We start from the raw sequence: 276124 nt of genomic DNA on the forward strand, positions 1-276124 counted from the left end.
GGGACACGCGGGGCCGAGGCCTGAAGTGGCCAAGTCCCCAGGGTGCTCACAACCAGAGGCAGCGGGAGAGGCCGGAGTGGGTGGCCAGAGGAGGAGGAAGAGGAAAGATCGGTGGGTCTGACACGCTGGGGCAGGGCTGTGGCAGGAGGGGGCTGGGCAGAGAGGCCCGGCAGCTAGACGGAGGGGAAGCCAGGCCAGCACCACATGTTAGTTTCGGAAGAAGGGGGCCAATCTTCAGCTTCTCACTGTGACCCTGGACTTGGGCCCCAGGGGTGATCAGATGTTTCTCCCCTGAGCTAAACTCTGGGCTTCGTCCCAGGGGACTCCGTGAGCCTTCCCAGAAGACACGCCCCCTCCTTGAGAACCCCCCAGAGAGCGAGGGGAGAGACGTTTTCCAGTCCAGGAACCCCGCCCCCCCAAGCCCCCATCAGCCAGCCCGGGCTGACCCCCATCCAGCCTCATCCTGAGCTCCTAATTTGGCTGCCCAGAGTTTGCTACCCCACTGGGCCACCCCAGAGAGAGCCATGGTCCTGGGAAGAGGAGGAGGAGGAAACCTTTGAGGCTTGGCCAGGAGCCTCGGCCTGGAATTGCACCATTCGAGTTTCCCCTTAGGGTTAAGGCAGCGTTTCCTTTATCTGTTCCAGGAACCCCTAGCACCCCAAAAAGTGCTCCAGAGGGCAAGAAACGTCAAGGGGGCAGATGCATTCCAGAAAGCTGTGCAAAACACATGAGCAAATGAAAACCTCTGGGAAGGCCTGCAAGGAACAACCCCATTTAGCTTTGCTTAATCCCTGGTTTGGCCGGGGTTCCACAGAGCATGCCCTGAACATCCAAGGCCCCAATTAAATGCCCACTGTGAGAGCCCAGAGGGGCCAGGGGGCAGTCAGGCTGCAGAGGGAGTGAGTCAGTTTGACTGGAGGGAGGGAGGGGACAAGGGGGACACAAGCCAGGCCTGAGGACCTTGCATGCCACCCTCAGAGACCAGAAATGTCCCCGAGGGCCTGGAAGGGGAACTCAGCCCTCACTGCCACCACCCTGCTCCTTGCTCTCTGACCAAAGCCCCGGTCCTCCACCGAAGACCTCAAACACCCCCCCCAGAGTCATGTCTCCTGCTCCTTCCCCCTGGCCACGACGGGAGCCACTGTGCCCATCAACAGAGCCACAGTGGAGACGTCACGGGCATTGTCGGCCCACAGTGTGGTTACACTATAAAGACCAATGACGGGAGTTAGCCTTTAGTGGACACGACGCTCTGTGGACGGTGATGGACACGCCCATGCATCATTCCTGACACCAGGAGGGCAGACGGGTGGGGACTGGAATCACGGGTCACCACTTAGCAGTTGTGCAGTCCTGGGACAGGGAGTTAAATTCTGCTGTCTTAGAGAGAGACGGTCTCTGCAAAAATTAAAATTAAAATTAAAAAAAGGCGGGGGGGGAATAAAAGGCTTTTGCGAGTCAGGTAACAGTGGTGGGCTAGGAAGGACCAGGCTCATCCCAGCAGATGCCAGCAGGGACAGAAGACAACCCAGGATCAGGCCAGCCGCTGTCACCCAATCAATTCTGCCCCCCACCCCAGGGGACATTGGGCAATGTCTGGAGACGGTTTTGATTGGCAGGATTGGGGGTGCTGCTGGCATCTGGTGGGTAGAGGCCAGAGACACTGCTAAGCATCCTATAATGCACAGGACAGCCCCCTAGTCATCCCCCAAGCTGGAGTCGTCAGCCTCCTCCTCCTCCTCATCACATTCACTCGCTTTCGAGTGCGCTCACAGGGTTTCAAGCCCTGTTCTAAGCGCTTTATACACATTGACCATTTCATTCTCATAACAACCCCTTTATAAGGTGAGCACTATTACTGTCCCTGTGTTCAGAGAGGTTAAGTAATTGTCCTAAGGTCACACAGCTTGTAAATGGCAAAGCCAGGTTCTTTTTTTTTTTTTTTTTTTTAATGTTTATTTATTTCTGAGACAGAGAGAGAGAGAGAGAGACAGAGCATGAGTGGGGGAAGGGGCAGAGAGAGAGGGAGACACAGAATCCGAAGCAGGCTCCGGGCTCCGAGCTGTCAGCACAGAGCCCGATGCGGGGCTCAAACTCACAAACAGTGAGGTCATGACCTGAGCCGAAGTCGGCCGCTCAACCGACTGAGCCACCCAGGCGCCCCGGTAAAGCCAGGTTCTAACGCAGACTGCCTGCGTCCTGACCCTTCTCTCAGCTCACCTCCTGGGTGGGAATGGGGGACCCTGAATCCACTGCGATTATGGTTTCTCTCCCGCCCTCCCCCACCCATAGCTGAATGAGGGCTCGGAGCAAAGGTTAAGATGAGTTATTTATATCAAATTCTGTTTCTCCAATGCCTGAGCGTGGGCGACTCAGCTCCACGCACCTCCCTGAGCGGACGGGCTTGGGGGACGTTTTCTCCAGCCGTGGTGAGCTGAACACTGTCTGTTCTGGCTTCAGAGGTGAACCTGCTTGGCTACGGGGCCACTGGGGTCCGGGCAAACAAGAGCTGGCTGTTCCAGGAGCCAGTTCAGAAATCAGAGGGCAGAGGGGCAGAAGACACATGCGACCCCCGCCGTCATCGTCCTCCTGTCGCTAATAGTAACTCGTCCACACTGACAGCACTTCCTGTGAGCCAGGTCATGTCCTAAACCCTTTACATCCTTAACGCACTTAATCGTCCCAAGAGTCCTGTGCAACTGATACATTCTCCCCCATTTTGCAGACAGGGACACACGTTCGGAGGGAAAGGCCACCCGCCCTGGGCCAGGCAGTAGGGGGCGTAATTCTGAGCACCTGCTCCTTAACCCAGAGAGTCTCCACCTCCAAACTGTTTGCATTTGGGGCCAGATCATGTCTGTGATGGACAAGGTCCCGGGCACTGTAGGGCGCTTAGCACCCCCTTAGCCTCTACCCGCCAGATGCCTGTATCACCTCCCCCAGGCATGACAACCAAAAATGTCTCCAGACATTGCCAGATGTCCCCTGGGGGGGTTTGGGGGGGGCGGGGGGGACAAAGTGCCCCGGGCTGAAACCTCTGCCTTGACCCCACACTTTGGGATGGGGCAGGGGCTGATCGGCATGGAGAGGTCTGCTTGCTGCGGCCCCCAGAAGAATCTGGAGCCTGAAACCCACGCTAACAGTACGAATCAGTGTTATGGCAATGTGGTTCTGTGGCACCTACTGTGTGCCAAGTCAGGACTTGAACCCAGGCTTCAGAATCTACACTTCAGCACTGAGTGTGCCTGCCTGCCCGGTGGCCCCACCAGGGAGGCACAGGTGAGGCTGGAAGACAAGTGAAAAGGGAAAAGGAGGGGCGCCTGGGTGGCTCAGTCGGCTGAGCCTCCAACGTCGGCTCAGGTCATGATCTCGCGGTCCGTGGGTTCAAGCCCCGCATCGGGCTCTGTGCTGACAGCTCGGAGCCTGGAACCTGCTTCAGATTCTGCGTCTCCCCCTCTCTGACCCTCCCCCGTTCATGCTCTGTCTCTCTCTGTCTCAAAAATAAACATTTAGAAAAAAAATTTTTTTTAAAGGAAAGGGAAAAGGAAGCCTTAGATTGAGGAGTCTTGCACCCGAACAGGTCGGCAAGGTTTTATGAGGCACCTACTGTGTGCTACATGTCCTGGCCAAGAAGAGAGCAACAGAATTGGTCTTGAGCGGTTCCCCTGCCCGCCGAGACTCCACCTGCAACACCTCTCCCAGCCTCTCGTCCAACAGCCGGGAGCTAAGCACCTATTGAGGGCCAGTATTTGCATTCACACTCAACAGATGCACGAAACGAGGCTCAGAGAGGCCAAGCAACTTGCCAGGGACACACAGCAGGAGGCGGGAGGCTCCCGGCTTCATCTCTCCAGTCCCCCGTTAACCTGTTAACCTTCAGACCCTCCTGGGGATCATCGGCATTCTGTTCTTCAGATCCACAGTCCCGTTGACGCATCCCAGTAGTCGCAGGGTCTAAGGGCCAGAGAACACGTTTGCTTTCTAGAAGACGTCTCTCTGCTCCCTAGGGCTCAGGATGCAACCCTGGTGGGGCCCAGCAGAAGCCCAGGGACCAGGCGTCCCTTGGGGTCTTGGTGTCCCCTGGATGCCACCCCTTGGCCCATCCTCTGGAGCAGAAGCCTCACCCCCTGGGACTTCCCCCACATCTGCTTCTCTCTCCAGCTGGACCCCACCCATCCTAGGTGCCCCCGTCCCACCTGGCTCTCCCCAGCGGCTTCCTGACTCCCAGTTGACACTCGGGCCCCCTCTGCCAGACCTGGGCCGCCCTGGAGAAGGCGGGGTGCCATTCCATCTGGGCATGACTTCCCCTGGGGAATGGGAGATGATCCCCAATGCTAAGAGACAGCTTGTTCTAGAAGAAGAACCCATGAAGCCAACTTGGGCTTTGCCGAAGCCACATCCCCAGCCTGAGAGCCCCCTGCTCACTCACCACCCCCGTCACATATACACGGACAAAATGTTAGGAGGTCACAACCCACTGGGGTTTCTCACATGAGGGTGAGGGGGGATTTTATTGATCCTCTGCCAGGCACCCCCGAGACCTCTGAGGTGGCCATGGCACCTGAAAGAGCAAAAGGCTGGAGGCCAGCCACTCACCTGGACGCGTCGGGGTGGGGCAGGACAAGAAAGGCGCCACATTTGAAGTCTATGTCACAAAGTGCCGGGCTGGAGGAAAAGTCACTGGCCGTGTGCTCTGGGAGGGGCACAGGGGGACGGCTGAGGCTCGTCTGGCCCAGCAGCAAAAGGGAAACTGAGGCCAGCCCTCAGACCATCCCTCTGAGATCAAGAGTGATGTTCCCAACAGCAGGCCCCAAAGCTGGGGGGCGGGGGAGGGGGGGAATCGGAGACCCTTCTGTGCCCTGTGCTAGAATGGGGGCCAAGGGGTGGGGGCGGGAGGGAGGAATCCTCAGGGCCCTGGAGAGGGAGGGTGGGAGGCCCGCGTTGCATTTGCTGGGCGGGAATTGGGTTTTTGTTTTACCTTTTCTCCCCAGTTTTATTGAAATATAATTGATGTACAACACCGTGTAAATTTAAGGCATACGATGTACGGATCCGGTGCACTAATACGCGACAGTCCCGTTAGCACCCGCGGGCAGTTAGCATTTCTTTGAAGAATATAATACTGCGTTGTTAACTATAGTCACCACGCCGAACGTTAGATCCAAAGAACTGACTCTCTAACTGGATTTGGTGTCCTTTGACCAACATCTCCCCGTCGCCCCCACCCCACAACCCCTGGTAATCACTATTCTTTTTTTTTTTTTAAGTTCATTTATTTTGAGAGAGAGAGAGAGAGAGAGAGAGAGCGCGCACAGAGCCTGATGCGGGGCTCGAACCCCAGAATCAGGAGATCATGACCTGAGCCGAAATCAAGAGTCAGACGCTCGACCGACTAAGCCACCCAGGTGCCCCTGGTAACCACCATTCTTGTGTCTGCTTCTACGAGTTTGGTTTTTTTAGATTCCACACATAAGGGACCAGACACAGTGTCTTTCCCCCCTCTGCCCTGCCTCGCAGAGTTTGAGCAAATATTCACTCCAGACATGGGAGGAATCCCAGGGAAATACGGCATGGCCCTGAAACTCTCTTCCTCACCTCTCCCACTGCCTGACTCCTACTCATCCCTCCCATCTGCCATTAAACGTGGCTTCCCCCACCGCAGGGCGTCCTCCCTGACCCCCTAAGTGGGAGAGATGGGGGGGATGTCAATTTCACCTGACCTGGGGGAAGCGAGATTCATCTCAATATTTAAGGGGACACCAACTCCACAACTGGGAAAACGTCTAGCGGAGGGGCTAGAGATGGGGGCTCCAGCCCCTGGGAAAGGGGTCCCTCCACCCTCAGCGCAACGATCCCAGGGCCACCCTGCCTTCCCTCTGAATGGCTTATCTTGGTTGTTCTTTTCCGGTTCTACCACCGGGAGCTGAGCAACCCTTGAGCAAGTTACTCAGCCTTTCTGTGCCTCAGTTTTCAAATTTGGGACATGGGGATGATGACAGTGCCTACCTCACTGGGCTGATGTGAACTTAAAACAGGCCTCAAAGCAAGCGCTCCAGCATCGTGTCACAGCCTCATTTCCGATGTCCCCAGTCCCCCCGCACAGCGTCCCGATTCCGGCAGGCCCTCCTGTGGCAGTGCTGAGTACTGCACCCTTCCCGGCGCACTACAGCGCTCTGTATTCTAAAGGTTCTAAGTCAGGAAAAAAAAAAATTGTTTTTTGAGTCAGTCCAAGCTGGTTTAAGTCAAAAGAGAATGTGCTTGGCCCTAGCAGCCTTTGCACTTGCTGTGTTTCCCTCCTAGGACGCCTTCAACCCCCTGAGCCTCCTTCTTAACATTCAAACCGCAAACGTCCATGCCACCTGCACCGGGAGCCTTTGGCTGGCTCCCTGCTTATTCTGATCCTGAGCAGTGCCTGAGTGCCAGACCCTGTTCTAGGCACTGGGGACACTGCTGTGGGCCACACAGACGAAATGCTCTTCCCTCAGAGCTGACATTCTGGTCAAGGAGAGAGAACCAATGACAATGTGTATCCACAATGTCAGGCAGTGACTCTGGAGTAAACTAAACCAGGGAAGGGAAGAGAAGGTGTGGATGTAATCTTGAAGTGGGGGGGTGGGGTGGGGGAGGAGCTGGCCTCACTAGCAGTGGGGGGGGGGGGGTGACATTTGAGCCGAAACTTCAAGAACAAGGTGGAGTGGCCACGGCACTATCAGGCAGAAGAGGCAGAATGGTGACCTCAGTGAGGGTGCCATGTTGTTGTTCCTGACCGTGTGTCCCCGGTACCTGGACCACCACCTGGCACAACATGGTGCTCAATGAGTGCTCAAAAGTCTGTTTCCCAGGATTCCCTGCAAAAGCCTGGGCAAGCCCATCCCCCAATCAATCCTTGAGACCAGGACATTGGGGGATGTGGGAGCGGCTTAGGGCCCAGTCACATGCCCTATCCAGACCCCACCCAGAGGGGAGAGGGAGAGACCCCAAGGGACATCTGGGGCTGCAGCTTGGTAGGGAGGAGGAACTGAGGCAAAAGAACCAGTTTCACCGAATCATTAGAAGAGGTTTATAGCTAGTAAGTGGCAGAGCCTGGGAGCTCCTGACTCAAAGCAGCCCTGAAATTCCCAGTGCTGTCTGGTGGCCACCCAGTCCAGACTGGGGACTGTGGCTCGGTGGCTGCAGCAGCCCGTGGGGCTGAAGGTGAGAGCTTTGCAGCATCAGAGCAAAGTGAGGAGGGCCAGGCGGCCACGTCTCTGATGGACAAAGGGGGAAATGGAAGGCAGCTCAGGGTGGGCTCCAGGGGGGTCCTCCGGTAGCGCAGGGGACTGAAGACCGAGACCCAAGCTGGCTTACTGGGACTGGTTCCTCGGCTGGGGGAGTGGGTAGCCAACCCAAGGGTGGCCTGTCCCTCTGGTCTGGCCAGGGGTGAGAATGGGGCAGAGGTGGAGCCAGCGGAGATCTCCAATCTCATAGGAGCTCCAGGAAGAGTCTGGTATTTATGGAGTACCTGCTGTATGCACGAGCCCTGACCTCACATCTCAAATTCAGGACAAAAGAAACAAATGTTGGCTGTTGAATGAATCCCTCTCCCAGCTGCCTGTAAGGTTGCCATTAGCCACCCGGTAGGGATCAGGAAACCAAGACTCAGAGAGGGCCAAGGGCAAGACCAGGCCAGGCCAGGCCAGGGTCTGCCTAGTTCCCTGGGGTCAGGCCTGGAAAATGCCTTGGAACTGAGAGGTTGGGGGTCACTGCCCTGCCGCGCGCCCCCCCCTCCCCCGCCCCACCGGCAGCACTAACCCCTGGCCAGGCACCCAAAGGCCTCTGGGGCAACCGGCCACGCCTTGCTGTGCATTTTCACTCCCGCCCTGACTGTGCAGGTCAGCCCCATTCATGTGCTGGTTCCACATTGATGGAGAACTCACCCAGGGGTGAAAGCAACTCACTGGGGCCCTGCTCCCATCAAACTTTCACCCTCCCCGTCTCTGACCTCAGTTTTTTCTTCTGTGAAATGGAACCAGCCAGGCCCAGGGCAGGTCAAGCCCCTAGAGGGGAGCTCCGGGAGGGCAGGGGCGGGCTGACATTTATCCAGCCGCCCCGGGCACCGTGCCTGGCACACGGGTGGTGCCCAATAAATGCTTGTTTGAGCAGGACTAGCCCTCAATAAATAACAGCTGTTGTCGATGCTGGCGGTGCCGGCGACGGAGTGGGCTCTCCCCTCCCCCACCCCTCCACCCGGCTCCCCCCTCCCCTCGGCTCCCCATGCCTTCTCCGTACCCCCCACGCGACGGTGCCTCCTCCTCCATCCCCCACCTCCTCCCGCCTCTTTCCATTCAATCTCCCCTCCCCCCACCCCTTCTCCTCTCTCTCCTTTTCCCCTTACCCCTACCCAATTCTTCCTCCCTCCCCTCCCCCACCCCGCCTCTCTCCCCTCCCCCACCTGCCACCTTACTCTCCCCGCCCCCACCGCAGCCCCTCTCCCCGCCCGCCGTTTCCCACCCCGGCCCCCCCCCCAGCCCCCGAGGCGGGGCCGGTCCGGGCGGGGCCGCCCGAGCTCCCGGGTCCCTGGCTCGGGTCCAGCCCGCGGCCCAGGCCGGGCGGCGGCGGCGGCGGGCGGGGTTCTGGCCTCGCGCGGTTTGGGGGTTTTTTATAACCCTGGCAGGCGGCTCAGGAAGTGCCTTCCCCGCGCCCCCTCCCCCGGCCACGCCGCCGCGCTCGCTCCCTCCCTTCCTGCGCAGGGCGGCGAGACGGCGGCGGAGACGGCGGACGGAGGCCCGGGCGGGCGGGCGGCCGCAGGTAAAGGCGCGGGCGGCGCGGCGGGGAGCGGGCTCCGCGGGCCCCGGCGGGCGCCCGGGGGGAGGGGGCCGGGGCGCGGCGGCGGGGGGGTGGGGGGGTGACCTTGCGCGTCCGCGTCGGGCGGGGACGGCTGCGGGCCCGGGCCGGTTGGACCGTCCAGCCTCGGGGCTTGTGTCGGCGTGCGGCGTCCCAAAGTGTGTGTGACCCCGAGGTCGTGCGGGCGCCTGTCTGGGTTTGTTTGCTGGGTGTGTGTGTGTGTGTGTGTGTGTGGGCATCCACGTATGTGTGAATGCGGTGAGTGTGCATGCGCGTGTCTGCATGAAAATGCCTCGGAGTGTCTGGGTGTGTTTGAGTCTGCGTGTGACCCATCGTAAGGGGTGTTGTGCGTGTGCATAGGTGCGTGTGTAAGCCGTTGTGTGCACGTAGTTTCGTGTCTGCTGTGGATGTAAACGTCCAGTGAGTGTGCGCGTGTCTCCGTGCCGTCTCCGGGTGTGTCTGAGTGTAACAAGTGTGTAAGTGCCCGGATGGGAGTGCACTTGGGGTGAATGTCGTTCTGTGGGACTCTGTGAGTTTGTCCCTTGTCTGGCGTGAGTGCGTGAACGAGTGTGTACGTGTAGGTGTGCGTAGGCCCGAGTGTGCGTTCGTCTCCGGGCTGTCTTGCGTGTGTGAATGAGCGTGTGCGTGAGTGTGCCCATGGGTCCGGGGAGCGTGTGGCTGCGTGTCTTGTGTGTTCGCCTCCGGATGCGGGTTCTGAGGGCGCCGCTGTGTGTGGGGACGGGAGTCCTTTGTGGGTCCGCGTGTCCGGTTGCTGGTCCCCGGCTGCGCAGGTGTGGCCACCCTCGAGTGTGCGCGTCGCTCGCCAGTGTGTGTGTTTGTGTCTGGGTGTGGGAGCGGCACCTCCCACTTCCCTTGCGTCGGTCACCGAGGCCACAGCCGTCTGTCTCCGAGCGCCTCCAGCCCCTCGGGCTCAGGGCCTTTAATTAGTGGCTGGGTGAGGGGCACCCGCCGGGGCGCCGGCCCCCTCCTCCCGCAGGCCGCGGGCGGGCCTTTGTCTGCTCTCCCGGCAGGGTCTGCCTCCCGCCCAGCCAGATGTGCAGCGCCCGGAGGAGGCCTCTGCCCGGGCGGCCTCGGCCTTGGCCCCCACGGAGTGGCCGGGTCTGCCCGGCGCGGCCCCCGGAGCTCTGGGTGCGGAGCGGCGGGTCCATCCCGCATCGCTGGGATGGGATGGGATGGAGCCTCCGCTGTCTCCCGGCCGCTTCCGCGCGGCCTTTCCTCCTCCGGCGCTGGCACCGGCCCGCGCTGGCCGCCTCCCTCCTGCCTTCTGGAAGGAGGGGCTGGGAGGAATGGCCAGGCCTGGGCACGCGCCCGTGTGCGTGCGCGCGCACACGGGTACACACACGGCCACACACGGGGTCACATGGGCACACACACCACCGCACACCAAGCCACATACGTACGTACAGTCCACTTACACGGTTACACACACACACACGCACACACACACACAGTCATGCACACATCACAGTGTAGATCCCCCGCTGCTGCCCCCAGCCAGGCACAGGCCCTGGAACGCCCTAACCTCTCCGGCACCGGCGTCATTCTCTCCCCCAGACCCACTGACCTGTTCCTGACACCCCCAGTGCCCCCGGGCAGGTCACACCTCCCTACACCACCCTGCGGGCTGGGCCACTGGCCCGGATGCTCTGCCCTGCCCTGCCCTGGCAGACGCCTGTGAGCCCTCCCCGTCAGACCCCGCCCCTCCACACCCCCCATCCTCACCCATGGGTCCTTCCACACCGTCCCCCATGCCCCAGCAGAGCCAGAAGCTGAGGGAGGCTGTGAGGTCTTTGGGAGGAGGGGCCCAGCCCCAGAGGACAGCTGTGAGGACTTCAGGGATGGGCAGCAGGAGAGACTCAAAGGCACTGCAGCCAAGACCAGAGCCACAGAGCCGCTGCGGGAGAAGATTCCACAGCAGGCGTGGTGGTGCAGGAAAGGAGACGGACAGGATTGGGGGAGGGGGCTTCCAGCCTCACTTGCAATCAAAACGCTGCCACCTTGGCATGATGGGGGCAGGGGGGTGTGGGGGGGTTAAGACAGGAGGAGGTCAGGGCAACTCGACCCAGGAAGGGATTTAATCAGAGCTGGTTAGGGTCTCCAGGATGGACTAGGGGACAGAAAGCAAGAGGAGGTAGGGACAGGGGGGAGGAGGGAGCTTTGGTGGGGGACCAGGACCTGAAGGATGATCACATCCTCCCAGGGGAGGTTCACCAGGGTCAGGGAGAAGGGCAGAGTGTTGTCGGCCCCCCCTGAACTTCCCACCCAGCCCAGCGCCCCCCCCCCTCACTGCCCCCTCCCTGTCCAGGCACCGAAGAAGAGGCACTGAGGCCCAGAGAGGCTCACGCACAGGTGTCTGATACCACGCCATCAACCGAAGCCCCCAAAAGGTAAAAACAAACAAACGAACGAGGGGTAATCACCTGCCCAGCCGAAGGGAGCAGGAGGGTCCCAGAGTATCTTGGCGTGAACTCCCCATTGCTGGAGGGGTACAAGCAAAAGCGGGTAATGTCACCTTCTAAGTCTGCATCTTGTTGATAAACCTGGCTCCCTCCCTCGCGTGCTGAACTGCCCTGTTTGGGGACCGACTCTCAGACTTGGCCAGGCTGCAAAGAAAACAAGACAGTGTGTGATTAAGGGGGAAACTGCAGAGAGGAGGAGGAGGAGGAGGGTGGAGGCGGGAGTGGGGAGGAGGGTTTGGCACAGGGTAGTGGCCCCTGGTGGTGTCTGTGTGCAGCAAGCTGGCCCGGGGCCGATGCCAGAGAAACTGAGACCTGCCGGGCAGGCCTAGAGCTTCCAGAAAGAAGAATCTGAAAGGCGAAGGAGCAGAACCAGGGGCCAGGCTGGAAATACAGGGTTAGAAGAGAGGTCACAGGAACAGAGGCCACCTGTAGCAGTACCCAGCCCTGCTGGTGGGATGGAAAGTGCTACCCATGGCAGGGGATCTAATGGTAGGGCTGAGGTCGGACAGGATTAGTAGGGGGAGCCAAGCACGGGCCTCCGTTTTAATCTGGGCTGAAAATGCCCACTGACCTACACAGCCTTCAAGCGAGTCCCATGCCAGCCTCTCCTCACTGCCCTCCTGCACCCTCCCCTTCGGGCACTCTGCCTAGACACCCCAGCCGGGCTAGCCGTTGTGGTCCTGGGTCCACACCCAGCTCCTCCCTGCCTCAGGGCCTTTGCCCCTGCTGTTCCTCCGTCTGGGGCGCCTTCTCCTGTCCCTTCACCGGATGAGTTTCTGCTCATCCTCCACACCCCTGCTTCTGAGCCTCCTCGTTCTTTCTCCTAGAGAACTTGTCACAATCTGAACTCTCCCCATTCGGTCACTCCCAGGAGACCGAGCCCCACGGTGGGCAAGGACAGCCTCCATATCATACGCAGTCCTTACCCAGGGAAGGAATCCTCAGGATTATTGTGGAAATGAAGTGAAATGGTGCAAAAACGTTCAGGCCAATAGCTGGCACCTCATAGATGCTCACAAAGTCGAAATCCCTGTGAATCCTAATAGTACAGGGAGGAAGAGGAGGGTGGGGACAGGGGGACTTCTGAATGAGAAGATGCCTTGGGCATCCTTGGGGCTGGGAGTGAGGGGCCCTGGCACTGGCTACACTGGGCAGTGGGACCAGGCACCCGCCCCCCCGACCCAACTCCTCCCTCCCAGGAGCCCAGTGATGCTGCCCAGGCTGTGAACAGGGGAGGCGGTGCTGTGGGGGCTGCCGGCAGCCGGGGCTGGAGAGAGACATGTGGACACGTGGCCTCTATGGCTCCCGCCTGCCATATCCTCCGCTGGGTCCTCACCCTGGGGCTGGGCCTCACATTCGAAGTCCTACATGCCTTCCGGTCTCAAGGTAGGGGTGGTCCAGGGGCGACAGTGGGGAGGGAAAAAGGAGCTGAGGAAGGGTCAGTGGGGCTGGGATGGCAGTCAATGCGGGGAAGGCCCTGTAGCCAAGCAGCCAAGACACGGGTCATTCCCAAGGCTCACCCCAAGCCTCTGACCCTCGCCCACAGATGAGTTCCTGTCCAGTCTGGAGAGCTATGAGATCGCATTCCCCACTCGAGTGGACCATAATGGGGCACTGCTGGCCTTCTCGCCCCCGCCCCCCCGGAGGCAGCGTCGGGGTACAGGGCCAGCCACAGAGTCCCGCCTCTTCTACAAGGTGGCTGCACCCAGCACCCACTTCCTGCTGAACCTGACCCGCAGCCCCCGCCTTCTAGCAGGGCACGTCTCCGTGGAGTACTGGACACGGGAGGGCCTGGCCTGGCAGAGGGCTGCCCGGCCCCACTGCCTCTACGCCGGCCACTTGCAGGGCCAGGCCGGCAGCTCCCGTGTGGCCATCAGCACCTGTGGGGGCCTGGTGAGCGGAGGGTTCTGGGAAGCAGGGAGAAATGCCCACAAGTTTGGGAGTTCAGAAAAACATTCCTACGTAGAGGTCAGAGAAGGAATCACGGTGGATAGTTTGAAAGCATTTTGAGCTCATCAAAAGGATTAGTTATTTTTTTAGGACGCAGCCAAAGCCGAACTTAGAGGAGAATGTATAGCCTTAGGGGTCAAGCTGAAAATTAATAAACTGAACATCCACCTCAGGAAGCTGAAAAACGAGAAGCAACAGAACCCCAGTAAGATAGAAGGAATGAAATCATAAAGACAGAGATAGGGCCCCATGGGGCCTGGGAGCAAAATCTGATCCAAGCCCTCTGCCCACTCCCCAACCCCTAGCATGGCCTCATTGTGGCAGATGAAGAAGAATACTTGATCGAGCCCCTGCAAGTTGGGCCCAAAGGAACCCAGGGCCCAGAGGAGAGTGGCCCCCATGTAGTATACAAGCGCTCCTCTCTGCGTCACCCCCACCTGGACACAGCCTGTGGAGTGAGAGGTACACCTGTCTTTCTGGGGATGGGCAGAGGGGCTGCACATCTTTGCCTTAAGGCAGAGGTAGGCAGGAGTGTCTCTCCCTGCAGAAGGTCAGCAGGTAGCTACATGCGGGGAGAAATGGCAGACAGCCAGACCGGAGGACAGTAGGGCGGTGAAACAGCCCATCTATCACTGCCATAGTCTGATGGTCCAGCAGTGAGTGACACAGGCAGCTGGACAGCCAGACAGGTGCTCAGGTATAAAACCCTCCACCTCCAGGATTCCTGTGCAATCAGATAGTTTAGCGGCCGGGTAGTTGCAGATACCTGAGCCATTGCACAGCAAAAACACCGTTCAGAAGGTCCGATGTACAGCCAGACTTTCAGGAGGGCAGTTCTAGATCAGAGGGTCAGGGAATGGGAAGGTAAGAAAGCTGGATGAGACAGATATCAACCAGGGCAATTGTACAGCTAGAAAAACAGGTTGCCGTGGGGACAAAGGCAGAGCCCGGGGACATTAAATGAGGTATACCACCTGACAGTCTGGGAGTAGGACGCTGTGGCAGACGTACAACCGCCGTCAGTTGTACAAACAGAAAAGCGGGTGGTTTCACAGCCGGGCGGCCCGTGAGACAGTGGCACTGGATCCGGTTGGGTAGTAAGACCATGGGGCAGTTGGGCTGTGCGATGATGAGAACGTGGCACGGTTGGAAGGTCACAAAGTCCTGCAAGCACACACACACACACACACACACACACACACACACACGTTTGGGCAACAGAATTGTCAGGAAGTCATACGGTCGTGCTGGCTGTTATGGGACAGCTGTTCGACCAGCCAGTTGGGCAGTGGGGCAGCCCCTTCCTTGTAGAACCAGACGTCTGCGCAACGGACGCACTGTAGAGCCAGACCTTGTGCAACCAGAACACCCAGTAGCCGAAGAATGAGGGGTCTGGCGGCCAGTTGGGCAGATGAGCCATCAGACAGGTGGCTGGACAGTAAGGGCAGGCAGCGGATTGACCAGAAGTTGTCCATCCAGACGAGAAACCGTGGAAGGGGCGGCCATGGTGGCTGCGCACCCTGAAGCCGCCACCCGCCAGGCCCCTGGGGAATGAAACAGAGCGTGGCCAGCCAGGCCTGAAGCGCTCGGTCAGCCGAGAGCGCTACGTGGAGACCCTGGTGGTGGCCGACAAGATGATGGTGGCCTACCACGGGCGCCGAGACGTGGAACAGTACGTGCTGGCCATCATGAACATTGTAAGTGCCTCCCCCTCCCTGGGCGTGGGGCCCTGAGACCTGGAGCCAGCCCCCGGGGGGGGGCAGGAAAAGGGGTCTCACCATTCCACCCACTAGCCCCGACCTGAGGCCAGGGAACCGGAATGGAGGGGGGCGGAGTGGGAAAGGAGGCCCACGCACGTGTGGTGAGGAATGGGGGGAAACAGCCGAGCTCTGCGGCCGGGAGCGTGGACTCGATAGCCTGCAGGCCGGGGCCGAAATCTCAACTCCGCTCCTTTTTAGCTTGGACAAGTTACTTCACTTCTGTGCCTTGGTTTACCCATCTGTAAAATGGGGCTGGTAATAGTACCTACTTCACGAGGCTAAGGTGCTCGCAGTGAATCGATAAACGTATTTAGAACAGCGCTTGGCACGCGGTAGGTGCTGTATAAGCGTCTCCTATACAAAATAAGGACACAGGGCGCCTGGGTGGCTCAGTCGGTTAAGCATCTGACCGGCTCAGGTCACGATCTCACAGTTGGTGAGTCTCAGCCCCACATAGGGTGAGCTCAAGCCGCGCTTTGGGTAAAACACGAGCCCCGCTTCTCTCTCTCCCCCTCTTCTGTCTCTCTCTTTCTCTCTCTCTCTCTCTGCCCCTCACCCACTTGCACCCTCTCTCTCAAAAGTAAAATAAAATAAGGACACGGCTTGCCCATACCTGTCGGGGTTAGCAGCACACACACACGGGCCCGCACCTGTACGCGTGCGGAACTCTCCTACAAGCACCTGCCTGTAACTCCGTACAGGTGACCTCACTGACCCACACTCAGATATACCCGCTGCCCATACCAGATCTCGGTCGGGCCCCTGGATCTCCCTGAGCCTCCGTTTCCGCCCTTGTAAAATACTGTTATAATGGCATCTACCACAGAGGGTGAGAGGCGGGGGTGGGGGGTGGGGGTGGGGAGAGAAGCCAGACGGAGCATTTGGCACGCGGTAAGAGCCTGACACGTGGCACTGTTGTTTCCCTGAAGCAAAAAGGGAGGAGAGAAGGTTCAGCAGACAGAGGGCCCAGCGTGTTGACGCGATACCGTGTGTGATGCTGCCACGTTTTGCCCTCGCCCTGCTGCCCCCCCTTGGGCTGTCAAAGTTACCTAAAACCTGCCAGGGTTTCTGGAGGTTTCCACGTGGGACAGGCATGCCCCAGGCTCCAAGATCACTGCGCCGTGTGGCCCACTCACCCCTGGGCACTCCCTCCCCCTCCCTGGCCACTGTCTCCAACGCTTCCTGCCCCCTGCTTGTGGTGATGCTCAGATTGGTACCTTTAGACGGCGGTGGAATGAGGCCAGATGTGCAGGGCTGCTGCGGGGTGGGCAGGGATGAGCTGAATGGGGGTGGGTCAGGAAGAAATGTACTGATGAGCAACCGTGCTGTGTAGGCGGGCTTACCCAGACCCGAATCCCACCTGGGGCACCTGCCAGCTCTCTGCGTGTCAGTCTGCCCCTCTGTAAAACGGGAAGGAGCGCAGTACCTACCCGTGCGAAGACGTACCCGGGAGGCTTAGCCTGACGCCCGGCACACAGTGACAAAAGACAGCTACCGTCACTGTCTTGCCTTTTGTCTTCTGCTCTGAGCCCCTCTTAAGACTCGGTCTCTCTTGTTTCTTGGAGGTCAGGTTGCCAAACTTTTCCAGGACTCGAGTCTGGGAAACATCGTTAATATCCTGGTGACACGCCTCATCCTGCTCACGGAGGACCAGGTGCGCGGGCCCCGCACCCCCCCCACCCCTGCACACCAGCGCTGCCTGCCCTCCCAGGGCGGCTGGCGCCCATGCACCTCACTCTGTCTGCCCGCAGCCCACCCTGGAGATCACCCACCACGCCGGGAAGTCCCTGGACAGCTTCTGTAAGTGGCAGAAATCCATCGTGAACCGCAGCGGCCATGGCAACGCCATTCCGGAGAACGGTGTGGCCAACCATGACACAGCGGTGCTCATCACGCGGTGAGGGGGGCGGGGAGGGCTCCAGGACGTGGGCCGGGGGAGCAAGCGGTCCCGGGGACCGTCCAGGTCCAAGCAGGGGGCACGCCTGCCGGGAGATGGGAGAGGCTGGGAAGCTTCGGCCACTCCAGTGGGGCGCCAGGGGCGGGGAGGGGCTGCTGGGAGCCTGAGAGCAGGTGGGGGGAGGCGCAGGGCCAGTGGGCCAGGTGGGCACAGGTGCACCCATTCACTCGCCGTCTCATTCCTGCGGTCAGCCAGTCGCTCGCGCACCCCCGGCATCCCCAAGGTCGGCTGGGGGCAGAGCACAAGGCTCGGGGCGAGAGGCAGGCAGAAGTGAGCCGCCCCAGATGGTCATGGCGGCACCAGCAGGGCTCAGGGAGGCAGCCCAGCCCCTCACCGCCCCGCTCTCCCTCCACAGCCACGACATCTGCATCTACAAGAACAAACCGTGTGGCACGCTAGGTACTTATGCCCCCTGGGCTTGCAGGCGCCCGTGAAGGCAGGGGACCGGCTGACCCCGGCCCCGGTGGGGGGAGGGGGGAGAGGGTAGCCGGCAGGGTGGCCGGGCCTGTCACCGCAGCCTGAGCCCAGCCCCGCCCCGCGTGCCCGTTGCGCAGGCCTGGCACCCGTGGGCGGGATGTGCGAGCGGGAGAGGAGCTGCAGTATCAACGAGGACATTGGCCTGGCCACGGCCTTCACCATCGCCCACGAGATCGGACACACGTGAGGCCGGGGGACGCGGCAGGGGGAGCACGGGGACTGCGGGGCGGGCTCCCGGGGCGCCCGCAGAGCCGACCCTGCTCTCCCCAGGTTTGGCATGAACCACGATGGCGTGGGGAACAGCTGCGGGGCCCGTGGCCAGGACCCAGCAAAGCTCATGGCCGCCCACATCACCATGAAGACCAACCCTTTCGTGTGGTCGTCCTGCAGCCGCGACTACATCACCAGCTTTCTGGAGTGAGGACGTGCCCGCCCGCCTGTCCATACTCAGGCTCGCGGGGGCGGGGGAAGGGTCTGGAAACCAGAGTGCCTCCGAGGGGGAGGGGGGGGCCGTTCCCTGCAGGGCTGCTCCCTGGGACCCGTGCCCCCAGCTGGGTGGGTTCCCTGAGCTCTTCGGCTGCAGCCCCCTAACGTGACAGCTGCTTTCTTCTCACCACAGCTCAGGCCTGGGGCTGTGCCTGAACAACCGGCCCCCCAGACAGGACTTCGTGTACCCGACCGTAGCACCCGGCCAGGCCTACGATGCGGATGAACAGTGCCGCTTCCAACATGGAGTCAAATCGCGTCAGTGTAAATACGGGGTAGAGAGAGCCTTCCTGCTTTCCTTCCTGGGAGGGGAGGGGCCGCAGGGGGTGGGAGAGCCGGGAAGGGGGTGAGCCCCCTTGGGGGCTGGGGGAGAAGAGGTGCACGGGTGTGCGAAGGTCACATGCTCTCCAGCAATGACTGGGGTGGAGAATGGGATCTCCTGGTCCTCCAGACCCCCTGATTTTGGGGGGGCGGGGCCAGGGAGAGCCTGGGCATTACCTTCTGTCCAGCATATCAGGCCACCTGTGGCTTTAGCAGAACTAACGTCCCAAGCCCCCTCACTGGGCCATTTTTAACCAGACTTCCAAACTGGGTGGAAATAGTTCCCTGGGGATGGACCATCTTCCCCACTTGGCAAAGAACCAGACAGAGCCTTCCAAGGACACCACCCTGTCTGCACTCCCCACATCCCCCCGCAGCAACTGGTTCACACGATCACCTGGCCCTGACCCTTGGCTGGACGAGCCTGAGCCTCCTGACCAACCCCCTCACTCTTTGTGAGGTTTAGATCGACTTCCAGAGCCCCGTCCTGTCATGGGCGAGCCAGCTGGGGGTCCCGCTCCCAGCTGCCCCCAAGAAACTGGAGGCCTGCTGGCTTCCTCAAGACTCCAGAGGTGAGAGTTGACATGGCCAAGCTAAGGCCATGTTCACTCAACACAAGAACAGGCAGCTGGTAAAGCGACTCTTGCCCACCCCCACCCCCACCCCCAACTTGGCTGTTAAGGACAGCAACCTTAATGAATTTCTAAAAAAATCTGGAAGCTACCCTAGGGCATCTGCCTACCCCAGGTGTCGTAACAATGATGACAATGCCTGCCGCTTACTGAGCACTCGCTATGTGCTAAGCGTGTGATACGTATCATCTCATCGAAACTCTTGACGATCCCACGTGACAGATGAAGGGACTGAGGAGTAGGGAGGGTGCCTTGCCCAAAGTCACAGTTCGAGAACACGTCTTAGCCAGGATTCGAATCCAGGTCTCTCTGTGACTCCAAATGTCACAAGGAGGTAGGGGAGGGGAGGAGGTGCCAGAATATGGAGTGTGGATGGGTGCTGGCTGTATGTTGAATTGATTCTTCCTTTTATTTTTCCAAGGATCATCTTCCCGGCGCCCCTGGCAAAGGGGGAAAGTATTGACTACATGTAACTTGGCTAACGTGTAAAGGGCTGGGCCTCGAGCCTAGTCTAGAGATAGCTGTGGTCCTTGTTACACAACATCAGGGAATTTATGCAATCCCTTTCATATCTACCCTGCCACATGCCTCTCCCTTTTAGGTAGGCAAGGCCTCTGTTGTAGATGAGGAAACTGAGGCCCAAAGAGGGGCATGTGCTGCAAGTCGGGGCGATCGGCTGTCTCCCAGAGTGCCCTCCCACCCCTACCCCTGCTCATGCATGTGCACCACAGCGCCTCCTTGTGGACAGGAGGAAAAGCAGGACTGGAACAGCCAGCTCTCTTTAAGAGGTGTCCCGAGGGGCCCTGGGGCATGTGATCTTTTTTTACAAATGGCCAGGAGGACGCAAGCCAAGTGAAGCCAGAAATCCAGGATGAGTTTTTAGCTGAGATGTGTGCCCTGAAGGGGCAGAAGGCAGGGACTCTGGAGGACGTTTGAGGGAGCAGATTTGAGAAAAACCTTCTGAACTTCTCATGTGTGCAGGTGTCTCTCAGAGGCTGACCCAGACAAGGGACCCTGCTGTAGCCATTGATTGGTCCAATCCCAAACCTTCAAAACTTGAAAGCATTCGGTTCAGAGAGGAAATGACACATAATTAGTAAAAAGGAGACCAAAGGATCTCCACTTCTTGGGTGTTGGGAGGGAAGACCCTGGGAGGTGGGGCAGGACATAGGCTAGAGGGTCAGAGATTTGGCCACACTTGAACCCGTTGGGGTTTGTCCCAGGATATTAACCTAAAGTGTCAGAGTGACTTCCTGGGACTGGCCCAGCCCCAGCAGGACTCAGACAAGAAGGTGGGCAGATTTTTCAGTGAGGGAGGTACAGGAATATCCCACCCAGATCCAGCCTGGCCTTTCCCCCTGCCCGCTCTCCACCCCACCCCCCCCCCCGGCCTCCCACAGATTAAAAGCTTTGGGAGCTTCCCCAGGGTGGGTGGGGGCAACGAGGAGGACCACCAGCTGGAAAAACTCAGAAACGAGGCCTTTGACCTGAGCCGTCTCCCAGGCCTGAGTTTTCAGAATTGCTGTTTTCCCAGGGGCTGCTTCATCAACAGGTCCCAAGTTTCCTTCTGGAAACTCGGGAGGCACCAGGGTGAATGGATCACAGACCGGTCCATCAAAGGTCTGGGTTAGAACCCAGGCTGCCCCTCAGGGGCTGTGTGATCCCTAGCAAGTGACTTTACCTGTCTGAGCCTTGGTTTTCTCAGTGAAACAGGGGTAATAATGCATAAGGGAGTTGATGGCACACACGGACGTTGGATAAGTGCGGCTCACGAGGCAGAGAGGAGGTCTCAGGCCATGCCCCACAGGAGGATTCAAGAAGGCTCCTTGAGACCCAGCAAAGGAGCGCCGGGGCCCCACTGCTAGGCGGCAGAGAGCGGGTCGCCGCCTGGCGGGCGGGCTGCCAGAGGGAGGAGGGCGGGGGGCGAGCCTGAGCGGGCGCCTTGGCCCGCAGGAGGTCTGCAGCGAGCTGTGGTGTCTGAGCAAGAGCAACCGGTGCATCACCAACAGCATTCCAGCCGCCGAGGGCACGCTGTGCCAGACGCACACCATCGACAAGGGGGTGAGCGCGGCCGAGGCCGCCCGCCGGCCCCGCCCCCTGCCCCGAGCCACGCCCGCCGCGCCGCAGTTCCAGTTTCCCTTCGCTCTGGCCCCGCCCCCTCCCCGCAGGCCCCGCCCCGTCTCCCGCCGCTTGGGTCCCAAGCTAGTTTCACCTCCTGATGGTGGCCGTCTGCGTAGGCGACGCCCCTGCGCTGCCTGCGTCGGGGTCCTCAGACTTCCACCCTCCCCCTTCCGTCCCCTCCCAGGGGTGCTGAGACCCCCGGCTGGGGGGAGGGGTGGGGCAGGAAGGAGCGCCGGGATCCCGGGAGCCGGACTCACCCCCTCCGCCTCCCCCTCCTCTCCTCAGTGGTGCTACAAGAGAGTGTGCGTCCCCTTCGGGTCGCGGCCGGAGGGCGTGGACGGGGCTTGGGGCCCGTGGACCCCGTGGGGCGACTGCAGCCGGACGTGCGGCGGCGGCGTGTCCTCCTCCAGCCGTCACTGCGACAGCCCCAGGTCAGACCTTAGGACCTTTCGGAAAGGGAGATTGGGGCGGGCCCCGCCGTCTGTCTCCCCCCGCCCGGTATCTCCCCTGTGCCCCTCCCCCTTCCAGGCCAACGATCGGGGGCAAGTACTGCCTGGGTGAGAGACGGCGGCACCGCTCCTGCAACACCGACGTGAGTTTCCCCAGGACCCCAGGCCGGGTATCCGCGGCCCTTCTTATGTTTGGAAAAGGGGCACGAATCAGCTTCGGACGAGCCTCAGCCGGGCACCTGCCGTCTCTTCGGGACCCTGCGGCGGCTAGCCGCGCCCTGTCCTGCCCTCCCTACACCTGCCCCTGGGCCCCGGCGCCCACCCGGCCCAGCACGCCCTGCAAGCGTCTAGCTCCTTCCATTTCTCAGCAGATGAGTCTCCCACCTTGAAGTTGCTTGACCCCCACAACCTCCACCAGCTATGGCGAGCCTCACCCCCTCCCTTCAAAGCCCAAATTCCCCAAGCCAACCCACCCCTGTCACCAAACCCAGTGGCCACGCTGGGGTCCTCTGCTTGCACACCCTTCCAACCAGGTACCTCGGCCCGGTCCAAACTCCTGCCTTGCCCGCACCACCCGTGCCCTGTACCCCCAGCCTCTCGGGCTACACCTTCTGTCTCCTTTTCTCCACTGCTGCCCCTTTATTAAACGCTGGGGGGTCCCCATGGCTGGTTGGGGCTCCTGGCTGTAAATGAGCCTTATATGTACACACCCAGTAAGCACAGGACTCACTGCAGGGGCGGTGGGGGGAGAGGAGGGCTCAGAGGCCAGGGAAAGCTTTGCAGTGAGGGGTGGGTGGCCTTCCCAGCTCCACCTGGAGGGGCTCATGTCTCCAGGGAGTCCACATGCGCGCGCGCACACACACACACACACACACACACACACACACACACACCTCATAAAGAGTGCCCCTTGCTCCTTTCTAGGCCTGCTCTCTCAAGAAAGGCCTCATGGTCTGAAACCAGAAACCCAGCCATCATCCCCAGCTGGCCCCACGCTCTAATGAGTCACCTGCTCCATCTCAGACGTCCCCATCCCTCCGGCTCCAGGCCTAGCCCAGGCCACTGACCAGTCTCACCTGGCCCTCCACAGCCTCCTCCCTGGCCTCTCTGCCTTCAGCCTCACCCCTCCAACCCATCCCTGCTCTGAGCATCAGGCCTCTGGCCTTGAGCCTGTGCCCTACCTGCATCCCCCCTACAGCTGGCCTCCCTCCCTCTCTCCTCTCTCGCCCCCAGGACTGTCCCCCAGGCTCTCAGGACTTCAGGGAAATGCAGTGCTCTGAATTTGACAGTGTCCCCTTCCGTGGAAAATTCTACACATGGAAGACATACCGAGGAGGTGAGTGAGGACCTCAGGAGGCCGTGGGGAAGTGGAGGACAGCAGCAGGTGGATACAACATTGGGGCGGGGGGGGGGCTGCCCAGAGCACCCCCTTCACCCAAGGGGCCCCAGAGCCCAGGATGTGGCTCAGCAGTTCCTCAGCTGGACGCAGGGAACCCCGACTGTCTGCCCAACCTGCCCGTCCTTGTCGGGTCTGGGGTCTGCCCTATGCCTCGCCGCCCCCAGGGAGCAAGCGGGGTGTCCCCCGTGGAGCTCCCCCAGGGAGCAAGCGGGGTGTCCCCCGTGGAGATCCCCCAGGGAGCAAGCGGGATGTCCCCCGTGGAGCTCCCCCAGGGAGCAAGCAGGTCAGGCCCTCGGGGTCTGACGGGGCTGTGCCCCCCCAGGGGGCGTGAAGGCCTGCTCACTCACGTGCCTGGCTGAAGGCTTCAACTTCTACACCGAGAGGGCGGCAGCCGTGGTGGACGGGACGCCCTGCCGCCCAGACACGGTGGACATTTGCGTCAGCGGCGAGTGCAAGGTGGAGGGGACTCCCAGAGGTGGAGAGAGGGCAAGGGAACGGAGGGGTGGAGGCAGGGAGGCAGGGCTCGCTGACACTCCCACCCCCCGCCCCACCCCCCTCCCCAGCACGTGGGCTGTGACCGGGTCCTGGGCTCTGACCTGAGGGAGGACAAGTGCAGGGTGTGTGGTGGTGACGGCAGTGCCTGTGAAACCATTGAGGGGGTCTTCAGCCCAGCTTCGCCTGCAGCCGGTGAGAGATCTCCGTTTCCTCTCCTTCTCCCCACTTGGCGACGGAGGGGGGCCAGGGGGGCAGCACAGGCCCGTCACAGCAGCCAGGGGCCCCGTGGGGACCCCAAAAAGTCCCGGGGGCAGAGCAATGCCTCAGATCAGGGTCGGGGACCAGCTTGGGCTCTGGTGCCTAAGCCTTGGCAGTTAACGTGAGGAGAAGGTCAGCGACCTAAACCTTTCCCCTCCCCCCACCCTGGGGGCCTGGCACCGGGTCTGGGGCAGCGGGGGGGTTGACCCCTCTCCATGGTCTGAGCCAGGGGGCTGAGGGACACCATGCTAGGGGGAAAGGCTAACTAGGGGAGGGACATCTGCAGGCTGTGGTGAACTTGACTATGCTTCCCCACGTTGGGCAGAAGAGAGACCCCAGGGAGGAGGTGGGGGGATGGGAGCAGGGACTTCTGGAAGCAAACACACAGTGAGGCCCAAGTGTAGGGTCCAGGGGACAGGGAGGGGCCCGGGATGTAGGTGGTGGCGCCCACTGCGAACCTAACTCCAGCTTTTAAAATCGCTGCGTCGCCATGTGGGTCGGGGCCTCCAAGGTGCCCCCTTCCCTGTGCCCACAGCCAGCCCTGCTGCATGCTTGAGGGGGAGGGGGTGGACCAGGCCACTGTGGTGGTCAGAGAGGCAGGAAAGTCTGGGTTCAAACCCCAGCCCAGCCAGTTCCTAGCGGTCAAACCTGGGTGCGTTGCCTAGCTTCTCCGAGCCTCTCAGTCTCGTCATCTGTAAAATGGGTGTGACAACACATCCGATTCACAGGCCCGGAGCCAGGGATGCTGTGGAAGGTCCCTGTGAGCACTTAGCGCAGTAGTGGTTAGCTGTTGTCATCAGGGGCCAGGAACGGGGGAGGTAGGCAGGTGTGGGGGAAGGGCCAAGTGGGCGACCTCTCAGCTCCACCCTGCAGGGTATGAGGAAGTCGTCTGGATCCCCAAAGGCTCCGTCCACATCTTCATCCAGGACCTGAACCTTTCCCTCAGTCACCTGGGTGAGCCGGAGGTGGAGGGACGTGGACTGGGGGGTCAGGAGGGGGTCAGCGTGGCTGGGGGTCTGACCCCTGTGCTGTCCCCCTAGCCCTGAAGGGAGACCAGGAGTCCCTGCTGCTGGAGGGGCTGCCCGGGACCCCCCAGCCGCACCGCCTGCCCCTGGCTGGGACCACCTTTCAGCTGCGACAGGGGCCAGATCAGACACAGAGCCTGGAAGCCCTGGGACCTATAAATGCGTCTCTCATCGTCATGGTAACGACAGTGGGAGCGAGGTGCAGGAAGACCTTGGCCTCCCTGTGGGGACTAGAGCTTGGCTTCCACGTGATGGCCCCCTCCCCCGCCTCAGGTGCTGGCCCGGACAGAGCTGGCTGCCCTCCGCTACCGTTTCAACGCGCCCATCGCCCGAGATGCACTGCCCCCCTACTCCTGGCACTATGCACCCTGGACCAAGTGCTCCGCCCAGTGTGCCGGCGGTGAGGTCGGGGTGGGCTCAGGGGCGGGCCCGGGTCACCTGGGCTGACCTTCTGGTCGTGGCAGGGCTGAGCGGGTCTCTCGCCCACCCCCAGGCAGCCAGGTGCAGGCCGTGGAGTGCCGCAATCAGCTGGACAGCTCGGCCGTGGCCCCCCACCACTGCAGCGCCCACAGCAAACTGCCCAAGAGGCAGCGCGCCTGCAACACAGAGCCCTGCCCACCCGAGTGAGTGCCTGCCAGGGCGCAGGGCGACAAGAGCGGGGCGGGCTGTGCTCCTCAGAGCAGAGGAGCGTGTGCTCCCAAGACTGGAGGGGGGTGGGGGTGGGGTCGGACCCCTGATGCCCCTTAGCCGGGTCCAGGTGATCACGTCCGCCGGGGTGCTGCACGTCCCCAGGCGCAGCGCGGGTACAGGGCGACGATCCCCCCAGCGCGGGATAATGTTGCAAGCAGCAGGCACCCCCCCCCCCACCGCCCCACCGCGGGCCAGTTTCCACAAAGATGCCGGTTATGGGGGAGGAGGGGGATAGGCCGGCACCCCGCCCTCGGGGAGCCCCGCCCCGCACACTCTCTCAGACCCGCCCCTCCCCACAGCTGGGTGGTGGGGAACTGGTCGCGCTGCAGCCGCAGCTGTGATGCGGGCGTGCGCAGCCGCTCCGTCGTGTGCCAGCGCCGCGTGTCGGCCGCCGAGGAGAAGGCGCTGGACGACAGCGCGTGCCCGCAGCCGCGCCCGCCAGTGCTGGAGGCCTGCCAGGGCCCCGCTTGCCCGCCGGAGTGGGCGGCCCTGGACTGGTCAGAGGTCAGCCGCCCCTTCCCGCTAGCTGCGCAGCGGGGGGTAGGGACCGGGGGGCCCACATCGGGGTGCCCACCGAGGCACCGCTGCGCGGTCACGAGCCCCTCCTGCTGGGCCCAGAGCGCCCCCTCCAGACCGGCCCGAGGTTAGCCGGACCCCTCCTCGCCTCCCTCCGCACGACCATCCTCCCCACCCCGGTGCGTGCGGGGACTGGAGCGCCCGTGAGCACGAAACCCCCTCTCCAACTGCAGTGCACCCCCAGCTGCGGGCCAGGCCTCCGCCACCGCGTCGTCCTTTGCAAGAGCTCGGACCACCGCGCCACGCTGCCCCCCGGGCACTGCCCGCCCGCGGCCAAGCCGCCGGCCACCATGCGCTGCAACTTGCGCCGCTGCCCCCCAGCTCGCTGGGTGGCGGGCGAGTGGGGCGAGGTAGGTCGGCGCCCTGGGGGGCGGGGGCGGGGGCCGCCCGGGGGCCCGGCCTGCCCAGGCTCAGCGGCGACTCCCCGCAGTGCTCCGCACAGTGCGGCCTCGGGCAGCAACAGAGGGCGGTGCGCTGCTCCAGCCACACGGGGCAGCCGTCACGCGAGTGCGCCGAGGCCCTGCGGCCCCCCGCCACGCAGCAGTGCGAAGCCAAGTGCGACAGCGCGCCCCCCGGGGACGGCCCCGAAGGTATGTGGGGCGGGAGGCCGAGGGGCGGCGGGAGGGCCCGGTGCGGAGGAAGCCACAGGAGAGCGTAGGGGTCCTGACCTTTGGCCCGGAGCTTCTGCAGCCACCGAAGTGCCTTTCTCTGTCCCCTCCAGGCCGTCCTGCACCACCCCTCCCTGCAAACATGTACGAACTGCCACTGCGTGCCTAGCTTTTTAGGCACCTGATCCTTCTGGGCCCCCAGACTCGGGCCATTCCCCCCAGCCCACCTGCATGGCCTTCACCCTGTTCATCTCCACTTGTCCCATTAGCTGCTTGATTTTTTTTTAAGTCAGAATTTCTCAACCTCGGGCACGATTGATGTTTGGGGCCAGATAATTCGAGGGGGCGCCCTATGCATTGTAGGATATTCAGCAACGTTCCTGACTTGTATCTGCGGGATGCCAAGAGCGCTCCCGCACCCGCCGCCGCCGTCCCCCCTTCCCCACTCCCTGTAGTGACAACCAGAAATGTTTCCAGATTCGGCCAAATGTCCTCTGGGGGGCAAACTAGCATTCCCTTGAGAACCACTGCTTTAAATACGTCCGTTTGTTTTTTTGTTTTTTTGTTTTTTTGTTTTTTTCTACCTAAGTATTTTCCATACAGAGCAATAGATCACTTCCTCTGGGCACTAGAACCAAACTGGATTGAGCTTCCTTCTCTGTGCCTTGGTTTTCTAATCTGTCAAGGGGGTCAATACTAGATTCACTTGGGGGGGGGGGCTGCGTGAGGGAGATGGAATAAAACAAGCCACGCGAAGCCCTTTGTTAAGCACCAGGCCCTACCATACATCACTGCCCAAGTGGGAGCCCGCATCATTGTCCCGATCAGACAGCGGATTGCCGTGAACACAAAATACACAAATAACCAGAAAGGAAGTGACTCCTCTGGAGTTCAAAATCCTCAGTCTGTCACAAAGGAAAACGTGGAAGGATGGCAGCCCCGGTTGGACCAAAAGGATAACTGAAAGGGAATACTCCCAGACCCGGCGCACTCTCTCAAAATCCTCCAAAAGCCTGATCGCATATTTAGAAGCCCCGCCTTGAGTTTCATAGTTATAAGCTCCCTCCGAGAGGGGTCGAAACTGAGGCACCGGGAAGCCAGGAAGCCCTGTGCGGGCTGCGGACGCGCCCCTCAGGGAAGGGGCGCTGAGATCTGATCCCTCCCTTCCCCCCTTCCCCCCTCCCCACCCCGACCCCGTTCTCCCGCCCCCTCCAGAGTGCAAGGATGTGAACAAGGTCGCCTACTGCCCCCTGGTGCTCAAATTTCAGTTCTGCAGCAGAGCCTACTTCCGCCAGATGTGCTGCAAAACCTGCCAGGGCCGCTAGGGGGCGCGCGGGCCCCGGAGCCACAGCTGGGCGCCGGCTGGAGGGGACCATGCCTGCAGCTGGCCAGCCTGAAGGAGCCCGAGGGGGCGGGAGCTGGGTGAGACGAAGCCGGAAGTTATTTATTGGGAACCCCTGCAGGGCCCCTGGCTGGGGGGGTGGAGAGGGGCTGGCCACCCCCAGGGCCCCTCCTCATCCCCTCTCCCAGTTCATAGTGAGACCCCCTCCAGGGTGGGTTTGAGGAGGGAACAACTGTTCGCCCTAGCGCCCTTTTCGCCCACCCCTAGGGAGCCCCCAATACTGCCCCCCCTTTGACCGGAATATGTACTGTGAAGAGTGGGGGTGGGGAGGGGGTCTGCCGGTGTCCTGCCCCCAGCACTGCCCTATCCCTCCACTCTGAGCTGGGGGGAGGGGGGGGGGTCTATGTCTGCCATGGGGGAGGGGGATTAGCAGCGCCTCCCTGACACCCTCCCCCTGACCAGACCAGCTACAGGGGTGAGGCAGAGCTGGCAAGATCCACCCCAACCTCTGTCCTGCCTGCCCCAGGGGGACCCCGACATCCAGGCGCCCCCATCATGGTGCTACAGGCCCTGCCCTGGGGCCCACACACCCCTCGCCAGGAAGCCCTCCATCAATAAAGTTCTGTCTTGTGTAGATTTCCGAGCGTCAATATGTCTGTTCACATTCCGTCCCCGCCACCGAATGGATGCGGCCGCGGCCCCTCGCAGGTGGCCCCCATCAGTCCAAAGGGGCCTTTTACCAGCACAGACCAGAGTCCAGTGATTTTACAGCTTCTCAAGGAGGCGCTCAGAGCTACCCGGTCAGGCACCTGCCATCCCGGCCACCACGTCCCCAGGCCCGGGGCTCGCTCCCGCCCAGCCGCACGCGGCCTCCCCGAAGTTCCTCAATCTCCCGCCGGCTTCCCATCTCCGGGCCTTTGCTAGACCTGCTTCCTCCGCCAGGTGGTCCCTCCCCTTCCCTTTTCAGCCGGTTGACTCCGACTCACCCTCCGGCGTCGGCCCAAGCGTCACCTCCTTGCAGAACCCCCCTCTGAAGCCTCCAGCAAGGAGAAGGTCCACCTGCCTGCTTGTCCGCAGGTGCCTGGAGGCACCGCTGAGATTACCCAGCGCCCCCCGCCTGTGCGAGCGATTCCGGGAGAAACTCGCTCCTCCCCAGGTGTGGCCACTAGGGGACGCTGCGGCTTGCCGGCCTCGAAGCACGATGCTGTGTTACCGCCAGGAGCGCAGGCTCCCAGGGTCGCCTGCCTCGGCCTCGACCTCCTCCTCCCCCTGGCCGACCTCCTCCTCCTCCTGGCCGGGAGGCGCCGACCTCTCCGAACTGCCATGTCCTAAATGTCAAGGGGAGACCAGGAGGTGAGCCAACACCTGATGGAACCCTGTGTGTGCCAGGCCCTGGGGGAGAGCCAGCACCCCCCACTTTATAAGAAAGTGGGGCGCCCCTGAAGTAGCAGGTTGTTAAATCTGGCACCACCCGATGGGTTGTTAAATCCAGAGCTGACATCCAAAGCCTGGGAGCCTAAGAGCTGCCCGTGGCTCCTGGTACTCCTGCACTCCTCGTGACACACGTGGCCCTCCAAGGCCTTTCTGGAGGAAGGAGCGGCAGGGGCGGCCCTGGAAGCGGGAGTTTGCTCAGAGGTGCCCAAACAGACACACCTCTGAAGTGGTTCTAAAGAGGCCGGAGCCTCCCGATAGGTCCCTGATGCCCCCCTGGAAGAACAGTCAGTCCTGCAGCCAGCTGACCTGAGTGCTGTCAGCCGCAGCTCCTGTCCCCGCAGTTGGAGAAGGGGCCTTCTGGGGCCCGCCAGCTGCGGCCACCCTTGACCTCTCCCTCCAGGCTGAGCCCCAAACAGCCCTGCCTCTGCTGCTGGAGCTTTCTCCCCGCCCTGGGGCCCAGCGTCCCTCCTCCCCTGTAGCAGAGGCCCCTCCCGCCAAAGGAAGTGGGAGGGGGGGCTGTTGTAAGAGGAACTAGGCTAGGAGTCCGGTACAGGAGCAGGAGCAGGGCCATGCCCGAGCCGCCCCCCAGAACGCCCTGAGCCTGGACCCCCGCCACGACCCATTCGGGCGCTCCCCAGGGGTGGCACACCTTCACCATGGTAAGTCCTTCAAGGCCGGGTCCTCGAGTGCAGGGGTGGGGAGCAACCACCCAGGTGGAGGTGCCCCAGGGCCACCATCAGAAGGTGGGGCCAGGGGGAGGGGCACAGAGGACCTTTTGGGGGGTCCCTCTCTGCAGCTCAGATGCCCCAGCATCCTTCACCAGGGTCCAAGTTCACATCGGGTGGTGCCAGGATGCCAGAATGGTGATAGGGGACCAAGGAGGGAGCAGTAACAAAGGACAGAGGATGACCCTGAGGGACCACACAGTATCTGCAGGGGACAAGGACATACCCCTTTGTCAGGGCTTAGAGAGCCAGTTTCCAGCTCATCTTGGTCCCTCATCTTCCTGTGTGGCCTTGGGCAAGCCACTTCCCCTCTCTGGGCCTCAGTTCCCACACATGTCATATTTGGAAGTCAGTGGTGATAGGGAAGGTGTTCCGGGAAACTCCGAACTTCAGAGGGTCTGCGGGCTCGGCCACTCTGAGTCCACAGCTGCGGCCAGAAGCTGTGTCCAGTGGGCAATGGGGGGCAGTGATGGTGTCGTGGCAGTGTGCCTGCATGTCTGGCTGTAGCGATCACAGAAACAGGAGGCGGGGAGGCCCGGCAGGGCCACACCACTCCCAGAAGCCTTCCAAGCAAGTATGGCAGGGGACACCCTGCCGCCAGCCGCGTCACCACCTGGTGAGGCTGAGGTCTGGCGATGACTGCGGTGACAGGGTTCAGGAGACCGTCACTATCGTGGGTCTAGACCCAGCAGCCTCCTAACACACACGTAAAGAGAGAGCCCAGGCTGCCTCTAAAATGGGCCCCCACCGCTCCACGCATCTGCAAACCACTTCGACTTTCATTTTTTGTCACTCTGTCAACGACAGCATGTGGCTGGGACAGTCACCGAGCCAGCCGCAGCAGGCACCTGACCAAGGTGGAGGCAGGGTGGTGGACCAGACGGCAGGGACTGCGTTCGTCTGGGAGAGAGCCTCTCCTCGTTTCAGAAAGCCCGTGACGAACCGGGGGTCACTGGCCGAGGACCCCTCTGGGTAGCTCACCCACCAAAGTGGCAGCTTAGAGCCCCGGGCTTGGGATGGGAATTCCTCGAAGAAGGAGCCAAGCCAGGAAGGCTCCGGCGCTCGGATGGGGAGACAGAGATCAAAAGAACACAGGAAATGATTTGCTACTTGAAAGAAATCCACCCCCTCGCAAGGAAGCTGTACAAAATGCTTAGTCAACGGTTTGCTCTCCTGGCGGGTTGCGGGAAGGGAGAAACTCAACCCAAGAGGACCACGGAGGGGAAAACAGAGGGCAGACCCCATCCACGAGGCCAAACTTCCATCCAGGGGTGCCGACTGCTTCCTGGCAGGGGCGATGAGTGCCGGGAAGAGTGTCGAAGGAGTCAACGGAGCAGTGTTCTTCAAGTGCTTCCCCAAGCCATGCACTGTGCCCTCGATGCAGTCCCCGTGGGCGATGCCCATTCATTGCTGTCATTGGTGATGGCAGCCGGGGGAGGCGACTCTCGGTTGCTGTTGAATGATGGGTGGTGGGTGCCCGGGGAGGGGGAGGGGAGTGATGGTGGTCATCGCCCATGGTCGTCGCAAGTTGGCGGTAACTGTGAGTCCCGTGGGTGCGTGTCGGCAGGGGCGATGGTTGCCGCCTGTCAGCCGGTGTTGATCTGTGGTTGGTGGCTGGTCGTCTTCAGGGCTGATCCGTGGAATGACGGTAGTCGGTGGCCGCTCTTGCCCCGAGTGGGGCGGTGATGGCAGCACTTTTGGCTGTTGGTCGTCCGTTGCTGATTTTTGACGACCGCCCTGGCGATGGTGGTGTGGGAACGGCGGCCTTAGTGGAAGTTGGTCGTGTGTGGCCGTGGACGGCCAGTGCTGTGAGCGTGGCAGCGGCGGTGGCCGTGGCGGTGGCGACGGTAGGGAACTTGGCGGCGGGACCCGTTCCCTGTTCTGTGTGATGTTGACGGTGGGTGCCATGATTGAGGTTATCGGCACCTTTTGTTTGACTGTGAGGGCAAAGGGGGTGAAGGCAGGAGCAGGTTATTCTCGGGGATGGTGATTCGGTGAGGGTGACGGTGGTTGTTTCTAAAGCGCAGACATAAAGCTGTACGTTATGTGGCTGCCGAGTCCACAGGCAGCAGCCGCGGGGATGGACAGAAGTGGCCAGGGGCCCAAGAGAGAGTTCGGGTGGAAGACTGCAGAAGGACAAGAGTCCCCACCTGTCCCCAGAGGAGAAGGGCCTCCAGCTAGGCCAAATGGACACCGAGAGCCCTCCCCCCAAGGGAAGGGGGACCTCAAGAGCCTTTGGAGGCGAGAATGCTGTTTGCACGGTGCAGGGATGCAGGGCGTGGCCCCAGAACCCCACCGAGTTTGGGGGAGGACAGGACCAAGGCTCCAGGGACACACCAGGGGCTGGGGCTGGGGCGCTGTGCTGCATGGCAATGTCATACCTCCTCCCTGCTGGCGACCACAGCTCACAGGACCCCAACGAGGAAGGAAATGGCTGTTTCGTTGTTCTCTCCTGTCTGAGGCTCTTCTCATCACCGCCCAGGAGCAGGGAGGCCAGAGCAGTTAGGGCGAGTTGCAAAAGCTCCCTCATCCAGCCCTTCCTCCTGGCCTTGTGCCCTGAGCCCGGGGGACTGGCCAGCTCGAGCCTGCCCTTGCCGCTGCCAGTGGTGAGAAAGGCTAGTGGGTCTGCTTCACACCCTTGGCCTCGCTGAATCCGTGCAGCTAGCCGCCCCGTGAGGTCAGTGTTCCCATTGTCCAGATGAGACAACGGAGGCAGGGAGATTAGGTGAATTGCCACACGACCCAAAAGTGGCAGGGGATTTCAACCCCGTGACTCCTAAGGTCACGCTTTTAACAGCCCCCTTGACCTGCGATCTCTTGCTCCCCCCTACCTGATGAGGGGCTGTGAGGGTCTGGGGGTGCCTTCCCCCCACGTGCCCCAGGCTGCCCATCCCTCCAGCCTCATTTGGGCCTAGAATGTCCATCCCAAAGAAGCTGGAAGCCGTGCTCCCCAAGCCGTCCACCTTAGACTGGGGGGGAGTCTCTCTGAAGAACCTCCCACCTCCCCCCCAGCCCGGACTCTCTTTCACAAGAGCCCCATCGGGTTGAGTCATACTTAGCTTGTGGTCAACTGTGACCGCAACCTCTTCATTGCACCCCCACCCCCAAAGAAGGGACTTAGAAACACACTTGGTCCACGGAGACTTGGGAGCCACAGGGAGACGGGCACCCGTGACACAGGGCAAGCGACGGTCTCATCCCAGTGGTATTTCACCCATTCGTTCACTCACTCAGCAAGCATCTATGGGCCAGCTCCTGTATCCTGCGTCAATCACTGATCACTTCCTCTACATGCTCCTGGGGTCGCCAGCTGCCATTTTCGAGGCATCTAGTGTATTTCTTCTCTGCACTGGCTCATTTACTCCCCTCAGACAACCCACGGAGGAAGTTTGTTATGGAACCCATTCTACGGAGGGGAAAACTGAGGCTTGGAGCCGTGAAGTGGGCTCCCCAGGCCTCGCACCCACCTGGTCCCACGCCAAAAGTCTTGACCGTCCTTCCACACGCTGTACTCACCTGAGCAAAACCCTCTCTTCCTCCACTACAAACAACCCACAGATTTGTCACCGCAGGGGGCGGAGGGGGAGGCGGGTAGGAGTGGGTCTGGGGGTTTCCAGTGCCCAGGGCAGGACACAGAGGGGGAAAATGTCAGTGGCTGCAAGAGGCAGAGGACCACTCGGCTGGATGGGGGAAGACGGAAGGGACAGGAAGAGGAACCAAGTCCTTGGGGCCAAGAGAGCCAGACACAGCCAGCATCAGGGCCTCTGACCTCAGAGCAAGGAAATGGTCTCGGGGCTCACTCGGCCCAGCTTGAGGGGCCCAGGAGCCCAGAGACCAGGTTAACCCACTGGGGAAACCCTGGTCGGGACCAACCTTGTCTCTGATCTGGAAACACCGACCCCGGCCGCCTCTGACCCGGACTGGGCTAAGGGTAGCAGACAGCCTCTCCAGTCCTCTTCAAGGTCCTCCCTTCCTGCTGTGTGGCCCCTAGGAGGACAGCTAACCTTTCTGTGCTGTAGTTTCCCCTTCCACAAAGCGGGCCCGGTCATAGTACTGACCTCAGCATGTGCAGGACGGTTCGGTGAGATCGTTCACGGAAAAAGCCTAGCCCACAGTGCGGCACACGGTAAACCCCAGTGGGGTGTTCGCTATTGTTTCCATAGTTACCACCCAAAACCCCACTCCTCAGAGGTCTTCAGAGAGAGGATCCGCTTCCTGTACCCCCCGTACGTCCCCACCCACTCACTTCCCCACCCACTGCTGGCTCAGAGAAAGAGCAGGCCTCCCCCCAGCTCCGCCTGCGGCCCCTGAATGACACCAGTCCGTGAATAATACCCCTTTGCTCCCCGATTTCATCCTCTCTCCTCGCCAACGCACTCGGGTCTCCCCATCTTCAAAACGGGAAACATGCCCGCTGACCCCACGGCTCCCCACAGCCTCTTGCCCTCTTCCCCTTCTCAGCCAGACCGAGAGCCGTCCTCACTCCCCGTCTACACCTCCTGACCTCCCAATCTGACTGATGAATGAGGTCACCAGCACTCTCCAGGGGGCCCCTCTGTCTCCGGCGAGCTTGGGCACTCTTTGGTAGCATGACTCCCTGTTTCTGCCAACTGGCCCTTGTCATCTCGGGGCCTCACCCGCCCCGGCTGCCTCCAACCTCCCAGCTAACGCCCTGCTCAGCCCCTGTCGGAGGCACCCTCTCTGACCCCCGCACAATGCAGCTGGCACAACTCTGTCCTCCCCACTGCCCTGCCCACAGCACCCCGGGGTTCCTAGTGCATCACGGCCAGCACCCCCTTCTTATAACAAACATCATGGCAGCCCCCCCCCCCCCTTGAAGCCCTGAAATGAAATTCACAGACAGGAGCGCCTGGGTGGCTCAGCCAGTTAGGCGTCCGACTCTTGATTTTGGCTCAGGTCACGATCTCACAGCTCGTGGGTTCAAGCCCCGCATTGGGTTCTGCACTGACCGTGCCGAGCCTGCTTGGGATCCTCTCTCCCCCTCTCTCTCTGCCCCTCCCCTGCTTGTGCTGGCTCTCTGTCAAAATAAATAAATAAAGTTTAAAAAGTAAAGAAAAGAAATTCACAGACAGTGAAACACACTGACTCCCATCCTTCCAAAAATAACTCACGTGAGGGACGCCTGGCTGGCTCAGGCAGTAGAGCATGTGACTCTTGATCTCAGCGTCATGAGTTCAAGCCCCACGTTGGGTGTGGAGCCTACTTAATCAAAAGTAAATCATAATAATCAATGCGATCTCCTAGAATGCGAAGTCATTTGCACTCTCTATATGCACATAGAGAGGAAAAGTGCTCAGGCCAGTGGCCCACAGCCGAGCACCCGGAGCCACCAGGGATTCACAGGGGGACCCAGGTCTATCTCAGTGAGCGGACGGCCCCACTCACAGGCTGATGTCAAGGGACGTATCGGCCACACTAACACCACAACAGTTCGAGCCCTGCGTCGGGCTCTGTGCTGACGGCTCAGAGCCTGGAGCCTGCTTGGGATTCTGGGTCTCCCTCTCTCTCTGCCCCTCCCCTGCTCACTCTCTCTCTCTCTCAAAAATAAACATCAAGGTTTTTTTTTCTTACTGCTGACCAAGTCTTAGTGAAATCTGAATGAAATTAAAATCCCCCTTGACACAGGGTAGTTGCATTGCTAGAAGATGCCGAGGCAAAAAAAAAAAATACATCTATTTTCTGTCTATGCATAAGATAGAAATTGGCTCTACATCCCAGTGGTTACTAACAGTTACATCGCGTGAATGAGCGTCTGGTGGGGAGCAGCGGGGGCTCTGATCAGGGCGATTATTTGTGTGCACATTGGTAGCTGCAGCCCGCTTACAATGCCAGCCAGTCTCCATCCCCGGGACAATCAAAAATGCTCCCCAATTCTTTTTTTATTTTTTAAGTTTCATTTATTTTTGAGAGACAGAGACAGTACGCGTGAGCACAGCAGGGGCAGAGAGAGAGGGAGACAGAAGATGTGAAGCAGGCTCTGAGCTGTCAGCACACAGCCCGATACGGGACTCGATCTCACAAACCGTGAGACCATGACCTGAGCCAAAGTCGGACGCTTAACCGACTGAGCCACCCAGGCCGCCCCATTTGCTCCCACAACTCTTAAAGTGTCCCCAAGAGCAGCAGGGCCCTACTGAGAACGCTCCAAGCTGCTGCTGATGAAGTCTGAGTTCCTTGGCTTGGCATTCAAGGCCCTTCAGCACCTGGCCCTGGTTGACCTCCCCTCCATTCATCCAAGCGCTGCCTCACTTTTCCACTCGGTTCTTTCAAAAGAGCCCCGAGGCCGGGTTCAGCCCAGCATTTGCCCGAGCCCCTGCCCTCGGGAACTTCCACACCCGAAGATGTGGCCAGTGTGCAGGATGTCCAGAGCGGGGACAGGGCTGTGGTGAGGGACACCCGGGGAGCTGCGGGGATCCTCAGCGTGGCCTGGGGTCAGGGAGGCCTTCTCACAGGACATGTCACCCGAGCCAAGTGTGAAGGCACCCACCAGGCAGGAAGGATGCTCTGAGCAGAGGCGTGGGCATCAGCACAGCTTGGAGGCACTGAGGTTAGGGACCGAAGGAGGTTTACCCGGGGGGGGGGGGGGGGGGGGGGCCAGGTCACCAGCACACAGTAGGCGCGCCAGAATCCTTTGTGGACCGGATGGATGGAAGAGTGACGGGAAGCCACAGACAGGTTTTCAGCTGCAGAGCAGAGCAGGGAGACCAAACGTGCCATATGGAACTCCCACTCTGACCACTGACCTCAGGCTGGAAGCAGCGAGGGGGGTTCAAGCCCAAAGCACCACCCCCCCCACCCCCGCACTCCCTCCTCCGCTCTCAGCTCCTGCTTCTCTGCACCTTGGCCTGGCTACTTCGCCCCCGCCTGCTGCGGCTTTTCTCCCAGCTCCTGAGCAAAGCCCTTCTCGAACTCAAGCCCCACCCAAACAGCCCCTGGGGCCCAGGCACTCCTGCGGGTGGTTGCAAGCGCCTGGCCTTTGCTGTCAGGCGGAGCCCACGGTGGAATCCCACACCCCTGGAAACAATGTAGCTGTGTCCTAGTCAAGCCTCAGGCACTTGCCAAGCCTCTGTCCCTAGAGCCCCCTGAGCTGCCGTGAGGGTGGCGGGCTTTGCCCCTGGCCTCCCAGCTTCGGGCCGTCCTAGGTGCTTGGGGAATGTCAGTTCTGCCCCCGGGGCCCGTCCTCACAACCGCGTGCGTCGGAGAGGGGCACCGGGCCCCTCGCGCCACTCCAGTTTTGGCACCCAGAGCAGTTCCTCCGTCACATCAGCCTTGAAAGTGAGCGTGCTGCTGCCATTTTACGGATGGGGCCACTGAGGCTCAGAGCGGTGTTGGATCACCCAGCCGGGATTAGAGCCCAGATCTACCCCCCCCACCAAGAACTGGGCTCGTTTACTGCCTGTGGCATCCATCGGTGAACCCCGCTCTGGCTGATGGCATGTCCAGGATCTGACCTCGCACTTCCCCTGTGCAGGAACCCCCCAGTGTCCCCAGGAGAGACTGTGGCCCCTCACCCACCTCTGCCCTACAGCGGCCACACGACAGTGACCCTCCTGCTTGATCCCTCCCTGCGTCTCCCCTCTCCCTTCCCTGGAACCTGCCTGGCAAAACACGGGTCCTCTTTGAAGACTTGATTTTGATTCCCAGCATCCTTTGCTCTTGGGGTTCCCCCGCCTCCCCCTGCCAAATCTGGATTTCTTTCTCTGCCCTCGTTCCTTGTTCCTCCATCGGGTCATTCCTGCCAGAGCTGAGAAAGGGCTCAGTCCCAGGCCCTGCCCTCCAAGAGCTCCTGGCCTGGGCATGAGGGCCTTCCTGGAGGAAGGGGGCATCTTATCCAGGCATGAGAGCACCTGCCGGGGAAGCTCCAGGCCGCCATCAGTCACCGGTCTGCCAGACTCCTCCACGGCAGGGGTACGCTGACCCTCGAGTGCATCTGAGACAGCCAGTATGTTTAAGTGTCCAAGGCACCGGATGAGTTCAGTCAGGCTGAAAAGGGAAAACGTTCCAGGCAGGCTTCCTGGAGGAGGGGTCTTTTGGGGGAGCCTCTATCTGAGTCCTCTCCCTGGGGCTGAAAGAAAGTCTCACCTGATTGAAAAAAAAAAAAAAAAAAAACTGAGGAAGGAAATGAGAAGGGAAAGCTGTGGGGGCGGAGGAGCAGGCTCATGGCTGGGCACAGAGGGCAGAGGTCACGGATGTGACAGGCTAGCGTGCATGACCATGAGAGAGGAGGAGGAGAGTGGGAGGAAGGAGGCCACCTAGGGGTGGAAGGGGTGGGCAGCGGGTCAAATGCCCTGGAGAAGTCAGGGACTCAGCCTGGGCCTGGGCAGGGAGAGGGGGCTGGAGAAGCGAGGGGCAGGAACTCTGAAGAAGTGAGAAGGAGGGCGAGGCCCCCGCGCCCCTGCCCAGCAAGCCTCCCTCCACTCCCGACTTCCCCCCTGCAACAGCTGCCTGGCACCAGGGTCCCCTCCATGACAGTGGGACACCAGGTGGAGGGACCGAGAACAGAGCCCCCCTCCTTGGGGGCAGGAGCCTGCTCTCGACCTCACCCGGCCTCTCCTGGTGTCCCCGAAGTGGGGAAGGACGCAGGCAGGTGGCCACAGTGCAGAGTCAGAAGCTGGTGACGGAGGCCAGCGGGCAGGCGGGGGGCACGGAGGCGTCACTCCACCCTCCCCACCCCCCTGCCCCCCCCCCGCTGCGTCCCCTCTGCAGGGGCTCACCCCCGCCTGGCCACCCCCCACCCCAGGGCAGCAAGGAGCGCTTCCACTGGCAGAGCCACAACGTGAAGCAGAGCGGCGTGGACGACATGGTGCTGTTGCCACAGATCACCGAGGACGCCATCGTGGGCAACCTCCGCAAGCGCTTCATGGACGACTACATCTTTGTACCCTGGGCCCCGGGCGGGGGCGGGCAGACGACGGCGACAGGGGCCGAGGAGGGGTGGGAAGAGTGGCAGGGGGACGGCAGCACAGAGGGGACCGACCGACGCCAGGGCAAACGATGGGGGGGGGGGGTGCTGGGAGCGCGCCGGGTCGGGGGAGGGGACACAGGCCGCGACAGCGGGGCTCTGGCCCCCACCACCCCCTCTGCCCTGGGTAGCTCAGCCACAGCGCGTCTCCCCTTTCCGGACCCAGGCCTGTCTTCCCCCGGGTCCCCGAGCACGTCTCCGTAGCCCCATCTCTTCCTCTGAGCAAGGGGGGCTCTGGAGGCCACAGGGGCTTAGGATTAAGGGACAGGGGCGCAGGGGGAACCAAGCCAGCCCGGCCACTGCACCGCCCTTAACCACACCACACCCCAGACCTACATCGGCTCTGTGCTCATCTCCGTCAACCCCTTCAAGCAGATGCCTTACTTCACCGACCGCGAGATCGACCTCTACCAGGGCGCGGTGAGGCTGGGGCCGGTGGGGGAGGCGCAGCCCCAGGACCCCTGGCCCCCAGCGCCACGCTCAGGCCTGACCTTCTCCCCCAGGCTCAGTACGAGAATCCCCCGCACATCTATGCCCTCACGGACAACATGTACCGGAACATGCTCATTGACTGTGAGAACCAGTGTGTCATCATCAGGTACGGGGGTTGGGGGGGGGGGGGGCGGGGGACGGCGGTGCCCATAACCTTCCTGCCCAGGCCCCACAACAGCCTCGCCAGCCCCGAGGAGGTTTGCTCAGAGCTCCTGATCCAAACGGGACCTTGCCGTCCCCCCTTGCCCCTGGTCCCGCTTCACTTTGTCACCAGCTGACCCAGGACATATTTATTTATTCATTATGTTATTGTCTGTCGGCGCATTCTAAATGTCAGCTCTGAGACGGCAGGGATGTTTCTCTGTTTTTTCACTATTGCTTCCCCGGAATCTGATATGGTGCCTGGCACACGGTAGGGAACGAACGAATGAATGAATGAATGAGCAGGCACCAGAAAGGGTACTTATTCCCCCCAACCCCCCTCCCTGCTGGCTGCTGATCATTCTCTCCCTCACCCCCCCCCCCCCAGTGGAGAGAGTGGAGCAGGGAAGACGGTGGCCGCCAAATACATCATGGGCTACATCTCCAAGGTCTCCGGCGGGGGCCAGAAGGTCCAGGTGAGGGGAGAATGGAAGGATGGGCAGGGTCTCCCCACGTGCACAGTAATGAAGCCCCAGGACCGCCTACCTCGTCCTGACCTCTTCCCACCTCCACCCGCCTCTGCCCACAGCACGTGAAGGATATCATCCTGCAGTCAAACCCACTGCTAGAGGCCTTCGGCAATGCCAAGACTGTGCGCAACAACAATTCCAGCCGCTTTGTGAGTCCGCAGCCCTGCTTTGGAGCAAGGGCTCCCTCCACACGCGCGCACACACACACGCACACGTGTATTCCCAGCAATAGAGGAACTACCTGCTCCTGGATGGGAGACTCACTTCCTGCTTATGGTCCATCTGAAAAAGATTCCCCCGTCAGCTGAACTGTAGTGGCCTTGACTTCCTTGACTTGTCTGAGTAACATTCTTCCATATTTCCTTGGCTGCAATCATGCTACGTCCGTTCCTATTCACATTTCAGTTCCCGATTTATTCTCTCATCCGTTGTTTCTTTTAACAAATCGTTCTTGGGCTTCTTCCTTCCGTCAGGTGTTACGCTGAGCCTAACAGAAGACAGAATAGGTCAATGGATCTGGAGTTATGGTCTGATTCTATCACTATTTAGATTTGTGGGTTGGACCAAAAAAAAAAAAAAAAAAAAAAAACAGTGTAACTTCCTGAAGCTCCTGTTTTCTCATCCATAAAATGGAGATGGTGTTAATATCCATCTCACAGATCTCAATAATTCCTGCATATGAAAATTATTTAATAAATTCCATATGCTAATACAATTTATTTTATCCCCCTAAATATTATTAATTATATTTTTTCTAACATTCTTTTTTTTTTTAATTTTTTTTTTTTATGTTTATTTATTTTTGAGACAGAGAGAGACAGAGCATGAACGGGGGAGGGTCAGAGAGAGGGAGACACAGAATCTGAAACAGGCTTCAGTCTCTGAGCTGTCAGCACAGAGCCTGACGCGGGGCTCGAACTCACGGACCGCGAGATCATGACCTGAGCCGAAGTCGGACGCTCAACCGACAGAGCCACCCAGGCGCCCCTCTAACATTCTTTTTTAAGATTTTTTAATTTGGGGAGAGGGTGCCTGGGTGGCTCGGTTAAGCGTCTGACTCTAGATTTCGGCCCAGGTCATGATCTCACAGTTCGTGAGCTCGAGCCCTGCAACAGACTCTGTGCTGACAGCTCAGAGCTCACTTGGGTTGTCTCTCTCTGTCCACCCCCCTCATCTCTCTCTCAAAATAAATATTTTTTAAAAAATTGTATGGCTGGGGCACCTGGGTGGCTCAGTCAGTTGAGCATCCGACTTCAGCTCAGGTCATGATCTCGCAGTTCACGAGTTCAAGCCCTGAGTCAGGTTCTGTGCTAACAGCTCAGAGCCTGGAGCCTGCTCTGGATTCTGTGTCTCCCCCTCTCCCTACCCCTCCCCTGCTTGTGCTCTCTCTCTCTCTCTCAAAAGTAAATAAACATGAAAACATTTTTTTTAAATAAAAATAAAATAAAATATAAATCTTATGGCTTAGGATTTTTTTAATGAAGATTTTTTTTTTTAATTTTAAGTAATCTCTACGTCCAACATGGGGCTCGATCTCACAACCCCAAGATCAAGAGTTGCACACTCTACCAAATGAGCCAGCCAAGCGCCCCTATTTTCTAACATTTTTATCATGTAATTATATTTGAAGTATTTTCCTCAACGTTTAGTATTAAAAATCTCAAATACACAAAAAAATGGGGAGAATTGCATAGCGAACACCTGCTGCCCCCCTCCTAGGTTCTGTTGTTAACATTTTGCTATACTTGCTTTATCATGTGTCCATCCATTCATTTTTTTTTTTTTAAGTAAGCTCCACACTCCATGCGGGGCTTGAACTCATGACCTGAGATTAAGAGTCGTATGCTCCACCGACTGAGCCATACAGGCGCCCCGATTTCTTTCATTTTTTTTCTTTGACTTCTTTCAAAGTAAAATTTGCATAGAGCAAAACACATTAAAGCGGATCATGCACAGAGTTTGGAAAAATGCGTGCATCTGTACAACCACAGCCCTATCAACATACAGAACATCACCATCACTCCAGAAAGTTCCCTCCCTTTTTCGGTCAGTCTCTGTTCTCACCTCACCCCAGAAGCAACCACTCCTCTGGGACTTTTTTTTTTTTTTTTTTTTTAACAAGAGATTAGTTTCGACGGTTCTAGAACTTTATATAACTGGAAATCGCACCGTATGTGTTTTCAAATTACTGATACACACAAAAACATGTCTGAACCTCAAGAACACAATCATGTTTTATTTTGCATATAATATTATGTAACATATATGTTATAGATACATAAGAACACAATTATGTTTTATATTGCATATTATATTATGTATATGTTATATATGTTATATATTATGTGTTATAGATACATAATACATATATTACATATATAAGAATGCAATCATGTTTTATATTGCATATTATGTAATATATGTTATGTGTTATATATGTCATATATTACATATGCTATATATTATACATATGTGTAGATATATTACATCATATGTTACATATATTACAATATTACTTACTATACAACAGAACAGAATGGGTATATGTCACGTATTACAGGTGTCTGGGTAGCGCTATGATGTAACGTGTAGCATCATTGCATGGAAAGCGACAGAAAGGAGAAGTAAGGGGGCTTCTCTGCCCTCCAACCTTTGCCCAGAGTAGAACCCAGAGGTTGGCAGAGGCCAAAGAAGGGGCCGTGGAGCCCTTGCTCTGGGCTCAGGGACAACACGGGAGAGACACCCAGGATCACTGAAACTAGCAATATCCCCCAGGAACATGGAGGGCTCTGTGTTGCGATAGAAGACCTGGGAAACTGGTCAATAAAGTGAGGTACTTCTATGTGCCCGGCACAGGGCTGGATGCCCAGATGTGGACTTGAGTCAGCCGAGAAGGAGCAGCTGAAACAAAGGCTGATGCCAAGTCAGTAAGGGGGAGTGGAGAGCAGAGTTGAGGTCACATGGGCAAGAGGGTTCAAGAGGCCAGGCTCCTAAGGCCCATCCTCGACTCCTCCCCCACCGGCACCGCAGGGACCCTGGGGGTCTAACGTGTCTCTCTCGGCTTCAGGGCAAGTACTTTGAGATCCAGTTCAGCCGCGGCGGGGAGCCAGATGGGGGCAAGATCTCCAACTTCCTGCTAGAGAAATCCCGTGTGGTCATGCAGAACGAAAACGAGAGGAACTTCCACATCTACTACCAGGTGCTGGGAAAGGGGCCGTGAGATTGGGGCAGGGGGAGAGCCCAAGGGGAGACGGGGGGGAATGTCGGTGCCCAGGAGCCCGTGACAGTGAGGACTGGGGGGTCACGGGGGCTGTGCAGTCCCACGTCAGATGCATGCGCACTGCTCACCCCCCAGCTGCTGGAAGGAGCCTCCCAGGAGCAGCGGCAGAACCTGGGGCTCATGACCCCCGAGTACTATTACTACCTCCAGTCGGACACCTACAAGGTGGATGGCACCGATGACCGGAGTGACTTCAGTGAGACTCTGGTGAGCAGTGACCACCACACCAGGAAACCGAGGCCCAGAGAGGGGCAGGGACTTGCCTCACGTCACACAGCAAGCGGGTGAAACAGGCAGGACAGGGATCCCGGTGTCCTGACTCCGTGCTGTGGCCCCAGAAGTCTAACCCAGGAGGGCAGGGCGGAGGTGGGGATCCGTGGCACAGGCCCTGTCCCTGTTGTGCCCGCAGAATGCCATGCAGGTCATTGGGATCCCACCCAACGTCCAGCAGCTGGTCCTACAGCTTGTGGCCGGGATCTTGCACTTGGGAAACATCAGCTTCTGTGAAGACGGGAATTACGCCCGGGTGGAGAGTGTGGACCGTGAGTGTGGGTTCCGGGGACGGTGGGGCGGAGGCGTGAACTGCTTCCTCCTAGTTCGACCCCAGGAGGGTCAGAGCCCACGAGGACAGTATCTGAGTCACTGGGCAAAATGGGGAGTGCCACAAGCATCGCAGGAGGCCCAAGAGCTTAACTGGCTGCCCCCTCCGCCCGGCAGTGCTGGCCTTTCCCGCCTACCTGCTGGGCATCGACAGCGGGCGGCTGCAGGAGAAGCTGACCAGCCGCAAGATGGACAGCCGCTGGGGCGGGCGCAGCGAGTCCATCGATGTGACCCTCAACGTGGAGCAGGCGGCCTACACCCGCGACGCCCTGGCCAAGGGGCTCTACGCCCGGCTCTTCGACTTTCTCGTGGAGGTAAGAGGCGCCGGGGCCAGGCAGGGGGAGAGGCGCTGCCCCAGAGCAACCTGGGCTTGGACCAACCAAGTGGGGAAGGCAGGTTTGACTGTCACCAGCCATCAGTCGTCAAGCAGGGGCAGGAGCCAATCAGATGGATGACGTGGGCGGAGGCTCCTTCTGGCCGAGCCCAGGAGGGAGGGGGCTGCTGGAACCATCCAGGCCTGCACTGTGGGGGTGGAGACGGGTGGGGGCATCTGAGAGGCACGAGGGGGCTAGCAGAAGGACAAGTGGTGGACTGGGTGGGAGCGACAGGAACAGGACGTGTCAAGGCCAGGAACGGTGACAATACCGTAGTAGCCAACATTATATGACACGTAGTCTATGCCAGGTACGGTTCTCAGTGTTCCTACACACCAATTTAATTCCTGTACAAAGCCCTGCAGGGTAGTTGCCATTATTAACCCGTTTTAACGATGAGAAAATAGAGGTGCAGAATGGTCAAGGGCCAAAGCCAGTTCGCAAGGTAGGAACCCGGATGTTCTGACACCTGGGTTTCTCATGGGGGCAGGGGGGGGGGTGCCGCACACAGAGCTGGAGAAGGCAGGAGAGGAACAGGCATGAGGGGACATAGCCTGTGAACGTGGCTAGGAGCGCAAGAGAGTGGCACGCTGGCACTCACCTGCTGTCCCCACCCACATTACAGGCCATCAACCGTGCTATGCAGAAGCCCCAGGAGGAATACAGTATTGGTGTGCTTGACATCTACGGCTTCGAGATCTTCCAGGTTCGGCCTCTGCTCCCCACCCCCCTACCCCCCCACGCCTTGGCTGGCCCAGTGGTCCCAGGAGCCTCCAGCATCAGGCCCCTGAAGGCAGCACCCTTTGCCTCCCTTGGCAGAAAAATGGCTTCGAGCAGTTCTGCATCAACTTTGTCAACGAGAAGCTGCAGCAAATCTTTATCGAACTCACCCTGAAAGCCGAGCAGGTGGCCAGGGGCCAGGGGACACTGGGGGTGGGGGCGGGGACAGCCAGGTGGCCAGGGGCCAGGGGACACTGGGGGTGGGGGCAGGACCATGAAGGTTGCCGAGGAACCAGGGGACCCTCCCCCCTGCAGCCCCCATTCCCACCTCTCTCTCTGCTGAGCTGTCCAGGCCCCCCCATGAAATCTCCTTTGGAAGAGGTTTTCTGCCTCTTTAACGTTCACAAGGGCTGGGGAACAGCCTCCTCGTCCGTTCCTCCAACGATTATTTACTGAGACCCTGCTGTGTGCCAGACACTGTTTGCAGTGCGGGGAAGACTGCCGTGCAGGAGATGAACAAAAATCCCTGCTGTTTTCATCCTGCCCATCCTGCAGAAGCAGAGCCTGAGACAAGGATTCAGGGCAAATATCAGGCGAGGAGAGAGGAAGTGAAAGACTCACTTAAAAAAAAAAGGGGGCGGGCAGAATAGGATATGATGATGAGTGGATTATGCTGCAGGCAATTGGGGCCAATTTCTGCTGAGCCCTGGGGGACACTGTAGCGCAGACCTCAGAGGTGGTCCACCCCAGGAGCCACGGAGCCAGGATATTTATGAAGCGGCTCCTGTCTGTCTGTGGCTAAGGGCTGCCAGGGGGAGAAGTTCCAGCCTGCCTCACACAGGGCCACAGACTTTGTTACTGGAGACGGCCCTACGTGGTGAGGTGGGGAGATATGGGAACACCCACCACACCTCCTTCACCCACCTTGTGAAGCATGCGTTCTAGAAACATACACACCCTCTGCCCAGACACCCATCCCCACCCCCGCCCCCTGTGCCTTTCCCAGGAGGAGTACGTACAGGAGGGCATCCGCTGGACCCCCATCCAGTATTTCAACAACAAAATCGTCTGCGACCTCATTGAAAACAAGCTGGTGAGGACTGGGTCAGCTTTGCGGGTCCGGGTCTTGCCGGGCCTGGAGCCGGGCCTGGGAGAGGGGAGGGGGGATTCGGGCCCCCTGCTCCCCGCTAGGGGACAGATGGAGCACAGTGAAATACCCATCAGCCACCTCATCCACTCACTCTGCCCACCTGCTTGCATTTCACTTGTTCACTCAAAGAACCTTCCGCCCCAGGGGCCCTGGGGGGCTCAGTCGGTTAAGCATCTGACTCTTGATTTCAACTCAGGTCATGATGTCACAGTTCATGAGTTTGAGCCCCATGTGCTCTGTGCTGACGGTGTGGAGCCTGCTTGGGATTCTCTCCCCTTCTCTCTCTCTCTCTCTCTCTCTCTCTTTCTCTCTCTCAAAATAAATAAACTTTAAAAACAAAACAAAACACCTTCCCCATGGCAACCTGCTCAGAGACAGAGGAAGGGGTCAGGCTGACAGGTCCCCCACCAGGTCATCCCAGTCTGGCCGAAGGGGCGAGGATCCTCGGTGGGGTTCCTCACCCCGCCCTGCCCCCCCCCCAGCTAGCTTCCACAGCCACTCCCCACCCCCCACTTTTGCTCTTGTATGTGGAAGCCCCGCCTCCTCCACTCCCTCCGCGATCAGGGGAGCCGGATGGGGGCAGGGCCCCGCCAGGCTGAGCCACCCGCCCGCCTCCCCGACCCGCAGAGCCCCCCGGGCATCATGAGCGTCCTGGACGACGTGTGCGCCACCATGCACGCCACGGGCGGCGGCGCCGACCAGACCCTGCTGCAGAAGCTGCAGGCGGCAGTGGGCACCCACGAGCACTTCAACAGCTGGAGCTCGGGCTTCGTCATCCACCACTACGCGGGCAAGGTGCGCGGTGCCCCGCCCCGGGCCGGCCGCAGCGTCCCAGCCCCCTGGTGAAAGGAGCCTGCGGGGAACCCCGGTCAGAGCTGCAGCACTCCAGCGACCCCCTTCTCCACCCCTCCCACGCACCCCCAGGAACTGGCCTGGGTCCCCCACCGTGTTCCTTCAGCCAGACCTGCAGAAACCCACTGGCCCCCGACCAAGGTCACAGCTCTCCTTACTCCCAGCGCAGCTCCCACTAACAGGGCGGAAACTCCCTCCCACTGACCCCACCTTGTGCACCAGACCCTCCCCCGCAATCTGAGCTGCAAACCCCACCAACCCCTGACCCAGGACACGGCCTTCCAACTCAAACTCTAAGGCCTACGCAGCAAGCCCCTACCCTCCAAAATGGGCTGGAGCCCCCTCCGGACCCCTACCCAAGACTCTAGAAATCCGCTGGCCTCTGACCCTGGCCACGGTCTTCCACCCCGCAATTGACAGGACTACAGACTCTCCCACTGACCTTCGGTGGTCAGCAGACATCCCCAGGGACCCCCTGCCCAGGCTGGAGCCCCCTGCCCCTTATTGTGAACTATAGGTACCCCCCGATCCTGTCAGCCCAGAGCAGGCCCCCACAGGACCCCTGACCGCCTGGGCTGTAAGCAGCACCCCTCGGGTCTCAGCCCCGCATTCCCCCCAACCCTGTCTCCCTCCAGGTCTCCTACGATGTTAACGGCTTCTGCGAGAGGAACCGGGACGTCCTGTTCTCTGACCTCATAGAGCTGATGCAGACCAGTGAGCAGTGAGTGACCTCCGGGGACACATCCTCCTAGGGATTGTGGGGAGGCTGGGGACCACTCTGTCTTCCCCAGAGCTCCCATCACGCCGCAGACTTTGTGAGTGTGGCTGTCCACAGGGACGGTGTTTCTAGTGACTGGTTAGCCCCCCGAGGCCCACAGGAAGAAGTGAGGAAAGCCCTCAGAGCTCCTTATGGCCCATCCAGTGCTCCCCTGCGCCAACCCAATCCACGTGGGGTGTGGACGGTTTCCCCGGTTACACCGTGAGAACACAGCACGCCCTGCATTTTTCCGTGTTAACACATATGGACCCATGGCTCCCATCTCCCTGACCAAAGCTGCATGCCGGCGTCCATTTTTTGCCTTTTTAACCTCAGAAATTTGTCCAGGCTCTGCTGTGTGCCAGGCACGATTTGAACCTGTGGGGACGGAGGACCGGACAGGTCGGAGAACACGGCTGCTCTCACTGAGTCGAGAGCCACGCGAGGAGACAGGTGTTGAACTAGGAAAAAAAAAAGGCAAATAGAATATAGTGTCGCATGAGAGTCGTAAGACAGTGGTCCGTAAAAGGCTGAAATTATGGCTCCTGAACACCCTTGGAGCTGCCGACAAATGTGGCACCTTAGACCCCACCCCACAGCCACTAAATCAGAATCTGCGTTTCAACGTGACGCCCCTGATGCCTCCTCGAGAGCCACGTGCACATTTGAACTTGAGATCCAATGATCTAGACCGGCACTGTCCCTTGTACCCCACATCCACGTAGAATCCGAGCTACACGCATCATGACTTTCAAACAGCTGTGTCCAGGTACAACTTGCCTGCCATTAAATGCGCTCGCTTCGAGAAGGGATTTTTAGCCAGCGCGTAGGATTGTACAACCATGACCCCTACCCGTCTGGGAACATCTGCATCACACCAGAAAGATCCCTCGTGCCATACTGCACCCAAACCTTATTCCCAGTATGTGTGCAATTTTAAATTCCCTAGGGCACACTGAAAAAGTAGAAAGGTGGGGGCGCCTGGGTGGCTCAGTCGGTGAAGCGTCTGACTCTTGATTTCGGCTCAGGTCATGATCTCGAGGTTGGTGAGTTCGAGCCCCATGTCGGGCTCTGTGCTGACGGCTCAGAGCCTGGAGCCTGCTTGGGATTCTGTCTCTACTCCTCCCTGGCTCGCTCTCTCTCTCTCTCTCCCTCAAAATAAATAAACTTAAAATAAATTAATTAAAGTAAAAATCAAATAAATACGGAAAGTAAAAAAGGTGAACAGGTGACATTAAAAAATATTTTCTTAAGCCCCACATACCCCAAATATCATTTCAACATATAATCCATATAAAAATTATCCATGAATGAGTATGAATTAATTATGAATGGATGAACTACATCCTCTTTCCCCATATTGTGGTACTCTGTGAAATCTTTTATGGATTTAACACTCACAGCGCATCATGATTTGGACAGGCCGGGTCTCAAGGGCCTCGAGAACCACAGGTGACCAGGAGCCGCCATATTGGAAAGGACAGAGCGGTCGTTCTCAAAGTAGGGTTCCTGGGCCAGCAGCAGCAGTATCAGCTGGGAACTCACTAGAAATTATCGGGCCCCAGCCCAGATGTGTGAATGAGAAACTCAAGAGGGATGAGGTGGGGCCCAGCCATCCGTGTTTTAACAAGCTCTCCTGGTCATTCCAGTATCCACTGGAGCAAGCATTGAAAAGGAAAACTAAGGTGATAAAAGGCTGGAGATTGTGGTAGGCATCACTCTTTTTTTTCTTTTTTTACCTTCTTTTATTTCCTTTTTTTTTAAAGTTATTTATTTATCTTGAGAGAGAGAGTGAGCAGTGGAGGGACAGAGAGAGAGGGAGAGAGAGAATCCCAAGCAGGCTCTGCACTGTCAGCGCTGAGCCCCATGCGGGGCTCGAACGCACGAACCTTGAGATCATGACCTGAGCTGAAGTCAAGAGTCAGACGCTCAACCGGCGCCCCTTACTTTCTTTTACTTTCTAATCGTGATAAAATACACACAATATAAAATTTACCTTTTCACCGTTTGGAACTGAACAGTTCGGTGGCCTTAAGGCACATTCACAACGTCGGGCAACCATCCCTACTCTCTAATTCCAGAGCGTTTTCATCTTCCCAAATATGTACCGATCGAGCAGTCCACTCATCCTGGGCTGTGATGGTCAGGGAAGGTCCCCCGGAGATGAGGGAGAGAATTGTGAATGTGCCAGGGTATCTAACCAATCCCCTGCTGAGGGGCGATGTGACTGTGCCCATCATGGCGACCACAGGCAGGGTCACAGCAGCAGGCTCCCTTGTCTGTGGCTCTTTGCACACGCACGTGAGCCTGTGCATGTAGGATCGTTCCTGAAAGGGGACCTGCCCCTGTTGCCTGAGATGCCGCATCCCTTGATAGGTGTTCGTACTTAATTTAACTTTGTTCTATTTTACTTGCTACCCAAGCCAAGCGTGGTCACCGAGGCAGAAGGAACAGGTGCAAACAAATCAAACCGAAAGGACAAAAGCAACTCCCTGGTTCTCAGCATTACACCCCCACACTCAGGGAGAACTACGCTTTGCAGCGCGTCCTCTAGGTCACGGGCGTCTAGGTAGCCTCCCCTCTGGGAGAGGGCACCTCTAATTCTCCTGTGCCCCCTGCCCAGGGCCTTCCTCCGAATGCTGTTTCCTGAGAAGCTGGATGTAGACAAGAAGGGCCGCCCCAGCACCGCCGGCTCCAAGATCAAGGTGGGTCCCGGGCAGGAGAGGAGGAGCTGGGCCCGGGGAGGGCTGGGGACAGTTCTCCACTCATCCCAGCCTCTGTCTCTCCTGCGTCCTGGGGCCTCTGCCCCTCTCTCTGGCACCCTCTGTCCAGCAGGGTCTTCTTCCAACTCTGGGGGGGGGGGGGTTCTACCAGCTTCCTTGATGTCCCCCTAACTCCCTAAATCCAAACTGAACCGTCCATCATCTTAAAAATTTTTTGGCCTTTTGGCTGTATGCCACTTGGATTGTGGGGGGAAACATGTGAAAGGGACCATCGTAACCATTGCTAAGTGCGTAGCTCAGGGACATCGAGCACACTCACACTGGGCCACCATCCCCTACCATCCGCGCCCAGGACTTTTTCATGTTCCCAAACTGAGACTCTGTCCCCATGGAGCACTGACTCCCCGCCCCCTGACTCCCACATCTTTTCTGTCCTGTGGACGGGACTCCTCCAGGGACCTCCCGTGAGTGGAATCAGGCAGGACGTGTCCTTCTGTGTCTGGCTTACCTCACTCAGCGTAACGTCCTCCAGGTTCGTCCATGTTGTAGCTGGGGTCAGGACAGCCTTCCTTTTTAAGGCTGAGGAATCTTCTGGTGTACGAACGGGCCACATTCTTCCTATCCACTCCTCCGTGGATGGACACTCAGTTGCTTTCACCTTTTACCTAGTGAATAGTGCTACGATCAACTGGGTGTCCCATCCTGAAAACATTTTAATGACCATGCCTTAAGCACTTAGTACTGGCAGCAAATGCGGGGACGCTTTCCGTGCATGGGACTAATCCCACCCCCATGGGACGGGGGGACCAAGGCTCAGAGAAGCACAGTCACTGGCCCCGATCACACAGCAGAGGACTCTCATGCCGCTCCCTCCAATCCCCCCACCTGGGACGATTTCCTTTCTAGTCTCCTCCAAGGGACTAAAATGCACAGGGCTGGCCTCTCAGGCACACACACGTGATTCCCTACTCCCGGAGGACCGGCTCCCCGAAGGACAGGCAGAAATGTCCTGTGCACATGTTCTGAGTGCTCAGCTAGCCACCCGCAAATGTTTGCTGAGCACTTGTGATGTGCCAGATTGAGCGTTGAGTGCTGTGAACACGAGAGCTCCTCGTCTGAGGTTGTCAACCCTGGTGCTAATGGAGGTATATGCACAGACCAGGGACACCCGACCCCGTGGTGCACTGGGAGCCAGCCCTCACTTAGTGCGTCTCTGCCTCTTGGGTCTGTATCCAGGGTGGGAGGAGAGAGGGTCCGAGGGTCCCATCGCTCCACCGCCCCCGCCTTCTCCTCCGCCTCAGAAACAAGCCAATGACCTGGTGGCCACGCTAAAAAGATGTACACCCCACTACATCCGCTGCATCAAACCCAACGAGACCAAGAAGCCCCGCGACTGGGAGGAGAGCAGGTGACTACCAGCTGGACCCATCCACACTTCCTGTGCCCCCAGACGGACCCCTCCCTCCAGAACCCGCCCAGGGTCATGGGACTCATCCCAAGACTAACCAGGGCTGACCCCTAGGACCAGTGCAAACCTCCTCAGGGCCCCGGGTTTATACCTACTACTGACCACGACCATCCAGACTGCAGGGATGACCCCAGACTGAGTGCAGGATGACCCAGGAACTAGCACAGTCCCCTCAGTCCCCAAACCCTGGGACGCACCCCTAGGATGAACTCTGGAACTGACCACAGAACTGTCACAGACCCCTCCCTCCCCAGAAGCTGGGTCCCCACCCCCACAGGACTGACTCCCAGGCTGACCCCTGGCACCGGCACTGAAGTCACCCCCCCACACTGCCCCCGGCGCGAATCCAGACCCACTGGGCCCCACGTCTGCTTCTTCCAGCCCTGCCCAGCAGCACCCACCCACTCCCAGGACCAGGAGTACCCCGCAGGGGACTCAAAGTGCCTTCCCCTTTAGGGTCAAGCACCAGGTGGAGTACCTGGGCCTGAAGGAGAACATCAGAGTACGCCGGGCTGGCTTTGCCTACCGTCGCCAATTCTCCAAGTTCCTGCAGAGGTGAGGTGCCCCCGCCCACCCCTGGCCCTAACTGCCACCCCGCAGAATATCCACCAGCGGGGACGTGGACTCCAAACCCTCCCACGTCCTCTGCCTCCAGGTACGCCATCCTGACCCCGGAGACGTGGCCACAGTGGCGTGGGGATGAACGTCAGGGGGTCCAGCACCTGCTTCGGGCAGTCAACATGGATCCAGACCAGTACCAGATGGGGAGCACCAAGGTCTTTGTCAAGAACCCTGAGTCGGTGAGTGTGAGAGGCAGACAGACTTCTCCGTCTGGAAAGCGGGGGGAGGAGAAGGCCCCCGTGCAGGACTGGGGTGAGGATTAGACAAAACGGGAAGTCTCCTGCCCAGTGTGTGGCACATAGCAGGTGCTCAGAAAAACCGGAATTAGCTGGACGGTCCCCTGGTGGCCAGGAGGCAGGTAGGGACACGAGTGGCCACCTGTGGTGACAAGCCCCTTGTGAGGGAGAACTTTCTATCCTTCTTCTCTTTCTGCTTTCTTCCTTTTTAACTAACTTCTATTTCTTTAACATTTATTTATTTACTTTTGAGAGAGAGAAAGCGAGGGGGGAGGGGCAGAGGGAGAGGGAGAATCCCAAGCAGGCTCTGCACAGTCAGCCCAGAGCCCGATGCGGGGCTCGAACCCACGAACCGTGAGATCATGACCTGAGCCGAAACCAAGAGTCGGACGCTTAACCGGCTGAGCCACCCAGGCGCCCCTTAACTAATTTCTTTCTGTACCTTCTCCTAGCCTGCTTTCTCTGTCCTCTTCCTTCATTGCTTCATGGACACATGGAGTCCCTGGGCTGGAGACTCGTGTCAAAGTGGCGGTTGGCTTATCCCAAGACCTGCCCCAGGCCCCGATCTGTCAAAGAAAACCCTCGTTCTGTATCCTCCAGAGCAGAAATAACCCCTCCAGCACCTTATCGGCCGCTCTCAGCCTTTTCTCAAAAGGTCGGGAACACCACCTAGCGTACGGGGCCTCTGCCTTCAGGGGAGTAACAAAGTGACGACGACAAATCTGTCTTGGGGACCTACCGTATAGCATTGTGACTCTAGTTAACACGGCTGTATTAGATACTGGCAGGTAGATCTTCAGGGTTCTCACCACAAAAGAAATGGTAACTATGTTGTGGGTGGAGGTGCTAGCTGATCTATAGCGGTCACCATTCTGCAATATGTACATGTATCCAGTCAACTCCTGTATGCCTTAAATTTACACAATGTCACGCGTCAGTTATACCTCAGCAAAGCTGGACAGGGGTATTTTTTTTAAAAAAGCAACAACGACAGGGCGCCCAGGTGGCTCAGTTAGGCATCTTGACTTCGGCTCGGGGCATGATCTCGCGGTTCGTGAGTTCGAGCCCCGCGTCGGGTGTAGAGATTACTTAAAGATATAAGTGTAAAGGGGCAGCTGGGTGGCTCAGCTGGTTAAGCATCAGAGTCTCGATTTTGGTGCAGGTCACGACCTCACTGTTCGTGCGATGGAGTTCCGCGTTGGGCTCTGCACTGACAGTGCAGAGCCTGCTGGGGATTCTCTCTCTCTGTCTCACCCCCTTCCATGTGTGTTCTCTCTCAAAACAAATAAATAAAACCAAAAAAAAAAAAAAAAATGAAGTAAAATAAAATCTTAAAAAAATTAAAAACACATAAATAAATAAATAAATAAATAGATAGATAGATAGATAGATACATACATAGATAGATAAAAACCTGGGTGGCCCAGTAGGTCGAGCATCCGACTTCAGCTCAGGTCATCATCTCGCAGTCCGTGAACTTGAGCCCCGCATCGGGCTCTGTGCTGACAGTTCAGAGCCTGGAGCCTGCTTCGGATTCTGTGTCTCCCTCTCTCTCGGGCCCTCCCCTGTCTGCACTCTGTCTCTGTTTCTCTCTCAAAAATAAACAAACATTAAAAAAAATTTTTTTTAATAAATAAGGCAGTGCAAAGAATCCCCTAGGGCCTGCCTGGCCACCTGCTGCTATGTGAGGATTGGATGGCAAATCGGGAGTCAGCCTTCTCGATGTGTTGTGCTGGCTCACTACACTCCCACACAGATCTTATGTTCCCCTGCCTGGATCAAGCTGGATTATTGGCACGCGGCACTTGATCTCAGGGTCGTGTGTTCAAGCCCCACATTGGGCATAAAACTTACTTTAAAAAAAAGAAAGAAAACAAAAGAAAACAAAAGGAAAAGGAAAAGCAAAGGAAAGGAAAAGAAAAGAAAAGAAAAGAAAAGAAAAGAAAAGAAAAGAAAAGAAAAAAGAAAAAAAAGAAGAAAATAGTCTGTTTCGGGAGGTCGGGTTCTCTGTCCCCCAAACTTGTCTGTACCGATCTCTAGAGCTTTCCCTATGGATGTGCTCTGCTCCAAGAAATGAGAACAGTCTGGAATTGCATCCAGAGTAGATCTTTTTACTGACAGAAACTAGCATCACAAACCAAAATTGCCCATGACTGGAACTAATCGGGAACAATTCAAATTGTAGCAGTTGAGAAAGAAAGGGAGGGAGGGTCAGAAAAAGAGGATGGGAGAGACAGAGAAAGAGAATCCATCCTGCTGGTTACAGGCAGTTTTCAAAATTTGACTCCGAAAGAAACGTAAAAATTGACACTGGGGAAAACAACAACAACAACAACAAAAAAAAGAGTCAACAAGGCTAGCACTGGCTAAGGCTATCTAAGGTAAAATCAAATTCTGACAAAAATTATTTCCATGGCCGGAAACAATGAAATTCACACAGGGAAAATGTTGTAAGGAAAAACAAGACTGAAAATTTGCACAGGAAAAAACTGGATACAGTTTTAAAAAAAAAATTTTTTTTTAATGTTTATTTATTTTTGAGACAGAGAGAGACAAAGCATGAACGGGGGAGGGTCAGGGAGAGGGAGACACAGAATCTGAAACAGGCTCCAGGCTCTGAGCTGTCAGCACAGAGGCCAAGGCGGAGCTCGAACTCACGGACCGTGAGATCATGACCTGAGCCGAAGTCGGCCGCTTAACCGACTGAGCCACCCAGGCGCCCCTGGATACAGTTTTGTAACTGTTTATAACTATGCTGTATCACAATTGATCAAAGAATTAAGTTACCGTAACGGAGGTGGGGACTCTGTCAGCCAGCCCACATTGGGATGATTCTGATTTGAATTTGGCTCCTTGTACACATGGACTCAAACTGTCCTTGGCTGTTTCACACACCTGCTGGCCTTCCCTGCCCGTCACGCTGCGTGTGTTCCTTTCCTGTGGCTGCTGTAGTGAAGTACCACCGACTGGATGGCTTAACCCAACAGAATTAATTTCCTCACGTTTCTGGAAGCTGGAAATCCAAAATCAATGTGTCCGCGGGGCCACGGTCCCTCTCAAGTCTGCAGGGAAGAGCCTTCTTTGACTCTCCCTAACTTCTGGTGGGTGCCGGCCAACCTTGCCATTCTTGATCACTCCAATCTCCACCTCTGTCATCACACGACCTTCTCCTCTGTGTCTGGGTCCAAATTTCCCTCTTCTTATAAAGAAACCAAATCATACTGGATTGAGGGAGGGCCCACCCACCCTCACCCTCACCCCACTGTAGCATGACTTCATTTTAACTTGATTACGTCTGCAAAGACCCTCTTTCCAGGTAAGGTCACATTCACAGGTTCTGGGTGGACATGAATTTCGGGGAAACACTATTCAACCCAGCACACCAGGATAAGCTCAGATTCCTGTCTCACCCACCTTAAGCACACCCTGATCTGCCCTCTGCATATGAAGGAGACGAATTTCAAACTCTGTGGACAGGAAGATTCCTCTCCCAACAATGAACACAAATCCCCTTCCCTGAGCAGAAATAACGAGGTTGGAGGACACTTGTCTCATCTGCCCTAAACAGCTAAGGGAAGGAGGACTCCTGGCTGACTACCCCACCCCCGCTTCTGTAAGGCTGGTCTCCCTTTCTTCCTACCTGTCATCCCCTCAGCAAACTGCAAAATGCACCTACTGCCCCCCAGGCAGTAGTTGGACACGCTTTGTACACAGACCCACTGACCCACAGGATATCAGCCTGAGAAACAAAACAATTGGGGCGCCTGGGTGGCTCAGTCTGTTAAGCGTCCAACTTCAGCTCAGGTCATGATCTCACGGTCCGTGAGTTCGAGCCCCGCGTCGGGCTCTGTGCTGACAGCTCAGAGCCTGGAGCCTGTTTCAGATTCTGTGTCTCCCTCTCTCTCTGCCCCTCCCCTGTTCATGCTCTGTCTCTCTCTGTCTCAAAAATAAATAAATGTTAAAAAAAAAAAAAAAAAAAACAATACAGAAACACCACTCGATTCCCTGCAGGATGTAAGACTGCAATCGTGGTGGGTTTTTTTTTCTTCCTGGTGAAGACTCCCCACCTTTCATGAACATTTATAAACACCTACAGCTTTAAAAGTTCTCCAAGGTATGTTTTTTAAAGTGCATTTGAGCCAAGTATCTGCAGGATTATTTTAGTCCCTGCAGGGACCCCTGGGGTTTCACCAACCGTCAACCATCTTGGTCAGCAAAGCAGGCAGCCAGGCTTTAAGCAGTGATGTTGTATCAGTGTATTTGACAAATCCCTCTGGGTGACGTGCTAATTATTTTTCTAAAGAATGCCTAATTTTATTTTCAGTAGTTTCCATTTCAGATTTCCCTGACTGACAATGCTGTCCCTTTTATTGCTAGATTTCCGTTTGAATGACAATGTTCCCGAGCCATCTGTCCTACTGCAATAGGTTGTCCTGTTCTCTGACCAGCACCCCCATTGTTCTTATTACTGTAGATTTATAACTTCATATCCAGTGAGTTCCTCTCCTTGATAAGTTCGCTGCTATTATTCTAAGTGAATAGACATCCTTCACGGCATTTCAACTCTGACTTGCACTAAGATAGTTTATACCCTAAATCCCCTCTGGACAGAGACTCTTAAAAGTCAGAAGTCTGCTTTCTGCAAAAAGCTTCTTTTCCAGGGCTGGCATGTATGGCTGTGCAGGTTGTACACTGAACAACCAGATGGTGTCTGGGTACAGCACAGTCCTGTACATCAGGTTTTCATATTTACACTATTGTGTTGGTCTTCTAAGATGCACATTGGTTCACATTCCTACCGTCTGTGAAACTGGGGTGCACCACACATGGGTGACATGCCATCCCCTTAATTAGCAGAGTCAGAAACTGTGATGTTATGCCATGTCTGGTGAGCCTGCACAGCTAGTCAGAGGCAGAGTTGGGATTTGAAGCCCACAAGACCAGCCCACAGTTTTCCAATTTTGCACGGGGGCTTCTGCCCCATATTGGGAGGGAACCCTGTGTCCGGTCATGTGGAGAAAGAAAAAATTTTTTTGACCATAGCATCTGTGCTCGTGTGCAGGTGCCCATAAGCAAGAGCAAGTGGGCGGGGTGGAATCGGGAAAGACCCACCGCCCCTCTTTTGCCCACAGCTCTTCCTTCTGGAGGAGATGCGAGAGCGGAAGTTCGATGGCTTTGCCCGCACCATCCAGAAGGCCTGGCGACGCCACGTGGCAGTCCGGAAGTACGAAGAGATGCGGGAGGAAGGTGAGAGCCTGCGGGTGGGAGGCTCGGGGAGGGGACAGACCGACTCGGAGGAGCCAGGCCGCAAGCTCTGCCCCCCACCCTGTATCTCCACAGCGTCCAACATCCTGCTGAACAAGAAGGAGCGGAGACGAAACAGCATCAACCGGAACTTCGTCGGGGACTACCTGGGGCTAGAGGAGCGGCCGGAGCTGCGTCAGTTCCTGGGCAAGAGGGAACGCGTGGACTTCGCTGACTCGGTCACCAAGTACGACCGCCGCTTCAAGGTGAGGCACTAGCAGGGGGACATGTCTGGGGCCCTGGCCTCAGGCTGGCATCCCCACCAGAGGTACACCCTCGCCCGGCCCAGACACACCCGTCCTGAGGTATACATCCACCCTGCCTGGATACACCTGTCCCATCACAGGTACACCTTCATCCGGCCCAGATACACCTGTCCACAGGCATACGCTCACGTAGTGTAGCTACATCTGTCTATTAAATATGCCCTCATACAGCCCAGACACATCTGCCCATCACATATAGCTGCACCTGGCCAGACACAGCTGTCCACAATTGCACCCTCACCTCACCCAGAAGCCCTGACCATAGGACCACCCTCGCTTATCCTGGACACAACTATCCCTTAAGTATACCCTCAGACAGTCTAGATGGATCGGTCAGGTAGCCATATCTTCATCTGGCCCAGATACACCTGTGCACGGGTGCACTCTCACCTGGCCTGGGCACCCACGTCCAGCAGGTACACACCCTCACCTATCCTGTACCCGCTCAATGGCCCAGAAACCTCTCTCTAGCCAATGTACCCTTACTTAGCCTCCTATTTCTTACATAACATAACCACTCCTATATCTTCACATGGAGGGAAACCCTCAGCTGGCCTGTCCTTCACCACCCCCCTCCCCGAGGCTGATCCCCTAGAGCCAGGCGGCCCATGTCCAGGGCTCCAGCCACCAGCTCTGGTCCTGCATCCTCACAGCCCATCAAGAGGGACTTGATCCTGACGCCCAAGTGTGTGTATATGATCGGGCGGGAGAAGGTGAAGAAAGGACCAGAGAAGGGCCAGGTGCGTGAGATCCTGAAGAAGAAGGTGGAGATCCAGGCCCTTCGGGGAGTTTCCCTCAGGTGAGGCCAGGCCCTCGCCTGCCCCACTCACCCTCATCTGCCCCCTTGCCATCCTCAGGTGCCTTCACACTTGTTACCCCATCTGTCACTCCGACCATGCTACCTACCCCTATACCTGTCACCCTCTAGGCCCTACCTGTCACCTGCCCCTGCCCCCACATTCACGATCCCTGTTTGCCAACAGCACCTGTCCCCTCACCTGCCGCTTCTCTCTGACCATCTTCCCCAGCTCCTTGCCATTCCCCGCCCCCCGCCTTTTCCCCGGCCTGCGTCACCCCTCACTTGCCTTCACCCGACCCTCCCCGTCGCGTCTCACAGGTCAGTCCTGCCACCACCACTACCCCTCTCACCGGCCTTTCCTCCCACCCCGCCCCCAGCACGCGGCAGGACGACTTCTTCATCCTCCAAGAAGACGCGGCCGACAGCTTCCTGGAGAGCGTCTTCAAGACCGAATTCGTCAGCCTCCTGAGCAAGCGCTTCGAGGAGGCGACGCGGAGGGCCCTGCCCCTCACCTTCAGCGACACGTACGCTCCCCCCCCCCCCGCCCGCGTCCTCGGGCTGGGCTGAGCACGGCGCCCCCTCTCCCACCGCGCTTGGGGAGTGGGCCTCCCCGCAGCTGCCTCCTCTCCCCACAGACTACAGTTCCGAGTGAAGAAGGAGGGCTGGGGCGGAGGTGGCACCCGCAGTGTCACTTTCTCCCGTGGCTCCGGCGACGTGGCTGTGCTCAAGGCTAGTGGCCGGTCCCTCACGGTCGGCGTGGGTGACGGGCTGCCCAAAAGCTCCAGTGAGTCTGCGCAGAACTGGAGGGCGGAGCCAAAGAGGCGGGACCTGTGGGGGCGGGGCCAGCGAGGGGGACAAATCAAGGCCGTGGGGCCGGGTCGAGAGCAGGTGAGGGCCGTGGAGGGGTGAGTCTGGAGATATTTAATAGGGAGGTCGCAGCCACGGAGAGGGCTGGGTCAGCGAGGTAACCAATGAGTGGGAGAGAAATGTGGAGGAGGCGGGGCCACGGAGGCGATTCCCCCCCCCACTATGGGCGGGACCAGAGAGCCAGGCCAATGAGAGGTGAGTCCTGGGGGGAGGAGCCAATTACTGGGCAGAACCAGGGTTCCAGGGTCGGTGCTGATGGGACAGCCAGTGAGTCTGAGGGGGCGGGGCCCGGGGCGGGGCCACAGGGCAGACTGGACTTGTGGGCGGGGCCAAGAGCCTGCTGCGGTCTGGCCACCGTTCAAATTCCCATGTCCTTTCCCCTTTCAGAGCCTACACGGAAGGGAATGGCCCAGGGAAGACCTCGAAGGGCAGCCCAGGCCCCCACCCGGGCAGCCCCTGGGCCTCCCAGAGGTGAGAAGACGTGTCTTCCCTTGTCTTTTGTGTGCTCCACGACTTAAGCCAGACATGCTGTCAGCAGAGTGGGCCACTCTGTTCTCTGCCCAGAACTCTCCATAGCTCCCCATCTTCCACAAAATACAGACCAAGCTTAGTTTGATATTCAAAACCCTTCAGAATCCAACCCTAGCTAACCACCGACCTCTTCTCTCCTCCCATCTTCGACTCCTGTCATGCAAGCTACATCTTATTTGGCCAATTTAACCAATTTGTTCTTATCTCCAAGCCTTTGCTAGGGCTCTTTGCTCCTCTGGTCTCCCAAATTCTCTCTCAGCTTGACCTCCTATTCATCCTCCAAGACCCACCCACAAAAGCCCTCCTACAGAACAGGATGGAGGAAATCTTAACCCCTGAAGGGCCTCCCTCTGGGCCAGCACTTACCATGCTGAGTCGAGCATGTGGCTGGCTGCCTTCTCTCTCAGATGAGGAACTTGGAGCCAAATCCTCCCCAAATCCTCCTACCATCACCCTGATAAATGCCCCCACTCTTGCTCCTGCCACAGGCCTGGACCGCAATGGGGTGCCCCCCTTGGCCAGAAGGGGGGACCTGCCCCTAGAGATCCCATCTGGAGGGGGCTTCCAGCAGCCTCCCCGGGGCCCTCCGTCGTCAGCCCTGAGGGCCAGCAGACGCCCCCGGGCACGGCCCCCCTCGGAGCACAACACAGAATTCCTTAACGTGCCTGACCAGGGTGTGGCAGGGTAGGTGAGGACAGAGGGCAGCCCCAGGATGTGCACAGGGGGCAGGGGAGTGTCTGGACTCTGATGGGCGCTCCCTGTGCCCACAGCATGCAGAGGAAGCGCAGTGTGGGGCAGCGACCTGTGCCGGGCGTGGGCCGACCCAAGCCCCAGCCTCGGACGCATGGCCCACGGTGCCGGGCCCTGTACCAGTACGTGGGCCAAGATGTGGACGAGCTGAGCTTCAACGTGAACGAGGTCATCGAGATCCTCATGGAAGGTGTGTGTGTGAAAACCCCCATTCCTGCTCTCCTGCAACCCCCCCCCCCCATTCTCCCGAGGAGAACAGAAGCAACCAGACCCATCTGGAGATATTCTCTTCCGGGCCAGTGGCTGCATACGCCCGAAGGCCTTGGGTCTGGAGGTTCCCTCCTAAGCCACTCTGGGGACCTGGCCTCACAGCAGCAGACCCAATCCCTGGGCCTCATTTTTCTCTCCTGTCAAGCACAGGGCTAATAGCAGAACCTACCTCAAGAGACCCCTCGTGAGTAAAAAATGGGTCATGCCCAGATGACCCAGGCCACCTCCTACCTTAGTCCCCTGGGCTGCCCCCAGAGGGGCTTGGGACTCAACAGCACCCCCTGCGGGTAAATGGGGAGCCCCAACGGGGTTATTAACTGGTCCATCATGGGGAGTGTGGGGAGGCGCCTGTAGGAAGAGACGATGAGGGAAGAGCACAAGAGAATGGTCTAGAATGTGACAGAGTGTGAGGCAGTGGCAGGAAAACCATGTGTCCATCCCTCCCTCCCTTCCATCTGTGGACAGTTCTCTTCAGCGTCTGCCTTCTGCCACGCCAGTGGAAATGAATAAGACAGGCGCGGAGCCAGCATGAAAGCTGTCTCCCGGGCAAGCGGGGTGCCGCCTCACACTCCCTTCGCACCCACAGATTCCTCCGGCTGGTGGAAAGGCCGGCTGCATGGCCAGGAGGGCCTCTTCCCAGGAAACTACGTGGAGAAGATCTGAGAGACGGCCCCGGATTCTGCCTCCTGCCTGACTGCCTGCCAGGCCCTGCTGGCAGGGGCCTCGTTTTCCTTGGCCGCATTGGCCAGAAGGTCCAGTCCTGTGGCGTCCGGCCCAGCCCAGGCTCTGGGTCACCATTGGGGCTGGGGCTCACCCCTGCAGCCACTGCAGGGTCCTGGCCTCCCCCAGGTCACAAGCATTGCCTCCTGGGTCAAACAGGGCTAACATCAGAATCTACCTCCCAGCTGCCTTGTGCATATACGTGAGTTGTGTCCCGTGGGCCAAGTGCCAAGCACAGTTGGGGGCACACCTTGACAGGTGAGATCCGCCCCCCTCTTTCTCTCACCACTGAGGCAATAAACATTGGCCAGGTGAAAGCGTGGATTAATTTACTGAGCGTTAACAAGAACTACCATCTCACAACCCCATGAGGAAGGTGCCCCAAATATACCCCAATTGCAGGTGAAAAAAAATGGAGGCTGGGAGAAGTTTCATCATGTGCCCAAGATTCCACGGAGCCAAGCCTTGAACTCATATGCCCCCACCTGGCCTCTCCCAAAGCTGGAGTTTGCTCACTCACTGGCTCACCCACTGTTGGCCATGTGCATCCCTGCTTTCCTGCAGAAAGTGGTCTGGTGGGTCCTGTCAGCTTTGAATCTGCAGCCCCCAGGCCCATCTGGGACCTGCCTGGACCCTGAGGAGGGAGGCAGGTCCCACACAACCCCTCACAATGCACCCTGGGCCACCCCCGGCCCCTGCCCCCCACCCCATGTCTTTGCCTTCTTAGCTCTCACTCACTTGGGGTCAGGACTGGTTCTGATATCCAATGGCCCTGGCTTTCTGTACTTATTGTTATGAATTTAGGGGATCAGCCTGGCTACTGGTCTCCCCAGATGTTTCCAAATCAGTGATGGAGTCTGAGCCTTTCAGAACTCTCTGCAGATACAGCTGGAAACTGCGGGGGGTCCTGCCATGGTCTGAGCGTAAGGATCCTGACTTTCCAGATGGACACCCACTCTGTGCTCAGCCCTCAAAGAGCAGCCAGTCCAGGAGAGACAGAGCCAGACTCCTGGTGTCAGGACTGGGCCAGAGAAGGGCCAGGGGCAGGGGGAGGGAATGCAGAGAAGGAGCGGGCATTGCTGGAGGAGCCAAGAGATGGAAGAAAAGGGTTGGCGTGAGCAGATCTTGAAGGCAAACACCACATACACCGATCTCCACTGTGACAGAAGTCCGGGCAGAGGACACCTACCCGTGGGAGATGAGGTATCAGTGAAAGACTGTCCAGCAGAACCTTCTGCAGGTCTGAACCCTCTCTCTTCTGTACCTATCATGGGAAGCTGAGTGGGCTGGAAACAAACAAACAAAAAAATCACAAGGTTGCAACCGGTCCTCACCAACTCTTTTATTAGCCAACAATTATACAAAAGCATTTAACCGGTCGCTTGAATGTCCCTGGTTTCCTCTGTCTCTGGCGTTTGCCCCTCCACTGCCCAACCACCACTGTGTAGCTCTCTGTGACACTTAAATGCTAGGACAGGCTGGGGAGGAACTGCATAAGCCACCAACCTCATCAGCTGGGCATTTCCTGGAGAGGATTCGGGGCTTCCGCCTCCCTTCTCTGTCCCTGAACTCACCATGCAGGTTGCCTGCCCCTTGATATTTTGGGGTACAGCCCTGGGGCCCCACTGCCACGGCAGTCAGCCCATTTGCAGGAAGTAGCACATTCTGGGCCTCACATCTAGGTTACAGCATCTTCAGACTGCAAACCTCAGAATCACCTTGGCCCTGCCCACTCCACAGCCCCACATCCTGTTGACTTCTAGAATTTCTTAAGCCTGGCCCCTCCTCTCCCTTCCTTGGGTGGCCTGTCCTTCTGAGGCCTCACCCCACCCTTCCCCAGATTGCACCAACCCCCCTCCACACACAAAGACACCTCCACCCAGCACCAAATGATCTGTTTGGGTTTTGTGTTGTTTATTTATTTATTTTGAGAGAGGGAGAGAGAGAGACAGAGAGAGAGCAACCAGGGGAAGGGCAGAGAGAGAGAGCGAGAGGGAGAGAGAGAGAATCCCAAGCAGGCTCCATACCCAGTGTAGAGCCCGACACGGGTCTTGATCTCACGAACCATGAGATCATGACCTGAGCCAAAATCAAAAGTTGGATGCTTAACCAACTGAGCCACCCAGGTGCCCCAAATGATCTGTTTTTGTTTTTGTTTTTTTTTTATGAGTTTTTAACTGTATTAATGACAAATTAAAAAAACATTTTTTTAAATTCAAACAGCACGTGTGAAAAGTCTGTCTCACCCTCACTTGAAAATCTGTTCCCCTCCCCAGTTTTTTAATGTCTCCTTCCAATAGTATTTCTGCATATAAAGGCACATAGGTACATCTTATGTACACAGATGAAAATACACTGCACATAAAGTCCATACTTGCCCAGAACTCAAGAGACACCTCTTGAATATTACACAATGTATTATAGAGATCTGAGATCAAAGATCCACTTTACCATCCCCCCAATTGCCCACTCTCCAAACACCCAGGAATCAAATGGTGGACCTCCCCCTGCTAAAAATTCATCAATGGTGAGAACAGAAACCACACTCCTCGCTCTCTCTCCATGGTTCACAAGGCGCTGTGTGACCTTCCCTGCACCAAGTTCACTTTCTGACCTCCATACCCTGCCTCCACTCTGTTTCAGCAGTAAGCCGATCTCCTCACTAATCCTTGAAAAAGACAAGCCTGTCTTTCTCCACCTCAGGACATTTGCACCCACTATCCACTTCCCAGAGTCCCCTGACCTTCCATTTGTTCACTCCTTCCTGACCATCAGATAACAGCTCAAAAGTCAACTCCCAGAGAGGTTTCTCTTCCGTGTGTGTGTGTGTTTTTTTTTTTTCTTTGTAGCACTTAATATAATCTAAGATGGTTTTTTGTATTTGTTGATTCATTGTCTGTCTCCCTATTTTAAAATGTGAGCAGGCCCCTGAGGCACAGTCCCTTGCCCTGAGGGACTTTGTTTGTTCTCGGGTACCCAATGCCTAGCACACAGTTGGCGCTCAAGGAATGTAGGATGGATAGGTGACTCATTCCACCCAGGGCTCTCCATCCTTAAGCTACACCTGTCCTGAGGTCAGGTTTCTTGCCCTTGGCTTGTTTCTTGCCCTTGGCTATCACAAGGGGCCCATTTCAACTTCAGAAGTAAGTTCATTGACAATTTTGACGATCATTGGCAATTTCCCTCTAAAGAGGCAGCCCAATCATCACGACCTCTTCAAACAGAAGAACGGCTGTGTGCCCCCTTTCGAGAGCTGGTGACGGGAAGGGAGGGGATAAAGATACCCATTTTGCAAAGGAGAACAGAGGTTCCGAATGATTTTAAGCCAGGATCCCTGGGCACAGACTTTTAAAGGGGAACTCTTTGATAGGCCCGGGCTTGCAAACCCGTAGCGAGCGCCGCCTATACGGCTCTCCAGGAGGACCCAGATCCCAGGCTCCGCCCCCTCGGGGGGCGTCTTGCGCAGGGCCTGCCCCGCTCTCGCGAGAGCTGGCAGGCGGAAAATGGCGCCGACGTGAGCGCGAGCCCGCGGCCGTCCAGGGAGTCGCCACAGCCTCAGCCGGAGCCGCCGGAGCCGCCGGAACAAGAGGCTGAGCCGGGTCGAGGATGGTGAGCGCGGCGCCGGGGGTTCGGGCGCGACGAACCGGCGGGTACTGGCGGGGCGCGGCCCTGTCGCATGCGCACCGTCCGGTCGACCCCGCCCCCACATCCGGGCACTCTCCCGCCGCTGGCTGTCACTTGGGGAAGCACCCCACCCCTGCTTCCTGGCCTGGCTTCGACTCGGCCACGCCTACAGCGCTTGGGCTCCGCCCCTGGTCCTTTTACATCCGGGTCTTAGCACCCCCAGGTTCGACTGCACAGCTGGAGCCGGGAGGGTGTATATTTTCGTCCTCACACGATCCACTGGACCACTCCTGGCCCCTCCAGCATGTTCCTAGCGGCGCCCTATTCAGAGCCCCGTCTGTATAATGTTCGTCCCGCCCGCTCCCTGTAGGCCACGCCTCTGCTGTGTAAGGGACATCCCACCGGCCCTAGTTTGGGTCGAGGGACTTCTTTCACATGAGTAATTGTTGACATACCCCTTTCTGCGATTGGGTCACCTTCCAGTTCCCTCTCAGAGGGTGGAACGCAGGAGGCTCAATCCACTCTTTCCCTCCTGCCCTCCCTTGATGACGATTCCCTAGGATGGGGGCTGACCATCCAGGTGATGTCTCCAGGGCATTCGCTACTTCACAAATGTCCAGCGGTCTTGGCGGGGCGGGAGGGGTGACCCTGGCTGATCCAGGCCGACGTGGGCCCAGAGGGGTTCTCCCTGCTTTTTCCTTCCACTAGGAGGAGGAACCCTCGGGGCCCAGCCCGGACATGCCGGCCACTGCAGAGTCCAGCTTCAGTGAGACTGACAAGGAGGTGTTGTCCCCAGTCGCGGCTGCCGCAGCCCCCCCCTCTTCCATGGGGGAGGACCCAGGCCCTGACCGGGCAGCCACACCCCCAGTGTGGGACCGCGGAGGGCCTGGAGGGTCCCAGCAGGGTGCTCCTTCAGCCCCAGACAGTGGCCAGCCTGGCCCTGGATCTGGCCTTGGCCCAACCAGCACAGTCTCGGGGACCAGCGAGGACCTGAGGCCTCCCAGACGACGCCAACAACCAGGTGATCTGTGATGGAACCTTCTGCGGGGCGGGGGGGGGGGGGGGGGGGTTACAGGCCTTGGAATAATGGAGAGGAGTACAGAGTATCTCCAGACTTGGGGCTCATCTAGAGGGAATCACCATTGAGCACCAAGTGCGCCCCAGGCTGTGGCTACAGTGATGAGCCACGCCAGCTCAGCCCCTGCCCTCCGGTAGTTCAGTCTGGTGGGGGAAGCAGAGGGTAAAGGCCTTGATGGGAAACCAGTAGCGTCATTCCAGCCTCTCTGGGGCAGAACTCCGGACAGCGTGGATGGGGGAAGGGTGAGTGACACCCCCTCCACTTCTGTGCATCCTTCAGGGAAGCAGATACCCTGCTCCAGCCCTGGATGCTGTCTCAGTTTCCCCAGTGTTCGAGACCTGGCACAGCATCTGCGTACCCACTGCCCACCCACACAGTCCCTGGAAGGTAGGGCCAGAGCAGGTGGTGGGGAGGCAGTTGGGGTGGAAGGCAGGTGGAAGGCAGGCAGAGCCTCCAGGCCAGCCTTGGCCACCGGTCTCCACTCCTGTGTCCTTCATCCGTGCCCCGCCAGGCAAGCTCTTCCGCTGTTCCGCCCTGAGCTGCACCGAGACCTTCCCCACCATGCAGGAACTGGTGGCACATGGCAAGCTGCACTACAAACCCAATCGCTACTTCAAGTGAGACCCTGACCATCTCGACTTCCACCTGTGCTCCGTGACCAGGCCCCAGGCAGCTTCTCCCACCCCTGGTTTGATTGCCACCACCTGGGGTCCAGGCCTTTGTCCCTTTCTAGTCAAGGGGGTTGGTCCCGGCAGTGGGCGCAGCCTCGAGCAAGGCCTGCCCTTACCTGCGCTAAAGGGACTGGTTGCTGGAGCGAGTCCCAGAGACGCGGAGGCCCGAGCTCGGAAAGGGGCGGAGCATACGTGCTGTGTCTCCGCCCAGTCCCTCCTTCCCTGCCTGGAGGAAAGCCGGCCACCTAAGTCAAAATTGAGACCTCCTATCTCGTTTTCCCAGGGCAAGGACTCGGAGGGGTCTGGAAGGGTCGCGGCCACACGGGGGGGGGCGCCTAGAGCAAGCTTCTCCCCCGCAAGTGGGGGATACGTGATTTGGGCTTTATGCTCCCTTCCTTACTTCCCGACCTCGCGCGGCGGCCCCCCAGGTAGGATCGGATCGGCCCTACCCTTGTCCCCCAGGAGACCCAGCCCAGCCTTGTGCCTGCCCCCAGGTGTGAGAACTGCCTCCTGCGCTTCCGCACGCACCGCTCGCTCTTCAAGCATCTGCATGTTTGCGCCGAGCATGCGCAGAGCCCAGCCCCGCCGCCACCCCCGGCCCTCGACAAGGAGCCCCCGGCGCCCGAACGTCCCCAGGAGTCAGACGCTGCGTCCGCGCCGGGCCTGCCGTTCCCGCTGCTCGAGCCCTTCACGACCCCCGCCCCTGCCCCCACCGGGCCCTTCCTGCCCTACTTGAACCCCGCGCCCTTTGGCCTAACCCCCCCGCGCCTGCGCCCCTTCCTGGCTGCGGCGCCCGGGCCGCCCGCCTCCAGCGCCGCAGTCTGGAAAAAGAGCCAAGGTGAGTGTGGGAACAGGGCCGCCTGAAGGGTGAACTGAGCTCGCGCGGACTTCTGACCTTGACCCGCCCGTTTACCTCAGGTGCCGGCGGCAGCCCGCGAAGACCCCAGGGCGGCTCCGACGCACCCTCAGGTGCGTGCAGGTGACCACCAGGGACGGGTGGAGGGGAATTTCTGTCCTGCGCCCTGCCAGGCCCAGGGGATGCTGGGAGGCAGCGTTGCCCACCCCTTCCCAGGTGGCCACAACTGCTACCCACGAAATACAAGATTTTGCCTTAAAAATTATTGGCCCCCGAGCCTTCGTCTGCGCCGGCGTTTCCGTGTAAAACCCGCGCCCGGTTCACGAGTCCTTCCCCCTGCGGTGGCTCCAAGGGGTAGGAGCGGGGGATTCGGATACAAGTTTAGTGTCCCCAGTTACGGAGGGGTGGGACGCGATCCGGGGAAGTGGATCTGCCAGACCAAACCCGCCCGTGCACGGGAGCCGATGGGGAGGCGGGGAAAGATCTGACCCGCACTCGTCCTCGTCCGCCATCCTTGGGGGTGGAAGGGTCTTCCGGGACTGACGGGGGCCCCGCCTGCCCGCAGGGCACGCGGCCCCGAGCCGCATCGTGTGGGAGCACACGCGCGGCCGCTACTCGTGCATGCAGTGCGCCTTCTCCACGGCCTCGCGGCCCGCCATGACACTGCACCTGGAGGACCACCGCCCCATCGCCCCCGCGGCCCCGGCGCCCGGGCAGCCGCGCCCCGACGCGCCGCCGGGTAAGGCCGAGGAGCGCGCGGGTGGGGAGGGCGGGGGCCCCGAGGCGAGGGGCGGGGCCGAGGCTCAGGCGCCGCCTCCTCTGCCCCACCCAGACCCGGCCCCGCTTGCACCCAAGGTGTCTCCGCTGCTGGCAGAGGGGGAGTGTCCGGTTTTCTCGCCGTTCTGAATCCGGCCGCGGGCGGGGGGGCGGGGGGGGGAGGGGGAGGGGGGGCTCAACTGTGGGTGTGGGTAGTTTTGTCGTTTTCGCGGGGCCTAAGATGGAGAGGGTGGGGGGACAATAAAGGAGACACGATGAGCCAGCCTGTGCTGTGTCTGGGTCCCTTGCCCCTCCCAATGCACAGTCTGGCAGCCCTGGGATGCTCATACCTTGGGAGGGGACAAGCTTCCCCTCAACCTCACCTCAACACCGGGACCCGGGTCAGTGCTACCCTATCCAGCAGCAGTTAGGACTGCCAGTGTCCTGTCTTGTCCCACCATTTCCAGAAACCAGATGGGATGGAAATCCCACGTTTATTTAAAAGTCCCAGGAATCAGTGGGGTAGGACAGGCTGGGAGGCAGGGCCTGGCCCAGCTGGAGCCACTCGCCAATCCTGAGGCCGGTGTGGACTCACAGGTGACAGGGCCCCCAGGGCTGGGCACTCAGGCAGGCTAGGCTCAGGTTTTGTCTTGGTCACTGTCCTGGGGACCCTCCTCTTTGGCTCCCTGCTTTCACCTCTCCCCCTAGGCCAGCTCTGAAGAGGAAGGTGGGTCAGAGCCAGCCCCAGGGGGCCTGGCTCCTCCCTCTTCACCGCTTCCCTTTCAGTCTTCCAACCACAGGGATTTTCCCTTCCTTCCTGGGAAGTCAGTCCTGGGTCCACGTTCAAACTCTGGGGCCACACTGCTGTCCCAGCCCTGTAGTCACCAAAACCCAGCGGGCCGAGCCTCCTGAATGTGAAAGCCGCCTGCGTTGTTGACAGCCGCCCTTCAGAGGCTAGTTTTCTCTCCTGCGTCTTGCCTCCCTCCCGGCTCCACGGACCCCTAGCCCAGGCCTCAACCCTTTCCCTTCCTCAGGCACCTGAAGCAACAACCCTCCTGCCCTCCCCAACCCCCCAACAATCTGACCACCTCTGGAAACGGGGGTTTCTTCTGATGCCCACCCGGTACCCTTCCGTGGCTCCCCGCGGCTCTCTGGATGGAGACCGTGTTCTCCTAATAGCCCACAAGGCCCATCTTGAACCTCCCCATGCCCTCCCTCACCACCCTCCTCTTCCCCCTTATCCTCTCCTCCCAGGGAGCATAGCCCTTCCGTGAATAAGACCGCCCCAGCCTCCTTGCAGGTGAACAGCCCCAAACTCCAGAGAGGCCCTTCATCCTCTCCTGAAGGCAGGTGTGGGGGGTGGTCTGAGTGCCCTTAGGATCGGCCCACCTGCACCCAGGGGCCCGCCTGCCCACCTACCTGCCTGCCTTTGTGGCCACCCGAGATGTCACGGTGGGCTTCAGGGCTGTGATGCCCTTAATGGGGTTGTAGCTGAGACTCAGCTGGCTTAGGCCAGGTGTCTGTCCACCAGCACCTCCAGGCCCAGGCTGAGGCAGGTATCACCGAGCGCCAGCTGTGGGGCCAGGTGGGCCATCGGGGGATCCTGGGGCTCCAGGCCCCCTCAGAGCTCTCCTCTTCTCTGCCATGAGCCTTGGAACCAGGACTCTGACCCTGGAGAAGATTCAACCTCCCCACCTCTTAGTTTGTTAGTCCTTAAGATGGGTGTCACGATGCTTGCTCACTCCCTGGAATCCTTGTGAAGATTCAGAGGGACCAGGTGAGGGGGGACACTTGGGAAATGTTTCTGAGTGATTCACGTCCCTCTGCCCACCAAGCCCATGCGTCCAAACTGATTCCACCGATGGTCCCCCCTCCCCCAACCACAAAATGCCTGACAGCTGAGTCCTCGTGGGGCCCGGGCTCCGCCCAGCAGAGGGCGCCCAGGAGTGTCCATCTGAAGGGACAGGGAAGGACAGCAAGCGCGTCCCTGCAGGCGTCCACTTGGCCTGGCTGCCCCCGCCGCGGGGACAGGTTGGTAAGAGACTGCGGGTCACGTGGAAACACTGAGCCTCTGCAGATAAGCCGTGAGGCCGGCCAGGTACCCGCCCACCGCCCGGCAGTTGTCAACCATGCTCCGTCACCAGACTGAGAGGGGAAATGAAGGCTCCTGGGCACGTGTCCCGGAGCCCTGCCTCTGACACGGATCCGAACACCCCCATCCCGGGCCCCTGGCTCCTCCGAGCGCCCCGTGGCCCCAGGATGGGCCGCCCACGTGCTCAGTCCTCTTCCACTGCGTGCACTGGGACCACGTGCGGCTCAGCCTGGCCTCCACCGCCGTGTCCATCCCCTACTCCACCCCCACCTCCGGCCAGGGCAGCCAGGTACACGGCTGAACGTGCCCACTCCGCCCCCGTCCCTGCCCCCCTGCCGTGTGCTCGGAACCGGTACCCTTCCCTAAACCAGGGCTCCAGACGCTGGTCCCAGCAGACACCTCCCCACCCCCACAACTCCCCAAGGCGGACTGAGGCCCGCGTGTTCACTTCGGGGGTTGGTCCCCGCAGCTCCATTTGTGGACCCGCCTGTCCAAGTTCATGGCTTCGCCGTGCAGACCAGCCTACGGCCACCGGAAAGGCTCCAAACACCAAGGGTAGTTGGGGGAATGCCCATAAGGGGGGCTGTGGGAAAATAGGGCTCTCCAGGGTGGAGCCCTCCCAACTGCAAAATCCAGAGTCCCCACGGAGTGGCTGGCCCTGGAGCCTGGGGAGTCACCAGATTGTCACCAGTGTCCAGTCCTTTGGCTTTGCCCTGGATTGGGCACCTACTGTGTGTTTCTGGCCAATAATCGCTTTTTCTTTCATTCATTCGTTTCCCTCTCTCACCAAACACTGGGAGTGTCGGTCACCCGGAGACCCAGGGAGGACCCACATCTCATCACCCCTGATCCCCCAGGACTCCTGAGGGGACCCACATCTGGGAATGTGACCTAGGGTGCATGTCTGCCCGTGCAGTGGTGAGGATGGGCGGGCACAGAGGCTCCAGAATCCTCAAGCTGTGCATCTTAGGCACGAACGGAGTCATTTCCGACCGTGCGGCCGGTGGCCTCCACGGCAGGGCGGCCACTGAACGGCTCCAGCTGGGAATGCAGCCCCCTCAAGACAAACCTCCCGTGTCCTCCTACACCCTCGCTACTCTGGGACATCACCTAGGGTGTCTAGGAATCTGAGGCTCCACCACAGACCCGGGGCAGAACCTGCACTTTAATGGGGTCTCAGGGTGACCCGTGGGCACATTAGAATCCCCCTCGGAGTGTTTAAGAAACCCCCAGGCGCAGGCCAATTAAGTCAGAATCTCCAGGAGCTTCCTTCCATCTTTCTGTAAAAGCCATTCCCGTGTATTGACAAACAGAATCAGGGCTCTGCACTCTCCCAGGAGGGATCTTCTCCCCTGGTCTGCGCGCCTGACCCTAACAAGCGCTGGCTTTGCCCCTCCCTTCACCCCCTCTTCACTGGTCTCCCCGCTGTCTCCATGTTCTTCCCACCCTCTTCTGGACACCCAGGGTGTCCGGGTTGGGCCCCCTGTCCACCACGGTGTCCATGGCCCATGTGACAGACAGCTGCCCCTACAATAGGGAAGTCCTGCTCAGAGCTGAGAATCCGTGGGGAAGTGTGGAAATGAGGCAGGCGGATGAGGCAACAAGAGCCGGCAGAAGGACCTCCCTCACCACGCTCCCCCAACTCCTCGGTCTCCCGGCCCAGAGCTGACCATGCCCCTTACCCACAGAGAACTCGCCCTCCCGAGGAGTCCTCCCTGGAGACCAGAAGTCAGCCAGCCCCCAGAACTACAGAGAGTCAAGAAACTAGTGACCGTGTTGGGCATGTGCTGACGGCCGATGCCCAAAGCATGGAGAGACAGCAGCGGGCAGGACGGGAACTCAAATGCCAGACAGGATCTGGGGGCAGGCAGGGGCTGTCTCCGCCTCCTTTCCTTCCTCCTCTGTCCTCCCCACCCCGCCATCAGCCCCCACCCCCGTGGGGCCCGTGGAGCAGAAGCCACAGTCACTTCCTGAAGGCAGCGGCCCAGCTCAGGTCCCACTCGCCCTGTGGCCCATCACCCGCCTGTAGCCATGGTGAGTGAACCCCCATCCCTAGAAGAGACCCCCCCCCCCCGCCACTGGCCACAGGCAAGGGGTGCTGTGGTTGGAGACTGGAGGGCATATTCCAAGAGGTGAGTGGTAGAGGGGCTAGGAAAGCCACCCAGGTAAACAGCAATGACCATCTCAGAGGCCCAGAGGCGGGAAGCAGCCGGGACTCACTGCTGGGACAGCCGGGGCTCCAAGGGGCCTATGGCCCAGGCTGAGGTTTCGACTTTAACAGGAGGGAACAGGTCAGCATGAAAAGCAGCCTGGTAACAGGAGACCAGCGTGAACACAGGGGCTTCCTACGGGTGACAAAGTGGGTCACGTACCCACTGCCCACCCTGCACCCCAGCAGTCACCCAAGTTATGACCCGCTGATCCTGATTTCTCTGGTCCTGTGAGTCACCCAGGGAATCCTTGGCCCCACCCTCTCCCGGAGGGGGGCTTTAATAGAGGTACTTCAGGCCCCGGGGCGGGAGTCACTACCTTTCCTCGTTCTCGGGATAGGGAAAGTGAGGCACAGACAAGAGAGCAAAGTCCACACGGTTCTGCCCTGCCCCCACCCCGACTCCCCAATCTCCTAGGCCCCGGGTGAAGCCAGGATTGGGGGCCTGCAGCAGGGCCACCTCTGGTCAGAGCCGGCCTGGCCTGTCCGCCTGTGTCTGTGACAGAGGGTACAGGGCCGGTCAGACTAGGTGTGCCAAGGTGCACGTGCCTGTGCTGCCGCTTGGGCCTGCCTGCCGGTCAACTGTGAGTGCCCTGACCGTCAGCAAAGGGTGTGTGGGACTGTGACCCTCAGCCCACATCTGCCGCCGGGCCTCTGTGTCTCTGTGTCTCTTTCTTCACGAGGCTTGTGACAGACTGGACGTGGCTGAATATGCCTTTGTGTATATTTATTTCTGCTGAGCCCCCACAGTGTGCCAGGCACTGGAAGGAGAGCAACGAATGAGCCAAGTCCCTGACCTGCCACGGGGTCTGGGGAGGGTAGAGCGAACAAAAAAAACAGAACAGTCAGGGCACATTTATGAAACAGTGTCAAATAAACTCTGTGATACTTTGCAGCAAGTACTAAAAGTAAAATGCAGGTCAGGGGGACGGGGAGGACCGGGAGGGGAGGGGGAATCGATTTTTTTAAAATATGGGTGGTCTAGGAGGAAGGCCTCTCTAATAAGGAAATATCAGAGATGTGGTGCCCGGGGGGCTCAGTCGGCTGAGCATCCAACCTCGTCTGGTTCGTGAGTTTGAGCCGCGCATCGGGCTCTCTGCTGTCGGCACACAGCCTGCTTCAGATCCTCTGTCCCTCTCTCTCTCTGCCTTTCTCTCTCAAAAATAAACATTTTTTAAAAAAAGAAGAGAAATTATCACGAGCAGAGACCTGGAGGTGGAAGAGGCGAGAAGCAGGCCATGGGGAGAAGTGTCACGGGCAAGGGGGCAGGACAAAGGCCCAAGACACTGGGGGACGGGAGGGGGGAGGGCGAGGGGGACGAGGAGGTGGCCAGGCGAGGAAGGATCCAGGTAGGGGAGGCCAATGGATGGTTCAGGGCCTTCATGAGGTCTTTGGCTTTTACCAGGGGGAAATAAAGGAACATTGCTGGATTTTGAGCAGAGGGGATTCCTCTGGTTGCTGTGGGGGCAGGGCCTGGCCAGAGATGAGACTGGGGGGCGGTGGGGGGGGGGGGGCAGGAGACCCAGGAGGAGGGCCTGGGTTCCTCCAGCCCGCATGACAGTGGTATAGGCAGTGACAAGTGGCTGCATTCTGGATGTATTCTGAAATGAAAACAGAAGGTACTAGGAACGGGGTATCTCAAGGACACCTGCAAGGCACCACCAACTGAGGGGGGACCGGGGGAGCAGCAGGAGCCTGGGTCCTGATGGGGGTGCGCCTGGGGGCACATATGCAGTGCCTAAGTGGTCAGGGCTCCGGGGAGCCTGGAGACAAATGTGGGAGTCCTCAGCCAACACTGGAGAGAGCCAAGGACACAGTCAGGGGAAGAGACGTCGGCAGAGAGTCCCCGCCTGACTCTGGCTCCATGTTCCTTAGGGGAGCCATCAGGACTTCCGGAGCCTTCAAGCAAAGTTCCAGGCCTCTCAGCTCGAGACCAGTGAACTCCCCAAAAAACCCCTGAAGCCTGAGTTCCACAAACCCCTAAAGAAGCTTCCAACAGCTGAGCTAAGCGAGCACCCCAAAAAGCCCCCGCAGCCCGAGTTCAATGCAGTGCCCAGGAAGCCTTCGCAGCCCAGTTTCGCTGATCTGCCCAGGAAGCCCTCCAAACCCGAGTTCAGTGAACCCTCCAAGAAGTTCCCGCAGCTCGGGGCCCCTCAAAAGGCCTTGCCCCCCCCAGAGCCCAAATCCAGCGCCTTCCCCAAAAAGCTACAGCAGCCTGAGCCCAACGAGGCCACCCCAGACCCCTCACAGCCCAACTTCAGTACCCTCCCCAAGAAGCCCCCGCAGCCTCAGGTCGGTGGGCACCCCAGAAAGCCCTCGCAGCCTCAGGTCGGTGAGCTTCCTAAGAAGTGCCTGCCGCAGCCTGAGTTCAGTGAGGTCCCTCAGACACCCCCTTGGAAGGTGGAGACTAGTGGGCCCCACCCCCACCCCTCAAAGCCTGACGTCAGTACCCTCCCCAAGAAGCCCCCACAGCCTGAGTTCGGTGGGCACCCCAGAAAGCCCCCGCAGCCTCAGGTCGGTGAGCTCCCTAAGAAGTGCCTGTCGCAGCCTGAGTTCAGTGAGGTCCCTCAGACACCCCCCTGGAAGGCTGAGTCCAGTGAGCCCCACCCCCACCTATCACAGCCTGACTTCAGTACATTTCCCAAGAAGATCCCAGCCCCTCAGCTGAGTGACCTCCCCAAGAAGCTCCTGCACCCTGATTTTGGAGACCTCACCAGGAGGTCCTCAGAGCCGGAAGTCAGTGTGGTTCCCAAGAGGCCACGGCAGTCCGAATTCAAAGCACCTTCCAAGAAGCCCCTGCAGCCCGAGCCGGGGGGCCTCCCCAGGGTGGCCTCAGAGCCTGAGTTTGGCCTACTCCCCAGCAAGTTCCTGCAGCCTGAGTGCCAGGGGCCCCCCCGCAAGTTCTCACAGCCCGAGCCCAGTGCTCTGCCCAAGAAGCGCCCGCATGCCGAGTTCTTTGGTGATCTTCCCAGAAAGCCCCCTCTCCCTGGCTCTGTTTCGGAGAGCTCGCTCCCCACTGCTGTCGCGGGCCCCGGCCCCAGGCTCCCGCTCAGTCTCACTCACAGCGGACGGTCGAGGCTGGGCCTCAAGCAGGGCCACCCGCCCCGGCGGAGGCCTCTGCCCCCTGCCAGCAGCCTGGGACCCCCTCCAGCCAAGCCCCCGCTGCCCCCAGGCCCCAGGGACGTTCAGAGCTTCCGGAGAGCCGCAGCTGCAGCCACAGGTGGGTCCACAGGTGGGTCGCGGCAGCCCAGGCAGAAAGCCGGGGAGAGGCTCCCGCCAGGGCCCGCCTCCCTCCCGCTCTCCTCCCCCCACAGCTCTGAGGAGGGCTCGTTCCGCTGCTGCCATCCACTTCCAGGAGCAACAGACGAAAGGCATCCCGCAGTGAGTGTGGGGGGGCAAGCGGCCCCGGCACAGGCCCGAGGCCGCAAGAGGCCCTCATCTCAGTATCTCTGCAGGGACCAGGATGAGATCTACGAGCTGTATGACGACGTGGGGCCCACAGACCACTCCGGCCCCAGCGGCGAGGGCAGAGGTTTGTGGGTGGTGGGGCCGAGCCCTCAGCCAGACCCTCCGCCCAGGCACCCGGGGACCATCCATGGCCAGGGCATATTCTGCCGCGCTGCCGGCTGAAGCCAAGTGACCACCCGTCTCCCTGGCAACACTGAGGGAGAAAGCAGAGAGCAGGAAAGGCCCTCCGGAAAGGTCGGACCAGCCTCTGGTGGGCGGAGCAGCCAGTGGGTACGGTGTTGGCCAGGAGTGCGGCCCGGGGCGGTGGCAGAAGGGGCGAAAGAGCCGCGGAAGACTGCGAACGAGGACTTGGTGGTGTGTGAGCCACCAGGCGGGTGACAGCGAGCCCACGACGCGGATGAGGCCCGCGTTTCGAGCCCAACGCCTGGGTGCAGAGCCAAGGCACCCTGAGCTGGGGACAAGGGGTCAGGTTCCACACAGACCTGTTGTGTCGGAGGTGCTTGCGGGACTCGGGCCTGAACTCGGGCACGGGCTGGAGACGGACACACCTGAGCCTGTGGTCCTCGATACTCTGTGCTCCGGGGTCCCAAAGGCCCCCTTTTCTCCCTTCTCCCCAGTCTCTGCTCCGAGAGAGCAGGAGGATGGCGGAGCCGACCCAACGTGTCCAGTCCACTGCAGGGTCAATGCCTTCACCCAATTTCGAGTGGGGGGAAAAAAAGCGGCTTCCGTGCAGGCACCCTACGTGCACGTCACTGACCCTGCACGACCTCCCACCCCCCCCCCAAGGCCACATCATGCCCGTTTTACAGATGTGGAAGCCTGACCCCACTAACTTGCCCCAGCTCATTGTCAGTACAGAGGAGCCCAGGTCCTGTGGTCCCGGTTCCCCCGCCCCACCTTTGGAAGGGCTTCCTACAGGGCAACGTTTTATTAGGGGTGCCTTTGGGACGCGCCCGCTTCCTCCCCACCGGCCCCCGCACCAGGTCTGCTGCCTGCACTCCTCCTTCCCGAGCCCCTCCTGCTTCTCCTGGGCTTTCCTCAGGGGCTGCTTGCAACACCCCTCTGTTAGCAGAGCTTCCTGGCAGGGCCCCTCCTGCTTCCGCTCCAGTGAGCCTCCCGTGGCTGGGGTTTGGGGGCCGCTCTTCGGGACAGGGACATGGGGAGAGAGGGGGTGACTCTGGTAACTGTCCAGCAGTCTTGCAGGCATGGCCCGCCCCCGTCCCCAGCCCCAAACCGGCCAGGCACATCCCCACCTCTGCTCACCATCCCTGCCAGTGGACAACTGTCTCTCCCCATTCCGGGTCAGTCGTTCTTTGCGATTCCAATCAAATACACTTCCCAAATCTTTCCCTTCTCAGACACTGTCGGGGGGCGGGGGGGGGGGGGGCGACTCACTGTTAGTACCGGTTGTTCCAAAGGCTACTTGGCCTTTCCAAGTCTAGCCTCCCACTCTGCCTCACTCTGGAGCGGTGGCGGCCCTCCTCCAGAGGCTCCTCGCACAGCAGGGGGCTTCCCTGGAAGACGCTGGGGCCAGACCTAGGTGGTCCCAGGACCTGAAGGGGCCATCCTCAGAGCCCGCCTTACTTGTGTGGCCTGATTTGGGTCCCACTGCCAGGGAGCTTGGGCTACAGGTGTGCCAGGAGGGTAGGGGCCCCGGAGTGCCTCCGGGAGGAGTGGGAGCAGCGGGAGGGAGTGTCCTGGGTAAGACTATGGACGGCACCATCCGAGCACCGGGCCAAGGAGGCTGGAGTCTGAAGTGAAAAGGCGGGGGCTTCAGGTTCTGGATCCTTCACTCAACTGGTACTCACGAGGCCCTCGCTGTAAGCCAAACCCTCAGTCAGCAGGCTCCTGCCTGGAAGGCTGGTAGTTTGCCAGGAAGTCAACCCTGACCTGGGAGACTCACAGTATACAGTCTCAGCAGCAGCCAGGCCAGTCCAAGAACCCCACCCCACCAGCCCCTTCGCAGATGCCCACTTCGTTTGCTCAAGGATACGCTTTCACCTTATGTTTGACCCAAATCCCATGACAATTCCCAGAAGCCAGCCTACCCTAGGAGACAGACATGAAAATAGCCTCAAAAGCCCACAGACAAATCCTCCCTCTACCATTTACCAGCTGGATGACCCGGGGGCAGACCGCTTTACCCCTCCCTGAGCCCTGATTTCCCTCCTCAGCAAGCTGGGAATGACTGTATTCTCCGCTACGAGGAAGGTTGTCATGAGGGTTGGAAGGAGTTACTGTGAACGATTTCAGCCTTGCCGATCATGCAGTAACAGTTACGAAAATGAAAGGCGATGCACTAGAACTCACAGCCCAGGAGAAAGGCCTGGGGAGAAGATGGGGCCGCTGGGCAGGGTGAGGGTTGGGAGGGGACTGACGTCCTGAGAACTGACACAGGGAAGGCTCCGTTCCCAATCAAGCCACCAGGGTTGAAAGGGAGGCCTAGCCCAAGAGTCCCTACCCTAACTCAGTGTTCTCCCCGCTCCCAGATGGGGTGTCATCTACCCAGCAACCCCCCAGGCCGCCACAAGACCCAGAGCTCAGGTACCACAGGGCAGAGAGTGTGTGTAGAACGGGGTGGGGCCGAGGTCTGGGAGGTCAGGAAGGGGACGGGGGTGGGGTGGGGGGCACATCTTGCTCAGGACCCTCCAATTCCTCAGGAAGGAGAAGGCCCCCCAGCCCCAGCAGTTGCCACCTGCAGACCTTAAGTCTCTGAAGCAGATCCGGAAGGCAGAGAAAGCCGAGAGGGAGTTCCGGAAGAAGTTCAAGGTGTGAACACCACAACTCTGTGAACAGGAGCCCTGGGAGATCTGGCACAGCCCTAGGTGACCCAAGCCCTGGGGTGACAGCACAAAACAAAAGCTCTAACTTCTCCCTCCCCAGTTTGAGGGAGAGATAGTGATTCAGACAAGGATGATGATCGATCCCAACGCCAAGACGCGTCGCGGGGGTGGCAAGTACCTGGGGATCCGGCGTGGGGAGATCCTAGAGGTGATCGAGTTCACCAACAAGGATGAGATGCTGTGCCGGGACACCAAGGGCAAATGTAAGTCAGGCCAGAAAGTCCTGGGGAAACGGGCCGCCACCAGAGCCGGGAGCTCACCTATTCCACTCTTTTTGCAGATGGCTACGTGCCCAGAACAGCTCTACTGCCCCTGTGAGTACTGACTGGCCCTGGCTGGGGGTGGGGGGTAGGGGGCTGGTCAACGGGCCGAGGTGACCCTTACTGACCGAGCTGTACTTTCCGCCAGGGAAACGGAGGTGTATGACGATGTTGGCTTCTAGGGTATGTAGGTGCTCTAGGTGGGCTGGAAGGGATCACGGTGCCTGGAAGGAGGTAACCCCTCCCACACCCCGTTTCCCCAGGGGCTGCTATCTTCTTGGGGGGTGGGGGGGCAATGGAAGTCACCCTCCCTTCCTTGGCAGACCCTCTGGAGAGCCATCCATTCCCCAGGGGACAGTAAGGCCCACAGGTGTGGGTACCCAGGACAACCTGCCCGCCCAGCCACCTGCTAACCCAGGAGCCTTGGATCCCAGCTTGGCAGTCACAGAACCATCCAGGCTCGTGCCTGACTGCATACATGAACCACATAAAGCTCCTATTTAAAGCGATCCCTGCTTCTTGTCTTTTCTTTCTGCCCTGACTGGCACCCAATGGAGACATGATCTCCTTGGGGGTCTGTGAAGTCGACCCTGTACCCCCACCGTCTCACCCATCAGGGATAAACACCAGGAGAAGTGTGACGAGGAGGTGACAGCAAGGGTAGGACGCCACGTCCAAACACAACAAGCAGTGGCTGCAGCTCCACGCGGGCTGCCAACAGCTGTCTAGCCCAAGTGGACCTATGTGTGAGGTCGCATCCTGGTGGACGGGGGAGGGGTGACCCAGTTCTGACAGAGCCCAGGTATCACGCTCCGCCTGAGCTGCTACAGGACTAAACATGCTCAGAAACTCACACCCTGCCTGGTCTGTGGGAGCTAAGAAACGCTGCCTTGGACTGAACGTATACACCCCCCCAAACACACAAAAATTTCCACGTTGAAAGCCTAATGCCCAATGCGATGGTATTTGGGGGGGTGAGTGGAATTGGTGTCTTTATAAAAGAGGAATGAGAAGCCCTCTGTCCCTTCCCACCACGTTGAGATTATAGCTACAAAGTGTCGTCTATGAACCACGATCAGGTACCCTCACCAGACATGGAATCTGTTGGGTGTTTTGATCTTGGACTTCCCAGTCTCCGGGACTGCGGGAAATAAACGTCTGTGTTTAAGCCGCCCAGTTTATGGTACCTTTGTTATAGCGCCCGAAGTAGACTACGACAAAAGCCAAACTGGAAATGAGCCTGACACGATGTCTACGCCCCAAAGAGTAACTGTAAGCAAGGAGGGGGGATGGCGGCTTTCAGAACCACTAACATCCAAGTGCATGCCAGCACTGGAGAATCCAAGTCCGCTCAGTTTCCAGAGAGTTCTCCTGAAGTGGCTGAGGCCCATGTCCTCCCCCCATCGGCGTCCACACACACAGCAAGGATGGGGATGCGACCCCCAGTGGCCAGAGCTCCAAGGGTAGAAGGAAGACTGGTTCTAGCTCCCCAAACCTCAGGTGGAGGCCCCACAACACACACGCAAAAAAAGCAAGTGTCTTTTCAGGAACTGGTATTTATTATCAAAGTCATATTCGATGTCAACAAGATGCCACAACTACAAAAAAAATTGCGCACATTGCAATCTCAATGCAAACAGTCAAATGGAACCCCAGTCATTAAAAAAGTAATTCAAATTACCCCAAAAAGCAACTGAATTTTTTAAACATCTTTATACATCCAGCCAACAAATTAAAATGGTTAACAAGAAAAAATACAAATTCAGAGGTCTGGTATCGATGTTTAAAAAAGGCAACTGCTTAAGCATTTCTATCAATTCGAACATCAATCTCTCGGCCACTCAGCTTCATCCCATTCATCATCCGGCAGGCTCTCTCAGCCACCTCTGGCGACTCAAACTTAACCACACCGCACCCCTTGGACTTCCCGTTCTCCATCTTGATGTCGGCATACAGCACGTGGCCTGGGCACAGGGAGGGAAGAAGAGACCACAACTCATCAGGCAAACCCAGAGCTCAGCCTCAGTCTGGGCTCCACTCAGTCCAGATCACCTGTTGGATTTCGGTGGACAGAGTCAAAAGGGAGAGCGGCCCTGGCACATGAATGCTCAGAACGCAGCAGCCGGAACCCAGAGACGATGGCCCTCAAGCCACGTTGCCATTCTTCTGCCAAAGGACAATAATCGGACCGGCCCGCGACAAGACCTCCTGGCAGCTTCACACGCGCATACCCTTACGCTCGAGAAAGTTAAGAGGGGGGCCGTGTGCAGCCAACTTTATAGGTGAATTTTGCAGAGGCTTGGGCTTCAGGACCCCACGCCACATTTGCAAGGCCATCATGATACAATGGACACTCTGTACTGTTCAGATAGAAGCTGCATCCTAATTAGGAAGTGGGTTGCACATATTTATTCAAGCACTGATTAAGCATCCAGGTATGTGTCAAGCACCATGAAACAAGTCTGTAAGGGGGAAGAGCAAAGGACAGGACCATGCAGCCTGTGCTAAGGGACCCACGTTTCTAGAGCCATTAACTCAGCCTGAGGGAAGGTCAACATCTCCAGGGCTTCTCAGCAGAAAGTTCTGAAAGACCTTCACCAGAAGGAAGGCTCTTGCCATCCCAGCTCGAAAATAAAGCACTTCTGAAAAATGGCACTTGCAACTCAGGGTTCAGGAACAGGAAGGAGAAAGGTGATCAAAGAGGAGGGACTAAGTTGCCAAGGGGCTGGTGAGTTTCTCTTTTGGCAGCCGGGTACCTCCGGGCCTCTCAGGCCGGAGAGCAGCATGATCCAATCTGACTTTTCAGACTGCCTACTGTACAATGTGGAAACTGAGGAGTGGGGAGAGGGCACGAGGGCGTGCTATGGCTCAACAGCTGCCCCAAGAGAAGAACCAGGAGAAGCAGCAAAGTGGTGCAATCTGAGCCAACACTGAAACAGGAAATGAGTAAAGACGCTGAGGAAGCCTTGACCCAGCAAACCGCCCAGACTCCTGGCTTAGGCCTGGGGCTCCCACTTGACAGGGTTAAAAAACCAGAGGTGATGTGAGTGAGGAGCAGGGGTTCACCCGGTGACAACTTCACTTCCTTTTGGCCACAAAGCGAACCAAATGGTGGCCTGGTGTGCCGGGAAACCAGAGCCCCTAGGCCTCATTCACTCACACTCACACTCTCTCACACTCACTCTCTCTCTCTCTCTCTCTCTCTCACACACACACACACACACACACTCACTCACCCCTGGGAACTCCTGGGCAAGTGCTGTCTGAGGCATGAACCAACAGTGCTGTGGTAGAAAGCAACCTCAGATCAGTATTTGTTTTATTCAGCTTTGTCACTTAGAAGCCATGTGACTTTGGGAACGTGACTGCCTGACTCATCTGTAAAATGGGGACATCACCTCCTTTCAAAAACCATAGAAGAATGAGGTTGAAATGAGAACACAGGTGAGAAGTGTCTGACACATAAAAGGAAACCCAACAGCTGGCTTGACTATCTGCACAGGCAGAAAAATGGCAAGTCCCATCAGTCGCGAGTCACGGCAAGTGGCAGTGAAGACCAGGATGGGAGCTTTGCTTCACCCCTCAAATGCATCACTAACAAGCTAAGACTGCGGAGGCCACACGACACACGGAAGCACCTAGAAAGCCTTTTCTCAAACACTTACCACATTCGTTGAATTTGTCTTTTAGCATCTTCCATGTAAAATCAAATGGGAGCTAAAGGGAAAAGGAGAAACTGATGAGTGACACAACCAAATCCTAACACCCTAACGCATAAACCTCAGGGTCTCTTGGGGGCGGGGGGAGTGGTTCTTGCTGCACCAAGAAACATCTCAAACTGAGATGATCAGCAGAGAACAAAACAAGCCTGCCTGGAATGAGGTTCTAAACCAGCACACCAAGTACACTTCCTTGTTCAACGTGCGGAAAATGCAGTCGCCTACGGTGAGCGGCCCACAGACCACTCGACAGTAGCTGAAGGTGGCCAATCTGGTAGAAAGAGAATTCAGATACAGCTCTTTATCCCTCGGTCTGCCACGCCCAGGTACAGCGGCCCTTCAAGCCAAGGGAATCAAGCAGCTAGGGCTCCCGAGCTCACGGTCGGTTCCACCCAGCAGTCCGAGAAGCCCCGGCTCCTGCTGCACACATACCGCGTGCTCTTACGTTCTGCCCTGATCCTACCAGCACCAAACTCTGGGGACGGTGGCAAGGTGGCCTTCTGTGCTGCTACTCTGCTCCCCTCCTGGGGGCACCCCCCTGACTTCGACCCGCCCCCTCCCCCTCTGTGCGTACCACCAGCAAGAACCTGCCCGAGAGCCACTTACGTTTCTCACAAATATCTGGCAGGCCTTCCTGGCCACCCCGGGAGCATGGCCTCCGGCTCCGCCAAAGGAACCTGCGAAGCTTCCTCCAAAGTTGCCTCGCTCCATCTCGATGGCGCGGTCAAAGCTGGCACCGCCACCGCCGCCCATGGCCAGGCCCATGCGCTCAATGCCAGCGCCCAGGGCCGGACCCATGGCGGGACCCATGCGCTCCAGGCTGTTGGCGCCCATGCGCTCCAGGCCCATGCGCTCGAGACTGTTGGCGCCCATGCGCTCCAGGCCCATGCGCTCCAGGTTGTTGGCGCCCATGCGCTCCAGGCCGGTGGCCATGCGATCCATCACAGGGCCCATGCGCTCCAGGCCAGCCCCCATGCCTGCGGGCACCATGCGCTCCATGCTGAGGCCCATGCGCTCGATGGCAGGGCCCATCCGCTCCACACCAGAGCCCATGCGCTCAATGGTCTGGCCCACGCGGTCGATGGGCGCGGCCATGCGCTCGAGGCCAAAGCCCATGCCGGCACCCATGCGCTCCACTCCGGAGCCGATGCGCTCCATGGTCTGGCCCATGCGCTCGATGCTGGAGGCCATGTGGTCGAGGCCCAGCGGGCCCATACGCTCGATGCCCGAGCCCATGCGCTCAACTGAGCCCATGCGGTCCATGACCAGGCCCATGCGCTCAATTTCGGAGCCCACTCGATCCATGCCATGGCCCAGGCCTGCGCCCATGCGCTCCATGCCGGCACCCCCAATGCGGTCAATGCCAGGGCCCATCCTCTCGATCCCAGGCACACTGCCTCCACCTCCACCTGAAACAAGGACACAAAACACAGGCAGATATCAGGGACTTGCACGCTACGTGCACGCACCACGCCAGAAAGGTGACCTGGGTACAGAGACCGGGGCACTCCACAAACTCAACCACAGTTCAGGAATTAAGTCCCACGACAATTTATCATGAGACACCCCTCAAATGTGGACAACTGTTAAGGCAGGGTAGCGAGGACACCATTCTTCCTATTTCTGTGCCACAGCTGAAATGTCCATAATAAAATTTAAAAAGGGACAAAAATCCACCCTGGAGCACCTGTGTCAAAAAATGTTCTCCACGTTACTTCGGAAGTTCTAGAACTCGTAAACGAGCTCTGTGAGCCACGGTGGTCAATTTCAGAGAACCTGAGCTCTTCCCACCACCAGACGCTGAGAAATGCTCTCAAGGGAGGAAGCTCCAAAACCCCCCCTCAGTCAGCCAGTGTAATGGATTTACTTGAATTGTATGGGACAATTCAAATCCCTCACAACCTTTATCCTCTCCCAGCTCATCCCCCCTCTCAGATGCATGCTGGTGGCCAGTCTGGCTGAATTTCCTTAGCACCTCTAGGCATAAAGAAGCTAGTAAGCGGCCACATAATTACTAAGAGATAAAGAAAACAAACACCAGCATAGATCCTCTATGTCTAGACGAACAGACACCCACTTCCGGGGAACCTTACTCTGTGAGGAAAACCACTGAATGACTTATGTGTAACTACTCTGCTGGCTTTCAAGGAAAGAAGTCGATGGCACTGCAGAGCGGATTCTACAAACAGCCTAAGGTCAGTTCTCAGTGCCATGGTTCAGCTGGACACATGCTGGCAGGTCCCTGCCAGCAGGACCCTGTGGCGGCCGATAACTCTGGACAAGGAGGGTCTGGCTCCACCACCAAGGCCACTGCCCACCACTTTTCCACATGCAGAGCCTAAGGATCCCCCCTCACCTCACCACCACCAGCACCACCTGCCTGTGATGAAGGGCAGCTGAGCCCACAGCCAGCCCATTACTGATCCGAGCAGCCCGGTGCGACATGTAAATCAAGAGGAAACTCAGTTTCTATAAGTGAGTCTCTAACGGACAGAGTGACCTCACGTCACTCCACTTCTCCATGCCCGTTTCCTTAGTAACAGTTAATAACAGCACACCGAGTGGCAAAACATAAACACGGTTTTACAAATACTGACTTCCAAAGCAGAAATTTCTTAGGAACTATTTTTTTTTTAAAAAGTAAGATAACTAGAAAGGGTAGGCAGCATGCTCAAGAGGATCAGAAATCAGGCCGACTCCCCGGATGCCAACAGTAGCAGAGAACTAGGAAAAAACGGTGCCCACGTGGAGTTCTAGAATCAGCACACCACAGAAATAACCAGCAAGTGGAGTAACCGAGGAAATGTCAAAACACTCAGAGCCATGGGCGGGGGGAAATCAAGCTGAAAAAGTACATTTAGTTTTAACTACCCATTAAAAAAAAGCACATTAATGGAAGCATATATTCCAAAATGTTTACAATACTCATCACAGGGCAGTGAAATTGCAGAGATTTACTTTCTTTATAATTTTTTGAATCTTAGTAAGAGTACATATAAATACTTTAGTAATTATTTGTTAGGTATGGAAGTAGTATAGTAGGCTTTTATAATTAAGTATTTACTTTTAGGAATTTGTAATTTTATAGTATTTAAAACAAACCCCCAAATTACACGGACATTATAACGACAATGGCCAATGCTTACATAGCACTTAGTAGGCACACTTTTCTATGCATTAATTCATTTACTCTGCACAACAACCCTATGAGGTAGGTACCAGTATATTCCCATTTTACAGTATGCAAAACAGAGGTTCAGTAACTTGCCAAATGTCACACAGCTAGGAAGAGACAGAGCTGGTTCCCACCCAGGCAGTCTATTTTAGAGCCCGTGCTTTTCACCACTACACTCTACTATCCCCGTTAATAACAGCCTATTCTAAAAATCAAAACATCAAAACTAAGCGTTTCCTACCTCCTCCCTGCTTTGCAATGATCTCTCCTCTCTTCAGTGCATTACTTAGGATTTCTAAGGAAATCAGGAAGAAAAAAAAATTAGCCAAATTTCTCTATGGTAACAGAAACTTGTTTATTACAGATTCCAGAGTAAGAATATTACTAATTTAAAAATAAAACAAGGGACAGGGGAAGGGGTTAAGAAATACACACACAGAGACAAGATCATTTTACTGGAAAACTGTTAAGTCCTTGATGATGGGTCATGATATTAGGATCCCATGTAGCTCCAGAGTCTGAGGCCCAGTTGGCAACACCATCTGGGAATGCGTCCAGCAGAGCTAAGGAAGACCAGGGTGCACCAATGAACTGAAACTGAGGAAGTCAGAGCAAGAATGGGGCCAGCAGCAGTTTTCTAAAGCAGTCCGGACCCTCAGCGCTCACACTGAAGCCTGCGCTCATCCTCCCAGATCCAACCAACACCTCATGGTTGTCCTTTAGAGCAAACTAAAGCTGTAGTTACTTACACTCGCTGCCCAAACCCTGAAACGCAGCCTCAACTGCCCGCAGCACTGAAGTGTCACCTCATTAAGTCGTGCAGGGACTCCAGCAAGCTGAGCCCACCAGCCCCACCTGGAAGGAGCTGGGGGTGATGCTGACTAAAGTGACACAATTTCAGGAAAATAAAACCCCCAACACATCCAAAACTCATCCAACACCTCGTCCAAAGGAGAAAACACTGTCGCCTGCTTGCCAACAATTCATCCGAACCTCTTTAAAGTCTGTCTGCGCATCTCATTTTAGGCCCATGACCGCAGAGAGTAATAACCCTGAGCCCACAGCTGTTTCTGGTGCTACCTGCTAAAGGAAGGACACAGGGAAGCACACACCTCCAGCCTGCAAGAAACAACACACCTCCAGCCTGCAAGCACAGGGCTCACTTATTCTTCCGTGACACCTGTGATCCTGCTCAGCATACCCAGGCCTAGGTTCACCTTCCTAAAACGGCACTTAGATCAAACTATTCCTGCACACATCCTTCACAATCAGCCCACCACTGTTAAAGAGAAAGGAAAAATTCTTTTCATGGGCAAAGACCTCCCTGTCCTATAACTCGAACCTGTTCTCTCCACCCCAGGTAGACCCTCACCTCCAAACCTCTGCATCTGATGCTGTCAGCCCTCTTTATCTGCCAGCACACCCTCTACCTATGCTGAACCCTCTCAGACACCCAGCCCCTCCAGCTTAAACCACATCTCCTGCACTCATCTTTTTGTATTCCTGCTTGGATCCCATGCTCTCTGAACAGAGCACTTCTATCAACCACCGAGAGCAGTGCTTTTTCAAATCTTAACACAGAGAGAAAATGATCACCTTTGGGTGGTGCTCACATGGCTGCCAAGGGCCAAGGAACCAACATTTCCACTGGCACCCTCACTAGGCCTCTTCTACCAGAGGGGCCTCTGGTGCTGCCCTGAGCCACTGGGCATCACCTCCACAGCTGCCATCACCTCCTTCGAGATCAAGAAACACACAACTATCTCCCTGTACCACCAAGTACAGTGGCCTGCAGAAACCAGGGCAAAGATCTACTGCCTTGATAGAAGGGACAATGAATGGGGAGGCCCTACAGAAAATACCACCAAAATGATTCCACTTGCGGGGGGGGGGGGGGGGGGGGGGGAATCAAGAACTGAATATTAAAAAAAAAAAAATCATAGTCTGAAAACCCAACTTAAACTTATTTGGTACAAAGACGCTTTTACTAAAGTGGGTCTGACCACAAGGAGCAACAGAAATTCCAGAACAAAGCCCTCTGCTCCTGCCCCTGTCACTGTGCAAGGCCTCAGCACAGAGAGACAAGGGAGGGATGGCAAAGTAGCAGGAGACGACAGCAAGGCCTACAAGGTGACACTTCTATTCAGGTCAGGACAGAAGACTCTCCTGCTGCCACGAGAAGTAACGACCTCACCAGATCCACCTCCCGCACCTCTGAGAGAAACGAGGTGAAGGCTGCCAGCCTCATCACGGAGGTGAGAGGCACCACAGAGGGGCAAAGGATTAAAGGCTCAGGGCAGGAACAAGTGCCTGTGGGAGCAAAGCCATGTGCCATCTTGTTCTTCTCACCTCACTATCCACAAATCGCTACTTGCAGCCAAAGGACTGTAAGTTTTCACGTTTTTTAAACTACCCAGCCATTCTTGGGGCACCTGGGTGGCTCAGTCGGTTAAGTGTCCAACTTCAGCTCAGGTCATGATCTCGTGGTTGGTGAGTTCAAGCCCCGCATCGGGCTCTGTGCCGACAGCTCAGAGCCTGGAGCCTGTTTCAGATTCTGTGTCTCCCTCTCTCTCTGCCCCTCTCCCGTTCACGCTCTCTCTCTCTCTCTCTCTCTCAAAAATAAATGTCAAAAAAAAAAAAAAATTTTTTTTTAATAAAAAAATAAATAAAAACAAAACACCCGGCCATTCCATGACACAAAAAGCAAAGCCAGTCAGACAGTAAGAAACTTTTAACTGACCTAGTCGCATACAGATTATGAATTCATCCCCCAAGTTCTACAAATTTGAAATAATCTAGAATAAAGTTATAGACAGTCATATCAAACATACAAAAAAAAAAAAGTAAATCGTCACTACCCGCCTGGTAAGACACAAGAAAGTCAGTCCTTCCAGCTACTTCACATGCGGGGAGGGAAAAAGAAATAGAAGTCTCCCCAAACTCAGAGTAAAAGGAAAACAGTTTCTAATAGTTCCTGGTTTCCACGGAGAACACAAACACAAAGAGGACGGGAGTCCCAGAGATAATCCACAGAAGAATCTTGTCTCACTGATGAACTGGATGATGAATCTTTCTACAGCCTTCATAAATTCTAAGAATACAACGAACACAAACAAGACAAAAAGGAGCCTAAAACCTCACACCTAACTCAATGGGTCCCCTAAAGACAGAGGCTGAGCCCTCTGCGGCAGCCACCTAGCAGCCTCACATCTGCACAGAATGAGAAGCAGGTAAAGACGGGGGAGGAGCGCGGACCGATGCTCCAACTCTGCTTGGACAGAAACAAACTTAACAGCGCAGAAATGGACAATCTCTTTGCGTCATACTAACAAAGAACTAAGCTGACAGATTCTCAGAAACATCTAAACTCAAAACAGCAGGGAAGGGAGAGACACTCCGGGCAATGCACCAAAACTGAAACGAAAGTTTCTCTGCATTTAGGCCCAATACTCCAGGCCTTCCAGCACCAGAACACTTCTCTAGTTCCCTGAGGCCTCTTGTAAAGGCGCCAGCAATCACACCACACCGTCCGCTAACCAGAGCGCCACGGCGCCCTGGACAAGGGGACTCACACCCCGCTCGGCAGGGCCTCAGGAGCCACTACCACCGCACTAGATAGCCAGCGTGGTGTAAATGCAGCAGCTCTAACTCCCTCGGCAAGCAAACACCTTATACCGATGCAGCCAAAGAAGCCATTTGAAAAGACTATAAAGGAAACTGGTGCTATTGATACGAATAAAAAATTTAAGGACCAAAAGCTTTTACCTAAGTCCAGAAAACAATGTTTTAAAAGACGATGGAAAGACAGCGGACTCTGCTTAAGAAAGAACCTCTGAGTTGAGCATGAGCCCCGCTCACGTGGGGCCTTCTTACCCACGCCTCTGCCATGGGGCTGTCCAGAGCTTCGCAACATTCCCATCTTGTTTCTGGCAAAGTCTCTCTCAAATCCTCCACCCAAGCCACGCTTCATCTCTGTGGAAGAAATCGTTACCCTAGGCCTTTCCAGGAATCCCTCTGTGCTTCAGACATGAATAAAACAAATTACAGGCACACAGCAGCCAGCACCAAGTCAGCACGCTTACTTTTTCTAGGAGAAACTATCACTCATCCCTTATTCCTCACAAAGGTCCTCTCACCTCAAGTGAGTCCCTGCAAACCACCTACCTTCAATCCACCAAAGACTAACTGATGACTTTCATTAGTCACACGGTGGCTACACCAAGCCACTACAGCAATGGCCTGCATCCACGCTGTATCACAGGAAGCAGCAGCTCCAGCTCTCGGTTACTTCCCAAGCACCCCGCCCCACCCACAGCGTTCCGGGGGGCGCCAGCAGTCCGCGGAATCCGCCCAACAGCCTGCACACCTCTATCACCCCCCACCATCATGGATGGCCCTTTTACAAAGAAACTAAGGCTCAAATGACTTGGTAACCTGACCAAGGCCACCTGCCTGCTATGGGATGAGGCAAAGGCTGGAACCTATAAACCCAATACAAAAACCCAAACTCTCCTAACACAACCACATCCAAGGAGAATCCAGAAACATCAGTGCAGTATAACATGCTTTCTCCAGGATCAACTGTAGTGGTCTCCTCTACACAAGGACACTGGTAACTTCATTACTTTTTTCTACATTCACAGCAAGAGTTACGTTTTGCAATGCCTTAAAAAAAAAAAAAAACAGGGACACCTGGGTGGCTCAGTCGGTTAAGCGTTCGACTTCGGCTCAGATCATAATCTCACAGTTCATGAGTTTAAGCCCTGCATCAGGCTCTGGGCTGACAGCTCAGAGCCTGGAGCCTGCTTCGGATTCTGTGTCTCCCTCTCTCTCTGTCCTTCCCCCACTCACTCTCTCTCAAAAAAGGAATAAATGTTAAAAAAAAAAAAAAAAATTTTTTTTTAAATTTAAAATAAAACAAAGGTCTTGGGGCTCCTGGGTGGCTCAGTCAGTTAAGCATCCAACTCCAGGTTTCAGCTCAGGTCATGATCCCACAGTTCGTGAGATCGAGCCCTGCATCCAGCTCTGTGCTGACAGCATGGTGCCTGCTTGGGATTCTCCTTCTCTCTCTCTCTCAAATAGATAAACGTTAAAAATTAAAAACAAAACAAAACAAAAAACAAACCTAATTACTCTTGCTCCTTAGAAATCAGGCAAACAATCGCCTTCAATTGTGCAACTGCCAAAATTGGTTATATGCAGCTCAAGCCCTTATACTTTCAATGAAATAAGTCTACTGAAGATGTGGAAGCAGGCTAGCATTACGAATTAGAAATGCCTCATTTAGCAATGGCAGACGTGCTATTCACAGTGTGAATAGACCCAACTGAAGGTCATAGGTTGGTGGCGTGCCATCTGCTGAAAAGGTAACTAACTTGTGTGAGCCTGCATGTGGCAGGCATAGCAGAAGTCCCACACTGGCACCGTAACAGACAGAGCTCGGCTGCACTCCTTTAGTCCCTATCATAAGGGCACGAAGACGGCAGCACTCTGCCCCCTGGAGGTAAGGAAGTCATGTGCAGGCAGTAATATGACAACAGCCTCAGAAGTCATCTTCCAGTCTCTGCAGTTCAGGGAACTCCCTGTGAATTCCAATGTAATCCCCCCAAAATGGAAGTGTTTTCATCGTCAAATATTGCATCAAAGCATTGTTTGGGATTTGGTTTTTTAATCTGTAATTCCTAAGCATCCATTCTATTAGGACTTGACGTCTACTTTGACTGATAAGAAATCAGAATCTCAGGGCCAGTCTGATATCAGCACCTGTGACCAGAACAGATGGATTACAGTCGCCAATGAAATATTAAACCCAAAACATCTTTATCAATTTCCCTCTGTGATTACGTTGACTCACTCAAATCCCAGAACACAGCTCAAGTGGGAGAAGTCCCTGTTCTCTGCTGTCGAGGATGACGTGGAAGGGTGAGAACATCTAAGAGCACTGCATCACAACACATCCTCCACTGCTGCTCCCCACGAGAATCTGCACTCGGAACCCTTTGATCACCAGGCTCAGAACTGTGGCTGCTGCCTTCCACCTGCCAGGTTACCAAGGACTTTGCCCACACAGCTCGGCACAGCCCCAGCTCACTTCCGTCCGTCCGCCTCCAAGTCACATCACTCCACTCCTCAGAGCAACAATGTTACCTCCTTCCTGAAGACTCATCTGTTTTGAGCAAACACTAATTTACCAAGCCAGACTCCTCCAAGTCTCTTTATTAAAATTCCCATACACGTTATGAACTATAGGCTGGCTTGAAAGCACCCTGCAAACTCAGGCCTTTGTCCCTTCATTCCTGACTACTGGTGAGGACTTCCCTACATCTTTTTACCGTTATCTAGAACAAGACAACCCCATGGAGAAGGACAGTTTATTCATGAGAAGTATCTTTCTTTCCAGTTTGATAGTTAGTAAGGTCCATCCTAGTAAGATTCTCAGTTGCTCCAATTCGAACTTCACATTAAATGATACTGCAGGTCAGAAAAGAAACATTTACATGCAAATCTTCAATGGCCTTCCTCCTCAGGGAAGTTTATGTGTATAAGGGAAGCCTCATCCCCACAGGTGGGGGTAAAAGAGTCCACCAACCCCTAGAGAATTTCAGAAAGACAGACTGTGGGGCTTCTTAAGGCACACTCTGCAGGCCCACTGAGGAGGGGCTGACGCCCACGCGGAAGGCAGTTCTGAAGGGCAGGATCCGCCAGATACCGGGACCCATCTCCCAATATCACTAGCCATGTGACCTTAGGCAAGTCACTCTCCGGGCCTCAGTTTCTGATGAAATGGTGATAAAAGTACCTACAAATCATGTGGTTCTTGCAAGGACTGAACAAAACACACGGTTACAATGATAATTAAAACCACTGAATTTCTGTTAAGGGGTCGAAAGGGACAGAAGATCTGAAATACACCAAAATTCTCACTATGGAAATGCTGAGCTAAGTCACTGTCTCTGCTCACAACTCCAAGTTCTCAGAGCAGATAAACTTGATCAAAAACTCCAAAGAAACTAAAACTAATCCCTCACACTTGAAGATGATTTTAAAGTGTGCAAAACATAACCATAAATGTGTCTACAGGATGCCTGCTAGTGCTGGAGGCAATAAAAAAGCTCTAGAATTTTCTGGGTTAATTACTGGGGAGATTCAGAACACAGTTCAGTGGCTGAGGGGATTAACACTTACCTACCAGCAAGTCTAGCTTCTGAAATACAAACTTATGATTTCAAATAAGGCAATTCAAAGACACTGGATTCATCAAGAAAAGTGGAAGGGGCAAATCTTATTCATTAAAAATGGGTGTGCTGCCTCACAGTCGCCCAGGAGACAACAACCAGCAGAGGGCAGGTGCACGCAGGAAGGAAACCCAAGTCTTACCATTTATTCTGCCCATGTTCATCCCAGAGCCAAATCGACCCATGTTTTCCATACCGCCACCAAAAGGTCCCTCCATTCCTGCAAGAGATATCCACATTTGAGCACCATCCCAATGAGACCGCTTACACTCATCAGGAAAAGAAAGATGTTTTCATGAGTTTCACTTTGGGTGTTTTCTGCCAGGAACTTCCTTACCAAGTGTAAGGACTTTGGGGGAAAAAATGCTAGTGCCCTTGCCTGGAAATCACCATCTTCAAAACGCTAATCTGATCCACCCCCTCAACAGACAAGTAAAAAGAGGCCCAGAGAGATGGAGTGATTTGCCCAAGGTCACAGAGCTAGTTAGTGAGAAAGCCAGACCAAAAGCCAAGATACCCACTAGGAAAGACTGACAGGTAAAATTAATTTCTGGACTCAAACTTTTAGAAAACCGAAAGTGAGAATTCATGCAAGGCTTAAGGAAAAAGAAAGAGGAAAGGTGAGAGAAAACCATACCTAAAAGTGATTACATTTGTACTTCATTTTAAATCTCTTACCTCCCATTTTATTTATGCCAAATCCTATGCCTTCCATTCCCATTCCTTAAAAAGAAAAAGTCAATGCAAACTAAAATTATGTCAAAGTAGTAAGTAACGTTTGAACTTAAAAAGCACAGGAAATTCCAAACCATCAAATGAACAAAAAATATCCCTGATTAGGAGTATATTTTAGTTGTCAAGGAAAAGGGGGAAAGCGGTCCTACCATCTCCCCTGTCACACTATCACATTCCAAGAAACGTTAGTCTTTAACAAAATAATCACGTGACTCAAAATTCTGTAGGGTCCACATACAGTTTTAACAACTACCCAAATCAGACCACGTTAAACATGATATATAACTAACCAGGTACAAAGTGGAGAGCACTTTTTTATAAGCTTATTTTAGGGAACATAAGTAGATTTAAAAACCCCTTTCAAAGATAAAATTCTCTAAATAAAAAGCAGTTCCTAAAAACACCAGACTTTCTTCTTAGGTGCTAGGGGAGTGGCCATCAGACTGGCAGGGCCAGCTGAGGTGACGGCTGAGGGTGCTGAGGTCAGCCCAGAGTTTAATCTGGGAGGGAGACAAGGGATATGCAGAACTGACAGAAGTGGAGTGAAGGGGCATCCAGGCTGCAATTCAAAGGATTTCAAGAAAGACAGCCGTTAAGTCTGTGGTCATAAAAATGAAATCGTTCTTAATAGTATATAAACACCTCACTGCACAGAATGAAAATGCTGAACAGCAAAATATAAAGTATATTCTCCACAAAGTTTTTATTCATTAGCTATTTATCATCTTGAACAAAGACAACACTCAACACTATGTCTTTGTGGCCTGTGACAGCTATGCTGTCATGCAATGAGGCCCTCCTGTGCTTTTTTGTATCCGCCAATGCCCCCACCCCTACAAGCCACTATCACCATCAGGCAAGAGCCTAAGGGTGTCTGGGTAACAGACTGCGGCAGTGCTGTAGTCCCAGGTCAGGAGATCTACAGTGTGTCACTAACTGATAATGTGACCTTGAGCAAGACCAACTCTCTGGCCTGCCTCCTTTTATCGAATAGCGTAACTACCTCAGCTCAGAAGGTCATGCAAGGACAAAATGCAGAAGTATAACTTTAGAAAAGAGGATTCAATTCAGTAAAAACACAAAATACTGCTTTTATCAAAATGAATGAGAGAGGAGTAAGGAAGAAATTCTGCCCCAATTAAATCTTTATTCCATTTGAAGTACTCAACATCCAATTATCCCAATAATTTGAAAAACTAACTTCCCCAGAAATCTCCAAAGCACACTGTAGTTCTCACCTGCGGGTCCTATGTTTCCCATGCCAATGCCTTTATTCAGGTGATTGGCATCGATCGGCTGTCCTCCTGGGCCCAACCCCATGCCAATACCACCAAGCCCATCTGAAAGGAAAAGAGAAAGTCGGAAGTGTAGATTCCACTTAGAAAACCATGACCTTCCAAAGCAAAAAGAGTCTTTGTTTATACTGCGTTGTAAATGTCACACTCCATTCCAATCCACCCACCTCCAAGAGCAAACCCAGGGCTTTTGGGAGCTATCCCTTTCGAGGCGTAACTTTTCATATGCAATTGCAGATTAGAGTTTGTGCTATGTATAAAACAAAAGCAATTGAAAATTACAGAGAATTATGAACTCAAATATAAGAATCACAGACACTTATTCATTTCCCCAAATCTCAAACTGAGAAATGTTTAATTACAACAGGCAATTAAGGGGACACCTGGGTGGCTCAGTCAGTTAAGTGTCTGACTTTTAGCTCAGGTCGTAATCCCACGGTTTTTGAGTTTGAGCCCCAAATCAGGCTCTCTGCTGTCAGCATGGAGCCCGCTTCAGACCCTCTGTCTCCCCTTCTCTCTGTCCCTCCCCCTCTCATGCTCTCTCTCTCAAAAATAAACATTTTTTAAAAGGTTAAAAAGGAGGGGCGCCTGGGTGGCTCAGCCAGTTAAGCATCCGACTCTTGGATTCAGCTCAGGTCTTGGTCTCAACATTTCATGGGTTCGAGCCCTGCATCAGGCTCCGTGCTGACAGTGCAGAGCCTGCTTGGGATTCTCTCCCTCCCACTCTGCCTGTCCCCTGCTTGCTCTCTCCCAAAATGAATAAATTTAAACAAACAAATAAATAAGGCAATTAAGGACATCGGGTGGCCAGCAGTGCAAATGTGCCCAATCACCACCTCACAACCTGGTAGCCCAAAGGACTTTCCCCAAGAAAAAACAATGGAATAAACCAGCCAGTTAATACACTGGGCATACACTATTCTGACTCTACAGGTGGTTGTAGCAACAATGAAACTACTGTTCTCTTCTGCCCAGAAAGCTTCCTAACCTGTGGATCAATACCCAGTCTGCTCTCAACTCCATGCCCACACACACAAGCAGGGATGTAAGAATACAGACTGGTCTCAAAAGAGCAAACAAGACCAGACAGTGCAAGACACTTGCGGTGCTCTGAGTGACCTTGGCCTGACGCTTAAACCAAGACCAGGTTTTAAATGGTAACCAAGTTCATTAAAAGTAATAATAATACCTTAAAAAGAACCTTGATACCAGTTCCCAGATATTTAATCTGTTTTAACAGACTAGTGTTTTTAAACTGCATAGAAACAGCAAGCGAGAGATCACCAAGGTTACTTACTCCCTAAGGGACTGAAGATTTTGAAGTCAACCCTCTGAAATGTGTTGGGAGACCAAGAGTCATGGATAATGGGCTCCCTGGGGCCCAATGTGTGCCAGCCAAGGCTCTCAAACAGCCCTCATCCCACTTCCTCTAGGCACAAACGTCAGTAAGAGCCATCACTCTGATCCTGAGTGATCATGGCAAGTGACCACATTGATTAGGGCAAGGATATGTGGTACTTCTCTAAAAAATATTAAATTTTCAACTAAGCCATCTATTCTTGAAGCCTCTGACCTCCCCTCGAAATCTGCCTCATTTATGCTTCCAATAATGTTAAACCACAAAGGCACTCCTGTTAGTGTTCTTGTCTAGGTTCTCATTCAATCCATCTGATGCTGGGCCTTAGGCCTGAGTCCCCACTCCAGACCAGAGACACTCCCTGGCCCTCCAAACAGACACCCACCCCAACTGCCCCATCTGCTAGGAAGTTCTCCCAACAAAGCACAAGCGAGCCCCTCCCCTCCCACTGCCACCTAACTCCCATGCTTCCTACGGACTCCCCAGCCCTTCTTGCTGCTGGAGGCCAGCACTCTCACTGCTGCCTATGCCCAGGCTCCGCACAGCCCTGTGGGCTTGTCAGAAAGAGGGCCTAAGGCTTCACTAATATGCACCACTTCCATCTTTGAGGTGACTGGTCACCTAGTCTTCCCTGTCACGGGACAGACTTTCACCTGGATGTTTCACGTGACCCCATATAAAAATATGGATCACCGTACTTCACATAAGATGCCCCCATTCAAAGTGTACAGTTCAGGGATTTTTCGTACATACAACTATCACCATCATCTAATTCCAAAACACTGTCATCACCCCAAAAACAACTCTCCACTTACCCCTCTCCCCTGGCAACCACTAATCTACTTTCTGTAGGTGGATTTGTCTTTTTTTGGACATTTCCTACAGATGGAATCAAGGTGCATCCACGCCGTGGCAGGTATCAGTACTTGGTTCCTTTTTATGGCCGAGTACTACTCCATCATATAAATTTACCACTTCTATCCATTTATCAACTGAAATCACGGTGCTAGGAACACCCACATGAATGTTTATGGAGACACAGTTTTCAGTTCTTCGACGTATACCTAAGAGTAGAACCACGCTGAGCCACACTGTGCTAACCAATCTCTTCTGATCCCACGGGCAACCTGATTTTAATTCCTTTCCAGTTTCTGGTTCTTCCTTCCACAGGACACTTTCAAAACACCCAACTACATCTTAGAGGATGTAGTCTGCCTCACCACAGAGTAATCCTAACCACCCTTCCTAAGTTGTGAATCTCTCTGCTCGTATTGCACCCTGAAGAATCTACAGGGGGAAGAAAATTACCACAAACCCCTTTTTGAACCTTTCCCACAAGAATGATCAAGAGCACTGCAGAATCACATGGCGCAAGCTCAAGGGTAAGTGTAGTTCTCCGGTCAGTACTGATCAAATTCAAAAACTAAGCCATACTGAGACACTTACGGGGAAGTTGCTGTGGACGCTCAGGAGGGAAAAAATCTCCCTTTGGTAAGGCCCTCTCATCCTGAAAGAGAAAGTGAGTAAATCTCAGTATTAAAGCACAGCTTACAACAACAACAGATGGAAACAACTCCCAATGACAGAGAACTAGCTAAATTATGATCCACCCATGCCACGAAATAACATACAAGTACAAAAAGAAATACACAGAGTACTTGCACCCTTATGTAAAAAGGACAAAAATATGCATCCACGTTACTAGGGGGGGATGAAAGGGACCTGGGCACAAAGTAAGGGAAAGACTCTCACCCTGTATCTTCATGCTTTTTAAGCCATGTAAAGCAATAATCTATTCAAAAAACTAAACTGAATGCTTAAAGTAGCTAAAATATCCCTTTACAGTTCCCTTTATTTTCTTCTTGAATCTGAGCCCTCACCAGATTGCCCTCAGCATATTCTAGTCATGCTTGTATTAATTCACTATTATCCTGGCACAGCCAAAGCAGGGATAATGTTTATAATGAAGCGCTTCAACAGAACCTGAAAGGCTGTGTGAATCAAAGACTTAATTACATTCACAACAGATAAAATGCTAAACATTATAATGAGATACCCTGAAGAGTAGAACCCCATGTACATAACCGTTCTTTGAACTTGATCACTTGCTTGAGCAGGATACTCAACTGATCTCCTGACCATGTCAGTTAACAGGCAACTGTGCAAAAGGGAAATATATCTGAAGAGCTGTGTTTCTGCCATAGATTTGCTCAACATACTGCAACTTTTTTAACTTAGACTGATCCATAAATATAGTATAATAGCTATGTACACTCTTAATATTCCCATGTTACTGCTAGACTTATTTGAATATATTATGGAGAAAGAGATCCTATTAACTTACCATTTTCACGTGCATTGGTCTATCAAATAGCAGTTGACCATTAAACATAGCTGATATTACAATTAAGGCTATTTCTCGCAATTCTAAAAACATGCACAGGAGAGAAACACAGAAGAGAAAAATGCTCCAACTGCTACCAGCCCCTCTAAGTAGTGAATTTATGAGCAATTTTGGTTCTTCATTAAACTTTTAAAATCTTTGTTTCTACATGAACCATAAAAGCAACAATAAATAAAGCTCAAGGGACAGGGAAGGAAGTGTCAGCTTACTCCTTAGGTGTAGAGCTCCACTCATAGAACCCCACACTTCTCACTAAACCGTCCTCTTAGGTACTGGCGTCAGTTTTTTGTATGAGTCCAATGGGCCAAGTCCCATATATTTTTTCAAGTACCATGTTTTCTGGGTAAGACACACAGTAAAAGTCTTGTCCAAGTTTAATGACTGTGTTCATGTGTGGCATTCTCCGCTGTGACTACAAAGATAAAACTCCAGGGTAACCAGCTTAGGATCAGAGAGAGAGAAGTATTTCTAGAATGATGTCAATCCATTGGAGAAATACAGCCAAGGACTTATAAGTGAAATATGTTAACAACCGAATTTCTCTCCAGTGGCGTATTCTTTAGACTTCTCCCTTCAAACCAGACTCTAAAAAGAGAACACTGGAAAAGACCACTCACGGGCATGTGCCTATTTTCTATTTATGCAGTACTGAATCAATTCCATCACAGACAACTTTTACATTCCACAGTAATGCAATCCCTATGGTCATTTAGGAAATACACACACAGTTACCACTTCCTCCCCAAAAACCTGTGTTATTCATGCAATATTTAAGGCCAAACTGTTCACCAAGAGTTGAATTCTGATAAAAGGATACATATAGCTTGCACAGCTTCAATGGACTGTTCAAAAGTAACAGTGCCTATTCCACGACTTTTTCCATCTTTATCCTCAAGAATGTCTGCTCGGACCACCACACCAGCCATACTAAAAACTTCCTTCAGCTTCTTCCAGCCAACTTTATAATCCAGCTAATCAAGAGAAAGGAGAGAAAAATCTCAATGTAGACATCTCAAGAAAAAACAGTTTGAACCCGTAACATATTGAACACAATATGCTCTGGTTGGAAACAAACATTTAAAAATAACGTCACAGGGGTGCCTGGGTGGCTCAGTCAGTTAACCGTCCAACTTCAGCTCAGGTCATGATCTCACAGTTCGTGGGTTCGAGCCCCGCGTCAGGCTCTGTGCTGACAGCTTAGAGCCTGGAGCCTGCTTCAAATTCTGTGTCTCCCTCTCTCTCCACTCCTCCCCCGCTCATGCTCTGTCTCCCTCTCTCCTTCGAAAATAAATAAAAACATTTAAAAAAAATTTTTTTTATTTTATTATTTTATTTTAAATAATGTCACAGGAGCGCCTGGATGGCTCAGTCAGTTGAGGGTCGACTCTTGATATCAGCTCAGGTCATGATCCCCACGGTCATGGGATCGAGCCCCTTTGCTGAGCATGGAGCCTGTTTGAGATTCTCTGTCCTTCTGCCCCTCTCCCCTGCTCGTGCTCGCTCTCTCTCTCTCTCTCTCTCTCTCAAAAATAAATAAATAAATACAATAAATAAATAAATAAATAAATAAAGTCACAAGGACTTATCCCACCACAGTAGAATTTTTCAGATACGATTATGAAGCCTGGCCTTAACTGTTAGTCACTGTCTCTTTTCTCCAGAAGAACAGGTTAAGTCACCTCATGCCTTTCAAATTAATGCTTACTCTGAACCAAAACAAAAAAACAAAAAAACAAAAACAAACAAAAAAAAAACCTTTTTTGTTCCCCAGCTAAAGTTTACCATCATCCTTCCCAATGCATTTTTCTTTAAAAATATTTCCCTTTGCAAATGGCAAAGGCATTATCTTTCATCCCAAACACAAGAGGAGGGATGGAACGTCAGCTTGGTTCATATACTTTTTTGGCCTGCACCCGCAGGGAATGCAGACTCAGCTGCCACTTTTATAACCAGCAAAAGCCAGTGAACATGACCCCAGTGGGACCATGGTCAAGCCTGTGTGACTGATCACTACAGGGTCACTGTGGGACAAAGCCCAACTTCAAAGATGTTTGTTTCTTAAACAGAAGAAGACGACAGCAGAACCCTCTTTTCAATTGTTCTTCTCAAATATCAGAACTACTTTTATAACATATTAACAAAACTATCATAAAGCTCTGACTTTTCTACCTTAGACAAGGTTTCCGTTTACTTACATTTGCTACAAATACTGTGCTTCCAAGTCTTCCAGCCTGTAATGCATGGATAATCTCATTTGGGATGTTAGGATTATTTAGGATACTGGGTGGGATATTAATCATTCCTGGGCCACCTGGTCCCATACCCATCCCACCAGTCGTAGCCATCACCTTTTGCATTGCTCTCCTGGCATGTTCACCATCAGGATCCTAAAACAAGCACAAAAGTGTTACATTTAACTGACCCAGTGACAACTAAGACCATGATCTCACAAAAAGTGATATTCCCAAAACTCCAGAGATTGAGAGGTTGTTTGGAAAAGTATTTCTTGAAATCTATAACAAGAAATTCAAACGAACTCAACCATCAGGTTAGAAGAATTCCAGCCAAAGGAACGAGGCCAAAAGGAAAGGTGTCAAATTTAGCTATCAGTTGAACTGAGTGGCAGATGACAAGATTAGTTGATAGAACACAGAACACTTCCAGACTGAAATAAGATCTTCATAGGCTTGGTATAGTTGAATCTCACTAATTTTCAACGGGGTTCTGTTAACCCCATCAGTGATTTTTCCAAAAGTTTGAAAACGCAGTTCTAGATCACCGAGGTACTCCATCCTTCATGTTATGCAGGCGTCTGACTCGTGTAAGGTCTGGACAGGTGTATGAAACTCTGGCATTGACACTAGTCTTGAACTCTTTGCCCTTTCATGTGTCTCTTCAGCCCAAAGAAACCTTAGCCCCTACTGTGCTCTACTCTCTGAGCTCTGAATATATTAATCTTCCTCTAAGAAGGAAAGGTAAAAACAAGGGAGGGATTTAATCATAAAAACTTCCCGCTTTCTCAAGGGAGAGAAGGTATCTGCTTTGGATTAAATACCAAAGTGGATTTGAGTAATGATAAACTCGCTTTAAAAAAGAAAAAAGGTGGGCTAAGAAATCGGGTTCAGGCTGGGTAAAACTTTAGGTGTAGAATCCCTTAACACACACACACATACACACCCACAAACACATACACCAACCAGGGGCTCAGTCCAAGTGCCCCTGATCAATAAAACAAGGTAGGCTGGTCTAAGACAAATCACAGACATCGGGAAGACAGCAGTTGCTCAGGACGTGCTCCATCATTATTCCAAGTTCCTACAGGAGTTGACTGCTGAAGCCTGTGACTGGCCCTCTTCATTAAAAACAACAGGTTGGTCTGCTCCGTAAAATGCAGTCAAGGATTATTTTTGTCTTTTCCTAACTCCAAACAGGGACAACTCGACAATTATAAATGATATCCACATTGTTTCAAGAGCTTACTTCTTTGACTTTCAGTGGTCTTCCACTCAGACTATGCTTGTTTAGAACTTCCGCAGCCTTTTTCATGCTTTCTTCCATCTTGAATTCAACAACGCTATGAAGAGCCAAAAGGAGATGAGTGAAACCGGTCCTACAATTGAGAAGGCTCAATTGCCAATAAGTAACTAGACAATACTTACGCACATCCCTTTGGAGGAAGCCACAGACCAGTCAGAAGAGCAAGGAAAGAGGGGAAAAAAAAGAAAAACATAGTAAATACCAATGACAATTATATAAATTAAAAATACGATTTATATAACAAGGTTAGTTTTTATATCAACCCTTCTAAGGGGAAGCTCACAGGAATGACTCGCCTAGCCTTCCTTATTAAAAGCTGGGCTCCTTGTTACCTCCTCTGCCTGCACATTACCAGCATTGCACTATAGCTGCTGAAGTTGTAATAAGCAGACCTAAATTCAGGTTCTCCAAGAAATCACACAAACTTTAGATCTGCTTCTCTCTGTACTCAAATCAATTCCTTATCATACTCCTCCTAAATCCATCCCTTCCGTAAATTAAAGCTCATCCTTTTGATTATTCTAAGCCATTCTATTGCACGACAAAATAATTTAATTTTCTCTTTAAACTAGGCCAATTTTAAACATTCAGGTTTTAATAATTGTTTTACAATTTACTGGCACAAAGGCAACTTTTCGGAATCTTTGGTTCACACAACTTTCAAATTCAGCAAACGACCAAGAGTAACATTTTCTAGACAAGAACACACGTTTTACATTAATATACCACCGCTAAAATTCCATGCATAATTCACACACAGCCAATTCCTCTGTTAACAAAGAGACAATGCTGCTATTGGTCCCCAGTTATCCAAATTGGGCATCCAAACAGAATACCAAAAAGCTCTTTGGCCAGCCATTTGGAAAAGCGGGACTCCCGTTTGCAAATCCCCTCCCACCCCACTCAAATGTTTGGCAAAAATCAAACATAGCTACTATAACATGAGCACTCACTGCCTTCCTGATTTCATTCGATTCCACGCCACCATACAGTTACATTTTTCAAGTAGTAAATCCACAGAAGAAATTCTCTCAGACACTTACCCTTGACTTTCCTTCAGCGTCCATTAAGAGCTCCACGTATGTTACCTCACCAACTACAAATCAGTTTCCAGACGACACATAAACCAAGGGAGAAAAGCCAAGAAAACAATGGGAATTTAGAACAATCATCAGCAACCTTGTATGGAGCCTCTGCCTTATAAGAAAGCCCAGAAACACTCCATATTCTCTAAACCACCAAACTAGGCATTACAGGTGTGCAGTAAAAGTAGGTGAGACTCGTTAACAATTATGTCCTTGATTTTCCTCCCACCACAAACAAGCTATTTCCACAGATTTCCGTATCAATTTCCCTGTCTGAAATACTCATTCATGACTAGAGGCAATCCAAATCTATAGGAAAGAAGTCTGCGTGATTCACTTTTTTGGGGAAAGGAGGAAAACAGTTTTGCACGTACACTCTTACTGGTGAAAACAGGTAAACAGCACACAGGCTGCAATGCCACTGAACTGAGCTCAACTGCTAAATCCAAGGATGTGCACGCACACATGCCCAAAGGGGCGGCTACAGGAGTGCACAAAGCCCTGCATTCAAGAGGGCCACGTGCATAGTTTAATGCTGCTGTTATCACAAAATTCTTAGTTTTTTAACGAGGCACCTCGCGTTTTCATTTTGCACGGGGCCCCACAAAATCTGTAGCTGGTCCTGCGCACAGCACTAGGCTCCATAGTGGTCAGAAGGAGGATGTTCGAGTATCCGATCGCAAAACCAGAGCAGCATCTGGATTCTCTTCGGTGAGTTAAGGCAGGCTTTTATTCCTCCTGCTTTTTCAACCTTCCCATTGAAAGACAAAGATAAATGTGAATTCAGAGCTCAGTTTGCAACTAACAGTTAAGACACAGGATTCTAATCTACACAAAGGTGGGGAAGGGGTTAAAAATGAAGCATTTCAAAAGGTTCCACAGATTTTCCTCAAGGTTTGGATTGCCAATTCATGACCACCATGACCAGATGTTAGAACCCATCAAGACGACAACCACCAAAATGGCTGCTGAACTTGAAGATGGCACAAAAAGAACAGAAATTTAAAGTGTTAACTTGGAGAAAAATCTCTAAGCGGGCTCTCCAAAGTCAAGCAAGTGGTTTTGTACTCAGGAATATCCTTTTTGAAAAAGGATTATCTTTATGATAGTAAAGCCTTCTCCAATTCAGTGTTCAAGTTTGGTTTAACAGTACAAGGGTAAACGTAAGCCTCTTAATGGCCTTGACAAGTCCTGCCTATTCTAATTCATTTGTCCAAAGGAAATTAAAATCATAAGGAATTTAAAATACATCAAGGAATGATGTGAATGTAAAGTAGGAAAAAATTACTTCTAAAAATTAACAATTTGAAGGGAGTATTTATTAGCAATATACTTGCATGGCCATTGACAACAAGAAGGCCAAGTGTTCAAAGTCACCTCCCCTTGTCTTTTTTTGGTACGTTACAGAACCAGACCAGCACTGTGCACAAAACAGGAAGGAGAATGAGTGCAAAGAAACGAGTGGAAATAGGGGCTGGTGTAATTTAACTTTTGGAGTATGTACTCCTGTGGGGCAAACTGAAAATGATCAGCCAAGGGACAGTCATACAAATTGGCTTTATTTCACCCTTACAAAAGGAAAGCAATTCCAAAAAAGTTGTGGCCATTCCTGAGGCCATGTTTTTAAACAGCCATTCATTTCAACAGCAGCAGCCATTTGAGGACCAACAGCCTTTATCTCCACTTTGATAAAAATGCCAAGTAATGTCAAGACAGTGAAGAGACCTCAAATTTATTTTCTACAAGCGGGGACTACCACCTAGTGACCTTAAAACTAAATAATCACAATCTCTAACTCAAGACAACTATGTTGTCAGAATTCAAATACTGTTGCGTTTGATAAGTATCTAGTCCGTGTCCATAAAGACACTTTATCAAAACTGTCATTGCACCCTAGAAACCAAGTCCAAACCAAACTTTTTTCCAAAAAGCCAGGTTCAGAAATTAGGGCTTTGCCCACTTAACATTCTAGTGATGGCACACATCCAACTTCAATCCTTAGCACCAAAACTTTGTTTAAAATGTCCTTTCTTATTTTTCCCCCCAAATGGTATAGTTGTTCAGTAAAAACAAAAAAATTACATTAAAAAAACCCTCCACCCTGTCCGTTTAGCCACAGATTAGGAAGTCATCGTGGCTCTAGCACGAGTAGTGCTGTTCCTGAGGACCGTTAAGAATAATCGTGTCCCTCGTCAATTGCCAATCTCTACCCTGAGAGACTGCCTTGATTCAGAGATGTAAGCAAATCAGTATACAACATACGCAACAGGTGCTAGTTCGTACTTCCCTAGAGGAAGATATAATGAGGACCACCTCTCTTTTCAGTTCTACAGGATTAAAACAAAAACCTGTTCAGTCCGAACAACTAGCAACAAAACTCTGAAGGTAAAATCTGCCAACCATGCACAGTCTGCTCGCAGCCAATGAAACTACGTTTAAGAAAGCAAATCCACCACAGCAGAGGAGCTAGGACTGAGAGGCAGAGGTAACAAATTGGCAGTAAGTAGCAAGTCTCTCTGAAATGGAACTCGCAGGTACTGATGAAAAATACAGTTGTTCCTCTCCCTTCCTGAACATGGATGGAATCCATGGAATCTCAAGAGGAGGTGCTAGGAAATCCTTCTGAGCTTTAAACATCAAAACATCTATATGAAAAAACTAAGACTTCGAAAAATCTGACAAAGGTTATCACCTACCTTTAGTTTAAAATGCTCCAAGTCACCTTTAACCAACATTTACATGGATTATTAAAAGCATTGCCTCAAGAATAAAACACATCATGAGGATCAGCAGAATGAACACGCAACCCAAAATGAAGTCAGGAAGTCCCTAGGAGCTACTGTGATTTAACACTCCCGCTCATATTTTTATCACCAAGAGTATTTGTTTCTGTATTCTCATTTACTCTGAAACTGACCCCCCCCCCCAAAAAGATGACGTATGGAGGCCAAAACTTCACTGAAGAGAATTCACATGTGAAAAGGCCTATAATTTAAAAGATGGGGTTGGAGGGGGAAGGCTCAAAAGTAGGGTATGTTATCAAATGCATTCCCCTCAAACACATTTCAAGTCTCAGCTGGCTGCTCTCATAGAGGGGTGCACGGAACAAATGAGTATTTTAACTTGTATCTTTAATACATAGACAACATGAAACGTGGCAAAATAATTATTCTACACGATGTCTACTTAACTTAATGGACAAACTGGATACTTATGGAGCCCGTTCTTGCTACTTTCATAGCAAAAGCTGAAGAGCACTACCTCTCTAACTAAACCAAAACCTACCAAGTAAGCTGAGGCAGGCTACACTGTCCAGGTTCAACCCAAGTACCCCCAGATATAGATGTTTTAGCATAATTCTTTAAAAAATGCAGGCTGAATTTACAAAACAGGAAAACACAAAGGAACAAAAGGACTGGATATGGATTTTTACTTAAATTGAAAATAAAGTTCGGCTCCATAAATCCACAACACAGGTTGTCTTCAAGGGCCAAGGGAGACTTTCTTCTGGACTACACTTGCCCTCTGGGCCTCAGTTTTCTGTCAGCTGGAATCTGAAATTTACTTAGAGTGATGCATTAAATGAGGACAGGATTAAGTGCTTAAAGAAATCCTTGCTTACACAGGTCAACCTGACTGCTGATAAACTTGGGATTGATTGAGAGTAAACTCCATCATGGACTTTCCTTTATTCCTCCAACTGTGCTGTTTACTCAGGGCAGGTCCAACTCAGGCCTGTCTGGTTACAACCGCCCCACCTCGATGTGCCAACTACCTGGTCAGGCCAGGAGAACAAGAACAAGCAGCCCAATAGCCAATAAGGAGCTTTTATTCATCCACACAGGACTTCCCAGTAACGCAGCACAGCACCAAGTGTAAATTCCCCAGAGCGCCGTTTTTCACCCAGTCCTTAAGGTCAAACACCTGCAACGTGATTCCAATCTGTCAAGGGGTGAAAACTGGGTGACTGGGACCTGGTGTGACAATCACCAATTCAAATTTCCTATTACCCTGACTCTCAATTTGGTTTCAACCCAGCAACTCTTTGGTGTCCACAGCAGCCATTTATTTGTTCCATGTAATATCTCCGTTAAAAATAAACATGGTCAAGAGAAAGGACAATAGAAACCTTTCCTTTGTTCCATCAGGACACTTAGAACAGGAAGAGGAAAGTTCAGCGTTCAATTCTATGGGCTGTGAAAACTGTTGAAGCCACATCCCTGACCAATATAGGGGGATGGGGATGGGTGGGTAGTGAGCAGAAAAGGCAGCCCGACTCAGGACAAAACAAGCTTTCCATGCATTTTCTCTTTAAACTCAGTGATGCTGATTTCATGATAGTGTTACCAAACAGCTGGGCACCAAACAAGCTTTGTGACCCCATCCAGGGGAAAAGGCAAAGTGACCAATTCACAGAATACAAGTGTCATTAATAGGATGTCCTAGAATGTTGCCAAAGGCTAAAACTTAAGATGGACAACATACGCCCGGTGGCCATGTAAGGGGGTAAAGATCAGGAATCACGGAGGGGTACAAGAGGCAATTTCAGGCATGATTAGCCTTAGAAAAGCTCTGGTCATGCCACTTTAAAGCTAGTTTAGTTCTGAGAGGCGGCAATCAGACAGTGTTGCAGTGACAGGACATTTCCCAGACCTTTCAGTTGAAGACAACTAATGAAGCTTATTCCACTGGTTTCCTGAAACAGCAAAACTCTTAAAAGGCAGACCAATAAAAAGCGTCTGGGTTATAACAAGCCAGGTCTCTGCAGCTGGTCCACTCTGGAGATTACCTTGAGACTGACGCTTTTAGGGTGCTAACTGTCCCTAGCTGCGGCAACAGGCCTTCAAAAAATAAAAACTTACTTGCAACAGGTTTCAAGTAAATACTACAGATTTCCAATAAGCACCTACACGTTTTCAGCATACCAAGAAACGAATAAAACTGTAATTTTAAATCTCATAATAAAAATAAAAACATTTTTAAGGAGGCCTATGTACGTGAACAGTAAACTTCAGACTTCCCATGCTGAACAGAAGCATTACCATAAAAAATTACCTTTCTCTTATGAATTCCCTTTACCCACAATACAATACTGCAAATAACTGAAACAGAAAAATAATTAATTTAACCTATACAGGGGAGCTCTAAACAAGAACATTTTAAGATTTGTTTAAAATAACTGATTTACTGCACACCTGTAATTCTAAGTTACACCACCAAAAAAATACACTGAAAGGGCTGAGCCAGGGCATTCATAGCAGTATGCCAGGGGAATATGAGAACCAGTTTGGAAGTATCCGAATAAACCACCAGGCTGGCCCCACACTTAATACAGTGCAAAATAGGAAATTGAGGTGAACTGCTTCTACATCCAGAAACGTCATGGCTGCTGCTGCTACCAGCTTTAAGGCTTCCAAAACTGAATTACTGAATGGTAAAGCAGTAAAAATGTCACCTACTTTATCCATCATGTCCCAAAACTGGTTCACACACTCCTAAAAATAAAAAATAATTTGGCCTGCCATCTCTTACAAAATTCTAACAATTGCGTTTTCAAAGCCACATTCCTGGTTCTTGGAACTACTATACCTTATTATCAATGGAAGTAGCAATTCAGCGGTTCAACCAAATCACAAAAACACAAATTTGGGAGTTATTCCAAAAACTAATTCGAATGAGACCCAACTGTACTGTACAGAAATTCTAAGCTTGTATTGAAGCAGCAGTCCCAAAAACCAAGAACACTGCATCTGGGATGCCACAGGACACGCCCTTCAGACAAAAAGAAGAAACTTCACTCTTGCCCTAGGAGCATTGGCAGGAATGATTTGGCTGATCGAGGCAGGAAAACAAATCTCACACCGAAACATTTTTCCCTCCGTGTTATCTGGAGAACTACTACACGGGAGCAGCCTACATGACTGTACAGAGAAGTTCACGGGGCCCAGTGCTTCTGGCACGTCATGGATGGGACAAGGACGGCAGTGGGCCAGTCATAATTTCGAAACCCGATGCTGGGAGCACCAGTACACATACCAAAATGGCCTAGCCAAGTGGCATCTCTGCCACTGAAATGTTAATCATTGGACAATTCAAACTTGCATCTCTTTTCGTTATGAATGCTCCAGAAAACCAGTAACTTTCAGTCCTTCAAAAAGACTCCATTTAAGGGTAATTTGATTCTAGTTTCCCTTGGGGGAGACCTCAAGGCATCAGACAAATTGTTCTCTATCAATAGTTTCGTCTAAACCAGGGCTGAGCAATCTCTTCAGCCCTGAGTGCCACCAGCAGGGCCAAGAATCAGGAAAGGAAGAAGACAAAAGCAGAACGAGAATGTGAAAAGAGGATCCGTATGGTGTGCACAGGGGGTGAGGCAGAGGACCACAGGGACAGCCGGCCTCCTAGGACCTCCTGGTGGCAGCAGAGCTGGCCCGGGACACCGGGCCGCTACTGGCGTTTGCCGGCAAGAACGGCACTGCCCGGCAGATGCCTTCTTTTGAGCTGTCCAATTGCCAACCTAACCCGTGTTTCTTCCCAGGGTGGAAAAAGCCCAAGTTTAAATACAAGCTCATGTTGTAGAATTTAGAAGCTGAGCAGCGCAAGTTCCAACTACCAAATTTTGATCCCAGGAAGACATCCACAAAATTTAAACAAACTACCTTCCCTCCAGAATTAAAAAGCTAAAAAAAAATTTTTAAAGGAAAACCTCTCCCACCTAATATGAAGAAATCAAAAAATTTCCTTAACACAAAGAGGTTCCCCTCAAGCTTAATCAAAGTCCTATTAACCATATTAAGCCAGTAAAATCATTTGTAGGCCAAAGGACCATACAAACCACCCTGTTTGACACACAGGTGCATGACCACACAAAAAAGTAGGGTGGGTAAAGCGGCTTAACTCTCAAGCCTGGACAGAACACAATGCTCTACCCAGATCAACTTCCACTGACGAAAAATAACCAAGGAATTAGCCACAGAAAAGATGACGCGTCGACCTTCTTACCCTACTCGACCACCAGTACCATTACCTTTTTCTTTAACCAGGTCTTTAAGTGACTGCCATTTCACATCAAAAGGTATGTTTGTAATGAAGGCTCTGTATCTTTTAGTTGGATTGGCATATGGCTCAAAGCGATTGCCTCCTCTTTTTATGTTTTTCTCCTTCCTCTTCTCATTCTGAGTAGGTCGCTCTCCTTCACTGAATTCGAAGGGAAAAAAAAGGGTCCATATGTTAGCACAACATGAAAGACAGTATTCGATTTGCCAGATTTAGAATTCCACATAGTTACATCCATCACAAGACTAATCTTGACTTTGTTCTGAGACATTCAAACTTCAGTGCTCCTAGAGCAGAAAGGTACAGTAGCACACTCCTTAAAACCCACATATCAAGAAGCCATTCCCAATAAACTGTGCTCTCCTCTGCCTTCACACATTCCTAGGGGATATGATAGAAATAGGAGCCAGGAGCCAACTCCCTGCCCAAGGTGTTTTCATTTCATGCCAGAAACAGGAAAAAAGAAGGGAAGATTTGCAAGATTTCATGGAACAGAAATGAGCTGGTGCACATAGGCCCAATCAACTTTAACTTCACAAATAAAACTACCTTTTTATTTGGGGGGGGGGGGGGGGGGAATGTTTTTTAAGCTGGAATAGAAAATGGTACAGCCACTACAGAAAAGCTTGGCAGTCACTCAAAAAGTTAAAACACATAATTACCATATGACCCAACAATTCTACTCCTGGGTACAGATCCAAAAGAAGTGACAGGAAGGAGGAAATACTTGTACACCAAATAGCGTTATTCATAATAGCCAAGAGGTGGAAACAACCCAAGGGTCCACCAACAGATGAATGGAATAAAGAAATGTGGTACAGCCATAAAGAGATTCTTCAGCCATAAAAAGGCACGGAATGCTGATACATGCTGCAACACAGATGAAGTTTGAAAACATTATACTACGCAAAATAAGTCAGACATAGAGGAAGACAGAATAGAGGTTTCCAGAAGCTGGAGGGAGTTGGGAAAGGGGTTACTGTTTAATGGATGAGAGTTTCTGTTTGGGATGAGAAAGAAAGTTCTGAAAATGGACAGTGGTATATGCTCAACATTGGACTTAATTCCCCTGAACTATACACTTAACATGGTTAAAACGGCACATTTTACGTACATTTTACCACAATTTTTTTTTTTAACAGTAAAGAAGTCATTCTCTATACAACCCTAGGAAAACCAAAGTCTGAGCAACCCAGGTAGGTAAAAAACAATATGCAGCCAACGATCCCACCTTCAGCAAAGGGTGAATGTTCTTCTGGCGTGGCTTTTCCTATAATACTCTCTACCTTTCTGTGTCAGGAGTCTCCATGCCATAACACTTCGTTTCTAAGCTCTACAGATACAAATTCAGCTTAGATTAGAAGGTTTCACAAGCAAACCTCCAAAGCACAGAATCAGACATTAGGCTGGAAACTTAGGCGACAGCACAGAGAAACGGGCCAGTGTGTGCGGCCAGGGCAGGGCCCACACATAGGCCAAGTGAAGCTACTCCATGAGCTGCCTGCCCACTCTTGTTCAGCCCCCTGTGACTACAGGCAGACACCGGTAAGAGGTGATCAGGAACAAATGGGGATCCAACAGACACAGGAAGTTCTCTTGCTTCCTACACTGGGTCCTGCACTTTCTGCTTACAGAGCCCTATGCTTTCCCCCAGTGAAAATGCAGAAAACTCCCAAACCACAGATTTTAGCAGACTTTGTGATCCATGACTAAAACGGAAAAAACAAAAAGCCAAGATTGTCTATTACTGATTTACAAACCCACCTTCGTTTAATTAAAGGGCTGACCTTTACTCTAGGATACGTCTTCCTTGCATGGGAAAAGTAGTGTTCAAATACCAGATGATAGCTTAGAGAAGTATTTACTTGGGGGGGGGGAATTTTTTTTTTTTAAATGTTTATTTATTTTTGAGACAGAGAGAAACAGCGCATGAACGGGGGAGGGTCAGAGAGAGAGGGAGACACAGAATCAGAAGCAGGCTCCAGGCTCTGAGCTGTTGGCACAGAGCCTGATGCGGGGCTCGAACTCACGGACCATGAGATCATGACCTGAGCCGAAGTCCGACGATTAACCGACCGAGCCACCCAGACACCCCCAAAAAAAATTTTTAAGTAATCTATATATGCCCCCCATGAGGCTTTAACTCATGACCCTGAGATCAAGAGTCACATGCCGTACCAAATGAGCCACCCAGCCACCCCCCTTGGAAAATTTTAATGTTATCAACTTAGCAACTTTTTTATAAACCCCAGAGTTTCTTCTGCTGGTCCCTCATATCCAAACACAAGGGTGCCAAGTGGTAACCCAGTGAAAGTATCCTCCTAGGCAAAAGTAAGGAAAGCAGCTTCCTCCATGATTTTAACGACACCAACATGCAATAAATAGACTTCCTTCACAGAGGCTGGCAGATGTGGAGGGGTATGGCCACTCTAGTCTCTAAATTCCTAGAATTCTACGGTCTACCCAGGTTCACACGAGATCCTTCTCAGGCTGACTGCACACCACAAGCAGATCTCAAAGGAATCCCTCAACCACCAGAGACCACCTGTCTATGCCATACGAAAGTCCCACACCAAAGTCTGCCGAAGAGCACATTTGCCAAAGTGTCTCTTGTTCCTGGCAGATAGGAGGAAAGTGTTAGTAAAAATCAATAAAATGTAGATCAACCTACCTTCATGGACCTACAGGGAGGGTCTGTGCATAAAAAAGTATTTCAATATCTAGTTTCTTTTAAAACCTAAATACTCTATGATTTATGTTAAAAAACATCATCCTGACACAAAGTCCATGACACAGTAATAGCTGCATCTGTGTTTTCACAGACCTGCTCAGTTCATCTACTAGTTACAAAATGTATCAACAACTAATTACATCCAAAGCAGGTAACAAAGTGTCTAGCCTACATTCTGCAGATCATTATGGCTGAGAATAAACTAGCTACCCAATCTAACCACAGAAGCTGGGTATTTGGTTTGGGGTTAATCCCTATCACATGGCTCACCATCAAGCAAGCAGCTCATATGGATTATGCCCAAGATGTGAGCACAGCACTCTGTACCCCAATCCTTCTCTGGCTCATCATTTTCACGGAGAAGTTTCATCCTAAGTAAAAGGGGTCAGAACTATCATCACTTCCAGCTTCCCAAAAAACTGACCTTTTCGTAAACCCAAAGATCACTACCAATTCTTCTTTTTAAAAAATGTTTTCATAATCTCTACATCCAACATGAGGCTTGCACTCACGACCCCGAGATCAAAAGTCACCTGTTCTACGGACTGAAACAGCCAGGTGCCTGCCCCTTTGTAAACTTTTCTTTTGTCTCAAGTAATATCTACACGACCAACCCCTCTTGACAGAATTGCAGACCACCCTCAAAGAAATCCCACTCAAAATACACATTCAACTATGGAGAATGTGAGGGTTTTAAGAGTGGTATCCTCGGGGTGCCTGGGTGGTTCACTCGGTTCAGCATCCCAACTCGTGATTTTGGTTCAGGTCACGATCTCGTGGTTCATGAGTTCAAGCCTGCATCACACTCTGTGCTGACAGTGCAGAGCCTAAGTGGGATTCTCTTTCTCCCTGTTCCTCCCTCGACTGTGCTCTCAAAATAAATAAACTTAAAAAAAAAGTGGTATCCTGAATGCCCAATTTGATTTTCTCACTTATCTTCAGGATAAAATTGGGGGAATATCCTTCTATAGCCCTAAGATATTTATAACATTTCATTCCGAAAACCTTTTAGAAGTTAGTTTGTAGGGGCACCTGGGTGGCTCAGTCCGTTAAGCGGCCAACTTCGTCCCAGGTCATGATCTCGCAGTTGAGGAGTTTGAGCCCAGCATCAGGACAGCTTCAGAGTCGCTGTCTCCCTCTCTCTTTGCCCTTACCCAACTCACACTATCTCTCTCTCAAAAAATAAACATTAAAAAAAAATTAAAGAAAAAAAAGTAAATGTTTATAAGTGGATTATATTTTGAAATTGATAAACTGCTTACTCCCAGATACCCCAAATTTAGATTACAGACCTTAAAAATATTAAACACACACCTACCATATGACCCAATCATTCACAGCTACTTATCCAAGAGAAAATAAAGCATATATTCATACAAAAACTTGTACCTAAATGTTCACAGCAACATTTGTAATACCCTGAAACTGGAAATCTGTCTACTAAACAGGTAAATGAAAAACCAAATTGTAGTAGAACCATAAGCTGAAATACTACTCAGCAACAAAAAGTAAAAAACTATACGCAACAAAAGGGAATCTCAACACAATCCTACTCGAACCAGACCAAAACAAGGAGTGTAACATAGGATCCCATCATATAAAAGTTTGTATTTGAGAAAATCTAATCTGGCAAACTAATCCACACCAAGGTTTCTCAGCCTCAGCACTACGGGCATCCCCGCCAGAAGCTTTGCTGTGTGGAACTGCCGCATGCATCCCTGACCTCTACCCAAGAGGTTCCAGTAGCAACCGCATCCCTCAGTCTTACAGCGAAAAACAAAGATGTCTCCAAGACACTTCTAAATGTACCCCGGAGAGGAAAAAAGTCAAGAGACTTTGTTGAGAACCACTGATGCATACTGAAGGAAAGCAGATCTAGGGCTGGGGGTAGGGGGAGAGAACTCCGAAGATTACAGAGGAGAGAAAAAACTTGTGGGTGTCATAGACATATTTATTACACCGATTCAGTGAGGGATTCATAATACTGACACCAAGCTGCACGTTTCCAATACGTGCGCTTATTGTGCCAATAACGCCAATACAGTTTCTGAGGTTTATTTTTATTTACTTTGAGAGAGAGCACGTGTGCACAAATGGGAAGGGCAGTGAGAGAGGGAAAGAGAGAATCCCAAGCAGGCTCCGCACAGAGCCCATTTCGAGGCTCGATCCCACAAGCTGTGAGATCATGACCTGAGCCGAAATCAAGAGTCAAACAAGAGTCAGACGCTTAACTGGGCCACCCACGCACCTCAGCAATACAGATTTTTTATAAAGTTTCTACTTCTGCTTGTGGAATTTCAAACTAACTCTAATAACTTGATTTGTAACTCCAATATAAAGTAGATTTTAATTTTTTTAATGTTTATTTACTTTTGTGAGAGAGAGAGAGAGAGAGAGAGAGAGAGAGAGAGACAGACAGACACAGAGACAGAGTCAGAGTGCAAGCAGGGGAGGGGCACAGAGAGAGGGAGACACAGAATCCGAAACAGGCTCCAGGCTCCGAGCTGTCAGCACAGAGCCTGACGCAGGGCTCGAACCCACGAACCACAAGATCATGACCTGAGCTGAAGTCGGACACTTAACCCACTGAGCCACCCAGGTGCCCCAACATAGACTTTAAAGTAATCTTTCAGAGAGACTGAAGCCACAATAAGAGATATACCTAGACCAGCTAAACGTCTTACCAATACTCTGCTTGCTAACTGGCTCTCAACTCCCAATGAACATTGTCTACTCTGGCACCCGATCACTCACCCTAAGTTCTAAACAGATGCACCATAAAATTTTTTTCTAACATTCCATCAATCTATTTCATGATACAACAAAAACCAAGTGTAAGATACCTGTTAAATACCTTCCAAGTCATTAAGATGAAGTATGTTTCCTATGGCTTATGGAATTGTTTCACTGACTGCATTCTTTGAGCTAATCATTTTTCATGTCACTGCCCCACTGTGCTAGAATTATACTGTACCTAAAGACCACAACTAAAAAGACAGTGCCTGCTCCACAAAAAACCGCTACATTTGCTGAATCCCTACCCTCTCTTTCTCTTACGCCTCCTCCACGGCATTCAATGCTCTCATTGCTTTTAGTTTTTCAACAAAGAGTGTAGTTTGAATGGCAACCCCAACACCCTGAAAACCTGATCATATCTCCTGAGGGAAAGATTCCCTCCTCCCCCAATCCCTGCTCACATTAGGTCCTCAGCTCCTCTAATGTATTTACTGTTCACAGAACTACTCATGACTAGCTCTCTACCTGGCTGGTTTTTTTAGCAGCAAAACCAGCATAACCTGTACCCAAGGTAGCTCACGGGGATGCTGTGAGAATCAACAAACAATCGAACAAAAAGCAGCTTGGTAGATGTTAAGCACAATACGCAAAGGAGAAGGACAGGTAACTAAGCATCACAGATCCAGGTCTGAACCCCAACGTCACCATCTCCTTGCTAGGCTTCAGTTCCTTACTAGCCACACTTACAGGTCTGAAGGAGACTCAGCACACAGTAACAGTGGCACTGACAGATTTCTGTAACAATCTTGACTGGGATGGATTCAGTCCTAGCCTTCTGCTGTTACATAGTGATTAAAAGTCCACCAGGGCGGTGGCTGAGGCCACCTAGGCACAGCCGCTACAGTCTACGGGAGGAGCAATTCAGCTTTCAACTGACTGTAAAACATGGTAACGGAAGAGCCCATCTGAGAATCCCAAAAAGAAACAACCTAATCTTTACAGAGGATCTCTTTGCCCAGCCATGAACAAAATCAAAGAAAAAAAGTAAAAGCAAGGAGCTGGCAGCATGCATTCAAATCACCTGGGGCCCCCATTCTAAAGTTGAGCTCACAATGTAATGTGCCTCAAAAATCCTTTTTATCAAGTATACACTTTTTAAAGTACAACAAACACTCAAATCATTGCAAAGCAGAGAATTTGGTTTAAATAAAACACTTCCAATGACTATGTTTAGAGAGGTTACCGGGGTAGCACTGTGGAAGCAACAAGGCCCTTGGAATCAAGATGGCCACCCTAGTCTCTGGGTCAATTTCCTTAATGAGTTTTCTCAATTGTTAAAAAAAAAAAAAAAGAATCTTTTTCTCAGTTCTACAACAGAGTTAACGTTACCTCCCTGGGAAGCTATACTAAATACAGTTTCTTATTTTTGAAATGACCAGTCCATCTCTCAATTTTCTGATTCAGCCACAAGATTAATCTAGAAAAAGAATAGGTTAAGTCACTGATTTTAAATATATGGTGCAACCTTTACTTAACTGGGGGCGGGACACCTAAACCCACATGTAGTCCTCTAAAATGAATGCTTTTTCCCCAACAAAACATACTAAATATACTCTAACTCTGAATCTTGATTGCCTTTAGATGAAAATTTCTCATCAAAATAAAACAAGTCCTCCCACACCCAGGAGAAAAGGAACTGGAAAACAAGCTTTCCTATCTAGGGTCCTCAATCAAGCTTGCTTGCTCATTGCTTTTTGCTGTCCAGCACACTCCACTCCTGCCTCAGACAGGCCTCAGACAGGTCAGAAGAACCGCTTCACTCAATTCCCATCCCTAAAAAGGCTTTCAAGATAAAAATCTGGATTCCTTAGCCTGGAATTCATTGCCCACCAGCTGGCCCCCAGTATTTTAGCATAAAATGCTAAAGCAGCTTCAGTTCCTTACAAATAGCAAAGCAAACACCTAAAATCCCTAGTCTTTAGACACTCTCCTCCCAGCCCCTCCCCATTCATCTTCTCTCATCCACCTCCAACAGCTCCCTGGGGGCAGGTTAAGGTTGGAGGGAGGGAGGGTGGACCCTCCAAGCTCCCAGCCGGATAATTCCTTTTACTTCTCACAACGTAATTACCCTACTACAGAAATGTAAATTGCCTCCTCTTCTGGGCAAAGACTTTATTCCAAAGAGCTCGGTTTCCTAAGCTTCCTCACACCAAAAAAAAAAAAAAAAAAAAAAAAAAAAAAGTTTTCCACCAGCCACACGAAACCGATCTAAATGTTGCTAATTAATAGATCCTCTATTAAGCAGTCCTAAACTCTGGATTCTTTCCAACAAGGGGTATTTTCTCTCTAAAAGCCTTCAGGTTCTTCCTAACAGTCCACATCTTAAATGAATCAATCACAAAATGACCACTTGAAAATGCACAGGAAAATGGGAAATTTGAAAACTGTCCCCCAGCTGCTATAATTTATAATTTATCCAACTTCTCACCTAACATGGTTCCAGCAACACTCTGCCCTGTGATAAATGCTTTAAAAGATAAAATACGGGAAAAATATGTATCTTAAATGCCCCCAACTATGGCCCTCAAAAATCCTACAAAGCTCCCTAAACAGATGATGAAAAAAGTCCGAGTGAACATCTCTCTTTCCAGCTTTCAACAGTAAAGCATTGCAAAAACTTCCAGGATGCCTTTTCTGTTGTGATTTCTCAGGACCAGTAACCACGGTATTTTGTTCCTCTCCACCTAAGAAGAGAAAGTTTAACAAAGCTAGTGTTTACTGAATGCTCATTAACAAAGCAATTTCACTACATTCACGATCAAACTCTAGTTACGCATATTAAAAATTTCTGGGAAGGCAAATTCACAAAGAGAAAAGTATATAAAAGTAACCAGAACCTGGGGAAAGGGAGAGAACAGGTTACTGTATAACGGCTCCAGTTTGGGAAGATGAACGTTCTGCACACGGACAAGGGACGATAGCTGCACAACATGGTGAAAGCGCTTAATGCCGCTGAATCGCACATTCAAAAATGGCTAAAACCGTAAATTCTATGTTATGCACGTTACCACATTTTTTTTTTTTTTTTAACTTGTGTTAAAATCAAATGTGTGCCCAGACTTCCCCCCTCCTGGCCGGACAGCTGGTGGTCACGGCCACAACGTCTTTCAGGTGACTGTAATCAGAACGGGTGGGTTTCCGGGGGGACACAGGATAACACCTCGAAGCTTTAATTAAACTTGAAAAACCAAGGGCCCCGCACAGAGCCCCACGCTGGATTGAAAAGGTGACGAAGTTTGCAAGTGGTGAGCCCGCCTAGTGACGGAAAATCTTCCCCTGGAACACGGAAGAAGTTTCTTTCTTTTCCGCCACTCTTTCTTGTTTCTAAGGGCGAACACCGAGCAGCAAGGGCCGAACTCTCTACAAATACGTACTGCGCACCTGGGGAGGAGCGAAGGACGCGCCGAGGGACTCGGGCCGGAGCCACAGCGCAGGGCTAGCGCGGTTCTGGCCGAGGCACTTCCCGCGGGGCGGGGGAAGGGGAAAAGGAAGAGGAGGCGCCCCGAACCGGCCTCGCGGTCCCGGCCGAATGAAATCTACCCGCCGCGGCTGCCGTTTACCGAGGCTCACCGCGCGCGAAACCCTGCGCGCGCACTCCCTCCCCTCCCCCCACTTCACGGATCGGGAAACTGAGACCACGGACGGTGGGGGAGGGGGGTTGTGAAACCACTCAACCCAAGGTCACCCGACAGGCGAGCGGGCCGCGGACTCTGCGACTCCCCGGGCCGCGCCATCATCCCCGTGCGCAGGGCCCCGGCCGCAGGCCTCGGCGTCGGGCCCGGCCTAGACGGACCCGCGGAGCGGAGGACCGAGGCCTGCGAGGAGGGCGCGACCCTTGAGGCGTCCACGGGGTCGCCGGGCTTCACTCCTCACGGCCTCGGCCGCCCCCACCCTCGGAAGGCCCGGCGGGGAAGGCCCGGGCCGAGGCCGCGCCGGTGGGAGGCCGCCAACAGACCTAACGGAGCCGCCGCCGGCCGCCGCGAAGATGACCGGCCCGGGACAAGGAGCCGTGGAATACTCACCCCTTCGGGCCCGGGGCCCCGTTGCCACTTGGCACGCCGGGCGTGCCGCTCTCCTCCTCCATTTTAGGTTCCGTCGCCGCCACCTCGGCCGCCGCTTCGACCCCTGCCGCCATTTTCTCCGCGTCTGGGCTTTGTGTGAGGGTACGGGCTGCGCGGCGCTGCGCCTGCGCGCTCACGTGACTCGGCGCGACCAGTAACGCCTGCGCGCGCAGGGACCGGCTCCCGCCTCGTCCCCTCCCGCCGCGGGCCACGCCCCTGCCCCGGGCCACGCCCCCGCCGCGCGCAAGCGCACACCGGCAGCTGTTATTCATTCATTACGGCGACGAATTTGCTTTAGGCACCTATTGGATACTCCACCAGCTCTCCAAGTCTAGCAGGAGAGTATCTCCCCACCTCCCCACCTGGACCTACTCATTCCCAGCTTTCTGTAATCAGAGCTGGCGCAGAGGCAGCGAGAAAGTTCTGTTTCCTAGAATATAGAGGAATTAGCTAGGCTAGGAGGGCAGGATACTGGTCAGGCCAGGCAGAACTGCTGTGCAAAATGCTGTCTCCCTAAGCAAGTATCATCCTGCACCAAGAATATCTGTGGCCTTTGTCTGGCCTGTCTCCCTACCACATTGGGAGCTCCTGGGTGCAGAGCTCGTGGCCTATGTTCCTCTCACTGAACCCATTAACCAAAAACCAAAACATGTAGCTGAGGACTTAGCATGTGCTCACAGATGTTTCTTTTTTTTTTTTTTTTTTTTGAGTTTATTTATTTATTTTGAGAGAGAAAGAGAGAGGGAGGCACAGAGAGAGAAGCCCAAGCAGGCTCTGTGCTGTCAGCTCGGAGCCCGACGAGGGGCTAGATCCCATTGGACGGAGAGATCATGACAAGCCCAAATCAAGAATCAGATGCTCAACCGACTGAACCACCCAGGGGCCCGAATCACGGATGTTTCTTGAGTGAATGAAAAAGCAAGAATCCAAACATGATGGAAGAAATTAGTCACAGGCCAGGAGAGTCCCTTAACTGGGGCCCCTTTCTGCCTACCCCTGGATTCCTTTGTCCTGAAGCCTTGACTCTGTCCAGAAACAGGTTTTCAAGGGCTGTTACAGGATGTGTCATGAGGAAACCACATTGGCTTGGGAAGAGGCCAGAGCCCGGGAGAGTATTTAGAGGCCTCAGGCTCCCTTTCCCCACAGCACCTCCCTCCCCAGTGTCTCTGGAACTTTGAAGTGCTTCGCTGGATCTCGCAGAAGTTTCCATCCAACCATCGAGCTCTCTCTGGGCTTACAAAGGGAAAGTTCTCTTTACCCCTTCTCTACACGTCATCAAGCTCTGGGGGAATATCTCATCTGCCACACCCTCCTAGCTGCTTAAATCTTCCTGGTGATTCTGACCCAGGCTGAGAATTCCAGGCCCAGAGAAGAAATCCAGTAGCCAGCCCAGCCTGACAGAGGGTAGGCCCCACTCCCACATAGTTCCCAAACTCCTGTGTCTCACAGAATTTCCTCCTATCACCCATCTTCAAGGACCTCCTCCTCCCACACCCCCTCTGCTCTACTAAAATCTCCTGGGCACACCCCCTTCTTCTGTGGCCCCACTGGAATCTAAGCTTTACCATTCTCTCCCTAGACTGTAGGGGGCAGAAGGAGCCTCACAAACCTCTGAATCCCCTTGTTCAGTGCGGCTCAGACAGGGTGGAGGCCATAACAGTCTAAGAGAAAGAGGGAGCAAGGTCCGAATCAAATGCAAAGCAACAGGGACAAGAAGCCACCTGGCTCTCCACTCCCTTCTCCTGCGGTGTGACTGGAAATCAGGGATAAGCCAGGCCCTGGTTGAAGAGACAAATTCTTCCAGGCCAAGCTCCTACGGGCTGGGGGCTGGTTGACTTAACCCAACACTGCCCCCAGGAATTTTGCAGTCTCCTGAACTATTATCTTCTTCACACTTTCCTTTGGCACACATTCTTTCCCTTTAAAGAAAGAGGCTTTTGGGGGCGCCTGGGTGGCTCAGTTGGTCAAGCGTCCAACTCTTGACTTCAGCGCAGGTCATGATCTCATGGATCCTGGGATCGAGCCCCGTTTCAGGCTCTGTGCTGTTAGAGGCTCTGCTTGGGACACTCTCTCTCCCACTCTCTCTGCCTGTCCACTGCACGCACGTGTGCAAGTACACGCTATCAAAATAAGCATTAAAAAAAATATATGCTTTTAAATTCTACTTTACATCACAGCACATACTGAAAACTTGCTAAAATAGCTTATTGTGAAAAATAAGAGGATGATGCTGTTAAAGTAGAAATTCAGTCATGCTCACTGCCAACAGCTCTGAGCCTAAGACTTGCTCTCTCTTTTGCAAGGGTTAAGGGTCATTAAAGACCACCTAGCACCAAACTACATACTTCTCCTCACTTTATATAAAAGTGTTAGAAGAGGGGTGCCTGGGGTGTCTGAGTGGCTCAGTCGGTTAAGCGTCTGACTTCGGCTCGGGTTGTGATCTCACAGTCTGTGAGTTCGAGCCCGCGTCAGGCGCTGTGCTGACATCTCGGAGCCTGAAGCCTGCTTCGGATTCTGTGTCTCCCTCTGTCTCTGCCCCTCTCCTGCTCATGCTCTGTCTCTCTCTGTCTCAAAAATAAATACAAATATTAAAAAAGAAGAAGAAGAAGAAGAGAGGTGCCTGGGTGGCTCAGTCAGTTAAGCGTCTGACTCTTGATTTTAGCTCAGGTCATGATCTCACGGTTCGTGTGTTCGAGCCCGTCATGGGGCTCCGTGCAGACGGTGAGGAGCCTGCATGGAATTCTCTCTCTCCACCCCACCCCCCCCCCAAAATAAACAAGTAAACTTAGAAAAAAAAAGTGTTAGAAGAGATTTGCAATGGAAACGACTTTCTCTTTTCGTGATGGCACATCCTGGGGCTTCTGCACTACCTTCAGGAGAAGCACTCCAAAGTTGCCCTGAGAGAGCGGGTGCCAGACCTGTGTAGAGTAAAAAGCTGCAGAGGGCCCTGAGCACTGGCCGAGCTGAGACACTTGGGGACCATCCGTTCTGCAGACCACCAGAAGCCTACAGTCATGCTCACCTTTCCTGCTGCCTCTCTCCTGCCCCTCTGCCCCTCAATCACAGGACTCCAAGCGCGGCTCATCTGCCATTGGGCTCCTCCCACGGACCAGGCAGGTGTCAGCCTCCAGGCCTTTGCCCTTTGCTGTTCCTCCCCCCCGCCCCCCTCCCAAAGGCCAGGCTGGCTTCCCCCTGCTGTTCATCTAAGGCAGAAAGGCTTTTTCTCCCTCTCTGGGTGACCCATACCCCAGATGGGCATTCATGAAGAAAACAATAGAACACACCAGACACTAAGCCCGTCAGGGATGTGTGACCTTGGGTGAGAAACCCCACCGCTCGGAGCCTCCGTTTGCTCATCTGCAAATGGGATTAATTAAGGGAACCCCAGAACCCACCTTTCAGATCTGCTCTAAGTAATAAACGTGGCCCAATGCAGAGAACCCTCAAATGTACACAGTTCAGCAAGAGCTCAAGAAGTAGGTGCTGTTACTACCATAACCATATTTTTCTTCCTTTCCCGAGTCCTCCCGGAAGGGGAAGCAGAAAGCTCAGCACAGGGGGCCATGCGGACTGGGGGGTCAACCCTCACTTTACTTCCTAGAGCCGTGGGGGCCTTGGACACAGGCTTCCCCGCTCTGAGCCCCGGTCTTATCCGTAAGATGCGTGGTCCACTCTACGTGCAAAGTAAGTGGGAACTGTTCTTACATCTATTTATTTTAAGTCATTTATTATATAACCCTGCTCCCTGCTCTTCACTTGAACACTCAGGCTTTGCTGCTTCCGGTGTTGCACAACAGATCCCTTCAAACCAGCTGAGGGTTCGGTTAGGTTTTTTTGAACCTCTGTATGGTCCCTAACTCCCTTCAGGTCCCGGGGCCTCCCTTCGAGGCCTGGGTTCAGAAACATAACTGACAAGTCCGTTTTGTCCAGCAAGGGCTCCTTTTATTCGTTCAGGGTGGGTTTTTGAAACGCAGTGCAACTTTATAAAGTCGAGGGTGCCAGGAAAGCGAGCCTGCTGGGTGCAGAGAAGCGCAAGAAGCTTGCGGAACCTCCCAGCCCCATGGGCGCCCTGGTTCACCTATGGCCACGGCTGCTGGCCCACAAGGGGCCGGTGGACCTCAGGACGAGATCAGGGTGCCTGCTCCGTCCAAAGCTCAGGACCACGTCCATCTGTCCTCAGGTACGACGGTGTGCAAAACAACTGGAAAACATCTTCGTGTGGGATCACAGAACCAGCTCCGCTTGGTGGCTCTTGGCCTCAAAAGCATTCTGGCCGTGCAGGAAGGGTCAGGCAATTTCATCCTTCCAAATACCAGGGCGTCGCCAGCTGTCTCTGGCCCTGCTGGCCCGGCCTTCACACGGGTGTCTCCTCTGCCACCTTCTTCAGGAGTCCAGCTGCCAGTGAGGAGTGCGGGGTGCCCTCAGAGCCGTCTGCATCCCGGATCTTCAGGCGAACTTTCTGGTTGGTCCTTCTCCACTCGGAATACAGCTGGCAATGGTAGCGGAAGGAGACCTACAGGGCAGTGTGGGGGGGTGGTTGGGAATGCCAGCGGGCTGGTCTCCACCCCCAAGGGAGGAACACTGAGCCCCTGGGGCACCTGCTTTGGCCCAAACCAGGGCTGGGCTCATGCTTCCAGAAGCAGGGACAGTGTCCATATGTTTCTCATACAGACTGTGTGCATACACCCATTCACTCTCCTTGGAAAGCTCCCCACTGACCTTCTGGACCCCTGCAAAAATGCAGGGCCCTGCAGCAGGGAGCAAGGAGCTCCCTTTCTGTTTCTCTCAGGATGGGACCCAAGTGGTACAGTCTCTCGGAAGGGATTAAATGTCAGTGGATCATACAGTCGCCAAAACTCGGAAGCCATCAAGACGTCCTTCAGTAAGTGAATGGACAAAGAAACTGGGGGGCATCCGGACAAGGGAATATTACTCGGCGCTAAAAAGAAATGAGCTCTCCAGCCATGAAAAAGACACGGAGAAACCTTAAATGCATATTACTAAGTGAAAGGAACCAGTCTGAAGGGCTACGCGCTGTAGGATTCCAACTCTATGACGTTCTGGAAAGAAGAATCTACGGAGACAGTAAAAGGATCAGTGGTGCCAGGAGTTGAGGGAAGGGAGGAGTGAACAGGCGGAGCACAGAGGATTTTTAGAGCAGCGAAACTATACACACACTGTAACGTATATAACTACTGTTTATAACTACTCTGTAGGTATGTTATAACTATGTAACTACTGTATATAACATACGCTATAACGATAGATGCATTTACTACACATCTGTCCAAACCCCGTAGAATGAATGTACAGCTCGAAGTGTGAAGTCTAATGTAATCCGTGGGCTTTGGATGAGAATGATGTGTCAATATAGGTTCATCTCTTGCGACAAACGGCCTGTCGTCTCTGGTGCCATGTTGATAGCAGGGGACGCCGTGTATGGGGATGAGGATATCCGAGAACTCTCTGGATATTCTGCTCAATTTTGCTGTGAACCTAAAGCTGCCCTAATACATAAATAGAGTCTATAAAAATTTTTTTAAATCAATGTCAACAGTTCACAGTCTTTGATCAAGCAAGTTCTGAGAAGCATTTGCACACGAGGTGCCCAAAGCAACACTGCTGGTAACAGCAAAAAGAAAAAGAAAAAAAAAAAAAAGGAGGAGGAAGGACAGAAGGAAGGAAGGAAGGGGGGAGAAAAACAGATGGGAAAGAATCCAGTGTCCATTAAAAGGGATTAGTTCAATAAATACGGTACATCCAGACCATGAATCCCTGTTGGGCAGCTGCCTTTCTTTTTTAAAGGACGTTAGCAAAGTGAAAACAAGCAGACTGCAAAGCAATACCTATGGTTTCATACTATTTGTATGTTTAAAAAAATGCAAGTGGATGCCATGGAAAACAGTGTTTGCAGGGGGGGGGGATGCCCCCACACCTAGACACAAGGGGTCATACTTAAGAGGGAAGACCACGGATCCTCTCTGAGCGAGGGTCCTCATGGCTGCTGGAAGCCTGTTCCTGTCTATCTTTCTCATTCTCCTGCTCTTTCTCTCCCAGTCTTCTGGTCTCGCTCTCCCTCTCACCCTCCCAGCCTCCCTTTCCCCTAACCCCAGCCAGTCTTGTTGGGCTCGTGTATGGCGGGGCTTACACACAACAGAGCCGATCAGGTGCCCTCACCTCCTTGCAGTGGAGGCTCACACTTGACTTGTGGCTTTCCTGGACCTTGGCTGGGCTCGGAATCCGGAGCGCCACGAGATGCTGGGAATTGCTCCCACCCAGGCAGAGGCAGAGGCAGAGGCAGAGGCAGAGGCAGAGGCGGGCAGGGAGGCCCCCGAGCCATTGACCAAACTCCTGGCCTGACTGCTCTGAGCCACAGCCCCCCAGATGCCTGCTCTCCGGCTGGCAGCACTCACCAGCGTCCAGAGGACGTAGATGGTGAACAGGGCGATGGTGAGCGCGATGAGCCCCACGGCCTCGAGCCGGCTGTGGAGCCGGAGGTGGTCCTGGGCCCCGCGCAGGCACAGCCAGCCCGAGATGGCAGCCAGGGGCGTGATGAACAGGAAGCACAGCATGTCACAGCACAGCGTCCGCTTCTCCGTCCGAGGCCCCGGGTCCTTCAGCCACTGCGGGGGTGGGGGAACGAGCTGCCGAGGCGGGCTACACGCGGCAGCCCCACCAGTCCCCGCCTGGGGATGGGGTGCAGGCCCATCTTGACTGGTGGGGCCTGCGGGACCAGCCCCCCGCCTGGCGCCTCCCTCTGCCCTTCCCTTCTTCCATATACTTACTGAGCCTGCGTATGACGGGACACTGTACAGGCAGGGGGAAACTGGGGGCACAGGGGGACTGACTCATCTGTGCAAACTCACGCAGCTAGTCACCCACAAAGCCAGAACCGGACCCCAGGAAGTCTTGCCCCAGGGCCTGCGTGCCCTTGGCCGCTACGCTACACTGCCCGCCACAGATGAAGGGGCAAGAGAAATGGGCTTCGCTCGTGGTGGTTCTGGTGCATGGAAGGTCCCCACCTTCCCAGAGCTTCTGGGCTGGTGCGGGAGGGATGAAACGGGGTGGATGGCCAGGGAGGGGATGACCTTGCTGAGGAGGCGACAGTGAGCTGACCCGATGAGCGGAAGCAGCCATGTGAAGAATGGGGGAGACGGGGCCCCAGGCCGCAGAACAGCAAATGCAGAGGCCCTGATGTCGGAGCCTGCGGCCTGGACGAGGTACAGCAGGGAGGAGGCCCACGTGGCTGGAGCACAAGAGCGAGGGGGCGGGGGGCGGGGGGCGGGGCAGGCCGGGGCTGCCTCCTCCACCTAGTGTTCTCCTAAGAGCCCAGCTCCCAGGTGGGGCCAGGGGCCTTTGCAGGAGCCCAGAGACCTCACTCTGCAGCGCTCTGCTGCCCCCTTCCAAGCCAAGCCCAGAGGAGCCCGAGGGCATCCATGCGGCCAGCGGTACTCTGGGGAGCAGTGTGGCAGCCACCGCGTCCGACAGTGCTCATCTCAGTCCCGACCCAGGCCGCTCACGCTGAAGTCTAAGCTCCTAGGCACAGCCCACTAAGCCCAGAGTGGCTGCCGCCACCTCCTTCCAGGTCGCTCTCCTCCTCCTGTACCTCGCTTCACTCCAGCCGCCTAGGCTTCCCCACGAACACCAAACTCGTCCTGGCCCCAGGGCCTTGGCACTTGCTCCAGCCCTCTGCCAGGACTGCCCTTCCCCAGGCCGGGTGCCTGGGCATCGCCGGCTCCTCATTCTTCAGGTCTCAGCTTCAGGGGTGACCAAATGAGGGAGGGGGCACAGGGTTCCCCACCCCCATCAGCTGAATCCACCGTGGGGGCAGGGGGGTGCGGAAGGGAGGTCCGCCCCATAGAGAAGGATCCTCCCATGCAGTTCCCTCCTCCGGCCCGTCCCTGCCCGCCTTCCCTCTGCCCACTCCAACCTCAGGCTCGCAAGCATACCTCTGTGAGGGGCCGGGGCCGCTTCTCCACTGCAAACTCCGTGTGGCACAGCTCGCAGTAGCTGGTGTTGGACGAGGAGAGCCACTTCTCCAGGCAGCTCTTGTGCACGGCGCCCAGCGTGCCAGTACAGCCACAGGGAGACAGCAAGCTCTCCCCGTTGGCTCCCTCATGGCAGATCCGGCAGAAGGGACCATCACTAGACACAGAGATAAGGCACATGAGCAAGCTGCCTGCCTATGCCTGCTTCACTACCCACTGGATCACGAGCTGGGTGGCCCCTCTCCTGCCACTCGGCAAACTCCTACTCATCCTTCAACGCCCAGCTCCAAACTCCTTTCCTTCATAAAGCCTTCCCAGATTCCCAGAGGTGTGGCGATGTGCTCCCTCCCCGGGGTTCCCGTGGCACGTTTTTAGCCCCAAGGTGAGCACCTCTTGCTCCTACGCATCCAGCCTCCTTTTCCTGCCAATACTCTCCTAATTGTCCGAAGCAACCAACCCACTCTCGACTCTTGGTCCTCCGGGACTGGAACAGAGCTGACAACAGCCCCGATGACCTCAGGCCTCATCAGTTAGAACACCACACACCCCTGGTCGTTGGGACTGATTCAGGGAACGGCATGTGTGATGCAATCAGAGTCACTGGAGATTAATTCCTGAAATTCTTTTTTTTTTTTTTTTTTTTTTTTTTTTTTTTTTTTTTTTTGTCGCCCCTAAACTCCCAGCTATAGACAGCCAGGCTGATGTAAGTTTGGAGCAGCTGGCAGCAGTCTGGTCTCCACGTGGAGTCTGTGAATGATGCCAAACAGAGGAAAGCTGAGCCGGGCAACAGGAAAGACCCTGCTCTCTCAAAGACACCATCGGAGGCTCTGGATCGAGCCACGCCTGAAGACCATGCTACCTGAGAAACCTGTGTATCCAGGGAGAGTGGTTCCCCTGCTCCTGGGCTGTCCTGGGCTCAGAAGACAGACACATGTCCTGGGCTCAGAAGACGCCACTTCAGGGAAGTCTCAGCGCCAGCCTGGTCTCTGGGGATACTGGGGCCTTCCTGGGGCAGCTGAGGACCGGGGGTGTGGCCTTGGTGGGCGCAGAGGTTGTCCAGCACATGAGTCATTGTTTTCCAGACATTTCTGCCGAGAGACAGGACTGCAGGAACACACGAAGGAGGCGGAGCAGGGAGGCTGTTTTCCAGAGAACACCAGTTTCCCCTCAGAAACTGTTTTTTAATCTTTGCTCGGTGTCTCCTGCTGGGGGGGCAGAGCCTGGCTGCCTTGAAGCTGAAACCCCGAGCGGACCCTCATGGCTACTTTCTCATCAATCCTGTGCCCGGCGGCTGCCTTCCCGACGATGTCAAAAGGCCGTGCCCGGCTCCACCCTGACCCCACACTCCCCTTGCCCAGAGTTAACAGGAAAAGGAATCCCTGCTCCGGAAAAACCAACTCCAGGAAGTGGAAGGGACGAGAACCTTGAGGAAGAGAGCCACGTCAGTTGCGGGGGGGGGGGGGGGGTCTGTCCCGGGGAACCCTATTTTGGAAGAGCCAGTTTGGAGGAGACAACACAAAATGAAACCTGCTTTATCACAGAGGGCTTATTGCGGACTGTGAGGTATTCCAAGCACAGCACGTGGGCCAATCTGCTAGTCTCGTGGGGAGCCTGTGAGGACGGTGCTGGTTTTGCCCTCCTTTCACAGATGGGGAAACTGAGGCACCGCGGGGTGACCCCGCTTGTGGGAACTCACACAGCTAGCAGCCCGTGAAGCGGGGGTTTTTCAGGAATTAATTCCCAGGACGTCCTGGACCTGTTTGAGCTCCAGGGCCCGTGCACCCTGAGCAGCTACACTGCCTGTTCCAGATGGCAGGGCAAGAGAAATGGGCCTTGCTCATGAAGTCCTGGCAGGAAAAGAACACATATGACACAGATGACAAGGGAACGGACTGGGGGAGTGGCGGGGGCGGGGGCCTCAGTGGGGCTGCCCAGAGCACATGCCAAGAGCAAGAGAAGGGAGAGAATGAGCAGGGAAGCAGGCAGAAGCCATGCGGAAGAGACGGCAGGGGATGGCTAGGAGGAAGGGCTGGGGAAATGCTCTGGGAAGCTTCGAGAAGGGCCTGGGCTTGCTCACAGACTGGTGGGCAGAGGGCCAAAGGCTCAGGATGATAAAAGCCCTTTAGACAAACAGCAGCCTCCTCTCTGGGAAGGTGGCTGTGCCCTGGTCTTCGGCCCGGACGGGCTTGGGCTGAGCTGTATCAAACATCAAAGGGGAGGGGTGCCTGGCTGGCTCAGTTGGTGGAGCATGCGTGCAACTCTTGATCTCAGGGTCGTCAGTTCGAGCCCCGTGCTGGGTGTGGAGATGACTTAAAAAAAAAAAAAAAAGCAAAAAACAAAAACAAAAACAAAATCAGGGGGGAGAAGCTATGAACAGAGAGGCCAAGGGGCAGATCAAGAGGGACAAGTGGTCTCCTGACCATTAGTGGGGTCACAGAGGGACTCTTTACTGCCTGTTGCTTGCCCCACCTATGAGGACTGCAGGACTGGCTGGCGGGGCTGAACCAGCTTCTCCCCCTGCTCCCCCAACCCAAGCAGGAGTCCTGGGTTCAGGCCTCGGCAACGCTCAGTGACACTGGCAGGTGCCCGCCTCCCTCTGGGCCTCGGTCTTCCCAGGTGTCAGGAGGGAGGGTGGGGTGAGGGAGGCACTCTGTGCCTCTCAGAAACCCCACGGAGGGAGACCCCAGCTTTGGTCAGCCTTTTCCTAGGCCCCCAACCCCACCAAATGTCCCCGGCCCCCCAGCCTGGCTTGACCAGCACAGACTCTGTCCTGCCTTCAAGGGGGCTTGTGGAGATGCAGACATAAAAACCCACGCCCTGGAGGACACCCAGGGCACTCTCCACGTCATCTGGGCTCAGGTAAGGCTTCCTCAGGAAGTGACGTCAGGCGGAGACTTGGAGGGTGAATGGCAGTGAGCCTCCTCCAAAGCACTGTGAGGCTCCCATCTGCTTCTTTTTAGGTTTGAATGAATGACTTATGAATTAATTCTGACACACCCTACGACACGGATGAGTATGGAAAACACTGAGTTCAGTGAAACGAGCCAGTCACCGGAAAAACTACCGTGCGAATGCATTTAGATGAGCTCCCTGGAGGAGTCAAGTTCACAGAGAAAGTAGATGGCAGGTGCCAGGCAGGGTGTCATGGGGACAGACGTTCAGTTTGGGAAGATGACAAAGTTCTGGAGATGGATGGTGGGGATGGGGGTACACCCGTGAGTGTGCCCAACGCCACTGAACTCGACTGTTTCTGGGGCGCCCGGGGGGCTCAGTCAGTTAAGCGTCCAGCTTCGGCTCAGGTCATGATCTCGCGGTTCACGAGTTCGAGCCCCTCGTCAGGCTCTGTGCTGACAGCTCGGAGCCTGGAGCCTGCTTCGGATTCTGGGTCTCCCTCTCTCTCTGCCCCTTCTCTGCTCACACTCTCTCTCTCAAAAATACATAAACATTAAAAAAAAATTTTTTTTTGGTAAAGTGTTTCAAGGCTGGGCACCTGGGTGGCTCAGTCAGTTGAGCATCCGACTCTCGATTTCGGCTCAGGTCATGATCCCAGGGTCGTGGGATCAAGCCCTCCACACAGAGCGTGGAGCCTGCTTGAGATTCTCTCTCTCTCTTCCCCTGCCCCTCTCCACCTCTCCCCCTCTCGAGTGCCCTTTCTCACTAAAATTAAAACAACAACACAAAAGTTAAAAAATAAAATAAAAAGTATTACAATGGCATATTTTATATTATATATATGCACATATATATTTTTTTTACCACAATAAAAAAAATTGGAGGGGCACCTGAGTGGCTCAGTCGGTTGAGCATCCGACTCTTGATTTTGGCTCAGGTCATGATCTCACAGATCCTGAGATCAAGCCCCGAATCAGCTCCACACTGACAATACGGAGCCTTCTTGGGGTTCCCTCTCTCCACACTCTCCCCCCCCTCCCTCTACTCTCACTCTCTTTCTCAAAATAATTAAACTTTAAAAGGACTAGAAAAACACATGAATTAAACCTTATTAAGAAAAAGATGTCATTTAGACTTTTGTTTCCTTAGCCAACTGCTCAGCTATTTTCAATCTAAATGAGTTAAAATGGGGTGGCTGGCTCAGTCGGTGAAGTGTCTGATTTTGGCTCAGGTCATGATCTTGAGGTTCATGAGTTTGAGCCCCATGTCGGGCTCTATGCTGACAGCTCAGATCCTGGAGATTGGTTGGGATTCTGTGTCTCCCTCTCTCTCTGTCCCTTCCCTGCTCATGCTGTCTCTCTCTCTCTCTCTCTCTCTCTCAAACATAAATAAACATTAAAAAGAATTTTCTTGAGTTAAAATGGATTCGAGGCAGACACTCTCTCCTTTGCTGTCCTACCCACCGCTCCCTTGTGGCGTATTCAATAAACTTCTATCTCCTTTTAAAATAAATAAACAAATGAATAAACCAATTAATTAAATTAAACTAAATGGATTTGAATTTGTGTGGGGTTTACTTCAGACGCTTTTCCTTGGGAATGATGACAAGTTGGCAAACCAGGCAGGGTCAGCTCACATATGGGTCTGGAAAGCCGGCACCGAGGCTTAAATCCTTTTATCGAACACATACACATTGGCAGACCCGCGGGCAGACGCTTTATGTGAACCATGGCAACGACCTCTCAGAACAATGCAATGGGGAAGGTGTCCCCATCTCGGAGACGAGGGTAGAGTGACCTGTCCCGGGTCCCCGAGGGAGACAGGCTGGCAGCAGGATCTGAGCCCGGCCTGCCCTGCTAGCCACTTCTATATAACGCCTCTCCAAAATCTGAGCTACTCACCCACGGACGTCTAATCTTCAGACGTCAGCTGACAATCTGGAATTTCCACTTTTCCTGAAGAACCAGAAACCAGACCTGGCCAGCCTGGGCCTCTGCTTCCACATGGCGGTTATGATCGGGGGCCCCCGCTCTCTGCCCACCTGTTCCCTCTAGATGATTCTGACCCCAGGCTGGGAGGAAATCGCTTGGCCCAGGCAAAGACACCTGCTCGGTCACCACTCACCTTGACGTGTCTAAGGCTCGGATCACGGTTGAGAGGAGCCGGCCGTCCCTTGAAGTCACCTGCGCCACATACTGAGGTGGCCCGAGGCCAGTGGCCTCCACGACCTTGGAGAAGGCAGGGCTGCCAGAGCAGTCACACAGGGAGCCAGGGAGGTGGCAGCAGTCACCAGTCGTCATGGCCACAGGGAGCCCTGCGTCCTCAGGGCCCGAGGCCCATGGTCCCAAGAGCCTGGGGAGAGGCCCGGCAGGGAAGTTAAGGGAAAGGTTTTCGAGCCCAACATTGAGCGGGGCTTCAATCCAGCTCTCTGAGCCTTAGTTGCCCAATCTGTAAAATGGGGCTCTGTCGGGGGGCTGTGAGGATTCAAGGAGATGCCACTTGCCCTGGTGCACAACAGGGGCTCGGTTATATTATCTCTGACTCCCCTAAGAAAAGTCAGCCAGGTCCAGCCCTGCAGGCCAATCACCTGTCTAGACACGGTAACAGCACCTCACAGTTAGAGTGCCTGGTGTGTGGCTGGCCCCGTGCTTGGTGCTTCCTCGGGCTGGAACCATGCCCGCCAAGCACATAGACGCTTGTCCTCCATGGCTGGATTTCTGGGGCTTGGCTCAGAGCAGGTGAGCCTGCCTTTGAGTTGGGCAGAACTGGGCTGGAAACCTGGCCCCACAGACCGGGATGGTGCATCATCTGATACCTCCTTGGTACCTCAAGCCATCGGGAAAATGGCCCAGGCTGGGGAGAGCTACGGCAGGCCTCTGTCCCCACCAGGGCGGCTGCCCCGAGCCACGCCTGTGTCCTCGAGGAGAAGCAGTGGCCGATGGAGCCCTCCTAGCCCATCATGCCCTTCTGGGGCCTCCACGCTTGGGCCACTGCCGGCCAGATAAGCAAGTATCAGCCCAGAAGAGGAGGAGCGGGAGGAAGGCTGTGTGACCTAGATAACATCCTCGGGGCAGCGGAGGGAGGGCCGTGGTGTTGTCCTGTGGTGTAGGCTCCTGTCCCTCCTGGGTGCCTGCAACCAGAACCTCCGTCCGGCTCAGAGGTCAACAGGGAAGCCTCTGGGCTATCCGAGAGAATGCGCACAGAGGGGAATCGTTCTTCCAGCCCCGCCCCAGGCATCAGCCTTAACATTCCTGCAAGTGATTGGGCATTACAAGAACCAGCACGGCTCCTGGATGTTAAGTTCTGCATTTCAGTTACTATTGGGGGTTAAAGGTCATCAGGAAATCCGCTAAAGCAAGGCCTGAAAATCACCCAAATTCCGACAGCAGCTCCGTGGAGGGCCTACCACACGGGGCGTACTGAGAAGCTCACTGAACTCCAAATAGCTGCTGTTACGTGTCCCCTTCAAAGGTCGCCCGCCTGGAGAGGCCTTCCCTGAACTCCCTGGCCAAAGGGCCGCAGGCATCCATATTACTGAGCTCGTCGAATGTGTCCCTCTCTGAAGCGTTCTTATTTATTTCTTCATCTACCTGTGGACCCACATCTGCCTTCCGTCCTTCAGTGAGCTCTGGGAAGGGGGGACCCAGTCTGACATGCACTCCATCGTCCCCAGCGCCTGCCCTGTTCTCAGCCCCCCAATCGGTGGGGAGAATCAGCCCTCGTGACCCCCATACCTTGGTCCGCCAACGCCCATGGTGGGAATCAGAGATGGTTAGAGGCTAGAGGTTTGTGCAAACCACAGAGGCCCGGGCTTGGAAGGGGCCAAAACTCAAGGCTCGACTCAGCTCGGGGGCTGCTGGGCTGGGAGCGTGAGCCAACGTCCCAAGCGAACTTGGCCCAGTGCCTGGGGGATAGATTTCACTGAGTCTTTCCAACAAACATACGACAGAAGTGTAATAATTACCCCCATTTGACAAGTGAGGAGACTGAGGCTCAGAGAGGGGCAGCTACTGACCCAAGGTCGCACAGCTAACAAGGGACAGTACCCAGATTCGAATTTAATCCAGTGAGTGCGTCTGGGACTCAAAAGACCTGGATTCTTTTAAGTCTTGACTCCATCACTGATGCTGTGTGTCCTGGGACAGGCCACTCTGCCTCTCTGGGCCTCATCCTTCTCTTCTGTCAAATAAGTTGAAGAAGCTGGTAGACTGTTTGCTGAGAAAACTTCTTGAGAAGGAGCCCCCAGGCTCAATTCCTCCAGAGAAGCGTCTAGGCCCATCTGGGGTGGTGCTGGGGCATTGCAACCTGCCCAGCCTTCTTTTCCCGAGAGCAAGAAACTAAAGGAAGAGGAATCAGAGGGCCCCTAACTCCCTACGGTGTCAACTCGGGCAAACTGCTTCACTTTCTGGGCCTCAGTTTTCTCATCTGTAAAATGGGGGTCATAATGATATCCAGCTCCTACACGCATAATTATTAACAAGGGTTTACTCCCTGCTCTCCCCTCATTTGCTGTATGGCCCCAAGGGAAAGGACTTGCCTTCTCTGAGCCTCAATTTCTTCATCTGTATAACAGGGAACGTTTCTAGTACTTCGACCTCTTATGGTCCCCGGAGGATTAAATGAGCTAATCGTATCAATTCTGACCACCTTGTTTTGAGCATCCCCTAACAGCCAGGCACTCTGCTAAGCAAGTCCTTTGTATCCAGTGCCTGGGTTATTACAATATTTACTATTTTCCAGGCAGAGCCCCACTGAGAAGGAGGTTGGGGAAGGCACTTAGTGACCGCCTACTGTGTGCAGGGCTCTTTCCTCATCCACCACCTTCTGAATTCTCCTAACAAACCCCCATTAGGTTGGCGCTGGGATGACCCGGTTTCACAGACGGGGAAATCGAGGCGCGGAGAGGCACCTACTGTGTGCCGGGCCTCAGGGACCTCACGCCGACCCCAGACCGGAACTGCGATCCCCTCGTTCCAGGGAAGGCTGAGGCCGAAGAGTCTGAGCCCGATCGTCCCGCTCGGGAGCCAGGCTCGGGCCTCGAACCCGGGGCCACCCCGCGGACCCGCGCCCCCCGGCCCCACCCGCCCGCCCGTGCCTACCTGATCCGCGGCCGGGCCGGGCGGCCGCGCAGGCCCCTTCGCTAGCCCCGGCCCTGGTCCCGGCCCGGCCGGTCCCCTCAGCGCCGCTAGCTTCGCTCGGGCCGGCACCTGCGTCCGGACACCGCCCGCCGAGCCGACGGTGCGGCGGACCAATGGCGACCGCCTCTCGCCCGCATGAGCCAATCGCCGTGCACGTCCCGCCCTGGGAGGCGGGGCCGGAGGCGACGGGGACGTCCTGGGCCGCACAGGCCCCGCGGCGCCGCGGCTGCTGGCTCCGCCCCTGCCGCGTCCTAGCTCCGCCCCCAGTCCCGGCTCCACCCCCAGCCCTCTCCCCGCCCCATCTTGGCAGGGGGCACGAGCGGGGTTGGTGGCGCCACCTGCCGTCGACCGGTGCCAGCTAATAAATAAAACCGTTACAGAAACGAACGTGACTCATAGCAGAGGGATTTGTAAGTGTTCATCACCTCCCTTATGTTTCTCATTAATTCTGGGAGAGAAAGTGAGAGGAACCGAATGATCACACTTTACAGAGGGAAAGCAGCCCAGAGAGGATGGGGGCCATGGAAGAGCCTAAAGCCAAGGTCATGTACTCATCATTCACTTATTCATTCCCTCACGCAATAGGTTCATTCACTGGATGCAATAAACATCAATAAGAGGGCCTGTTATGTGCCAAGCACTGTCCTCGGCGCTGAGGACGCAAGGTTGAGTAAGACAAATACTGTTGCCTTCACGGACCTTAATCCAGGGAATTAAACAACCAATTGTATAGTTAATTATTAATTATAAAAGCAATAAATTCTGGCAAGTGAGAGGGGGCATATCATGGAATAATTTGGAAAGTCCAAAAATATTTCCTTGAAAAAGAAGCAATTGAACTGAAAACTAGGAGTAGAGGTGAACTAGGAGAAGAGAGGGAGGAAGAATCCCAGGCAGAGAGTTCAAGCACATGCAAAGAGCTGAGGTAGGATGGAGAATTGCCTCAGTATTTCCTTCCTCTCCTGCCCTATCTTTATGGAATACACAGGCCAGTTCAATGACCTCAGTTACATTCTGTTGTGTTGTACTGGCTTTATTTTTCAAAAGTGAAAAGATAAATCGTAACATTGTTTAAAAGGTTAGAGGGAAGAGGTAGAAGGAAGGGGACAAAGATACAAGTTAGACTCTTAAAAAATATACCCTGTCTTATATATTTGGTTTTACAACCATGTAAAAATTTTACATAATTATAAAACAAAATTTAAACCGTAAAGATAGCCCTGAAAACAAAAATAAAACAAAGGAAACCCTGTATCCAGTTGGTACAAAATGACACGGAGATGAACTCCTACTGACTTGAGACCAGGACAGTTTGTCTGCATACCACTACTATATTGTTGATGGTGATGTTGCAATTGTTATTCTGAACTTGTGGCATATTTAGTTTGGGATAAAGCGAAAGCAAAGGAGTACTTACACTGATGTCAAGGACTGGGATTTTCAGAGGGAGTGAAGGAAGTAGGGAGTATAAAGTTGATCACATTAATAAAAACCCTGCAGTCTTGAATTTGAATTGAGAGTGTTGCGATACATTTCACCTATATAAAAAGCAAACATTTCTTTGGTCGGTTGATTGCCCGACTCTTGATTTCAGCTCAGACCACGATCTCACAGTTGGTGAGATCAAGCCCCATGTGGGGCTCTGCACTGATAGCTCGGAGCCTGCTTGGGATTCTTTCTCTCTCTGCCCCTCCTCTGCTCACGTTGTCTCTGTCTCTCTGTCTCTGTCTCTGTCTCTGTCTCTCTCTCTCAAAATAAATAAATAACATTAAAAAATACATTTCCTAGCTCTGTCCACTGAAAAGTTCTGAAACAAAGACTGACTTTGTTGCAATGAGCACTCCTTAAGCCCAGATCATGGTCTCTAAACACCATTTCCAATTGAATGAGCCAGGGTACCTAGGAAATATCTGATTCTGGGTCTGAAGCAGGGAATGTACAAGATGAACCTGGTGCATTCTGGTATACCAGAAAGCACAGGCATTATCAAAGACATTACCTAGTGAGGCAATGTCAGTGGGAGACCAACTAAGAAGCTCTCACTGGCCACAAATGGGATTATTTTGCCCTGCAATAAGGGGAATGGTTGCAGTTGATCAAAACACGTCAAATGTTTAAATCCACTCACTGGGGTTTTAAAAATTCTTATCTCAAAATAGCATTGGGGCACCTTGCTGGCTCAGTCTGTAGAGCATGTGGCTCTTGATCTGGGGGGTCATGACTTCAAGCCCCACATTGGGCACAGAGTTTACTTCAAAATAAAAAAGTCAAATGTACATGAAAATTGCAGAAGTGAAAGTTACAGAGCTCCTACAAATTCTTGCCCAGATTCTTCACTTGTTAACATTTCTGAATCCTTTATTTTTTTCTTGTCTGTTTTTTTGTTTTTGTTTTTGTTTTTGTTTTTTTTTAGTAATCTCTACACCAATGCGGGGCTTAAACTCATGACCCCAAGATTGAGAGTCTCATGCTCTGTGGACTGAGCCAGCCAGGCACCCTTCCAGTGTATATTTCTCAAGTATAAGCACACTCTTCCACATAAACACAGTACCACCTTCAAAACCAGGAAGTTAATACTGATCCAAGAGTACCATGTAATTCCCAAATCCCATTCAAAGTTTCAAGAAAGTCCCAAAAGTTTGTTTGTGTGTGTGTCTACGAGACAAAGGGGAAAGCAAATCTTAAGCAGGCTCCATGCTCGACATAGAACCCGACACAGGGCTCGATCCCACAACCCTGGGATCATGACCTGAGCCAAAACCAAGAGTAGGACGCCTAACCGACTGAGCCACTCAGGCACCCTTCCCACGAGGTCCTTTAAAGCTGCAGCATCTATTCCAGATCATACACTGTATTTTTCTAATTTTAGTGTCCTTCATTCGGTAACAATTCTTCAATCTTTGTCTTTCACGACCTTGATGCTTTGGGAGAGTATGAGCTAGCCATTTTGCAGAAAGTTCCTCAATGTATGTGTGTCTACTGTTTTGTCATGATTTAGGCACTTGGAACAAGAACTACAGAAGTGATAAAGCATTCTCAGTGCATATATCCGGAGGCATAGAATGTTGATTTCTTCCATTACTGATTATGCTAGCCTGTTGAAAATCGTGTCTGCCGGGTGTCCAGCCTGAGCTAGTATGTTCCACTTGTCAATGGTGCTTTATGGGAAAAGACTTTGAAATTAATGCAATATCTGGTTCCTCAACAAACTTTCACCCACTAGATTTATTATCCATTGATGACACACCAATTTTTTTTTTAATTTTGTTGTTAACGTTACTTTAGACAAAGAAGGTTTTATTTTTAAAAAATAAATAAAGCATTCTGGAGGAGGATGGCTGCCGGCATTGGCTTGGTCAAACGATGATAATAGGGTCAGCGACTCTGAGAGGTTTTTGGTCTTTTCCTCATGGTAGTGAAGATGGCTGCTGGGGTTCCAGGCATCATATCCTCAATCAAGGCAGGAAGAAGGGAGTGGCATGGAGGTGTCAGCCTTTTTTAAAACCAGATTACGGTTGCCAAATAACTTTTCTACCTCCGTCTTCGAGCACTTCCTTATATACTGGCTCAACAAAATGTTCCAAGGTGGCATTTTCTTGTTATTTTTACCTGCCCCAGCTCTGGAAGCAACCATTTGTCCCAAGGAGCCCTGGTTTTCATGGGGAATGACATTTAAAAAGCAAGAACTGGTTGCTAGGTGTGGTCACTGTTACTACAGTGGTTATCAATTCTTACTTTTCTCATTGTCATACGTGTGTGTATGTACCTATTTAGAGACATTTACCTGCCTGTCTATCATCTGTCTGTCCATCCATCCATCCATCCATCCATCCATCTTTAAAACCACGAGTGCACACCCATACCTCTAATTCTAATCTAACACCAAACTTTATCCCAGACACTTTGCATATTTCTAACTTCCTCCTCTGACTGGGAAACCTATGTCTCATGATCCCCAGTACATCTACTCTTTTCCACTCCCCCACCCCGTGTATAGCCTAACTCCTAGATACACTGGTCAAGACTCAGTCCCAGATATATACCGCCTACTCAATTCCACCCCCATTGGCCACACTGGTTGAAAGCGTGGCTCCAACAAAGGAGTTAAATTCATGCACGTTAACTAAAAAAACAAAAACAAAAACAACGCAACAGTGACTGAAGGCTTCTTGGGAAGCCTTTGAGTTGGCACTCAAAATCTCGAAAATTATGAAATTCCAAAGCGGACAAAGAATGAAGTATTTATGCTGGCCCGTACAATCCACAAATCAGGGTAACTACGTAGATGAAGGGAAACTTCTCTTTACAGATGTATTCTAGAAAATACGTGAGGAAGGCTAGATTTCGAATATCGCCATTCTGTAACCCTAATGGGTTGTGAACCTAAGCGATACTTTGCAGCAGCTACAAAGGAGACACGCGCCACAAATGAGACATGCTGACATCATCTGCCTCCTAGTGCGTGCCCACATCACCTCCGAAGTGCTCAGTCCCAAATCTGATCACACTCCACATCTATTAATTTACAGGAAATGCAGGGGACAAAGGGACATGTTAAATGACACCCTAGAGGTCCCTAGAGACAGAAAGCGGATTGGTGGTTGCCAGAGACTGGGGAAGGAAGGGGAAATGGGGAGGAACTGCTTAATGGGTACAGGGTTTCTTTTTGGAGTGGTGCAAACAATTCCGTTGTAGAGTGTGATGATGTTTGCACAACCTTGTGCATATACTCGAAACCGCTGGATGTGCATTTTTAAATGCTTCGAACGGAGAGGTTTAGGTTGGGTGAACTTTATCTCAAATTTTTAAAAAACAAAAAGGGAGAGATCACAGGGATGCTACCAGAAAAATTCAGACGGAGTGACCACAATACAAGTTTTAACTTAATTTAATTTAATTATTTTATGAGAGAGAGTGCATGTGCATGCATGCGAACAGGAAAGGGTCAGAGAGAGAGAGAGAGAGGGAGAGAGCGAGATCCCAAGAGGCTCCACACCGCCAGTGCAGAGCCCAACCTGGGACTTCACACAGGGCTGGATCCCATGACCATGAGATCACTCACTGAGCCGAAATCAAGAGTCAGACACTTAACTGACTTAGCCACCCAGGCACAAGTCTTTGTATTTTAGAGAGAGGTACTGAAATATTAGGGCTGGAATGTGTCTGGAATTGGCACACAGGAAGAGAATAGGGTGAAACCAGATTGGCTGAAGTTGGGTGATGGGCTGATAGGGGTTCTTTAGACTATTCTCTCCACTTTTATGTGTTTAAAATCTTTTGTGGGGCACCTGGGTGGCTCAGTGGGTTAAGCGTCCAAGTCTTGATTTTGGCTCAGGCCATGATCTCACAGTTTGAGCTGATAGCACAGAGCCTGCTTGGGATTCTCTCTCTCTCTCTCTCTCTCTCTCTCTCTCTCTATCCCTCCCCTGCTTTCTCTCTCTCTTTTTTATTAAAAATTTTTTTAATGTTTATTTATTTTTGAGAGAGCATGAGTGGGGGAGGGGCAGAGAGAGAGGGAGACACAGAATCCAAAGCAGGCTCCAGGCTCCGAGCTGTCAGCACAGAGCCCAACTCGGGGCTCAAACTCACAAACCGTGAGATCATGATCTGAGCGGAAGCCGGACGCTTAACTGACTGAGCCACCCAGGCGCCCCGCTCTCTCTCTTTCTCAAACAAACAAAAATATTTTGTAATAAAATCTCCTTAATTAATGTAAAAAAAAAAAAATTCTTCCCCGTCTTTTCTCTCGGGCATTTTCTCCATTTGTTAGGGCTTTCTGGCCCCTGGTAGGCACTCAATAAACACTGGGTGAGGTCTCATAGCTTAGTGGTTACCAACAGCTCTGATGTTAAAAGTTGTTTGCTTCTTTCTAGTTGTGGGACCCAGGGCAAGTCCCTTGCTTCCGTTTCTCATCTCTAAATCAGGGCTAGTAAGCTATGCCCGCCTCCTAGGGTCATTATGAATACCATGACATGTCAAAGACTCACATTGTGTGGAATGTTCTTGTCTTTTTTTTTTTAAGTTGTTTTTAATGTTTTTATTTTTGAGACAGAGAGAGACAGAGCATAAGCAGGGGAGGGGCGGAGAGAGGGGGAGCCACAGAAGCAGAAGCGGGCTCCAGGCTCTGAGCTGTCAGCACAGAGCCCGATGTGGGGCTCGAACTCACAGAGTGTGATACCATGACCTGAGCTGAAGTAGGGCGCTCAACCGACTGAGCCACCCAGGCGCCCCTGGAGTGTTCTTGTCTTTTATGTCACAATTTATTTAGGTTGATACAGTTCCTCACAAAATTAAACACAGAATTACCATAGACCCAAGCAGTTGCATTTCTGGGTATGTACCTGAAAGGATTGAGAACAGGGACCCGAACACATATCTGTACATCCATGTTCACGGCCGCGTTATCCACAATGGCCAACAAGTGGAAGCCATCCTGGTGTCCATCGATGGATGAATGGACAAACAGGAAGAGGAATGAATATCCATACGATGCACTATTATCATTCAGCCTTTTGTCAAAAAGGGAATTCTAACACCTGCTACGATGTGGACGGACCTCGAAGGCCTTATGCTCAGTGAAATAAGTCAAACACAAAAGAACACATACCGTAGGATCCCACTCACAGGAGGTCCCCAGGTCCTCAGAGGAGTTCCATCCACAGAGACAGAAGGTAGATAGATGGTGGGAGCCGGGAGAGTGGTGCAGGGGCAGGGGAGTCCGTGTTTCATGGGGACAGTTTGGGGAGATGGAAGGTTCTGGAGACAGATGGTGGGGGTGGCTGCTCAACACTGAATGTACTTAATGCCACTGAACTGTATGTTGAAAATGGTCAAGATGGCCAATTTAATGTGTTTATTTTACCATACAAAAAAAAGAGAGACTTAAGAACAGCGCCTAGCACTGAATGAACATGCCGCACTTATTAAATCACTGAAATCTGAGTCATCGAAACAGCATCACTGGACTGCGTGACCCCCCAAGGGAACAGTGTCGGGTTAGTCTTGTTCCCCGGTACGTGCCTCCGGCCTGGCCAATCACAGGGGCTCAGGAAAGATCTGATCTCTGGACTACCTGAAACCCGCCAGGGTGCCTCATTACTTCACCTGGCCCACCCGAAGCCCCCACCCACTCTCTGCCCCCCTCCCCCATGCCCACACTGCCCAAATGGATTCAGCACCCCCGAGGTCTGTGTGAATGGCCCCTGGAGTGTGTGGCCCCACCAGATCCCCCCCACTGTCCCACTGGTGGCCTTGGCCCACGCTGCTCCCTGGCTCACTCCAACTCTATAGGAACGGCTCCCTGTGGCTCAGGGCTCTTCTGGAAGGCCTCTCTGGGTTTGCTCAGCCCTCCAGGCAAGGTGGCCAAAGCCTGAAATTGGGAGAGACTAGACCCCCTTCTCTGGTGGCTCTTCTAGGGGTCAAGGGTATAAGGGGCCTCATGCCAGAGGGTGGAACTTCTATAACAGCCCCCTGCCCTCACCTGAGGGGCCACAGTGAGTCCCGTGGCTAGAGCACGGATGGGCTGGGGGGTCCACACAGGCCTGGGCTGGGGGGGGAGGGGGATAGCCACACTTCCTATATAGTGGGAAATGGTCCTCAGGCCAGCTCTGCCCACAGGGACCAGGGGAGAAGCTGGATCCTGGGGAGAGGCAGAGAACTCCGGGCTACCTGCCTCCCTCCCACTGGGCCCTCCTTAAAGGTCAGTCTGGGATGGGGAGAGCCGGGGTGGCTCTGGTACCACCAACGTTCCCCAGAGCAGCCCCTCTCGCCTGTCCTTGCGGGGACCCCAGGTGATGAGGCAGCCGTGGACAGCAGGGATGAACAACCCCAAGGCTGCGAATGGAGGGCAGTGGACACGGCTCACGCCCCCCTCCTCCCCCGCCAGGAGGCACCCTTGGATCCTAGGCCAGGAAATTTAATACCCCCCCCCCCCAGCCACAGGGGCAGCTTAGAGAGGATCCGATCCTCTCCCCCCCCACCCCCGCCCCCCCTCCCCCCCCAGGCCAAGGCCCCTGGGGTCAGCTCGTGGGCCTCCGCATTGTCCCGAGCGGGGCCTCAACCTGGTCTTCTAGCTGCCTGTGGGGCCGGGCCAGGGTGAGGCAGCCCGCAGCAGGGCGTGGGCAGCGAGGAGGACCCAGGTGTGGCCGCCTGGCGGAGAGAAAGAAGACAAAGGCGCAGCGGCAGGTTTCTGTACAGGAAGTCGGAGTATACATTTTAGTAACGGGCTGAAGAAATGAGGCATCCGGGGCAACAGTGCAGGGGCCACAGGGAGAATAAGAGATCGAGAGCTGGGGTTTGGCGTAAATCTTACAAAGTGTATAAAGAATCTGTGTTTCTCTACAATAACAAAAAACCAAAGGCTACAAGAGCGGTTGTATATACAAAACACGGAGATATTGCTTCACTTGCAAACAGGTTCCGGACCAGACGGGAGACAAGACAGAGGGGGGCACAGGGAAGGGCCGGAGAGCGCGCCGCGTGCAAAAGGAGGGGGAGGGGGAGAGGGGGGGTCTTCTCCCAGCATAAATCTACAGGCGGGAGCTGGAGTCGCGCACGCACGGGAGAGGTCGAAGGCGTGTGCCGGTGCTGGCTGTGCGTGGGGGGACAGGGATGCCGAGAGCCGAGAGTGTCCGCCTGCCCCGGCCCCCTGGCGCCTTGCTCTTCGAGCATCAGCCCGGAAGGGGGTTCCGGATGGGGACCGCGGACCAGCTGGGCCAACTGGCCACAGAGGGTGGGAGGCAATCGCTCCCTGGAGTCTGCCGTGGAAAACCGGAGAAGCCCGCTCGGTGCGCCCATCCTCCTGGCCCATGCGCCCCGCCCCGCCGAGATGCACACCGAGGCCCCAGAAGAAACCGGGGCTTCCGGCTTTCCTCGAGCGAGCGGGCCGGCAGGTGCCGCCCACTCCTGTTCTTCCGGGGCCACGGCCGGCCAGCCATGCGGAGCTCGATGGGAGGGCAGGAGCCAGTCACGGAGGGGGCGGAGAGGGGAGGGCAGGGAGGACGGCGGGGGGAGGGGCGGGCGGAGGACGAGGACGTGCACGCACGCGCGGGGCGGCGCGGGGCGGTCACAGGTTCTGGCAGCACTGCAGCTTGGTGGGTTTCTGTCCGTCGGTGGTGGGCGGCACGCTGATGTCCACCACGTTGTTGCCGGGGGACTCGTCGTGGGCAGCGCGGTCTGCAATCTGCTTCTGCGACACGATGCGGTAGATCTCTGCGGTGCGGGGGGGGGGGGGGGGGGGGGGGGGGTGGGGGAGTGGGGAGAGCAGGGGGTGAGCGCGCTGCGCGCCCCGCCCCCCTTCAGGGCTCATCTAGACCTCAAGCCTTGCCCCCGCCTCCCCCCCAGGCTGAGCCCACAGCCCCCACTGTGCCCCCCATCAGGTCAAGGGGAACCGTGGCAGGGGGGTGGGCTCCTGGAGGTTTCCACCCTCACCCAGTGCTGGCTGTGTGCTCAGCAAGGCAAGACCGTATCGGGTCACATATAGTCCTCCCCCACCCCCACCCCCCCCCCCCGCCCGGCCTCTGATCCTGTAAGATCAGAGCTCCCCTCCCCCCCAACCCCCCCAGAATAAACTCTCAGAAGCCCGAGGGCCCTGCGCCCCTGATGCCGCCTGCTCAGCAGCTGCCCAAGCTGGCTGTTCTCTGGTGAAGCCAGGGAGGGCCCCCTGGAGAAGCTGGGTGGAGGGAGGGTCTCTATGTCCTGAGTGCCAGCAGGGCGGCGATCTGGCCTGAGCCCATGGAGCACGCCAAGTCTGTTCTCAGTCCAGACCCACTCACAGGTTTAAAGAATAAAGCTCCAGAGGTTATGTTCCGGAGCCTGCAACCCAAGTGGCCGGTGCTCCCTTCACGCCCACCCTCCCCAGGCACGCGGGGGGGCCACTGTGGCTTCAGCCAGGCCCTGTGACCACCTACCTGTGAGGATGTTCTTGAAAGCTTCCTCTACGTTGGTGGAATCCAAGGCTGAGGTCTCAATGAAGGACAAGTTGTTCTTTTCTGGAACAAAAAGAATAATGCCCAGGTGAGCGGGGAGGTGGTGGAAGGTGCTGTGCTGCACCCTCTCGGGGACCCTGCTTGCCTGGCCCAGGAAAAAGAAGGGTCGGGGTCAAAGAGAGAGGACTGAGATGCCCACGCATCAGGAAGGGGAAGCTGGCACTGAGGCCGTGGGCGCAGACAGGGAAGATGGCAGGGGCCGGGGTGGGGGTGCTGCCTGACTTCCAGATGCTTCTCCGATGCCTCAGTCACATGCCTTTCGGGAATGTGGCCCGTGGGGGAAGCCCCGGCAGCCCCCAGCCTCACCCGCTCCGGCCCAGCGTGACTCACCTGCAAAGGCACGAGCCTCGTCAGTGGGCACGGCCCGCAGGTGGCGCAGGTCACTCTTGTTGCCCACCAGCATGATGACGATGTTGCTGTCGGCGTGGTCCCGCAGCTCCTTCAGCCAGCGCTCCACGTTCTCGTAGGTCAGGTGCTTGGCGATGTCATACACCAGCAGGGCACCCACCGCGCCGCGGTAGTAGCTGTGGGGCAGGACGCGGGGCCCAAGCCTGAGCCGGCCGCCAGTTCCCTGCACCAGGCTCCGGGGGCGGCACTCCTCAGCCCACACACAGAGCAGGAGGCACAGGGCCCGCCCGAGGGGCAGCCGTGGCCGAGGTTCAGGCTCTGCTCCCCAGGTTCAGCTCGGGAATACGGGACCAGAGGAAGTAGTCTGGGACCCAAAGTCAGAAGACACCCTTGGGGTCAGCCACAAAAGGGGAGAAGGAAAGGGCCACCGCTGGGCAAAAGCTCCAGCGCCCACCAAAGGCTCGGCCAGCCTGACCACCAAGGAGGCTGACAGACACACACCCATCCCGAGGGATTAAGGACATGAGAAGGTGACCAGCGGGGGTAGTCCGGAGGACGCAGCCGACGGACAGGGAAGGTCTGGGAAGAGGCAGCCCCAGTGGGTACTGGTGGCCGGGGAGCACCGGGAGCCGCGTGGGAGGACAGGACAGGTGTGGGACCAGGTGGGAGCTGAAGCGCAGAGGGAAGCTGAGGGAAGGCAGGCAGGGCTGGCGAGCGGCCACAGGGGCCCAAGCCGGTCCGGGGTAACAACTCTCATCGTGCAGCCAGCTCCCAGCAAAATCGCAGGGCTTCTCGGGACTCCGGGGGCCAGAGACACTGCAGGACATGCCTGCCCCGGGGTCACAGAGTGGCCGAGACTGGGCACACGGGTCTTCCCGAGGATCCCCTAGCTCCTGGGGGTCTTGTCCCTCCACCGCGGGCCCCCCACCCTCAGAGATCCGCTCTCTCCTCCTCCGACGCGAGTCCTACCCATCCTTCTCCCCAGGGGCCCCCCCACCCACGGCTGCCTGCATCACCCCGGCCCTGTCGCTCACGCAGAGGTGATGGCACGGTAGCGCTCCTGGCCGGCGGTGTCCCAGATCTGCGCCTTGATGGTCTTGCCGTCCACCTGGATGCTGCGGGTGGCAAACTCCACGCCGATGGTGCTCTTGCTCTCCAGGTTGAACTCGTTGCGGGTGAAGCGTGATAGCAGGTTGCTCTTCCCCACGCCTGAGTCCCCAATGAGCACCACTTTGGGGGCAGGAGGGACACGGGTAAGACTCTGCGGGCCGGCGTCCCCGAGCCACGGCCCACACACCACCCACGTCCACCTATAGAACGGTGGCGTCCCAGGTGCGGAGCCAACTTGGAAACCGACATCAGGGCGGTCGGAGCCCGAGGCACCGCGTTTCCCGGGGCAGAAGCAAACAGAGGCTCTGGGCTTCCAGAAGCACAGCCACTGCGGACAGCACGACACCCCTGCCGTCTCTGGTCTCTTCAGAGCAGAGCTGCCTCAGCTGCGGTGTAGGGACCCAGACATTCTGGCAGGCAGGCAGGGTGGGGATCCCACTCGGAACCCCTGAACCTCCACGGCAGCCCGGTGGCCAAGAAAGCTCCAGGGCTGGGCAACCTTGGGCAAGTCACTTAACCTCTCTGGGCTGCCTTTTCTGCAAGAGGGGGACTCGAGGAGAAATGGCAGGATCAGAACTCCGCTAGCATCTAGCGTGCTAAGACAGGCAGGAGAGCGGTTATTACTACAGTTCCCCTAGGTTCTTACCTGCAGGGGTCTGTCTCTGGAGCTGTAAGTAACAGGAAATGGGAAGCCTCACCCCTCCCCCCCCCCCCCCCCCCCCCCCCCCCCCCCCCCCCCGCGCCCACCCTCTGCTTCCTTCTGGAGAGCTGCTGCGAGCCAATCCACATTCGGGCCCCAGCACAGTCACAGCTGGTTCATGCGGAACAGGAATGTGCCCTCTGGATGCAGCTGGGAGGGGACAGAGACCGCCACCTCCACAGCCCCAGAGTCAGCCCTTTCTGCAGACATCCAGAGCAAGAGTCGTCCTGAGGAGGGCAGAGCAGGCCCCTCCAGTCTCTGCCTTTATCCCTCTCTTTCCCAAGTTTCCTGCCCCAGCCATAGAAGCATTGCCTCTAGGGGCCAAGGCATCCCAGGCTCTGTGATAGGGCCACATGACATGGTCCAGGAGTCTGAGCCCAAGAGGCTGTCCTTAGACCCAGGTAGTCTCACGTCTGTGTGTGCACAGTGTATGTGCCGCACACGCACGCGCGGCTATACCTACAACGTAGAAGTAACAGTACGTGGCTGTCTGGCCAGAGACCCCAGGCGGAAACCACACGTGGGGGCCTTGGGCTCTGGCACCCAAGGGTGGGTCTGTCCAGTGGAAAGTCACGGGGGCTGTAGCCTTAGTCACCCACAGCCCTAGTTAAAAGTTTTTCCTCGGTGGAAAGTTGTCTATGTGCATGCCCAAATTCCCACGGCTTCTGACCGGCGTCACTGCCCCCACTCTGGTCCGCAACACACGCGTCCCTCCGCAGCCCTGGTGGTCACGCTCGTACCAACAGGCTGTTTTCCTGGAGGCCACCAGAGGGCGCCTGTGAGCTGCCAAGCCAGGCCCCGCCCTCCTCTGCCCACAGTCTTCCAGGGTGCCCACCTCCCTGGGGTAAAAGTCCAAGTCCAGGACCACCCACAGAGCCTTGCATGACCTGCCCCGTGCCCTCCCTGCCCTCCCCTCCTCCCTCTCTCCCTCTCGCCCACTCTGCTCCTGCCACACGGCCTCCTCACCAGGACTAGGAGATATACAGGGGCACGTTGCACTTCGCCTGGACCATTCTTCCGCAGGTACCTGCCTGGTGTCTGCCCTCGTCTCCTCGGTGTGGTCCCTCTGATGGCACTCGACCAAAGAGGCCTTCGCTGCCATCCGCTTAAAAGCCCACTCCCTGCCCCACCTGACTTCCTCCACAGCTCTCCCCGCTCTCTCACACTGCAGCCTTCACTTATTTATTTAGTCTTTCCCACTGGGCTACAAGGGCAGGAACCTCAGACAGTCTCCTTCCCTGCTGGGTCCCAGCCTGGTGCAGCGCCCAGCACGCAGGAAGCACCTGATCCACGCCTGCAGAATGAACCAATGCCAAGGCGGCCGGTGGAGCGTCCCAGCCTCCCTGCCCCCTGGAAGATGCCCAGGTTACCATCCTCAGGCCGCAGGTGAGGAGGCAGGCAAGGCACCCAGGACCCAGCACCCTCTCTCGGCCGGCTACTTTAGAGCCAAGAACACTAAGAGCAAGAATGTTTAATGAGCCTGTACTGGGATGACTCGGTCGGTTAAGCGTCCGACTTCAGCTCAGGTCATGATCTCACAGTCTGTGGGTTCGAGCCCCGCATGGGGCTCTGTATTGACAGCTCAGAGCCTGGAGCCTACTTCGGATCCTGTGTCTCCCTCTCTCTCTCTGCCCCTCCCCTGTCCATGCTCTGTCTCTTTCACTCTCAAAAATGAATAAATGTTAAAAAAGATTATTTTTTTAATGAGTCTGTACTAAGAAAGCCCTTGGTGGACCCCCCTCACACACACGTCTCATGTAACCTTTACGGGTTAGGAAGCGGGAGAATGCCAAGCCTAACGCGGGCTCGCTCCTACCTCCCAACCATGCTCACCAGACAGTGACTTGCCCAGGTCCTCCTGTCTGGAAAGGTGTCCATCAGGATTTGAACCCGTCTTCTGCATCCAGGGCTGAGCTCAAGGGCGGGAGGGGGGGGGGGGAGGCTTCCTGACCCTTGGAATACATGGCAAACTCCTGCTCATCCTTCAAAACCCCTCAAGTCAGGCCTCTCCTCTCCCCTCAAACCACCATGTGGCCTGGCCCACGACACCTGTGATAACAGGGCCAGTGTTCTCTTGTGACACTGGGGGTGCCCAACAGAAGATGGCGAGCTGACATCAGAGAAAGGTGGAAAGAGTGGGGACGGACATGGGCCCGTGGCTCTCAGCCATGCTGTGGGGCCCACCACCTACACGCCCAAGCCCTCTCCTTCCCACGCGGCCAGGGGGACCTGGGCAAGGCTGGAGGGGTGTGCTCACAATTTTTATACCCTTAGGAAGAGAACAGGAAATGACCAAGAGGGTGCCTTTTGGGCCCTGCCCTGTATCCCCACCCCTACCTGCTCCCTCCCTTCCCAGCCTTGGCACAACTATACAACTTCAGAGTCCCCTTGGCCCCACCCACTCTGCTGTGGCCTAGCCAACAAGCCCCTTAGCACCTCAGGCCAGGCTCAGCCCTAAAGGCTTTGTGACTGTGTTCTCAGGGCCACCCCTGGGACAAATGTTCATACTATCATTCCCCTTCTACAGTTGGGGACACTCAACCCAGAGTGACAAAGTTCCTGGTCCAGGGTCCCCCAGTGAGAAAGTGGAGGCCAGAGCAGGATGAGAGCCACCAGCCACGGCCCAGATGAACGACGGGAAGGCCAGGCTGCTTGGACAGTCCCTGGCACACGGTGCCCAATGCAGAGAGGTGGCCGGTGGGGCAGTGGCCAGGCTGGCCCCTTGTGCAGGCTGGGAATGAGAACGGCATTGTCCAAGGCACAAGTGATCTACTGTCTTGGGGGAAATAAAGGGCCCTTGAGGACACAGCCCGTAGAATTTCCACAGAAGTTGGTGGCACCAATGGCCAGGGAAACTGCCTCCCTGGACATGCCATTTGGCTGGCAGAGCAGGCAAGCCCAGTTGGCAAAAACAAAGAGTTGGCACCTCTTAAAGCCCAGGGTCCTCTGACCTGCCCCATGATAGCACGGCACCCCTGGAGCCCGCACTCAGGACATTCATGGACTGAGTGGCCATTTGCGGGGATAGGGGAGCTGGCTCCCCTACTCCAGCAAGAACAGGACCCTGCCTCTCCTGCAGGAAGCCAGCCCTGACCATCCCAGGCCCCAGGGACTGGCGCTTGGGGGCAATCTTGCCACAGCCATGTCCTGGGGCATCAGAGTAGACGACAGACAGGTGCCCAAAGCCAGGACACAGGGAAGGCTGCTCACTGGAGGAAAATGGTGCGCTTGGGTCCTTCCCGGCGGGTCTGGTGGGGGGCCTGCCTGGGCTGGAGAGCCAGGAGGCTGCCTCGGAAGCACTCAGCAGAGGCGGGTAAGCACTGGGGCCTGGCCTGTTCCCTGGGTGCCGGCTGCAGCTCTCTGCTCGACCCCTTTCCCAAAAGGACTTGAAGATGGTCCAGGGGTAGACAAAGCCTGGAGGACAAGGTCCTGGGCTACCTCAGCAGCGTCCCACTTCAACCCATATCCTCACAGGCTAGGTGAGTGGCCAGGGGCTCTAGGAAGTCCTCGGCGGCCCTTGGGGACATAGCTGCTCCCACTGTGGATCCCACAGCCTGGCCTACCAGAAGAGAGGTCAGAGGTGGCCCCCAGGGATTGATCTGCAGGCTGGAAAAATAGCCCCATGGCTGACAGGATAAAATGTTAGCAGGATAAACGTGCAGATCTATAATTAGGTACAAATAAACAACCTTACTCCTGCGGGAGGAGGGGAATGTGCAGTGAGGAAAACACCCAGGGGGATTCTATTGGCCTTGGTCTTGGAGGTCAAGGGAGCTAACGTGTGATGTGGCTGCCAACATAACCAAGGCGGTGGCAGGAGGGCTAAACAAGGGGCAGGCTGTGTCCCGGGTGAAAAGTGTGGCCTCTCCGTGCCAAGGGAAGGGCCAGAAGGTGACTAAAGCCTGGGGGAGGCTGAGCACAGGGTTGGAGGCAGGAGGATCATTGGCCCCCCCGCTCCTGAACGGCCCCCTCCGACCAGGAAGCAGGGCTGGCAAGCCTCGAGGTCAGAAAGTTGGCCCCTGTGGGGTGCCTGGTGGCTCAGTTGGTTAAGCATCTGACTCTTGGTTTTGATTCAGGTCATGATCTCACGGTTCGTGAGTTCAAGCCCCTCGTTGGGCTCTGTGCAGATGGCATGGAGCCCACTTGGGATTCTCTCTCTGCCCCTCCTTTGCTCATGCTCTCTCTGTCTCTCTCTCTCTCTCTCTCAAAAAGAAACAAAACATTTGATAAAAAACAAACAAACAAAAAAGAAAGTTGGCCCCTGTCACCCTTTCTGGTACACTCTTACCTTGTGCACTTGTCTAATGCCCAGACCTGCCCCTCTGCAGGCCACAGGGGTCTTAGGAGGGTCCGGGGAGACAGTATATTCATGTTTCTGTCTCAGCTGTCTTGTCACTGGCAAGTGAGGGGACAGTGGTGGCTTGCCTACCTGCTGGCTTCTTTTCCTTTCTTCTGTATGTGCCAGACCCACCCAGTTTCCTTTTCCCGTTTAAATGAGTGAAAAACTGAGTGGATTTAAAGAGATACATGAAAAGACAATGAGGAGACCTCCAATAAGGCATCCGTGTGGATAGGTGGTCTCAGATGACTGCAGTCTGGGAAGTACTGACCTTGTGGGTTAGACTTTCACTCCTAACTCTGCTTGGAAAGGTCAGCAGGGCACCTGCCAACTCAGGAAACGAGGCTAGTGGGAGAGGAAAGCAGGACAGGCAACCTCCCCACCCCCACCCCTGCCAATTGCCGCAGAAGCCAGATCTGTGTTTCCAGGAAGCAGACTCTGGAGATTGAGTCCCGGGAAGCGCGCAGCCGCCCCACTGCCCCTGACCCAGTAACGGTGCTTCTGGGAACGTACTTCAAAGAAATAACCCAAAGGGCAAAAGATGACTGGGAAAAACACTGAGCTGAGTTATTTATAACAGCAAGTGCTTGAAAATAACAAGTGGGAAAGGACCATCAAAACCTGGCGGTGACTCCTGGGGAAACGCCCCCTGCCCTGGGGGTCCCCATCCAGGTGGGTGACCAGCCAGGACCTGGGGAGCAGTGGCCTCCGGGCACCAGCTGCAGCAGGATGGAGTCCGATCCACCTGTCGCCAGTCCCCAAAGCCCTGATTGAGCTTCCCCGGCCCCTAACGTGAGACCCCCCAAGGCTCAGTCAGGCCTTGGACTGATGCTTGCTGACCACACAGCTTCACCTGCCAGTGACGTATCAGCCTGCACACAGCTCCTTGGGCCCACGGTGCTGTGTGCCAATTCTGGGCCTTTGCATGGGCCCTCCCCCAGCCCAGAAGCCTCTCACCACATGGATATCTCAGGTAGGGAGTGCTCCACCTGGCTCTCCACAGCCCCAAGATCCCCAGGCTCCCAGCCCCAACGTGTTAGAGGAGCCCACAGACACAATGGTCAGCGACGGACACAGACTGCACTCCCAGGGATCTCCAGGCTTGCCCAACGAGGGGGAGATACCAACAGGTGGTGTGGGAGGCAGACCCTCAAGCGGCAGGCGGCAGGACAATGGTGTCTCACGGGGCCCCAGGGTAGCTATCAAGGGCAACCACTGTCGTCCAGGGAGCCCAGGACGGACAGCACAGGACCTGGCCAAAGCCCAGGTTGGCACCGTGAAGCCAGTGACTCTGAAATCAGTGCACAACGCCAGCGATGTGGATGGCGGGAGTCTTCCCAGCTGGGGCTGCAGGCTGAGGGAGCTAGGCCAGCAATGGCTGCCTGACCTGCCGAGGCCTCACTCGAGGCTCTAGAGCCCTCTGTCCCTTGGGCAGGGACGATCCTCCAGCAGGTTGGCGGAAAGCAGGCCTACCAGTGCGCATGTGTGGGGAGAGGTGGTCTGATAGGCTTATTAGTCCCATATATACTCAGGTGGTAAAGCCCACAGCTGACCTGGATTCAAATCCTGCTCCAACACGTGCCCTCTCTCTCTGGGTCTCAGTTTCCAAGTCCATAGAGAGAGGCTGGAGAATATCGACGACTTCACAGGGCTGGGGTGAATTCATGTAACGAATTCATGAGCGGGAATGCTTGGGAAAGGGCGGGTACTTCGATAATTCTATTAAGAGTTCTGAGAGTTCAAAGATAATTGTTGCGGTTAACCACCGAGCCTGGCACACACAATCCCCCCGCCAGGCGCCCCTCCAAGCAATTCTGGGTCAGCACCCCACTCCAGGGTCCCCTACCACACACCTCAACCCCTACCATGCCGTCTCTTCCCGCCCCCAGACATGCTGCTACCAATCAGGGCTGGCTCCTCCCACTCCGCGAGAGCACCACCCCCACCTGCCTCGTCCCAGCCCACTTCTTGGGCACGCCCACCACGCTCTAGCCCCGCCTCTGGCGGCCCCGCCCCCGTCTCGAATGGAGCTTTCCATCCAGCCCGGCCCGCCAAACGCTGGGGAGGCCCCGCTCCCGGAGGCCCCGCCCCTAACGGCCTCTCCCACCGCTTCGGGCCCCACCCCCTCTCGGCCCCAGCCCCGCCTCGGCGCATCCAAGGCCCCCAGGCCTCTCTGGGCCGCCGGTCCGGTCCGCAAAGCTGACTGAGCCCAGACTTCCCTGGCCTTCCCGGCTGCCTGACCCGCCGGGCCCCAAGTCCCGGGCTCCGGCCTGGGCCCAGCGGTCTGGAGCGCAGCCTCGGTCCGCCACCTCCCCGTCGTCCCCTCGCCCGTCTGTGTCCCACCGACCGCACCTTTGAATAGGTAGTCGTACTCGTCGTCCCGGGTCCCCATTGTCCTGGCGCTTCCGGCGGGATCGGCGACTCCGCAGCCCCACCACAAACACCCGACGGGGGCGGAGCCGGCGCCGCGCAGAGCGGCGGATGGATGACCAATAAGAGGCGGGTGGCGTAGCGACCGGCACCCAGGGCAACCAATTACAGGCGGAAGCAGAGCCTCAGGGGTGGGCGCTGCCTGGGATCCACCCCTCTCGCCCTCGGTCTCCTGGAGAAAGGCGGAAGGAATGCGGACCTTTTTGAAGTGACGGCCGCGTCAGCCTATCAGAGGTGGGCTCTGGAAGGCGGGGCGGAAGACTGTAAGAATGAAACAGATTGATGGAGCGAGTAACCAATGAGAGGCCTGATTCAGGAGATTCCGGAGTACCAGAGGACCTGTCCGGGAAGGGAAATGGGTCTACGTCCAGGTGATGTTACGCTATTTAACGTCCCGATGACGTCATAGGTCAATACGCTCTGCTCTGCCTCCTCCGCCCTGGCAAATGACCGTTTCCGGGGGCCTCTGAGCTGGTAGGGGAGGGGGGATTTCCACCTAGTGTTTCCCTGTCCTCGCTTGGTTGGGTTTCCATCACTACGTTTCTGAGTCATTAAGATACCCCTCTACCTCAGTTTTCTCCGCTACATAACGGAAGGAACTCACCTCCTGGAATCTTTTGAGGATAACTAGATCAATTCCCTAAACACTCAGTAAATCAACCATCCACTTTCTGTCATTAAGTCTTTAACAAATATTTATGAAATCCTTCCTGGACGTCAGACTCTCTCCAACATGATCTCCCCTTCTCTAAATCCTCGCCTTGTTTTATTTCGCATCCCCACCTCCCCACCCTGAGGGTTTATCACTACCTGACATTAGATTATGTATTTCTGGGGGTGTCTGGCGGGCCCAGTCGGTGGAGCCTATGACTCTTGATCTCAGTCAGGGTGGGGAGTTTGGGCCCTACGTTGGGCGTAGAGCTTATTAAAAAAAAAAAAAAAAAAAAAAAAAAAAGAAAAGAAAAGAAATATATATATATATATTTTTTATATTTTTATATATTTTTATATATTTTTATATTTATATAGTCTCTTTAGTCCTCTGCCAGCAGAACATCAGCCCCATGAAGGCAAGGACTGTCTGTCACTGTGGGTGCTGTGTCCCCAGTGCTCAATGTATAGTTGATCAGTGATGAATAATATAACCAGAGAGCTCTGTGCTAGTTATTTTGTTATGACCATAATTGTAATTACTATAATTGCCTCCTAGCCCTCATCCCTGGATTGTCCAACAGGCATCTCAGACACTAATTTGGTCTCTTCTTCCAGGTCTACTCCTCCCCCTGTGACTGTGTTCTCCCCACGCCACCCCCTACTTCGTGCTGCTCCAATGCCCATCTCACAGCCAAAGGTCATGGACTCCTCTCTCTCCTCCTCTCTTAGTCCCCTGCTTCTTCCTCCCCTCTTTTCCCTCAGTTGCGTTATTCTGTTCCTCTTCCCTCCTAAATTTCTGACCACTTCTCACCCCCTCAATCCTAGACCTGTCGTTACTCCCTGGACCAGTACAGTTGTCCAGTACAGAATCTTTTTCCTGTACTCAAACTTGCCACCCCAAGATCAAGAGTCATACATTCTACCGACTGAGCCAGCCAGGCGCCCCAGTCAGAGCAGTCTTTTATTTTATCTTATCTTTTAAAGTTTATTTATTTGAGAGAGAGAGAGTGCATGCGCAATCAGGAAAGGGAGAGAGAGAGGGAGAGAAGGAATCCCAAGCAGGCTCTACAGGAGGCTCAGACTCAGGAACCCATGAGATCATGACCTGAGCCCAAATCAAGAGTCAGATGCTTAACGGTCTGAGCCACCCAGGAGCCCCTAGGGCCGTTTTTAAAAACATAAGTCAGATCGTCTCACTCTGCTGTTTAAAAACCTTTCGGTTCTTCCTTTAGTAAACATTTACTAAGCACATGCTAAGTGCCAGGTAGGACTCTAGGTGCTAAGGATGCAGTATCGAATGAGACAAAGTCCCAGCCCTCACAGAGCTGACAGTCTGATGGGGTCAGGCAGATGAAAAACCAGTAAATGACACGCACAAGGTAGTTTCAGAATGGGAGGCATGCAGTGAGGGGAATGACTCACATTATGTGATCGTGGCGTTCCTTAGCTAGGGACCCAGGGAAGGCATCCTGGAGCAGATGGCGTTTGCCCTAAGTTTGGGGAAAGGGGAGGAAATGGTGGGAACAGCATTTCAGGGCGGACACAACAGCAAGTGAGAGACTCTGATGGATCTGAACAGCCAGATGGCCGTGGTGGCTAGAGAGTTGGATCCAGGGACCAAGAGCTCAGAAGAGGTGAAAAAGCCGAGACCGGAAGCCAGACCAGAGTGGCCCCTCCCAGGCTTTGTCGGCACACTCCTGGGTGGCTGGCTTGAAGAGCACATTCCTGCTCAAATCCCCTCCCGCCCCCAGTTCACCATCCCCACTTCCTGCCCAAATGCTGCAGACAGGGGGCGCTATGCGCTGATTCCCCCAGCGAGCTTCACTTTCTGATGACGTCACTAGGCTTTTGATGTCACTGTGTCCTCTTCCTGGAATGTCCTCTCCCTCCCCCACCTTCTTGGTGGAATTTTCATCCTGCTTTGAAAATTGCCTGAAAAGTCATCTTCACCCTGAAGGTTTTTCTCCGGTCTGAGTCAGGGTCTCTTCTCCTGCCCCCAGCATAGCTCAGAGTAATAATAGTATTTGTAATGACGACTGATGTTTATATTGTGTACTCACTACTAGCCAGACGCTGTCTGGACTGCTTTTCATTTACTGCTGCATGAAATCCTCACAGCACCAGGAGAACAGAAAGGGGTGGGAATGGGGGGGGGGGGTACCAGTGGCCCCCCCCCTCCCATTTTCCAGATGCAGGAGCTGAGGACACCAAGCTTTAGTACACAGTCTCTAGTCAACCAGGAGAATGACGTCACTGAAGAGCTGAATGGGTCTGGATTCACATCCTGGCTCTTGTTTGGTTCCCAGTCATGGTGGTTGTTCTTTGTGTTGTTCCTGGAGACGGAAGAGAGGAGGAGAAGGGACAGTTTGGGGGGGATGAGCTTTCTTGGCAGAGCTTGAGAATTAAAATGGCATAGGTGGGGGAACCCCCTCCCCGCCAACCTCCACAGACGGACTTCCCACCAGTTACAACCACAACGGGCTCAAGGGAGACTATGCAAGCCCGCCTGGTATAGGACACCCCCAGACAAGGAGCCTGGAGGGAGTCTGGCCTCCAGCTGAGGAGTTCATCACCCGTACTCAGCCAGGCCCCCAGCAAAGTTACTGTGTCCCAGCATCATCCAGGAAGAGTCACAGGAGAAGAAAGTCACAGACTTTCCTTCTACCAAAAGAGGCCCCCTACTACCTTAGGAGCACTTAGGAGGCATATTAGAAAAATATATTCCCCTGTTAAAACAGCAGCTAAGGGACACCTGGGTGGCTCAGTCAATTAAGTGTCTGAAGTTTCTGACCCTTGATCTCAGTGTTGTGAGTTCAAGCCCCCTGCTGGGTATAAAGCCTACTTAAAAACAAAAACAAAAACAACAAACGAACAAAACACACACACACACACACACACACACACGCACACAGCAGCTGGGCCCTCAGGACACAGACAGATGTTGCCTTTCCCTAACATGTGTCCTGGAAATAAGGCATCACATATTCCAAGCCATAAGATATGAGTGACAATTGTAGGCAGTACATTAAACAGCATTGACCCACATGCTGAGAAAGTCTTAACTTTTTCCCAGTTTTGAAGTATTTTATCATCTATCAAGGAGAAAGGCTTCTTTCTTGCTCATCCATCCATCTTGAACAGTTTTCTAGCCCCATCCCCCCTTTTTATACAGAGCCCCGAGGCAGGCTGAGAGCCTTCAGAAGGCAACAGGATCTGGCTAGAATTTTCTTGCCCACATTTTACTGTGAAGTTTTAAAAATGCGTAGAAAAATGGGAAGAACTGTACAGAGAATACCCAGATTCCACTATTAACATTTTGCTTTATTATACATCCATCTCTCTATCCAACCAGCCATCATCTTATTTTTTGATGCATTTCAAAGAAAATTGAAAATTTGGAGGACTCTAATGTATAGCATGGTGATTTTAGTTAGTACTTGAAAGTTGCTAAGAGAGGAGACATTAAATGTTCTCACCACAGGGGTGCCTGGGGGGCTCAGTCAGTCGAGCATGCAACTCTTGATTTTGGCTCAGGTCATGATTTCATGCTTCTGTGAGTTTGAGCCCCACATCCGGCCCCGTGCTGGCAGTATGGAGCCTTCTTGCGATTCTCTCCCCCGCCCCCCCCCCCCCCCCCCCACAACAACAAAAAGAAAGAAAGAAAGAGAACTATGTGATGTGATGGAAGTGTTAGCTACCACTAGGGTGGTAATCATTTCACAATATATAGGTGTATGAAATCAACACATTGTACACCTTAAACTTACACAATATCATATGTCAGTTGTATCTAAAAAAGCTGGGGGAAAAAATAAAAGAAAGTTGAATACATTAGTCTACTTCCCCCGTAAACACTTCAGCATGCATGTCATCAACTCGAGTTCAATATTTGTTTATGGCTTTTTTTTGTGTTTTCTTCTTCTAAGGTGAAAATTACATATAATGCAATATAGATCTTCAGTGTCCATTCACAGAGACAAAGGCATATGGCGGAGTAACCCATCTCTAGGAAGGCTCAGAACGTCACCATCACTGGAGAAGGCTGCCTCATGCTCACTTCTCAGTCAAATCCCACCCATTTTTCCAGTGTCAACCACTATTTGTATTTTTCCCCCCCCTCAAAAGTGCCTCACTTTGGACCATCAATTACAGGCCAAACTGTCTGTGATAGGATGGGCTTGGTGAGAGCAGGAATCTTTTTGTTCACTAGGATTTAGTTTCCAAGCACTTACTACAAGGGTTTGGCATGTAGTAAGAACTCTATAAATATGAGTTGAATTTCTATACATATTTTTATGTACGTAAGGCCAACTTTTAAAAAAAGCCAACTTAGGGGCACCTGGGTGGTTCAGTCAGTTAGGCCTCTCTTTTTTTTTTTTTTTTTTTTTTTTTTAGCTTATTTGTTTACTTTGAGAGAGAGAGAGAGAGAGCAGGGGAGGGGCAGAGAGAGAGAATTCGAGAGAATTCCAAGCAGGCTCCACACCGTCAGCACAGAGCCCGATGTGGGGCTCGAACTCATGAACTGTGAGACCGTGACCTGAGTCAAAACCAAGAGTTGGATGCTTTTTTTAATTTTTTAATGTACATTTATTTATTTATTTATTGTTGAGAGACAGAGAGAGACAGAGCACAAGTGGGGGAGGGGCAGAGAGAGAGAGGGAGACACAGAATCCCAAGCAGGCTCCAGGCTCTGAGCTGTCAGCACAGAGCCTGAGGTGGGGCTCGAACTCACAAACCTGTGAGATCATGACCTGAGCCGAAGTCGGACGCTTAACTGACGGAACTACCCAGGCGCCCCCACAAGAGTTGGATGCTTAACCAACTGAGCCACCAGGCCTCTGTGCGGGCTGTGCAGAGCCTGCTTGGGATTCTCTCTCTCTCTCTGCCCCTTCCCCTCTCAAAATAAATGAACATTTTTTTCTTTTTTTTTTTTTTTAATTTTTTTAACGTTTTATTTATTTTTGAGACAGGGAGAGACAGAGCATGAACAGGGGAGAGTCAGACAGAGAGAGACACAGAATCTGAAACAGGCTCCAGGCTCTGAGCTGTCAGCACAGAGCCCGACGTGGGGCTCGAACTCACGGACTGAGAGATCATGACCTGAGCCGACGTCAGCCGCTTAACCGACTGAGCCACCCAGGCGCCCCTAAATGAACATTTTTGAAAAATAAAAAATAAATAAAAGAGCCAACTTAAAGGAAAACTTTGGCTGATGTGGCAAAAAATGTAAAGAATCTACCCAAAGCACTGCTTTCATGTAAACACTAGAACTATACTGGCCAATATGGTGGTCATTAGCCTCTTGGCTACTGAGCCCTTGCAATACGGCCAGTCCAAATTAAGATGTGTCATAAGCATAAAATAAATGTTGGATTCCAAAGCCTTAGTACAAAAAACAAGCAGTGTCAAATATCTCATTAATGACTTGTATATCACTCACATGTTGAAATGATAATATTTTGGTTACATTGGGCTTGATAAAAATACATTTCTAAAATTAATTTCATGTTTCCTTTTTTTCTTTGTTTTTTTTCTCCCTTTTTTTAAATGTGACTATTAGAAAAAAATTAAAATGCATGACTCACATTATATTTCTATCAGATGGCTGGGTGCTAAAAAGTTCATTGTGATTCACATGTGTTAGTATGATGAAGAAGGCGTTCTCAGGGCACCCGCATGGCTCAGTCAGTTAAACATCCAGCTGTTGATTTTGGCTCCGGTCACGGTCTCAGGGTTTCGTGGGTTGGTGCCCTGCGTCAGACTCTGTGCACTGACGGGAACGCAGCCTGCTTGGGATTTCCCTCTCTCCCTCTCTCTCTGCCTCCCCCCGCTGCTCATGCTCTAGCTCTCTCAAAATAAATAAATAAATAGATAAACTTAAAAAGGGGGGGGGCGGGGTTCTCATTTTCTCTATTACCTGCTTCTAGAAGGACTGAATGAGGGTCTTGGTTTTTGAAAAACAAAAATTGAGATCCACATCGTGAAATAATAAATGGAGGAAATTGAAATCAGTTGTAGGACCAATCGGCATTGTCCTCGAAGGACCTGGGAGTGTTCCCCCTCTACCCTGGGAACGTATTTATGTGGACTTTGAAACTGCCCACTTTTAAAACAAACCGGAGGACACAGGAGAACGAAATGTGCTGAGGTTGCTTTTATTGCAAGAATTGGGTGAGCTCCACCCGGATGTCATTGGCACCGGCTCATCCCACAGCACCCACACACGAGAGCACTGTGAGGGCACTGGGGGCCCACGGGAGCCCTGGTCCCCCAACCAGTCAATGTGACTGAATCCGCCGTCGAGGGCTGGCTCGGCTGCCCCCGAGTGGTCCCTCTGTGTCCTCGACTCCTTAGGCGGGCAAGAAGCGGGCCTCAATGCCCCTCCGTCTCACGCTTCCTGGCTCTGTGCCCTGCAACCCTGTAGCTCTGCCCTCAGAGGGTATCACCTGCACCCCGCCACTCAGAAAGGGGGCATCTCCAGTCGTGAGCATCTTCTCTGTCCGTGAGGCTCCAGATGGCCCCCGTCTCGAGCCCCTGCCTGAGCGGGGAGTGGCCACACACTGGGCCAGAGTCAAAGTCACTGTTGTCTACGAGCCTGGGAGCCAGGCCCCAGTGGGGAGGCTAGGAGGCTGCTTCAGCCGCTGTCGGCTGGATCAGCATTGTGGTGGCCTGCAGCGGGTAGTAGCGGCCCCTCCAGGTCTTCCAGAAGATGCCCTTCTTACGCTGCTGCCGCTGGTGTGGGATGGAACGGAAGTACTGTCCATTAAGGTTGGAATGGCCACAGCTGCCAAACCACCAGCCACCTGCCGGGGTCAGAGGAAAAGGAACTGGTCAGGCTGGGGTCCCTGTGCCTCCACGGAGGCTGGGACCGAGAGGAGGCTGGGTGTTGGACTGCACAAACTTTTTATTTTTTTTGTAATCTGTATTTTTGAGAGAGAGACAGAGCGTGAGCAGGGGAGGGGCAGAGAGAGAGGGAGACACAGAAGAATCCGAAGCAGGCTCCAGGCCCTGAGCTGTCAGCACAGAGCCCGACGTGGGGCTTGAACCCACAAACCGTGAGATCATGACCTGAGCTGAAGTCGGACGCTCAACCGACTGAACCACCCAGGAGCCCCGGACTTTATAAACTTCAGAGGGGAAAACTTTTCTAGTGATGATCACACGACGTCCTGAGGGACCCCAGGTTGTGACAAAGGAGTTTCAGGGGCTCTGGACCCCTTCCCAGTAACTACAGCTTTTGTGTCTGTGACTGTGACGAGTTACTGTTCTGTACCTGACACGTGGGAAACGTTTATTAAAGACTTTCTGGGGTGCCTGGGTGGCTCAGTCGGTTAGTGTCTGACTCTTGATTTCAGCTCAGGTCATGATCTCAGGGTTCGTGAGTTTGGGCCCCACATCTACACTGACAGTGTGGAGACTGCTTGGGATTCTCAGTCTCCCTTTCTCTCTCTGCCCCTCCCCTGCACATTCTCTCTCTCTCTCTCTCTCTCTCAAAATTAAACAAATATTTAAAAAAAAGACTTTCTATGATCATCGTCCATTTCTTCAACTTATATTTGATCAAACCATATAAAATTACTAGTATTCCATCATTTTTTGACCCACCAAAAAAGCAATGTCATATATTTCACTTTACAGAGCCTGGGTTCTGCCTCCAATTTCATTACAACAGGGTCGGGGGGCCTGGGTGGTCAATCTTGACTTCAGCTCAGGTTGTGATCTCATGGTTCATGAGTTCGGGCCCTGGGTCAGGCTCTGAGCTGACAGCAAGGAGCCTGCTTGGTATTCTCTCCCCCTCTCTCTCTGCCCCTCCCCCACTTGCTCTCTCTCTCGCTCTCAAAATAAATAAACTAAAAAACAAAAACAAAAGCCAACACAGGGTTTATCTTGGTGGCTGGGCCACATGCCGGCCACTATCCCACAAATGTCATCTCAAGGTAATCCTATGGAGTGGGCATTGTGGTCATACCCAGTTTAAAGACGGGGAAACCGAAGGTGAGACAGGGTAATAAGTCAGTTGCCCAAAGACACACAGGAAGTTAGGAGAAAGGGGGCAGAGAACGGACGGCATTTGGCACTGAAGGCAGGACAGGGAAACACAGAGGCAGAGAGAGGAGGTCTCGACCTCGTGGTGCAAGGCAGGACAGGGAGGCACAGAGCTTGCTCACCGGAGAGGCTCTTGGCACAGTTCTTGTCCCCACGGAGGTCGTGGTCTTGATCCCAAGTGGAGAAGGGCAGGGAGAGGCCATTGGGTGCCACAGTGGTAGCACCCAGTTCACTGGCCACGGGAGCTGTGAGCTGCAGGCTGTAGGCTGTGTCCTCACCACCCAGATAGACGGGGAACTGCAGAGACTCCGCATTGCCCTCCCAGTCCTGCAACTGCACAGCCAGGCGGCTGCCGCGGTCCCCCGTGATGCGGTGAACCTTCTCCAGGCCCAGCCAGAACTCACCTACAGGGGAGAGAGAGGCCCATCGGTGAGTCAGACCCACCTCCTCGCCCCCTCCTCCCCTCTCTGCCTCCGGCCCCCCCTCCCCCCCGGCTGGAAACACCCACCTTGGGGGTCTCCGAAGCCAGCCTTGTAAGCTTCCCAGGGCTGGTTAAAGTCCACGGAGCCATCCTGGCGCCTCTGAATTACAGTCCAGCCTCCATCTGCCCAGAGAGGTGCAATGACATCAGGAGGCCGCTTTTTGCAGGGGACCCCGACTTCCCATCTGGCTCTCAAACCCTAAACTGCCTCCAGACCCAGCGAGGGCCAAGGTCTTCTCATTCACCCCAGCAGGACTAGAGGAAGGTGGTTAAAGGTGGGCTGGCCAATGTGCAAGGGGCTCAGCCTAGACATTGTCCCAAGGCCCCAGGAGGGAGGAGAGGAGGGAGGGAGCGTTAGAAATCTAGGAAGTTTCTCTAGGTCCACTGAACCTGGCTCAAGCCTGGGTGGTGGCGGGGAGCTGCATTTGATTGGAATGGCAATAGGGCCCATGACAGGATGCAGGGCACCCCAGCGGGCCAGCACATCCTACCTGAGGTCATCTTGCAGTTAACCAGGAAGGGTGGGGACCCCTGAGGCTGGATCTGGAACAGTCCACTTTGTCGCTCTCCCTCTTCAAACAGCTCTTGGCAGTCCCTGGGCAGTCCTGAAGGGCAGGCAAAGAGAGGGGCGGGGAGACTGAAGCAGGAGGGGCCTCAGGAAACAGGCATGTTAGGGGCTGGGCAGTGGGTGACAGGGGACATGAGGGGGTAATCCTGGGTTCACAGCATCCCCTGTCCTGGATGGCCCCTGAGCCACCCACCATCCTTCCTCCTCCCACACTGCATTCTCACCTCAGGCCACACAGCCAGCCTTGTATCACACACCCTCCTGCCACAGGGACTTTGCACATGCCCGTCTCTATGCCTGCACATGCCAGTCACATGCCAGAGAGATCTTCCCTCAGGACTTTCTTGCCTCATTCTAAAGATCCCAACTTCTAAAAGGGATGCCTTCCCTGACCCCCAGACCAGGCCAGGCTCCCAAAAGAAGCATCGGGGACTTCCTGCCCACAACACTGGAGTCATCCAGTGGTCTCCCCGCCACTGAATGAGGATTCCATGGGGCCAGGGACAGAGTGGCTCTTTGCCCACAGTCTGGCACCAGTGCCCAGGTTAATCCTGGCCCACAGTAGGTGTTTAATAAAGACTGGAGGCATGAGTGATTGAGAAGCCGGGCCAGGGTGGAGAAAATAGGAGTGGGGCTGAGCAGAAGCTCTCTGTTGGGGGGGGGGGGGCGCGGCGCTCTGCATGAGGCTTGCAAGGCCAGGGGCCCCACCTGGGATCCCAGGTAAAGGGGAAGGCAGGACTAAGGAACCTAGGAGGAAGACAAGGGAGGGAAAGAGGAGGGAGGGATGGCTGGGCTGTGCCCAAAGGCTGTGAAGTCCCCGCCCCCAGTCGAGCCTGGAAAGTAGGGAAAAGGTCGCCCGGGGGAGGGGAAGTCCGCGCTGAAGGGTGGGGGCAAGGGGGATGGGGGCGGGCCCAGAGTGACTGGAGACATTTTCCGGCCCCTGGAGCAGCTCCCCTTTCCCCTACTTTCCTCCCTTCCAATCGGGGGACGGCACCCGGCCAAAACCACCAATGTGGCTTCCATTAGAAGGAGCTGTTTGTCTCTCCAGCTCTGAACCTTCCCCTACTTGGCAGGGCTGAGCCCCAGGTCTGGGAGTCCCCAAACCCACGCATCCCCCACCGTCACATCCCCCAGCCCAGACCCGCGCCTGCTGGCCTGCTCCAAAGCCCCTCAAGGCACAGGGGCAGGGAGGGGGTTGGGACGGTGTATGGACCCTTACAGGCCCGGTGAGGGAAGGAGGAAGAGTGGGGTAGGGCGGGGTGGGGGGGGGGGGGAGGAGGAAGAGTGGGGGAGGGGCAGCCCTCAAGACTAGGGAGCCGGCAGCGGGCAGCCAGCAGCCAGACCCAGGGTGTGAAGGGGGAATCCAAACTTTTACCCAGTTGGCTGTACACAGCCCCGGATGCCAGGCGGGGTGATGGGGTAGGAGGACTACAGGGAAGCCAGCCGGGTCTGGAGCCCCGAACTAAGGGTGGGGACAGAGACACCAGGAGCTGTGAGCCTGTGTCAGACACACGGAGACATGCTGGGGGGGGGGGGGGGCAGGCAGGAGGTCTGGGGCGATCTGGGATGCACAATGAAAGACCCAGAGCTTGTGCTGATGGCAAAGGCTCATTCTCTGCAGGAATCGGGGTGATCAGGGACTTCGGGGACCAAGAGGGGAGTAAGGCACCAGGTGTGGGGGGCAGGAGCCCTGGATTTGTTAGAGATGCAAAAGCGAGTGGTGTGTCTGGCCAGGGAGATGGGGGTTACCTGCCTCCTAGAGTTACACTCCAAGATACCATTGGGGGGGGAGCCCCCGCTCAGAATCCCCCTCCCAGGAAGCCATCGCTCTTCACCGTCAGAACTCCAGGCTCCATAGCTGTCACCCTCCTGTCCACCAGTGTGCCCTCAGAGAAGGTTCCAACCTTCAGGAAGGCGTCTCTGAGCTGCACCACCCCCTTCCCCACACCCCTGCAGCTCAAGTCCCTCCTGGACCCTCTTAAAGACCCCAAGCCCTGCTCCAGTTAGTGGCCAGCAGGGCTCCGGGGAAAGCCACTGGCTTGCCAGGAAGAAGGGTGGGGTGGCCTACCTGGTCAGGGTCAGGGATGATGAGGCGGGATGTGCCCTCATTAGCCCTTTACCAGAGACTAGTGAGCCCACAGGAACCCAGGGCCAGGTGGACAGGACAAGGAGGGGGACAGGAGTGGGGTGTGTGTGTGTGTGTGTGTGTGTGTGTGTGTGTGGTGGTGGTTGGGGGGAAGGAACTGCCAGAGGACAGCAGAGGGCTGGACACTCACTGTGCAGGCGGCTGATATTGTGAGCAGGGCCAACGAGCTGTGCCATTTTGGGTAGCCTCTTCTTCCTGCCAGGCTTGGCCATCCTGTGGCCCAGGTGCATGGGGGCCAGGAGGCTCACCTGGACAGGACAGGAGGAGGATGTCAGGTCTGGCTGGCTCCGGCCCCTCAACTTGCCTGGCTCTAGGTCCCCCCCTCCCCCCCCCCCCCCCCCCCCCCAGGACGAGCTTCGGCCTCCCTCCCGACCCCGGGGCAAGCATCAGGCACCTGGCTCTGCAGATTCTGGATTTTCAGGTGCTGCTTCTCCAGGTGCCGCTGCTGCTGGGCCACCTTGTGGAAGAGTTGCTCAATCCTGCCGTTCTGGGTCTTGAGCTGAGTCTGGGAGGGCGTGCGCACAGCACCGCGGTGAGGCCCCGGCCTTCTGCGGCCAGCCTCTCCATTCATCGTCACTCGTCTGGCCTTCCAGCTCTCCCTCCCGAGAGACCCGGGCAGGGGAGCCCAGGGAGTCCCGGATGCGTCCCCCCTCCCGCCCACACTCTCCGAGACCCGCAGGAGGGCAGCGGGAGCCCACGTACCTGCAGGCTGCCGAGGGTCTCGGGGGCAGCCTCGCCACTGGGGCCCAGACCCTCGGGCGCGCGCGGGGGCGCGGCGGACCCCCCGGACTCCTTGCAGGCCGCCCCGCACGCGCCCAGACGCCGCTCCAGCGCGCCCAGCCGCCCCTGGGTGCGCTCCACGTGCTCGCGCAGCCCGTGGCCCAGCTGCAGGAGCCCGTGCGCCAGCACGTTCACCTCGTCCCAGGACGCGAAGCGCGGCGGCTCGGGAGGCTCGGCGGGCGCCGCGCGGCCCTGCGCGCTCAGCAGCCCGGCGGTGGCGGCGCACAGCACCAAGGCTGCCGAGGCCGTCGGCGCACGGCGCATCCTTCCGGGTGGCCCGGACGCGGGAGCGCAAGGCGGAGGCGCGGGCCGGAGAGTCGAGGGCTGGCGACGCGGGCGTCCTGGCGGAGACTCACTGGCGTTCAGAAGCCGCAAGGAAGGCTCCGATCACAGCCGCCAGCCTTTGGGGCTTGGCTAGTCCCCGCGACGCCCCCTTTTTATAAGCCCGCGGAGAGAGGGAAAGGGGAGCCTCGGAGGCGGGGCGCAGGGAGTGCCGGGGGCGGGGCGTGCGGCCGGGGGTAGGGTTCTGGGAGCCAGCGGCCGGGGAGTCGGGGGTGGGGGGCGCCCTCGGGGTGCAAAACTCTGGCTCCTCCAGCAGGCCCTGGAGCGTCTCCTCTGCGGACCGTGGAAGACGTGACCCTCACGGGGGCCCCCTTCCAAACACCGGAATCCCAAACCCTCCACGCTGCACCCGCCGCGCTCAGCGGTACCCGTGACCCCCCACCCCCCTCCCCAAGTCGAAAGCTGGAGAGAGAGACGAATAAGAAAGGGCCCCGGTGCGCTGAGTCCAGCCAGGCCGGGCAGGCCCGGGACACCTGAAACATCCCCGCCCCCGGAGACTTCTCGGAGAGCAGCTCGCGACCAGGCTGGACGACCAGGGAGACGACTCTGGGCTCCCACGCTCCTTCCCGCTCAAGGATTCGTCACTGCAGATGTGTTTGTCGGATCCCCTGACGTCCCTCATCCCGCTTCCCACAACTGAGTGCCCCTTCGGGGTGGCTCCCGGTCTATCTTGTTAAGACTCCAGCTCAGGGCTCACTCCCCCGCTTGCCCCCCACCCCCACCCAGGGTCTGCAGTGTCGTGAGCCTTTTCCTGTATCAAAGCAGAAACCTCAGAACAGGAAGAGGTGATACACGGAAAGAAGGGCTCCTAACTCCTCATTCATTTATTCACTCATTCACTCATTCACTCATTCAACAAACAGTCCCTCTGTTCTGTAAGAGAGAGCCCAACACTCTGAGCCTGGGGTAGGGGCAAACTTGGAACAAAGGAAGAACTAAGGCTGTGGGGCGGACCATGTTCATTCCAAAAGGCTAAGCATTCGCTTAACAAACGTTGACTAAATTCCTCCCCTCCCTCCCGTCCTGCTCCACTATACTCTGTTGGGAAATTGAGGCTGGCAAAGAAAAACTTGCCTGCCAGGAAGAACCCCCAGGCAGGTTGGCTTGGCACACGGGGCGGCGAGAAGAACAGAGTTGACTCAGCAGGGCTCAGAGCCAGCTCAGTCTCTGGAATCTGAAACTGCATGCCCCGGGGCTGACGTGCGGGTCACCACTCATACACTTGGCCGGGCTGGATGCCAGGGCGGCTGATCCCGGCAGCAGTGACAGGCAGATGGGAAGGGCGGCAAGGAAAACCTCTGCATGGAGTAGGTCCAGACAGCCACCATCTGCCCTGGCAGCCCGCCTGTCCACCCCCGACATCCTGGCCTCTCTCTGAGGCGGTGACATAACTCTCAGGGTGTGCTCTTTTCTTCCGTGGCTTCTCGCCCTGAAAGAAATGATCAGTTACCTTCTCAACCTGACGGCCTTTTCTCTCCACTCACTTTTCAGGGGCTTCTTCCTTTGTGCCATGTTTCACAGGGCACAGAACCCGCCAGAAGCTTTTAGAGGCACCTGATGTGAACATGGCCCAGAAGAAATTTTCCAGGGACCCGGAGCTGGCTCTGGATTGCATTCTAAAAACTGTTCTGGGCTGCCTGGGTGGCTCAGTCGGTTGAGTGACCAACTTCTGCTCAGGTCATGATCTCACGATTTGTGGGTTCGAGCCCCGCGTCGGACTCTGTGCTGACAGCTCAGAGCCTGGAGCCTGCTTCGGATTCTGTGTCTCTGTCTTTCTCTTCCCCTCTCCGCCCCCACCCCCCACCCCGGTCTCTCAAAAATAAATAAATATATTTAAAAATTGTTTTAAATAATAAATAAAAACTGTTCTGTGGAACATACTCTCTGGCCCAGCAGTGACACTGTTGCTCTGATCAATTGTTTCTTTTTTTAAGCTTACTTATTTGAGAGAGAGAGCATTCTAAGCAGGTTCTGAGGTATCTGCAAAGAGCCTGACATGAGGGTCGATCCCACAAACCGTGAGATCATGACCTGAGCTGAGATCACCCAGACACCCTGATCAATTGTTTCTTGAGCACCTACTGGGACGGCTGCTGTACTGGGACCATAATGGTGAGTAAGACAGTCCTATCCAGCAGGTTGGCTACTTTGGTCAAAGCAAATAGCATTAGAAAGGTGACATATGAAACAAAAGAAAAAAAGGAAGGTGACATAGGGCCTGGAATCTCTCACCAAACCTGGGAAGCAGTGAAATGAACTTTTTTTTTTGCCTGTCTGTGGGCAGTTGAATCTCCCGACCTTTGGGAGATTTCAATCTGGCACCGTACGTGCTCTCATGAAGAGTGTCTTTAAGGGGCACCTGGGTGGCTCAGTTGGTTAAGCCTCCGACTCTTTAAAAAAAATTTTTTTTTTACATTTATTTATTTTTGAGAGACAGAGTGAGACAGAGCACAAGCAGGGGAGGAGCAGAGAAAGAATGAGGCACAGAATGTGAAGCAGGCTCCAGGCTCTGAGCCGCCAGCACAGAGCCCGACGCGGGGCTCGAACCCACAAACCGGGAGAACATGACCTGAGCTGAGGTTGGACACTTAACACGCTGAGCCATCGAGGTGCCCCCTGGCTCAGGTATTGATCTCAGGGTTGTGAGCTGGGGCCCACACTGGGCGTGGAGGCTACTTTAAAGAACAAAAAAAAAAGGAAGAAAAAGAAGTGTCTTTCCATCTGTGTCTCTAGAACCTGAGTTAGCAGAGGGGCCCAGTCCCTCTTCACTAATCCCTGAGCATTGGGTCTCCTGGTGGGTGAGTCAGGAAGGGTTGATCTGTTAGCAGACAGGCTGCTTAGGATAGAAATAGCGAACACCTACTGTGTCCTTCATTTATGCCGAGTGTTATGCTTTGTCCTAAAGTGATTATATGTTCGCTTAATCCTAATAGCAACGCCAAATGAGTTGGGAACTCTTATTCTATTTTATAGGTGAGGACTAGATAAAAGAGAGATTAAGTGCTTGTTCAAATTCTCACAATTTTCCAGACAGAGCTAGGATTTGAAGCCGGGCTAGCCGACTCCCAACTGCGCTCTTGGCAGCAATGCCACTCTGCCTTTGTCCCTAGTAGCCCAGTGATCCTCGCCTCCTGATATCCATGCTCTTCTATGCTTCCCCCCCCTGGTGTAGGCGATAGGATATTATTGAGACGATGGTGTGTGCGACTTCCTAGGTTAGATCATAAAGAACGCGTGGCTTCTGTCTTGTTCTTTATTTTTAAAAAAATTTTTTAACATTTATTCATTTTCTTGAGAGACACAGATCACGAGTAGTGGGAGGGGCAGAGAGAGAGGGAGACACAGAATCCGAAGCAGGCTCCGGGCTCCGAGCTGTCCGCGCAGAGCCCCGCGACGTGAACTCATGAACCGTGAGATCGTGACCGGAGCTGAAGTCGGCCGCTTAATCGACCGAGCCACCCAGGTGCCCCTCTTTTTTTTTTTTTTTTGTAAATTTTTAAATTTTGAAATCATTTCAACTTACAGAAATGTTGCAAGAAGACGTCATGGGCGTCCTGTATACTCTTCATAGAGATTCACCAATTGTCAACTTGTTCCACTAGGTTTATTGTTCTATCTATAAATTCCATGTACATATAGATATAGATATGTAACATACACACTATGTGTGTGTGTATATATATATATATATGTATACATGTATGTACACACACACAAATATTTTGAGAGATGCATATAACAAACCTTTATGGAGACATATTATAATATACACGTTTATCTGTAGAGAGCTACATATGTATATAGATAACATAAACAGAGACATATATAATGCACATATATAATACACACACATATATGTAGGGATGTATTCCTATACACAGATATACGTATAACACAAACTCCATATGTATATGGAGAGAGTCACCTGCACCACAACACTGTTTGCGACGTCAGGAAATGTGACCTTGACACATTGCCGTTATCTAATCTATAGTCCATATTCCACCATATCCTTTACAGCCGTGTTTTCCACCGGGATCCCATCCAGGATCATGCACAGCATTTTATTTCTGTCCCTTTAGCTCCCTTAATCTGGAACGGCTCCAGGGTCCTTCTCTGTCCTTCACAGCATCGACATTTTTGAAGTGTACACACCAGTTATTTATAGACTATCCCTCACTTGCATTTGTCTGATGTTTCCTCCCGATTAGACTTTTTTTTTTTTGACAGCTATATTTTGTCCTTCTCTGTGCCTAGCAGGAGGCCCGTGATGTCTGTCTGCCCCTTACTGGCACTGTTAATTGTGATTTTTAAAAATTTGTTTATTTTTGGAGTGCCTGGGTGGCTCAGTTGGCTAAGCGTCCAACTTCGGCTCAAGTCATGATCTCGGGGTCCGTGAGTTCGAGCCCCGCGTCAGGCTCTGTGCTGACAGCTCGAAGCCCGGAGCCTGCTTCGGATTCTGCGTCTCCCTCTCTCTATGCCCCTCCCCCGCTCATGCTCTGTCTCTCTCAAAAATAAACATTACAAAATTTTTTAAAATTTTGTTTGTGTTTAAATGTTTATTTATTTATATTTTTTTTACAGTTTATTTATTTATTTATTTGAGACAGAGAAAGCACAAGCAGGGGGAGCAGCAGAGAGAAGGGGAAAGAGAATCCCAAGCAGGGCCCAAACTCAGGAATCCTGAGATCATGACCTGAACCCAAATCAAGAGTCGGCCACTCAACCGTCTGAGCCTCCCAGGGGCCCCTAAATGTTTATTTGTTTTTGAGAGAAAGACAGAGCGTGAGCGGGGAAGGGGCAGAGACAGAGAGGGGGACAGAGGAACTGAAGCAGGCTCTGTGCCGACAGCATAGGGTCCAATGTGAGGCTCGAACTCACGAACCATGAGATCATGACCTGAGCCGAAGTTGGGCACTCAACCTGCTGAGCCACCCAGCTGCCTCCCAGGTTTGCTTTTTTATTGAGGTATAATTGACGTATAACCTTATCTTAGTTTCAGGTGTGCAACATCATGATTCCATATTTGTATCTATTGTGAAATGGTCACCACTGTAAACTGATTACCATCCTTCACTCTACATAGTTATAAAACCTTTTTGTTCTGGCGATGAGAACTTTTAAGATCTACTCTCTTAGCTTTCAAATATGCACTACAGTGTTATTAACTATAGTCACCATGCAGTACCTTATATCCCCAGGATTTATTTATTTTATAACGAATTTATTCTAAAACTGAAAGTTTTCTCTAATTGTGATGATTTTAACCACTTAAATTTTCTAACTTTACTTATTTATTTTGAGAGAGAGAGAGAGAGAGTACACGCGTGGGCAGAGAGAGAGAGAGAGAGAGGGAGAGAATCCAAGCAGGTGCACCATCAGCACCTGTCCCGACGTGGGATTCAAACTCATAAACTGTGAGATCATGACCTGAGCCAAAATCGAGAGTCAGATGCTTAACCCACTGAGCCACCCAGGAACCATTTGACCATTTAATTTTAATACTGGATGGTCAGTCATGGGGGAAGCATGAGAACCTAGGAGAGCCCAGAAAAGGGAGCAGTCCCATCGGGCAAGGCTTCCTGGGGCAGAGGCCCGGAAGCTGACGATAGTAAGATCAACCCGATGGGAGACGGTAAGGAATGAATGACCCAGATTGGGGGAAGAGTGTGAAAAATGCACTATAGCCTGGGACACGTGCCCAATCCGTCCCAGATGAGACCAGAGGGACACGGGAGCTATGTATGCGGACCCCCCCAAGGGAGGTTGCTGGCCTGTGTCTGGGAAATGACCCCCACCACCTCTAGCCCCTGTTCATGCCCTTTCCTGCCAGCCTCTAGTCATATCCAGGTCACCAGGAAAGGTCAGCCAGAGAGCAGCAGGCTCAGAGGCTCAGGGAAAAAAGGATGAGTCAGATTGTGGGCTGGGTCCCCAGAAAGGGCTGGGGCAGACTGCACCCTGCCTCACAGTCCTAGTCTGGGAGCTTGTGTGCACATGAACCTGGGCAGCCTTTACATCGAGGGCCAACAACTTTGAACTCCCTAAAGAAGAAATAATAACCATAGCCGTGCATGTTTATTTAAAGATTTCATTTTCTGGGCGCCTGGGTGGCTCAGTCGGTTAAGCATCCGGTCCGACTTCAGCTCAGGTCCTGCTCTCACGTTTCAGGGGTTCAAGCCCTGTGTTGGGCTCAGGGCTGACAGCTTGGAGCCTGGAGCCTGCTTCGGATTCTGTCTCTGTCTCTCTCTCTGTCCCTCCCTCTGTTCACACTCTCTGTCTCTCTGAAAATCAATCAATCAATCAATCAAAAAACAATTGTTATGAGGGGAACACCTGGGTGGCTCAGTTGGTTGAGCACCTGACTTGATTTTGGCTCAGGTCATGATCTCACCATTGTAAGATTGAGCTCTGCATTGGGCTCCAAGCTAAGCACGGAGACTGCTTCGGATTCTCTCTCTCCCTCTCTCTCTCCTCCTCTCCTGCTCATGCTCTCTCTTTCTCAAAATAAGTTAATAAATATTTAAAATAGTTGTTATAGGGACGCCTGGCTGGCTCACCAGTAGAGCCTGCAACTCTTGATCTCAGGGTGGTGAGTTGAAGACCCATGTTGGGTGTGGAGCCTACTTTTAAAAAAAGGGGGGGGGGCGCACCTGGGTGGCTCAGTTGATTAAGCGTCTGACTTGGGCTCAGGTCATGATCTCCCAGTCCATGAGTTTGAGCCCCATGTCGCGTTGTGCACTGACAGCCCGGAGCCTGCTTCAGATTCTGTGTCTCCCTCTCTCTCTGCCCCTCCCTGACTCACACTCTCTCTCTCTATCTCTCTCAAAAATAAATAAACATTAAAGAGAGAGAGAGAGAGGTCCTGGGCAGCTCAGTTGGTTAAGCACCCAACTTCAGCTCAGGTCATAAACTCATGGTTTGTGGGTTCAAGCCCCGCATCAGGCTCTCTGCTGTCAGCACAGAGCCCCCTTCAGATCCTCTGTCTCCCCTACTCTTTGCCCCTCCCCTGCTGCGTGGAGGGCTCTCTCTCTTCCTCTCAAAAATAAGTAAACATTTAAAGAGAGAGAGAGAGAAAAAAAATAAGAAATTGTTACAGACAGAGGCCCCTGGGTGGCTCAGTTGGTTAAGCGTCCAACATTTGATTTTGGCTCAGGTTGTGATCTCACACTTCAGGAGTTCAAGCCCCATATTGGGCTCTGCACTGACATCGTGGACCCTGCTTGGTATTCTCTGTCTCCCTCTCTCTCTGCCTCTCTTTCTGTCTCTCTCTCTCAAAAATAAATAAATAAACTGAAAACAGTTGTTATGGATAAAATGTTGTGTTCCCTTACAATTCATTTGTTGAAGCCCTAACCCCCGCAGTGTGATCAGTGTGTTGGTACTTGGGATGGGGGCTTTCCCGGGTGATTAGGTTGTGAAGCATTGGTGCTCTTATAAAAAGAGATACATAGAGACACACATGAGGAGGAAGGGAGGAAGTGGTTGCCTACAAGCCACGAAGAGAGCTCTCCCCAGGAACCGAATTCACCAGCATCTTGATCTTGGACTTCCAGCCTCCAGAACTGTGAGAAATAAAGATCTGTTGTTTAAGCCACTCATCCTGTGCCATTTTGTTATGGCAGCCAAAGATGATGACTACAGCATGCTGAAGTGTAATCAACGTGCCACAATCTGGTATGTTTCAAGGGCACAAGGTAATTGACATTGATACATATACATATACACACACGCCTGTGAGACTATCACCATAATCTGGGTAATGGACGTATCTGTCACACCCAAAACCTTCCTTATGCTTCTTGGGAACCCTTCTCACTGGCTTTTCCCACTTTTCCCACATACTCAGGACCTGTTTTCTATCGCTACAGGTTACATTGCTTTTTCTAGAATTTTGTATCACTGGAATCACGTAGACTAATTTTTTTTGGGGGGGGGGTCTGGCTTCTTTCACTCAGCATGATTACTTTGAGATTCATCCTTGTTGGAGCGTGTATCAGTAATTTATTTTTTTATTTAATTTGTAGGCTCCAAACCCAGGATGGAGCCCAACGCAGGGCCTGAACTCAGGACCCTGAGATCAAGACCTGAGCTGAGATCAAGAGCTGGACGCTTAACCAACTGAGCCACCCAGATGCCCCTGTAGTGTATTTATTTTTAATGCTAATGCGAATAAAGCACAGTATCATTATCCATTCATCTGTTGAAGGACATGTGGGTTATTTCCCACTAAATAAAGTTGCTATGGACATTCATGTACAAGTTTTTGATTGGATAACGCTTTCGTTTCTTTTGGGGGAATTTTTTTAAGATTTTATTAAAAAATTTTTTTTAATGTTTATTTATTTTTGAGACAGAGAGAGACAGAGCATGAACAGGGGAGGGGCAGAGAGAGAGGGAAACACAGATTCTGAAGCAGGCTTCAGGCTCTGAGCTGTCAGCACAGAGCCCGACACGGGGTCTGAACTCACGACCATGAGATCATGACCTGAGCCGAAGTTGGACGCTTAACTGACCGAGCCACCCAGGCGCCCCAAGATTTTATTTTTAAATAATGTGGGGCTCTACTGACTGAGCCAGCCAGGTGCCCCAGGGAATTTATTTTAATTTCAAATTTGAATTTGAATTTCCGTAGAACTCCTGTTCCTTATCTGCTCAGTTCCCCTCCCTACCACATACAATCACTGTCAGCAACAATATTTTGTACTCTATCTTTCTTATGTTTATTTAGACAGATATAAACAACACCTCCAAGCCCTTTTTACACAGAAGATAGTACATTGCATGCACTGTTTTGTATCTTATTTGTTTTCCTTTATTTATTTATTTACTTATTTATTTATTTTTATTTATTTAAATGTTTATTGATTTTTGAGAGAAAGATACAGAGCATGAGCGGGGGAGGAGCAGAGAGAGAGGGAGACACAGAATCCCAAGCAGGCTCCAGGCTCTGAGTCGTCAGCACAGAGCCCAATGGGGGGCTTGAACTCACAAACTGTGAGATCGTGACCTGAGCCGAAGTCGGACGCCCAACCGACTGAGCCACCCATGTGCCCCCAAAATAAAACCTTGTAAAAGAGAGAGAGAGAAAGAGAATTAAAACACATTTCAGAAGGCCTTGGGGGAGGAGTTAAGATGGGCTAGAAGTAGGGGGACCCTGGGCTTTTCTTGTCCCCCAAACACAACTATATTGGGGTCAGATCACTTGGCACACCCAGGAAATTGATCTGAGGACCAGCAGAAGGTTCTCCACGGTTAGAGGGTGACGGCATGGCAGGTATGGGGCTTATTCTAACAAGGAATCAAAGCACACCCAGGTAAAGGTCCAAACACTCCCCGCTCCAAGCAAGGAGGAGCTGCGCAGAGGACCGACCAGTGGGAAAAAACAGCCAAAACACACAGCATAGAGCAGAAACACTTCCTGGAGTGTTTGGCCCCCTTCCTGGACAGTGTATGGCCCAATGAGACCCCCTCTTTGAAAACTTTAAATTCAAGTTTAAGCTTTTTTTCAGAAAGAGACAGAGCATGTGAACAGAGGAGAGGGACAGAAGGAGAGAGAGAGACAGAGAGAGGGAGAGAGAATCCCAAGCAGGCTCCACACCCAGAGAGGAGCCTGATGCGGGGCTCAATCCCATGACCCTGAGCTGGTGACCTAAGCCAAATTCAAGAGACAGACGGTTAACAAGCTGAGCCACCCGGGTGCCCCGACCCCTTTTTGATATAGCGCTACTCTCAGGTACGGGAAACATAACAAGCTTTCAAAACATGCAAAAGACAGAAACTTAGCCAAAATGACAAGATCGAAGAATTCTCCCCAAAAGAAAAGTCAAGAGGAAATTACTGCCAGGGACTTGCTCAAAACAGCCCTAAGCAATACACCCGAACAGGAATTTAGAACAGTCGTAAGACTATTAGGTGAGCTTGAAAAAAAGCATGCAAGACACCAGAGAAACCCTTGCGGCAAAGATCAAAGGCCCAAAAACTAGTCGGGATGAAATAAAAAAGAAGTGTTGTAACTGAGGTGCAAAAACGACCGGACACAATCACAACGAGGATTGAAGAAGCAGAGGAGACAATATGTGATATAGAAGATGAAATTATGGAAAATAATGAAGCTGAAAAGAAGAGGGAAAGAAAGCTGTTCAATTGTGAAGGTAGACTTAGGGAACTTAGTGATTCCATAAAATGGAACAATATCAATATCATAGGAGTCCCAGAAAAATAGCAGGAAAAGGGAGCAGAAAAGTCATTTGGACAAATTATAGCTGAGAACTTCCCCAATCTGGGGAAGGAAACAGGCATTCAAGTACAAGAGGGACAGAGAACTCCCCTCATAATCAACAAAAACAGGCTAATACCACAACATATCACAGTGAAACTTGAAAAATACAAAGATAAAGACAAAAATGGAAAGCAGCTAGGGACAAACAGTCCTTAACCTACAAGGGTAGACACATAAGGTTATCAGCAGACCTGTCCACTGAAACTTGGCAGGCCAGAAGGGAGAGGCAGGAAATATTCAACATGCTGAATGGGAAAAATATGCAGCCAAGAAATCTTTATCCAGCAAGGCTGTCATTCAGAATAGAAGGAGAGATAAAGAGTTTCCCAGGAAAACAAAAACGAAAGGAGTTCATGACCAGTAAACTAGCCCTGCAAGAAATTGTAAGGGGAACTCTGAGTGGAGGGGGAAAAACAACAACAACAACACCAAAGCAATAAGACTAGAAAGGACCAGAGAACATCATCAGAAACACCAAATGTACAGGTAACACAAATTAATATCTTTTAATAATCACTCTACATGTAAATGGACTAAATGCTCCAGTCAAAAGACAGAAAGTATAAGAATGGATAAAAAACAAGATCCATCTATATACTGCCTACAAGAGACATATTTTAGACCTAAAGACACCTGCAGGGGAGCCTGGGTGGCTCAGTTGGTTGAGCGTCTGACTTTGGCCCAGGTCACGATCTCATGGTTCATGACAGCTCAGAGCCTGGATCCTGCTTCCCATTCTTCTCCCTCCCTCTCTGCCCCTCCCCTGCTCACACTCGGTCTCTCTCTCTCAAAAACGAATAAATGTTAAAAAAAAAAAAAAAAATTAGGGGCGCCCGGGTGGCTGAGTCAGTTGAGCGTCCGACTTCGGCTCAGGTCATGATTTCACGGTTCGTGAGTTGAAGCCCCGCGTCGGGCTCTGTGCTGACAGCTCAGAGCTTGGAGCCTGCTTCAGAATCTGTGTCCCCCCCATCTCTCGGCCTCACCCCTGCTTGTGCTCTGTCTCTCTCTGTCTTTCAAAAATGAATAAATATTAAGACAAATTTTTTTAAATAATAAAAAAATTAAAAAGACACCTGCCGACTGAAAGTGAGGTAATGGAGAACCATCTATCACACTAGTGGACATCAAAATGAAGCTGGAATAGCCATACTTATATCAAACAAACTAGATTTTAAAACAAAGACTGTAACAAAAGATGAAAAAGGGCATTATACCATAATTAAGGGGTCTATCCATCAAAAAGATCTAACAACAGTAAATATTTATGCCTCCAATTTGAAAGCACCCAAATATAAACCATATGATCCTGTCAATAGATGCAGAAAAAGCATTCGACAAAATACAGTATCCATTCTTTAAAAAAAATTTTTTTAAATGTTTATTTATTTTTGAGAGAGAGGGAGAGACAGAGCGTGAGCAGGGGAGGGGCAGAGAGAGAGGAGACACAGAATCTGAAGCAGGTTCCAGACTCTGAGCTGTCAGCACAGAGCCCAACGCAGGGCTCGAACTCACAAACCACGAGATCATGACCTGAGCCGAAGTCGGATGCTCAGCCGACTGAGGCACCCAGGCGTCCCCAGTATCCATTCTTGATAAAAACCCTCAACAAAATAGGGATAGAGGGAACATATCTCAACATCATAAAGGCCATATATAAGACACACAGCTAATATCATCCTCAATAGGGAAAAACTGAGAGCCTTTCCCCTATGGCCAGTGATGACATAGGTGACATAAGTCAGAAAAGACAGTGATGTCCACTCCCACCATGACTATTTAACATAGTACTGGAAGTCTTGGCCTCAGCATTTAGACAACAAAAAGAAATGAAGGGTATACAGATTGTCAAGGAAGAAGTCAAGCTTTCACTATTTGCAGATGACATGATACTCTATGTAGAAAACCCCAAAGACTCAACCAAGAAATTGCTAGAATTAATACCTGAATTCAGAAAAGTCACAGGATATAAAATCAATTTCCAGAAATCGATTGCATTTCTATACACCAATAACGAAGCAGCAGAAAGAGAAATCAAGGAAATAATTCCATTTACAATTGCACTAAAACCAATAAGATACTTTAGTAATAAACCTAACTAAAGGGGTAAAGGATCTGTACTCTGAAAACTATAGAACACTTATGAAAGAAACTGAAGAGGACACAAAGAAGTGGAAAAGCATTCCATGTTCATAGATTGGAAGACCAAGCATTGTGAAAATGTCTATACTACCCAAAGCAATCTACACATTTAATGCAATCCTTATCAAAATACCACGAGCATTTTTCACAGAGCTAAAACAAACAACCCTAAAATTTGTATGGAACCACAAAAGACCTCGAATAGAAAATGCAATCCTGAAAAAGATAAACAAAACTGGAGGCATCACGATTCTGGGTTTCAAGCTATATTACAGAGCTGTAGCCATGAAGACGGTATGGCTCTGGCACAAAAACAGATACAGAGATCAGTGAAACAGAATAGAAAACCCAGAAATTTACCCACAACTATATGGCCAACTAATCGTTGACAAAGCGGGAAAGAATATCCAATGGAAAAAAGTCTCTTTCAACAAACAGTGTTGGAAAAACTGGACAGTGACATGCAGAAGAATGAAACTGGACCACGCTCTTATACCATACACAAAAATAAATTCAAAATGGATGGAAGACCTAAAGGTGAGACAGGAAACCATCAAAGTCATAGAGAAGAACACAGGCAGCAGCAACCCCTTTGACCTTGACTGCAGCAACTTCTTACTAGACACATCGCCCCAGGCAAGGGAAACAAAAGCAAACATGAAGTATTGGGACCTCATCAAGATAAAACGATTCTGCACTGCAAAGGAAACAATCAACAAAACTAAAAGGCAACTGACGGAATGGGAAAAGATATTTGCAAATGACATATCGGATAAAGGGTTAGTACCCAACATCCATAAAGAACTCATCAAACTCAATACCCAAAGAGCAAACAACCCAGTTAAGAAATGGGCAGAAGACATGAATAGGCACTTTTCCAAAGAAGACATCCAGATGGCCAACAGACACATGAAAAGATGCTCAACATCACACATTATCAGCGAAATACAAACCAAAACCATGTTGAGTTACCACCTCACACCTGTCAGAATGGCTGAAATTGGCAACACAAGAAAAAACAGGTGTTGGAGAGGATGCAGAGAAAGAGGAACCCTCCTGCACTGCTGGTGGGAACGCAAACTGGTGTAGCCATTCTGGAAGACAACATGGAGGTTCCTCAAAAAACTAAAAATAGAACTACCCAATGACCCAGCAATTGCACTATTAGGTATTTACCCAAAGGATATAAAAATACTCATTGGAAGGGGCACATGCACCCTGATGTTTATAGCATCATTATCAACAATAGCCAAACTATGGAGAGAGCCCAAATGTTTAACATCCATCAACTAATGAATGGATAAAGATGTGGTGTATATGTATGTGTAATGGAATATTACTAGGTGATCAAAAAGAATGACCATTTTCGATCACGTGGATGGAGCTAGAATCTATTATGCTAAGTGAAATAAGTCAGCCAGAGAAAGACAAATGCCATATGATTTCACTTGTATGTGGAATTTTTTTTTAATTTTTTTTTTAACGTTTTATTTATTTTTGAGACAGAGAGAGACAGAGCATGAATGGGGCAGGGGCAGAGAGAGAGGAAGACACAGAATCGGAAGCAGGCTCCAGGCTCTGAGCCATCAGCCCAGAGCCCGACGCGGGGCTCGAACTCACGGACCGCGAGATCGTGACCTGAGCTGAAGTCGGACGCTTAACCGACTGAGCCACCCAGGCGCCCCACTTGTATGTGGAATTTAAGAAGCAAAACAGGAACATATGGGAAGTGGGGGAGAGAAGAGAGGGAAACGAACCATGAGAGACTCTTAACAATGGAGAACAAACTGAGGGTTGACAGAGAGAGATGGATGGGGATGGGCTAGGTGGGGAATGGGTGCTAAGGAGAGAGACAGAGTGTGAGCAGGGCAGAGAGAGAGGCAGACACAGAATCCGAAGCAGGCTCCAGGCTCTGAGCTGTCAGCACAGAGCCCGACGCGGGGCTCAAACTCACAAACCGCGAGATCATGACCTGAGCTGATGTTGGACGCTTAACCGACTGAGCCACCCAGGCACCCCTGAATTCTACTACTGAAACCAATATTGCACTGTATGTTAACTAACATTCAAATTTTAAAAAATCCCAACAACCACATTTCAACGCAATGCAACATATAGATGTTTGGGGATCCTGATTCATAGCATCTCTAAAATAATAAAACAAAACATAACAAAACAAATGACATTTATGAGACAATTAAAAATTTGAACATTTACTGGACATTTGATGATATTAAGGTTTTAAGTTATAATAATGCTATTATGGATATTTATAAAAGAAATAGTCTGTATCTCCTAGAATGCATATTCAAATATTTACAGATGATGGGAAGACTGGGATTTGATTCAAAATAATCCAATAAGGGTGTGCCTGGGTGGCTCAGTCGGTTGGGCGTCCAACTTCAGCTCGGGTCATGATCTCACGCGAGTTCGAGCCCCGTGTAGGGCTCTGTGCTGACTGCTCAGAGCCTGGAGCCTGTTTCAGATTCTGTGTCTCCCTCTCTCTCTGACCCTCCCCCATTCATGCTCTGTCTCTCTCCGTCTCAAAAATAAATAAACGTTAAAAAAAATTAAAAAAACAAAACAAAACAAAACAAAACAATCCAATAGGGGAGGACATGGGAAAATGAAAGGAGATGAAAAAAGATTGAGGGGCACCTGGGTGACTCAGTTAAGCGTCTGACTCCTGATCTCGGCTCAGGTGATGATCTCACAGTTTGTGAGTTCCAGCCCCACGTCCGGCTCTGTGCTGATGTTACAGACCGAGCCTGCTTGGGATTCTGTCTCTCCTTCTCTCTGCTCCTCCCCCGCTTGTGTGTGTGGCCTCTCTCTCTCTCTAACTAAATAAATAAACTTAAAAAAAAATTATAAAAAAATAAACATTTATCAAAAAAAGAAGAAAGATTGAGTTCATAATTGGCTGTTTATGTGATACTTTTTTTTCATTGTTGGAGAAGATATGTATCAGAAAATTTACCACTTCATGTGCGCAGTTGGTGGAATTAAGTATGCTTCTCTTTTTCTTTTTGTTTGTTTTAAATTCTCCAAAACAAAAGTTAAAAGAAAAATTTTGAGGGGCGCCTGGGTGGCTCAGTTGGTTGGGCGGCCGACTTCAGCTCAGGTCATGATCTCGCGGTCCGTGAGTTCAAGCCCCGCGTCGGGCTCTGTGCTGACAGCTCGGAGCCTGGAGCCTGTTTCCGATTCTGTGTCTCCCTCTCTCTGACCCTCCCCCGTTCATGCTCTGTCTCTCTCTGTCTCAAAAATAAATAAACATTAAAAAAAAAAAAAAAAAATTTTGAGTAAGCAACTGGTGATCAAAGTAAAATGTGCTGGTAGATCTGGTTTCGAGTTCCCAGGAGGGCCAGTGCCGCAATTTTAATTTCTTTCTTTAGTTTCTTAAATATCTACAATGAATATGTTAATTTTTAGAGATTACTCTCTTTTTTTAATGTCTATTTATTTATTTTTTTTAACGTTTATTTATTTTTGAGACAGAGAGAGACAGAGCATGAATGGGGGAGGGGCAGAGAGAGAGGGAGACACAGAATTGGAAGCAGGCTCCAGGCTCTGAGCTGTCAGCCCAGAGCCCGACGGGGGGGGGGCTCGAACTCACAGACCGTGAGATCGTGACCTGAGCTGAAGTCGGACGCCCAACCGACTGAGCCACCCAGGCGCCCCAATGTCTATTTATTTTTGAGAGAGAGAGAGAGAGAGAGAGAGAGAGAGAGAGAGAGAGAGAGAAACAGGATAAGTGGGGGGGGGCCGGGGGTGGGGGGAGGTACACAGAGTCCGAAGCAGGCTCCAGGCTCTGAGCTGTCAGCACAGAGCCCATTGCGGGGCTCGAACTTACAAACCGCGAAATCATGACCTGAGCCGAAGATGGGCATTTAACCGACTCCACCCAGGCGCCCCAAGAGATTGTTTTTTAATTTGCGGTAAGAAAAAGCCAAGTTGGCAGTTTTTGCTCAGAAGGAACATTCCTTCCCAGGTACTCCGCGGACAAGCGCCAAGGCCCTGATTTGGCCGGAGGGCAGCGCCCCCTGGTGGCGGATCCGAGAGCAGCCCTTAGGCTTCCCTTTCCCGCTACTCCGGACTCCAGGGAGGGAGCGGAGGCGCTCCTGGCGCCCCCTGTGCGCGACTCCGGAGGGCCGCGGGGGCACCCGAGGTGGCCTCTAGGGTGAAAGATTCAGAGAAGCAGCCAAAGGGATGATGTGGAGACGAAGAGTAGCAACTTTCCCCCTCCCCCTTCCCCTCCTCATTCTCTCCTCCTTCCCTCATTCTTTTGGGCTGTTCATCAAACATTTACTGGGAACCTGTGTGCCACGCAACAGGGGCAAAGGCCCTAACACAAGGACTTGACCCAATAATTGTGAGAATTATAACATGATAAACAAGGTAACTAAGGGAAATATATAACACATTACGTGGTGATGCCTACTAAGGAGAAAAGTAAATCCAAGAAGGGAGATATGGAATAGGGGGATGCTTACAATTTTAAATAGAGGGGCAAATCAAACGGAAATCTGGGGGAAGAGCGTTCCAGGCAGAAGGAATAGCCAGTGTAGAGGCCCTGAGGCGGGAATGTGGCTCATGTGTTTGACGAGCATAAACACAGGCCATGGAGACAGACAGACACACACACACACACACACACACAGACATATAGATACACATTTCCCCCCCTGAAGCTTTTGAGAAATAGTCACAGACATGACACTATCTTATTCCTAAATGTGTCAATTTATATTTCCTGATAAGGAAGACACTCTCTTGGGCCGCCCCGGGGGGCTCAGTTGGTTAAGCGTGTTTGACTTCAGCTCAGGTCATGGTCTCGCGGTTCGTGGGTTCAAGCCCGGAGTTGGGCTCCATGCTGACAGCTCAGAGCCTGGAGCCTGCTTTGGATTCTGTGTCTCCCTCCCTCTCTACACCTCCTCTGTTTGTACTCTGTGTCTCTCTCTCTCAAAAATAAATAAACATTAAAAAATTTAAAAAAAAGAGAAAGACACTCTCTTACAAAGGGTTTCTCTCCTTGTCACTACTGACTTTGGGGCTGGAGAATTCTTTGCTGTGGGGACTGTCCAGTGCATGGTAGGATTTTTAGCATACCTGGCTTCCACCCACTAGATGTCAGTAGCACACATCTGCCGTGCTAACTAACCGTGCTATCACTAGTCGTGATAACTAACACTGTCCCCTGGGTAACAGAACTGCCTCCAGTTAAGAACCATTGCTTATATAGCCATGGAACAATGGTCACAATCAGAAAATTTAGTATTGGTATACATTGCTAGCTATACTACAGACCTTGTTCAAATTTGATCAATCATTCAATACTATCTTTTATTTATTTTTATTTATTAAAAAAATTTTTTTTAGGGGCGCCTGGGTGGCTCAGTCAGTTAAGCGTCTGACTTCGGCTCAGGTCACGATCTCACAGTCTGTGAGTTCGAGCCCCGCGTCGGGCTCTGGGCTGATGGCTCAGAGCCTGGAACCTGCTTCCGATTCTGTGTCTCCCTCTCTCTCTGCCCCTCCCCCATTCATGTTCTGTCTCTCTCTGTCTCAAAAATAAAAAAAATTTAAAAAAAAATTAAAAAAAATTTTTTTACATTTATTTATTTTTGAGAGACAGAGAAAGAGCACAAGCAGGGAAGAGGCAGAGAGAGAAGGAGACACAGAATCAGAAGCAGGTTCCAGGCTCTGAGCTGTCAGCACAGAGCCTGACGTGGGGCTCGAACTCACAAGCCGTGATACCATGACCTGAGCTGAAGTCGGACGCTCAACCGACTGAGCCACCCAGGCGCCCCTCAATACTATCTTTTAGACCAATTTTTATTTTCTGCTCTCTGGTTCAATCCAGGATCATGTATTGCATTTGGATGCCATGCCTTTTTAATTTCCTTCACCTGGAACATTCTTTACCCTTTATTTGTCTTTTATGACAGTGACGTTTTTGAAGATCATAATCCAATCCTTGTATAGAATGGCCTTGTTGGGTTTGTCTTACTTTTTTTCCTCATGATTAGATGCAGGTTATGCATGTTTGGGAAGAATGCCACCAAAGGACAACGATGTGTCCTCCGTGCATTATATCAGGAGGCAATCGATATTCATTTGCCCCATTAAGGGCCATTTTAACTAAGATGACTTGGTGGGGACCTTGTCTGTCTGTTTCTCATCTGTAGCCTTGTAATTTTCTCCTTTGTAATCAGTATGTTATGTTATGGACGGATACACTGGAGTTATGCAAAGATCCTGTTTTTCCTAAAACTTTCTTATCATTAGTTTCTTGCCTGCATCATTGTCCAGATTGGTTGCTTTTCATTGTTTTAAATAAATACTGAATAAGGACAAAAGGCTGCTTTTAACACGTGTGAAGGTAAGGAGTAACAATGAAACACACATTCGTGTAACGTTCAACCAGGCTGAGGAAGAGACCCAGCCCAATGAGAGAAACTCCAGCACCCCTCTTGCCTGGTGAAAGATACAAGTTGTTCAAACCTGGGGCTGGGGCAGGAGGGCAGCAGGGAAGACTGGGGTGATGGGGTCTTGGATAAGCCAGACATGGATTCCAGAACTATTCCGGCAGTGAAACAAATAGGATGTGGACCAGCTGGATTTGGAGCCGGGAGAGGTGCCTGGAGGTTGAGGCTGGGGAGTGGGTGGAAGGAGATCCTGGTGTTTGAGATTCCCAATTGGGGCCAGTCTGCCCTCAGGGTTGGGAGTGACTGTTTGGGGGTGGGGGGGGGGTAGGTACAGCCTCTCTGGAGCAGCTGAACATTCCAGACTGGGGCGATGGCGGCTCTGGAGTTTCAGGAGCCCTTGATCTGGCAGAGGGGCTGAAAGTGGCTTCCGATGAGTTCCCGTGAGTTCTGGCATGGCCAGGAGCCCCTCTCTCTTCTCTGGCTCAAGCCTCATCTGGACAGGATGGGACAGAGAAGGGTCACATTTTCCACCGTGAATGATGTTAGAAACCTGGGGAAAAAAACATAACCTTTTAAAGATTATGTTTAACTTTTTTTTTTTTAATATTTTTTTTAACGTTTATTTATTTTTGAGACAGAGAGAGGCAGAGCATGAACGGGGGAGGGTCAGAGAGAGAGGGAGACACAGAATCGGAACCAGGCTCCAGGCTCTGGGCCATCATCAGCCCAGAGCCCGACGCGGGGCTCGAACTCACGGACCGTGAGATCATGACCTGAGCTGAAGTCAGACGCTTAACCGACTGAGCCACCCAGGCGCCCCTGTGTTTAACTTTTTGAGGAACTACCAAATCGCTTCCCACAGTTACGTTCCCACCAGCAATGGATGAGGCTTCCAATTTCTCCATCCTTGCCAACGTTTATCTCGGTAATAGCCGTCCTAGTGAGTGGGAGGTGCTATCTCATTGCTGTTTCGATTTGCATTTTCCTAAAGACGAGTGATGGTGAGCATTTTTTCACGTGCTCATACAGCATTGTATTGTACACAGAATTCTCCCCTTATCCACCGGGCAGACATTCCAAGACCCCCTCCATGGACACCAGAAACCGCGGATAGTGTGGAACCCTATATATACTATGTTTTTCCCTGGGCATCTATACCTATGACAAAGTTCGATTTATAAATTAGACACAATAAGAGATTAACAGCAATAATTAATAATAAAATAGAACAATTGCAATGATATACTGTCATAAAAGTCGTGTGAATGTGCTCTCTCTCTCTCTCTCTCTGAAAATAGCTCATTGTGCTGTACTCACCCTCCTTCTTGTGACGATGGGGGCTGATAAATTACCTAAGTCACGAGATGAAGTGAGGTGAATGATAGGTAGGCATTGTGATGTAGAGTTAGGCTCCTCTAGGCCTTCTGACCATCTGCTTCCTAACCACCATTGACCACAGGTAATTAAAACCAGGTAAAGTGGGGCACCTGGGTGGCTCAGTCGGTTGGGCGTCCGACTTTGGCTCAGGTCATGATCCCACACTCGGTGAGTTCAAGCCCCACATCAGGCTCTGTGCTGACAGCTTGGACCCTGGAGCCTGCTTTGGATTGTGTCTCCCTCTCTCTGCCCCTCCCTGCCTACTCTCTCTGTCTCTCTCAAAAATAAATAAACGTTAAAAAAAAATTAAAACTAGGTAAAGCATTGGGGTATCTGGCTGGCTCAGTCGGTGGAGTATGCGACTCTCGATCTTGGGGTCGTGCGTTTGAGCCCCACGTTGGGCGTAGAGATTACTTTTTAAAAATTAAATTAATAGATAGGAGGAGGAGTCCTCCTGCTCCTGCTACAAAAGAGCCCCTCCCCAAAGCCACGGAAAGTGAAACTGTGGATGTGGGCAGGGTGACTACTGTGTCTCCTTTGGAGAGATATTCAAGTCCTTTGCCTGTTTTTGAATTGTGGGTTGTTCATCTTTTTGTTGTTGAGTTGTACGAATTCTTCATATACTCTGGATCTTGATGTTTTAGCAGGGGTATGACTTGCAAATATTTTCTCCCATTTTGTGGGTTGTCTTTCCACTCTGTTGATTGTGTCTCCTGATATTGTATCATATAGTGATTATTGCGTATCTCATGTGTTATGTTATATTGTATGCATCTAATGTGTATGATATAATATGTATTCTAGCCAGCTCTGTTCACTAAAAAGTCTGCACACCATGACCAACCCAGTAATGAACATTCTTAGCACCCAAACTAATATAACTTCCCACCCAAAGAAATTAGAGTTTCTTGGAGTTTCTATCTGATGCAGGTCGGGGATAGAAGTCCAAGATGAACCTGGAGCATCTGGTCATACAAGAGAGCAAGGACACTCAAAGACCAGGAGAGACATCCAAACAGCTCACAACCTGCAAAGGCTCCCACTGGCCAGGTGGGCCCATCAGTTGAAGCATGCTGTGTTTAAAAAAATTTTTTAATGTTTATTTATCTTTGAGAGAGAGAGAGCACAAGCGGGGTAGGGGCAGAGACAGAGGGAGACACAGAATCCAAAGCAGACTCCAGGCTCCGAGCTGTCAGCGTGGAGCCCAACTTGGGGCTTGGACCCACGAACCGTGAGAGCATGACCTGAGCTGAAGTCGGACGCTTAACTGACTCGACTGAGCCACCCAGGCGCCCCTAAAGATTTTATTATTTTTAAAATTTATTTTATTATTTTTTATTGAATTCTTGTTTAATGTTTATTTTTGAGAGAGAGAGAGAGGAACAGAATAAGTGGGGGAGGGACAGAGAGAGAGGGAGACACAGAATCCAAAGCAGGCTCCAGGCTCTGAGCAGTCAGCACAGAGCCCGACACGGGGCTCGAACTCACGTGAGATCGTGACCCGAGCCGAAGTTGGATGTTCAACTGACTGAGCCACCCAGGTGCCCCAATATTTTATTTTTTAAGTAATCTCTACACCCAACATGGGGCTTGAACTTACAACCCTGAGATCAAGAGTTGCATGGTTTACCGACCGAGCCAGGCAGGTGCCCCATACTGACTATGTATGTATGTATTTATTTATTTAATGTTTATTTAATTTTGAGAGAGAAAAAGAGAGCACAAGTAGGGGAGAGGCAGAGAGAGGGAGACACAGAATCCGGAGCAGGCTCCAGGCTCCGAGCCATCAGCACAGAGCCCCATGTGGGGCTTGAACCCACGAACTGTGAGATCATGACCTGAGCCGAAGTCGGGCTCTCCACCAACTGAGCCACCCAGGCGCCCCCATACTGACTTTTTTAAAAAGCCTAATTCATTACCTTCAGAAGATGATGGGGAATCAATACATTATTTTGAAGAGTGGTATCTCTCTCTCTCTCAAAAATAAAAATTTTTTAAATTTAAATATTTATTTTATTTTTGAGAGACAGTGCACGAGTGAGTGGGGGAGGAGCAGAGAGAGAGAGAGAGAGAGAGAGAGAGAATCCCAAGCAGGCTCCATGACAGAGCTTGAGCCCACAACCCTGGAATCATGACCTGAGCGGAAATCAAGAGTCAGAGGCTCAACCAGATGAGCCACCCAGGCGCCTCTGTCTTGCCTTTCTTATGATGAATGCGCCACTGGGAGCTAAATAGGACGTAATAAGCAGCATCTGGCAAGGGCAGAGTTCTAGCTAACAAATGAGGAAGAAACACCAGGAGGACACCTCTATCGTGCTGCCAGCCCCATGCAGGAGACACAATCAGAGTCTAAGTGTTCCGACAGAAGGTCCCAGCATCCCCCCTAGCTGTGCCGGACAAGCCTGAGTCTGACCCCAGTTCTAGAACCAACTGCCAATCCGCAGGGAATGGGGAGGACAGAGGAACCCAAGTGTGGGATCCGCAACCCACCCCCCACCCCCCGCCCCCGACTGTGGGAAATGCTCTGGGACAAACAGCCTGAGTTGGGCAATTGATTCCTTGTAAGGGAAGGAAAGGAATGGAGGGGGACACCGTGAATCAGAAGAGACTTAAAAGACAGATGGTTTCCTTTTTGAACGGGCAAGACTAAACTTCGGTGTCTGCAGACTCCTCCTTGGGCGACAGACGATTCAGAAACACAAAGCAGCGATTACTGCAAAAGTCACAACGGTGGTTACTTTGTGGAGCTGAGGCGTCCCTGCGCCTGGGCCCTGGTGCAGGGAGGGGCTTCTGGGGGTGCTGGCGACGTGCTACGTGTTGACCTGGGCGGGGGTTATCATGAGGGTCACCTTCGAGCTGGGTTTCTAAACTCAGCACTTTGACAGGCCGGATGATTCTTGGCTGTGTGTGTGTGTGTGTGTGTGTGTGTGTGGTGGGGGGGGGGGTGCCTTTAACAACATCCTTGGCCTCCGCCCACTAGATGGCAAAAACAGCTCTCCCCCACGCCATCAAGACAATTAAAAAATGTCTCCCAGATATTGTTGGGTGTCCCCGAAGAGAAAAACCAGCCCTGGTTGGGAATCTCCTCTTCAGTAACTCCGTAAGCTATGTACTTGGTTTATGTGGTTTCTTGGATCTGGCTCTGTGTGTGTATTTTTTTTTTTTTTTTTTAGCAAAAGTATTTTTATTTAAGTTTATCGATTTATTTGAGAGAGACGGAGATAGCACAAGAGGGTGAGGGGCGGAGAGAGAGAAGAGAGAGAGAAGGCCAAGCAGGCTCCACACTGCCAGCTGTGGAGCCCGACTTGGGGCTTGAACTCCCAAACCGTGAGACCATGACCTGAGCCGAAACCAAGAGTCGGCCGCTTCACCGACGGAGCCCCCCGGGTGCCCCCATTTGTATTTTATTTTACAATAAAAGTACTTGTAAATTTCCAGTTTGGGTTTCACGAGGAAACTCCACAGTCATCTACAAAACGCACACACAAACCAACAAAAGGCTAGAAAAAAAAAAAAGACAAAGACAATGGAAACAGCCCAGGAATTTTGTAAAAAGAGGAGTATCAGATATTGAACCATATTCTTTCTTTCTTTCTTTCTTTCTTTCTTTCTTTCTTTCTTTCTTTCTTTCTTTCTTAGAAAGAGCCCATGAGCAAGAAGAGGGGCAGAGGGAGAGAGAGAGAGAGAGAGAGAGAGAGAGAATCTCAACTAGGCTCCACACTCAGCACAGAACCCAACTCCAGGCTCGATCCCATGACGCAGGGATCATGACCTGAGCTGGAATCAAGAGTTGGATGCTTAACCGACTGAGCCACCCAGGCACCCCAGATTTTGAACCATATTCTAAAGCTACAATAGTTAAAGCAGAGTGGCACTGGGACAAAAAAAGACAAATGCATCTAGAAATCGAAGAAGCTGCCTCTGGAGGGGTATCGTTGTATCAGATAAAGTCTGAGCTGCTCCAGGCACATGCTTCAGATGTACCTTTCTGCCTGTGCCTCCAGCTCCCCTCCCACCAATAAGCTGACCTCAACAAAGTTCCCCGTGTCTGGAGCTTTCTACTCCTTTGCATGTACAGCTTCTCCTATTGGAGCACATTTCGCTAAGCGTCATGGCTGCTGGCTGCCTCCCTGGACCCTGGAGTTCAGGGGTTTGTCCCTCCCTTTTCCTTCTGTCCCATCCTGTCACCCCTTTACCATACACCTTGCCTTGAAAGTCTATCTCTGCCTGTCAGCTTTGTGGCCCAGGATGGCAGGAATCGTGACCTCCCCTCAGGGACCTGCACAGTGCCTGGTATATATTAGGTGCTCAATAATGCTAAATTCATCGGGAAATGGGTTAAAGAATTAAATGTAATTTAAAATCATTCAACAGGGGCATCCAGTTGGCTCAGTTGGTAGAGCATGCAACTCTTGATTTCAGGGTGAGTTCAAGCCCCACATTGGGCATGGAGCCTCCTTTAAAATATTTTATTTTATTTTATTTTATTTATTGAGAGAGAGAGAGAGAGAGAGGGTACAAGTGAGCAAGGGACAGAAAGAATCCCATGAGGGGCAGAGAGGGAGAGAAAGGGAGAGAGAGAGAGAAAGAGAGAAAGCAGGGCTCCCCAAAGCGGAGCTTGAACTCACGAAGCATGAGATCATGACCTGAGCCAAAGTCCGATGTTTAACCAACTGAGACACCCAGGTGCCCCTACTTAAAAAAAACTAAAAAAAAAAAACAAAAAACCCAAAACTTTAGAGGCACCTCGGTAGCTCAGTCAGTGAAGTGTCGGATTTCGGCTCAGGTCATGATTCTGAGGTTTGCAGGGTCGAGCCCCTGTCAGCTGTGCTGACAGCTCAGAGCCTGGAGCCTGCTTCAGATTCTGTGTCTCCCTCTCTCCCTGCCCTCCCCCGCTCTCTGTCTCTCAAAAATAAACATTAAAAAAATACTTAAAGAAATAATTCAACAGGGGGGCCTGGGTGGCTCAGTTGGTTAAGCTTTCGGCTTCAGCTCAGGTCACGATCTCACACTCTGTGAGTTCGAGCCCCACGTGGGGCCCTGCGCTGACAGCTCAGAGCCTGGAGCCTGCTTCAGATCCTGTCTCCCTCTCTCTCTGCCCCTTCCCTGCTTGCGCGCTCTCTCTTTCTTAAAAATAAATAAACGTTAAAAAAATTAAAAAAAAATCTTTCAATAAACATTTATTAAGCATCTACTATATGCCAGGAACACTGGATGAAGCAGTGACCAAAATCAATCAGTCCCCTGTCTTATGATGCTGCCACTTTAGTGGGGAAGACAGATGACAAATAAGTAAACAAATACATTCTTCTTGTTTCAGATAGTGAAAGTAGCTACCAAGTTTAATAAAACAGAACAATGGGAAAGACAGAGACTGGAGAGGGACCCCATTAGGGCTTTAGGGTGTGGGAACACACGGGTCGAGCCTCCAACATAGGACAAGGTGCCTATGTGAACGTGTATAGGGAAGAACAGTGCAGGAAGATGGAATAGCTTGTGCAAAGACCCTGTGGTAGGAAAGATCCAGGGTCTTGGTACCTCTCCAAGACACTGGGACATGAGCATCAGTTCTTCTAGCTTCCGCCCAAAGGATCTTCCAAACACACAAATCCCATTGTGTTAGTCTCCCGTTGTCTTCCCATGGCTCCCTAGTGCCCGGTGGATCAAATCCAAACTCCTTAGCCCTGCCCTGGGCGGGACTTGGTTGTCCCCTCCTTCCCGCCCCCTACTTACTCCTCCCCGCCTCCCAGGCCCAGGGACAGTCACTTAGGCCCCGCCCCCAGCCCCGCCCCCACTCGGGCCGGACCAGCACCGCCCACCCCGCCTCACCATTGGACAGCTCGGAGAGCCTCGGGCGCTGGTTGGCTAGAGCGGCCATCAGTTAGGGACCAGGCCTTGATAACCCGTCCCCGAGCTCCGAGGGGGCGGGTTCGGGTGCGGGCGCGGCGGGGGCTGCTGCTTCAGGTAAAGCACCAAATTTTCGGGGCCACCGGCGGGGGTTCTGGGGGGCACTAGGGGACGTACCGGGAAGGGGTACTGAGCTTCCTGCCCCTCTGCGGGCTCAGCGCCCCGCGATGGGGCGGGCTGCGTGTCCTCTGGCTGGGACCCCACCCGACACCCGGAGCCCCAGGTGGGCAGCGAGCAGAGCTGGGGGCTCTGGCTTCGTGAGATCGCCCTCCTCCCGCCCTTCGGGAGCCCAGTGGGGGGCTTGTTCGCCACCTAGCGCCCCAACAGACTCCGGGACTTTCCCAGCGTCGCTCCTGGAGAGCTTGGGGACACGGGTTCAGCCCCTCACGGTGGACCTGGGTGTGTGTGTGTGCGGGGGGCGGGGGGTGATACGGAAACGGTGTTGGGGGGAGGAACGGACGGCCCCCGGGCCGGCAGACAATGGGTAGCGGATGGAACCGCCCGGCGGGGTTTCCTGTAGGAAACCGCTCTGTCTCTACGAGGCCGTCGTGGGGTGTGTATATGTGTGTGTGTTGGGGGGGGGGGGCGCGATGTACCCGAGTACCTCCCCCTCCCACCATCATCAGCCTCCAACCCCTCCTCGGGGCTCTGAGCGTCCCGCCCCAACATTAGGGGGTGCCACCATTCGCGGCCTCAAGCGGGGAAGACGTCCTCTCCCCAGGACCGGGATCCACACTGCCCGCCGAGTCCCCACCGCTCAGGTTCCCTGATCACAACCCGGAGTCCCGAAATAGTCCTTGGGGCGGGAGTGGGGGCGTGTGGCGTCGGCTCTGACGGCCTAATGAGGGGGTCTCAGGCAGAGGATCCGATCTAGCTGACAACTCGGGCAGGGAGCGGAGAAGAGGGCAGGGCCGCCGCGCCCCCACTCTGCTCAGGCTGCGGCTCCTGGGGCCGCCCAAGTGTGGGCCTGCTTCCCCATCAGGGAAAGGCGCAGGTATAGGCAGGGATGCAGGCTGGGAGGGATGACCCCCCCCCCTCGGGCTCTCTGCGCCTGCCCTGGAGGGGAGGGCTGTCTCTAGAAGGCCATCAAGTGGGTGGCCAATGCAGAAACACTGGCAAAATTGCCTGGGTTAAAATCCTGCCTCGTGTGTGCCCTTGGATGGGTCACTTCATATCCCTGTGTCTCAGCGTCTCCACACGGACAACAGGGGAAAGGGTAGTGATAAGAAAACCTACCTCGGAGGGTTTAGCTAGGACTTTTTTTTTTTTTTTAAGTTAATACCCATGAATTGCATATAATAGAGCTGCCCAGCATGAATGGCAAAAGTATTATTATTATTATTATTATTCTTATTCACCGTTCCTGGAGCACTGCTGATTTGCGTCTTAGGGATGGCCCACAGCTGTTTTTTGAGTTCTCAGGGCCTCATAGTTGGGTGTGAGCAGGTCACTGGAGGAGGAGGCTGACCCCACTGAGTCACACTGCCAGCGGTGCGAGGCAGGCCCGGACCCCTGAGCTCTGGCCTAGGTTTTTTTCCACCACACAACTCTTCCCTGACAGTTTCCTGAAAACAAGTTGTGAGAGGCGCTGGCTGTCCTCTGTGATCACCGGCTGCCCCCGCTGGCCCGCCCCTCTCAACCAGTGTGAGGGGACAGGAAGCAGCTGCTTTGGGACCAGAAGGCCCCCCCCCCCACCTGCCTTAGGGTGGGGTGAGGGAGGTTTCAGGGACCCAGGCTGGACAGAGGTAGGGAGTGGCAGGGTCCCCTTGGCAGTGGAGCAGGGGCTACTCCATGGCTGATGGGCGTCAGGAATGCAAGAGGCTGGAAGGGGTGATAGGAAAGGTTCTCAGGGGGTTGGCACATTGCGCACTGTGTCAGGGAGAGGACAGATGCCAGGCAGGCATCTGGTGGTGGAGGCTGGACCGGCAAGGGGTCCCCAGGAGATGGGCGGAGCACAGTCTAGGGCCATTTCCCATAGGCGATTGATCTAGTTGCCCTGTGCCTTAGTTTCCCCATCTGGAAAATGTGAATGATGACACCTACCTTGCAGGACTGCATGAGGGTTACATTTAATCAGGCAAGGTATACAGTAGAGACTCAGTCCGAGCTGCTTTCCCTCCCTCGAAGTTTTTTCATGTGGGCTCTTCATAAGCCCCTCCTTTCCAACCTTGTGCTTTCTGGTTGTCCTTGTTAATTATCACATTAGGTGTGCCCCAATCTCCCTCAGGTTCTTTAAAAAATTTTTTTTATGTTTATTTATTTTTGAGAGAGAGAGAGAGAGGAGAGAGAGAGAGACAGTCTGAGTGCAAGCAGGTAAGGGGCAGAGAGAAAGGGGAGACACAGAATCCAAAGCAGGCTCCAGGCTCTGAGCCATCAGCACAGAGCCCTACGCGGGGCTCGAATTCACGAACATGAGAGATCATGACCTGAGCCAAAGTCGGATGCTTAACTGGCTGAGCCACCCAGGCTCCCCTCCCTCAGTTTTTTAAAGCCTCCATCATGTTATCTGAAGAGTCCCCCCAGCCCCATGTCTAGCCACAGCTCTGACAACCTGGGTGCTTGTGGTTCCATTACAAGCTCCCCCAAGCCAAGGGCAGAATCCTGTGACACTCCTAGAGACATCCTAGGGAGATAGATACCCATTGATTTGCATCCTTGGTGCAGCTAGACCTCAGCTCTCCATCATTCCTACAAGAGTCTCACAAGCAACTTGGTAAACACTCAGATGCGCAATTATATCTTGTTTGCATTCCTCTAAGGAAAAAAGAATTCAAACAGTCCTGTTGGGTTTGTTTTTTTTTTTTCCATACACAGAATCTGACCAGATGAATTTTTAATGAGCCCATGAAGGGCTTCCAACTCTCGCCTTCCCCTTCTGAAGGTTCACACCACATCCTTTCGAGCATCATTTCCAATTTTGCCTGGGGGACTGACGAAACTCAGCAGGTCGGAATGACTGACCCTCCCCTGCCCCCATTCCCAGCTCCTCTTGTCTTCTCATCACTCTCTTCTCCTTTTGATGCCCTGCTTGCCTCCTCCTGTCCAGCCAGCTGAGGACTGCACCTGGGGATCCCCGCATTCATTCATCCCAAAGTTTCAAGGCTTCTTGAGGGAGCAGAGAGGACAGGACATATGTGTTGGGGGGAGGGGTGGCGGGGGCGGGGGGAGGGAGGAGCTCTTGGGTCTATTTACTCTAACTTAGCATCGAGGCTGACTCCAGAAGTACAGCCGGAGGGATGGGGCTGGCCCCATCCTCACCCCTTCTGGGGACATTTTTCAGGGTGTGTCTGACAGCTACTCCAGAAAACATGGCCAAGTTTGCCCTGAATCAGAACCTGCCTGGTGAGTGTGCAAAGTGGGATACATGTGTGTGGACAGACTGATAGTTGACGCCCCTATGTAGACACAGCCCTGTGGTTCTCTCCGTATGTGGCCAGAGAGCCCTTGCTAACCGTCCACTGGATAATGTCATGGCCCTGCTTAAAACTTGCCTGTGGCGTGCCCTATCGCATGTCTCATATAATCCCAATTCCTCATGGTGGCCCAGGAAGCCCCCCACGATTGGGCCCCAACCCACCTCTCCTACTCCTTTCCTTCTCCCTTTTTTAACTCTGTGCCGGACACCCTCACCCCAGCCTTGCTGTTACCCCACCCTGCTCGCTGTATCCCAGGGCCTTTGCTTGGGCTGTTTTCTTTTAGGAACCTTCTGTCCCCAGCTGCTTCCTCGTATTTCAGGGCTCAACTTTTAAGTCCCTTCCGCAGGAAACCTGTCCTGATAACTGGAGCCAAAGTCACGCCTCCCACAGTTATTCTCCATTTCACCTTGTTGTTGTTATTATTATTATTGCCCTATGCAAGCACCATTGGAATGATGTTTATTTACTACAAGAAAGCAGGGATGTTTGTCCGTCTTGTTCACTGATGTGTCCTCAGCGCCTAGAATAATGCTTGTCACATAGTAGGTGCTCACTAAGGGTGGGATCGCATGACTATTTGGTGCAGATAGGCATTTGATCCTCGGGCACGCGCGTCCGCAGTGGCAGGTGTGCAGGGTCTGGTGCAGGCGGAGCCGTGGACTGTCGCGGGCGGTGGGGGATGCATCTGTCCAGTCTGTCCCGGGTCGTCCCCCTCCCCCCAGCCTGACGCCCCCCACACCCCGTCGTGCCCGCAGACCTGGGCGGCCCTCGCCTGGGCCCCGGCCCCACCGCGGGCGCCCGCAGCCCGAGCTCGCCCTACTCAGTGGAGACACCCTATGGCTTCCACCTCGACCTGGACTTCCTCAAGTACGTGGAGGAGCTGGAGCGCGGCTCCGCCACCCGCCGCGCCCCGGGCCCGCTGCCTGCGCGCCGCCCCAGAGCACCCCGGGCTGGCCTCGCAGGCGCGCGCAGCCCAGGCGCCTGGACGTCCAGCGAGTCCCTCGCTAGTGACGATGGGGGAGCATCGGGCGCGCTCTCCCCGGGCGCACCCTCGGGGCTCCTGCTGCAGCCGCTGTCGCCGCGCGTGCCCGTGCGGAACCCGCGCGTCGAGCACACGCTTCTGGAAACGAGCCGGCGGCTGGAGCTCGCGCAGGCGCACGAGCGCGCGCCCAGCCCCGCCCGCGCCGTCCCGCGCAGCCCGCGTGGGTCCGGCCGCAGCAGCCCCGCCTCCAACCCCGCCCTCGCGTCTCCCGGTCCCGCGCAACTGCAGCTGGTGCGCGAGCAGATGGCCGCGGCTCTGCGGCGCCTGCGCGAGCTCGAGGAACAGGCGCGCGCGCTGCCGGAGCTGCAGGAGCAGGTGCGCGCGCTGCGCGCCGAGAAGGCTCGGCTGCTGGCTGGGCGCGGGCAGCCGGAGCCGGACGGGGAGGCCGAGGCGCGCCCCGACAAGCTAGCTCAGCTGCGGCGGCTCACCGAACGCCTGGCCACCTCCGAGCGCGGTGTTCGCGCCAAGGCTAGCCCCTGGGCCGATGGCCCCGACGGGCCGGCTTCCAGGCGCAGTGAGGGCACGCTCGCGGTCCCCGATGCGGTGGCCGGGACGCCCGACGGGGCGCCGCAGACGCGGGAGGCTGGCGCCCAGGCCGTGCCGGAGACCCAGGACGCTAGGGCCCAGGCAGTGCCGGAGACCCGGGAGGCCGGCGTGGAGGCGGCCCCCGAGACCCTCGAGGCAGACGCGTGGGTGACCGAGGCGCTGCTGGGGTTGCCCGCCGCCGCCGAGCGCGAGCTGGAGCTGCTGCGCGCCAGCCTGGAGCACCAGCGCGGGGTGAGCGAGCTCCTGCGCTCCCGGCTGCGCGAGCTGGAGGAGGCCCGCGAGGCTGCCGAGGAGGAAGAGGCGGCAGCGGCAGCCCGGCCCCAGCCGCGCGATGCAGCCACCCAGACCCCGTGGGGTTGTGCCGCGAAGGCCACACAGACCGAGATCCCCGCGGAGGCTCCTCCCCTGACCCAGGAGAACCCGTCAGGACCTGCGGATGGGGACAGAGTCGCGGCCCCCGCGGGTGAGTCCCAGCCCCTAGCTAAGCCCTGGCTTGACGGCTTCTGGGCTGGGACTCAGTGCCCTCATCTGGCCCCGCCAGGCACCCTCAAATCCATCATGAAGAGGAGAGATGCTACACCTGGCGCCCAACCCAGCCCCGGACCCAAGAGCCTGCAGTTTGTTGGGGTCCTCAACGGAGAGTGAGCACTTTTCCCCTCCCCATGGCCACATCTGCAGGGACGTAGGCCGGGGTTCGAATCCTGGCTCTGCCCCCTCACTCGCAGTGTGGTCTTGGAAGGCCTCCGTTTCCTCACATGTAAAATGGAGACAGCCACTCCCACCTCGCAGGACCCCAGAATGAGCCCACCGGGGAGGCTCAGCGGATGCCTCCCGCCCTGCCCCCAGGTATGAGAGCTCTTCCAGCGAGGACGACGACAGCGACAGCGAGGACGGTGCTGCCGATCCTCCAAAGAGCAGTTCCTCCGGCTCCGGGGACGACAGCGGCAGGGAAGTCCCGGACCCCGAGCCCGAGCCGGAGGCAGAACCTCAGCCGGGTGCGCAGGGGAGGTGAGCGGCGTTAGGCACGTGGAGTGGGGGCAGTGGGGACGGCTGCTTCCTTTCCTGTGCCCCGCGCCTCTCCACCCCCCGACCCAGACCCCTCCAGCGCTTCTCTCTACTTGACAGGTGCGAGCTGAGCCCGCGTTTGAGGGAGGCGTGCGCAGCGCTGCACCGGCAGCTGAGCCGGCCGCGCGGAATCGCCCGCGACGGCGTGAGTGCCCACGAGAGCCCTTCATGGATGGGAGTCGTGGGCCCCATCGGGGCCTCCCCTGACGCCCTCTTAGGGAGCGCGTGGGGTTTCCTGGAGTTGGGGGACCCCAGGTTCCACCCCTTCGCGCCGAGATCCCCCCTGCTCCCCATCCCAGGCTCCTCAAAGGCCTGTCCGTCCCGGGACAGCGCTGAAGTGTTCCGTTTCCCCTAAGGGCCCGCCCCAAGCTCTGACCCCACTCCCATACCCCCCAAAGGCAGGCGCTCACCGCCTTCCTCCACTCTAGGTTCTCCCACAGGCTCTTTTCCCAGAGGGGAGGATCCCTGCCCCCTTGAGCCTGGGACCCACACTGGCTCGTAGTCCCTCTTCCAAAGGGGTGTGGCGCCACCGACACCCTCAGACAAGCAGCGACCCTTCCTGCCCGGCCGGATTCCCGCCCCACCTCCACAAGACCTGGACCGTCTCTGACGCCTTTCCTCCTGTCCCGGCAGGGCGCGGCGCGCCTAGTGGCCCAGGAGTGGTTTCGGGTGTCGAGCCAGCGGCGCTCTCAGGCGGAGCCCGTGGCTGGGGTGCTGGGCGCCGTGGCGCGCCTGGGACCGGAGCTGCTGGCCCACGTGGTGAACCTGGCGGATGGCAACGGGAACACAGCCCTGCACTACAGCGTGTCCCATGGGAACCTGGCCATCTCGAACTTGCTGCTGGACACCGGTCAGCGCCTTCCTCCTGGGGCACAGGATCCCCGTGTCCTGGGCGGATTGCCAAGGGCCTTTAGACCTCTGCATCCTCTGAGCTGTGCACGGGTGGCCTTTCACTCTGTGGGGTGCCAGGATACGGGCTCTGGAATTAGACCTAAATCTAGAGGAATCACTTAGTCTCACCAGCCTCGGCCTCCCCATCAGGGAAACCGGGAGGCCACAGGGCCCTCCCCGGGTAGTTGTGATGACACGGGTACCGTAGTGCCAGGCGCACAGGCAGCCAGTCAGTGGTCCCCATGCCTTCTGTTCCTGAATCTCCAGCCCTGGCCCTCTCCTCTGTCCAGCCACCTGCCTCCCCAGACTTGAGGGGAGGCCTTCAGGTCAGGGCTCTGAGCACCCACCCAGGCCCGGCCACTATGCCCTCCTCCACCCCCACGTCTCGCATTGGCTCCGGTTCACACATTTTTATCACCTGCTCGTGCTTGCTCCTTACCTGCCCCAACTTTCCCCCTCTGGAGCTGAGATATACACTTCTGGGTTGTTGCTGAGCCCACAAGACCTGTATTGAGAGCCTACTAGGTACCAGTACAGTGCTGGGGTGGGGGGTGGGCCACCCACATACAGCTGCTATCCCCATGGGACTCAGAGCAGAGGGGACAGTGGGCAGCACACAAACTGGCCACCAAGAGCCCTCCTGGGCATCATCCTTCAGGCCCAGTATCTGCTGGGTCCTGCCTTTGGAGGCTTCTCACTCTCAATGCAGGCTAAGGCAGGTCCCACTGTCCCCTCTCCCACCCCACCCAAACACAGATCTGTCCCATCCCTGAAGATCTTGGTGACCTGGGGAAGGGCACAGTTGCTCTGAGCTACACAGGGAGCTGGAGCTCAGGAGGGGGGACGATACATGATTTGAGAGTATTCCCTGGCATCTCCTGCCTAAAAGGGGGCTGGGGACGGGGGCTTCAGCAGCTGGCAAGGAAAGCACAGCTCAGTCACAAGAAGCCCAAGGCTTCATGGACCCTCTTTATTCCTTGTATCACCGCCGCCCCCAGCTCCCAATGCCCCAGACCTTGCCCTATACCTTCTACCTTTCACACCATTCTCTCTGCCCCCGTCTGCTTGCTCCCATGTCAACCTGGGTCTTCCCTCCCCTAGGACCCTGTCCTCAGTGTCCTCCATGTGTAGGGGCTGTCTCACCTCCCTGGAATGCAGAGCCTGGACAGGGCTGTGTATCTTTGCTACTTCTCTCCACTTAGAACTTTCCCTGTTTCTCCCTCAACCCTACCTTGCAGCCTCTTATTGGTCAGTCTGCTACTCTCTCCACCCCTTCTGGCTTCTCCCTCCTAGGAGGTCACATTTCTCGCATTTTCGTCCCAGGCCAGCTCTCCTTTGCAGGCTAATCCACACCAGTTTCAGCATCCTTATGGAATATTCCTCTTGCCTCCAGGCTTCTTGGTTCCTTGACCCCGCTTCTCCCTTCACCTTGACCTCTGCCCTACGTCAGCCTTATACTTGTAAGGTCACCCAGAGATCTTGATGTCACTGAAGACTACACCCCATCCATAATCTCACTCCCAGCACCCCTCTTCTCAGCTCTCACCCGCCAACATTTTGGTTGCCCCAGTGGCTGGCCCTAACAACCTTGGCCCTCATAGGACCATTGGCCATTGCTCCCTCATTTCACTGCCCTCGCCCAGTCTCCTTGTTCATCTTCTGTCATTTACTCCTTTATGTCCCCTTTCAAACTCTCGTGGCCCTCCTTCACCTCACCCTACCTCTCCATCATGGCACGCCGTAGACCCTCGGGTGTTGGTTGAATCAATGAGCAAGCTCCTGTGAATGTATGGGTGTGAGTGCGTGTGCTGTGGAGAGAGGGTGAGTGGAGATAGACTCAAGATTATCAAGTAAAAACGACATTATTAGATAAAAACCACAATAAGACATAACTAGGGGAGGAAGGAACTAGGATCCTTTAGCTTAGGAAGGCCTCAGGTGGGAGGGGAATAGAGAGGGTAGAGGAAATTGGGAGGGTGCCCTGGTGCCTCCAGAGACCCCACTCTGGTTATTTCTATGAGCCCCTCCCCACCCACACACTCCACTGGGGTCACAGAAGCTTGTGGAAGCAGTGAACACCTACACAGTACGCCCCATAACTAGGGAACCCCCTCTTACCCCTTACTGTGCACCTCTTCCCGAGCTGTCCTGGCCTCATAGAACCTTCTGAAAGGTGGGAGACAACCACATCAAACAGCCACTCTAGTAACCACGCCCCAGAGAGGTGCTGGGAAGGAGAGGCCGGAAGGGAATGGGGTGATCCCAGAGGAAATAGAGCCAGCGTTTGTGTTCAGCTCTGAAGGGTAGGCAGCAGTGTTCTTTCCCTGGGCTGCTGCAACAGAGCAGCTCAATGTGGCTGGCTTAAAAACACGGAAATTCATTTTTTTGTAGTTCAGGAGGCCAGAAGTCCAAAATCAAGGTTGGCAGGCCTGGTTCCATCTTAGGAGCTCAAAGCAAGAAATCTGTCCCAGGCCTTTTCCCCCAGCTGCTGCTGCTTGCCTGCAATCTTTAGCAGCCTGTGGGTGATGATCTCTTCTCTTCCTTTGTCATCACATGGTCTTCTGCTTGTCTCTCTCTTCTAAGGACACCAGTCATGCTGGATTAGGGTCTACCATAAGGACCCATCTTAACTTGATCACATTCTCAAAGACCCTATTTCTAACTAAGGTCACATTCACAGGTACAGGGTAGGTAGGAGTTCCTATCTTTTCGGGGGGGGGGGGGGGACAGAAGCCAGTCTAACACAGGCTTGGAGAAAAGGATTCCACAAGGAAGAGAAGTTAGGGAATAGCCTCAGAAGCCATAGTGGATGATGGCCTGTATTCCAGAAGCAATGGGGAGATATGGGAGGCTCTTAAATGGGTGACTGTGCCAAATTTCTCCTCATCTGCTGCATGCAAACAAGTGGATTCAGACACCAGGGTGGGCCAGTCGACATAGTTCTCTAAGGGGGCAATGAAGGTGAGTTGGTGGGCGGTAGCCGTGAAAATAGGAACATCAAGTTTATTGAGCACCTACTAAGTGCCAGGTGTTCTAGGTACTGGGGGGGATATAACAGGAAACCAAACCAAATCCCAGAACCAGTCTGAAACGAGCAGAGATTTGAGCAGAACCCTGAAGGGGAGGGAGGGAGCCTCAGGGGCCAAGGGAACAGTAAATTCAGGACCCAGTCATGATGGCAGGCCTGAGGGGAGGAGAGTAAACCAGGCTGGGCTGAGGGCGTCAGCTTCGTCGTTGATGGACTCCCTCCTCTCCCAGGGGTCTGCGAGGTCGACCGCCAGAATCGGGCAGGCTACTCAGCCCTCATGCTGGCCGCGCTCACCTCTGTGGGGCGAGAAGAGGACACGGCTGTGGTTCAGAGGCTCTTTCACATGGGCAATGTTAACGCCAAGGCCAGCCAGGTACGTGGACATGCCTTTCCTGGCTCCCGGTCTGAGGGTCACTTCCACTTGGGGTTTGTCTCTGACCTCCTTTTCTCCAGAACTCTCCCCAGGCCTGTCCCCTTCTTCCCCACCCCCCAGACAGGACAGACAGCTCTTATGCTGGCTATCAGCCATGGCCGCCAGGACATGGTGGCGGCCCTGCTGGCCTGTGGGGCAGACGTGAACGCACAGGATGCAGACGGGGCCACAGCACTAATGTGCGCCAGTGAGTACGGGCGCCTGGACACCGTCCGCTTGCTGTTGGCCCAGCCGGGCTGCGACCCGGCCCTCCTGGACAACGTGAGCCACCATGGGGCTGGTGGGGGGCTGGCAGACTACCGGTGCATTGGATCAGGGACCTGACTACCCGGGTCATTCCTCAGGAGGGCACCAGTGCCCTGGCCATTGCCCTGGAGGCTGAGCAGGAGGAGGTAGCTGCCCTGCTGCATGCCCACCTGAGCTCCAGGCAGCCAGACTCCCCGGTAAGTGCGGCCCCTGGCCCTGAGAAACAAAGCCTCCCAGCTACACGCTGGGTCCCAAGATGGTACTGAGTGTGCCTCGGAGAGGAGGCCTCCATTCCTGCTCCCTTGGGGAAGCAGCCAGGATTGGAGAATCTGGGTTTGGATTCATGCATGTGGCTGGGGTCTGATGTTCAACCTGCCAATACCTGAGAGGCACACCTCCACTTTACAGGTCATCGGGTGATGGCCTGAGGCCTCCAGAGGGGAAGTGACCTAGGGCCAGGCTAGAGTGGTCAGAACTAGCTCAGACCTTCCTTTGTCAGCGGACTCCTGTCGCTGTCCCCAAGGAATAAGGGATCCTTTAGCATTAGGCAGGGAGAGGAAGGGGGTGCGGGCTCCCTGCAAGCCAGAGTTTGCCAGCAGCCCAGCGGCAGGGAGGGAGGGCCAAGCTGGAAGTAGAACGCTCAGTTTGCCTCCAAGTGGAAAAGCTTATTCTTTTTCAAAGGCAAGTGGCAAGCTCTTCTTAGTCCTTAATTAAACTCATGCAATCAGCTGCCTGCCCCTCTACTGGAGCTGTGGGTAAGGAGGTACGGAGATCAAGCCCCTCTTCCTGGTCAGATAGGGCAGAGGCGAATTCAAAACCAGACAACCTGGCTCCACTGTGAAGGGTGGGGTTCCTCCTTATGCATGATCACAGTGTGGAGGGGCAAGACCTCCATCAGGTTAAGCATCCCTGTGTATGACGAAGCATCCTGCCCACAGGAGACTGACAGGACCCCTTCCCCCATCTCTCACCAGTCACCCCTTGACGCCCCCGCGGCTGTGCCTGGTGAAGGAGAATGCAGTGACCACAGAGAAGACCCTCAGCCACAATGAACGGCCTGGCACCCTGGACCTGGACTGGGTGCAGGGGGGATCTTTCCTTTCTTCACCCCAGTCCGTGGGGGCACAGCAGGGGCCAGGGTTTGCTATCCAGATGCTAGCCCTGGGCCAAAAGAAAGGCTTGGATGGTCAGTGTTCCGGAGGGGCTCACCTTGGACCAGCAGGATGAGACGGGCTGAATGAAAAGTGACAAGGCCCCCGAGTCCACCCACTCACAGAATAAAACATTACTAACTCAGCTTGTGTCTTGTTTTGGGGACACAAGCACATAGCTCCCACACCCCAAGTCTTCAGAGAACAAAGGCAGGGAGAGGCCCCCACTGGAGAGTTTTAGAAGTCCAGTGACAGCCCAAACGAGAACCCAAATTTACGTACAACATAAACGCTTTATTAACAATCGCAGATCCATCCCCGTGAGACAAGTGGTCGACCCAGACAGCCTGGACCCTGTAAACAGACCCAAACATTAGATACTGATGGGGTACCCAGCAACTGATAAAATCCCTGCCCCCCTCCCCGGCCTTGCAAATCTCAGTAGATCATTGTACACCCCCCCACCCTGAGACCCTCACCCGTGGATTTGAAGCCTTCCTGCTACCAACAACGGTCTAACGGGTTTGCTGCTTCCCATCCCAGTGCTGCACTCACCAGCCACAAGTTCAGCGCAACCTCCGAGCTTCTCGCTCTGACTCCAAGAGGGTGAGCACGTCGCCCTCACGCACAGGGCCTTTCACGTTGCGGATGATGGAGCGGCTCGTGTCGTCCATGAACTCCACGCGCACCTACGGGCCCACCAGAGGGACGCGGAGTTAGGACAAGTCAGGGATAGGCACCGCGTGGTAGGCAGCAGACTTCAATACAGAGGGCGTGTTGGGGCCAACCCGGAGACACTTAGAGGACTAGGGAACTGCGTCTGGCAGGCAGAGCTGAGCCAGGACAGAAGCCGAAGAAAGTCAAGATGTGGAGAACAAAGTTCTCGAGAGACAAAAACAGCCACCAGTAGGGACAGCTGTAGCTCAGGTCCTGCTCGGGGCGGGGAGCACACTCAGAAGGGCACGGAGCCACAAAGAGCTCGCTGAAACGGCCCAAGAAAGAGGAACGTCGGAACCCGGCGAATGAGGTTGACGGAGCTCAGACGTGGTGGGCAAGGCCCTAGTGAAGGCTCGGACGCTCCGGGAGCCCCTGGGATACAAGGGACTTCTGGTCTCAGAGTCCAGCCGGCATGGCAATCATCAGGGCTCAGCCCGGGGCGCCCCCACCCGCGCTCGCTCACCTGCGTGCACTGTCCCTGCGAGCCGGTCCTGCCCAGCACCTTGGTGACCTGGCGGAAAGAAACTGGGATCAGACCTGGCTAGCCCTTCCCCCTGTCCCATCTTTCTTCCCCCGGGCCCCCAAATCAGGACCCCCACCTCACCCTGGCCAGTTTGATGGGCTGCACACGGCTCGTGTCCATGATGGCGGCGCGGCGGCGGTCGGGCGGAGAGGGGTCACGTGCTCCGAGAAGAGCCTTTATACTACATAGTAGCCCCGCCCACTCCAGCCCTCGCGAGACCCGGAGGGTTTTCCCAGCAGCCCCCACGGTAGAGACGTCACCGGCGCCCTTCAGCGCAGACGGAAGATGGCGTCCGCTACTCGCTTCATCCAGCGGCTGCGGAACTGGGCGTCCGGGGTGCGCGGGGCGAGAAGGGCCGAGTGGGGCGGGGCGGGGGGCTGTGGGTTCAGTGCTCCTCGGACCCGCTCCCGCTAGTCCCCTTCCCCCTGCACCCTTGGGCCTGACGCTGTTAGTGCTGAGATTCTCCTAGACTAGAACCAGTGTCTCAGCGCGGAGCCCCCAACTCCTTCGGCCGACACACCCACCTCCACCCCAGCCCTCGACCCATTCAGGCCTGAGGTCTGCCTAATCCCAGACCTTCTTAGCCCTGTATCTTGTGGCCCAGGCCTTAGCTCTCCTTATCTCCTCCAGGACTCATACCCCTGTACCAAACTGTTCATCTCCGACGTTCCCTTCTCCATCCCTGGGATGCCCCTGCTCCCTCGCCCTCTCCTTTCCTGAGGTGCCCTGCAAGCTGACCTTCCTCTCCTCCCACAGCAAGACTTGCAGGCGAAGTTGCAGCTGCGCTACCAGGAGATCTCCAAGCGGTGAGCAAGCCCCGCTCGCTGCCCATACACCGGCTCTGTCCTGTTATTCTCACGTCAAGAACAAAATCCGTATTCCTTTAGACCCCTGGAGTGCTGGGCCGGAATCCTGCCTCCGGTCCCTGGCAGTCCGTGGAGGCAGAGGTTTGATTTTAACTTACCTGTACTCCGAGCGGGCTGCTCGTGGAACAGTCGGGTTGGGCGTGAATTCAGAGTGGATCGTGTAGCTGTGCAGTCTTTCGTGTGGCCCTGCCAGTTAGTGTTATCACCCCCAAACTATAAATGAAAAGATTTGAGGCTCAGAGAGGATATGTCATTTGCTTAAAGTCACTTAGAAGCTTGAAAATGACAGCTGAGATTTGAACCCAGAAGTGTCTTGATTCCAAACTCATTTATGTCCAAAAATTACTTGATATTTACAAGCCCCTGATGCGCTCTCAGAGATAACAGCACCAACAAGAACAGTTACTATTCTCGTTCCTTTTGTGGAGCTCAAGTTCTAGGAAGAGAAAAAGGTGGTAGGGAAACAAACGCAACAGGTAAAAAACATTTTGGAATGCTCTGAATGAATGAATGAATGAATGACAAAATGAATTAGAATAAGCTGGAGGGTGGCAATCTCATGTCAGGTGGTCAGGAAAGGTCTTTTTTCTGGGATTGACGTGTGAGCTACCTGAAGGAGAAGGAGCCAAAGGGTAATTATTGAAAGAACATTCTGGGGGCGCCTGGGTAGCTCGGTCGGTTGAGCGTCCGACTTCGGCTCAGGTCACGATCTCGTGGTCCGTGAGTTCGAGCCCCGCATCAGGCTCTGGACTGATGGCTCAGAGCCTGGAGCCTGCTTCCGATTCTGTGTCTCCCTCTCTCTCTGCCCCTCCCCCGTTCATGCTCTGTCTCTCTCTGTCTCAAAAATAAATAAATGTTAAAAAAAAAAAATTAAAAAAGAAAAGAAAAGAAAGAACATTCTGACAGAGGGAACAGTATGCGCCAAGCCTGTTGAGGCTGGACAAAGCCAGAAGGAGGAAGGAGGCCAGGGTGGCTGGAACACAGTGAGGAAAGGAAGAGAGAGCAGTATATAGGAAGTCAGGGGAGCTGGCAAAGGTAAGGCAGCCAGTGAGGATTAGCACAAAAGGAAAAAAAAATAGCATTAGAATAACCAAGTTCATGTGGATGCCTGCATGTTGTAACTGATTCCAAATATCAGAAGTTTCGAGTTGCTGCTCTATCTAGGGTCGTTGGTGCCAGTTGAGGAAAAGGTTTTAAAAAATTTCCAACTTCTTGAGGATAATGGCGCCTCCTAGTGATGTATGTGGGTCTTTCCATTGGGCCCTGGTTCTTACCTTTCTGCTAGGTGGTGGAAAGTGATGGCCAGCCACATCCACCAGGGGCCGTCTGGACTCCAGGGGTGAAGCAAATTCTAACTGCCACACAGGATATTGCTTTTTTTTTTTTTTTTTTTTTTTTTAAAGTAATCTCTACACCCAAAATGGGGCTCGAACTCACAACCCCGAGATCAAGAGTCACATGCCCTATGCTCTACCAGCAGACAGACAGCCGCCCCAGGATGTAGCTTTTAATATTAAATTTGTAAACTTCCTTTTTATTTTTATTTCTCATTAAAAAAAATTTCAATTTTTACTCTTTTGACAGAGAGAGTATGTGCGCATGAGCAGTGGAGGGACAGAGAGAGGGAGAGAAACCTAGGCAGGTGCCCTCTCATTTTTTTTTTTTTAATTTTTTTTTTTTTTAACGTTTATTTATTTTTGGGACAGAGAGAGACAGAGCATGAACTGGGGAGGGGCAGAGAGAGAGGGAGACACAGAATCGGAAGCAGGCTCCAGGCTCCGAGCCATCAGCCCAGAGCCTGACGCGGGGCTCGAACTCACGGACCGTGAGCCTCTCATTTTTTTTACACAATGGTTATCACTTGTTTTAAGAAAGTCTTAAGTCCTGGGGCACCTGGGTGGCTCAGTTGGTTGAGTGTCTGACTTCAGCTCGGGTCATGATCTCGTGGTTTGTGGGTTCGAGCCCCGCATTGGGCTCTGTGCTGACAGCTTAGAGCCTGGATCCTGCTTCGGATTCTGTGTCTCTGCCCCTCCCCCACTTGTGTTCTGTCTCTCTCTCTGTCTCTCACAAATAAATAAATGTAAAAAAAAAAAAGAAAGAAAAAAGAAAGAAAATTTTAAGTCCTGGGGCACCCATGTGGCTCAGTCCATTAAGTGACTCTTGATTTTGGCTCAGGTCATGATGTCACTCTTCATGAGATCAGGCCCCGAGTCAGGCTCTGCACTGACAGCGTGGAGCCTGCTTGGGATTCTCTCTCTCCTTCCCTCTGCCCCTCCCCTGCTTGTTCGCTTTCTCCTTCTCTCTCTCTCTCTCTCTCTCTCTCTCTCAAGATAAATAAGTAAACCTAAAAAAAAGGTTTAAAAAAAAGAAAAACTTAAGTCCTGGCAAAACACCAAACAAGTTATTTTATTTTATTTTTTTTATTTTTATTTTTTTTCAACGTTTTTTATTTATTTTTGGGACAGAGAGAGACAGAGCATGAACGGGGGAGGGGCAGAGAGAGAGGGAGACACAGAATCGGAAACAGGCTCCAGGCTCCGAGCCATCAGCCCAGAGCCTGACGCGGGGCTCGAACTCACGGACCGCGAGATCGTGACCTGGCTGAAGTCCGACGCTTAACCGACTGCGCCACCCAGGCGCCCCCCAAACAAGTTATTTTAAAACTCCATGATTTTATGATTTCTCCTATCTTTTCTGCCTTTCTCCTCTGCTGCATTTTCCAGGGAAGCTTCTTTTTTGTTTTGAGGTTAGCATTTCCTTTTCAGGCATGTGGCTTCTTTGTAAATTCACCCCAGGTTTTAGCCCAGCCCAGGACAGAGCTCTATTCACTCACCCACCGTCCCCCCCATCCCCCCCCACTCCAGCTTTGGCTGTAGCTGTGGCTACCAGGAGGTGGCAGGAAATTCGGAGACCTCAGAGGACAAGGTGCTCTTTGAGTAATAAGCCTTGATCCCAGCAGGGTTTTCCAGAGAGTTCCTTAGATGACTGGAAACCCAAGAGTTCTGTAGTCTGGCTTTTGGGACAAAGACCTTCAGAAGAAGCTACGTCTGGGGCTATTGCCCAAGCATTTGTACACTAGGACCACTGGACACGAGGTGGGCAGAAGCTCAGACTCTGACCCCTTCGTTTCCTGAGCACCGGCAGGCAGAAGAGAGGCCAGATGCAAACTTCGGGCCATGGTGGGGTGGGAAGAGGTCTGGGTGTCCAGTCTGGGCCACCCCCTTCCCTGGGAAGCTTCAGAAAATGTCCTCTGTATCGGTCACATTTGGGGCATACCCGGCCTTGCCTTCTAGCACCTTCCCATCCATAGCAGAGGTTGCTACCTGCCTTAGGGCCTTGGGTCCTCCTTAGCCATACATCCACGACAGTGTGCCAGGGGGATCCCCTGGCCTGTGGCCCGGTGACTGAGGCCCATGCCAGCCTCACCGGGCCATAAGAGTGACTTTCTGCTAGCTTCAGTGCTCATGTTCTTTTCCCTCAGAACTCAGCCTCCTCCCCAGCTCCCCGTGGGCCCCAGCCACAAGCTCTCCAGCAACTACTACTGCACTCGCGATGGCCGCCGGGAAGCGGTGCCACCATCAGTCGTCATGTCCTCGCAGAAGGTACTGGCGTCGGGCAAGCCTGCAGAGAGGTGAGGACCTCACCGCCTTCCTGAAACCAGTTCTTCCTCTTGCTTGTGCTGTTCAAGATGCCCACGTATGGAGCGTGAAGCGTGTCAGGAACTGTGCTGCGGGGGCTTTTCACGGAGAGCTCTTCGAATCCCACCCACCCCAGCCCAGGGAAGGGGGTAGGGCCTCAGCCAGGGGTGCGATTCCTGCAAAGCACATGAAGCTTCAGGGTCCCTTCAGTTGCTCTGGGAGAAGCCCAGATACGTTTTTGTAACTGTGTATTTTTTTTTTAATTGAGGCGTAATTGGCATATAACATTATATTATTTTTGTAATTTTGTATTTTGTTACAACTGAGGCATAATTGAAATCTGCGTGCAGGGGTACAACACGAAGATCTGATACTTGTGTACATTTGAAATGAGCGCCACAGTAGGTCTGGTTACCATCCGTCACCTCACGTAGTTACACGTTTTTTTTCTTGTGATGAGAACCTTTAAGAGCCACTCTTAGCGGCTTTCAAATATGCAATCTAGTGTTATTAACTAAAGTCACCATGCGGTCCATCACATCCCCAGGACTTACTTTATAATGGGAAGTTTGTACCTTTTGAACCCCCTTTACGCATTTCTTTTTTTATTAAAAAAAAATTTTTTTTTTAATGTTTATTTATTTTTGAGAGAGACAGAGACAGGACGCGAGGGGGTTAGGGGCAGAGAGAGAGGGAGACACAGAATCTGAAACAGGCTCCAGGCTCTGAGCTGTCAGCACAGAGCCCGATGTGGGGCTCAAACCCATGAACTGTGAGATCATAACCTGAGCTGAAGTCGGACGCTCAACCCACTGAGCCACCCAGGTGCCCCCGCTTTACGCATTTCATCCCCGCCCCCCACCTGCCTGCTGCCTCTGGTGACCACCAATATGTTCTTTTTATCTGTATCTTTTTTCATTTTTTTTGTTTCGTTTTTAGATTCCGCACATAAGTGACATCCTATAGTACTTGTCTTTCTCTGACATATTTCACTTAGCAGAGTACTCTCAGAGTCCATCCATATTGTTGCAAATGGAGACATTCATTTTTATGGCTGAATGGTATTCCATTCTGTGTATATGCGTGTGTGTGTATGTATATGTATATATGCACACACACCATATTTTCTTCATACTCTTCTTAAAGAATTATGTAAATTTCAGGCCCCTTAAAACTCAGTTTTGTCCCTGGCCTCAGGCGCCTTCTCTTAAATAAATGGGGCCATAATATCTACTGTAGGGAATTTATTTTAGTCCATTCGGGTGGCTATGACAATATCATAGAGTGGGGTGGCTTATAAACAACAGAAACTTCTGTTTCTCATAGTTCTGGAGGCTGGGAAGTCCGAGATCAAGGTGCTGGCAGGTTCCATGTCTGGTGAGGGTATCTTCCTGGCTCATAGATGGCATTTTCTTGGTATGTCCTCACATGGTCGAAGGGGTAATGGGTGTCTAGGGTCTCTTACAAGGGTACTAACTCCATTCATGAGAGCTCCTCCCTTATGACCTAGTCACCTCTCAAGTGCTCTACCTCCAAAGGCCATCACACCGAAGGCGGGGATTTCAATATATGAATTTGGGAGAAACAAAACATTCAATTTGTAGCAGAGTTATTATGAGGATTAATTTCCATAATTAACATTTGTAAGGTTTTAGGATGGAGTCAATGCCCTGCCTGCCTACTAATCACAAGTTAGGCGGTGACGGCCCTGTTGCAGAAGAGGAAATTGAGGCACAGAGAGGCCAGTTGACCTGCCTGAGTCACACAGCCAGTGGGTAGCAGAAGCAGGATTTCAAAGCAGTTTGCCCAGACCCTAAGTGCTGTCTGGTCTCTACAGCCAATTCACCGTGTGGTCTGAAGCCAACCCTTCATGCCTTCTTGAGCCTCATTTTCTTCATCTGTAAAATGGGGATGGTGGGCTTGCAGTATGACAAGGTCTGGAAGGTGATGAGGCCAGGACGGGCCTGCTGTATAGTTAGAACTCAGTGAATGGCCTGGGTCGTGGCCCTTATTATCTTCTGACTCACCGGAGTCCCACACCAGACTGTGGCAAACCACCCTATTCCCCCCATACCTCCTCACCTGCCCCTGGGATGCCTGCATCTCCTAGGGAGGCTGATTCTTCCTCTTCTACTTCCTTCAGGTTCCTGGGAGGCTGGGCGGCCCTGGAATCCCTGCTCCTGGGAGGCTCATCCACGAGAGCCTGCCTGCCTGCCTGCCTCCTCTCCCTTTTTGCTCGCCGTGTGTGCAAGCCTCCCAGTCCTAGGCACCAGGGGCTTGGGTCGGGAGGCACTTGCCTTGGAGTTGTTGCCACAGTGTCTCCTTAGGGCTCACTCTGGGGCAGACGGGGTATTTTTAAAATAATTTTTTTTTTTAATGTTTATTTATTTTTGAAGGAGAGAGAGACACAGTGTGTGTGTGTGGGGGGGGGCAGAGAGAGAGAGGGAAACACAGACTCCGAAGGAGGCTCCAGGCTCCAAGCCGTCAGCACAGAGCCCAAGCGGGTCTCGAACTCACGGACCGTGAGATCATGACCTGAGCTGCATTCGGATGCTCAACTGACTGAGCCACCTGGGTGCCCCTGGATGGGGTATTTTTTAATCGCACTTGACCCTCAGCCCCATTGGACTGCGGCCAGGGCCTGGTCTTAGCGCTGTGCTGGGGCATGTGCAGTGCCTACCGTGGAGCAAGCGTGCAGTGCCTGAGGGAGGAAAGAGCAGTGGGCACGCGGCACCTGATCGCCTGACCCTTTACCAGTGTCCTGTTTGGGGGCAACCGGAATGGGGTGCTCGTCCACCCTGGGGCCGCATGTGGGAAGGGGTGCTGGGGAAGGAGCCCAGCTATTCAGGGCTGGCTTTGAGCTCAGGAGCCAGGGCAGGCCGACGGGGGGCTCACACGGGGCTTGGGCAGGAAGGGGGCTGGCCAGTTCCCAGCAAGGGTTGGCTGACCTTTTGGGGGACCCCAGTGAAGGAGTTTGGGCCTCTGGAGCACCCTCACTCTGGCCTCAGACCCACAGTCTCGGCAGGCATGTTCCTGCTGGGCGCAGGTGTGAGCTACCCCAAATCCATGCGCGCTGCTCTGTGGAGACCCGACCCTAACCCAAATCCGTTTTCCTCTCCAGCTCAGCTGCCGCTGTCACTGAGAAGAAGGCCGTGTCGCCGGCTCCTCCCATAAAGAGGTGGGAGCTGTCCAAGGACCAGCCTTACCTGTGACTGCACCCTGGGGCACCTGGCCCGGCCCTCAGAGCCACCTGAGGGCTTCCCCTCCTTGTATTCCCTCCGGGGAGACCGGGACCTAATTTATGACAAATACACCCTGCTCTCCGGTGTCACTTCTGTTTTTACTTTCGAAGCTACACACGCCTTCCGTGGATTTCCCGGTGAAGCTGGTGCTGAATCTCTGAACTCTGTCAGCACTCCAGGAGCGGGGGCGGGATGGTGGTTCTTGAGCTTCGGGGTAACACGCCGTGGCCGGGCACAGGTCAGATGACACGGGGTCCAGGGGCAGGGCATCTAGAGTTGTCACCATCCCTTCCCTGAAGGCCTGGCTAACATAGCAGTGGGGTGGGTTCCAGGGCCTCTGGGTGTTTGGGGGGCACCGACTGAGGGACAGCGAGACCGAGCACAAACTCGCCATTAAGTACGTCAAGAGCTCCCGCAGCAGTTGCTTCTGGGGCCACGGGCCAGTACCCTCCCACCACATGCCCCCTTCTGACCTTGACCGCCTTGAACTCCTGGGGTGGCAGAGAACAGCTGGGCAACTCACAGGAAGGCTTGACTGGGGGCAGGCGAGGAGAGGCCTCCCCGAGCCAGAAACCCTTTCTGCACAGGCCCTGGGGAGGAAGGTGGAGTCAGCCTAGGGGAAGAAGGGGGGGTTGGTCCTAAGAGGAATGAGCAGTTGTGTGGAAGCCAGAAAAGAAGTAGCCCAAGTCCGGCTGCCCTGTGGAAGAACCCCACAACCCTTCCGTAGGGTAAGATCGGGTTGTTGAGAATGCCGTGTTCTCTGGAAGCATAGAGCAAGGCAGGGAAGGGGAACCGTCCCAGACAGGAGGTATGTAGGGAGCCCCAGCGTGGACGACACAAATGATAAATGCTCGAGGGAAGAAAACTGTGGCTGAAGCCAGGGAAGGCTTTCTAGAGGAGGTGGGATTCTAACTGGAGCAAAGGGGGAGTCTGATTCAGGAAGAAGATCAGGAAGGAGAGGAAGGCTGGGCAGTGTGTCCCGAGGCCACTGGGTAGGCAGCCCTGAGGGCTTCCACAGAGGCAGGCTTTTAGGACACAGACTTGAAGTTTGGCAAGGGAGTGGGGGTGGGAAAGAAGCCTGACACCTCACCTTCCTGCCTGCTAGGTGCTGTCGTAAATGCTATCTGATCTCAGCTCCTTCCTGGAGCTATCCTGTGAGGTCATCGCTGTTGCCATACTCCCTGGACAGAAAAATAGGAACGGAAGGACCAGGAACTCGCTCAGGCTCACTGAACTCTGGCTTGAACCTGACAGGAGTCTGTGCCCAGCTGCTACAAATGGATGGCTTCTTCAGCTGTTCTCCCTGCACCCCGGAGCCCTCTCGCCAGGAAGCCAAGCCTCAACTCTGGGGAATCTGGGAGGTTTTGAAACAACGACAACAAAAAACCCCAACATATGTTACATGCTCCAAAAGCAGCTAAAACCTTCAACATTTTCTCATACTGAATCATGCCAACAACCCGCAGAGCCCCTTGTAGGAAAATCTGGATGCTTTAGTGTTGCTTCATGGGAAACGGGGGCGGGGTAAATGCTTGCACCCCTGTCAACGCTGAGGTTCTGCTGGCAGTCCAACATGTTGCTTCTTCTGAAGGCAGAGCTGTAGATAAAATATTTATTTTCAAGACAACACAGCAGCTGATTGGATAGGAAGCCGGCAGACGGTTTGTATTTTCTGTGCCTTCTGGGTGAGCATGACCAGAGATAGCCCAAGGGCTGCCTTTGCGAATCTTGTTCCGGAAGAAAAACCCCCCATCTCTGGAGGAGCTGGGCTATGAAGACCGAATGAAGCGAATGAAGCGTGGTGGCCGTGAGTGAGCACACGCGTCTGGCCTAAGTGATCTTGGTGGCCATCTCTGTGGTTCCCAGAGTCAGCTCAGCGGGAGTGACCTCCCAGTAGGCACAGGTGACCTGGCTTTCAATTGTGAGCTCAGGTTCACACACTTAACCTATCCCTTCCTGAATTCTCGCCCTATCTGATCCCCCGCCTCACCGCGGAGTCCGTGCCTTTACAGGGACATCCAGGTGCGAGGACAGGACCCATGATAGAAGCCGGGCACTGGAAGCGTTTTATTCATTTATTCACGAAATATTTAAGAGCCTACTATTGTGGCAGACCCTTCTAGGCACTGAGGATACAGCGAACAACCCAGCAGTCCAGTCCTACCGCTGACTTAGTAGTCGCCAGACCCTAGAGTATAGAAAGGCAGGAGAGAGAGGCTGCCATATTAAGTATGATAGTTGGACAGTCACATTTGCTGTAGGATGCATGCGAAACATTTAATGTTGAGTAGACCCGACGAGTTCCTTTACATCCCCATTAGCTTTTAACTTCGGGTGGACCCAACACCTTTCGTCATACCTTGTCACTGAGAAAAGTGTGTTAGAGCCTCAAATCGTGGGTGTCCCCATATTCGGACATTTACGGTGATCTTAGCCGCGGGCGCCGCGAGGACCTGGGGGCGTGGGCCCCGCCCCCGTCCGCTGCGCGCGTGCGCTGGGATAAAAGCGAGGCCGGCCCGCGCGCGCCCAGTGCCAGGGCAGGGGCGGTGCGGCGAGCGGCTGCATGGCGCGGGGCGGAGCCCGGCGGACAGCGGCCCTGGGTCTGGTGCTGCGGCTGCTGCTCGGCTTCGGACTGGGCCTGGAGGCCGCCCCGACCCCAGTCCCGATCCCGTTCTTGGCCCACAGCCCAGGTGAGAGCTCTGCGCAGCCCGCGCGCGTGCCCCTCGGCGGTCCGACCCCACCCCGCGCGCGCCGGCGGCTCCTCGCCATTGGCTGTTTCGCTGGTCTGTCCCGGACACTCCCCCGGCACGTGGCTCGGGACTCCAGTGTGCCGTGAACCTGGCCTTTGAGAGCGAGCCGTCCCCAGCTGGGGACCCTCGCCTGGGTGGCTCTGCCTGCCTTTAACTACTCTGTTTCTACCCTGCCCACACCCCACTCCTGCTCGGCTTTGTCGGACCCCTTTGTCACGTCCAAGCCGACCTTCAGCCCAGCGTGGGCAGGAAGGCTTTTGGCAGGCTCCGGTTGTCCGACCTCTAGCCGTGCGTAGCCGGTCACCTGGCGCCTCTGGGAGCGGCTGCGCCTCCTAAATCCTCGCCAGACCCTGAGGCCATGTGGCTGAGCTTCCTGGGCCACCAGGCCCCCGCTCTCCCCATCTCTGCACCTTCCTCTTCTGGCCTTAGAGAGGGAAGGGTTTTCCTCCCTCCCTGTCACCCCCAGGCCCCTGGACACATGCGCCTGGGCCTAAGTGATCTTGGTGGCCCTCTCTGAGCTTCCCAGAGTCAGGTTGGCAGGGAGTGACCTTCCTGTAGGCACAGGTGACCCCGGCTTTCAGCCTTGAGCGCAGATTCACACACTTAACCCATTCCTACCTGAGCTCTCACCTTATCTGTCCCCCGCCTCACCGAGGAGTCCCTACCTTTATAGGCTAAATCTTCCTGGTTCCTTTAAGGAGGCAGGACTCCCCTTAACCAAGTTCCAAACCCCACAACAAGTGGTTTCCTCTCCTCAGGACACTGAAGTGGGAACTCCTAGCAAACCCCTTTTACAGGGGAGGAAACTGAGTCACTGGTCGTTTCCCCTCCTGTCTGACCCCACGAGGCCTGGTCTGCTGTGCTCTGCCTCCCATTTTCCAGGAAGGCCAAACACTCCAGGGAGGGAGGTGGGGGGTTGGCAGGGCCGAGAGCGGCCGGGCCTGGAAAGGAAGCCTCGCCCAGGGGCTGCCAGACCCCCAGGGGCAGGGAAGGAAGCTGGCTCCAGGTTGGCCACAGCTCTTCCGGGCTCCACCACGCTTGGGGACTGTGTGGGCCACAGGTACCTTTGGGCCTGGAGGCCTGTGGAGCACTGGGTTTGGAGGCTGAGGCCCGTGAGTAAAGGTACGGTTGGCAAGAAGGGCAGGATCGGATGGGGTGGGACCAGGCTGGGTCCAGGCCAGGTATTTGTCACCTGCCCTACTGCACCTGGGAGGGGAGCCTTCAAGGCCATTCCCTTCCTCCGTCACTCAGACTCCCTCCTGCTGGCCCTGGCTCCAGGCCCTTCTGTGCTGCTCCAGCAGGTCAGCATGCAGCCTGAGCCTCACTGCCTAGGGTCCCGGAAAGCCCAGATCTCGTCCGGACTCAGCCTGGACCCTTGTGTGACGTGTATCCACTTATTGTCAGCTGCTGCCCTGGACTTGTGGTTACAAGGTCCTGGCCCTGATCTCCACTGAGCCTCCTTACCATCTGTGTGGATACCAGTTTGAGCACAGTTGTTCTGAGAGGCAGGTAGAGCTTCAGGCATCCGAGAGTCTCATGAAACCCCTCCCAGGAAAGCAGCTGAGATCTAAAGGTTGGGGAGCAATCACCAGTTGCAAAGTGGGGGCAGGAAAGGGTGCACTGGACCAAGGAACAGCACAGGCAAAGGCCCAGAGGGGGAAACAAGCCAGGCCTCTTGGAGAACCTCGGGAAGGCCAGGACAGAGGGTGCTGGATGAGGAAGAAGAATGAGGGTGAGGTCCAGGAAACATTTTGTGCTGGGCCAGGCACTGGGGCCACACGGGAAAAATAGTGATTTGGTGCAAGAGGGTCAGGGGACCAGGGCACGATTTTGAGCAGAGGGGAGGCAAGGGTGGGTGATGGAATGATGGGCTTCTGTGAGGTCTCCAGTGTCCCGAGGGGGTGGGGCCTGGCTAGGAGGTGGCACATTTCAGACGGGGAAAGTGGTTGGATCTGGGCGGAATTTAGGAGGTGAGTGGACAGGCCCTGGTGATGAAGCAGGTCCTCTGCCTAGGGCCTCAGTTTCCCCTGTGCTAAGTAGGTGGGATACATCCTGCCCTGCTGACCCTGACCATGGGCAGGTCACAGATGGCCCCTACCCGAGCCTGTTTAACCATGGATCTTGGAGACACGCCTGGTAGACTGTTGGATCAGGGAGACCTGGGCTCAAACCTCGAAGCTGCCACCAGCTCGGCAGCCTGGGACCTTATCTCTCCTGGGTGTCTTCTGCACCATGGGGGGGGGGGGGGCAGTAGGACCTTTCCTGTGAACTGCTCCGCTGCAAGCCTCACACGTAGTGGGTCCACGGTGGCCACCAGGGGCATTCCAGCGCCCTGGGACCTGGCCGGTCTCCTGGTGGTCAGTCTGTAACGTTGTGTCCCTGGCGGAGGCCAAGATTCGGGCCCCCCAGACCTCACTTGTGTGCGTCTTGCAGGCTCGTGCCCGCCCACCAATTTCCAGTGCCGCACCAGTGGCTTCTGCGTGCCCCTCCCTCTGCGTTGCGATGGCGACAAGGACTGTCCGGATGGCAGCGATGAAGAGGAGTGTGGTGAGTCGCAGCCCCTGGGGGCGGGGCTTGAGGAGGCGGAGCCACAGGGAGGGGAGGTGCTTGTGGAAGGGGCGGGGCTTTCAGGCTGGCACGATGGGGCGGGGCCCGAGGGTGGACAGGGCTTACAGGGTCGCCGGATTGCGAAGAGGTGGGTTTCCTGGGAGGTGGGCTTAGTGGGGCCTTGGGAGGAGGGGCTTTCAGGGAGGCCGGTCCTTGGAAGGCGAAGCGAACAGGGAGACATCTTCAGGGTGGGTGGGTTTTACAGGGTCGCCTGTTCCTGGAAGGCAGGGCTCACCGGAGGCCGGGTGGAGGAGAGTACCCCAGCTCTCTTGGGTGGGTGTTTGGGACCTGACTGACCCTGCACCTCAGGCATCAAGCCTTGCGCCCGGGACGGACAGTGCCTGCCGCCCACTGGCAGCCCCTGCCCTTGTGACAGCATCGATGACTGCCCAGATGGCTTCGACCACACTGTTCACAACTGCAGTCGCCAGCCCTGCCCGGCCGGGGAGCTTCGCTGCCTGTGGGGCAGTGCCTGCATCCCCCGCACCTGGCTCTGCGATGGCCATCCCGACTGCCCTGCCTCCAGCGACGAGCTTGGCTGTGGTGGGTGCCCTGCGACCCCAGCGTGTCTGCGGGGGTGGGGAGGGCCGAGCGTTAGATAAGGACACCTTCTGGCGGGTGACCAGGCTTGGGGTGTGGAAACTCGGGTCTTCCGTGCGCCTGCACCCCCATGGGGGCAGCGGTGCTCACTGACCTCACTCATCCTGGGTTGGGAGATGATGCGGCCCAAGGACCCTCCAGGCATTTGGGACACGTGTAGTCCCTCCCTGCCCCTCATGCCCTCAGCGCCGACTCCCCAGCTACTGAATGCCTGGACTTCTTGCAGGAACTGAGACGCCCCAGGAAGGGAATGCCACAGCCATGGGGACCCCTGTGGCCCCGGGCACTGTCACCGATCTTGGGAATGCCACCGCCACCTCGTTTGGGGACCAGGACTCAGTCCAGTCTGGAAACCGAAGTGCTTGTGGGGTTATTGCCGCAGCCGGTAGGAAGACCGGGCCCTCCCGCTCCTGGGGGCAAGAGAAGGCTTGGGGAAGGGACGGGCTGGGCCGCAGACCCCCCTTCCCGGTGTGGGGGCTGTCACTGACTCCTGTCCGTCTGCCCCCCACAGTGGTGCTGAGCGCAGGTCTGGCTGCCATCTCCCTGTTCGTGTTGTCCCGGCTCTGGGCCCGGGGGCGCCTGAACCAGCTGGGGCTGCTGATGGTCGTGAAGGAGTCCCTGCTGCTGTCGGAGAGGAAGAGCTCGCTGCTCTGAGGACGAGCTGCTGCCACCACGTCTCCTGGGCCCTGGGCACGGCCACTGCGGGCACATCAGCCCTCGGACGTGGCTTCTTCTGGCCATGCAGCACCGTGGACCTGAGCTCCTGCAGATGTGGCCTTGGAGGTCGCGGGCACCTGGACCCTCGCCCCAGATGCAGGAAGCCTGGCCCGGGAGCACGTCACAGCCAGAACCTAGGGGCTGGCCCCAAGCTGCTCCGGGGGATGGCCCCAACTAGACACTCCTGCTGCCTCTGTCTGAGGGTGGTGATTAAAGTTACTTCACATCCTCCGCCTGCCTCTAGGCTTCTGTCTCCCTCTGCCCGGGCAGCTCTGTTACAGCCCCTACTCCATAGTGGAGTGTCCTGAGAGGGTGGGACTCGGGGACCCAGCCCCGGGTGCTCCCTTGGCCACTCTGCCTCTGGCTTTCTGGGATCCAGAGCAGGTGGCAGTGGGGCTGGGGCAGCCGGGTGGTCTGCATCACCCGCAGGCTCCCGCACAGAGGAGCAGGGCTTAGGCAGGGCCTCCGGGAGTCCTGGGCGACCGCCATCCATCATGGCTTCTTACTCCTGGAGGTGTAAGCTGGGCACCTCAGGGTTGGTCTGGGCTCCACTCAGTTTTAAAATGTAGGAATGTGTGTGAGTAGGGGAGGGGCAGAGAGAGAGGGGGAGAGAGAGAGAATCCCAAGCAGGCTCTGCACTGTCAGCACAGAGTCAGATGTGGGTGTTGAACCCACAAACTGTGAGATCATGACCTGAGCTGAAACCAAGAGTGGGGCGCTTAACCATCTGAGCCACCCAGGCACCCCAAAAGCGTAGGTTTTATTATCGTGCAGGTATGGTGCGGCCGACGGAACGGGAGACTGCCCTTGAAAAGATGAACAGTTCCCAAAAGGAGGCAGAACACCAGGGCCACACGGGGAAGGAGGCCTCAGCGTCCCAAGGGAGCTGGAGGAGAATGTGGGCAAGAATCTTTATTGTGGCTCCCGTGGGCAGGGGTGGGTGAGGCGGGGTAAGCAGGCCTGGGATTTGAGTAATGTCAGCGGGCTCTGGGGTAGGTGCTGTCTGTCACACAGGTCCCAGGCTATTGGCAGTGATGCCATGGGCTAGGAACGTCTGGGGCAGCCGCCTGGGGGGCCCGTGCTGTGCCCCGTGAGCCCCCACAGGCATTCGCCGTCCGCAGCCAGTGCTGTCGCTGGGCCGGCCCCCGTGGCTCACCTTATGATCGCAGGGCACACTTCAGCAAAGACTCTCCGGGAACTTGGAGGAAAGGGGGGTGATGACTCAAGTCCTGGAGGGAACGCGGGCCCACACAACGAGATCACGGGTAAAGAGAGAGTGTGGAGTGGGGGCTCTGCCTTTCTTAGGGTCCCAGGTGGGGGTGCCCAGGGTTTTATGGGGTCACCGTTACTGGTGAATTGAATGCGTAGGAACAAGAGTGAGGGCAGGAGGGGAGAAGTGGGGTCGCTAGAAGAGCCGGTTACCTAGGTCACCCAGGGCCTTCTGAAAGAGGGAGCTTCGTTGAGTGGGGGCAGCCGAATTCCTTATCTGGCTGTGCTGTTCGTCGCCACGTCTTACAGCTGGCGATTCGTTTATTCCAGAGGGACGTCAGCACTCCCGGCTTAATACCAGGAGCTGACAGTGCGCTGTCCTTAGCTGCCTGGCCCTGGCGTGATCAGGGCGGGGGGGATACTGGCTCGGGGGACGGGCTCTGGACCGATTGCTTTGCGTGTGAGATGTGTGCCCTCCACTGGTGATCTGTCTGCTGTCTCTGGGAACTGGCTAACCCCATGAGGGACAGTCCCTCCTGGTCAGCAAGTCTCCAGATGCCAAAGAACCAGGAGTACAGAAAATATAAACCAGACATACCCCGATCACTGGGTGTTGGCGACAAGGTTCTCCGATCCTCATTTTCCTTGTTTCCAAGTGGTGTGGCCAGAGCCCCTGTGGCCTCCTTGCATGGAGGTGACCTTCCTGATATCCCTGGTGGTGGACTGGGTGTCTGCCACCAGCTGGGCCCATGCCACCCGCTGCTGGGAGAGCACCCGGGATCCCACACAGGGTCTTGGGGCTCCCATATCTGGCAGGCAGAGAGATGGCCCCTGGCCGTGAGATGCTGAGTGTCAGGGTAGAAGGCCGGTGCACCAGGAGGGCTTCCTGGGGGTGGTGAAGCTGGGCTTTGGGACTCCACCCATCTCCTAGCGGGGGAAGGTGGTTGAGGTAGGTGTTGGGGTCTGGGCGTTGGGCAGGGGACGGGGGGCCCGAGTTCTCGGTCAGTGCCGGGGGGCAGCAGGAGTGCAGGCTTGGGAGGTGGGCTGCAGGTACAACAGTGGCCCCAGCCAGCGGTGGGGGTGCAGGGCGCCCCGCCTCCTGGGGCCCAGGGCCTTGCTTCTGCACCTGCCGGAGCCAAGGTGAGCTGATGCAGAACCAAGCGCTTCTCCCAGGTGGCAGGAAGGAGTTCCACGGGAGGGTGGGATTTTCTTGTTTCTTGGTTTTTCTCCCTTCTGCTCAGGCAGGGTCAGCCTCAGTGGGTCAGGGGGCGTGTAAGGGGGTTATGAGGCCTCTTGTCATACGCCACTGGTGTCACTTAGTTATCAGTGGAGCAAACCATCCTGTGCTTGGGGACTCTGCCACCCCAGTGTGTTCTCGCTCATGGCTGGCAGCTCTTTTGGGCCATCAGGAACGGTGGCTGTTGTCCTCTGCGGGCTGGGCTGGTTGGACATCACCACCTAGAGTTTCTCTGTCCCGTCTGGTGCCCTGGGATGGCCTGGCCAGCTGGGCCACTCCCTCTCCGTGTGGCTTTTCCATGTGGCCACCTGAACAGAACGGCCTTCTGTCTTTCGTGGCAACTCAGGGCTCGTCAAAGTGCAGAGCTGAAGGCACCAGACCTCCCGGCTCAGGCCGGGAACCAGGCCAGCATTCTCTTGCTTCCGCGGAGTCCCAGGTCAGCCCAGACGTACGTGGGGACCACACACGGGTGTGAACACGGCGGAGGGAGGGCCCGGATGATGGTGTCATCCTTGCAGGCCAGCTCGTGCAGAGGGCACGAGCTGGGGACAGGGCAGGCGGGGGTGGGGGACTCCCTGTCCACCTGAGCCAGCTGATTCTCTGTGGGCCCGTGGCTCTGCTGTCAGGTACAGCTTTGTCATCTGCCCCCGGGGGCAGTCACAGGTCCAGATGTCTGTCGCTGTGGGCACGCTGGGGTCTCAGCTGCCTTTGTTCCCTGGAGCAGGGCTCACACTGCTGTCCTGTGCGGCAAGCTCTGTGAGTCACTTCCGGGAACCTGCAGGAAGGGTCCAGGTTTTAAAGTGGGGGGGGGGGTGGGGGAGGGGGTTGGGGAGACCAGGAGGAGGGGGAGGAGGCGGGGTGGGAGCTGCAGGCAAGGATGGAAGGGTGTGTGTGTATATCTCTGTACAATTCTTTCTATTACTCTTTTTTTTTTAATTGAGGGAAAATTCACATAAAATTAACCACTAGCCATTTTAAAGCATACAGTTTACTTGAAGACATTTTTTTTAAGTTGATTTATTAATTTGAGAGAGAGTGCAGGAGAGCATGAGCGGGGGAGGGACAAAGAGAGAGGGAGAGAGAGAGTCCCAAGCAGGCTCTGCGCCATCCACACAGAGCCCCACGTGGGGCTTGAACTCACGAACAGTGAGATCATGACCTGAGCCGAAACCAAGAGTTGGGTGCTCAACCGACTGAGCCATCCAGACACCCCTCTTTCTTTCTTTCTTTCTTTTTTTAAAAGTTTATTTATTTTGAGAGAGTGTGTGTGTGTGTGTGTGTGAGTGAGTGAGCAGGGGAGGGGCCAAATCAAGGGAGAGAGAGAATCCCAAGCAGGATCTGCACTGTCAGCACAAAGCCTGATGCGGGGCTCGAACCCATGAAACGTGAGATCGTGACCTGAGCCGAAATCAAGAGTCAGACGCTTAGCTGACTGAGCCACCCAAGTGCCCCTAGTTCCAAAACATTTTCTCCCCCACTCCCCACCTAAAAGGAAACCCTGTCTCTATTAGGACTCATTCCCCATCTCCCTCCCTCAGCCTCTGGCACCTACGAACACAGTTTGTGTTTCTGTGGATTTGCCTGTTCTGGACATTTCCTGGGGATGGAATCATACCATAGGTGACCTTTGATGTCTGGCTTCTTTCACTGAACGTCATGTTTCTCCCCAAAGTTTCCCCCAAGGTTCTTCCCCCAAAGTTTCCTTGTGTCTTTTTTTATGCCCCCTCCCCATGACCTAGGCAACCATTGATTGCCTTCTGACACTATGGATTCATTGCCTTTCTAGAATCACATAGTAGGTACCCTGTTTTGTCTGGCGGTTTTTACCTGACATGTTTATTTTAAGATCTGTGCATACTGTTGTTGCGTGTGCTAAAAGTTAACTTGTTTTAGGGGGCGCCTGGGTGGCTCAGTCGGTTGAGCGTCTGACTTGGGCTCAGGTCATGATCTGGCAGTCGGTGGGTTCCAGCCCCACATCGGGCTCTGTGCTGACAGCTCAGAGCCTGGAGCCTGCTTCAGATTCTGGGTCTCCCTCTCTCTCTGCCCCTCCCCTGCTCCTGCTCTGTCTTTCTCTGTCTCTCAAAATATAAATAAATGTTAAAAAAAAATTAAAAAAAAAAAGGTTAACTTGATTTATTGGTAAGCCCTATTCCGCTGTATGGCTGGCCCACACTCTACCTGTTGATGGACATTGAGGTCATTTCCAGCTTTATATTTATTATTTGTTAATTAAATCTTTATTTTTGAGGGAAGGAGAGAGAGAGAGAGAGAGCGAGCGAGCATGAGTGGGGGAGGGGCAGAGAACGAGGGAGACACAGAATCCGAAACAGGCTCCAGGCTCTGAGCTGTCAGCACAGAGCCCGACGTGGGGCTCGAACCCACAAACTGCGAGATTATGACCTGAGCCGGAGTCGGACGATTAACCGACTGAGCCACCCAGGCGTCCCAAGAGTTAATCATTTTAAAGTGAACCGTCCCATGGCATTTAGTACACTCCTAATACCTGTAACCAGCACCATGTGAATCTTTTCACGGGCTTATAGCATTTCAGAAGACACCTACCTGGGACTTTAACTGGGATTGCATTGCCTTTGTAGGTTAGTGTGTGGAGAACAGACATTCACTGAGCACCGACTGGGTGGCAGGCATTGTAGGTGCTGGAGACCAACCTTGAACAGAACAAGGCCCCCTCCCCCATGGAGACAAGTGAGTGGAGGTGGGGTGAGGGGCTAGGCGACCAACCACTAAACTCTACTAAACCAGTATCTCGATGTCAAGTTGGGGCTAGGTTCTGGGGACTAAGCGCCGAAGTAGGAGTGATGGGCGTGCTGGATGGGGGGAGAGAAGGGTCACTACCTTTACGTTTGATAAACAAGAGGCTGGAACGGGGAGGCATTTGAGTAGAGAGCTGAAGGAAGATGAACTGTGCAGGTATGTAGGTGAAGAACATTCTGAGAAGAGTAAACAGCGAGTGCAAAGGCCCTGAGGCAGAAGTTGTTCCAGACACAGGAAGTCTGGAGCCAGCGCGGAGGGGGTAGTGGCAGTGGTGAGTTGACGTCAGAAGATGTCTGTGGGCGGGGGGTGGGGGGAGGCACTGGGTGTGTGTAGCGAGGTGGGACCTTTGGGAGATTTGAACAGAACGAGGCCATTCTCTGACAGGTTTTAAAGTGTCTTCTTGCATTGAGAAAATCCCTCTGTAAGGACATGATTTATCTAACTGAAAGCTTCTGGCTTAGGACTCTGTTTTCCTGGTTTGTTTTGTCTTTACCAGATTGGTCTGGTCACAGCAGGGGTGTAGGTACACTTTGTTCCGAAGCAACACTTGTGTTCATTTGTATCACAGAACCGGTTGGTTCTTCCTCAGGAAAAGCATGGCCTGGGATAAAAGGGATCTTGCCGATCCTTTCTTCTGTTCTCGTCACCGTGTGAAATTTCCAGTTCGATGGAGTTCTTTGGGTTACGTGATCAGAGTTCTTCGTTTGTTCAAAACACATTTGTTGTAGATGAATGTTCCCGGCCAGACAATCGCAACCAGCCTCAAGGTCCCTCAGCGGGTGAATGGGTAAACCCGATGTGGTGTGTCCGCACAATGGGGTGTTATTCAGCCGGGAAGGGGAAGTCCTGACGTGCCGCCACGCGGGTGAGCCTTGAAAATGCCACGCTAAGGGGCGCCTGGGTGGCTCAGTCGGTTGAGCGTCCTACTTCGGCTCAGGTCATGATGTCGCGGTTCGCGAGTTCGAGCCCCGTGTCGGGCTCTGTGCTGACGTCTCAGAGCCTGGAACCTGCTTTGGATTCTGGGTCTCCCTCTCTCTCTCTGCCCCTCTCCCGCTCATGCTGTCTCTCTCTGTCTCTCAAAAATAAATAAACATTTTAAAAAGTTAAAAAAAAAAAAAAAAGAAAATGTCACGCTTAGCGAAAACACAAAGTCAGATATTGTGGGATTCCATTCGTAGACGATGTCCAGAGTAGGTAAAGCTGTAGGGCCAGGAAAATAGTGGTTGTCGGGGGCCGGAGGAGATAGCGGGACAGGGGGTGAGCAGCTGAAGGACGTGGGTTTTCTCTTTGAGGGCTGGAATGCCCTGTGGTACCCTGCAGCGGTGGCCGCATACATCAGCGAACGCACTAAAAATGACGGATGTGTACATTTTCAGTGGGTGAATTCGGTGGTATGTGGTGTGATAGGAGCTGAGTTGTGTCCCCTCCAGAGCCCCATGATGAAGCCCTAACACTCTAGCCTTTATTATTTACCCTTAATTTGTATTTTATGTTTTTATTTATTTTATTTTTTTACTTATTTTTTTTAAATTTCTTAACGTTTATTTATTTTTGAGACAGAGACAGAGCATGAACGGGGGAGGGTCAGAGAGAGAGGGAGACACAGAATCAGAAGCAGGCTCCAGGCTCTGAGCCATCAGCCCAGAGCCCGATGCAGGGCTCGAACTCACGGACCGCGAGATTGTCACCTGAGTTGAAGTCGGACGCTTAACCGACTGAGCCACCCAGGCGCCCCTATGTTTTTATTTTTTGAGGGAAAGAGAGACAAGTGTGAGCGTGGGAAGGGCAGAGAAAGGGAGACACAGAATCCAAAGTAGGCTCCAGGCTCCGAGCTGTCAGCACAGAGCCCGACATGGGGCTTGAACTCACAAACCTTGAGAGCGTGACCTGAGCTGAAGTCGGACACTCAACCGACTGAGCCACCCAGGCGCCCCTGTCTGGTATCCTCGTAAGCAAAGGAAATTTGGACACACAGGGTGGCACCGTGGATGCGGACGCAGATGGACGACCACGTGAGGACACAGGGAGAAGGTGGCCGTCTGCCAGCCGAGGAGAGAGGCCTCAGAGGGGACCAGCCCTGCCGGTGCCTTGACCTTGGACTTCCAGCCTCCGGAACCGTGAGGAAAAAAATGTGTTTAAGCCCCCGAGGTGTGGGGGAGTTTGTTACGGTCTCCCTAGCAGGCCAAAATGCGCATTATATCTCCAAAGCTGTTGTAAAGAGACGTTTGTTGAACGGGGCTATGCATTAGGCACTGTCTAGGTGCTCAGGATACAGCAGTGGACAATAGATACTTACAAAAAGAGTGAGCAGTGTGTTTCTGGCTGTAGAGGGGAGGACAGGGCACAGGGTGGGGGCTGGAGGCCCCCTAGGCTGGTCCGTGGAGGGTGCGGAGGGCTGGGCTGGGCTGGGCAGGCAGCGTGGGTGACAAGTGGCCGCCTCCTGGATCCCTGTAGAAGGAAAAGCCTGTGGAACTGACATGCCACGGAGGTGGGGAGACTTCGCAGCCGGGGTCTGGAGGACTGGGCACGAGGACCGGGCAGTGAGAAGGGGCAGCCAGAGCTGGGAGGGAAACCGGCAGCGCTCAGGAGAACAGAGCGAATCAAAGGCGGGGACGCCATCCCTCGGTCACGGGCTGTGACGTGGTCTGTAAAGCCGGATCTAGAGGGGACGCTGGCATTTAATAACGTGGAGGTCATTGGTGACGATGGCCAAAAACAGCTCCAGCGACTGAAAAGCAAACGGCAGGGAGAAGTGGGGTGTGGGTGACTCTGCTTTGGGGGCGGGGACGGAAATAGGGCAGTGGCTGCAGGGAGGGGGGCACTCTGAGATGGTTTGCCTTGTAGGTGGAAGATGCCACGAAGGTGGCTATAGTTTATTTTTTATTTTTTTTAATTTAATTTACTTTTTTTTAAAGTTAGTAGTCACGTATAGTTTATTTTTTTTATTTTTATTTATTTTATTTTTTAAAATTTATATCCAAATTAGGTAGCATATAGGGCCATGATGATTTCAGGAGTAGATTCCTTAGTGCCCCTGACCCGTTTAGCCCATCCCCCCTCCCACAACCCCTCCCGTAACCCTCAGTTTGTTCTCCATATTTGTGAGTCTCTTCTATTTTGTCCCCCTCCCTGTTTTTATATTATTTTTGTTTCCCTTCCCTTATGTTCATCTGTTTTGTCTCGTAAAGTCCTCATATGAGTGAAGTCATAGGATTTTTGTCTTTCTCTGACTAATTTTACATAATCCCCTCCAGTTCCATCCATGTAGCTGCAAATGGCAAGCTTTCATTCTTTTTGATTGCCGAGTAATATTCCGTTGTATATATGTAAACCACATCTTCTTTATCCATTCATCCATCGATGGACATCTGGGCTCTTTCCATACTTTGGCTGTTGTCGATGGTGCTGCTATAAACATGGGGGTGCGTGTGTCCCTTCGAAACAGCACACCTGTATCCCATGGATAAATACTTAGTAGTGCAATTGCTGGGTCGTAGGGTAGTTCTATTTTTAGTTTTTTTGAGGAACCTCCAGACTGTCTTCTAGAGTGGCTGCACCAGTTTGCATTCCCAAAAGATGGCTATACTTTAAAAGCAAAACCAGGGGTGCCTGGGTGGCTTAGTCAGTTAAGCGTCTGACTCTTGGTTTCAGCTCAGCTTTTCTGCCCCTCCCCCACTAGCTCTCTCTCAAAATAAATGAATAAACTTAAAAAAAAAACAACAACAACCAAAAAACACTTTTTCCTCACCCCCAAAATAAAACCCTGTACTCATGGAGTAGCTGATGCTCAGGCCCTGCTCTCCCCCACTCCCCTCCCCATCCCTGGAAACTGTTAACCTGCCTTCTGTCTCTGTGGGTTTACCTCGTCTGGATATTTCACATCAATGGGATCGTATAATACATGACTCCTCGGGTCTTGCTTCTTTCGCTGACCACACTATTTTCAGGGTTCGTCCGTGTTGTAGCACGGGTTAGGACTTCAGGTCTTTTTTTTTTTTTTTTTAACGTTTATTTATTTTGAGGGGGAGAGAGAGACACACACACAGAGTGCATGTGGGGGAGGGGCACAGAGAGAGGGAGACACAGAATCCGAAGCAGGCTCCAGGCTCTGAGCTGTCAGCACAGAGCCCGCTGCGGGGCTCGAACCCACAAACCGTGAGATCAGGACCTGAGCTGAAACCAAGAGTTAGTCACTTAACCAACTGAGCTACCCAGGCACCCCTAGGACTTCATTCTTTTTTATGACTGGGTAATATTCCATTATATGGATGGACCACCATTTGTCTACACCTTGGCCCATAGGATGGACACTTGGGTGGTTTCCATCTTCTAACTATTGTGAATAATGCTGCCATGAACATTCACAAAGAAGTATTTGTTCAAACACCTGTTTCATTTCTTTAGGGCATATTCCTGGCAGTGAGACTCCCGGGTCATATGGTGATTCTAGGTTTAACTTAAAAAAATTTTTTTTTTAATTTATTTAGTTTGAGGGCAGGGACAGAGATGGGAGAGAGAGAGAGAGAGAGAGAGAGAGAGAGAGAGAGAATATGAATGAATGAATCCCAAGCAGGCTCTGCGCAGTCAGCCCAGAGCCCGAAGTGGGGCTCGATCTCACGAACTATGAGATCATGACCTGAGTCAAAATCAAGAGTCAGTCACTTAACCGACTGAACCACCCAGGTGCCCCATATGAAGATTCTATGTTTCACTTTTGAGCAAGCCCCAAATCGGTTCTCACAACAGCTGCCCACCAGCCATGCACAAGTTTCCAATTTCTCTACATCTTCCCTAACATGATGCTTTTTTCTTTGTTTTTATTTATTTACTTTGAAAGAAAAAGAAAGAGTGGGGGAGGGACAGAGAGAGAATCCCAAGCAGGCTCCACTGACAGCACAGAGCCCGTGGGGCTTGAACTCACGAGCCGTGAGATCATGACCTGAGCTAAAACCAAGAGTCAGACACTTAACAACTGAGCCACCCAGGTACCCCAAGAAAAAAGTGTTTTTAAAGATGATTTGTTAGATCAATTTTAGGTTCACAGCACAATTAAGAGGAAAATACAGAGATTTCCCATATACCTCCTACCCCCCCCCACCCCACCCCTGCACAGGCACAGCCCACATCAGCAATATCCCCCATCAGAGGGCTACATTTGTTACAACTGCTGAAACCACCATCACTTCAAGTCCGTAAGTTACTTTAAGGTTGCCCTTGGTGGTGTCCATTCTGTGGGTCCCAAAAAGGATGTAATGCCCTATATCTACCGTTGTAATATCGTATATGGTATTTTCACCGCCGGAAAAATCCTCGGTGCTCTGCCTACTCGTCCCTCCCCCCTACGTCTGGCAACCACTGATCATTCTACTGCCTCCATAGTTTTGCTCTTCCAGAATGTCCGAAAGGACCATGCGATCTGTACACTTTGCAGACTGGCTTCTTTCACTTGGTGATATGCATTTAAGGTTCCTCCGGGTCGTTTTCATGGCCCGATGGCTCATTTCTTTTTAGCGCTTGTCTGGATGTTCTGCAGTTTACTTATCCATTGCACCTACCGAAGGACACTTTGTTTGCTTCCAAGTCTTTGGAAATATGGATAGGCTGCTAGAAACATCTGAGCACAGGGTTTTGTGTGGACATAAGTTTTCAACACCTGTGGGTGAATCCCAAGAAGCACGATTGCTGGGTTGTACGGTAAGATAGTTTTGTAGGATATGTTTAGTTTTTTCAAAAATCGCTAAACTGTCTTCCAGAGTGGCTGGACCATTTGCATCCCCACCAGCAGTAGATGAGAGTTCCTGTAGCTCCGGTCCTCGCCAGCCTTCTGTGTTGTCAGTGTGTGGGTTTTGGTCATTCTAATAGCTGTGTGGTGGTATTTTCTTGTTGTTGTTGTTTTTAAGTTTATTCATTTTTGAGAGAGACAGACAGAGAGAGTGAGCCAGGGAGGGGCAGAGAGAGGAGAGAGAGAATCCCAAGCAGTATGGGATCTCAAACTGTGAGCTGAAACCAGGAGTTGGACGCTTAACCCACTGAGCCACCCAGGTGCCCCGGTATCTTGTTTTTAAAAAAAAAAAATTTTTTTTTCAAATTTTTTTTTAACGTTTTTTCTTTTTTATTTTTGAGACAGAGAGAGACAGAGCATGAACGGGGGAGGGGCAGAGAGAGAGGGAGACACAGAATCGGAAGCAGGCTCCAGGCTCTGAGCCATCAGCCCAGAGCCCGACGTGGGGCTCGAACCCACGGACCGCGAGATCATGACCTGAGCTAAAGTCGGCCGCTTAACCGACTGAGCCACCCAGGCGCCCCCCAAAAAAATTTTTTTTAAATGTTTATTTATTTTTGACAGAGAGAGACAGAGAATGAGCGGGGGAGGGACAGAGAGAGAGGGAGACACAGAATCCAAAGCAGGCTCCAGGCTCTGAGCTGTCAGCACAGAGCCTGACGCGGGGCTCGAACTCACAAAGTGTGAGATCATGACCTGAGCCGAAGTCGGAGGCTCAACTGACTGAGCCACCCGGGTGTGCCACCCCCCCCACCCCCATCTTGTTTCAGTTTGCAATTCCTGATGATGGATGATGTGGAACATCTTTTCATACGCTTATTTGCCACGTGGGTATGTTTCAGAATTAGACGGTGGTTGCACAGCCTTGTGAATGTACTAAATGCCACTGAAGTTTACTTTTAAGTGTAGCATATGCCGGTGAAGTTTAAGTTTATGTTATGTGGATTTCATCTCAATGATCAAACCAGACCAAAAAAAAAAAAAAAGGTGAAAGATGAATTGGCATATTTGTGTGCTGGTGGGAATAATTTGGTACAGAGGGAGGATTGCTGTGGCTCCCTGCACGGGGGAGTGGGGGTGTGAGCTGGTGGCCCCCTGGCTTTGCCAGGGATTCAGGGCACACTGTTTACTCACGGCAGCAGAGGGAAGGCTGGCCTGGCGTGTGGGGCCAGGTGCAGGTTGGCAGGTTGCTGGGGGTGATGACTACGGGCTGGTTTCTGTTTTCTCGGTGATGGGTTCTGCTCTGCCGCAAGGGTGGGGGAAGGATGGCCACACAGGGAGGAAATGGGCGTGGCTTCCTCGCGTGTTTTCCCAGCGTCCGGAAGAGCGCCGCCAGCTGCCGGTAGGTGGCGCTCTCTGCCTTTACCATCCAGCCACGAGTTTCCTTCTCACCACGTGCTCCTCTTGTTTCATCCTGCAGCTCTTCCCGGGTGTTTGTGCATGTCCTTCGCCGCTACCCTTCCTCGCTCTCTGTCCCATCAAGGGACCTTCACCCTTGTGTTTTTCTCCTTGTGAAATACACATAACGTGAAGTTTGCCGTTTTAATCATTTTTAGGTGCACAGTTCAGTGGCAATATGCACAGTCGCTGTGTGCCGCCCTCCCCACCGTCCACCTCCAGAGCTCTCTCCCTCTTGCAAAACTGAAAGTGTCCCCATGAAACACTGACTCCCCCTGCCCCCACCAGCCCCTGGCTCCCCCTATCTATCTACTTTCTGTCTCTCTGAATTTGACTTCTCTAGGGACTTCACGGAAGTGGAATCATATAGAATGTGGTTTTTGTGTGTGTGTGTGCCTGGCTCGTTTTACTCACATTGTGTGTTCAAGATGTGTCCATGTTGTAGCAGGTGTCAGAATTTGTCTTTTTTTTTTCAAAGGTGAATTTATTTTCTTCCATGTATTAGAAATATAACAAGTCTTTTAAATTATGCTAGTGTTTATCTTAAAAAATTTAAAATAATTATCCACTTTTGTGAGACAGAGCATGAGCAGGGGAGGAGCAGAGAGAGACAGAAGCTGAAGCAGGCTCCAGGCTCTGAGCCATCAGCACAGAGCCGGATGTGGGGCTCAAACCCACACACCGTGAGATCATGACCTGAGCCCAAGTCAGCCGCTTGACCGACTGAGCCACCCAGGTGCCCCTATGCTACTGTTTTTCTTAAGCTGGTTTCTGCTTTCTTTGATGCTCTAACAGATTTGCAAGGATGTTGTGTGGGCTGCCCCAGCCCTGGGTCCACACCAGCCCTATTGTTCCCAGGTCTGAATTCCGAGAACACACACATGGCGTCCTGGCAAAAACAAGTGTCTGTGTCAGCAACCAGCCCGTCAGCTGACAGATAAGTTGTCAGTTGCCTGATTTTCTGAGTTTAACTCATCTGTGCTTTCCTGGCCAAACTGTCCTTGGTCGTGATATAATTTCCCCCCCACACTGTGAGATTTGGCTAGCAGTATTTTATTTAGGATTTCTGCTTCTAGGGACGGTATTGAAGGTTGGTGTCAATTTTCCTATCTTGGTCCACAGTCTCACCTGTTTTTATTTTTATGGAGGTGAAATTTACACAACAAAGCCAACCCCTTGAAAGCAAACAGTTCCATGACATCTGGTACACGTACGATATGGTACAGCCATCACCTCTGTCTGTTTCCAGAACATTTCCATCGCTGCAAAACGAAACCCCACACTCACTGAGCAGTTATGTCTCTCCCCTCCCCTTCCTTTTCCCTGGGTAACCATCCATCTGCCTTGTGTCTCCATGGATTTGCTCAGCGTGGAGACTTCCTACAAACAGTCATGCAACGTGTCGCCATCTGTGTCTGGCTTGTTTTACTGAGCGTAATGTTGCCGCGGTACATCCGTGTTGTGCTCTCTCTGGTTTGTAGGTTACACCATCCTCCAAAAGGAAAGGAAACCAGCTGTTCCCTTCCTCCTGTGCCCTTTGCCTGTTCCTGGTATCAATTTGCCTGAGATGGGGATTATCTGCTACCTGAAATGCTGATAAAACTGCCCTGTAGAACCTTCTAGGTCCTGCCCTTCCAAGAGAGGCACCCCGCCCCCCATCATTTCCATCTCAGTAACATTTCTGGATCTACTCAAGTTATCTGATTCTTCTTGGTATGATTTTTGCATTTTTTTTTTTTTGGTTTCTCCCTAAATGTATTCATTTCATCTTGATTTTCAAATGTATTGGCATATAGTTCTTTAGTTTTGCTTTTTTTTTTTTTTTAAACCACTCACCCCCTACCCCCACAACCACCAATCTGTTCTTCGTATCCTAATTTGGGTTTTTTCTTTTTAGATTCCATGTATGAATGAGGTCATGCAGTATTTGTCTTTCTCTGACTTCACTTAGCATAATGTCCTCAAGGTCCATCCACGTGGTTGCAAATGGCAGAATTTCCTTCTTTTTTGAGGCAAATAGTGTTACATTGTATGTACACATTTTCTTTCTTTAAATTTTTTTAAATTTTTTAAAAATGTTTTATTTATTTTTGAGACAGAGAGAGACACAGCATGAACGGGGGAGGGGCAGAGAGAGAGGGAGACACAGAATCGGAAGCAGGCTCCAGGCTCTGAGCCACCAGCCCAGAGCCCGACGCGGGGCTCGAACTCACGGGACCGCGAGATCGTGACCTGAGATGAAGTCGGACGCTTAACCGACTGAGCCACCCAGGCGCCCCCTCTTTCTTTAAATTTTTAATGTTTGTTTATTTTTGAGAGAGATGGACAGAGGGACAGAATGCGAGGGGGGAAGGACAGAGAGAGAGAGGGACACCCAGAATCCGAAGCAGGCTCCAGGCTCTGAGCTGTCAGCACAGAGCCCAATGTGGGGCTCAAACTCACGAACTGTGAAATCATGACCTGAGCTGAAGTCGGACGCTTAACCGACTGAGCCACCCAGGCGCTCCTGTACATGTTTTCCTTATGTATTTTCTCATCCATTGAGGGGCACTTAGGTTCTTTCTGTGTCTATTGTGAGTAATGCCACAGTGAACGTGGGGGCGGGGTGCAGATATCTTTTCAAGACCAATTTTATTTCCTTTGGATGTATATACCCAGAAGTGGAGAATTTCTATTTTTCATTCTGTGAGGACCTGTTATCTGACACACTCCTGGCTGCGGCCATCTGTATTCCCAGCGGCAGGTGCACAGGGTTCCCTTTTCTCCACAGCCCGTGAGAGGTTATTTCTCATCGTTTTGACCCATATTTGCTCTCAGCCTCCTCACATATATATTTTTTAAACTCTCCCCACTTGCCCCCTGCTCATTCACTCCAAATGTTTACCTCTTTAGTCTTTCCAAAGAGCCAGGGTTTGGTTTCATTCTTGCATTTTTGTTCCTTTGTTCCTTTTGTTCCTCTGTTTCGTTGATTCCGGCTTTAATCTGTGTTGTTTCCTTGTTTTCTTGGGTGGGGTTTTCTCTATTGCACACTTGCTGGTCCGCTGCCAGCTCACCTCACTGGCTGAGCTCAGCCTCCCGTCATGGGACTGCCTGGCTGGGCGCCTCTTGTCGGGTTCAGAGGTCTGGCCAGGCTAATGGACTCTCAGTCCTGGGTTGCGAGTCTAAGGTCTGCATGGGTGAGGCCAGGCTTTCCAGGGCTGAGTTTTGAAGGTATAGGCAAAGCGTGGTACATCCATCGGGGGGGGGGGGGGGTGAAGCCAGTTGAGGAGATGGGGGCAATCCCAGAGGGCTTCCTGGAGGAGGAGCCTGTGTGGGCTGAGAAGTGGGTGAAAGCAGGCCTTGAGTGCTGAGCCTTTAGCATCTTGGAGAGGGTTTGTGGGCCCTCCATACAGGCCCCTCTAAAGAATGGACAGAACCGGTGAACGGATCAACCAAATGTGACCTAGCCGTCCGATGGAATATTACTCACCCATAAACAGCAATGAAGGATAACGGACGGCATGACCAACCTCGAGAACACGAGGCTGCGTGAAACGAGGCCGGAAGCCCGAGGTCGCATGTTGTGTGGTCCTGTCTGGAACAGGGAAACCCACGGAGTCTGCACGCAGCTGGGTGGGTCCCAGGGGCTCGAGGACGGAGGCGTGGGGAGTGAGCGCGAACGGGGGTCGGGTTTCCTCTGGGGGGATGGAAATGTCTGGGAACTGGAGAGAGGGGGCGGCTGCACAACCTTGTAAATGCACTCAGTGCCACCGAATTGTTGACTTCACAACGATTAATTCTATGTGAATGTTCCCTCCGTAAGGCATGTATATTAAGAAAAACTTTCCCATCATTTCCATAGATGTGGAATATGAAAGGAGAATCTAGCAACGCTCCAGCCTGCCCACTGCAATTTGCATACGTGCTATGCGCAGTTTTTTTTCTTGTTTGTTTTTGTTTTTAAGGAATCTCTGTGCCCTACGTGGGGCTTGAACTCACAGCCCAGAGATCCAGAGTCCCATGCTCCACGGGCTGAACCAGCCAGGCCCTCGCTTCCCCGCTGCCCCTGTGAGTTCTTGATACCTTTTTATTGTTTTATGGTGAAACGGCATCTATAAAAAGGTCCATAAAACAGACATTATGGATACTTATAAAGCGAACACCTGGTTACACCCACTTTTCAGTTAAAACGCTCATTCTCTCATTTGTTCCTCCTGTTCTTTTTTTTGCCATTGGAATTTGGGCAAATATGAAAAACAGAAATATTAATAGAAAAAAGAAAATAATAAGTCATTGATCTCTCTTCTGCCCCAACTTAATTACTGTTAATGTTCTGATACGCTTTTTTCCACTACGTTCTACGTATCTTCTTTAACAATCTGCGCGTAATCGGGGCGCCTGGCTGGCTCCCTCGGGAGAGCATGCAACTCTTGATTTCTGGGTTATAAGTTTGAGCCCCACGTTGGGTGGAGAGATTACTTAAAAATAAAATCTTAGGGACGCCTTGGCGGCTCCGTCAGTTAATCGTCCGACTTCCGCTCGGGTCATGATCTCCCCGCTCGTGGGTTCGAGCCCTGTATCAGGCTCTGTGCAGACAGCTCAGAGCCTGGAGCCTGCATCAGAATCTGTGTCTCCCTTTCTCTCTCTGCTCCTCCCCTACTCATGCTCTGTCTCTCTCAAAAATGAGTAAACGTTAAAAAAAAAAAAAAAAAAATTTAAGGGGCACCTGGGTGGCTCGGTTGGTTAAGAGTCCGACTTCAGCTCAGGTCACAGTCTCCTGGTTCGTGAGTTCAAGCCCCGGGTCAGGCTTTGCGCTGACGGCTCAGAGCCTGGAGCCTGCTTGAGATTCTGTGTCCATCTCTCACTCTGCCCCTACCCCACTCATGCTCTCTCTCTCTCTCAAGAATAAATAAACGTTAAAAAAATTAAATTTTAAAACATCTTAAAAATACGTAAATAACATAAATAAATGCATCCTTAAAAGGTAGGAGTTGTCATGAAACTGCCTTCTGTCTCCATCCTTCATCACCCCCTACTATGTATGTAGCCTTTTAGTTTATGTTTTAAAAAAAAATACATACACACACATATATATATATATATATATATATCCATAATTTGTATTTTTATGTAGATGGTGTGATTCTGTATGTTTGCAAATTGCTTTCCTCTACTCAACAGTATGTTTTGGGGCGCCTGGGTGGCTCAGTTGGTTGAGTGTCCAGCTCTGGCTCAGGTCATGATCACGCTGTTCATGAGTTCAAGCCCCGCATTGGGGCGCAGCGACTAGCAGGAAAAAGGAAAACCACCCAAAAGGCCAACGACAGGGAAATGTGCTAGCAAAATGCACGTGATTCTGTACTGCACATCACTGCGAATTACAGTCGTATTATCGGCCTGAGTAGACTCCAAAAACATACTGTTGTGTGTTGTTTTTGTTTATTTTGTTTTAATGTTATTTTTGTTTTTATTTTTTTTAATGTTTATTTTTTTGAGAGAGAGAGAGACAGAGCATGAGTGGCGGAGGGGCAGAGAGAGAGGGAGACACAGAACCCGAAGCAGGCTCCGGGCTCCGAGCTGTCAGCACCGAGGTCGACGTGGGGCTCAAACCCGGGAACAGTGAGATCACGACCTGAGCTGAAGTCGGGCACTTAACCACCTGAGCCACTCAGGCGCCCCTGCGTGTGGGCATTCTAATAGGAGTGTTGTGGTGGCCCATTGCGGCTTTATTTTGCATTTATTCCCTGGTGACAGATGATATGTGATGACAGATGTGTTTTCATGTACTTGTTTGCCATCTGAATCTCTTCGGTGAGCTGTCTGTTCAGATCTAATTTTCTAATTGGGTTGTTCATTTCTTATTGTTGAGTTTTAAGAATTCTTTGTATATTTTCAGTAACAGTTTTTTATCAGATAGGTGCGGTTTTTTTCTTTTTCTTTTTTTTTTTTTTTTTTTTGCATTCCTTTTCTCCCAGTCCGTGCCTGTCTTCTCACTCCGTTGATACTTTCTCTCTCAGAGCAGGAATTTTTTTCATTTTAATGGTGTCTAACTTACCAATTCCTTTTCTCATGGACCATGCTGTTGGTGGCGTACCTAAGAAGTTACCACGAAACCCAAGTTCATCTAGGTTTTCTCCTCTGTTATGTTCTAGGAGTTTTATGGTTTGGTGTTTTTACATTTAGGCCTGTGATTCATTTTGAGTTAATTTCTCAAGGGTGTCAAGTCTGTGTCTAGATTCATTTTTTTCTTTTGATTTTTTTTTTATATGAGTCTTTAAAAAAATTTTTTTTAATGTTTATTTTTGAGATAGAGCATGAGTGGGGAAGGGGCAGAGAGAGAGGGAAACACAGAATCCAAAGCAGGCTCTAGGCTCTGAGCTGTCCACACAGAGCCCCACCCACATGGGGCTCGAACACACGAACCATGAGATCATGACCTGAGCTGAAATCGGATGCTTAACCTACTGAGCCATCTAGGCGGTCCTTTTAATGTTTATGTTAGAGCAAGCGTGCGTGTGTGTGTGCGTGTGTGTGTGCGTGTGTGAACGGGGGGTGGGGGGGTGGACAGAGGATGCAAAGTGAACAGCAGAGAGCTTGATGTGGGGCTCAAACTCCCGAAACACGAGATCATGACCCGAGCCAAAGTCAGATGCTTAACCGACTGAGCCTCCCAGGTGCCCCTAGATTCATATTTTTCCCTGTGGATGCCCAGTCGTTCCAGCACCATCATTGTGGAAAACACTGTCTTTTCTCTGCTACATCGTCTTTGCTCCTTTGTCACTGACCAGTTGATTCCACTTGGTGCGTGTATTTCCGGGCTCTGTTCTGTTCCGTGGATCTGTCTGTTCTTTCACCCATACCACACTGTCTTTATCACCGTGGCTTTGTAGTAAGTCTTGACGTTGGGTAGTGTCAGCCCTGTCAACTTTGTTCTTCTCCATCGATATTGTGCTGTGTATTCTGGGGGATTTACCTGTCCCCAGAAACCTTAGAATCAGTTTGTCAGTATTGAGGAAACTTGCTGGCATTTTGGCTGGAATTGCATCTGTAGATCAAGTTGGGAAGGACTAACGTGTTGACAATATGGAAACATGGACGTCTCTCCATTTGTTTATTACTTCTTTTATTCCTTTCGTCAGTGTTTTGTAGTTTTCCTCATATAGGATTGTACGTGTTTTGTTAGATTTATACCAGAGTATTTAATTTTGTGGGTGATAATAAATGGTATTGTGCTTTCATTTTCAAATTTCACTTTTTTTTTTAAATTTTTTTCAACGTTTTTTATTTATTTTTGGGACAGAGACAGACAGAGCATGAACGGGGGAGGGGCAGAGAGAGAGGGAGACACAGAATCGGAAACAGGCTCCAGCTCTGAGCCATCAGCACAGAGCCCGACTCGGGGCTGGAACTCACGGACCATGAGATCATGACCTGAGCCGAAGTCGGATGCTCAACCGACTGAGCCACCCAGGCGCCCCACAAATCTCACTTTTTAATTGCTGGTACATAGGACACGGATTGGCTTTTGTATATTAATCTTGTATCTTGCTACATTACTATAATGGCTTATTAGTTCCAGGAGGATTTTTTTGTTGATTATTTTGGATTTTCTACATAGATGGTCATCTCTATGAATAAAGACAGGTTTTCTTAAACTTTATTTTGAGAGAGAGTGGGGAAGGGACAGAGAGAGAGGGAGAGAGAGAATCCCAAAACGTAGGGCTTAAGACCATGAATTGCAAGATTATGACTGAGCCTAAATCAAGACTCAGATGCTTAACCAACTGAGCCACCCAGGCACCTCGATATAGTTTTTTAAAGTTTATTAATTTTGAGAGAGAGAGAGAGGGAGAGAGAGAATCTCAAGCAGGCTCCATGCAGCCAGCCTTGAACCATGAACCATGAGATCATGACCTGAGCTGAAATCAAGAGTCAGATGTTCAACCGACTGAGCAACCCAAGTACCCCGGACAGTTTTATTTCTTCCTTCTGAACCTGTATCCCTTTTATTTCCTTTTCTTGTCTTACTGCATTAGCTAGAACTTCCAGTATGACATTGAGAGGCAATGGTATATCCTTGCTGTGTTCCTGTTCTTAGAAACCTTCAAGCTTCTCACCACAACGTATGATGCTAGCTGTGGGGTTTTTGTAGATATTCTTTATCAAATTGAGGAGGTTCCCTGTAGTCCTAATTTACGGAATTTTCCATTAAAAATTTTTTTTAGTGTTTATTTTTGAGAGAGAGAGAGACAGAGTGTGAGTGGGGGAGGGGCTCACACAGAGAGAGAGGGAGGGAGACACAGAATCGGAAGCAGGCTCCAGGCTCCGAGCTGTCAGTACAGAACCCAAGGCAGGGCTCGAACTCACGAACCGTGAGATCATGACCTGAGCCGAAGTCAGACGCTTAACCGACTGAGCCACCCAGGCATCCCTCCATTTTTAAAAATTGTGGTAAAATACATGTAACATAGGGTCACCTGAGTGGCTCAGTGGGTTAAGCATCCAACTCTTGGTTTTGACTCAGGTCACGATCTCATGGTTCGTGGGTTCAAGCCCTGCATCGGGCTCTGTGCTGCCAGCACGGAGCCTGCCTGGGACTCTGTCTCTCTCTCTGCCCCTCCCCTGCTTGCACTTTCTAAATGGCCAAACAAAAAACAAACTAAAACAATACACATAATGTAAAAATCATTATTGTGACTATTTTTAAGGGTACAGTTCAGTAGGGTTAAGTATATTCACACTGTAACCAATCTCCAGAATTCTTTTCATCTCACAAAACTCTATACCCATTAAATAGCTCTTCATTTTGACTTCCTCCTGCCCCTGGCAACTACTGTGTCTGCTTGCTGTCTTTGTAAATTTGACTACTGAAAACATTTTTAAAAAAATTTTTTGGGGCGCCTGGGTGGCGCAGTCGGTTAAGCGTCCGACTTCAGCCAGGTCACGATCTCGCGGTCCTTGAGTTCGAGCCCTGCGTCAGGCTCTGGGCTGATGGCTCGGAGCCTGGAGCCTGTTTCCGGTTCTGTGTCTCCCTCTCTCTCTGCCCCTCCCCCGTTCATGCTCTGTCTCTCTCTGTCCCAAAAATAAATTAAAAAAAAACGCTGAAAAAAAAAATTAAAAAAAAAAATTTTTTTTAATGTTTATTTATGTTTGAGACAGAGACAGAGCATTAACGGGGGGAGGGTCAGAGAGAGAGAGACACAGAATCCGAAGCAGGCTCCAGGCTCTGAGCTGTCGGCCCAGAGCCCGATGTGGGGCTCGAACTCCCAGACCGTGAGATCATGACCTGAGCCAAAGTCGGAAGCTCAACCGACTGGGCCACTCAGGCGCCCCTGACCACTTAAAAATTTTTTAAAAATATTTTTATTTATTTTTGAGAGAGAGAGATAGAACACAAACAGGGGAGGGGCAGAGAAAGAAAAAACATGGAATCTGAAGCGGGCTCCAGGCTCTGAGCTGTCAGCACAGAGCCCAACATGGGGCTCAAACTCGAGAGCCACGAGACCTGAGCCACCTGAAGTCAGATGCTTAACCGACTGAGCCACCCAAGGTGCCCCTTTTTAAAATTAAAAAAAAATTATTTATTGACCACTTTAGATGCCTCATAAGTGGACGCCTACAATATTTGTCTTTCTGTGTCTGGCTTACTTCATTTAGCATAATGTCCTCAAAGTCTATTGGTGTCCTAGCATGTATCAGAATTTCGTTCCTGTTTAAGATGATTTTCCCATGTTTAAAAAATTTCACTTCCATGTTCTTTTGGGTGGCTCTTCTCACTGATACCTGGGGTTCACTGTTAAAAAAAAAAAACAAAACCCTCTACCCACTAAACAGTTATTCCCCATTTCCCCCTCTTCCTCCCCAGCCCCTGGCAACCATAACTCTGCATTCTATTTTTATAGGTTTAGCCATTGTGGCTATTTCACTTAAAAGGAATCCTGAAATGTGTGACCTTTTCTGTCTGGCTTCCTTTGCGTAGTGTAATGTTTTTGAGGTCCATCCATGTCATAGCCTGAATCGGTATTTCCTTTTCCAGGTGGAATAATATTTCTTGGTATGGATATACAACAATTTATTTACCCATCTACCCACTGATGGACATTTAGGTTGTTTCCGTCTTTTGGCTGTTGTGAATGGTGCTCCTGTGAACTTTCCTGCACGAGTATTTGTTTATCTGTTTCCAGATCTTTGAGGGTATATATCCAGGAGTGAAATTGCCGGGTCGTATGGTAATTCTGCTTAAATTTTTGAGGAATTGCCGAACTGGGTCCCACATTAATTAACCATTTTGCATCCCTACCAGCAAATACAGGGGTCGTTCAAGTGTTGCAACATCTTTACCAACATTGTTTTTTTGTTTTGTTTTTTGCTCTATCCATCCTTATGGCTGTGAAGTAATATCTTGTGGGTTTGATTTACGGTTCCCTAGGACAAGGCTGAAACATTTTCACATGCTTGTTGCTGTTTGTATATCTTTTTTTTTTTTTCCTTCTTTTCTTTGGTATCTTCTTTGGAAAAATGTCAGAGTCCATTGCCTACCTTTTTTTTTTTAAATTAATTTTCTAAATGTTTATTTTTGAGAGAGAGAGAGACAGAGCATGAGCAGGGGAGTGGGAAGGGCAGAGAGAGAGGGAGATACAGAATCCGAAGCAGGCTCCAGGCTCTGAGCGGTCAGCACAGAGCCCGACGCGGGGCTCGAACCCACAAACCGCGAGATCGTGACCTAAGCCGAAGTCGGACGCTTAACCGACTGAGCCACCCAGGCGCCCCTTAAGTTACATTTATTAATATGAGTATCTGCACCACACCTCATAACTCTGAAGGCTAGAACGGTTGGTGGTATGTCTATGTACCTGAATCCCATCTTCCAGCCTCCCAAGATCAAAGGTAACATCACTATTCTGACTTTGTTTGTATGCTGTTTACTAAAGAAACAGTTATACCAGATTGATGTTCATGCCTAAACAGTACACTGTTGTGTTTGTGTTGCTTTTGAACTTTGTAGAACAATTAACGATTTTACAAGATGGTGAATCGTGTTCCAGAACAATTGTGCTAATTTATGCTCCCACTGTAATAGATCAGATTATTGATCCCCATCTTCTCTCATGCTTTCTTTGTCCAGTTTATTTTTTTTAGCCAATGGAATGGGTCTTAGATGGTATCTGCTAGTCTAGTCTTGCTTTGTTAAGTCCTTGATTATTATTAATGAGACTGAGTCTTGGCCTTGAGTGTTTTCTTTGCTATAAATGTCCATGTCTTCTGGTCCTATTTTTTGTTTTCAGATTGGTTGTCCTTTCTTACCGATTTGTAAGTGTACTAGGAACCTCTGGGGGTGTCTCTAGGGATAAAGAGGAAAGGCATTTGTACTTCTAATTCCTGCCAGATTCCCCTCCACAGGGGGCGCACTGGGACCGGTCCCTTTTCCCTGCAAATCCCAACAGAGGATGCTGACATTGTGCCCGGAGAGCTGGTGAGAAAGGAATTCATTGTAGTTTTTTCCTTTGCCCCTGGTGTAGGCTGAGTGAGATTGAGCCTGAACTTGAACGTGTCTTCCCTTGCGTCAAGGCCATTTGCACCCTTCCTGTGGGCCACCTGCTGGTCCTCTTCCTCCCTCCTCCTCCTCCGGATCAGCTCTCTTCCCAGATGTTTGAAAAGCAGGAGGTGAAATTGACACTGCTTGTCTTTACCATTTCTTCTTTCACAGTCCCATCCCGTAGCCCCTGCTTCCCTTCTTGTTCTTGGCTCCCTCTCCTCTCCAGATCTTCCCATCTTCCCATCCCCCGACTCGTTCTGGAACGTCTTCCCATCACCCCCCCCCCCCCCCCACGCCCCTGGAGGCAGCTCCTCTGGGCCTGCCTGGGGCCTTGTGGCCGGGATTTCTGGATCTGTGGATGGATACTCCCTTGGCTTGTCCCACGGGGACTCTCCCCCTGGGCCCTATCTCACCGTCTCCAGGGAGTCTGCCAACGTTGAGCAGGGGCTGTGGAGACCTGAAGGAGCCTGCCCTCTGCCCCGCCTCTGACTTGTGTGGGCCTTGTACCTTCCCACCTGTAAGCTGGGGGCGGAGTTGGCCGAAGGCCGCGCGGTGCTGGAAGGTGATGGCTTACCTACAGGGCTGGGTACCAGGGATTGAGTCGCCTGGGGCGGGGGGGGGGTCTCCCTGTGCTGCTTGCGGAGTCCCCTGGGGGTGGGCGCGTGTCTTGGGGTGGCCGAGAGGGTCTCATCGGTACGGTCTGTAATTAGAGTCCCCTTGGGGCCTCCGGGGATGGATAAGGAGCTAGAACACGGACACAAGCTCAGAGGACTTGGCTCCGTTCAAGTTTTATTGGACCCCTTTCAGCCTGGAGGTGGCTCTGGCGGGCTTCCGCCCGCCCTCCCCAGCTCTGTCCAGTTGCCCAAGGGAAGGGAAGGGAAGGGAAGGGAAGGGAAGGGTGGGCAGAGAGAGGGGGCTGGAGACAGATCATCAGCCCTGCCCCTGCCCCTGCGGGAGGTCCCTCCCTGTCTCCAGAGCCTCCCGGGGCCTCCGGTCCTGCCGCCCCACAAATCCAAGCCACAGGGCCCCGGGAGCAGGCCCGCGAGGCCGGTCTTCGGCTGGCTATGTGGCTGGCGCGTGCCCGTTGGCCAGCCGCCCGGGCGCCCGGCTCCGAGGACCGTCGGTGGGGGCCGCCCCGTTCTTCAGGGGCAGGGACTCCTGGACCACGTCCCCATCGCTCGAGTCGGCCTCCTCCACGTCGCTGCGGACGTCCTTCTCCATCTGGGGGGAAGAGGGGCGGGGCGGGGCGTGAGGACGGGGCTCCGGGGAGGCGCCCGCGAGCGGCCCCCCTGCCCGGCCCTACCTGGCCTTTCTTCGTAAAGCTGTAGATCATGCGGAGGATGAGGCAGGACCAGAACACGTGCAGCAGCTGCAGCATCATGAGAAGGCCGTTGAAGAAGTAGTAGCCGAAGAAGGGGCCCGAGCTGGCAATGGACTCGTAGTATGTGGTGTAGAGGATCCTGCGGCAGGTGAGGAGGGGGGAGAGGTGGGGCTTCACCAGGCACCGGGCACCACCCCCCTCCCCCCGGCCCTGGGGACCGCTCGGTCTTGGGCGACCTTCTTGGCTCCAGAACCTTCCGTGGCTCCCCACTGCCCCCCGAGTGATACCTAGGCCCTCCGGGCATTTAAGTGCCCCTTCTCGCCCGGTTGTGTTAAGCTGTGAGAACGCACAGCTCGCCCGCCGGCCATTCAGGCCCACGAGCTGCAAACTCCGGACGGGGAGCTCTCTCTCTCTGGAGCCCCAGGCTGGTGCACCCGCTGCCTCCTCCAGGACACTTCCGGGGACCCCACAGGTCCCTCGAACCGGCCCACCCAAAGCTCAGCTCCTGCTCCTCAAGCAACAGCTCTGAGCTCATTCCCATTTTATGACCCTCGGGGGACCGCGGGCCCACCCACCTCTGTCACCTGCACCAGACCCTCCAGGCACCCCCCCCAGCTCCTGCTCAGGTCTCCCACCGGCCGGTCCCCAGCAGCTGCCAGGGGGCGCCTGTGAGCCTGAGTCAGGTCTGTCCCTCTCCCACCCACAGCCCTCCAGGGCTCTCTGCTCATTGGGGTAAAAGCCCAAGTCCTCCCCGTGACCTCCAAGATCCTGTGCCACCTGCCCTGTCCCCTCCTGCCTTGTTCACTCAGCTCCAGCCACACGGGTCTCCTCGCTGTACCTCCAACACACCAGGCCTGGTCCTGCCCTAGGGCCTTTGCACATGCCGTGCCTGGACCACTCTTCCCCTACGATCAGTGTGCTTCTCTCCCTCCAGTCTCTCCGAATCTCGTCAGTGACCACCCTAATTCCAGCTACCTATACACTTCCTGTGCCTTCCTGACCTCATTTTCTCTTTAGCACATCACTCCCTCAGGCTTTATATTTTACCTGTTTGCTTTATTTCTTCTATTCCCCTGCCCACCCCCAGTGTCAGCTCCACATGAGCAGAGATCTTCATGTTGTTCCCTCTGCCAGGAGAGGCTCAGCAAATAGACTGGGGAAGGACTTTAGTGAGCAGGTGCCCAACCCTGCCCCCTACTCCATGTTCTGGGCACATGGGAGAATGACCGCGCCCAGTTTTCTGTCTCTCCTGCCACTGGGCCTTTGCATATGCTGTGTCCAGTCCCAGGGACACCGTTCCTGGCCCTCTCCTGAAAGCCTCCAGGCCAACACCCCCAGCTCCCTGGGTGAGGGAACCGAGGGTGAGGCAGGCCTGGATCTCAGGCACTCCCCTCTCCTCAACCGGCACGAGGGCAGACTCACTGCGTAGGGAAGAGCACGAGGCGAGTGTAGAAGAAGACCAAGGAGAAGATGATGAAGAGGGTATCGCAGGCTTTCCGCCAACGCGTGTAATTGAATATCTTACAGGCCTGGGAGGGGGGCAACGGAGAGAATCGGACTCAGGCACAGGGTGGGCACAATGGTGCCACCACAATGGTGGGCACAGGGGAAGTAGGTGGGGAGGGGAAAGGGCGGGGCCTCCTCTCCGGGAGCTGTCTAGAAAGCTAAAGTGGGTGCAGCCAAGAATCCTTTATCCAGCAAGGCTGTCATTCAAAAATAGGAGGAGACAGAGAGCTTCCCAGACAAACAAAAACTAAAGGAGTTTGCAACCACTAAACGAGCCCTGCAAGAAATTTTAAGGGGGCCTCTGAGGGGAGAAAAGACGAGAGAAAAAAAAAGGACCGAAAGCAACAAAGACTAACTCTGCAGGCAACACGATGGCAACAGATTCACATCTTTCAGTACTCACTCTAAACGACAATGGACTCAATGATCCAATCACAAGACAGAGGGTAACAGAATGGATAAGAAAACAAGATCCATCTATATGCTGTTTACAAGACACCCACTTTAGACCTAAAGACACCTTCAGATTGAAAGTAAGGGGACGGAGAACCATCTATCATGCTAACGGTCGCCAAAAGAAAGCCGGAGTAGCCATACTTAGACAATCTAGACTTTAAAGACTGTAACAAAAGATGAAGAAGGGCATTATATCATAATTAAGGGGTGTATCCGCCAAGAATACATAACAATTGTAAACATTTATGTACCAAATGTGGAACACCCAGATATATAAATCAATTAATCACAAACATAAAACTCATTGATAATAATACCATAATAGTGGGGGGCTTCAACACCCCACTGACAGCAACGGACAGATCATTTAATCAAAAAACCAACAAGGAAACAAAGGCTTTGAATGACACACTGGACCAGATGGACTTAACAGATATACTCAGAACGTTTCATCCTAAAGCAGCAGAATATACATTCCTCTCCAGTGCACATGGAACGTTCTCCAGAATAGATCACATACTGGGACACAAATCAGCCCTCAACAAGTACAAAAAGACCGAGATCATGCCGTGCATATTTTCAGACCACAATGGTATGAAACTCAAAATCAACCACAAGAGAAAATGTGGAAAGATAACAAATACTTGGAGATTAAAGACCATCCTACTAAAGAATGAATGGGCTAACCAAAAAGTTAAAGAGGAACTTAAAAACACGGAAGCCAATGAAAATGCCCAGAACCAGCCCAAAACCTCTGGGACGCAGCAAAGGCGGTCATAAGAGGGAAGTATATAGAAATCCAGGCCTTCCTAAAGAAGGAAGGAAGGTCTCAGATACACAAGCTAACCTTAACACCTTAAAGAGCTGGAAAAAGAACAGCAAATAAACCCCCAAACCGGCAGAAGACAGGAAATAATAAAGGTTAGAGCAGAAATCAATGCTATCAAAACAAAAAAAAACCCAAACAGAACAGATCAATGAAACTAGGAGCTGGTTCTTGGAAAGAATTAACAAAACTGAGAAACCCCTAGCCAGTTTGATCAAAAAGGAAAGGACCCAAATAAATAAAATCAAGAATGAAAGAGGAGAGAGCACAACCAACACAGCAGAAATAAAAACAATAAGAGAATATTATGAGCAATTATACGCCAATAAAATGGGCAATCTGGAAGAAATGGAGAAATTCCTAGAAACATATACACTACCAAAACTGAAACAGGAAGAAATAGAAAATTTGAACAGACCCATAGCCAGTATGGAAATCGAATTAGTAATCAAAAATCTCCCCCAAAAACAGAGTCCAGGGCCAGATGGCTTTCCAGAGGAATTCTACCAAACATTTAAGGAAGAGTTAACACCTATTCTCTTGAAGCTGTTCCAAAAAATAAAAACGGAAGGAGAACTTCCAAACTCTTTCTATGAAGCCAGCATTACCTTGATTCCAAAACCAGACAAAGACCCCACTAAAAAGGAGAACTATAGACCAGTTTCCCTGATGACATGGATGCAAAACTCCTCAACAAGATACTGGCCAACCGGATCCAACAATACATTCAAAGAATTATTCACCACGACCAAGCAGTAATTATACCTGGGATGCAGGGCTGGTTCAATATCCACAAAACAATCAGTGTGATTCATCACATCAATAAAAGAAAGTGCAAGAACCACATGATCCTCTCAATAGATGCAGAGAAAGAATTTGACAAAATACAGCATCTTTCTTCATAAAAACCCTCAAGAAGGTGGGGATAGAAGGATCATACCTCGAGATCATAAAAGCCATATATGAAAGACCCAACGCTAATATCCTCCTCAATGGGGAAAAACCGAGAGCTTCCCCGCTAAAGTCAGGAACAAGGCAGGGATGTCCAATCTCACCACTGTTAATTCAACATAGTATTGGAAGTCTTAGCCTCAGCAATCAGACAACACAAAGAAATAAAAGGCATCCAAATTGGCCAGGAGGAGGTCAAACTTTCACTCTTTGCAGATGACGTGATACTCTATATGGAAAACCCAAAAGATTCCACCAAAAAACTGCTAGAACTGATCCATGAGTTCAGCAAAGTCGCAGGATATAAAATCAATGCACAGAAATCGGTTGCATTCCTATACACCAATAATGAAGCAACAGAAAGAGAAATCAAGGAATTGGTCCCATTTACCATTGCACAAAAAACGTAAAATACCCAGGAATAAATCTAACCAAAGAGGTGAAAAAGCTATACAATGAAAACTATAGAAAGTTTATGAAAGAAATTGAAGACAACACAAAAAAAATGGAAAAATATTCCATGCTCTTGGATAGGAAGAACAAATATTGTTAAAATGTCAATACTACCCAAAGCAATCTACATACTCAATGCAATACCTATCAAAATAACACCAGCATTCTTCACAGAGCTAGGACAATCCTAAAATGTGTATGGAACCAGAAAAGACCCCGAATAGCCAAAGCAATCCAGAAAAAGAAAACCAAAGCTGGAGGCATCACAATCCCGGACTTCAAGCTGTAATCATGAAGACAGTACGGCACTGGCACAAAAACAGACACTCAGATCAATGGGACAGAATAGAGAACCCAGAAATGGACCCACAAACGTATGGGCAACTAATCTTTAACAAACCAGGAAGGAATATCCAATGGAATAAAGACAGTCTCTTCAGCAAGTGGTGATGGGAAAACTGGACAACAGCATGCAGAAAAATGAGCCTGGACCACTTTCTTACACCATATCCAAAAATAAACTCAAGATGGATGAAAGACCTAAATCTAAGACAGGAAGCCATCAAAATTCTCGAGGAGAAAGCAGGCAAAAACATCTTTGACCTCAGCCACAGCAACTTCTTAGTCAACACGTCTCTGGAGGCAAGGGAAACAAAAGCAAAAATGAACTACTGGGACCTCGTCAAAATAAAAAGCTTCTGCACAGTGAAGGAAACAATCAGCAAAACTAAAAGGCAACCGGCAGAATGGGAGAAGATATCTGCAAACAACATATCAGATAAAGGGTTAGGATCCAAAATCTATAAAGAACTTATCAAACTCAACACCCAAAAAACAAGTAATCCAGTGAAGAAATGGGCAAAAGACCTGAAGAGACACTTCTCCAAAGAAGACATCCAGATGGCCAACCGACACATGAAAAAATGCTCAACATCACTCGTCATCAGGGAAATACAAATCAAAACCACAATGAGATACCACCTCACACCCGTCAGAATGGCTAACGTGAATAACTCAGGCAACAACAGATGTTGGTGAGGATGCAAAGAGAAAGGATCTCTTTTGCACTGCTGGTGGGAATGCAGGCTGGTGCAGCCACTCTGGAAAACAGTCTGGAGGTTCCTCAAAAAATTAAAAGTAGAACTACCCTACGACCCAGCAATTGCACTACTAGGCATTTGTCCAAGGGACACAGGTGTGCTGTTTTGAAGGGGCACATGCAACCCAATGTTTACAACAGTGCTATCAACAATCGCCGAAGTATGGAAAGAGCCCATATGTCCATTGACAGATGAATGGATAGAGAAGATGCGGTATATATACACAATGGAGTATTACTCGGCAATCAAAAGGAATGAGATCTTGCCATTTGCAACTACATGGATGGAACTAGAGGGTATTAGGCTAAGCGAAATTAGAGAAAGACAAATATAGGACCTCACTCATATGAGGGCTTTAAGACACAGAGCAGATGAACACAAGGGAAGGGAAGCAAAAATAATATAAAAACAGGGAGGGGGACAAAAGGTAAGAGACTCTTAAATATGGAGAACAAACAGAGGGTTACTGGAGGGGTTGTGGGAGGGGGACGGGCTAAATGGGCACTAAGGAATCTACTCCTGAAATTACTGTTGCACCATATGCTAACTAACTTGGATGTAAATTAAAAAAAAAAAAAAATTGGGGCGCCTGGGTGGCTCAGTCCATTAAGCATCCGACTTTGGCTCGGGTCACGATCTCACAGCTCGAGACTTTGTGCTGACAGCTCAGAGCCTGGAGCCTGCTTTGGATTCTGTGTCTCCCTCCCTCTCTGCCCCTAACCCACTCGTATTCTGTCTCAAAAATAAACATTAAAAAAAATTTTTTTCTTTAAATAAAAAAAAAAATGTAAAAAGAAAGGTAAAGTGTGTGTTTCTGGGAGCGGGAGGAGCTTCAGGTCCCAGGAAGCCAGGAGGGGGCGTGGCCTCATGGGGCGTGGCCTCATCTCCCAGGAAGGCGGGAAGAGGGCGGGGCGGGGCCAGGCCCACCTCCAGGAGGTAGTCCGAGGCATCGTGCAGCAGCAGCACCAGAGAGCCGATGCGCAGCAGGTTTGCGCTGTAGGAGAAGACGATCAGGGTGATGGTCACGAAGTGGTGTGCCACCTGCTCCTTGAAATCCTGCGGGAGATGGTGGGTCACAGCAGGGAGGAGGTTGGTGGCAGGGCCCCCCCCCTCCACAGGGCTGGGAGCATCTGTACCTCGTGGACTCTGGGCCTCCGGCCTGAGGCCACCAGGGGGTTTCCGGGTGTGGGGTGAGGCCATCCCTCCGGTTGGAGACTGGGTCACAACTCCCCCAGGGCATCACTGCCCAGTCAGATTCTGGGCCTCACCTTGCGCTTGACATCCAAGTGCAGCGTGATCAGCAGTGAGATGTAGAAACTCAGCTCCAGGAGGTACCAATAGTACAGGCCCGGTTTCAGGGGCTGCGGCGGGGCGGGGCAAGGTTAGCCGTGGGGAGTCGAGGCTCCCATGGGGCAGGGGCCTCCCTGTTCGCTCAAAACCAGGACCTCTGGATCCAAATGACTGGGGAAGGTGGGGGCGGTCAAGGGCAGAGGATCTGTGGCGGCTCCTGCTCCAGGGTTCCTGGCTTCTGGCCCCTACCCACTCCACAGGGGAGGCGGAAATACTGTGGCCCTCAGGGGTGTCACGTGATGTCCAGGTTTGGCTCTCCCGCCTGTGGCTACAGGGGCTCTGACCACCCCCCCCCCCCCCCCGCCCTCCCACCGGCCTGGGAGCCCCGCCCACCACTCACCTGATCTGGGTAATTGTCCCAGCACATCACCGGTGTCCACAGCCATGACTCCTGCAGGGACCCGGGAGTCTGAAGCTGCCCAAAGGTCAGAGCCCAGCCCTCTACTCCCCAGGTGCGCCCTCCCCTGGGCTGCTCTCACTCTAGACCGAGGGTTGTCGGCTGCACACCCCCGGCTCCCCGCGCACAGCGTGTCCTCAGCAGGCACCTGAGTGATCTGCCAGGACCCCTCCCAGCCCTCTCCCCTTCTCTGTGCCTTTGCGCACTTCCCTCCTCTGCCCGAACCCCTCCACGGCCCCCAGTCCAGGCCCTGGGCACAGCAGGTGCTTGTGGGGTCGATGGGGGTGGGGGGCAGGGAAACGGGCAGGTGCACTCACGTGGTAGAGGACGGAGAGGCCACCGAAGAAGGAGCACAGGTAGAAGAGAAACCTCCAGCTGCAGATGGCGAGGGAGCCCATGAGGCAGCCGCCAGGGCAGCAGACCCCTCCCCGGCACCCCAGCCCCCCCTCCCCCCGCAGCCCCACCCCGGGCTTACCTGGCCTCACAGAACTTCTTGGTCAGGCAGGGCCGGTCTTGGTTCCGGCGTCTCCGGAACCAGCGCCGGGTCTGTTGCAGCGTGAGGCCACACTGGGCAGCGAGGAAGGCCATCTGGGGCTGGGGAGGGGCGACAGGGGTCACAGAGGTGGCCCTCCTGCCCCTCCAGGCTCTCCTGCCCCTGTCCCAGGACAGGTGAGACCCAGCTGCGTCCCCCCCTCCCCTGCTGCCCCAGGCCTTGCCTGTGGGCCTGTCTACCTATGCACGCGGGGAGTAGGGGGGTTCACAGCGTGGGGTCCCCCCAAAGAGGCCATATAAAAAGCAGTCCTGCTCACAGGACAGGCAGGTGGCTGACGGGGCTGGGACTAAAAAAGGGCCGGGGGCTGGGGCAGCCCCCTCCTAGAGGTTTTCCTGGAACACTCAGGTCTTATCCCCACCCCAGGGAGGCAGTTGAGACCTTGCCTCCCACCCCTACCTTCAGAGGGAGGTGGACAAGGGAGGAAGAATCCCAAGGCCCTGAGCCACACCCACCGGATGGGCACAGGGGAGGTCACAGGCCTGCTCGGGTCTCCCCCAGAGCAGTCCAGCCTTCTGTTCCTCACCAGCTCAGCAGAGACCTGGTCTCCCCACCTCCGTCCCAGGATGTGCCCACTGGGCAGCCGGGATGGCCGGTGGGGTGGGGAGAGGGGCACTGGGCTTTCCCTGTTGACGACTGGGCGTCATCCCAACCCCTGGGGCCCCATCCGCAAGGCAGCCGTGCAGGCCGATGTGGGGGGAGGGCGTCAGGGGGCTCTCACCTCCTTGGGTTTACACCCCTCTGTGAGGAAGTATTTCTCCAGAGTGGCATTTGACTTTGCTGGCCTCCTGGCCTGATCTCGCACACCCAGCCACCGGCTCAGGGGCAGGCCGATAAATCTGGGTGCAGGGGAGACAGAGCCGGTCAATCCAGGTGGGGAAACTGAGGCTCCGAGGGGCCAGGTCACACGCTGGAACCCTGGAGGGGTAGGCTGGCCGCCGTACTGGACCAAACCTAGGAAGGGCAGCTGGATGGGTGGGTCTTCAGGATGGGGACGCGAAGGTTAACTTTTGGGGCACTCGGGAAGCGGCACTCAGTCCCAAACAGGAACGAGGGTCCCCGCACTGCCTGTCTCACGGTGGTCTGGGTCCTTGTCTGTGCCCCGTCAGGCTGGGGGGTCCCCACAGGCAGGAGCGGGTCTGCTCCCACTCAGGTGGCCCTTCTCCCAGCGGGGTCACGTGCAGGAGCCCAGATCTCCGGGCAATCCCCACACTTTCCAGTAGAGGGCCCCCGAGGCCAGGGGTCAGGACGGAATTTCCTACCCACCATCCAACACCCGCCTCCGTCTGGGAGAACTGAGCTCAGTGCAGCCCAGCAAGAACTCATTCCAGACTCTGTCATGACCAGGGAGTGGGGGAGAAGGGGACTGTCATTTACTGAGTACTTGTAATCTGCCAAGCATAGGCACAAATCCACATTAGGTCCTGGCTCATTTAACTCTACTGTCAAAGTCCCCATTGCCCTGATGAGTAAACCGAGGCTCAGAGAGGTCAGAGGTGTATGGCCAAGGTTACACAGCGGTGAGCAGCAGACTGGCCCAGGATTTACTTTAGCGATGGCGAAAACCTCCGCCTTCAACCCTGGAAAAGCTACCCACTCACGCTGCCCTTTGAAAGGATAACTCTAGGATGGGACACACCCATACCTCTAAGGAGGCCATCAGTTAAATATACAACTCCCCCCACTCCAGGCTCCAGTAGCGAACCTGGGCATAGTCTTGTGCCCTCCCCACCCTGTGGGAAAGATGAGGACTCACCCTTCAAAGCCTGGCTGAATTGGGCCTCTTAGAATCCAGGCAAAGCCTTAGTCCCAGACGACCTACCCACTGTGTGACCACAGGCCAGTGCCTCGACCTCTCTGTGCCTCAATTTCCTACTCTGTACAATGGGGATAATAACAGTACCACCTCATGGGGTTGCACAGAGGGCTGAGTTAAGACACGTAAGCTGCTTCAGGCAATGGTGGGCACAGAGTAGGCGCTCCAGGGGTATCTGTTAAATAAATACAACCTCAGTGTGTATTCCCGGGTCCCCGGTGTCCCGCCTGTATCACGTGAGCCCAGACATGGGAAGCTCCTTGGGCGTGGGAGAGACAAGGCAAGAGGTAGAGTGTTCCCATTTCCCTGTGGTCAGGGCAGGACAAAGCCAGGGACTCAAAGTGGGGGCGGAAGGGAGTTATGGGCTCTATGGGGGGGGGGAGCAGAAGGGCATGGGGGGGGGCAGAAGGGCATGGTGGGGGGGGAGAAGGGCATGGGGGGGGTCTCCCGGAACCCAGCCTTGAAGGAACTGCAGAGGAGTGAGGGAGAAGGCCAGGTGGGTGCATAGAAGGTGGCGGGCCCGCGAAGGGCGCCTGGGGAGGGACGTTAAGGGGGAGGAGGAACCTCAGAGGGGGTGGGTGGCTGATCACGGAGGGGACTGTCCGGCAGGAAGGGGGCCTGGCAAGGCAGGTCTGAATCAGCTGTGACTACAGTGTTGGTCCACGTGGAACGCGTGGGGCACCTGGGGCAGAGGGAAGGGGCCCTGGGAGAGCTGCCCGCGCCCAGGAGACAGCCAGGCAGGGAAAGGCAGGGAACCCCAGTGTGAAGGAGGGTCTGGGTCCCATGAGACACGACTGAAAATCTACAGGGCTTGGCACCCGGCTTGCTGGGAACCGGGGCAGGGGGGGCTGGGAACCAGGCTGCAAGGGGGAGGGGAGAAGGGGGGAGGGATTTGGGCACAAACGGGGAAGCCAGAGTGCCCAGCTCCTTCCTTTGGCAGAGGGAGGAGGGAAGGTGTTAGGAGCCGGGAGGGAGGGGAGGGGAGGGTGAGGGGGTGTAGGAGGGATGATGGGGGGTGAGAGGGATGCGGGGGGTTGATGGAAGGATGATAGGGGCAGGGTGGGGGAGGTAAGGGAGGGCTGGTGAGGTGGAGGGTCACCCGGCCCGCAGGAGAGGGGCAGGAGGGAGCGGGCGAGAGTTTCTTTGCCCCCGGGGCCTCTTCAGGCCTGTCTTTGGTCAGCAAAGCAAGAACGCGTCCTCCAGGGCCTCCGCCCGTTTTCCGAAGACGCTGGCACGCGGGGATCCGAGCTGCAGCCCGTGTGGCGGGAAACCAGCCACCGGAGGCTGGAAGGGTGTGGGCGCAAGGGGCTGGGGACGAGACGGGGCTGGGAGAGGCACGCGGGCTCAGAGCCAGGCTCCGTTCAGGACACATTAGGACGAAACCCCGCAGGGCATCCGGCCGGGGTGAGCACGTCGTGCGTGCACACACACACGCGCGCACACACACACACACACACACACGTGTGAGCGACCCCGGCACTCACCTCTCGAAGGTGAAGCGCATGGCCACCAGGGCCAGTGCCAGGGGCAGGGCTGCCAGCACGTCCCGGGGGTGGGGGTACACCAGGCCATCTCGGTCCTCCAGGGCAACCCACGAGCTGTTGGGTGGTAACCATAACTTCTCCTGCCAAAACCACTCGTTGAAGCTGGACCACATCCTGTGGACACGGGGTCCGGTGAAAAGGAGCTCGGCCCGCAGGACCCACGGGTGGGGCAGGAGGGTCCGCCACCCCGCCCTCGCCTCCCCCCCCCAGCGCCCGGCAGCCTCTGGCTGTGTGTCCTCAGGCAAATGAGCTGCCCTCTCTGAATCTCAAATTCACTGGGCAAACAGGGACAGTAACCCACCTGTCGGCCCAGCCCGATGAGACACGCAAAGTGCTTAGCCCGGTGCCCACTGACCCTTCAGACACTAGCTCCTGCAAACAGCTAGTATTTTGTACTTTACAGATGCGAAAACAGGTGGCCAGAGGTCAAGGGACTGGCTGACGGGGGTCATCAACTCGAGTTCTCCGGTGTCCAGAACAGCTTCCCGTCACTGTGGGACAGTCCCTCCAGTGCAGCCCAGGACGACAAGGGAAATCCGCGATTCCCTTCCTGACTGTCCGCCCTTCCAGGTGTGAATGTCGCTGCCTCGCTTGCTACGTGACTGCGGTTGGGCAAGAGGGTCCCCTGCATGACCCCGTGTGCCACATAAGTGGAGCCTCCCTCCGCCAAGAAAGCTTTCCAGTGGCTGTCTGGATGAGTCTGAGCAGCTGTGACCTTTCCTGAGATCCATCTATTGATCGATCAATCGATCTGCCTATCTAACTACCTACCTACCTACCTTTTAAAGTTTTAAGTAATCTCTACACCCAACATGGGGCTTGAACTCACAACCCCCTGAGATCAAGAGTCACATGCTCTTTTGACTCAGCCAGCCAGGCGCCCCGCCCCTTCCCAAGATCTTAAAACAACTGTCCAGACCCCACACTGGTCCCCACTTAGGATGTTCATCCTTACGGCCATCTGTCCATCTGCCTTCTTCCCTGCCATCCATTCACTGTCCATCCATCTGTCCATCCATCCATCCACCAATCCACCAACCAGTTATCCTTCCGTCCATCCGTCCGTCCACCTGCCCAGCTGTCCATCTACCCATCTGTCCCTCTACCTGTCTGTCAGCCCATCCATCCATCTGCCTGCCCAGCTGCCCATCCATCTGTCCATCCATCCACGAGGTGTTCTCTGATCGACTTATACATGCCAGCATGGGGCTAGGTGCTGAGGATACAGCAGGGAAAAAAGGAGACACATTCCTGTCCTCATGGAGCTCACAGCCCAGCAGGGACAGCAGCCAATGCACAAGTAAACATTCATGAATGAGGTAACACGGTGTGATGGAACCTGGTAGGAAATAAACAGGTGGCCATGACTTTAAATGAGGTGACCAATGAAGCTCTAATGAGATACCCTCTGACGTGAAACCCAGAGGTGAGGAGGGCCTCGGTTTATGCAGAAGAGGGTACTGGTGGTCGGGAGGGGCTTTCAGAGAAACAAGCAGCAGGTGCAAAGGCCCTGAGGCAGGACTGAGCTCAGAGTATGAGGGAACAGCAAGAGACCCCTGTGGCTTGAGCAGGGTGAGTGACGGGGAGAGAGGAAGGAGGGAAGGCCAGGGAGGGGGGGAAAGGGGCAGGTCACCCAGGGCCCGCGGGCTTCAGGGAGGAATTCGGATGATTTCCAACATTTATGATTAAAAATTTCAAACCTACAGAAAAACCGAAAGAATTTACTGTGAACACCTGTTAACCCACCACCAGATGCTACCACCCACATTTTGTCCCATTTGCTCTGTTGCACATCTGCTGGTGCATCCATCCGCCCCTCCATCCGCCCCCCTCGCCCCCTGCCCCCCTGCCATCAGGCCATTTACTCTTCTGGACGCACTTTAAAATCAGCAGCAGACGTCAAGCCATATCACCCCTACATATTTCAGCATGCAGATCCTTAGCTAGAGTTTAATATTTGCTTATGGGTTTTTTTTTTTTTCATTCAAGGTAAAATTTACTAGAGCAAAATGCATCAATCTTCCGTGTAGAGTCACCTCTGGCAAATACAGGTACCCGTGTCATGCAGCCTCCTGTCCCGCCACAAAGCTCTCGTGCGTCTTCCCCCCTTCCCGGTCAATCTCCATCTCCCCCATCCAAAGGTAACCTCTGTTAGGGGCTCGAGTGGGATCCCTGGGTCACGGGGCAGTCGCCTGTTTCACTTCATAAGCAACTGCCAAACTGTTTTCTGGGGTGGCTGGACCATTTTCCACCCCCGCCCGTGGAGTCTGGGGGTTCTGTGGCCCTTGGTTTTATTTTAGATACAATGACTAGCGGTGGGGTACTGGCGCCCGTGCGGGAAGTGGCCTTCTGGAGGCCGGAAGGGGGTGATGTCCACCGGAAGGAGGTGGAGAGGAGGGGCGCAGGTTCCCAGAGACTTTTTTTTAATGTTTATTTATGTATTCATTTTTAAAGTAATCTCCACACCCAACGCGGGGCCCTGAAACTCACGACCCTGAGATCAAGAGTCGCACGCTCTACCTGCTGAACCACCAGCCAGGCGCCCCCCTCGAGAGACACTGGAGGTCAGCGGTCTGAGACGGGGGCTTGTGGTGCTGAAATCAAGGTTGGGCAGGGCCGCATTCCTTCTGGAGGTGGAGAGAACCCGTTCCTGCCTTTTCTGGCTTCTAGAGGCCACTGTACTCCCTGGAAGGCTGCGCCCTCTGTCTTCAAAGCCCACATCTCTCTCCCTGACCCTCCTGCCTCCCTCTATCAAAGACCCTTGGGGTGCCTGGGTGGCTCAGTCCCTTAAGCGACCGACTCGATTTCGGCTCAGGTCATGATCTCAGGGTTCACGAGACCAAGCCCCGCGTCAGGCTCTGCGCTAGGCATGGAGCCTGCTTGGGATTCTCTCTCTCCCTCTCTCTCCACCCCTCCCTCGCTTGTGCGTGCTCTCCTCAACGCCCCCTCCCCCTCCAAAAAAGACCCTTGGGATGACACTGGGTCACCAGGGAATCCAGGGTCACCCCATCTCAAGGTCAGCTGATTAGCAACTTCAACTGTCCTTTGCCACATGAAGCTTCCAGGATTAGGGACGTGGGTATCTTAAGGGGGCAGTACTCTGCCTACCACAGTGCTGGACATCAACAAAGTGGCTGCTCTAGGGACAGTGACCAGAAGGGGGACGTGGGGTTGCCCGGGGTTGGCATGTTCTGTCTCCTGGTCCGAGTGCTATTCAGGTTGAGAAAATTCACTGAGTTACGCATCTACAACGTGGGCCCTTTTCTCTCTGCAAATTAAAATGTTTGCATTTATTTTTTTTTAATGTTTATTTATTTATTTTGAGAAAGAGAGAAGCAGAGAGAGAGGGAGAGAAAATCCCAAGCAGGCTCTGTGCTGTCAGCTCAGAGACTGACGCGGGGCCCGATCTCACGAACCACGAGATCATGACCTGAGCCGAAATCAAGAGTTGGACATTTAACCGACTGAGACACCCAGGCGCCCCTAAATGTTTCTTTTTTAAAACGTCTATAATTCTGGAGGCGCCTAGGTGGCTCAGTCGGTTAAGCGGCTGTTTTTGGCTCAGGTCATGATCTCACGGTTCATGGGTTCAAGCCCCACGTCGGGCTCTGTGCCGTCTGCATGGAGGCTGCTTGGGATACTCTGTCCCCCCTCTCTCTCTGCCCCTCCCCCGCTCGTTCGTTCATTCTCTCTCTCAAAAATAAAGGGGTAAAAATAAAATAAATTAAGTAAAAAGTCTATAATTCTGTTCTGTTTGTTGCGGTTGATGTTTTGGTGGGGCTTGAACTCATGACCCTGAGATCAAGACCTGAGCTGAGATCAAGGGTCAGATGCTTAACCGACTGAGCCACCCAGGCGCCCCGAGCCTACCATTCTGATTCCAGTTCCAACGGGTGGGCTTCTCCCCACCACGGCCCCAGCTAGCTGTCCTACAACAACTCAACAACGGAGACAGCATCAGATCCCACAGGTCAATGGCTCAGTCCTACAAGACCGTCCCCCCCCCCCCAACTTCAGACACCAACTGGGCCTAAATTATTATTACCTGTGCTTCTGACCAACTGGCTATAAATCAGAGGTTCCCAGGACCCCCTCCTTGGGTTTGATTAATTTGCTAGAGCAGCTCGCAGAACGCCGAGAAACACACTGCTGATGAGATCACAGTTCTCTTGCAACAGGACACAACTCGGCAACAGCCAGATAGAAGGATGTTGAGGGCAAGGCATGGGGAAGGGGCACCCATCTCCACATATACCCCCCCCCCCCATTTCCATGCATTCGCCAATCAGGAAGCTCTCTGAACAACGCCCTTCGGGTTTTCATGGAGGCTTCATTACAAAGGAGGCTGGATGAAATCATCATTCGCTGATGACTGAGTTCACCTGCAGGCCCTCTCCCCTCGCTGGAGGTGGGACCAGGGGGCACTGAAAGTTTCTACCCTGGGTTCATAGTTGCTTCCTCTGGCAACCAGGGGCTTTCCCAAAGCCACCTTGTTAACCAGAGACTCCTTGATCAGTCTTATCACAGGAAATTCTAAGGGTCTGGGAAGCTCTGTGCGAGACCAGGGACAAAGACCAAGCACCTATTTCCTATAAATCACAATAGGACAAGTCAAATGGAGAAAAAAGAAAAAGCCTTAGAGTCCGAGTCTCAGAGCCAGCAGGGCTGACGTTCAAGTCCACGGGGATGTGTGGAATAGCGCAGGGAGGGGCAGAGACAAAGGACTAGGTTGTGAGGCATCTGGCAATCAGCGAGGTGACTGACAATGGCAGTGCCACCACTGGACACCCTGGCAGCAGCTTGACAAGCGGCCGAGGGTGTGCGACCGTGGCTAGTCTAGACAGATGGGTAGGTGGACGCAGGGACGTCTGCCTGGGCGGTTGAGCTCTCTAGGAGAAACCGTCTTCACTAACAGGCAAGGTTGGCTTGATCCCACACACCCACAGGGGCACGGGGACACGTGCCCAGGCCGGCATTCCCGCCTCCCAACCAGAGCCACACCCACTGCAGGGCATCTCCAACCCCCTCCTCACCCAGCGGACATCCCTCTCCCCTTCCCCCCCGCCCCCCAGCACAAAGGAAGCGAGCGGGGAGTCCCGGGAAAGCCCCCAGCCAGCCAGAGCTGAAGCCAGAACCCAGGAGTCCAGGCCCCCAATGCCATGTTCTTCCCCCACTCAAGGGCCACCCAGATCAGGATCCACCACAGCTGTGACGCATGCAAAAGCCGTGATGAGCTTGGGAGGAGGAAGAGTACACACGGGCGATGGCATCTTCCAATCTGAGGCCTCGGCCGATGTCCCAGCTTCAAAGCCCACTGCCTGATGCCTCCTGCTCCCTCCACACCAGAGGATTTCCCACAGCCAGCTTTTACAACTGCTGTCCTCTGCCTAGAATGCCCGTCTAATAGTTATTGCCCTATGTTGGGTGCTGAGGACACTGCATGGTGAGGGAACAGGCAAGGTCTCTGCCTCCACAGGGCTTATACCCCTTCCTTGTCTGTCTGGCAAACTCCTACGCATCCTTCAAAACCCAGTTCATTTGTCACTTCCTCCTGGAAGTACCCCCTGGTTGCCCCAACCTTGGATTCAGTTAAAGCACATTCCCCCAGCCCTGCTTCACTCACTGTGATACTGGGAGCTAGTCACAAAGTCTTTTTGGAACAGTGGGGGGTGGAGAAGGAAGGAAGCGTGACCAGTCTGGAACTCCAGCACCCTCAGCTGAAGCAAGCCCAGGCAAACCTTTCTGGCATCCACATCAGAATGATCCACCCGGACCGCAGAGGTCTTAGCCCCGGAAGCCCTACCCTGTCTCTAAAATGTCCCCTCCCACCCCTCCACCCTCTCGATAAAGAAGAGACACTCTGGCGTGAGAAGAGAACAGGGTCTGGAGCCCAGCAGACGGGCCAGAGTCCCAGCTGCAATGCAACCTCAGGCAGGCAACCAGGCTGCTCTGTGCCTCAGTTTCCCCATGTGTAAAATGGGATACCCACACGACGTGGTGGGAATGACCCCTGGGGTAGAACGGGCACTACGTGTAACTGACTTCTGTATTAGCAGCAGAGAAGGCAGCGTGGGATGAGGGGCAGTCTGGGCAGGAGGGGTGCTGGCCTGCAGCAGGTTCTGGATGGTTCTTCCCAGAACCTCCTCGGCCTCTGCAGCCTTCCCTTAAAGCTGCAGCTAATAAACTCAGGCTGGGCTTGGCCAGGGCCACGGAGAGGTCATCTGGAGACTCACCGAGTGGCTGGTCCAGCCCAACCAGACTGAGCCTACATCCCCATCACCCCAGCCCTGCCCCCAGTCTCCCAGCAGGACTGCTGGGTCTTGAAGCCTCTCTGGCCTCACTCCCAGCCCTGCCCCTGCCACCTGGGAGCCAGACTCTGATAATCCTTCTTAGTGGCTAAAAATATCCCCAGACCGGGAGAGATTAGGGCTTTGGGCTGATGCGGGGAGGGAGGATGAGCAGAGGGTCCCTGTCCCCGCTCAGAGGTCCCCGCTCAGAGGAGCTTACGGCTCCCTGTTGGTCCCCAGAACCTCCAAACGCCCCAGCCCCAGCAGAGCAGGGCTGTGCACATAGGTTTGTTTTGTTTTATTTTAAGTCCAGCTGGAAATGCAGGACTTGCCTGGGTTGTGAAAAAGGAAATCAATTCAGACTCCAGATGTCTGGGCCGCCCAGGGACGGACACACACACACACACACACAGTCTCCCGGCCCCTGCAGCCTGGCCTAATGCCTGGGGTCACCTGACTCCGGCTGGAGGCCCAGGCAGGGAACACATGATGTGCTAAGCGGGGGTTGTTTGTAGATAACCACAGCCGCCCCTGCCCTGGGCCTTGGCTGTCCCCTCCAGATAGCCCTGGTTCCTCTGCTCTGGGCCTCTCTGCTCAGAGGCCCTACGGGGTGCTAATGACCAGAGGGGGAGCCAGTCCAGGAGTCACTACCGTGCCGTTCCCTGCAAAGACCCCGAGGAGGGCCCCAGGTCCAGGGCTCTGCCTCACCCCAGCCCCTGCTATGCAGACACACGTGTGCCCCCGCACTCTGGCTCTGTTGACACACCCTCCCTCACCTCGCTAACTCAACTTATTACGATGGCTGCTTGCTGGCCTTCTAATTCACCAAGCTCATTTCTGCCCCAGGGCTTTGCATGTGCCGTGTCCAACTCACCAAGCTCATTGTTGCCCCGGGGCCTTTGCACACACTGTCCCCTCACACAGCCCCGTGTCTGGCTCTGTCTCATTATTCATATCCCAGCTCACTCATCAGAGAAAACGTCTCAGATGGCTACCAAAGAAGCCTCTGTGTTACTCCGTCTCCGTATCCTGTTCTGCTCCTTCCTGTCCTATATGAGCTCGTATTTACTAGTTTGTCTGTCTCACCTCAAGGCAGAAGACTCGTGAAGCCCAGAGTGTTGTTTTAGGCACCGTTGAATCCTGAGAACAGGGCCTGGTACAACATTAGATGCCAACCGTTTGCTAAGTGGATGAATGAACGGGTGGTACAGAGACATGACAGGTGGGTGGGCACGAGGGCTTTGGCACAGGTGGTCCGACTTTCTCGAGAAAGAAACCACCGGGGCACCTGGCTGGCTCCGTCGGGGAAACGCGCGACTCTCGATCTCGGGGCTGTGAGTTCAAGCCCCACACTGGGTGCAGAGCCTCCTTAAAAAGAAACCATCTGCTTTGACAGGCAAGGTCAGCTTGATCCCCAGAACGCAGATCCACAGTCTCCCCATTTTTGGAACTGGGAAGCCTGGGCTCAGAGCAAGAAGCCACTGGTCATTCAGCCGGCCGGACCACCGACACTGGGGCCATGGGGGTCACTCTGCAGCTGCCTGGGGCTGGCCGTGGGCCACCCTGATGGAATCCGCCCCCTCCTACGGCTCTGGGGAGCCCCTGCGCTATCCCACACCCAGACGCTGGGATGCCCAAGGGCTTTCCCCAGCGGTCCAGCCTCCGGGCCTTTGCATCAGCCAAGCCTTCAGCCTGAAATGCCTCCACCTGCTTTATTCAAGCATAGTCTGTGCCTTAACCTGGTAGTGGGTATGTATGTTTTCATCATACTACCATTTAAGAACTATAGATGCATTTTACATGCCACTTCATCTACGATGTTTTAATGAGTAAAATTGAAGGAAGGTCTTTCATATTCTGAAATACAAATATTTTCTTCCACGTTCTTTTAATATTTATGTCATGTTTCTCAGACTTTGGAGTGTATCCGAAATTTACAAAGCACTTCTTTACAAACTCATCCTTTCGCTGTCTCCCCAGCGACTCAAAGTCGGTAGTTCTCAGAGGCAGATCAGAAGTCTGCAGTGTGGACAAGTGCCTCAGGCCCTCCGTCTGTGCAGGGCCACCGACAGGTGCTTCAAAGGACCAGGTCCTACTAGTGTTTCAAGACCTGGGTCAGATTCAATTTCTTCCTTAAGAACCCTTCTCTGCCCTTCCTGCCCTCAGCAGAGCCCTGTCCCCATCCTGGCCCGGCCCCACCCTGCCCTGCCCCACCCCTGGGCCTTTCTTCAGAGATTTCTTCAGCCCTGGAACTTAGAAAGCTAGCTGGCTCTCAGTGTCCCCCTAGACTGTGACAGCCAGGCCAGGGACAGACCTCTGGGGTCCCCAGCACCACCTAGCATGGGGGTGTGTTGGGGGTGGGGTCAGTCTGGAAGGTTTCAAGACCAAGAAAGGAGAGGATCAGGTCTCTTGGAGTTTAAGGGGCGGGGCGTTGGGATCTGTCACCTGCACAGGAACTGATCAAGCATACGGTTTGGGGGTGAGGGGAGCCCTCTTGGGCTATTACAATAAAAACACAAATACAGCTTTATTGAGGGACCCCTGAGATGCAAAAAAACTGCACATCTAAAGTGTGTGGTTTGACATGTTCTGATGTATGTACATATGCATGAAATCATGGCCCCAGTCAAGATAATGAACACATCCATCACTCCCCAGATGTCCCTGTGCCTTTTTGGAGTCTATCCCTCTCTCCCTTCCAGTGAAAACTTGCAATCCTGATGTCTAACAGTTGGAGATCAGAAGCCTCAGGGTTCCATATGATGAAATCTTTTTTTTTAAAGTTTATTTTATTTTATTTTTTTTTTTTAAATTTTTTTTTTCAACGTTTTTAATTTATTTTTGGGACAGAGAGAGACAGAGCATGAACGGGGAGGGGCAGAGAGAGAGGGAGACACAGAATGGGAAACAGGCTCCAGGCTCCGAGCCATCAGCCCAGAGCCTGACGCGGGGCTCGAACTCACGGAACGCGAGATCGTGACCTGGCTGAAGTCGGACGCTTAACCGACTGCGCCACCCAGGCGCCCCTAAAGTTTATTTTTAAGAGAGGGAGAGAGCGTGAGCGAGCGTGCACAAGTTGGGGGGGGGGCGCAGAGAGAGGAGACACAGAATCCGAAGCAGGCTCCAGGCTCCGAGCTGTCAGCACAGAGCCTGACGCAGGACTCGAACCCATGAACTATGAGATCATGACCTGAGCCAAAGTCGGATGCTGGATGCTTAATCAACTGAGCCATCTGGGTGCCCCACAATGAGATCTTACGTTGTAACTTGAAAGGAGGAGGAAGACACAACACGGAGGGGCCCTGGGGACATTACATTCAGTTGAGCTAGCCAGTCACAAGACAGATACTGTTCGATTCTGCTACAGGGGGTCCCTGGAGGAGTCCTGTCCACAGAGACAGGAAGTAGACGGTGGGAGGCAGGGGAGGGGGTGAGGAGTCGGTGTTTCATGGGGACAGAGTCTCAGTTTGGGGAGATGAGAAAGTTCTAGAGACAGATGGACAACAATATGAATATTTTAACAGTACTGAACTGTGTAAAATGGTCAAGATCGGGGGCGCCTGGGTGGCTCAGTCTGACTCTTGATGTTATCTGAGGTCAAGATCTCACATTTCATGAGTTTGAGCCCCGCATCAGGCTCTGAGCTGACAGTGTGGAGCCTGCTTGGGATTCTCTCTCTGTCCTCTCTCCCTCCCTCTCAAAAATAAATAAACCTTTTAAAAAAAATTTTTTTTTTAATGTTTTATTTTATTTTTGAGACGGAGAGAGACAGATCGCGAGCAGGGGAGGGGCAGAGAGAGAGCGAGACACAGACTCCGAAGCAGGCTCCAGGCTCTGAGCTGTCAGCACAGAGCCCAAGTGGGGCTCAAACTCACAAACCGTGAGATCGTGACCTGAGCTGAAGTCGGATACTTAACCGACTGAGTCATACAGGAGCCCCTAAATAAACCTTTTTTTTTTTTTTTTTAAATGGTCAGGATGGTAATTTCTACGTTATGTGTATTTTACCACGGTTCACTTTTTTTTTTTTAATTTAAAAATTAACCAAAGGGACAAAAGGAGGAGGAAATGTTATGCTCACGGACTTGGGGAGGGGGCAGTCAAGGAGTTAAAAAAAAATAAAAGCAAAATGCAGGGGGCCACTGATGACCTGATAAGTAATTTATGCAATGGAAAACCACCAGGAGAGTTCAGCTTCTGGGGGAGGCGGAGTTAGCCGCATCGGACCAGCCCCCTCGGAGACAAGAAACTCTGGACTCCGTACTAAACACACTAAGCACGGCTACCTCGAAGCTAAAACCCCTCAGTGCTGCATTGTCCAGCGCGGCAGCTACTAACAGCAGGGGGCTTTCTGAATTGCAATGAATGGAAATGAAATTTCAATTCAATTTCAAATTCAATGCCTCAGTTGTACCAGCAAAATGTCTATGCTCATTGGCCACATGTGGCTTGTGGCTACCCTAATAGGCAGTGCAGATAAGGAACATTTCCACAAGTCTGCTGGTGCTGCTCTAGCATGACCCAAAATAGGTAGCAGTTGGAGGGGAATCTATACCAGGGATAAGGCACAGGGCGCGTTTCCTTTTTTACTGTTATTCACTGGAAATAGAAGCCGGCTTGAAAAATGAGAAGACAGAACCCAGAAAGACGACAATAACTCAATGGGACAGGACACGCAGGAAAGGAGAAAGCCAGAAAAAGGAAGTTCCGAATTCTACACAAAAATTCTGTGCAGTGGTTCAGGGCAGGCTCCAACCAGCCTAGCTAAGGCTAAAAGAAAGGAAGTGAGGGATGCCTGGGTGGCTCAGACAATTAAGTGTCTGACTCTTTTTTTTTTTTTTTTAATGTTTATTTATTTTTGAGAGAGACAGAGAGCGTAAGCGTGGGGGAGGGGCAGATAGAGAAGGAGACACAGAATCTGAAGCAGGCTCCAGGGTCCGAGCTTGTCAGCACAGAGCCTGATGCAGGGCTTGAACTCACGAACCGTGAGATCTGACCTGAGCCGAAGTCAGACGCTTAACCGACTGAGCCATCCAGGCGCCCCGGTGTCTCACTCTTGATTTCGGCTCAGGCCATGAGATTGAGCCCTGCATCGGACTCCACGCTGAGCGTGGGACCTGCTTAGGAGTCTCCCTCTCCCCCTGCCCCCCTGCTCATTCTCTCCCTCTCTCTCTCTGCAAAATAAATAAACCTAAAAAAAAGAAAGGAAGAAAGGAAGTGAGATCTCACCTGTCACCCACCATAAGGAAAACAGACTTTTAGAGCTTGAGTCCAGACAGGTTAATTGCCTGATAAAAAATACATTTAAAAAAAAGCTGTGCTCTCCAGAGGAACACAACAGAATCCAGAGTCTCCCCAACACATCTTGACAATGTCCAGAATGCAACCCCAAATTACTTGACCCTTGAAGAAATAAGGCAACATGACCCATACTCAAAGCAGAAGGAAATTAATGGGGACTAACCTCTGAAGTGCCCCAGATGTCGGAATGAGCACGTAAGGATTTGGAAGCAGCTATTATAAATCTATTCAAAGATGTGAAGAAAAAAATAGCTACTACTGAATGAATAAGAAACCTCAGCAGAAAAGCAGAAAAATGAACCAAACGTAACTTTTTTTTTTTTTTTTAAGTAGCCTTCACACCCAGCACGGAGCCCAATGTGGGGGTTGAACTCATGACCCTGAGATCAAGACCTGAGCGGAGATCAAGAGTCAGACACTTAACTGACTGAGCCACCCAGCTGCCCCCTAAATGTAAATTCTAAAACTGAAATTACTTGAAATTAAAAAGTCACATGTGGGCTCGATTGCCTATCAAAGAAGAAAAAAGAAAGAGTTAATAAATTTGAAGCTAGATAAATCCTAAACATCCAAACTGAAGAACAGAGAAGAAAAAACAAAGATGAAATAAAAATGTGCCATCTGGGGTCTCCTGGCTGGCTCAGTCGGCAGAGCGTGCAACTCTTGATCTCAGGGTCATGAGTTCGAGCCCCACGTTGGGTGTAGAGATCACTTAAAAATAAAATCTTAAAAAAAAAAAATGTGCCATCTGGAAATAGACAGTGGTGATGGCTGCAGGATGCTGTGAATGCACTCAATGCTACTAAGCTGCACACTTAACAGTGGTTAAAATGGTCAGTGTTACATTTTGTATATTTTACCACCATTGGAAAAAAAAAAAAAAAAGTAGAGTCTCAGTGACCTTTGGGACATTATCAGATCTAATTAGAGTCCCAAAAGGAGAAGGAAACAAGAACGGAGCCAGAAAAAACATTTAAAGAAATACGAAGAGACTTTATATCTTCTCCCATGGCCACATATATGCAATTTAAGTCACAGAAATAGGCTATAAGGATTATATTCTTATATGTCTGTGTGTGTGTGTGTGTGTGTGTGTGTGTGTATATCCATAATCAGGAGAGTTATTATATCAGGAAGTCGGGGGAGGGAGGAGCTGGTCTGCTTGTTTTGGGATTCAGGGATTTTTACAAGGAATGTTTCAGGGTGACTTAAATTTTTTTAAATTGTGGTAGAAAACGTAGAACATAAAAATACACCATCCTATTTTTTTAACGTTTACTTTCGAAAGAGAGCGAGCGAGCGCATGGGGGAGGGACAGAGAGGGGAACAGAGGATCTGAAGCAGGCTCTGAGCTGTCAGCACAGAGCCCGACGCGGGGCTCGAACCCACGCATCGTGAGATCATGACCTGAGCCGAGGTTGGACGCTCAACCGACGGAGCCGCCCAGGTGCCCCTGGGCTTACTATTTTGAAGCATACAGCTCAGTGGTATTAAACACAGTCACATTGTTGGGCAACCATCAGCACCATTCATCTCCGGGGTTTTGTCTTGCAAAACTGAAACTCTGTCCCCATTAAACACTAGCTCCCCACTCCTCCACCCCCAAACCCTGGTCACCCCTATTCTGCTTTGTTCCTATGGATTTGATGACTCTAGGGACCTCCCACAGGTGGAATCATACGATATTTGTCCTTGAATGACTAGCTTATTTCACTGAGCATAGGTCCCAAGGTCCATGTTGCAGCAGCTGTCAGAACGTCCTGCCTTTTAAGGCTGAGTAAGGTTCTAGGGTGTGTATATATTAAAGGTGACTTTTTAAATAGAAAATCACATGAGTACAGAAGGAACATAAAGGTTCCCACCGAAGGGGTGCTTGGCAGAGGAGATATGGGCTCTGAGGGGGCATTTCTAGCTGTCAATGTGCACCCCCCCACCTCAGCTGACCATTAAGAAACTGATTCCCGGGGCGCCTGGGTGGCTCAGTCGGTTAAGCGTCCGACTTCGGCTCAGGTCACGATCTCGTGGTCCTTGAGTTCGAGACCCGCGTCGGGCTCTGGGCCGATGGCTCAGAGCCTGGAGCCTGCTTCCGATTCTGTGTCTCCCTCTCTCTCTGCCCCTCCCCCGTTTATGCTCTGTCTCTCTCTGTCTCAAAAATAAATAAGTGTTAAAAAAAAAAAAAAAAAAAAAAAAAAAAAGAAACCGATTCCCAATCCAGGTCAGCCCCTTCAGCAATGCCAGAGAACTGTGGGTTCCAGGTTACACTCTGATGGCACCCCTTATTCACCCGATCTCGTCTAACACCTGCCCTACTTCTCCCACCAGCTGGCCACTGGGCCCCTCTGCCGCTCCCTGGTGACAGCGTACATGGGGCCAGGTTCGGGTAGGGCCAAGTAGCAGCAAAAGCCAGGCTTCTTTTTGGGACAGCAGGCCTTGCCCATACACGTACCGGGGATTGCCCAACATGCCTGGGGTGCTGGTACCAGGCCAGGTGTCACCCATAGAGGCTTGCCCCAGGGCAGGATCTGTGCCCTACCAAGTGCCCTACCTTCCTACGCTGGAAATGTTAGACATGCCCCGAGGAAGATGCTGTCAGGGTCCCCATTTCGTGGATAAGCTGAGTCTCAGAGACTCTGAGTCATCTACCCGGGGTCACACAACTGGCAAACAGCTGGAGCTTGAACTCTCGTCTACACCACTGGGCATCCCAGATGCACACGGGCTCACGGAACCTCAGCTCATCGGCGGCCACCCTGGCATTCTTGGAAAGCAGACCCTGCCTTCGTGCCTGTATGTCACTCTGTCTCCACCTCACTCCCGCCCACTCGACCTAGGTCCCCAGGGACTCCCTCCACCTCCCTGGCCAACCGCGGCCCGCGTGTCCATGACCTCTTACTGCGTATCCGACCCCTCGTCTGCCCCTCCCTCGGAGAACCGAGGCGTCCCGGCTCCCCTCCCCTCCGCTGTCCTGTCTCTAACCCATGCTGGGTTTCCTCCCCTCTGGCCCCAAATCCAGTCCTGGACCCCCACTGCCATCTGCTGTTGCTGGAAGCTGTGATCAGCACAGCTGATCAGCACGGCTCCCAGGTCTCTCCCACAACAAACCTGCTAAGCCAAGACCCCCTGACTGCTCTCTCCCAGACGCATCGCGCTCAAGCCCTCCCCCACCCGGGTGTGCTCTCTTCCTCCCCAGGCTTCTTGGCCACGGTCCCACCTTCCACCCAGTCTTTGGGGACAGGAATCTGGGAGTTGTCCCGGAGCCCTCCACACACGCCCGGGTCACGGAGCCCCTGCGATAGCATCCATCTGCCCCGTGACTAGCAAGCGGGTCCCTTCCCACTCGCGTCCCACGGCCACGCCCTCATGTCTCATGTCAGTAACTGTGGCCTCCTCCCTGGGCTCCCCGCCTCCGGGTTTTGCTCAGGCCGCCCTTCCAACGTGCAAATCAGACTCTTGGCTTGAAATCCCGCAAAAGTTCCTGCCCCCGGCACGATGTCCCCAGGTACGCCTCCGGATCTTTGCACGTGCTGTTCCCCCAGCCAGTGATGCCTTTCCTTCTGCCTGCCAAGGCCTCCTGGTTCTTCACGACTCTGCTCTCAGACACGTCCACCAGGAAGCCCTGCCCGGGGTCCCCAGGCTAGGTTAGGGAGCCCCCCTCTCCATCCTTCCCACAACCCTGGCCTCTCCCATCTGTGCATCAGGCACCCACCCGTCTCCTTCAGAAGGCGAGTTTTGTTTTTCAGTACATTTATTTTCAGAAGAAACTTCCCCTCCCTCCCCTAAAGAGAAAGCCAGCATCAGTGTCCCATGCGGACAGGGACCATAAGACAACCAACAATGAAAACAAGACGACGTTCAGTCCTGGCAGGCTGGCACCTGATGCTGATGAGGCTGTCAGCCCAGGTCCAAGCCTTCCTTGTCAAGGGGAGGGTGGCAAGTGCCTGTCACCTGGGCCTTAAAGATCCAGTGGCAGTATGGGAGGCTCAGGCCTTGATGTCCGAAGGGAGTGATTCTGTGAACTCTCCTCCCTCGTGGGCTGTCCTTGGGATTTCGCAGGTGAGGAAAGTGCTGCCCAGGAGCTCGTCGGTGGCTGGCATCTGGGAGGGGACAGGGGCCGGGGGGGGGGCAACCTGATCTGGGAACCACCCGCCTTGGCAGGAATTGGGGGACAACCAACCCAGAGGTGGGAGGGGACAAGAGCCCTTTGGGCAAACCTCCAGGTGTGGGACTCTGAGAAAGTGCCTTCTGAGCATAAAGAGGGGTGACGATGGGGAAGGGCAGGGCCTTAAGGGCTCTGGAGCCGCAGCACCCCCAGGCACTCCTCTCCGACCTCCACGCACCTGTCCGGGTTCTGGGTCAGGTACTGGCAAACAGTGACTGTTGGGAGTCCACAGGCCTGGGCAGATCTGCTCCTGCCGGATGGTGTCAGGCGAACGGTACCTCCTGTCCTCCTATGAACTGCCACCATCCCGCCAGCCTGCCTAGGAAGGATGGGGAGCCCGTGCAGGGCCCATGTGAGCACTGGTCATCCTCTCCAGGTGGGGTAGGGCTGCGGGGCTGGAGCATGGGGTGAGAGAGAGGGGTCCCCCAGCCCAAACGCTGTCTATCCGGGGGCCCTTTAAGGACCAGAGGTGTTTGCATAACTAGAGGCCAAGCCACTGCACTTCCTCCCAGATGTCGGTTGAGGGGAGCCCCTCCTCCGGTAGGGGATGCACACAGATGCAGGGCTGTGTACTCATGCAGGGCGAGGCAGTGGTGGGGGATGGAGGGCGGCTGGGGCGCGCAGGGCAGACCGCTTTCCCCCACCCAGCCCTCAGCAGCACGCGGCACAAAGTACAAGCCTGTCCCTTCCCCCTGCCCGGCACCCAGAGGACGTCCGGTAGCCACCCAGACAGCCCCTACTCCCACCCATGGTTCTTAGCCAGCGTCCGTGGCCGGACTCCCAGGGTTGGGTCAGATTTCAGAAATACCACTCCAACGCAATACCCAGATGTCCCCCTTGGCCTGAGTCACTAGCCACCATTCCTGTGGCCCTTCAAGTAACCAGCTTGCCTGTTGCTGCTTCCAGGAAGCCTTCTGGGACTTCCAGGCTGCATCAGGGAGCCTGTGGATCCTCCATTTGGTCCACATTATTTTTCCTTGTAACTGCCCAGGGACGTGTCTATCTCCCCAACGAACGGGGTGGGTGTGTGTGTGTGGGGGGGGGGGCTCTCCAAGGAACAGGATCCGATTCCTGTCTGTGTCTGCTCTCAGCTCTAACTCTGGCCCCAGCTCCCATATTACCTCCTCAGAAGACCTAAGTTTGGGCAGCACAAGTA

The 276124-nt window shown here is 53.5% G+C and overlaps 13 protein-coding genes and 1 long non-coding RNA gene across 35 annotated transcripts in view; 7 read left to right on the top strand and 7 right to left on the bottom strand.

Annotated features, from left to right (window-relative positions):
- Positions 1-8751: 8751 nt before the first annotated feature.
- ADAMTS10 (ADAM metallopeptidase with thrombospondin type 1 motif 10) lies at positions 8752-28485 on the top strand. Of its 3 annotated transcripts, XM_042977982.1 has the most exons (26): positions 8752-8787; positions 11150-11231; positions 12503-12689; positions 12850-13196; positions 13559-13715; positions 14733-14950; positions 16584-16667; positions 16765-16910; positions 17326-17369; positions 17525-17630; positions 17718-17864; positions 18067-18208; positions 20840-20947; positions 21293-21438; positions 21536-21599; positions 22690-22792; positions 23178-23311; positions 23419-23542; positions 24482-24562; positions 24649-24812; positions 24907-25033; positions 25127-25256; positions 25623-25827; positions 26073-26249; positions 26330-26489; positions 27723-28485. In XM_042977982.1, the coding sequence occupies exons 3-26, from the start codon at positions 12602-12604 to the stop codon at positions 27830-27832; spliced, it is 3312 nt and encodes a 1103-aa protein (XP_042833916.1). In that variant the 5' UTR covers positions 8752-8787; positions 11150-11231; positions 12503-12601; the 3' UTR covers positions 27833-28485. The 3 variants fall into 3 exon arrangements, with proteins under 3 accessions (XP_042833916.1, XP_042833917.1, XP_042833918.1); XM_042977983.1 differs by lacking the exon at positions 8752-8787 and having other exon boundaries at positions 11133-11231; positions 24907-25038; positions 27723-27837; XM_042977984.1 differs by lacking the exon at positions 8752-8787 and having other exon boundaries at positions 11133-11231; positions 25131-25256; positions 27723-27837.
- Positions 28486-29800: 1315 nt separating this feature from the next.
- Positions 29801-62759, top strand: MYO1F (myosin IF). 2 transcript variants are annotated; one of them, XM_042977981.1, is made up of 28 exons: positions 29801-29942; positions 38770-38907; positions 39322-39411; positions 39495-39589; positions 40013-40100; positions 40214-40303; positions 43222-43353; positions 43510-43641; positions 43844-43976; positions 44152-44348; positions 45034-45114; positions 45228-45314; positions 46135-46221; positions 46906-47073; positions 47766-47851; positions 50511-50592; positions 51912-52018; positions 52535-52633; positions 52734-52878; positions 58068-58182; positions 58276-58445; positions 59159-59304; positions 59682-59828; positions 59940-60088; positions 60559-60642; positions 61191-61386; positions 61473-61642; positions 62309-62759. In XM_042977981.1, the coding sequence occupies exons 1-28, from the start codon at positions 29940-29942 to the stop codon at positions 62383-62385; spliced, it is 3294 nt and encodes a 1097-aa protein (XP_042833915.1). In that variant the 5' UTR covers positions 29801-29939; the 3' UTR covers positions 62386-62759. The 2 variants fall into 2 exon arrangements, with proteins under 2 accessions (XP_042833915.1, XP_042833914.1); XM_042977980.1 differs by lacking the exon at positions 29801-29942 and adding an exon at positions 36610-37937 and having other exon boundaries at positions 38736-38907.
- Positions 62760-65303: 2544 nt separating this feature from the next.
- Positions 65304-69586, top strand: ZNF414 (zinc finger protein 414). Of its 3 annotated transcripts, none has more exons than XM_042977987.1 (8): positions 65304-66051; positions 66775-67087; positions 67424-67531; positions 67656-67761; positions 68310-68653; positions 68734-68784; positions 69237-69410; positions 69504-69586. In XM_042977987.1, the coding sequence occupies exons 1-8, from the start codon at positions 66049-66051 to the stop codon at positions 69575-69577; spliced, it is 1173 nt and encodes a 390-aa protein (XP_042833921.1). In that variant the 5' UTR covers positions 65304-66048; the 3' UTR covers positions 69578-69586. The 3 variants fall into 3 exon arrangements, with proteins under 3 accessions (XP_042833921.1, XP_042833920.1, XP_042833919.1); XM_042977986.1 differs by lacking the exon at positions 65304-66051 and adding an exon at positions 66075-66412; XM_042977985.1 differs by lacking the exon at positions 65304-66051 and adding an exon at positions 66364-66452.
- Positions 69587-73201: 3615 nt separating this feature from the next.
- On the top strand, positions 73202-80808 carry PRAM1 (PML-RARA regulated adaptor molecule 1). The gene is made up of 10 exons (XM_015541352.2): positions 73202-73553; positions 75604-76948; positions 77043-77109; positions 77184-77260; positions 79686-79740; positions 79857-79965; positions 80080-80242; positions 80320-80353; positions 80448-80482; positions 80623-80808. Exons 1-9 carry the CDS (start codon positions 73551-73553, stop codon positions 80479-80481), a joined length of 1887 nt encoding a protein of 628 aa, XP_015396838.2. The 5' UTR covers positions 73202-73550; the 3' UTR covers position 80482; positions 80623-80808.
- A 1027-nt stretch (positions 80809-81835) lies between these two features.
- Positions 81836-121624, bottom strand: HNRNPM (heterogeneous nuclear ribonucleoprotein M). Of its 9 annotated transcripts, XM_042977991.1 has the most exons (18): positions 121447-121622; positions 111869-112038; positions 104800-104852; positions 103879-103886; positions 103700-103793; positions 102568-102606; positions 102415-102450; positions 101037-101190; positions 100160-100209; positions 99262-99322; positions 96402-96503; positions 95107-95151; positions 94571-94648; positions 91067-91165; positions 87435-87488; positions 84625-85427; positions 83965-84016; positions 81836-82263 (listed from the first exon to the last, which is right to left on the bottom strand). In XM_042977991.1, exons 1-18 carry the CDS (start codon positions 121557-121559, stop codon positions 82100-82102), a joined length of 2175 nt encoding a protein of 724 aa, XP_042833925.1. In that variant the 5' UTR covers positions 121560-121622; the 3' UTR covers positions 81836-82099. The 9 variants fall into 9 exon arrangements, with proteins under 9 accessions (XP_042833925.1, XP_042833928.1, XP_042833930.1 ...); XM_042977994.1 differs by having other exon boundaries at positions 102415-102606; positions 121447-121624; XM_042977996.1 differs by lacking the exon at positions 91067-91165 and having other exon boundaries at positions 121447-121621.
- A 3781-nt stretch (positions 121625-125405) lies between these two features.
- Positions 125406-137577, bottom strand: MARCHF2 (membrane associated ring-CH-type finger 2). Of its 3 annotated transcripts, none has more exons than XM_042977997.1 (5): positions 137465-137577; positions 134490-134717; positions 129435-129630; positions 127899-128108; positions 125406-125998 (listed from the first exon to the last, which is right to left on the bottom strand). In XM_042977997.1, exons 2-5 carry the CDS (start codon positions 134663-134665, stop codon positions 125840-125842), a joined length of 741 nt encoding a protein of 246 aa, XP_042833931.1. In that variant the 5' UTR covers positions 134666-134717; positions 137465-137577; the 3' UTR covers positions 125406-125839. The 3 variants fall into 3 exon arrangements, with proteins under 3 accessions (XP_042833931.1, XP_042833933.1, XP_042833932.1); XM_042977999.1 differs by lacking the exon at positions 137465-137577 and adding an exon at positions 130333-130561 and having other exon boundaries at positions 134490-134562; XM_042977998.1 differs by lacking the exons at positions 134490-134717; positions 137465-137577 and adding an exon at positions 129864-130112.
- An 8111-nt stretch (positions 137578-145688) lies between these two features.
- Positions 145689-156477, bottom strand: RAB11B (RAB11B, member RAS oncogene family). The gene is made up of 5 exons (XM_042978000.1): positions 156339-156477; positions 148872-149067; positions 147820-148013; positions 147412-147492; positions 145689-146713 (listed from the first exon to the last, which is right to left on the bottom strand). The coding sequence occupies exons 1-5, from the start codon at positions 156376-156378 to the stop codon at positions 146568-146570; spliced, it is 657 nt and encodes a 218-aa protein (XP_042833934.1). The 5' UTR covers positions 156379-156477; the 3' UTR covers positions 145689-146567.
- A 6617-nt stretch (positions 156478-163094) lies between these two features.
- ANGPTL4 (angiopoietin like 4) lies at positions 163095-169536 on the bottom strand. The gene is made up of 7 exons (XM_042977279.1): positions 169014-169536; positions 168706-168816; positions 168442-168559; positions 166089-166202; positions 165625-165720; positions 165239-165520; positions 163095-163873 (listed from the first exon to the last, which is right to left on the bottom strand). The coding sequence occupies exons 1-7, from the start codon at positions 169353-169355 to the stop codon at positions 163692-163694; spliced, it is 1245 nt and encodes a 414-aa protein (XP_042833213.1). The 5' UTR covers positions 169356-169536; the 3' UTR covers positions 163095-163691.
- A 26005-nt stretch (positions 169537-195541) lies between these two features.
- On the top strand, positions 195542-207520 carry KANK3 (KN motif and ankyrin repeat domains 3). 4 transcript variants are annotated; one of them, XM_042978001.1, is made up of 12 exons: positions 195579-195614; positions 198372-198503; positions 198838-198899; positions 199729-201024; positions 201103-201202; positions 201408-201569; positions 201687-201771; positions 202260-202476; positions 205776-205918; positions 206039-206239; positions 206323-206421; positions 207199-207520. In XM_042978001.1, exons 3-12 carry the CDS (start codon positions 198866-198868, stop codon positions 207274-207276), a joined length of 2415 nt encoding a protein of 804 aa, XP_042833935.1. In that variant the 5' UTR covers positions 195579-195614; positions 198372-198503; positions 198838-198865; the 3' UTR covers positions 207277-207520. The 4 variants fall into 4 exon arrangements, 3 of the variants coding, with proteins under 3 accessions (XP_042833937.1, XP_042833935.1, XP_042833936.1); XM_042978003.1 differs by lacking the exon at positions 198372-198503 and having other exon boundaries at positions 195542-195614; XR_006214612.1 differs by lacking the exon at positions 207199-207520 and having other exon boundaries at positions 205999-206239; positions 206323-206414.
- A 128-nt stretch (positions 207521-207648) lies between these two features.
- Positions 207649-208805, bottom strand: RPS28 (ribosomal protein S28). The gene is made up of 4 exons (XM_042978006.1): positions 208697-208805; positions 208556-208603; positions 207931-208064; positions 207649-207729 (listed from the first exon to the last, which is right to left on the bottom strand). The coding sequence occupies exons 1-3, from the start codon at positions 208733-208735 to the stop codon at positions 207942-207944; spliced, it is 210 nt and encodes a 69-aa protein (XP_042833940.1). The 5' UTR covers positions 208736-208805; the 3' UTR covers positions 207649-207729; positions 207931-207941.
- A 38-nt stretch (positions 208806-208843) lies between these two features.
- Positions 208844-216450, top strand: NDUFA7 (NADH:ubiquinone oxidoreductase subunit A7). Of its 2 annotated transcripts, XM_042978005.1 has the most exons (5): positions 208844-208951; positions 209372-209421; positions 212963-213112; positions 214446-214535; positions 216241-216321. In XM_042978005.1, the coding sequence occupies exons 1-4, from the start codon at positions 208901-208903 to the stop codon at positions 214498-214500; spliced, it is 306 nt and encodes a 101-aa protein (XP_042833939.1). In that variant the 5' UTR covers positions 208844-208900; the 3' UTR covers positions 214501-214535; positions 216241-216321. The 2 variants fall into 2 exon arrangements, with proteins under 2 accessions (XP_042833939.1, XP_007090724.1); XM_007090662.3 differs by lacking the exon at positions 214446-214535 and having other exon boundaries at positions 216241-216450.
- Positions 216441-218420, bottom strand: LOC122236561. Its single transcript, XR_006214613.1, has 2 exons — positions 217452-218420; positions 216441-216951 (listed from the first exon to the last, which is right to left on the bottom strand). It is a non-coding gene; the product is annotated as an uncharacterized LOC122236561 (long non-coding RNA).
- Positions 218421-218756: 336 nt separating this feature from the next.
- On the top strand, positions 218757-223266 carry CD320 (CD320 molecule). The gene is made up of 5 exons (XM_042978004.1): positions 218757-219051; positions 221545-221658; positions 222028-222261; positions 222545-222703; positions 222830-223266. Exons 1-5 carry the CDS (start codon positions 218925-218927, stop codon positions 222970-222972), a joined length of 777 nt encoding a protein of 258 aa, XP_042833938.1. The 5' UTR covers positions 218757-218924; the 3' UTR covers positions 222973-223266.
- Positions 223267-247714: 24448 nt separating this feature from the next.
- CERS4 (ceramide synthase 4) overlaps positions 247715-276124 on the bottom strand; it is a 35018-nt gene continuing 6608 nt past the window's right edge. For 2 of the 3 annotated variants that reach the window (XM_042978008.1, XM_042978009.1), the window contains exons 2-11: positions 259162-259335; positions 256583-256700; positions 255787-255905; positions 255629-255686; positions 255255-255305; positions 254833-254925; positions 254492-254620; positions 249695-249801; positions 248255-248411; positions 247715-248172 (exon numbers count right to left, since the gene is read on the bottom strand). In XM_042978008.1, the coding sequence (XP_042833942.1) occupies positions 248014-248172; positions 248255-248411; positions 249695-249801; positions 254492-254620; positions 254833-254925; positions 255255-255305; positions 255629-255686; positions 255787-255905; positions 256583-256700; positions 259162-259334 (1164 nt within the window). In that variant the 5' untranslated portion in view covers position 259335 and the 3' untranslated portion in view covers positions 247715-248013. Of the gene's footprint in view, positions 248173-248254; positions 248412-249694; positions 249802-254491; positions 254621-254832; positions 254926-255254; positions 255306-255628; positions 255687-255786; positions 255906-256582; positions 256701-259161; positions 259336-275146; positions 275288-276124 lie in introns of all 3 variants that reach the window. The other variant, XM_042978007.1, reaches the window with a different exon arrangement.

This window comes from Panthera tigris, chromosome A2 (genome assembly GCF_018350195.1).
Source record: "Panthera tigris isolate Pti1 chromosome A2, P.tigris_Pti1_mat1.1, whole genome shotgun sequence".
NCBI lineage: Eukaryota > Metazoa > Chordata > Mammalia > Carnivora > Felidae > Panthera > Panthera tigris.

Coding starts and splice junctions, on each gene's coding strand:
- ADAMTS10 (XM_042977982.1), top strand. CDS start 12,602: ATGGCTCCCGCCTGCCATATCCTCCGCTGGGTCCTCACCCTGGGGCTG. Junction 21,600..22,689: donor ACCGCTCCTGCAACACCGAC/GTGAGTTTCCCC, acceptor TCTCGCCCCCAG/GACTGTCCCCCAGGCTCTCA. Junction 23,312..23,418: donor GCGTCAGCGGCGAGTGCAAG/GTGGAGGGGACT, acceptor CCCCCTCCCCAG/CACGTGGGCTGTGACCGGGT.
- MYO1F (XM_042977980.1), top strand. CDS start 37,867: ATGAGAGCACCTGCCGGGGAAGCTCCAGGCCGCCATCAGTCACCGGTC. Junction 43,977..44,151: donor CCGGGTGGAGAGTGTGGACC/GTGAGTGTGGGT, acceptor TCCGCCCGGCAG/TGCTGGCCTTTCCCGCCTAC. Junction 58,446..59,158: donor AGTACGACCGCCGCTTCAAG/GTGAGGCACTAG, acceptor GCATCCTCACAG/CCCATCAAGAGGGACTTGAT.
- ZNF414 (XM_042977986.1), top strand. CDS start 66,371: ATGTTCCTAGCGGCGCCCTATTCAGAGCCCCGTCTGTATAAT. Junction 67,088..67,423: donor CAGACGACGCCAACAACCAG/GTGATCTGTGAT, acceptor TGCATCCTTCAG/GGAAGCAGATACCCTGCTCC. Junction 68,654..68,733: donor AGTCTGGAAAAAGAGCCAAG/GTGAGTGTGGGA, acceptor CGTTTACCTCAG/GTGCCGGCGGCAGCCCGCGA.
- PRAM1 (XM_015541352.2), top strand. Junction 76,949..77,042: donor AGCCGCAGCTGCAGCCACAG/GTGGGTCCACAG, acceptor CTCCCCCCACAG/CTCTGAGGAGGGCTCGTTCC. Junction 80,354..80,447: donor AGAACAGCTCTACTGCCCCT/GTGAGTACTGAC, acceptor ACTTTCCGCCAG/GGAAACGGAGGTGTATGACG.
- HNRNPM (XM_042977994.1), bottom strand. CDS start 121,559: ATGGCGGCAGGGGTCGAAGCGGCGGCCGAGGTGGCGGCGACGGAACCT. Junction 96,504..99,261: donor GCGTCCACAGCAACTTCCCC/GTAAGTGTCTCA, acceptor TTTTCCTTTCAG/ATGGGCTTGGTGGTATTGGC. Junction 82,264..83,964: donor AGACAAATTCAACGAATGTG/GTAAGTGTTTGA, acceptor CCCTGTGCCCAG/GCCACGTGCTGTATGCCGAC.
- MARCHF2 (XM_042977997.1), bottom strand. CDS start 134,665: ATGACGACTGGTGACTGCTGCCACCTCCCTGGCTCCCTGTGTGACTGC. Junction 129,631..134,489: donor CGAGCCTTAGACACGTCAAG/GTGAGTGGTGAC, acceptor CTCTGTGTCTAG/TGATGGTCCCTTCTGCCGGA. Junction 128,109..129,434: donor GGCCCCGGCCCCTCACAGAG/GTATGCTTGCGA, acceptor CCACCCCCGCAG/TGGCTGAAGGACCCGGGGCC.
- RAB11B (XM_042978000.1), bottom strand. CDS start 156,378: ATGGGGACCCGGGACGACGAGTACGACTACCTATTCAAAG. Junction 148,014..148,871: donor TACCGTGCCATCACCTCTGC/GTGAGCGACAGG, acceptor CCTGCCCCACAG/CTACTACCGCGGCGCGGTGG. Junction 147,493..147,819: donor CGAGGCTCGTGCCTTTGCAG/GTGAGTCACGCT, acceptor TTTTTGTTCCAG/AAAAGAACAACTTGTCCTTC.
- ANGPTL4 (XM_042977279.1), bottom strand. CDS start 169,355: ATGCGCCGTGCGCCGACGGCCTCGGCAGCCTTGGTGCTGTGCGCCGCC. Junction 168,560..168,705: donor TCCAGAATCTGCAGAGCCAG/GTGCCTGATGCT, acceptor TGTCCTGTCCAG/GTGAGCCTCCTGGCCCCCAT. Junction 163,874..165,238: donor CTGTGCCAAGAGCCTCTCCG/GTGAGCAAGCTC, acceptor TGACCCCGGCAG/GTGGCTGGTGGTTTGGCAGC.
- KANK3 (XM_042978003.1), top strand. CDS start 198,866: ATGGCCAAGTTTGCCCTGAATCAGAACCTGCCTG. Junction 201,203..201,407: donor GTTGGGGTCCTCAACGGAGA/GTGAGCACTTTT, acceptor CCCTGCCCCCAG/GTATGAGAGCTCTTCCAGCG. Junction 205,919..206,038: donor TTAACGCCAAGGCCAGCCAG/GTACGTGGACAT, acceptor CCCACCCCCCAG/ACAGGACAGACAGCTCTTAT.
- RPS28 (XM_042978006.1), bottom strand. CDS start 208,735: ATGGACACGAGCCGTGTGCAGCCCATCAAACTGGCCAGG. Junction 208,604..208,696: donor AGCCCATCAAACTGGCCAGG/GTGAGGTGGGGG, acceptor TCTTTCCGCCAG/GTCACCAAGGTGCTGGGCAG. Junction 208,065..208,555: donor CGCAGGGACAGTGCACGCAG/GTGAGCGAGCGC, acceptor GTGGGCCCGTAG/GTGCGCGTGGAGTTCATGGA.
- NDUFA7 (XM_007090662.3), top strand. CDS start 208,901: ATGGCGTCCGCTACTCGCTTCATCCAGCGGCTGCGGAACTGGGCGTCC. Junction 208,952..209,371: donor TGCGGAACTGGGCGTCCGGG/GTGCGCGGGGCG, acceptor CTCCTCCCACAG/CAAGACTTGCAGGCGAAGTT. Junction 209,422..212,962: donor TACCAGGAGATCTCCAAGCG/GTGAGCAAGCCC, acceptor CTTTTCCCTCAG/AACTCAGCCTCCTCCCCAGC.
- CD320 (XM_042978004.1), top strand. CDS start 218,925: ATGGCGCGGGGCGGAGCCCGGCGGACAGCGGCCCTGGGTCTGGTGCTG. Junction 219,052..221,544: donor GTTCTTGGCCCACAGCCCAG/GTGAGAGCTCTG, acceptor TGCGTCTTGCAG/GCTCGTGCCCGCCCACCAAT. Junction 222,704..222,829: donor TGGGGTTATTGCCGCAGCCG/GTAGGAAGACCG, acceptor TGCCCCCCACAG/TGGTGCTGAGCGCAGGTCTG.